The sequence below is a fragment of the Acanthopagrus latus genome, chromosome 1 (genome assembly GCF_904848185.1).
Source record: "Acanthopagrus latus isolate v.2019 chromosome 1, fAcaLat1.1, whole genome shotgun sequence".
Lineage (NCBI taxonomy): Eukaryota > Metazoa > Chordata > Actinopteri > Spariformes > Sparidae > Acanthopagrus > Acanthopagrus latus.
This window is the reverse complement of record NC_051039.1, coordinates 5,194,856-5,458,496: the sequence shown is the minus strand read 5'-3', so window position 1 is coordinate 5,458,496 and position 263,641 is coordinate 5,194,856. Positions and strand designations below refer to the sequence as shown.

General features: G+C 42.7%; 20 protein-coding genes across 37 annotated transcripts; 9 read left to right on the top strand and 11 right to left on the bottom strand.

Annotated features, from left to right (window-relative positions):
* Positions 1 to 1,564: 1,564 nt before the first annotated feature.
* Positions 1,565 to 8,075, bottom strand: LOC119017180 (homeobox protein unc-4 homolog). The gene is made up of 3 exons (XM_037093683.1): positions 6,355 to 8,075; positions 5,548 to 5,723; positions 1,565 to 3,137 (listed from the first exon to the last, which is right to left on the bottom strand). Exons 1-3 carry the CDS (start codon positions 6,617 to 6,619, stop codon positions 1,974 to 1,976), a joined length of 1,605 nt encoding a protein of 534 aa, XP_036949578.1. The 5' UTR covers positions 6,620 to 8,075; the 3' UTR covers positions 1,565 to 1,973.
* An 18,608-nt stretch (positions 8,076 to 26,683) lies between these two features.
* On the top strand, positions 26,684 to 33,882 carry LOC119022828 (ubinuclein-1-like). Its single transcript, XM_037104194.1, has 14 exons — positions 26,684 to 26,977; positions 27,914 to 28,018; positions 28,099 to 28,197; positions 28,409 to 28,540; positions 28,699 to 28,793; positions 29,032 to 29,590; positions 29,668 to 29,738; positions 30,838 to 30,967; positions 31,047 to 31,171; positions 31,871 to 31,993; positions 32,095 to 32,238; positions 32,351 to 32,401; positions 32,505 to 33,120; positions 33,513 to 33,882. Exons 1-13 carry the CDS (start codon positions 26,750 to 26,752, stop codon positions 33,094 to 33,096), a joined length of 2,454 nt encoding a protein of 817 aa, XP_036960089.1. The 5' UTR covers positions 26,684 to 26,749; the 3' UTR covers positions 33,097 to 33,120; positions 33,513 to 33,882.
* A 240-nt stretch (positions 33,883 to 34,122) lies between these two features.
* On the bottom strand, positions 34,123 to 40,285 carry LOC119022839 (intercellular adhesion molecule 1-like). Its single transcript, XM_037104203.1, has 7 exons — positions 39,959 to 40,285; positions 37,441 to 37,630; positions 37,014 to 37,089; positions 35,642 to 35,786; positions 35,223 to 35,555; positions 34,897 to 35,127; positions 34,123 to 34,651 (listed from the first exon to the last, which is right to left on the bottom strand). Exons 1-7 carry the CDS (start codon positions 40,011 to 40,013, stop codon positions 34,581 to 34,583), a joined length of 1,101 nt encoding a protein of 366 aa, XP_036960098.1. The 5' UTR covers positions 40,014 to 40,285; the 3' UTR covers positions 34,123 to 34,580.
* A 1,829-nt stretch (positions 40,286 to 42,114) lies between these two features.
* On the top strand, positions 42,115 to 47,119 carry LOC119025795. Its single transcript, XM_037109766.1, has 5 exons — positions 42,115 to 42,219; positions 43,416 to 43,697; positions 43,799 to 43,962; positions 46,520 to 46,802; positions 46,894 to 47,119. The coding sequence occupies exons 2-5, from the start codon at positions 43,433 to 43,435 to the stop codon at positions 47,058 to 47,060; spliced, it is 879 nt and encodes a 292-aa protein (XP_036965661.1). The 5' UTR covers positions 42,115 to 42,219; positions 43,416 to 43,432; the 3' UTR covers positions 47,061 to 47,119.
* A 987-nt stretch (positions 47,120 to 48,106) lies between these two features.
* LOC119022795 (protein GPR108-like) lies at positions 48,107 to 58,822 on the top strand. Its single transcript, XM_037104114.1, has 18 exons — positions 48,107 to 48,750; positions 49,035 to 49,154; positions 50,349 to 50,399; positions 51,677 to 51,768; positions 51,869 to 51,939; positions 52,046 to 52,254; positions 52,328 to 52,390; positions 52,487 to 52,588; positions 52,668 to 52,801; positions 53,867 to 53,942; positions 54,042 to 54,115; positions 54,197 to 54,314; positions 54,413 to 54,543; positions 55,132 to 55,175; positions 55,266 to 55,315; positions 55,816 to 55,899; positions 56,262 to 56,383; positions 57,119 to 58,822. The coding sequence occupies exons 1-18, from the start codon at positions 48,655 to 48,657 to the stop codon at positions 57,204 to 57,206; spliced, it is 1,725 nt and encodes a 574-aa protein (XP_036960009.1). The 5' UTR covers positions 48,107 to 48,654; the 3' UTR covers positions 57,207 to 58,822.
* A 2,113-nt stretch (positions 58,823 to 60,935) lies between these two features.
* Positions 60,936 to 68,406, top strand: soul5l (heme-binding protein soul5, like). The gene is made up of 7 exons (XM_037104120.1): positions 60,936 to 61,307; positions 61,974 to 62,033; positions 63,897 to 63,978; positions 64,077 to 64,197; positions 64,292 to 64,431; positions 65,271 to 65,434; positions 66,217 to 68,406. Coding segments are annotated over exons 1-7 (1,050 nt in total). The 5' UTR covers positions 60,936 to 61,305; the 3' UTR covers positions 66,698 to 68,406.
* A 1,295-nt stretch (positions 68,407 to 69,701) lies between these two features.
* On the bottom strand, positions 69,702 to 80,238 carry LOC119029449 (protein NLRC3-like). Its single transcript, XM_037116264.1, has 10 exons — positions 80,208 to 80,238; positions 78,768 to 78,870; positions 77,674 to 77,787; positions 77,031 to 77,097; positions 76,715 to 76,943; positions 74,855 to 76,637; positions 74,438 to 74,611; positions 73,233 to 73,373; positions 70,549 to 70,595; positions 69,702 to 70,314 (listed from the first exon to the last, which is right to left on the bottom strand). The coding sequence occupies exons 1-10, from the start codon at positions 80,236 to 80,238 to the stop codon at positions 69,761 to 69,763; spliced, it is 3,243 nt and encodes a 1,080-aa protein (XP_036972159.1). The 3' UTR covers positions 69,702 to 69,760.
* A 770-nt stretch (positions 80,239 to 81,008) lies between these two features.
* On the bottom strand, positions 81,009 to 94,551 carry LOC119017114 (NACHT, LRR and PYD domains-containing protein 3-like). Of its 2 annotated transcripts, none has more exons than XM_037093598.1 (11): positions 94,280 to 94,551; positions 92,634 to 92,736; positions 92,218 to 92,331; positions 90,477 to 90,590; positions 89,259 to 89,340; positions 88,943 to 89,171; positions 87,083 to 88,865; positions 86,666 to 86,839; positions 85,495 to 85,635; positions 82,821 to 82,867; positions 81,009 to 82,586 (listed from the first exon to the last, which is right to left on the bottom strand). In XM_037093598.1, the coding sequence occupies exons 2-11, from the start codon at positions 92,720 to 92,722 to the stop codon at positions 82,006 to 82,008; spliced, it is 3,354 nt and encodes a 1,117-aa protein (XP_036949493.1). In that variant the 5' UTR covers positions 92,723 to 92,736; positions 94,280 to 94,551; the 3' UTR covers positions 81,009 to 82,005. The 2 variants fall into 2 exon arrangements, with proteins under 2 accessions (XP_036949493.1, XP_036949577.1); XM_037093682.1 differs by lacking the exon at positions 94,280 to 94,551 and adding an exon at positions 93,242 to 93,968.
* Positions 94,552 to 95,958: 1,407 nt separating this feature from the next.
* On the bottom strand, positions 95,959 to 117,760 carry LOC119028162 (calmodulin-regulated spectrin-associated protein 3-like). 6 transcript variants are annotated; one of them, XM_037113794.1, is made up of 20 exons: positions 116,960 to 117,760; positions 116,557 to 116,838; positions 110,326 to 110,579; positions 109,752 to 109,892; positions 108,913 to 108,999; positions 108,718 to 108,753; positions 108,095 to 108,142; positions 104,912 to 105,050; positions 103,583 to 103,722; positions 102,870 to 102,963; positions 102,699 to 102,750; positions 102,299 to 102,360; positions 102,178 to 102,208; positions 99,480 to 102,003; positions 99,285 to 99,406; positions 98,877 to 99,169; positions 98,697 to 98,796; positions 98,233 to 98,339; positions 98,026 to 98,144; positions 95,959 to 97,741 (listed from the first exon to the last, which is right to left on the bottom strand). In XM_037113794.1, exons 2-20 carry the CDS (start codon positions 116,690 to 116,692, stop codon positions 97,412 to 97,414), a joined length of 4,815 nt encoding a protein of 1,604 aa, XP_036969689.1. In that variant the 5' UTR covers positions 116,693 to 116,838; positions 116,960 to 117,760; the 3' UTR covers positions 95,959 to 97,411. The 6 variants fall into 6 exon arrangements, with proteins under 6 accessions (XP_036969689.1, XP_036969682.1, XP_036969728.1 ...); XM_037113787.1 differs by having other exon boundaries at positions 116,557 to 117,760; XM_037113833.1 differs by having other exon boundaries at positions 99,480 to 101,901; positions 116,557 to 117,760.
* Positions 117,761 to 117,974: 214 nt separating this feature from the next.
* LOC119018116 (tripartite motif-containing protein 16-like) lies at positions 117,975 to 121,411 on the top strand. The gene has a single exon (XM_037095516.1). The coding sequence runs from the start codon at positions 118,760 to 118,762 to the stop codon at positions 120,455 to 120,457; it is 1,698 nt and encodes a 565-aa protein (XP_036951411.1). The 5' UTR covers positions 117,975 to 118,759; the 3' UTR covers positions 120,458 to 121,411.
* A 1,255-nt stretch (positions 121,412 to 122,666) lies between these two features.
* Positions 122,667 to 125,975, top strand: LOC119018124. The gene is made up of 2 exons (XM_037095556.1): positions 122,667 to 123,007; positions 124,940 to 125,975. Exons 1-2 carry the CDS (start codon positions 122,770 to 122,772, stop codon positions 125,335 to 125,337), a joined length of 636 nt encoding a protein of 211 aa, XP_036951451.1. The 5' UTR covers positions 122,667 to 122,769; the 3' UTR covers positions 125,338 to 125,975.
* Positions 125,524 to 143,211, bottom strand: LOC119018119 (lysophosphatidic acid receptor 2-like). Of its 2 annotated transcripts, XM_037095543.1 has the most exons (5): positions 142,627 to 143,211; positions 134,786 to 135,280; positions 133,312 to 133,806; positions 130,674 to 130,933; positions 125,524 to 127,431 (listed from the first exon to the last, which is right to left on the bottom strand). In XM_037095543.1, the coding sequence occupies exons 2-5, from the start codon at positions 135,039 to 135,041 to the stop codon at positions 127,339 to 127,341; spliced, it is 1,104 nt and encodes a 367-aa protein (XP_036951438.1). In that variant the 5' UTR covers positions 135,042 to 135,280; positions 142,627 to 143,211; the 3' UTR covers positions 125,524 to 127,338. The 2 variants fall into 2 exon arrangements, with proteins under 2 accessions (XP_036951438.1, XP_036951426.1); XM_037095531.1 differs by lacking the exon at positions 125,524 to 127,431 and having other exon boundaries at positions 127,745 to 130,933; positions 142,627 to 143,210.
* Positions 143,212 to 152,799: 9,588 nt separating this feature from the next.
* On the bottom strand, positions 152,800 to 170,869 carry LOC119021291 (bromodomain-containing protein 4-like). Of its 6 annotated transcripts, none has more exons than XM_037101486.1 (22): positions 170,745 to 170,869; positions 168,364 to 168,507; positions 166,135 to 166,375; positions 165,944 to 166,036; positions 164,742 to 164,879; positions 164,517 to 164,649; positions 163,762 to 164,108; positions 163,081 to 163,452; positions 162,726 to 162,854; positions 160,984 to 161,205; positions 160,570 to 160,805; positions 160,386 to 160,486; positions 160,039 to 160,296; positions 159,149 to 159,247; positions 158,638 to 159,027; positions 157,600 to 158,226; positions 156,416 to 156,516; positions 156,143 to 156,263; positions 155,815 to 155,948; positions 155,500 to 155,690; positions 155,040 to 155,286; positions 152,800 to 154,940 (listed from the first exon to the last, which is right to left on the bottom strand). In XM_037101486.1, the coding sequence occupies exons 3-22, from the start codon at positions 166,261 to 166,263 to the stop codon at positions 154,872 to 154,874; spliced, it is 4,137 nt and encodes a 1,378-aa protein (XP_036957381.1). In that variant the 5' UTR covers positions 166,264 to 166,375; positions 168,364 to 168,507; positions 170,745 to 170,869; the 3' UTR covers positions 152,800 to 154,871. The 6 variants fall into 6 exon arrangements, with proteins under 6 accessions (XP_036957381.1, XP_036957425.1, XP_036957417.1 ...); XM_037101530.1 differs by having other exon boundaries at positions 155,040 to 155,283; XM_037101522.1 differs by having other exon boundaries at positions 159,149 to 159,244.
* A 1,801-nt stretch (positions 170,870 to 172,670) lies between these two features.
* On the bottom strand, positions 172,671 to 182,191 carry akap8l (A kinase (PRKA) anchor protein 8-like). Its single transcript, XM_037107642.1, has 13 exons — positions 182,078 to 182,191; positions 181,139 to 181,198; positions 180,498 to 180,717; positions 177,963 to 178,566; positions 177,315 to 177,429; positions 177,159 to 177,208; positions 176,338 to 176,368; positions 176,146 to 176,251; positions 175,805 to 175,946; positions 175,206 to 175,311; positions 174,979 to 175,109; positions 174,437 to 174,532; positions 172,671 to 173,904 (listed from the first exon to the last, which is right to left on the bottom strand). The coding sequence occupies exons 1-13, from the start codon at positions 182,100 to 182,102 to the stop codon at positions 173,452 to 173,454; spliced, it is 2,139 nt and encodes a 712-aa protein (XP_036963537.1). The 5' UTR covers positions 182,103 to 182,191; the 3' UTR covers positions 172,671 to 173,451.
* A 1,411-nt stretch (positions 182,192 to 183,602) lies between these two features.
* Positions 183,603 to 189,750, bottom strand: LOC119020083. 2 transcript variants are annotated; one of them, XM_037099217.1, is made up of 11 exons: positions 189,514 to 189,750; positions 189,330 to 189,431; positions 188,840 to 189,133; positions 188,530 to 188,763; positions 187,404 to 187,508; positions 187,094 to 187,312; positions 185,875 to 186,189; positions 185,175 to 185,429; positions 184,345 to 184,429; positions 184,198 to 184,255; positions 183,603 to 184,107 (listed from the first exon to the last, which is right to left on the bottom strand). In XM_037099217.1, exons 2-11 carry the CDS (start codon positions 189,382 to 189,384, stop codon positions 184,018 to 184,020), a joined length of 1,710 nt encoding a protein of 569 aa, XP_036955112.1. In that variant the 5' UTR covers positions 189,385 to 189,431; positions 189,514 to 189,750; the 3' UTR covers positions 183,603 to 184,017. The 2 variants fall into 2 exon arrangements, with proteins under 2 accessions (XP_036955112.1, XP_036955195.1); XM_037099300.1 differs by having other exon boundaries at positions 189,330 to 189,428; positions 189,514 to 189,608.
* Positions 189,751 to 189,853: 103 nt separating this feature from the next.
* On the bottom strand, positions 189,854 to 195,675 carry LOC119020187. Of its 4 annotated transcripts, XM_037099582.1 has the most exons (12): positions 195,538 to 195,675; positions 195,335 to 195,419; positions 195,145 to 195,249; positions 194,748 to 195,056; positions 193,834 to 194,067; positions 193,605 to 193,709; positions 192,559 to 192,774; positions 192,111 to 192,443; positions 190,907 to 191,158; positions 190,664 to 190,757; positions 190,484 to 190,534; positions 189,856 to 190,395 (listed from the first exon to the last, which is right to left on the bottom strand). In XM_037099582.1, exons 3-12 carry the CDS (start codon positions 195,197 to 195,199, stop codon positions 190,356 to 190,358), a joined length of 1,689 nt encoding a protein of 562 aa, XP_036955477.1. In that variant the 5' UTR covers positions 195,200 to 195,249; positions 195,335 to 195,419; positions 195,538 to 195,675; the 3' UTR covers positions 189,856 to 190,355. The 4 variants fall into 4 exon arrangements, with proteins under 4 accessions (XP_036955533.1, XP_036955477.1, XP_036955334.1 ...); XM_037099439.1 differs by having other exon boundaries at positions 195,335 to 195,675; XM_037099513.1 differs by having other exon boundaries at positions 195,145 to 195,419.
* A 490-nt stretch (positions 195,676 to 196,165) lies between these two features.
* Positions 196,166 to 201,701, bottom strand: LOC119020430. The gene is made up of 9 exons (XM_037099757.1): positions 201,651 to 201,701; positions 200,314 to 200,616; positions 199,997 to 200,230; positions 199,774 to 199,878; positions 198,867 to 199,076; positions 197,756 to 198,091; positions 197,386 to 197,640; positions 197,166 to 197,259; positions 196,166 to 196,928 (listed from the first exon to the last, which is right to left on the bottom strand). Exons 3-9 carry the CDS (start codon positions 200,178 to 200,180, stop codon positions 196,913 to 196,915), a joined length of 1,200 nt encoding a protein of 399 aa, XP_036955652.1. The 5' UTR covers positions 200,181 to 200,230; positions 200,314 to 200,616; positions 201,651 to 201,701; the 3' UTR covers positions 196,166 to 196,912.
* Positions 201,702 to 204,507: 2,806 nt separating this feature from the next.
* LOC119028490 (zinc finger protein GLIS2-like) lies at positions 204,508 to 234,118 on the top strand. Its single transcript, XM_037114582.1, has 7 exons — positions 204,508 to 204,980; positions 222,936 to 223,124; positions 224,543 to 224,736; positions 226,742 to 226,927; positions 227,508 to 227,641; positions 229,081 to 229,199; positions 232,358 to 234,118. Exons 2-7 carry the CDS (start codon positions 222,959 to 222,961, stop codon positions 233,035 to 233,037), a joined length of 1,479 nt encoding a protein of 492 aa, XP_036970477.1. The 5' UTR covers positions 204,508 to 204,980; positions 222,936 to 222,958; the 3' UTR covers positions 233,038 to 234,118.
* Positions 234,119 to 238,886: 4,768 nt separating this feature from the next.
* Positions 238,887 to 246,305, top strand: LOC119030490 (beta-1,3-galactosyltransferase 2-like). Its single transcript, XM_037118503.1, has 2 exons — positions 238,887 to 239,122; positions 244,802 to 246,305. Exons 1-2 carry the CDS (start codon positions 239,085 to 239,087, stop codon positions 245,895 to 245,897), a joined length of 1,134 nt encoding a protein of 377 aa, XP_036974398.1. The 5' UTR covers positions 238,887 to 239,084; the 3' UTR covers positions 245,898 to 246,305.
* Positions 246,306 to 251,744: 5,439 nt separating this feature from the next.
* Positions 251,745 to 257,351, top strand: LOC119029346 (beta-1,3-galactosyltransferase 5-like). Of its 2 annotated transcripts, none has more exons than XM_037116138.1 (2): positions 251,745 to 251,940; positions 255,504 to 257,351. In XM_037116138.1, exon 2 carries the CDS (start codon positions 255,509 to 255,511, stop codon positions 256,526 to 256,528), a length of 1,020 nt encoding a protein of 339 aa, XP_036972033.1. In that variant the 5' UTR covers positions 251,745 to 251,940; positions 255,504 to 255,508; the 3' UTR covers positions 256,529 to 257,351. The 2 variants fall into 2 exon arrangements, with proteins under 2 accessions (XP_036972033.1, XP_036972041.1); XM_037116146.1 differs by lacking the exon at positions 251,745 to 251,940 and adding an exon at positions 254,255 to 254,670.
* Positions 257,352 to 263,641: the final 6,290 nt, after the last annotated feature.

Below are 263,641 nucleotides of genomic sequence, written 5' to 3'. Positions count from 1 at the left end.
TAACCCGTCCTCCTCCTCCTCCTCCTCCTCCTCCTGCTGTTCTTCACTCTCGCTCCCTCCTCGTCCTCTTGGCTAATTATTTTCCTATAAGCCCCCCGCTTCCTACAGCGCAAATAGCAGAGTCACTGAGCGAAAATTATGTAAATATTATTAAAGGGACTCAGGCACGGAAATTCATTTTAGGTCGGCGGCAGCAAAGTAAAGCTCCGTCCCTCGGATCCCCCTCAATTTATTTGCAAATAAAGGCGGAGGTGACCGGGAGGGATCAGGGATATTTAGCCGGGCTGTCAACACGGGGCTCCTCCGCGCGCCGGCTCGCCAGAATTAATGGTTTTAATAATTGGGATTTCAGTTTCCAGGGACTTGGTGGCGTTTACACTTCCTAAGCTAAACACACTCTTTTCTTTCACACACACACACACACCTGCACATTTAGGAGAATCCGTCTTCTCTTCTGTCCCTAAACATGCTCTTAATTCAACCATCCTTCACTTTCTCACACCTTTTTTTTATTTCTTTAGCTCAGCCAACAAATTGGTGAAAAAAAAAAGAAATAATATATATATATTAATGCGAGCCTGGCACATCAGTCGCCTTCCTCTTCCTCTCCTATATCTTTATCTGTCTCCCTCCTCCTCCTCCTCCTCCTCCTCCTCCTCACCCCCCGAGGGACTCACAGTCCTATTAGAACAAATGACGAGGGGCCCGGGCGCTTTTGTAAAAAAAAAAAAAAAAGAAAAAAGAAAAAAAGGCGCAGGCAGACGGGCGCGCGCCTGTCCTATTATGTGCGACACATGATCAATAGGGCGATAACGCAGCAACATCAATATAAGCGACAGAACAATGAGGGATATCATCGGACATCTATCTTAATATAGCCGACTACAAGGGCCGTCTGACAACCGCGGCAGCTCATGAAAATTCCGCCCCACGAATCTGCCGCCATCTCCTCCTCCTCCTCCTCCTCCTCCTCCTCGTGCGCTCAATACACCATGCGCACTCACGCACGAGTTCGCCAAAAACACGCGCACACACACACACACGCACACACACGCGTGCGATGCAGCTGGCGCGGCTATTATTTCCCCATTTCAATTTGACACCCCTGCCTTTCATGCTAATTCTATTATTGTAGGAAGTTTATGTGATTCCATATCACTAGAAATCGGTAATGTCTAATAACCCTTTGGGCTGAAAGGAGGAGGAGAAAAAAAAAAAAAAAAAAAAAACTGCCTGGAGACCTGCGGCAGCCAGTGGGAAAATAATTACTTTCATATCAAAACTCAGCAGGAGGCGCAGGGTCCTATAGCCCGCGGCCACTAACCTCATTCCAGCTCGGCCTTTCAAATGAATAAATTTGTTAAAGCAATAAATACAAACAGCCAGACGGACTTGAGCCCGAGCTCCGGCTCACTACACAGAGAAAAAAAAAAGGAGGATTTATCTGCTGGAACACGACAAAAACTCCAGCCGCCATGATCCAAGCCTCCGCCACACAGCAGCAGCAGCAGCAGCCTCCCCTCCTGCACCTCCTCCACCTCCTCCACCCCTCAGAAGACAGTGATTCAATTTAAACAATAACTTTATTTATCAAAATGTTTACATATAAATATCATTTTCTCGTCTTTCTTTACAATATCTGAGGATTTTTGTTGTGTGTAAGATGTTTTATTGTCGCCTAGGGGTTTTTTTTTTTGTTTGTTTTTTTTGTTGTTGTTACAAGTTGGTCACCAGAAAAGAGAGAAAGAACCTGCTGCTAAAGGTGTCGAGGCCTAAAGCCTGAATATGAGGACGGCCGCGGCTTTTTGTTCGGGGCCATCTGGATTGATCACACATCATGATTAAAAAATAGATGAGAATTAAGTCTCCTGATTCCTGATATGTTTTAGAGTGTCTCAGCAGAGCTTTGGGAATGTTTGAATAGTCTGAGCGGTTGTTCCTGGTCCTTTGTTTATGTTTGCTCCTTGCAAGTGTTAGTCCATATCGACATCCTCTCCATCTGTTCCGGGTGTTTCTTGACAGTCTGTGTTTGCCTCGAGACGCTCGGAGAGGTCTGGAGACGCTCTCTCCTCTCTCGCACCCTTCTCTTTTACACACAGCTCGGAAACTTGGCAGCCGCCGGTCGCTGCCTCCGTCCGAACTTTCAAACTCCTCTCCTCGCCACTGTCACTGGACTGCGCCGAGCTCAGCCGGGCCAGAGCCGTCTGAGCCGCGCTGCTGGGCGGAGGAGAAACAGGAAATCTTCCATTACTGCAGTCACCACCACACTCCTCCGCGTCTGCTCCATCCACTCTATTGCTAATGTGATTGTGGTGATGCTGCGTGTCATGCTCCGTAGGATCCGGGTTTAGAGGCTTAGTGACAAAGCTGGAGAGGTCGGAGGGAGCGGGGCTCCCTTCACTTGGCACGCACCTCTGTCCCAGGCTGAGCCTGTTAATGCTGCTGTCCTGACACGGTGAGGCCTTCAGGGCTGTTTGGGGCACTAGAAAGCCCAAGGGCTGATGGGTAATGGGGTAAAGCAAGAAGTGACCTTTGCCCACCAGAGTCCTCTGACTGGGCAACGAGGGGAAGTCCAGCTGAGATTTGCGTCGAGGCGTGGCGTCAGAGAGGAGGCTCTCCACGCTGAAGGGGTTGCGTTTCTGCAGGGCAGAGGACCTCGGGCCTCCAGGGCTGGAGCTGTGCGTGCTGCCTGGAGAAACCTGCTCCGGTTCTCCTGCGGTTCTTTGGTTTTGGTGGTTTTGTAGTTGGCTGAAGTCGTGTCGTGTTTGGTCACAGCTGGAATCGGTTTGGTGTCCTCCTGCTCCCTTTGTTGCTGGCAGTTCGATGTGAATAGTCCCGTTAACGCTGGATGGCTGCTGCTCGCTGTCGGTGAACTGGGAGACCCCGCTGTCGCTCTCTGAGCCTCCAGGTGTGTGGAAATTGTCACCTGTGAGCAGTTTGTTCTGCGACTTCAGCAGCTTCCTCTCATGTTTCCGCTTCTTCTTCTCGGCGCGCTCCTGCTCCCGGCGGGCGATCTCCTCGGGGTCCATGGGCTCGCCGCTGCACGTGGTCGGGTGGGAGTTGTGAGCAGGCCGGCCCGGCCCTTTCTTTGTGTTCTCCTTTTTCCTCCATTTTGCTCGTCGGTTTTGGAACCACACCTGCGCACAGACACACACATATGAAACACACACAAACACAGGTGGAAGAGTGACACATGAGATAAGTTTCTCTTCCATGTCAACACCTGTGAAACACCACCGCTGAGGTCATACATTCAATCACAGTGTTCAATATAATGTCACAATTTGTTTTCAGGTTTGAGGGGTTCGGGCTGAATTGAGTTGATTAATGGTTCAGTTGATTATTCTGGTACACCAGATAAGAAATCGTCAGCAATTTTGATGATCAATGAATCATTTGTGGAGGCAAAATGCCAGATTAGCTTTTTGTGTCACCGTGCGTCAGACATCTTTGTGTTTTTCGACTGAATAAGCTGATTTCAAGAGGTCAGCTCGGCTCTGGAGGATTGTGACGGGCGTTTTTCACTATTTTCTGACATTTTACGGACAAAACAATCGTAAAAACGATGGATCAGTTAATCGGCAGTGAATATAACTGTCACAAATGGGACAACAATGAACATTTTATAAAACAGGGCCCACGTTTATTTCAGGGCTGGACCTACGACACAAATCATGTTGTTATAATCCAACACAATATTCTTTGCTTTTACAGATTTGTGTATAATATTCACGTGATTAAAATCTGTGGTCACCTTTAAGGACGTCTTTGTGTATTTTGGGTCGTTGTCTTTGGCTTGAGATGTTCCTAATTAGACAAAACGTCTGTGACAACCTCAGACAACAGACCTCACACCTGCCACCACAATAAATCAGTGTCACACTGCTTATCAGATGTTAAGGACAAAAACCATATTGCCTGCAAATCCAGACAGATTCCAACAAAGCCCTGAAACAAGAGGAACCTTTGTCCTGCCTGCTTCTGTCTGTCTGTGTTCACTGCTGTAAAAACACCTGGAGTCCATCAGGTTAATGGGTCGCTGAGGTGGACCAGCAGATGCACACATGTGCTGCTGTTAATTACCAATGAATCCGCCGATTGCATTTAATTGTGCCGTCGCTGCGTGCTCCTCCACACCCGGCCCTCATGCGCTCATATGGGGCTTAACGCTTCCCCGGCTCTGCTCCCTCCGCACCGAGCCAACAGAGGCAGCCTTCCCCCGCCTGAGAGCGCTCCCCAGCCGGCCTCTGGGCGCGCTCAGAGCCGCGTGTTCGGCGCTGATAACGGCGGGATCGGGCGGGACGTTGCATAATAAGGAACGGGGACACCAACATCACCGAGCGCGACAATAGCGCTTCTTATGAATTGTTAATGTTGGTTATATCTTTTCCCCCCCGCAAAAAAAAAAAAAAAAGAAAAAAACCTGGTGATAACGGAGCGCTAAGCAGCTTGAGGGAACAATAATCTGAGGTTTAGGAGCGAAATCCCCCCCAAACAACATCCAGCGACGGCGAGCTGCGCTTCTGTCGAACCGAACACGCGTGAGAATTATATGTGGCTCATTTCAAGATCCATGTTCAACCACACAGAGCCTCATCAATACAAACACACTGAGCCCAGAGCCCTGCTAAACCTGTAGGTCTATTATTATTATTATTATTGTTATTATTATTATTATTATTATTATTATTATTAGGAATTACATGTGAATAATTATCGAATATTATTTTTAAAAAACTGTCTTTTTTATTGTATATAGTTCCTTTAAAGTAATTGTTAAAAATATATAATCTTAAACTCTTGTATTTTGTTAAAATATTAATTAAATTATTATTATTTTCTTGGTATCTATTATTATTATTATTATTATTATTATTATTATTATTATTATTATTATTATCTGTTAAATTATATAAATAGTGTAGTATATTTATATATTTTAAAAAGTATCATCCAATAAATACCGTAGCAAATTTATATAATATCCTGATAAAATAATAGTACTAATAATAGTAATAATGATAATAATAATAGTAACAATAATATAAATAATAACCTGAGATAATATAAATAATAATATAATAACGGCTTCATTTTAAACTGTTATAAACCTAAAATAGACAATAGATGAAGGAGATGTGGGTATAATTGTGAATCAGTTGTCAAATAATTGGATAAAAGCTTAATAAAAACACTGAATGTGAAGGAAGGGTTTCCATTTTCACGCCTTGGTTTGCTCAGTAAATAGCCTTGTTTTTATTAACCCATAAATCAATAGTCTGCCTCCATGCATAATTCAAAAGAGAACCTTTATTGATGCTTTGATAATTGACAAATAGCTGTCTCGGTGTGGGGCAGGCCTGCACGAGCGTCACTGAACAAACGCCCCTCTCATATTTTCTTTACGACAGTTTTGTGGATTTTTGATACAAAATTGAGATTAAAAAATATACATATATATATATATATTATTTTAAATCAGAACATAAACTCAAATCTGTTTCTCCTCCAGCAGCGGGATGAACTCGGTGTGACTCGTGTCTTTACCTGAACCCTGGACTCCACGAGGTCGAGCCTGAGCGCGAGCGCCTCCCGCATGAACACATCTGGATAGTGACTCTCGTTGAAAGCCTTCTCGAGCTCCTCCAGCTGCCACCCGGTGAAGTTGGTCCTCGTTCGTCTCCGTTTACAACCGGGACTGTCCTTATCCGGGTCCCCAGAATCTGCACGGGTCGACGTGTGCGTGTGCGTGTGTGTTTATGAGGGTGTGTGTGTGTGTGCGTGTGTGCGTGAGAGAGAAGAGAGACTGTCATGGCAGAATTTGGCTCCTAAAGCTCAGCTCAGTGTAATCACACATTTCTCTTACATATTTATTATTCTTTTTGCTGGTGAACTCAAAAACATTTAGGCCTAAAATAAACTTTCATGTCTTGTTTAATATTAAACATTTTAGGAAGTTAAAATATTTGATAAATGCAGTTTTGTTATTTGCTGCCTTCCAACAATCAGCAGCTAACATACATTTTATCGAAATAATAGATCATTCTTCCCTGTATTTTTTAACATACAGTGAGCTGATGCAGTAACATTTTTAATAAATCAGCCTGCACATAAACTTTTCCTGCATTTCTTATTAAATTCACTGAGCTCTCAAACTTTTAAACAACGATGTTTTCTCTTTAAACTGACTTTCTCGCTCCAAGTCTCTCCTTAAAGCCTAGAAAGAGTTCAATTTAGCCTAAAAAAATACTAAATATTTGTGTTATTTGGCCATAAAACAATCCACATCTATTCACTACAGTGTCTATAACAAAGCATTGTTTCCACACAGGTGTGTTGATGAGCCGGGCCTACCTGAGAGTTTGAACTGCTGGCTGTCGGGCGACAGCAGCGGGTTGGAGCTGACCACCGAGGCCGAGCAGGAGCCGTTAAGTAATCCGTCTATAGAGAAGGGGACTGCGGCCGAGGACTGCAGCTGGTGCCCGCTGGCGAGCTCGTAGACGTGCTGGTGATGGTGGTGGTGGTGGTGATGGGGACCGAGCGGGTACGGGAAGCCCACCAGCCCGCCCAAGGAGCCTCCGAACTGGGCGTGAGGATGCTCGAGTACCCGACTGTCCATGCTCGCCCGGGCTGCGGCGGGGCCGAAGTGAAGATGCAGAGGGAGGCAGTGTGGCTGAACATGCAGTCACAGAAACAAAAGTCAGGGAGAGGAGGAAGAGAAGGAGGAAGAGGAGGCGGAGGAGGAGGAGGAGGAGGAGGAGGAGGAGGTGACGGCGGATGGGGGAGAGAAGGGAACCCAGGCAGACGGTCGTCTCCCGCGGCCACGGTACGGTGTGTGTGTGCGGCGGCGGAGAGAGCAGAGCGGGGCTGCGCGAGGTATTCACGTTTACGGTCCAGCCGAGATGTCAACCCTGCTCCTTCCGTCCGCGAGCCAGCTCATTAGGACTCCTCCATCTGCTCGCGGGACCAATAAGAAACGTTAATCGCCCCGTGACGTCAGAGGCGCGGTTAATGGAGTAACGGGAGAGAGAGAGAGAGAGAGAGAGAGAGAGAGAGAGAGAGAGTCTATCCGGATCGATCGCTAATTACACCTCGCGCGCTCCTTTAATTCAGCCCTGTCAAAACAACGAGGACGAGGCTCGAGCGGCGCGTGCAAACAACCGCGTGACTCCATTAAAAATCTCACCAATAAAACCCGCGAGCTTTATTTTTTATTATTATAAATTTTTTTTTTCTAGTAAGGAAACACGTTTTCCTCCAACTTTCCCTCCGTCTCTCACTCGTGCGTGCCTTGTGCGTGCATGCGTGCGCGCTCCCGCACCGCGTGTGTAAGTGTTTTACAGGGGCATTCAGGGCCAGATTGATCCAATAACAGCGCCTTTATCATCCCCCCCCCTCCTTTTCCTGAGCTGTCACATCGCATTTTAAACTACAAGCCTCTCTCCATCTCACAGGCACCCCCACCACCTCCACACACACACACACACGCACACACACACACACACACACTCACTCACGCAACATATCCACTGTGCGCCAAACTCCGCACCATTATCTCGATTTTTCACCTGAGCAGCTTACACTCCTGTTTAGTTGTAAATGACGGCCGGAGTTAGTTCGTACATGATGTTTGTTTTTTTGTTTTTTTAAATCTTTTATCCCAGGAAGTCAATACAGCCGCCATTAAAGTGCGCGTGTATCGATACAGGACAACATCAGAGGGATCCAGTTTATCAAGCTTTTCACTCTGTGGTCCATTATCATGAGCAGGAGCAGGTTTCCTCAAATAAGGTTACTTATGAAAATAAAATATATGCGCACTAAAATAAAACTACCAATGTTGGAGGTGTTCTTATTGATCATAAAAACATTTTCCCTTTTAAAACAAACAAAATAAAAATGGCAGTGAACACAGGATATCAATTATGAGACCGTTTATTTAAACAGTCTCAGTTTTGGTGCTTTTCCTTCATGTCACCTGGTCAAACTCCACCTGCTCATGAAGATCACATGATTATAATCCAGCTCCACAACAGATACACGGAGCTTCAGGTGGGATTGTTTAATCTCAGTCACTAAAACTCAAACCACTTAATTTCTGCTATTTCAGTAAAAAAAAAAAAAAAAAGTTCCTCTACCAACAGATGGAAGCAGAGAGCAGCAGTGCAAATGAACTAAAAATATTCTTTAAATGTATTAATGCTGATGAATAAATATTTTACTAATCCAGTAATAATGATTTTAAGTTATTCTACGTACGCTGAGTGAATTTTTACATTGACTCAGGGAGATTGTTCAGAGAAATTAACAGCTCGGGCCCCAGAATAAAATACCAGCATTAACGTTTCGGATACATCTGTACGTACGTGTTCATCAACAAGTCTACTGGACATTTTTATGGAGGCTTCGGGACAATTTCCAGACGTGTTTGCTGCAACAAACAAAATCTAATATATTTGACAGAAAGTCTTGACAACACCAGTATTTGTTGTGGCAACAAAAAAGTTAAGATTGTTCAGAGAAATTAACAGCTCAATCCCCGGAATAAAATGTCAAAATTAACATTTCAGATACGTCTATATGTAACAACAGCTATTTCAATCCAGACCATGATGTTTTCCTAAACACAACCACCTGGTTTTTTAACCTAAACCTAACCAGAGAATGAACACAGAGAGAAATAACAACGTTTGTTTTAAGCAAACACGAAGTTTTTATTTATCCGCAGTTATTGTAGTAACATACGTTGCTAACATGTATTCCTCCTCCCTCATGAAAATTCCACAATATTTAAAAATGCAAATATTTTATAACTTCACAAGTTTAACTTATGAACACATCATGTTTCTTACTTCACGGTCTAATGAGTCTAATAAATGTGTGTGTGCTCTGGAAGTCTTAAGTCTCCACGTCACACTTCCTAAGGACCTCATGGGACCAATTTTTCAAGTCCATAACGTCGTTATTTGTTGTAAAGATAGTAAAATCTGGTTTTGTGTTAAACCGCTCAGTGAACTACATCGTCCGGCTCAACATACGTCACCAACGCCAACATGGCCGCCGCCTCGGCACAGAAAATGTTTCATAGAAGGTGAAAGTCACAATAAATCTGCTCATAGTGAAAACTGTGATTACAGGAGCAGCTCTAATATGTTAAAGTTACGGGTTTTGGTGACTGTTCAACAAGACGGCGTCACTAAAGAGACCGTCGGTTGTGTAGTCTATAATTACGTCTTGTATTGTGTTATTTCTACGACAAACTGCAACTTTTTTGACTTAGCAAAATTATCTTTTCAACTGAAAAACGTTGTGTGTGATTCATGTAACAATTTAAGCGGGATCAAAAAATTATATGTGCACATATTTTCCAAAATAAGGTCCCACGGTGTTCCACTGTAAATATACAGTGCCTTTGTTTTACTGTCGGACATCTTTGTGATGTCACAAATCATGCTCGTAGTCCCGCCTCTTAAAAATCAGATTGTTAGTGAGCGCAGAGAAAACGGATTGATGTGAAAACAGCGTTTCAAGTATCAAACTCTGCACATACATCATTTTACATTCAGCTGCAGGAACGAGAGGAAAACATATTCTTATAATATATACTATAATATGTAAAGCAGAAACCATTCAAATGACACTTGTTTCACATTTTCTCTAACCCTGCTTTGATTAATAAATATATTAATCTGCTGCTTTTTATATTTATGTGTAAATACGCACTCTAATTACATGTTTATTCACACACTACCTGGAATAACTGGTTGACTATATACATACAATTATAACTTATAGCCTCAGTTGAAGCTTTGCAATTAGAGTAGGTTACGTTTACGTCGCGCAGGTTTGCAAACATGAAAACCTCCATTTTCAAGCTGATTGTTCCAGTCAAGAGCTGTTGTGACTGAGTGAGGATGAGTCTTAGTAAGAGGCCGACAGTGTTAAACACCGCGTTACGTCAAACACAGGCTTCGTACGATAAACACAGAAACGCTGAGCGGATGTACAGGTCAGATTCCTCTCACACGTTTCTGTCGATGGAGCTCTCCTGTTAGCCGAGCCGCCTCTCAGCTCGCTCCAGCTTTATTAGAGCCACTCGAGGTTAATAAGGTCTGAATTCAGGTTTGTGTTCCTCTAAGTGTTCTTGCCTCTTCCCCGAATGATGATCTGCTTTGAATAAGATCAACCACATAATGGACACAAAGCCTTAAAAGGCATGACGGCTCTGCGGTGAATGAATAGCAACAAAAAATACACACACGAGTGAAATGGAGTTAATGAGTCCTGGTGCGTTTAAGTCCAGAAATGTAATAACACAGTCGTTATTGAGCATTTAAGTTTATTTAGCACTTTACTTTGGACGTTTTCTTTTCGTACTCACCAAAAATAGACACTGAAATGTAAGATTTCCTCCAGAATGATCTCAAAAGAAGAGCAGGAAATCGTATCTGAGAGCGAACGGGTTCAGTTTTCAAGAACCCTCATTAATAATTTCAAAGAATTTCGATTTGAAAGAGATGAAATGGTCCTCGCAGGACGGGAAAACCCACAGATACTATAATCACCTGAGTCATTGTATGGCTGCTTCTCAAAGGGTTTGTAGGGTTGTAACAAATTAACGCTCCTCTTCATTATCGATGGACTGGACAGAACATTTCCTATAATTTTAACACTATACAGTTTCAGAATAACACACACGTCATTAGTGTGCATTGTCTTTTTATTTTAAGAGGTGTTTACTTTTTAAAAACCGAAGGTGGAAAAATGCTCCTCCCTCTTGATCGTGGCTGGAGGTCACTGACGTAAGTGTGCGCAGTAGTTTAAATGAAATTAAATCAACCAATTAAATATTTTGGGTCCTCAAAACCTGAGTATGAGTTCTAGGAGATGTGCGTGTTTACAGGTGTGTTGAGGGTCCAGATCCACGCTAGCTGCTCGAGGTTCAAAGGTCATTTATTCATCATTCCACTAACCAGGGTTGTGCAGTGAAATGAGTGATAACCTTTTTTACACCACGGTTGAGCATTTCAATACAAAAATGAATTGGTTCCGAACCCAAAACATGTCGGCAGTTGGAACCAAATACAGCAGATTAGCAGAATTCCTTTGACCCGAAGAGGGAACTGTGTTGGTTGTGTCAGTGGTTGGAGAAGATGAGGTGAAATCTCGCAGGTGATCAAGGCGATCTCTCATCCTACTACTTTTTTACTTCTGTTCCCTCTATAAATCAAACATCTTTGATTATTATGGTTCTGGACGTGACAGATTGAAACATCGGCTGGTTAAAAGAATCCTGAACCGAACCAGAGCTAACTTGTGGAACAAGGATTTATGAGGAAGTCCTGTTGAACGCTTCATGTTAACACCATGCTAACATGCTGATACTTGACAGGTATGTTGGCAGGTGTAATGTTGACCATGTTTACGCTCTCAGTGGCTAAAACAAGCACTTCTTACATTGGCTGTGTTGTCGCAGCCAGCTGAGGTAATCAACTGGACCAAAACGTTCGGTAAGTATGAATCATTCACACACCAGAACTTGTTAAAATAGGACCGAGGTTTGAAAAATGTGGGTGTGAATTTACTGAAAATCCCTCCAGTAGTTGTCAAGATAACAACAACAAATGTCAACCACGTGTAGGCGCTAAAGGAAAGTAAGACATCGACAAAATGAATGTAGGATGTATCATCTGGAGACCATGAATGTCTAGTACAAGATAAATGTTGACATATTTCATATTGTGCCAAATTGTTGGACCGACTGAGCAGCTGAAAAATTCAACTGAGGAACTAATAAATAGCATGAAGTGAAATTTGGACACAGCTTTGGTCAAGGAAACATAAAAACAGCATTTTAGCAAAACTGATGAGAGCATGTAGAAATGCACGTAGTGTCTGTCTGGTGGAGATTACAACAAAAAGAAAAAAAAAAGAGAGAGAGAGAGAGACAGAAGATAACTGCAATTAAAAATGTTCGAGTTATCCTATCGAGTTAAGGGTCTCGTCTAATGCAGGGGAAACGGTGCTCGAATTTAAGTGCGTGGTGGAAAAAAAAAAAAGAAAAGAAAGAAAGGTTTTGAAAATTCACAATCACGGCACAGGCCAGCAGCAACCGGGCCGTCCAGGTGGACATCTTTGGGGGAGGCGATGGAGGGAGAGCGAGGGAGAGAGAGAGAGAGAGATTATACATATAAATTGTAAACGGTGTCGCAGGGGCCAAATCTTGCCCGAGGCGGTGACTGCTTCATTTTGTGTTAAATTTCTTGACAGAAAGCCACCCGCGTGCTGGTGAATACTGAATGGTAATCAGAGCTGGTTGAATAAGTGCCTCCCCCCTCCTCCTCCTCCCTCCCTCCCTCCCTCTTCCATTACTGTGAATTAATTCGACTTTATTTATCCAATTTCTGGAGCTGACAGAATGTTAATTTGAGTTGAGATTTCTCTCTGCTGTTCTGCCTGTGACCCGTAGCCCTGGGATTGGCGTGTTGTAATAACCTGAATCTTTCACCAGAAGCTCCGATAATTGTTACCTTATTAGCATGTAAATTGTTTAATTAATATTATTATGAAGAACCATATAATCCCTCGGTTACTTGACCCCGAGTCCACACACGAGCGGGCTTTTCTGCATTTCAATGTCTAGTTTTTTAAATGGACTCTTTAATGTCGGCTGGTCGTCGGGCTGTTATAAAACCCCCGTCTCCCCCGATCTTAGTGCAACTTTGAACGGCTTGAGAGGCGCTTTTGATGTCACCCCGTCTCTATCTCCCTCCTCTGCTCCCTCTATCCCCCCCTTTTTTTTATTTCTCTGCTGCTCTTTCTGATGTGTATTTATTATCCTGCTGCCATTTTTGAACATCAAAAACCCAACGCCTTCATGTCATTTGCTTATAAAAGCTCCTTTTTCTAACATTTTTTTTTTTTTTTAAAAAAGCCTCCCCCCCCTTCCTCTCCCTCCACTTTCCCAGTGACTGTGCGAGCCAAACACATGCAGTGCTCGATGAAAAGCAGCCCTTGACATGAGGTCCTAAGAGACCGCAGCATTTAAATTCGCTTTTCTTCCTTCCTCCTCCTTTTTTTTCTTTTCTTCTCTTTTCTTTTTTTTTTTTTGCTGGGCACGAGTGACATTGTCAGATGCTAGCTTTAATTAATTTGATAATAAGATGGGCGACTCACATGCAGGCCAGGGTTTGGCTCGCCCCGCCTGCAGCCTTTCTCCCCTCTCTCATCTTTCTGTGCAGGCAACACAATCAATCCCCCACAAAACAAGACAAAACACTCTTACAGAGGCCATCGCTCGTGATGTGTTTCTAACCTATTGTGACTCTCACTTATATTGTTTTAGTTTTGTGAAAATACAGTCAGAGGCACTGACGAGTTACAGGAAATCCCTAACTGACGACCAATCAGAGCGCCTGAACGTCTGAATGAAATCAGATATTTTCTTGATCCATAATCTGACCGTTGAGTGTGTCACGCAGCTGAAACCTCCTCAGTACCCTGTTCTATTGTGTCTCATTGCATGAATCTAAGTATTAAAAAAAACCAAGATATTCCTGACTAACATACTGGCACTGACTTGCAGGGGTTAAATACACAATTCAGACAAGATGAAAACAACCTGAAGGGGGCACTCCAGTGCATTTGAACGTGCTGACCTTGCTGCAGCCTATCACAACACATGAGTTTAGCAGCTGTGAGGTTGAATTGTGTTACACATTTGACCACCAGGTGATCTGTGACCACATGTTGAGAACAACAAGCTTGTTTGGTTGCTTGTATCTCAGTAACGAGTGCGTCTTTTACCTGCCGGCACGAGCAAAGACAGATCAACTAAACCCGGTACTCACAGTAAACCCCTCACTTCCTCAATCAGTTTTAGGTTTAGAATAGTTCTTATTTGGTTATTGTTCCTTGACTTCATTCACTGTAATCTTGAAGTAAGTGCTGATTTTAATATTGTCCCTTGAAGTTGAGGACTCACAGAATCAGAAGTGTCTGATTTTGGCCCTGAACCTCCCTCAGTTTGTCAGATGTCTTCTGAAACGTTAATCTTGTCTCTCTGCAGGAATCTCCTGAACACTGAGTAGAAGTTATAATGCTGAACCAGACTAAGAACGTAACCTGGGCTCAGGATACGTAGTGATGATTATCAGCCAGCTGCCATTGTGTCAGCACAAACTAGGCTGTAGTGTGAGCTACATGCTTCATTCTTCCAATAACTTAATAGCCACTGTACGCGCAGAGCTTTGAGATTAGTAACTGCCTGGATGCCCAGTTAGAAATGTGAAACCCTGAAAAAACTGAAGTTGGAGACAGAAAGTCAGAAATTTAATGGACATTTGGTAAAAGTTTCTTCGTGGGCCACTAGAGATCTTTATGTTTGTCGGTCTGTTGTCCTCCTCATATATCTCAGCAATTACTGGATGTGTTGCCACAGGCTTTCCTACAGACATTCATGGTCCCCAGATGATGTATCATGATGACTGTGGTGACCCCATGACCTTTTCTAGACTAGTATGAAATCTTCATGTTCCCCATAAACTAGAACATCTTGTCAAATCATCTCCTTCGATGTCCTACAAGGAACTTTTAACTGGTTATGAAACAGGCTCAATTCAATAAAAACACATGCAAAAAGACAAAACACAAGCAAATGAAGAAAACATCAAGTGATTCACACGTCCAGACACGCTTGTTGTTGACGTGTGCATCACTTTTAAGAGTCCTCTGGAAACACTTCTGTTGTCTTGTGGTCTATTTGCATCACTTTTTTCTATTGTGTTGTGTTGTGGTCTTTGCTGCGCGTTTTCTAAATGCTGTGCATGTTTTGTCAAATTGATGAAGATGTTTCTTTAATTTGCTTTTTGCACGTGTTTTCTTCAGTTGCAGTGCTGTGAGCTCTCAGGGCCTCCGTAAAATAACACCATCAGCAAGAATGTTGGGTATGTCTGTATTGTTTATATTGGTCTAAGTTCCAACTTGTCCAGGCTGAAGAGATAATAACATTAGAAATACGTTCTGATGAGGAAGTCAGGTGGTACTGCAGTAAAATAGTATTATTATTACAGAGTCAGGATGAATCCTGTAAAGATTACATCTGTCTTATTTTACTTGCTTCTGAGACACAAAGCACTGTGATTGCCAGATAAAGATCTTTACGATGGTGCTCATACTGCTTCTGTCCACAGGGGGCGCCAGAATCACCAACAACTGAGAGCTCCTTGTAGCAGCTTTAACTTGTCGCCTCACACCGGCATCAGGCCAAAACTAAAATATGTCCAAGACACTTTTACAATAATGTCATTCCCATCAGTCTCAGCTGCACTTCAAGCAAAATAGCTGAGCATCGTGTTGCCTCAAAGAGCTGCTAACATGGCTGTAGACTCTCCCTCCTGTTAGATTATTGATTGTGCCAGCTGACTCTCATTTACCTGTTCTGTCCCTGCATCATGTCAGGCCACAGCTTGATGCAGGTGAATCATTGAGGGGCTTCACTGAGGAGCTGTGCAGTGCAGCAGTCTCACATTGTTGCCTCAAATCACCAGAAGGTTGGATGTAGAGGGAGGAATGAGTTTTAATCTTCTACTGCCTCCCTCTGTTTTTTTTTTCTCCTGCCAATCCAGAAACATTCCAGTCCCGACCCCACCTCCCTTATATTTATAGACCGCCACCACCAACCAGACTCCATTTATATCCCCTATACGTCCAAAAGAATCAAAGCTTGTGACCACACATTAGCAAATAAGCGCCCCAAAAATAGAACAAAACTCAGGCCATTCATCCAAATTTTCTAACCAGGGTTAATTTGAGACGAGGTTTGGGAGTATATATATGGTTCAATGTATTTGAATTAAATTATTTTTAAACGCACATTTCATGTGTGTTCTTTAGCGTGTCCAGAAACAAGGCGGCCTACACTTCACCTGAGGTTATGTGCACACGGGTTTTTCACAATCAAGCATTTAAGCTCCCTGCAGTCACGTTTACGTTACCAAACAGGAAATTAGCTCCCAGAAAACTCTCCTTTTTATAAACTCTGACCATGTAGGTTAGTCCACAGAAGAATAAAAACCTCTTCTGAGCGCACAAAACCCTCCACGTGCCTCTTGAGAGGAGGAATCAAGTCATATTTATTTTTTAATTAGCAAACTAAGGTGAAGCAGTGGAGAGTTAATTACTCAATTACTGGTACAAGTTAATTTTTAACCATCTGAAATGAAGTCAGTCATTATTTAGGCGATTGGCTGATAATTAAGAGTCTAATCTAAATTAATTGTTGGAAGCTTTTTTTTTTTTTTCTTGGATCCTGCAGTGCTGCTTTGTGCAGCATTAAAACCAGGAAAGGATGCGATTCCAATTAAAAGTAAAGGGATTTAATGTATTGATGTTTTGTTTTTTTCTTTCCCCTCCTTTTTACCCCACAAATCCTGACACATAATGGGAGCTTTGATAATTTAGAATAAAAAAAAAAAGGAAAGACGCCATTTCCAGCCGAGTGCGTCTCAGCTCCTTCTCTCCACGCAATTAGAAACTTTTTTCCCCTCCATCTAATTATGAGCGTAATCACGCCTCTGATAGAACAGTGGGAGGAAAAAGGAAAAAAAGAAAAAAAAGAAAGAAAGAAATTGCAAATTGTGATTGATTGAAAGTTCTTTAATTCACCTCTTGTATGATAGATTAAAGTCCTTCAACGTCTCCCTGTGTATATTTAAAGTGAGTGTAACAAAAAAAAAACTTCCTCTGGAGCAATAATTCCATTTCAATTAAAAGTGACTTATCACCTTTTTTTTTTCTTTCCTAAAACGTGCCTGATACGCCTAAAAATCTTCAATGCTTGAAAGAGTCCAAAATGCCATTTTAATTGTTATCAGCCACTCGGATCTCCCCCCTCCCTCCCTCCCTCTCTCCCTCCTTCCTCCCCCTCTTCTTTCTTTTTCCTTGGCTGTCTTGGCACAAGCCGCACAGAAATAGACCTAATTAACCCCCCTTCCCCACAGGGAAATCCGCTATGCAAATTAACATTTTCAAAATATAGTAATGATATCATTTGAGAAACGGTGGCGCCAATTTTTCACGCACCGGCTCGAGGTATTTGCATATACATTTTAGCGGGGCCAATCAATACTCCTCTCATCTTTTAATCATCTGCAGAGGAGGAGGGGCGTTAAAACAAAACGCTCAGATCTGATGGGCACGCAGGAAGAACGGATCGGCCCACTCGGCCACTGGCTGGCTACTGGAGCCCGACAAAACCATCTGCCGGGTGGAGGGGTGGAGGGAGAAGGAGGAGAGAGTCGCCTCCTCCCTCCCCCACAAAGAGCTCAGCTTAAAGCCGCTCTGTAAACGAGGAAAGATGTTTTAATTAGGAAGCAAGTTCACGCGCATCTCATTTAAATCACTCTAATGAATAGCTTAGTCAGAGTGGGCCCGTGTGCGCCGACATGAGAGGCCCGGCGCCGCCTGAAAACAAAGGTGTTTACTTTGGTGCATGTTTTGTTTTCTCAACTCAGCAGGGTCCTCGCATTTACAACATTTCAGGATATAGTCAAATATGTTTAATCTCATGTAAATATGGCGTCCATTAAAACATCTGGATCACGCGGTTCAAATCACGGCGCTTTATTAATGTGGCCCCCCAAAAACAATCACAGATCACAAATCAGCTCAGGAGGATTTATAATGTGGACGGAGTACAACGCCGTCTGTCTTCAGACCCTGGACAGGAGTGATATGGCCTCCGGCCACTAGGGGGACAAGAGAGCAGAGAAAAGAGCGTCATCTGCATACACGTCAGATTCAGATTACATTTTACATATTTAAAAAAGCAAAATATCTTAAAGGCTCACTGTGTAAAAATTCAAAGTCATTATTTTTTAAAACAATACATTTGTTGGGTTTTTGTTCATTGAATAAACAGAGCAGACATCCCATCACCAATAACACAAGACTTTCAGTCTAAAATGAATGAATAAAATAATATACTTATATTCATATGTGCCAATACACATAATGTATATACGTACGCACATATACTGCTTGTTAGGGAAGAAATTAGATTGAATGAAATAAAACAATCTATGAATAAGAAATATAATTAAAGGGGGGGAAAAGTTAAATAAACAACAAATGATTAAATCTCTTACAACCAAGTTATAATTTACAACTTCACCAGACGGAGAATAAAAGCACAATTATCTTATCACAGGCATCTTATATCGACAAGTCATTCGTTAAATGTAAAAAAGGCATCTTGATCCATTAACTAGTGTTCAGTTCTGTAGTATCGTTCCATTTTAAAACAATCACACGTTTTGCCTGAAACAAGCAGAAGTTGATATGTTTCCTTTTCTTTGTGCTTGCTGGGAAATCTTCAGGGTAGATATGTGTTTGTAATATTTACAGTACTGATGAGGTAATTGTACAAACTCAGATGTGTTTATTTTTTTTCCATAAATGAATAAACAAGCTGATCTCAGAGGAAAATAAGGTCCAGAACACCGTTGGAAGCTAGAATGGTGGCAGGGTCCGCCGCATATAAACAAAGTGAAACAGTCTGAAACTGTGTTGTTCTTGAAGGTTATTTAGTTTATTATTATTAACCAAAATGAAGAGTTTGTTTATTTTATTTGTTGAGGCAATAAATCAGCCAATTTCTTCCTCACAACTACATAATGTGCCTTTAAATCTCCAAAACATTATTTCAAAGCTTTTTAAATATCTATTTCATCATTTATTTTTATTTAAACATACACAGTGGTCACTTCAGTGTTCAGGCACAAGTATTACTGTGGTTCTGTAAATGTGAATTTCCATTTAAATATGTAAATCTGAAAGAGTGAAGGCAAATTAAACTGAAACTGAAAATGCGTATAAATTAAATGTATAATTCGGGACTCTGCTCTCCTGATAAATCGACGATTAAACAGTTGCGTATGAAAACCAACACATGAAAATATACCTAAATAATTTAAAGAAGCTGTGCAGCAGTTTAGTCATTTTGTTTGTTCAGCAAATATAAAAATGTTCATTAAAGGAGGGGCCCGAAAAATAAAGTCGGCCCAGTGTGATGTAGCTTTTTGATCCGGCCCTGTTCAGACACAAGAACACTACAAGAAGATTATAAAATATTTGTAAAGAATGTGGATAACTGGCAGCTTGAGGAGCCTGAACACAGCATAATGATCAAAGTTATTAAAAGTAATGATCATTTCCTAATACAGAAGCAAACTCTAAACCCACAACATCCTTAAAAAAAAACCCTGTGATATCATATCTGAGGATATTTTTGCGCAGGTACGACTTCCTGACCTGCTCTGCTGAATCACAATGATTCCTGAAAGAGAAGTGTTAATACATCATTAGGACTTCTATCTGTGCTCTTTAATCTGACACCTAATTAATCTGTTCAGTCTCTGCACACAACACTGGATAAAGAAATGTTAAAATCCACAAAGTTGGATAATCAGTGAATCATTTTACTTTCTGGTCGTTTTTACACTGCGGTGGCAGCCGTTTAATCAGTTTGTCCATAATTTACTGAGCAGAGCGGAAAAGTTAGTGTCAGTGACGTCATCGCTCGTCCTTATAAAACGCTCACAGGTACCAACTGTGTAAACGTTTCTCAAATAGACACAATCAGGCTTCAGATTAAACATATAAAGCACTAACTTTCTCACTCAGACATAATTCTGACATAATAAAGTGTTGGCAGTTTAGATTCCTGCAAACCACAGATTTGTTCTAGTTTGTACGTATCATTGTGACGTTTCTACGTGTCGGATCACGATGAGGTGACTTTCATGCAGAGAGGAGGGGATGTCTGTGGAGTTACAGATGCCAAACCAGGCTGCGTTCCAACATTTGTAGGTGTCGCATCGCTGGGTATGTTTAACGAGATGTCGGGACATTTTACTAGAGCACAAGCAAAGTGTGGTGAGTTGAAATGTGAACCTAAAGAAATGTGAAGTTTGAACATAACTGTGGTTTGCAGAAAATGCGCAGCACACTGCAAACATTTAGCACATTCAGCTGTTCATGGAGTTCACCTATACTGTGGCCAACCTGGTAGATTAACATAATCCCTGACACATTCTTTGCACTAAACCTGCATCACTCGCTGTGTGTTTGTACTGTTCGTTATCATGCAGAGTTACGCTGCAGAGGACGGGAAGGAAAAGTGTTCGGATGGTTTTAATCACTTCGCTACTAACAACCACTTTTTTTTAAGTTGCACTGTTTCCCTGCATGTTACTTAAAGTGAAACTCTCGCCAAAATGCAACCGAGGGTCTTTTTGCGAATGTATATGAGTCAAACCTTCGTGTAAAAGCATAATTACGATGAAAGAGGCACTTTTAAGATTTACTGTATTTTCATTTTCGGGTCAATCTCATTTTCAATGGGAGTGCTACGGGCGCTTTTACGATAGCATCAAAATCTCTATTTTTAAAACAGTAAGAAGACTCGACACAACATGAAACTTTGCTGGTAGCATCACCAGGGTCTCTACACATGAACACCAGCACTGAGAACATTGTTTGTGTACACAGAGTTCACTAAAAAGAAAGTTTTTGGACAACTCACGTTAGCAGTAGCTTGTTCCGCTTGCCAGTGGAGAAGTATCGATCTCAGAAAGCGACGTAACACGGAAGATTCACTTAAAGCTTCACTTTTCGGAGCTCTGATGCTGCAGGAATCCTGATATTTTTCATCCACAGTGAAACCTGATGGATGTATTTGTTCAGATTTACTTCAGGAATTGATTTGTAGTTTTTTAAAAATGCTGTCAGGATGATTTTCCACAGATTTCCGCTCATAGGAGAATCTGTCACACAGCTGAGACGTTCACACACGTCATGTACATTATCAGCATGTTATCACGCTGTCACTACACGATATATATACGTGTGAATTAAAGACAGACTAAAGTAACACAGTGAAACTGATGGTGCGTAATCACCGAGGTTATAACGTAGATACTCTGTCTGCCGGATTATAACACAATTACTACTCACTGACTAATTAAAGCACTCAAAGCACTCTCTCTTTTAGTCTGTAATTATCGTTTTGCTTCTCTTAATTAGTCAAACAACCACTTTTGGAGCTATTTTCTTGCAGCCTTTTATTTTTGTGTGTTGTGTTGTGTGTGTGTGTGTGTGTGTGTGTGTGTGTGTGTAGCAGTCGTGGCAGCATGCGGTCGGTGGCACGCGGCCAAAATGACAGAACAGTTTAAAGCAATTAATGCTCAAAGATATCAGTCAGTGAGTGAAATAATTCCAGATAAACTGCCAGTCCAAGCACAGCCTGATGACACCCTCTGGAATATCCCATCCCAACATATGTCTAATTGTTTACTACTGCTTGTTTACATAAATACAAAATGTTGCAGGGGGGAGGAGGAGGAGGAGGAGGAGGAGGAGGAGGGAGGGAGGAGAAGAGGAGAGTCGGTACACTATAAGACAGAGCCGGAGAATTAATAACAATTTGTGGCAGATAATTACTTATCAATTAAAGCTGTTATCCTGCCTAATTAGGCAACGTTCATTAAATTCAGCCAATTTAAACCTTAATCAAAGTTAGCAGGGCCTGACAGCAGAGCGAGGCCCAGTGGAGGAGCGCCCCCCGCTGGAGGAGAGCGGGAGGACGAGTCCCGCAAGTTTTATTTGGTTTATTTATTTTATTTTCAATCCCAGTTCATGTATGAGACTGAGAATGAAAATTAATGAGAAGAAACTGCCTTTGATTTTAATATTTCTTCTTCTTCTCCTTCTTCTTGTAGTGTTTTATTATTAACCCATTATTGTCCACAGCACAAGTTTTTATTTACGTCCTCTTTTGTAGTTGTTTGTCACAAAGGGTCGGCGTGTTTTTGATTTTGTCATCAGAACAACTTATACTCATAAACCTTTATAGATTTACTCAGGTACTCGTGAACATGCTGCTACATTTAGCTTCATTTCTCACCTAAAGGACGTTGGATTATTTAGGTTATTAATTCTTTCTTTCGGCGATCACAGGAACCTTTTGTGAATCATGATGACATGAGTAAAGAGTGAAGTCTGTTGTTGCGATTTGTCTCTTTTATATATAAAATCAGTTTGACACTTGTGATTTTTAACGATGCATTAATGTGTAAGCAACAAGCTAATTAAACTACTGTATCTCCAAAGTAACTTAATCTGTAATACAATATCTCTGCCTGAGATGTTGGCTGTCTCTCTCCCGGGATGTTATTATGAGGTTATAACTCAGCTCTGTTGTATCAGTGAGGCTGAAGATGTCACAGGCAGCGATATCTGGTGAGATATTTAAACATATAAACTGTAAATATTCAAGATTGTTGGATTAAACGAACACTGACCCGCGGCCTCTGTGACGTCTGACGCCTCTTCGTCTGGTTGGTAATCCAGCCGTCAGTACAAGAACCTTAAAAATGATCCTGAAGTGCAGCACTCGAGTGAATAGAAGATGATGATGATGATGATGATGATGGTGATTGTTGAAGTACCACTACACTTTGTGCAGATTGGCCTCTTCATGTGTTATTATCATTATCTTTATAACTGTTAATGTTGTCATTATCAAGAAAGAGCGATCACCAGATCAGAGTGTTTATAAACTGGATAACTCTTTATAATAACCGTCATTAATACGTTAATTAAACTTCAGTCAGCCTGATAGTTTTCTCACCGTTAGCTATCAATAAAATGCCGTCGTGAACTAGTTGTGACTTCATAATAAACATCCGCATGATGTTTAGAGATAAACAGCTTTTATTCACCGCTACAAAGTTTGATAAACACCAGTTGCAGTTTTTTAGTTTTTGTGAGACTGAATGAACAAACTGAAGGACGACACAGTTTCATACTGTTATTACTTTGTTTACATGTGGCGGACCCTGCCACCTTTCTAGCTTCTGGGACCTTATTTTTTATTTTAAAAACTATGTGTATTTCTTAGTTTGTATAATCACCTTACAAATAAAGTAAATATTACCTGTCTGAGTGCAAAGTGCACCTTTAATATCCTTTTTATTGATTGTTAAAAGTGAAATGATTATTGACTCAAGTTTAATTTATTATAAATGTAGTCGACATAATTGATGTTATGTTAATTCTATACCATGCAGTGTTAGTTTAACCTGTAAAAAAACATTATGTGCTATAAAATAATGTTTTTTTCTAAATGTAAACCTCAATTTTCAAAACAACTTGTAAATGCAGCTGTCAAATAAAAAGTAGAGTAAAACTACAACGTTTTAAATATAAGATGTCAGATATATTATTTAATTTACTTGTATCTGATATTCTGTCCTATTAAAAGGTTTATTTTCCTCAATATGAAAGTTTCTCCTCACTTGTATCGACGGTCTGAGGATGTGATGTTGATTTCAGTCATTAAATGAGAATATTCCAGTAAAGAACCTCAAAATGTTGCTTGAGTAAAAAATTAATTTCATGTTGAAATCATGAACATTTGACACACACTGACTGCAGCTGTGTCCTCCACCCTCTGTCCTCTCCTCCACCCTCTCTCCTCTCCTCCACCCTCTCTCCCTCTCCTCCACCCTCTGTCCTCTCCTCCACCCTCTGTCCTCTCCTCCACCCTCTGTCCTCTCCTCCACCCTCTCTCCCTCTCCTCCACCCTCTGTCCTCTCCTCCACCCTCTCTCCTCTCCTCCACCCTCTGTCCCCTCTCCTCCACCCTCTCTCCCTCTCCTCCACCCTGTCCTGTCAGTCTCCTCCACCCTCTCTCCTCTCCTCCACCCTCTCTCCCTCTCCTCCACCCTCTGTCCTCTCCTCCACCCTCTCTCCTCTCCTCCACCCTCTCTCCCTCTCCTCCACCCTGTCCTGTCTGTCTCCTCCACCCTCTCTCCTCTCCTCCACCCTCTATCCTCCCTCTGTCCTCTCCCTCTCCTCCATTCTGTATCCTCTCCCTCTCCTCCACCCTCTCTCCTCTCCTCCACCCTCTGTCCTCTCCCTCTCCTCCATTCTGTATCCTCTCCCTCTCCTCCACCCTCTCTCCTCTCCTCCACCCTCTGTCCTCTCCCTCTCCTCCATTCTGTATCCTCTCCCTCTCCTCCACCCTCTCTCCTCTCCTCCACCCTCTGTCCTCTCCTCCACCCTCTATCCTCTCCTCCACCCTCTCTCCCTCTCCTCCACCCTGTCCTGTCTGTCTCCTCCACCCTCTCTCCTCTCCTCCACCCTCTCTCCCTCTCCTCCACCCTCTCTCCCTCTCCTCCACCCTGTCCTGTCAGTCTCCTCCACCCTCTCTCCTCTCCTCCACCCTCTCTCCCTCTCCTCCACCCTCTCTCCTCTCCTCCACCCTCTCTCCTCTCCTCCACCCTCTGTCCTCTCCCTCTCCTCCACCCTCTGTCCTCTCCCTCTCCTCCACCCTCGGTTGTGGCCAATTGCACAACAAAAGCAGCCCTCCTCTCTCTCTCTCTCTCTGTTGAGGCCTCCGGCCGGCAGGAGGATCGAGTTAATTAATATTGGCTCTTGTTTGGTCGAGTTAATGAATGAGTGAATTATGCACCTCTGGGACACCGCCTCCCCAATCGCTTTAAATTATCCCCCCACCTCCTCCTCCGCCCTCCACCCTCCACCCCTCTCCTCTAACATTGTCCTCCAATTTCCCCACTCTGATCCTGCACTGATGGGGTCCCTGTCAGCAAGCAGAGCACGACACACACACACACACACACACACACACACACACACACACACACACACACACACACACCCTGCAGTCTCCATCTGTCTGTCTTTGTCCTGCTCGGGTGTGTTTTACTTCTTTGTCTCCAGCACGTTTATTGACGCCCCTTCCTCTTGTTTTTTTTTTTTTCCTTTTTCTTTTTCTTTTTTTTTTTAATTCAACGCTTCTGGTCGACCTCGCATCGTCAGCTCAGGGTGGCAAATAACTTCCATCCCATTAACTCGTTTGAGAGGGGAGGCTAGTCAAACAAAGCTTGGCCCGCAATCTGATCCACACACACACACACACACACACACACACACACACACACACACACACACAGAGTTGTGTTGGTCAGAGAGGGGAAGAAGAAGAAGAAGAAAAAAAAAGGGATCCATATTATTTGCATTAAAAGCTTCGCACCGTGAAATTCATTTATAATTACAAAGCGGGGTCCTGTGTGTGTTATGCAGATCAGGGGACATGTGTGTTTCTCTGGGTTGGTTATTTTTGTGATATGCTAACACAGAATGTATAGTGACAGACTGCAATTATCCCGTTATTGTAATTGTCAGAGTCAATTCTCTGCAGGGCTGCAGGAGAACGAGCTGGTCTCAGATCTGTTTGCTTTTTTTTTTTTTCTCTCTTCTCTTTGACCCCTCAGAGTGTCGTCGCTTTACAAGCTGCTGGAGTTAAAGGTTGTTTATTTACCAGATAGTAATTAACATGACAAGTAACGTATGTTGATCAAGCATTAAAGCACCTGATGAAAGTACAATTTTAAATTTATTTTATTTTAGTGCGAGAAGATTCTGCAGTAACTCCATAAAACAACCGGCTGAAAATGTCCGTTTAGTTTCATCGCGTATAATGAAATCTTCTGTTATTAAATCTTTATTTTGTAATCAAATAAAATGAGTCTATGGGGTGTCCAGTGAGTGCAGCTCTGTGTCTGTCTCCACTCTGCTGAGCTCAGCCTGGTGGATCTCCAGCGCCCCCGTGTGGTGAGCAAGGTGCAGTGCAGGACAGCGTCACCGCTTCTTCACCCTCATGTACCTGTTCATACGTTTTACTGACATTTATGGATAATTAAGGCTGAATTAATGCATATTGCACATATAATTTGTCTTTTAAATCTCAGCCTCAGCTCCTATAATACTGTGTATAACACACGTTGCATGTTACAGCTAAAAAAACTGTTAATGAAGCATTAAAACACATTGAAATATGATTTTCATCCATGTTTTATTCATTTTCATTCATTTTTCACTACATAGTCCAAATACATGCAGTTTCCAGTTGTGTTCTGTAGGGGGCCTAACCTCATGATGAAAAGATCACGCTTAGTCCTAAAATAAAGTTACATATTTTTAAAAAAATCGATATTTTAAGAATATGGAAAATAACAACTGTTAGTTTTAGTGGCATCATGTAAACAAACTGTTATTTAAAGGGTTAAAATCCTGATGAATGAGTTGGTTTTTATTATCAGGACTGATGTTTGTTGAAAAAAGTAACAATAAAAGTTGAAAATAATATTAATATATTATATTTTTATGACAGTTTTTTTTTTTATACTAACTGTGGCCTGAGTAGTTTTATTTATTTTCTACTTGTCAGCCTTATTATTTAAAATCACCAAACCTTGGAACATTATACTGGGTGAGGTTGGATGCCCAGAACATGATATATAATAAGGATAATAAGCAGCTCAGCAGGTAAAGCACCTGCACCACCTCCTGCAGGCTGCTCAGCTGACACCTGTCGTTCCTGCAGCAGGTAGGAAAAAAATTCCATTTTTCAGCCTCCGACTGAAGATAAGAACAAGTCTGAAATAACTTTGTAAACACTTTGACGTCCTTATTTAAAGATAAAATGGGAGTTAGTGACTGAACTCATGAGGTCAGCAGGTACAGACGGTATCTTGGAGCTGATTGGCTGTCTCCGATCACGTGAGCAGAAGCTGAGCACACCTGCACGTACTTCTAGTTAATGAGACCTTCATGTCGGCCAGAGTGCTGTGTGTGAGGAGCAGAGAGGAGCAGAGAGGAGAGTGATGGCTGAGTCTCGCAGGGTCCAGTTGACCTCTCTGTCCTGGGATGCAGCTCCGTCCTCAGTCGAACCGGCTGCGGCCCACAAGTCTGCGCCAGGTGCTGAGCAGGTGAAGGGAAACGGTCCGGACCGACCCGCGGACACGGAGACAGTCCGGCTGGTTCTGACTTTGTTTGACTCTGATGAGAGGAGCTTCCCTGAGTTCAGCTACAGTCAGCTCGTTGATAACAAGGTGGGTTTAAATCTGCTGAGAGTCACTGAGTCCAGTCCAGTTAATCACTTACTAGATGTGACATGTCTGTTCACGTCACATCAATATTATGATTGATTTGAAATGAAGGATGAAATAAAAGTTATTTGTATGTTTGACCTTGTGGAGATTCAAGTAAAAAGCAAAGCTACTAGCAACTGGATGTTTTACTCTTATTATTTAACTGTTTAAATGACAACATCAGAATCTTTACAGGTTCAAAAGTTTGGTTAGATTAATTATTTTATTTTATTTTTTTTTTATCTCTCTGGTTCACTGAATCATCTTACCATCAGTACTTTTGTATCAGAAAAGAGTCGAGCTACCCAAATGTTTTGCTTTGTCTCACTCACATCTACTCAAAATAAATGGGGTTTAATGAGACATGGGTGCATGTTGACGCTAAAAGATGAATGAAATGTTTTTTGGGAACGCTGCTCCTCCATGTTTAGTTCTGACTCCAGGGACTGAAAAAGGTCTGGATGGTTCATGACGCAGCAGCAGATCAGAAAATGTACTTTAGACCGAAACCAGGATTTTGAAATCTATTATTTGACTGACAGGAAGTTTCTGCAAAGATCTGCGATGTGATCTACTCTCAGAATAAACAGTCAAGTGAAATACAGAAATATATAATATATAATATTTGAGTAGAGTGAGATTATTTAGCCTTTTGTCTAAAGTATTTACATCTGTTTTCTACTTTTTTTTTCTCTAAAAAAAAAAAACCACAAATCTCAGAGAGTCTGGATCGTCTTTGCTTGTTGGATGCTCCAGTGAGTAATGAATGAGGGGTGAAATTCACAAAGATCCTGCAAAACCTGAGCAAAAAACACAACTCCAGAACTGTTTTTTGTTTTTGTTTTTTTTATTATTTTTTTTATTTGATAGTTTAATATGAGACTTTTTTGTTTTTAGATCAACCTCAGAAAAGACGAAGCCCCTCTGAGCAGATTTGAAAACGAGGACAAGCGAGCGAATGACGAAGCCGCTGCTCTGGCAAAGAAGTTTGAGAAGAAATATGTGAGTGTTATCTTTGGTTAACATAAGAAATGTTGTCACGTATAAACAGCACGACGATGTTGTGCGTCGTCTCTCTGCAGGGCGGCAAACCCAAGAAAAAGGAGGATCGCATTCAGGACTTGATCGACATCGGACACGGCTACGATGACGAGGATTCGTTCATCGACAACTCTGAGGCTGTGAGTCGGTGTCGAGTCGCACATTCGGGTTACTCAAGAATTATTGATTGATAAACCAGAGGCAAATCATCCATCCAGGCCTTTTTTTTAAATGATTATTCCCCTGCTCAGACACGAGGCTGCACTTTTTGTCTTGTTTTCCTTCAGATTGTCCCCAAATGTGACAAACTTTCTCCTAACTGAAATCAAATCTGCTTGCTGGTCTCTGTAGTATGACGAGTTCGTGCCGGCCTCCATCACGACCAAGTTCGGTGGATTCTACATAAATTCTGGCGAGCTGCAGTTCCGCCAGGCTTCAGACTCGGAGGACCAACCAGCAGCGGAAACACTCGAGCCCTCAAAAGTAAGAAGTGCATCTAAAAAGCATCATTTTTAAATTTTAAAGGGAGGTTTTTGATGCTTTTTCATCTGTGAGTGAATGCCAAAGCTGTTTTTGGCACCAATGAGTCTAAGTTTTTCAATGTGACCCGTATGTGATTTAAGATATTAACAATTTTTTAGAAACGTAAACTCAATGGCGGACAGGACAAACCACAGAAGAAGAAGCCGTGCAGAGAAGATGAAGAGGTGAAGAGCAAAGTGGATCGTAAGTCGAGGTGAGGCCGACCAAAGCAGTGATGCTACTCATTGGATTTATGATTGTTGGATCACAGATTGGAGATTTTCAGCCTGTATGAGCTCTAGACGACACACTGTGGTGTGGTTATTAATCGGTTTCCAGATCTTTTGTATCTTCCTGTTGGTCTTTAAGGAATTCTGGTATTCAAAACAGAGAAATGACAAAAGGCCCCGTACATTCAAAAGTTGAATTTTAACAAAATTCAATTCATGTAGCGCTTCGTCTGAGATTGGACCCGATGGTGAGATGAAGAAGAAGAAAAAGAAGAAATCCATCTGCACATTAAGCGTCACCAGCATGTTGAAGAAGTTTCAGAGAGAGAAGGAGAAGGAGCGACAGAAGGTGGAGAAGTCACAGAAGGCGGCAGCGATCGTGGGCGTACCCACAATCCCTCTGTGCCCCGCTGATGCGGCTGGAGGGGGCGGCTCGGGACTGACCGACCCGCTCCTCAGTTTAATCGGATCCATCAATGACCACGCTCTGATCCAAGCGGCCAACACGGTGGATTTTGATATCGATCTGGACTCTTTGTTAGACGTCACCGAGGGGACGTTGTCTCCAAAGATGTTTCCTCAACCGGCCGCAGAGACGCAGCTCTTTCAACCCAAAACTGAAGATCAAACTCAAGTCCAGCCTCTGGGTACAAAGACTAGGCCTCATTCAGAACCCGTCCAGGTCCAGTCACAACCCGGTTCTACGTCCCCTCATCTGTGTGTCCCGCTGCCAGACGGACTTCCCCCAGCACTGGGAGACAGCATCCGAAAACTGACGGCAGTAAGGTTGAATTTTGTTGTTTGTGTTTGTTTTTCTGCATGCGATGGATGCACAGATGACTTGCACTCATTTTTCAGGCTGCCAAGACCTCAGAGGGCGAATCCAAACTCAAGTTCTTCACGCCGGAGATCAACTCAATCCTGCTCGAGTGAGTTGTCCAACAACAAAGACGAAACTCTGCAACAAAATAAGACGCCACGCTCATACAGATAATGTCCCAGAGCGCTGCTAGGGATCAGAAATGTCACATCCGCACAGATTCAAGTCGTTAATATCAAACATTAAGACTGCTCTGATCTGAAGGTCAGTTCATAGAAAAGGAATTTAATTTCTGCATATTTGCAAATGAGATGCTTGACAATAAGGCTGCAGATGATTATTTTTTATTATCAGTTAATCGTTTAGTCTGTAAAATGTCATCAAATGTCAAAGGTGAGTTCTCACAACGGCTTCTTTTGTCCAACCGGCTGACCAAAACCCAAAGTCTCTTCATTTACTGTTAGAAATGACAAAGAAAAGCAGCAGATCATCACAAGCTGGATTCAACACACATGTTGAGATGTTTCTTTTTTCTTTAGTCATTTCATCAGTCATTTAATCAACAATTTGAATAATTGAATAATTTCCTTTTTTGGGGGTGGCTGTGGCTCAGGAGGTAGAGCAGGTCTTGTAGTAATCAGAAGGTTGCTGGTTTGACTCCCTGGCTCCCGTAGCTGCATGCTGACGTATCCTTGAGCAAGATGCTGAACCCGAAGTTGTCGTGATGAGCAGTCAGCAACTTGCTAGCCTTTAGCCTTTAGCCATCCGTAAACTGGAAAAGCGCTAAAGAAAATGCACATCCATTACCATTTCGATCAGCTTCTATCTGTTGTATGATACGGCTTTGAATCTTAAAGCCGTGCGTTCCTGGCGTTTAGCGGTCCAGAACGTGGTTTAAAGGTGCAATATGTAAGATTTATTTGGTGAAAACACTCACAGTTCTGACGTCCAAGTGTTGTGTTGCAAGGATAGTTAGCATGCTAACCAGCTAGCCTCAGCCGGTTCTGTTCTGAAGCTCGTATGCTAGCTGTGGAAACACAAGCTCTGCACCTGAACTCCTAGTCTGGACTACTAGCTGCACGGCTAACTAAGCTAGCGGCAGCTCACCCTGCAGCAGTTAGCGGTTACTCTTGTGTTATGCTGTTTTCTTTTGGTATGACAGGCGCTCAGTTCTTACATTTGTCAGCTGTCTCGCTGTCTCTGTCCAGTATTGAGCTGCAGTGTCGGGAACAAGGAGGCCAGCTGCGCTCCAAGGTGTACACACACCTGTCGTCTTTCCTGCCCTGCAGCAGAGACACACTCCTCAAGCGTGTGAAGAAACTGTTGCTCACACACACGGTGAGTGTGTTTTTTTTCATGCACAGAATGGGTTGTTCAGGTTTTAGACTCGCATCTTCTTGAATCTGACTCTGATCAGGAGGAACCGCCTGATGTGGAGGAGCCGGTGCACAAACTCAAGGAAGCCATCGGCAAAGCGATGCCCGAGCAGATCGCACGCTTCCACGAGAGCTGCCAAGTGTATGAACACGTCAAGACTCTGAAGTAAGTTCATTAGATGATGACTGTTGTTGGAAGTGTTTTTCAACCTAACCCTCTTCTTGTGTTTCAAAATGAAAGTTTTTATGACCGCCTCGGTACATTAGTCACACAACCTCCACCAGGTCAGCTATCTATCAGCTTCTTGAATACTACGACTTGATGATTCAATCTTTAAAAAACAGCCTACCTGATGAAGGCTGGATGACCACAATGCAGTATTTAAGCTCTTGGATAGCTCACCTTGTGTTTTCCATCTCCCAAGGTTGAGGCTGGAGGTTCGATTCCACCCTGCACCTTCGCTGCATGGAGTAAAACTAGGCAGTCACATTAAAAACTTTAATTTTGAGGTGACGCTCTTTTAGAAGTCTTTAATTCCAGTTGAAAAAAGGTCTAAAATTACGTTGTTAAATCTTTATTTTGAGCCCTGTAAGGATGTCTGGTGGACATCGATGGTGAACGTTGGAGATGTTTTGCTCAGTGTGATTTTAAAGGGATGGAAAAGCAAAAAAAAAAACCACACGTGATACAATTGCTTTATATAACTGGAAAAGATAACGAAGCATCAGTGAAGGTTTGATACTTTACAGCTAATGATTAACAATGTCTATAGACACAAGAGGAATCAGTCCAGATGTGCTGCAGAGTTCTGGTTCACTGGAAATGTATTTCTTTCCCATCTTGTACTGGTTCTGTTCATGTCAGAGCGACGGAGGAGGAGAGAGAAGGCAAACAGAAGCTGAACTCTGGCTCGGAGGACACTGTGGAGGAGAAGGGCGGGAAAAGAGGAGGTCCGAAGAAACTGTTCAAATGGAGCGACGAGATCAGGTCAGAAACGTCGAAGATCATCAGATTATTTGACCTGGTCTCATATTTCGCCATATTCTGCCTTTTAAATATACATAACATCTATATTTTCTGTCCTGCAGGGAGTGCTTCTGTCATTTGTTAACGGTGAAAATGGAGCGATATAAAAAGGGAGGGAAAGGCAGCCAGGAGATGGAGGACTACCTGAAAACCATGTTGGAAAATGAGGTCAAACCGCTTTGGCCAAAAGGGTGGATGCAGTCTAGGTATGTGACGCTGCTGCAGAATCATTAAAACCTGATTTTCATTAGTTTTAAAAATACTTCTGTACCTGATTGTTCATGCAGACGTGCTCTGTCTCCACATGTGTCGCTGCAGGGTGCTGATGAAGGAGAGCAGGAGCGTTTTAAACCTCTTCACGTCATTACCGTGAGTAAGATGAAGAGATTAATTCGTAGCAAAAGCTCTAGATTTTATGAAAAGTCAGATTTTTCTATCACTAACTCGCTTAATGTCTCACATGTGCACTCAGCGTGAAGAGAACTAAGCCTGAGAAGAAGCAGTCGTCCGTCAGTGGTTGTTCAGCGATGTCAGATGGCTGCAGTGTCCTCCAGGGATCAGTGTCGAGGACGGGACTCCACCAGGAGGCAGACGGTGTCGTTATCAAGGGCTCAGATATCTCTCTTTCTGTTCCACTTGGTGCAGTGAAGAAGGTGGAGGGTAAACCCGGAGGCGGGTTTGCAGCGGATGCCGGTTCCTCCACACCTGCGGAGTCGGTGGAGCCTCAGGTCAACGTCACGTCCGCTCCGACTCATTCGCTTCTGGACCTCCTCGCCGATCAAGCGCTGGCTCGGGAGAAACCTTTCTCGGTGTCCCAGGAGCTCCTCGCAGCAGCTGTCGCCAAGTACAAACGCTCGGTTCAGCACTGGAGCTTTGTTGTGGACTCCAAAAGTCCTCCTCTTCCTCCTCCGCCCCCTCAGTCCAGCCCGGTGGGTTTCCCGGTGAGTGGGGTGTGTCCGGATGTTCCGTCCAAACTGCTGCAGATCGGCGACTTGACCAAACACGTGGATGCTGGTGAGGTTTACGTCATCTCTGACGATGATCCTGACGATCCTGTACCATGAAAACTCCCCATGCAGATTGTTAGAGTAAGTTTTATTTATTTTTGTCGTGGAAACTTTGTGTCACCTTAGTTAATTTATTCTGAGATGACTAAATTACCATCAATAATCCTTTTAGATGGCACAATGCTAGTTTCCTGTTTTTGTTTTGTTTGTTTTGTTTTTTTACAGAAGTACAACCCAAAGTTTGGTTAGTTTTGTCAACTTTTTGTAACGTTTTTGTTGTTGCAGTTTCAATTTCAGCTGTCAAACATGTAAAACCCACCACCTTAAGTCCTCCTGACATAAAATACACAATAACTTGTAGATCCTGATAAATTGCGTTGGTGCAATCAACAGTTCAGTTCAGTGACACTGCCCACACATGTCAATGGATCGGAACCAAACGTCTTGTATACGTTTTGTCTTTTTCTCTCCAGAGTGCTTCAGTCTCCTTGAAGTCGGGCTGACACGTGATCGGACTCTGACCACAGAGGAGTTGTGACAGAATCGGCTGTAGAAGTGAAAAACTAATTAAATTAAACGAGCTGAAGACGAGTCGCCATGCGCTCTCTGTCACTGTAGCTGTGAAGACACTGAAGATTTTACTAATCATGGTTTTTGACCGTTGAAAGGAGAAGCGGCACTTTAACTGTTGAGCAGAGAAGTGAGCCGACGTCCACCAGATGTGTTTCTGAATCACATCAGTATGAGTTTGGACGACGATCTGGAGAGGCTTTGTTTGAATTGTGCATGATTTACTGTGGATGAATAAATAATAAAGCACTGACTTGTTGTTTTTGAGCTTAATCGTCTTGACGTGAGGTTCAGTCAACGTGACCGGACTGTATTTCCAAACAAAACATTTAACACCTTTTACCTTCTGTTACTATTACTAGTCCTACTTGATAAATCAAGGATGTGATTTAGTTTTGTTGTGAACTGAAGCGTCAACATCACAAACTGAAATATGAAGACCACATACGTCCATCTCAACAAGTCACTGTATAACTTGAAGTCTAAATCAAGGACTCACAGCTGATGACACGAGATTGTTCAGCATTTTAATGTACAGCAGGCGGAACATGATCGTGATTGAAGCGGACCTGGTGCTTTACAATGTTTAAAGACTTGATACCACAGAAAATGTAACTTCGACACACATTTAACACATTGTAAGATCGACAAAAGATTCAGACGGCACATAAACCAGAAGAGATGGTGAAATGATTGTGGATTATTACGTGGTACAAACCTCGAGGGTGGATTTCTTTCAGAGCAGCTTTCAGTTTGGAAGTGTTTGAAATTGATTTTGAGAGTCACGGAGCCGTTCAGAAAATGTACCTGGACAGAAGCTCTAGAAAGACATTTTATGTGCTTCTTGTTTTGGAGTAAAAGTGGATCCATTTTGAACAAAAACGAAGCGTCATCCCGGACAGACGCTTCTCACACACAGTTCATCCAGACGGCCAGGAAACGTCCCGCTGGGTTTCCTTTTTTCTGCTGTTTTACAGCCAGTTAATCATCTGAATAATTAAGACGGCCAACAGGAAATATCCGTTACAGCTGTTTGCAGGTCCTGGAAAGGGAGAGAGGAAAATCAAGAGGACGACTTTGAACTTTTGACATCTGTTTCCATTTTTACTCCAATCCCCCTTTGATCATGCGAGATCTTTAAATAACAAACATTCAGGAAGGAAGACGAGTTTCAACATTTGTAATTAGAACTTAGAAAACAACAGATGATTAGAATAGTTCGCAGGTCTCATGCTTGGTGCTGATTTTTTTTAGTTTTGTTACATGATAGAGATGAGTGAAACCTACCACCGCCACCGAGGACCTCCACCTCCACCGTAAAGTTTTTACGTTCCAGATGACTGATTGCCAAGACCGTGTATTTCCCAGCATGCTCTCTGCTCGAGGACATGGGCAAGGCGACCACCTGCCCGTCTCTGACCCAGGTGACGAGCGGTCGGGGGTTTCCTCTCACCTCGCAGCTCAGGCGCTCTCCCTCTCTCACCTGCAGTTTTGTCGGACAGCCGAGCTGTGGACCGACTGAGAGAGAGAAGAGAAGATTTTTTTTATTTTCCTGTCATGGAGGTCGAAAATAAAAACTTCTTACAGGTGAAACTGTGAGCAGTGTCACTCACAGTAGACAGTGGCAGTGATGTGTTGGGACTTCACCACCGGAGGATGCTGTGGTCCTTCAGGTCCCAGGTCCAGCTCGGCTTCACACCAGAACTCTGCTCCGTCATCCTCTCTGCTGGGGGTGAAGTTTAAGGTGAAGATCTCGGTCGCCGGCTCCTTCGATCTGTTGCTGCTGGACTGTGGTGGACCCAGCGCCGTCTGTCCTCTGTAGAAGGTGACGGTGAGGTTTTCCACGGGAGCAACATCCTTGACCGAACACTGCAGAGTGTACAGACGATGCTCCAGCATCGCTCCTGTGTGATTGACCAGGCTGATGGACACGTTGTCTGGAGGCTCTGTGGAGACGCATCGACAGGTGAACCACACAGGAAAAGGATGATGGATTATCTAAAACGTCAGAGAGATAAAATGAGTAACTCACTGTAGACTATTAGAGGGACATTAATGTGACACTGTCCTCCCCGTTCTACTGATGCATAGCACATAGGCGTGAGGTTCCACTCGGTCATGCTGTCCACAGTCCAGACGATGAAACGATCCATAGTGTAGCCCGGTTCTGCCATGAGCTGTCGAACACAAATCACAGCAAGAATATTTGTGTGGTGTTGCTTTATACAATGTAATCAAACACAGCAGCCTTGTAATAAATCTTTGTGAAGTCTATGATAATAACTGGTCCTCTTGGACTCCGGGTGTTGTCCTGAGGAGCGCCTGCACGGGAGGAGTTTTGGGAGTGCCAGGGAGAAGGACTCTGACTTGGCCTGAAGTCCAGGATGGGAAGGCGAGGTCTTCCGCGGGCTGTTTTCAGCAGGACTGGGGACATTGTTGGACAGTGGAAGAACATATTTGATTAACTGCTGACGCTGACTGATACGCCCTTTTGTGAAGGAGGCAGAGCTGCAGGATTCAAGGGAAACATTAACCGTTTCCTTGATGGAGTGTTATAAAAAGCTCAGAGGCAGCAAGTGAACGAGATTCACCGTGAGATGCCGAAGGATCTATAATGCTGCATGGAGCTCAGAGACGCAGTTTACAGACTGGCAGACGAAGTTGTTGGTTCCGATTTCTCATTGTTGATCTGTAAAACCAGATTTTCTTTCTACGATTTAGAAAGAATAAGACCCGTCAGCTGATGAGCACCAGAGGGAGAGCAGCACTCTTTGCATCCTGTTTCTTGATCCTGCGACAAGTGTTTGATAACCTCATATGAGGGAGCATTGCAAAAAAAAAAAAATATTTCTGTATCATATTTTTCACAGCTGGCTTCATTAGGCTCCGACTGTCCAGTGTGCACTGGGACGGCCTGCAGGAGAGTCCGAAGAGAATCAGATGAGAATCGGCACCTCCAGGTGTGAAGCCATGGTGCCCGGCTGGAAACACTGGATACTGTCCGGTCAGGTTGGGTATGAGTTGCTCCACAGTTACGACACAGATTCCCCCCCAAAAAAGTCAAAAATATAATGTGATCACGTGCAAACAAACTGTTCCATGTTGTGTTCCTGATGCCACTTTCATACCCAACCATGATACTTCCTCCTGTTCAGTAACAGTCCACAACTTCTCCAGTTGGCTGGCATCAAATTTCAAATAAATTTGCCAATACCAAAGAAGCTGATGAGGTTAAACATTAAATATAACGTCTTTTGTACTGTTTTCAGTCGGGTTAATGTCAAAAAGTCAATCATCAAATTCCATTTTACTTATGTTTTACACAGTATCCCAACCTTTTAGGAATCAGGGTTGTATAAATAAGGGCTTGAAGTTGTTTATAAGAGAGTACAGATTCCTCTCACCGGTGAGACTTCCCAGCCGACACCAGAATAATCCATCCCGTGTCCAGAGCAGTTAGCTGTGACCGGATCTCCAAACCTGTGACAGGTGAGTTTACACAGGATTAGTTGTCACAAATCTCTATATATAAATAAAAGCATGTGTCCCAAACAGATCAGTGGTAATTTTCGTTTAATTTTTCTGCACTGTAAGGCTTCCCTACTTTCTCTTCATCACTAGTCTAAACATGCATCAGCTGCTCAGCGAGCACAGATGATTGTCAGAGAAGAGGATGTTGGTAAAAAGGGGATAAATCAAGTTGATCCACATGTTTACAAAGTCCTTCTCCCAACGCTGCTGTCCCACTATACTCCTCCTCTGCTTTCTCTTTTATTTTGAAAGGGAGGAAGGAATTGGGTTCAGAAAACCCCTTTTTAATCGCTGACATACCTGACCACCAGGGTGGGGGGCGACACCGTCAGTCGGCAGCCGCCCTTTCCTGCTGACGCTCCGGAGGCGCTGACGAGACCGAGGGAAGGAGAGGGCAGAGATGGGAGGACTGTCGGAGCCGGAGAGGGAGGTGAAATCTGCGACAGAGGAGGCTGAGCGGGAGTGCAGATGGAAACAGGCGATGAGGTAGCTGAAGGGCACAGGAGGGGTCAGCGAGCGGGAGAGGAACAATGACACCATAAGTCACTGACACACGTAAAAAAGGTATAAATAAAAATCTCTGAAAGGCTTTGAATGAATTAAACAATGCTGTATCTAAAATATAAGCAGTGAATACGGATTAAAACTCAAAACACAAACATTAGCAGGCTCTGCTCAGTGATAATCCAGTTGGAGGAAAAGAAATGATGTGTCTCTTTGTCTGTTTGTATTTGTTCTGTACGCCGTTTGAACTAATGAGTCATTTCCCCCCCCTGTCTTTACATAACACAGGCGAGGGTCAATTGAATTTTGCCATCTCGTGAAATAATACTCTTTTTAGCTGATCTATTGTGAACCATTGTTTCGCGGCGCACTGAATACACCCAGCGTGTTCCTCTGAGGAAGGAAGGACACCCTGCCCAAGTCAAAAGAACTCGCTCCTCTTTTCTATGACCATTGTTCCCCCGAATCCTGAGGTTTGTTCTGCTGCCTATCAGATGATCTCACTCGCAGGAGCGACACCAGTTTGTGTGTGTCAGCATACCGGGTACTCTTAAAATGTATAGCTGTGCTTTTACACATGGAAGTCTGCAAAATTAGTGAACAGTGACTGTCAGTCGCATTTATAGAGCTGAATATCATCAAAAACAAAGTGAATCTGCCATTAATGACTCTTCTTCTTCTTCTTCACGAGTATTCAGTAAAGCAGGAAGCACTCAGATCCTTTACTGACGAAGTAACAATAACACAGTGTAGAAATGTAGCAATGTTGGAAAAATGTAGTTAAAGTATCCAAATTAAAGGTGCAACATGTAAGAATATTAGTGAAAAGCATACAAGCACCAACTTAAATACGTAAACACTTAAATTATCAGCAGAATGAGAATGACAGGTCTGATGTCTGTGCATTGTTTTGCAGAGATTTAAGCTAGCATGCTAACCGGCTAGCCCTGACACAGGTAATTATACCTGTGCTGCTGATGTAAACACAAACACAAGAGTGTGTGTATGTGTGTGTGTAGTTACACACAGTAGCTATTTACTGACACAGCTAACGTGTTCTCAGATTCATTCAGCTTCTCTGTATCACTTCCACCACACTGCTAAAAGAAAAAAAATAATAAACATCTGTGAGTCATTTCCATTCAGTTGAGCAAGCGTCCCCGTATTCTTTCATGTCACGTGTTTGTTTTTCACATTTTAAAAAAAGTCCCCATCTTATAATTTTTAGGTGGACTGCTCTTTAAACACTGCTATATTACTTTAAATTACTTCTCATTATCATCGTTTGTATAACCTTTTATATTCAGGTTTCCATTGTATCTTACATATTTTTGTATCTTAAGAATTATAAATATGTAAATAATTATCTTATTTTCATTGCTACTCTATCAAACACTGACGTCCCCAATTACTTGTTTCACAATTTTTTACTGATAGTCTACTGTTTTTTGTATTTTATTCTGATGTTGCTATTTTTGAACATTTTCTATTGGATTAGTACATCTTATCTCATCTTAATTTATCTCATCATCCTCTGAATAGTATTGAATTCAAAGTATAAAGTACAAGTACCTCAAACTCGTACTTCAACGTAATACGAAGCACTTTGAACTGGTTATTGAGCAGCTTCACTGTCTCTCTATGATCTCTGCAAGCGAAATTAACTTTGTCTCATCGTCGTCAACTTCAGCCAGAATCAGAACAAAAATTAAAGTATCTTGTTGTGGCTTTAAGAAACGAACATGTGCACCAGATAGTTTTTACTTTCACCTTGATGTGTTTCCCTTTGTGTGATCTACCTGTTGGCCCCAGCCTGGAGGTCCAGACCCTCCACAGCGTTGTGAGATAAATCTGAGATCTCAGAAATCTCTTTTCAGATTTTTCAGCTGAAAATGATTTGAAACCCAACATACAGTGTCCATAAATCCCCAAATAGTTGCTCATCTCTGTGCTTTCATAATTTCTCCACGTTTTATCTCTTTAGTCCTCTGAAAACATCTTTAAAAAGTATCGATCACTCTTCAGTTGAGCTGCTCACTGTGACGACCGGCTCAGAAGCCCATCACCTCACAGCTGATCACAGCTGATCACAGCTGATCACAGCTGATCACCGCTGATCACAGCTGATCACAGCTGATCACCGCTGATCACAGCTGATCACTGCTGATCACAGCTGATCACAGCTGATCACCGCTGATCACAGCTGATCACAGCTGATCACCGCTGATCACAGCTCTGACTCTTCTCTCATCACGTTTCCATCTCCTTGTACCTGAACATACAGTGAGTTTCAACTAGCCATCGCTTCACTCACCTGAGCCGAGCAGGCAGACCAGCAGAAGCGTGATTGGCCGTCCAGAGATCTGCATCCTTCCTCAGTTTCTGGTTTCTTGGCTGCTGATGTGATGATGCTCCTCTCTCCAACACCAGATTCTGTCTGTGTGATGCTGGCAGTGAAGACGTCTGAGGAAACACTGAGTTACTTCAGGTTTTTATGGGCGTGTGGTTGTGTGTGTGTGTGCTTTTTGTGTACGTGTTCGGCTTGTGTGTGTGTGTCTGAAGCTGATGATCAGGCGATTCCCTTTGCTTTGGCCGCTGAAACCCACCATGGGCGTTCTCTGTTGGTATATCAAGAGAGGAAGGAAGGGAGGGTCAAGAATAACGCAGTGAAGTGCTGCAGCACAGAGGGCAAGAATGAGAGCGCATTGTGTGTGTGGGTGTGTGTGTGTGGGTGTGTGTGAGTGAGTGTGTGTGTGTGAGCAGCTACACACAGTAGCTCACTATTGAGAAAGCAGCAGACAGAAAGATAAAGTGTTATCACAGATAGATTCAGCTTTACTTCCACCACAAACTCCGCTGGGTGTCAAAGGTGTGAATCTTTTCAAAACATTTGAGATCTCAAAACTCACCTGACGAGTTTCACAGGTTTTTTTTTTTATTTTATTTTAGGGTGTTTTATTCTCCCTCTACCTCAGTGTTGAGGAGAATGCTGCAAAATGTGACAACAAATATATGGAGACCAACCAGAAAAAAAACAAACATAAACTGCCTCGATTCACCTCATCCAACATAATCCAGGTGTCCAGAAGCTCCAAGATCCCAACCTGATATGAAAAAACATCATTTTCTGAGGCATTTTATGTTGTTTTGTGGGTTTTTTTTTTTTTTTAGGTTTTAAAACAAATCCGCCTCTACTTTAGCTGCTCAGAAGAACGCTGCAACACTGATTTTCTGTGAAGCTCGAGAAATGTTTCGTGGTCTACAAAACTTCACCCCACTTCCCATTAACACTGAGGAACAGATAGTAACTGATCATTTTCATTTTTGGGTGAAATGCTTCTTTAAGGCTGCTATAATCCATATTCTCATATAAAACGGACGATGAGATTGAAGAACAGCAGCAGTTTCAGCCTCTTTTCAGCTCATCGTTTGAGCTTTTCCAGCCCGTAACTTTACTGTCTTAGTTCACGCTGCTATGATTATATGTGTGATTATCATATTCAGGCAGGTGTTTTCAGTGAAAGTCTCAGATAAAGTCTTGATACGCTGCCTGCTCGGCTACAGACAGCCGACCACATGTTCCTTCAACACTGAGCCCTCGTGTGTCACATAAACAGTCATTAAGTAACAATTTAAATCCAAATGAAAAGGAAAAGCAGGACTTAGTAAGTTAATCAGTTCATTAGTAAAAATGTTAAGTGTTTTTATTTCATGGTGGTGTCAAAAATGTACAACTGGTAGCAAAAATGATTATTACAAGATTTTACAAGTATTTGCGTTAATAACAGAATTGCATTAGAAAAGAAAAAAGAAACATTAAAATCTGAAAAAAAAACAAACATTTTCCTCCTAATTGTCTGATAAAAACCTGTATTGTTAACACAGAAGTCTTTTTATTGGTTTTATTTTCTTTACGTTGCGTCCCAGATGCTTCGATCAGGGCGGAGCTTCAGTCTCAGAACTGATTTATCTTTTATATTTTATCAACTTTTGGCTTTTTAAACAAACTATAACCTCCATGACCCGTGTGATAGTGTGAGTGATGTCTAGTGCATGTGGTTTATTTATTATTTATTTGTGTTTTGAATAAAATATCAGTTTACCTCCATTTAATGATGCTGTTAGGATGGAAGCACAGGTGGAGCATGTGTCCTCCTCTTCTTCTCTTTCTGTGATTTTCTGTTTTATATCCATTAATAATCTGAATTGATGCTCAACATGCAGTTTGTTATCGTTGTTACTGAGTTCTGTTGCTAGTCTGGAGATTTAATGAGTCCAAGTTAAGGACAGAAAAATACAAATAAACAGATGAGATATAAAATCTCTCCTTGTGTTAAAAATATTCATTTTATTCTGATTTTATTTGTGTTTTCAGGTGAAATGAGAAATATTAAAAGCCTCCACAGCTGCTGGTGAAGGTTGTGTTAACATCTGTATGTATTTTGGGGTGAAATGACGTCACAGTGTTTTCTACACTTGGACTTCTCTGTAAACTTCCTGTTGTACCAGTTTGAAACCGAAAGCAATTTATTTCCGCCATTTTCTTTACATTATCTGCAGGCTGCTGTCGGCACGGTGAGTCTTTTGTGTTTTTTTTTTAATCAGAGGGCTCAGATGAGAAGCAGCTCTGGCCTCTGTGGTTCTGCTGTGGTTCTGCTGTGGTTCTGGTATTGTTCTGATGTGGTCCCGCATGTTGCTGCTCTGCTTCCTCTGTTTGATCAAATGAAGAAGCGGGTCAAAGTTTCATAAGGAGTGAAAAAAAAAAAAGAAAAGAACTCGCGGACTGACTGACTAACTGTGACGTAACACTGACGGTACCGGTGCTGGTGCTGACGGTACCGGTGCTGGTCGTCACTTTTATGGATTTTAAATCACTCGTCTTGTTTGATTCTTCTGGGTCTTCTCAGTCTCGTGTGCTGGTGTGTGTGTTTCTGCTGTGGACAGAGGACCAGGTGTGTGTCCTCACCTCAGGTGTGAGCGCGTGCATGCGCTCAATGACTTCCGGTGATCAGTGGATTTATTAATGTTGATGAGTGATATGATGATCTGTAGGTGTTGCCTGTGAGCTGTGTCGGAGGCAACATAACTCGTTACTAATAATATTTCAGTAATATACGACTACAATTATGTCACGTGACACGTTACAATCAATATGATTAAGTCTACAGTTAAAGACATGTATAGTGTCACCTGTAGTTATAGTGAACGCTCCTTCAGGATGCTCACCTGCTAAACTGACTCTTTAAAGGGGCATTCCGCTGATTATACTCATGAATTAATGAGCAGGTCCCTGTTCAGCAGGTGAGATCAGTTTCATTTCCTCTGTGGTCCAAAGTCCCGCCCTGCTGACGTCATCCCATGATGCGATCATATTGCATTATGGGAAATGTAGGAACAAGGGTTTTTTGGACGCCACGGTTTGAAAATGTACAGTTATTGATTAATCATTATATGTGCTATTAAAACTATATTAGTTTAAGTTCATATCCGGCTTCATGACTGTCAGGACATTATAGTTTATTACTGTATTATAAATGATTTGTTCAAGCAAAAACAAAAAAACTCAGTCTATTTTAATTCTATTGAGGGTCATTGTAACTAATTATTGATTCTAGATATTCTTAATATATAAATGTTGATCATGATAATTATACTGTGCTCTGTGAAGCTGTCATATTCTCTGAGATGGTTGTCCTGAAGATCTCATACTGATGCACTAACACTATAGACTATAATAATATAAAAATTAAACATACTAACTTTTCTTCCAGCTGTTCAGTGAGCAGACATGTCGGTCCCACAGCTCCTCCTTGAGACTCTGCAAGACCTGCTCGAAAACGAATTCGAAAATCTCAAGTGGTACCTCTGGAACGGTGTCTTGGATGACTACAACCCAATTCCACTATCTTTTCTGGAGAACGCATCCCGAATGCAAACCGTGAGTCAGATGATAAAGTGCTACGGAGAAGAGTCGGCCGTGAAGGTCACCATTGAGGTTCTGAGGAAGATGAAGTTCAACGGCCCTGCAGAGAAGTTAAAGAGCAGATACGCAGGTGCTTCATGAGGCGAGGACTGACTTGTTCTTTTTCTCAACGTCTGTTTTGCTGACATGTCTCTATACTAATTCTCTGCATCTGTATCTTTGCATCTGCAGCAGGAAAACCAGCTACGCCCGCCTCCTCCTCCTCCTCCTCCTCCTCCTCAGCTGCAGCACCTCCTGCACCTCCTGCAGCGATGACAGCTCAGAACGGATCTGTGATCATCGCCCCAAATGTCGTCGGCGGGTCATCTGGAGCCTGGAATATAACCATCAACAAATAAACTCCTGTAACACAACCAGACGAGACAACTTGACCTGCAGTCCTCCAGCTGTAGATGCAATATTTTCCATTATAATAATAATTATAACTCCTTATATTTTTAGAAATACCATGTTTGGTATATTGACATAAGAGTTGAGAGTTATGCTGACAGATACAATAATTAACACTTATGTCTGCTTAGAAATATTTATAGTGATTTATAAACCATCTATTATATTTTATAGTCATTTTGGATTAAAATAATTGTATAAACAATACTTGACGTCACAGTTTCTAGTTGACTGGGCCTCATTCACATGTGATGCTGGTTTTAAGCCTCATGGAGCAGGTTCAGGTCTGATAATGTCCATCACCTCCACAATGGTGACGGCAGGTCGAGCAGAATAAACACTTTTAAAATTCAAATATCCGTATTTTCACAGGAGCTTTTATACTAAGTACCCTCAGCAGAATATTCAACCCTAAAATGTGCCTGACAAGTTTTCTTAATAAACAACAAAACACACAGTGTCGTGTAATGTTGGTGTACTCAGGATACATGTAGCAGACAGGTGAGCTCTGGATTAAAAGTTATGTTGTGTGGAATGATAATCTGTAAGACTGTCTTATATATGGTAGAGAGACAATAACAGCTCTGTCAGAAAGAAAGAGAGAAACAACATGGAAATAATCAACAGATCAGTGATCAGGGACTTCAGAAGGAGTTTGGCTCTCCTGAACTGGAGGCTGTAATGGCATCAGACAATTCATCTGTTGATGAAGCCGTCGTGACGTATCTGAAGATCCGTCTGGATCCTTGACAGTACAGAACGCTCTGCAGTTGCCAGGTTCTTCTCCACCACCTCTTTTTAGTTTTCTGACTCCCTGGATAAATACGGTTTCCTCCGAGTTGCTTCGGTTCACCCAAACATTACAGTAGAAATGTTAAAGAAATGCTAACCAGGCCACTCAGGCGGTGCATCATGGGAAGCTGTGATGACTTAAAGAACCAGAGAACTTCCTGTCGTCAAGATGAATGTCGTTAATGGGAAGAAGCTTTTTTATTATTATGAAACAGTCTGAAATGTGTCCGGACCATACAGCTTTAAACAGATTGTGTTCATACAAGAATATCAATCTCTTGTTTAACTTCTAACTTTGAATAACTCTGGTCTGACCTTTTGAGAGGGCTTTTAGGGGAAGAACGTGATTTAACATTCACAGAGAGAAACAGTCTCAGAGGTTTCGCTGTGGTCAGCATACGTGTCGTGTCTTCCGTAAAGACGTGAGTTTTCACAGCAAAACTATTACACTCAGTTCTTTGGTCAGTCTTGTGTTTGTAACAGGAAGTTGAACTTATTCTTGTCGTCCTGAGTTATAAACTAAAAGCAGACACTGAGGCTGCTGCATTGTCGGCAGATTCACTCCTGGACCTGATACGGTAAGACGTCTCCTGAGATATTCAAGAAAATTGTCCTGACTTTTGGCAAAACTGGGTGAATTTAAAGCTGTGATATAATATCTGTTTAGTGTGTGTTAACTTTCATCCTACAGACCAATATTCAATTAGTTTTCTTTTTTGATTTTAATTTCTTAATGAATATTTTAAAAAACACAATTTTTTCTAACTCACCAAGCTGGAATCAAAGTGTTCTACAGTGAAGTTCAAGTGTTTCATACATGTTAGAACAACTTCACCATTTATTTGGTTATTGTTGGCTTCCTTGTTAAGAGTAGAGATAAGGACAGGAAACATAAAGAGGAAGGGATTGTGGGATAACGCCAGCATGTGTACGTTTTACTTACAGGTAGTATCATGAAAAGTTGTGTTAACAATGTATTGAAACATTACGCCATGTTCTACAAAAATCATTCAGGTACAACTATAAAACATGGTGTAACAAAGCAACAAAGAAGTAAATCACTGAAATCAGTTTTCACAAAAAGTCAAACTTGAGTAAAAACAAAGTAAAGATATGTTAAAATATTTCCTGGGTAATAGTGAGAGTCATCTGTACAAATAGTACACAAGTCATAAAGTATATGATATTTAATGTACTTAAGCATCAAAAGGGAAAGTAAAAGTACATTTGTACATTATGTATATTTCCATGTATGTTCAGTATATACTGTACATGGGTTCACTGATTATTGGCCTGGCAGATTATCAAATATCAAAAATATTTCTGATAATTAGAATACTTTTTAAATAAAATCTGACTGCAGATTGAATAAATCATTTTAAAAATGTGCTACAATACAACAAATGTGAGTAAATATTAACCACAGTTGTTAGTTAATGAAATGGAGTCTAAGTGTAGTCGAGTATCACAAAATGGGAAAAATGTACAGCACATGGGTAAATGTACTTTATGAGCACATTCATTACAAGCGGCCGACAATCACAAAGAGAAATTCAGCTCAAACAAACAAATAAATTAAAACTTGGTTCAAACTGTGGATCCTGCTGGAGTGAGTGCACCTTCAACTAAAACTCAAAAGTGGCTCTGCATCAACAAAATGGATGCTGATCCACAAACTGACAGCTTATTTGTCTTTCCTCTCTTCAGTGAACAGAAATGCAGGCTCCACTTCTGCTCTTAGACACTCTGGATGAGCTCGGCGCCGATGAGTTCAAGAGGTTTCTGTGGAACTTGAGTCAGCCGGTGCTGGACGGGTGTCAGCCCATTCGTAGGGGCCACCTCGTGAACGCAGACCGGCAGGACGCCGTCAGCAAGATGATCGACAGCTACGGTGAAGAGATGGCCGTGAGTGTGACCGCTGAGATCCTGAAGAGGATGAACAACAACAACGCTGCGGAGAAGCTGAAGAAGGCGTACGCAGGCGGAAAGGATGGTAGGATTCAAAATAATGTCAGAAAATGTTTAACTTTCTTCTGTAGCTCCTTTTATCCTTCATCCTTTTTGTGTTTGTCTCTCATCACCAGGGGGATCAACAGCTGCACCCTCCTCCTCCTCCTCCTCCTCCTCTTCTGGTTTGACACTTCCTGCTGGTGCTTCACTTTGTGCTCAGGGCAAAAGCGTCATCATCGCACCCAACATCCACGGCACCTCGTCCGGTGTATCCATTAATATGAACTTAAACACACAGTGACTGATTCTGTTGTTGATGCTAAATGGTTTCATGCCTCAATAAACTTTAAACAAGTGCTATAAATGGCTCCCAGTGATGTTACCAAGTGTCTAAATTGCATTGTGGGTAATGTAAGTACCAGGTTAGGATAATAAAGTTGTCTCTGATTCTGCTTCACTGATTGTGTGTACCAGCTTGTTGTCACAGATAAACATTTCAATCATTATATCATCATATGGAGAGTAAAACAGAAAGTAGAAATAATAAAACTGAACCGAGTCATGTGTTGTTTTTCCTGCTTCCTCATATTGTGGCCACAGAGGCAGAAAGAACGTTTTTTAACGACAAAAACAAGCAATTACTGCAGTGCAATGAAGCAATTAATGATATGAAAAAGGGACTTTTCAATATCAGTGTCACAGTTTCCATGCTGGGGAGTTACAAGTTAAAGAGTGTTTCAGCCTTGTTGAGCTCATTTGTAAAAGGGACACTATCGAGTTTTGGAGAATAAATTCAAACACAAAAAATGTAATATTTGGAATATTAGCTGTGTCAGCTGTGGCTCAGGGGTAGAGTCTTTGTTTTTGAAAGGTCGCGGGTTAGATTCCCCTGGTGTGCCCCAAACTGTTCCTGATGTGCAAAGGTTAGGTAAGTTGCTTTGGACAAAAGTGTCTAAATACCCTAAATGTAATAATACAAACTCAGAAATTTGTATTTTTGCTGTTGTCATAGGAAAACAAGGTTCCCCAGAGCACTGCTTAAAAACCAGACAGTTGGCAGGGTCCGCCAAATGTAAACAAACCCAAAAAAAAAAAAAAGAAAAAAGAAAAATTGTTTATTTTGTTTGTTTGTTTAGGTATTTTAAAAGATCAGTTAATCAACATGTTTCTCTTCTGATTAAAAATTCTACACAGTGCCAATTTACAGTAAGCAAATATTTAAAAATGTGCTCGGTTTATAAAAATCCTTGAATGTAGAGTAACTTTAGTTCCACGTGTCAGTCATGTCAAACATCATATCTGCGCATATATGGCAACTCTGAGGTTCATGTGACGTGGAGGCTCGTCACGTGAACGGTTTCAGCCGGAAGTCACCACATCTAGGCCTAATAATTCAAGGTGTAGTCAGAACTGTGGCGGTGGAAAACGCGACACTTTTACAGACAAATAACTCATGACTACAGAGTTTTCTCAAAGATAGATTGTGTAACTCACATTTGTGATACTTTTGTGGATTCGTTTTGGACGGTACCGGCCTCTGAATCGCGTACCGGATGTGAGCGTGCAGCGGGTGACGCATCTGTCCGCACCGTGGTCAATGTTTTGTTCGTGGGTTCACGACCAGGAAGCGAGAGTTTGCCATCCACAGGCTAGCTGTTACCTTTACGCGATGAAAGCACAAAAGAATCGGAAAACATAACATCAGTTATTCCAGCTTGATGATAAACGACGCAGTTAGTGCACCGATACACTGAATCTACAGAATAGCATCGCTGTAGCTCGACCCGTATCTTGCCGGGACTGCTTTGCTAGCTTACTACTTAGCCATCTGGCAAAGATTGTCGTCAGCTAACGTTAGCATTAGTTGCCGCTAGCAAGTTGGTTACTGCCTGGTGATGGCTGTGGCACATAGAGGTTGTGTCGTGGCTGGATATTTACTCCTACTACTGCTGGCTGGGTGTCAAGCAAGGATACATCAGCTCACCCTAAAGGTAAAGGCGACTATCTCAACCCAGAGTTTATGCTAGCTAGGGTGCTAACATAGTATGTCGCTGGACGGCATTTTTAGCTAACTGATTCGCGTTAATTAGCTCTGACAGACGATGGTTTAAACACAGTGTCGTGCTGTTGTGGCACCATGAAACTCGGGTTTAAAAATGGAAGAAGACGTAACTTAACATGACGTATCGGAGCTTATCTGCTTGTGAACTTGGAGTGTACCTGTTTTGTCACAGCAGCTCACTTCTTTCTGTTTTGTGTTTGTGCTTCGTCCCAGAATGAAACACGGTTTGCCGTCGACCTCAACAACTTTGGCTTCTATGCTAACGGGACTCTGGATGTCAACCTGCGGTCTCTGCGCATCCCAGAGCAGCTGGTGAACTACAGCACGCACCCGGTAAGAAGAGTGTGTTTCTGCCCCTTGTGTGTATTTATAAGAGCTGGTTTTTAATCAGTGAGCTGTAGCTACATTTAAGTATGTAATCAAAACTTTTAAAATGATTTGTAATCGAAAGGGAGGAAATGCATCCAGAGGTGCATTTCCATTAGTTTTAAAAGATAAGGCTGGTGATGTTCTATCATTTTTGTTGTATTCTTTACCCCTGCAAAACACCCAAACCAACAATACATTTATCCTGCTTAAGCGATGGTTGTGTAGCCAAAGCCTGATAAAACTTATTGTGACACACACACACACACACACATACTCAACTAATAAGCCACATCATTGCACAAGGCCATGTTCATGATTTACATTAATGTGTCTACTGTCCAGACTGCTTTGAAAAGTGTTGTGAAATACTTGAGGTTATATATTTGTGATCCGTCTTGTTAAAGTGTAGAGTGCTGCGTAAAGGTTGGGGAGTGATGGAAGGTCGACTGAGGCATTGTTTGTGTTGGTATTTTAATTGTGTTTGTAGACAGTAAACCAAATAGACTTAGACTCGCGCAGACTTTATTGACACTCAGTGTGCAACAAGTGAACACAGAATGAAATTTCATTTCAGAGGCTCAGAAGATGGCAAACATGACTAAGTTTAAACTGAATAAAATTGAATTAAACCTTGCCACTGAGCATCGCTGCCTGACTTTTATCAGCATCGGTGCTTGTTGTAAGAATGAGGACAGTAACTTGTGTGATCCCACGCTACTTCACAATGGCATCAAATTACATCTTTTGTTTTTGTTTTGATCAAGGAGAAGTTATTTACTGTGAGTTTAAGTAATCCCACAGTTTTACCTGATCATCTGATATTTTGTACTCTGCAGGTGCACATACAGTTCACGGGATTAAGTTGGAGACTTGAGATAATCTCTATTTAATATTTGCCTTTATGTGTATTCCAAGTGCACATTCCAAGTGATGTGTTTCATCAGCACATAACAAGTGAACTACAGTATTTTGCATTCTAGCTTGTGAGTGCCTTCACCTGTAGTGTTTTAACTGTTTATTTTTGCTTTGGCCATTGGAAGTTGATGTGAAAACAGTGGGAGTACTTAAATGGAGCCATTGTTTCACTCAGATGTGTATTTATTCTGGATATCTTGTGCTTTTGAACCACTGACTGACCACATTTCTGTCTCTCTTTAGGTTGGTTTCTCTCTCTCCAGGTCACGTGTGAATGGAGTCTTGTCCTACACAGTGAGTACATTCACCATAAATATTCCTATAGCATTTCACACAAAGTTATAATCATGTTTTTTTATTATCCATCCCTTTAATTTCTTCTGCTTATCTGGGGTGGGGTCGTGGTGGCAGCTGGTTAACGAGGGAAGTCCAAAGGTCTCTCTAACCAGCAACACTTTTCAGCTGCTTCTTGGACATCTCCAGGCCAGATTAGATATGTTATCCCTCCAGTGTGTCCTGGGTCTGACCCTGAGTCTGTTACTAGTTGGTCACGCTTGGAAAATCTCTTAAGGTGGCCGCCTGGTAGGCATCCAGACCAAAAGTCCAAACCACCTCAGCTGAAAAAGCCATGCCTCTACTTCAGGCTTCCTCCCAATGCGCGAGTTCCTGACCTTTCTCTAAGGCTGAGTCAGCCACCCTACAGAAGAAACTCATTTTGGTCTTTTGTATCTGCAATTTCATTATTTGGGTCACTGCCCAAAGCTCATGACGGTGCGTGAGGGTTAGAATAGCCACAAATATTTCTGATGCCACACCAAACCCCGCCTGTCCATCTCATGCTCCACTTTACAATAACTTGTGAACAAGACCCCGAGATACTTCAACTCCAGCCACTGTACCTGGCAGAGAACCACGGCCTCAGCTGCTGACACTCATCCAAACTGCTTCACATTCAGCTGTCAGTCGCCCGTGCCTGCTCACGGACCAAAGAAGCCTGCAGAACTTGTAATCAGCAAAAAGCAGAGATGCAATTCAGAAGTTCCTAAACTGGACACTCTCCATACCATGGCTGTGCCTTGAGATCCTGTCCATGAATATCGAGAGCAACTTGCATTTGCATATAGGAGACCCTCTTGCTCTCCTCTGAGAACTCCCAACACAGCAGCGCTCTGCTGGCGGCTTATGAGTGTTCCCACACATGCCCGATGTCTCTCATCCTGGGCAACTTCGAAAAAGGTCAGAGTCAAGCACCTCTCCAGGAGTTTAGTTCAGGGACAAGTCATTATGTAAGGAGTTGAGACCAACAATATCAACTTGAGACTGCTTCACCTTTTGCACACGCTCTGGTTCCATCCCAACTAGACAGCTGACGTTCAACTTACCTCACGTCACCACGAAAGGAAGTCAGATCAGCTGTCACATCTCTGCCTTGCCAATGTCTGACATCCATCCCTGTGCTGGGTTTAAAAGCTCCTTCCTCCCTGCATACATCAGATTAAGCATATTACAGGTTATGTTTAGTGGTCTGAAATATGTAATTTGACTTTTTGTTGTGATTTATGTTTTCCCAGGCTGAGGAGACAGAGATATGCCCACTCACTCTCACAAAGTTGACCAACAACGAGCCTCTCATTCTTTTTCTTATTGACATCCACACGCTCAGGTGTGTATGTTTCTGCACCAGCGTTAAGACGTGTGTATTATACTGCTCTGACAGCTAATGTGACGGTTGACTGTATTATGTGTGTGTTGTGTTTGTGTAGTGTCAATGTGAGAGTTATGGGTGACCAAGACAACGTCTTAATCGCACAACCAAAGGCTGAATTGCCTAAAGGTTAGTGTTGCTTACACTTAAACAGCTTGAGTCTAACAGTTTTTGAAAAGCTAAGAAATATGCCAGGTAGCTTGGTATGTCATAGACCTGTGTTTGGTTCCTGTAGGTCAGAGGAAATCCAGAGAGGCTCCTGCTAATCCTGCCGCTAAACCAGAAGACACTGTGGAAAAAAGTGCAGATAAAACAGGCGGTGATGTGGCTGAGGAAAAAAAGAACAAGGAGCCTGAGGAGCATAAGGAAGAGAAAAAAGAGCACACAGAAGAAAAGCCAGTTCCTGCTGTAGAGGCTAAGAAAGTGACAGAAAATGAATTCCAGGTAAGAGATGTTTGTGTGTCTGTTTGTGTGATCTATTCATGAAATCCATTTCTAATCTCTTATTTTCTTCCAGCTGGAAAAGATAAACCAACTGACTTTAGCTTTGGACAAAATCAACGATTCCTACAACTTCAGTGTAAGTAGACCCTTCTTAACCATTACATAATGTAGGAAACATTGTTTTGTGTTGTTTCCTGTTGCGTGATGTTTGTTGTTCGTCCATCTTCCAAAGTTCCACATGGTGGTCGGCGTGCAGGCGGAGGGTCTGTACAGCCTCAAGTTCCACTACTGCCAGAACAGGAAAGCTGGAATCAAGTTGCCGTACTCGTTCACTGTAAGTCGAGCGATTTTGTGTTAGTGCGTGCATGTTTCAGATGTGTGCATGTGTTAACCTGAACGTATCCTATCCGCAGTTGGAAGTGACAGAGAAGAATCCAGGCGGCTACTTGTCTGCAGCAGAAATCCCTCTGTCCCGCCTTTACATTGGTATGGCTGGAGTCTTCTTCACTGCTGCCATGATCTGGGTGTACACACTCATGAAGCACAGGTACACATGCATACAGGTGCACTGACATGGATGCTTACAGTGTTGTGTAGCAGTATGTTGTAGCCCTTCTTATTTAAAGGTCAACATGCAGAGTTCATCATCTGAAAAAAACAAAAATTGAAAATGCATCAGAGGAATAGTTAGTCTCAGTTGCCTCTCAGGGCTTCCTAGTGTTCACTGTTTGCAGTGTCATGTTTTGCACATCTTGTTAAGTTGTTGCAACATCCACATTATAACAAGAGGAAGAGCCTTCAGACAGGCTGGCAGAACTGTGAGCTGTGCCTGTATATGGGTATAATGTCGCTTCAGTCTAAGTGCTAACAGCCGTGCACGAATATGCTCAAAATGACAATACTGACATGTTCACTGTCTTAGTTTAGCATGTTAATATTCGCTAGTAGTCACAAAACAAAGAGCAGCTGAGACTGAGGTGGTCTGAAAATACTTTAAATGTTGTCCTGACAAAAAGCTGATTATAAAGAACCAAAACTGCCATCCTGACAGTAACATGGTGGTCAAAATGTTCATCCATCTCCACCTAGTAGACTTATTTTCCACAGAGGATACTTGTCATAGCAAGATAAGCACAGTTGAAACAAGTTTAGTCATTGACGGTCCCAGTGAGCCTGTTTGCACAAAACCAGGACCTTTGAGCTGCCCTGATATGGAACAAAGTCATTTTTGTGCCTTTCCTGTAATGACATGTCACAATTTCTGCTGTGAAGATCTAACCAATCTACCAAAAGATCAGCTTTTTAGATACTTGTTGGACCAAAACTGGTGCTGCGCATCAACAGAAACAGTGCAGTAAATGTAAGAGAGCACTAGCACCTTTACTTATTTGTTTTTCTGTGTCCACACATGCTTTCAGAATTACTGTAGGGTGTCAACAAAGCCACAGGGAAAACAAACGCACTGCGTCTCTGCTTGAAGTGTGACAGTTATTCCGTTTTTGTTAGTTCGCAGCATTTTTGGACCACAAAACCAAACTGAATGACTTCACACTTGCACATAAAAAACCTTTCGCTATGTAAAATACGTCCTCTCTTGTGTGCTTGTTTACAGGTACAGTGTGTTTAAGATCCACTGGCTGATGGCAGCGCTGGCCTTCACCAAGTCCATATCATTGGTCTTCCACAGTGTAAGTACACCGCCACCATACAGCAGATTATTGTTCGTGTTTGTCTTTTAATGTATTTTCTGTCCTTAATTCTGTGTCATTGTATTTAACTTCTCTCAGATCAACTATCACTTCATCAACACCAAGGGGCATCCTATTGAAGGCTGGGCCGTCATGTATTATATCACGCACTTGTGAGTACAATTTCCCTAGGATATGAAGTTCTATTTTGTGTGTGTTTATCATTATTATTATTAAGTCAATGCTCCTTCCAGGCTCAAGGGGGCTCTCCTGTTCATCACGCTGGCACTGATTGGCACCGGCTGGGCTTTTGTTAAATACATCCTGTCTGACAAGGAGAAGAAGATCTTCATGATCGTCATCCCCCTGCAGGTGTGTGTGTGTGTCTGTGCTTGAGAAACACGACTTGTGTATGAGTCTTTACACTCAGTGATTTTGTTTTGGTGACCCTCTCACCTGCCGTCCTCCAGGTCCTGGCTAATGTCGCCTACATCATCATCGAGTCTACAGAGGAAGGCTCCAGTGAATACTATCTGTGGAAGGAGATCCTTTTTCTTGTCGACCTCATCTGCTGCGGAGCCATTCTTTTCCCTGTTGTCTGGTCAGTGTGTGTGTGTGTGTGTGTGTGTGTGTGTGTGTGTGTGTGTGTGTGTGTGTGTGTCGTCTGTTTAATATGTATCAGGTACATTTTCCAATTTCAAAAATCTATTAAAAAATAAATTAGTTTGAGACTATTTTATGAGCAGCTGGCTGTTTCCACAGAGTCTAGAAGATGTTAATGTTAGACTGACACTGTTAGTACTGTACCGCAGCCAAACTGCACACTTTCAGTGCATTTTGTTAATTAATAGATATATTTAACTTACTGAAATAAGTAAGGAAGTGGTTTGATTACCAGGAGACCAAGAAGAAAGGTTTGAAGGGTGATGTGGTGATGGGCTGAATGAGCAGCAACACCAGCCAAATACAAGTTCCTCAGGCCCTTTTCTCAGCCGGCACATATTATAAATTGTAATCAGTCTAAAATCTCCAGGTGTTAAACTACTGAACAAGCCTGTTTTCTTAGAACAGAAAATACATTGGAAAGTGTTAAGTGGACCATGCATGCAAGTTTACCCATTATGCTGAATACTGTTTTCAGTCTGTGCTTCTATGTGTTTGTAGTTCTCAAATATTCTTGTCTCTGTAGGTCCATCCGTCATCTGCAAGAGGCTTCCAGCACCGATGGCAAAGGTGAGAATCCTGATCAGTTACAGTCAGAAGGGTTTATGCCATACAGATTGTAAGAAGTTTTATTTAAACTTGATCCAATGTCTCTTTCAGCCGCCATGAATCTGGAGAAGCTCAAACTCTTCCGGCATTATTACGTGATGGTAAGAATACAGTTTAGCCCAGCTTGATTTTTCTTGTCGTCCTCCCTCCCATCCCTCAGATCTCACCATTATTAGATTTCCAGTGAAATAAAAATGGCCAACCACAAGTTTGATAGCTCGGCATCTAAATCCCCTCAGACCGGCAACATTTAATGCTGAATTTGTTGATAATGTTGCTGATGTTGCTTAACGATTTTCTTAATGATGTCAAGCCTTATTCGTACAACAGATAACACTGAGTCACGGTGTTTGGCACGGCCACTCGGTGCTTCTCATTCAGCAGAGTCACTGCTGCAGAGCCACAACAAGGCCTTTGTAAACAAACCCCACACACTGTTTGACCTTTGTGATAATGTCTACCATTATACTCTGCCGCAAAGCAAGATTCACTGACCTTGAGCAAGATGGCAGTAAAGTGAAGCAAAAATTCTCCTTAGAATAAAAAGTATTATTTCAACTCGAACTGCAGGTTTTTGAAATTCTGATTTCTTCATTTTCAGATTGTGTGCTACATCTACTTTACAAGGATCATAGCCATTCTGCTCAAGGTCACTATGCCTTTCCAGTGGCAGTGGTGCTATGAGGTAAGACGAGAACTGATATCAATCTGACTTTATCACTGTAAAGAGCTCTTTACTTGCTGTTCCTTATTCTGACAGAAATGACTGGGCTGAGTTGGCCGCAAGTTTTATCTTAATCTATGCTAGTGTGGTGTTGCAAACACATTCAGTATTTAAGCCCTTTATTATTTAGCATTTGGTAATTTTACTATCGGGGGTTTAAAAGCATATTAACATGATTGGAACAAGGAAAATGTTCAAGCTACACTGATTAAATCATGTTAACTTATTTATGAGTGAGTTACAACACAGGTCGACAATGAGCAGCATTCGTTTTGGTGCACGTGTTTCCACAGTTCTCCTAACACACTCGTATGTTTCTTCAGTTTCTGGTGGAGGTGTCCACTCTGATCTTTTTTGTGCTGACGGGCTACAAGTTCAGACCAGCGTCCAATAACCCGTACCTCCAGCTTCCCCAGGACGAGGAGGATGTGGAGATGGACGAAGTGTAAGTGACACACCTTCCATTCTGACTGTATAGTGAAAGTAAACTGGTTATTGGGCAAAAGTTCTGGCTTAAATGAAGTGCTTTTCTTGCCCAAGGACAGTTCAGTATGTGGCAGAAGGTGATTAATGGCAAAACAGCCTGACTCATCAGATGTAGACTGTTGGCTCGAGCGTTCTCCTCCCTTCCACTATCTGAATGTTTTCCCCCTTCACTGTATCGAGAATTGGTGCAGCCAGACGTTTTTCCTGCGTGCCAGCACAGCACTGTGGAGAAATTTCTGGCTATGAAAGACTAGTGGATGACATGTTTGACCTCCTGAGCCACAGCAGTTAATCTGCTGCTTCCGTAACAGTGTAGACGAGCTGTTAGGTAGCCACGTAATATACTGTAACAACAGAATAAAAATCTACATGTGGATATGCTCATGGTGTTATGAAGAGCATTAGCTGTTAAAATTTCCTGTTTGCTCTTTAACAATAAGTGTAAAATAGTAATTGCTGAATATCTTGTACAGCTGAAGAAAATATCTTTTAAAAGCAGTGTCTTTTCTGGGTCTTAATTGGTTTCATGGATATGTATTAGTGATGGATATCCGCTATCAATGGGAAGACAAAGTCACACTGATTACAAGAGTATGTGTTTGATCACCATGTGCTCCATCAGATCAGGTGCAAAAGCATCGTTATAATCTGAAAGACTATTTAGGGAAACCTCTCTGTTTGTCTCTGTGTCCAGAGTGACTGAGTCAGGCGCACTGGAGGGGATTTCCAAAGTCAAGAAAACGTGCAACGGACGCGATCGCCAGAAAGAATCCACCTTGTGAGCGGGAAGCTGCATCTTTGAGGGGGAGTGGGTGGGTGGGGGAGGCCAGCTGATACAAAGGGGGTGCACACGGACCAAGGCCCCCCACCACCACCACCACCACCACCCCCAGTGACGGCTTTCCTTTTGAAACTCTTTAAGTGGTTGCAGTGGTCGTGGTCGTGGCCACTGTCTGGCTATGCAAAAAAAAAATAAATAAAAGACTAACTTTGTCGGACGCTCTTTGTTTCCCCCCGGAACACCTCCACCCAGAAACTCTGAGAGGTTTCAGAAGGAGACGACTGCTGCCACACTGATGGGTGGAGATATGGAAAGGAAATCTTTAGTTTTCATTCTCTCTCTCTCTCTCTCTCTTTCTCTCTCTGTCTCTCTCTCTCTTTCCAAAGATAATTATCATTTTAGAGAAAGACTTGCTTTCCGTTGTGTTTATATATCGGATATTTAAAAAACGGTACTTCTGCCTCTGAGCTGTACCTTGTCGTGTGTGAAGTGAGTACGTGTGTGTGTGTGAATGTGAGACAACACAAGATTTGGACACAGCAGGTTTTGTTTTGTTTTTTTCCTTTTGGAGACGATGGCCCACACTCAGGTAAAAGGCTAATCTGTATGTATTTAAAATTTAGACAACAATATTATTCTCTTTCCCGCTGTTCAGGGGTGGGTAAAGTCCCATCGGTCATTACACACCTTCGTCCCCACATACTACAGTGCAGTTACTTTGTTCTTATATATTTTGATTTGTATATTGAAACATATGGACCTAAGAGGGTCTGTGTTTCAATATATTTACTTCTTGCATATTGAAATGTTCTATTTCAGTATTATTGTTTGTGTTGGAGAGTCCCAGTCCATCACATGGACCGCTGCTGTAATTTAGTGCTTTTATTGGTTGAGGTCGATTTACATCCCTGTGAATTCAGCCCAGACGGTGACACGTGCAGGTTTTCCCATCAGTCTTTGAGATAACCAGAGCAGTGGCCCCACGTGTGTTCATCGACGGCCTTGTTTTTTTCTTTTTTTGTTTGTTTGTTTTTTGTTTGTTTTCCTGGCCATGCTGTTCCAGTCCGGGCGGAGAAGTGACCTAACTGATCTTCATTTTTTTTGAAACTTTATGCTATTGGTTTTACCTTCTTGCTCTTGATGTGAAGCTTATTTTATTAACGACTCATTGGTGAAAGATCTGAAATGCGTGCAGCCGGACGGTTGGGGGTCGATTGGCCATTTGTAAATAATTTACAGAAGAAGAAGAAGACTGTTGATACAAGAAGAAAAAAAAGGCGGCACATAAACACTTTCATAAGAACTGCGTAGAGGCTTTCTAGACAGTGCTTGAGACTGTAATGACACAGGTTCAGATTCAATGAGATTTTTGGATTCCTTTTTAATAGACAAGAAAAGAAAAAAACGCGTGGAATCCAGGAGAGACTACTGAGAACCACAGACACTCCTGTACAGTGTTTACAGGCTGCTCATGTGTCTCCAGGTGTCGTGCGTACCTGAGAGGACACGTGGAACCAGCCTGTAAACCGTTTGAGCAGAGGAAATGTTGTGCTTGTAATGGAGAGCTGTTTGATATCTGTGTGAATTGTCACAATAAAGCTGGTGTTCTGGAAAGGTCTCACGCGAAGTTTGTGTGTTTGGTAGAAACATGGCGGACAGGAAGAGGACCCACTGCCTCTGTAGATATAAAAGCCTCATTCCAAGGTAACAGAAATGACACAATATTAGTTTGAGGGTTTCAACATACTTATGAATATTTTGTTCCTTTTCTGTCTATAGATCCCCCTAAATCATACGCACTGCACCTGTAAGTCTGCTTGTAGAAAACCCAAGAAAGGAAATGTTTAAAATGATAAAAACACACAAACAGTCCAAAAACACTGAATCCACACATCTCATCATGCAACTGGTATCTTTTTGGGTTGACCACCAGACAGAGATAAAATAATATACGAAAGCAAATTAGATCAAATCAGGAATGTTTTATGATTACAGTACATTTTGAGAAGAGACTTAGAAGAAGACACTGACTCAGACAGCCTTATTTCTTTGGGCAGGTCGTCCCAGAGTCTCGGGGCCCTGCAAGTTTAAGCTCTGTCCCCTTTTAGATTTCAGCCTGGACTCTGGAATAAAAGAAATATCCTAGTAAATGCGCTCGTCTTCTGAACTAAACACCCACAAACACCTTTGTAACAGTAGTCAAAGTCAAACATTTTCCTCAGACTTGACACAGCGCCTTCATTGCAGAAGAGGATTTGAAGAACAAGTGCGCAAAATGTGTCTCAGCTCTGACTTGAATTTGTCATCTGAGACTTTAAAATAAAAATAGGTCATTTGCAGTCACGTGGCTCCGATAATGCGTAAAAATTCAGATGGAGGGCTTGAGTTGAAATTAGATTGGAAGAGAAATGGAGGAAAATGTGTTTGTTATTGTTAGTTATTATTTGAAAATATAAAAAATACAAAGACATAAAATTGCTCCAGCATATTCCAAAGTCCCCTGAAGCCCACACTGATTTCAATAAAACTTTATTTACACCATTTTAAGCCGAAATCTTGAGTGTAGCTGCAAAAAACATTTGTGCACATTCTCTCTGATTTGGATACTCACGCGGCCGTGTGTCAAGGATGAAAATAACATTATATGACGTAATTTTTGCGTCTTGGGACTTCCAGAGACGTATGTTACTCTGGATGAGCTGTATGAAGCCTTTTCATGTTTTTATTTTCAGTTTTTTCTCCCTGTGTTTTGAAAATGGACACTATGGGACAAAAATATGATTCTCCCAGGTCATTCTGTCCTCATATGATAGGAGGTCATTCATATCCTGTACAGATGTTAAAGTCTCGATAAGGATGGTGTAGATTGCTCTGTGAGTTTATATCTCATTGTCTCCGCGACCTAGTTAATCAAAGCTACTGTAGATACGTCTACAGAAGAGACATCTGACGGAACAAGACGAGGCAAAGCTGCTTGCGTAAAACCCGTAAGGAGGCCTTCGATCTATCAGTATCAGCAGACTGAGTGTCTGTGACCTGTTTTCCTCCCATCCCTCCGCTCCACATGTAGTTATGTTGTTCCTCCTTGATCAAGTTTGTAGAAACTGCTTTGACTTTAAGTCATCAGTGTCTCTGAGTATTCTTCATCCCTGCTGAACGGTAAAGCGAGCCTGAAATTCCACAACAGGCAGTGTGTAGGTTTGGAGATGAAAGTCAGACTCATAATTTGAATATCGAGAGTGTTCATGAGTTAATAAAACAAACTCAGAGATATTGATCTTTTCCATAACTGAATAAACAAGCCAAGGCCCCCAGAACACTGTTTAAAGCTGAGATGGTGGCAGGGTCCGCCAGTAAACAAAGGACAACGCACTTTCATGCTGTTTTACTTTAAGGTTAGTTTGTTTATTTAGCTTGTTAAGGCAAAAAAAAAAACATGAAGATCTTTTTCCTCTGATTAAAATATCTTCCATGAAACTGCTCAGTGCACCTTTTAAAACAAGTCCCCATTTCCTTCAGCTGTTTAGGAGCGCTGCGACGTCGTTTTACTGCGAGGCTCCAGAAATGTTTTGTCAAAAATGACTGAATTGTTCATTTCTGGGTGAACTTTTCCTTTAAGAAGTAAAATACCCCAATTGCAGTGGTATGGTCCTTTAAAGTGAGCTGTTTATTTGAGGTACATTTAACTTCTTATTTTGTTTTTATTGTGGTGTGGATGTGCAGTTTAAATGCGGGCTGGTCTCCATCATGTCTGCAGATGAAGGGTTAATGATGGCGGATTCCTGATCAGACTTCGTCGTGTCGCTGCAGCAGCAGCACGCTGGAGGTGAGCCTCTCTGTAACTGGCACACATCATCCGTCCGGGGTTGGCTGCTCCGCTCGTTGTGCAGCCCCGTGCCAGCTCGGCCCCTCCCTCCCTCCTGCAGCGAGCTTCAGGCGGACGCTGGTCCTCACTGCAGTCCGCAGTGAAAAACCCACCCGGCGCCCGTCAGAGCGCAGCAGACTGCAGTCTCCATCACACTCCTCCACCACCTCCTCCTCCTCCTCCTCCCTGCGCTCCCCTGGCAGGTGGAAAGGACACACCGACACCGGCCGGGACAATGTGAGTACCAGCTCTTATATATTAACGTTAAATCAAAAATCACACAGGTAAAAATGCGCATTTCTTCTCTAACTGATCCCTAATGTAGTGACTTTTCCGCCGCGTCATGCAGGTAAAGTTGAATTTATTTTTGAATTTTTTTTGCGCCATTATTGATCGGACGTGCGTGCGTCTGTGCGTCCATGTAACCTCGAGGTTTTTATTTAATATCCCCCAGGCTGCTGCTGCAACACCTTAACACAGCAGCAGACAGACAGGATCCATCCCGAATTATTCCTGTAAATACTTTCAAATCGGGTGATTGTGTTGGATCAGACAGTCACAGATGCTCTGATGAAGACTGATGAAGAGGATGTGATGATCGATGTTCATCCGTGACCTCAAAACGCCTTTGATTGAGAAAAAGGCTGATGATGCAGCAGATCTCTCTCTCTCTCTCTCCTCTTCATCTCCTCTTCATCTCCTCTCTGCAGTGCAAACAGCGGATTGCAGCACACTGACAAACACTTCTCATCTGTCAATCAACATTTTTTCTTTTCCTCCAACATGTTTAATTCCAGACTTTAAACAGATTTTTGAATGTTTTCTCTCCTCATTGATCGGAATCAGCCTCCTGTGTGTGTCTCTGCAGTTATAAATGAAGATGTGTCACTTGTCCTTCCTCAGGGATTTCCTCTCAGTCTTGGCCTTCTTGGCCCTGGTGGTCTCTGCAGAAGGGAGCGTTGGGTGAGTCTGCCTCGTCACATAACTTGTAAAGATGTAGTTAATGTCCAAAAGTATGTGGACACAGTTAAATAATTACCAGGGTTGGGTCGGATTACTTTGAAATGTAGATACAGTTTACATGTTAGCGACCAAATCAGTTGGATTGCAAAAAAAAATGTCATATTACCTGCAGTAAACCTGAGTCATACTTGAGTGAAAGTAACGATGCCGTGTTAAAATATTAATTTTGTAAAGTGAAAGTCATCCATATGAATAGTACTTGAGTAAAAGTATCTGATATTTAAAGGTTATGATAATAACGACGCTTTGAGATTGTAAGACGGATGTAAGACAAAGCTAACTGGGATGAGTCTCAAAAAATACAAGTCAGACCTTTAAATGTACTTAAGTATTAAAAGTATAAATTGACATTTATGTATAAACTATGAAACTATGAGTCAACCACTTATCAGATCATATATTCAGCATTTTTCTGATTATCATGACTGTTTTTTTGTTATTATTTGATGTCTGATGAAAAACATTAACTTCAAAATACGCCCGTGTGTCTCTGGTGCAGCAGTCTGCAAAGTAACTAGTAACTGAAGCCCTAATGTAAATAGTAGTGGAGTAAAAAGTATAATATTTTGCTCCAGAATGTAGTGGAGTGGAAGTGTCAAGTAGCAGAAAACAGAAATACAGAAGTGTAATACTTGAGTAAATGTACTTTGTTACATTTCATAACTGCTGATCTGGATTACTTCAAATCAAACATCACAATCGTTGCACATTTATACTAAAACTACAAAAAAATCATTGTGAGCTGAACAAATATTCTTTATTTTTCTCTTTAAACATTTGAAAACATTTTCAATTCAAATAAAATAAAATGTGTTTAGCCTTTCCAGCATTTACAAATCAAACTATCTGTATAACAGAAACATCAGCAGAACAAGTCCTCTGTGTGTAATCAAATTCACGTAGGTCTTTGTGAATAACAGCAACTCGCACAAACTGCACTGTCCTGTTTATTCATTCGATGTAACGGTGACATTGTCGGGAATGACGAGCTGTTCTTGAGGGACTGCTGCTGCTTCAACCTTCCATCTCGACTCGGCGCTGTTCGTTTTTTTTCTCCACCCACCTGATCGGCCACATGGTGGAGCACTTGTTAAAAAAAAAAACAACCCATATATCAGATGTGTGTCTCACGGTTCAGAGCAGTGGTTATTATAAAAGCTGCATCACTGTAAAATGTCCAGTGTGAGGATGTGTGACACCTCCAGACACCTGAGTTACAGCCACCACATCTGATCTTACTGTTGAACAACAAGACAGAGGGCTTTAATCTGCTGCTACACCAGCCTCCACTCTGCTGGGAAGGCTTTTACCTGGCTGCACTGTGATCAAGGCATTGTGTTGCCATGTACTCACATAAAATATGCTGTCGTCGGACCGCTGGGAGGAGCACCGAGCCTTCAGAGCAGGAACTTCAAGGCTGAAAACTAAAAGTGATCGTCCTCCTGTGAATCAGCCTCCAGCAAAGTCGGTGCTCGCTCTGTAGAAGCATCTTAAAACAACTAGAAATATCTTTGACTTTGGGGATTATACTTAATTAGCTCAGCCATACCTCTGAAAAGGAGGTTATGTTTTCATTTGCTTGGGTGATACAGTCTGGATCTAGTTCATCCCAGAGGTGTTAGATGTGGTGGACGTCAGGCCTCTGCGAAGGCACCAAACTGGGAAATAAAATATCACTTCAGGGTGAAGTGGCTGGGCCAAAACAATAAAAAAAAAACAAAAGCATACATTGGTCAGCAACCATGTCCAGATGCGTTTGACCTGTTAGTTTCTAAATTTTATTCTTTTATCACTCTGTTACAGACCGAGTACCAACAACAGCTTCTGCACAGAGTCAAAGGAATGTCTGGAATATGAGCTGGTCTGTAAAACAGATGAGTATGAGGTGAGTGAGTCCCAGCCAAACAGCATATACAGTATTTACCTCACACATCAAGGTGACCCCTCTCAGACAGTGACTCTTGTGTGTGTATGTGTGTTCAGGTGAGACACTACAGCCCCACTCGCTGGGTGTCAACAGATGCTGAAGCCTACTTCATGGGCGTGGGTGCAGCCATGGCCTTCAGGAGACTCTTCCAGTACATCACTGGAGCCAATGACGGAGGTGAGGACCAGAAAATCAGCTCTCGTCAGGAGGAGTGTGTTCGTTTTGTGTGTCTCAAACTGTGTGTGGGTATGTGTGTGTGTTTCATGCGCAGGTATCCAGATGGAGATGACCGCCCCCGTCCTGGTCAAGATCCCAGAGGAGACCAAAATGTGGGAGCCGGCTGTCTACACGCTCAACTTCCCGCTGCCGGCAGCCTATCAGGACAAGCCGCCTGCGCCCACCAATGACAAGGTGAGCTGAACCTGACAGGAGGGATGTGGGAGGAGGGAGAGAGCCTTTGGGTGCAGAGTGAGGCAGTTTTTCCGGGAGGCTGTGAGCTTGTTGCCCTTGCCAGTCATGAGGTCAAATGCTTTTATCCCTCCTGTGTCTGCCAGTAATTTGATCATTGAGAATTCTGCTCTGAGATCAATAGAGAGAGTGGACGGATGTACAGTGTTTAGCGGCTGGCTCTGGAGCTGCTTTCACTGACTCGGTGAAATAGAAATGGATTGAGCTGCGTCATGACGCTATCAGTGCTGCTGTCTGGTGTCTGTATTTCACCTCTAATAGGCTGTAGATAAGTTAAAACAACATTTAATTATTTATTTATGCCTTAAAGGTGCAATACCAATACCACCTTGAATTAATACTCCCAACAAATAGGGGGCCGTATATCATTAGAATAACTAGAACATCTGTTAACTGTTGGCTGTTATTTTTATACATCCATAACTGTAGCCACTGTTAGCTTGTTAGCAAAATTAGCCATGCAGCTTGCCAACCCAGTGTTGTGATGTTTGCACACTGCTAGCACAGATGATTTTGGACCCCTGGAAAGGTTTTCAAGGCCGAAGCTAGCTGATTAGCATGCTAACCTCAGTAGATATTTATATTCCTTCACATTCAGCTGATCATCAAATTTTACATATTGCACCTTAAAATAATTCATTTAATTATTCAGTGAGTCTTGTGAATTAAGCCAATGATCGTTGATTATTTTTAGACCATCATATATTTTTACAGAGTTTTAGGGAAACTCTTTTGTCATCCAGCGGTTTTCTGTTAATGTTGCGTCCATGTCTCCTCCGCAGCTGTATTTCACAGAGATGCCAGAGATGGACGTCTACGTGAGGAGCTACGGCGGCTGGATGCTGTCGGTCACCTCCAGGCTTCACGCTCACCTGCTGACTAAAGAGCTGGAGAGAGTTCGAGCTTCCTACAACCACAGCTACCACTATGGAGTCGGCTATGACAGGTGTGACACGCGTCTGTGAATACTTAATTATTTCTAACTTGGGAATCTCATACCAGATTTTTTTTTGTTTTTTTTTAAAATGTTTGTTTTTTTATATACTCTGTGTAGTTTGGTTGCCAAATTCTGATAACTGTTGCCTAATTGACATAAACAGGCACATATGTTAAAAGTTTTGCACGGCAAGAATTGCAAGTTAGATGCAACTCATTCAAAGATGGCCCCTCCTCCCGGCTCAACGGTTGAGACAGAGACAGAGATTAGAAATGGTTGCGGGACCGAGAGAGTGTAGTAGTGTGGCGTGAACACGGTAGTTAATCAGGGAAATAAAATATTATTTTATGATATTTTATTAGGGTTTACATTCTAAAGCACAAATAAACATGCCCAAATCTCCGAACAACCCTTCTGATTTTTTGTGAAAGCAACTGAAGTGTGCGCTGCATCCTGTCTGTGGTTTGCCTTTCTGCTCTGTGTGTTTGTGTGTGTGTAGCCCCGCCCTCAGTCAAACAGACACACAGGCCTGCAGCTCTTTATACATCCATAACAGACAGAGAGCAGAGGAGAGAGGTGGAGAGGGCAACATAACCTGGTGGATATAAACATACCCAAATGTTTATATCCAGAAACCTCCTGAATGCATCAAAACATCAAGAAACAATCCTCCTCAGACGATCACACAGCCTGTCTTGACAGATTATACAGTATATAGAAACACATCACTGCTCACGTCACTTACTTCTAACGGTTGTGTTTGTCTCTGTTGCTTGTTTGTCTGTGTGAAGTCCCCTGAAGCTGCTGAACAGGCACAATGAGGTGTGGTATGTGGCCGAGGGGCAGCCGATCTGCACAGATCCACAGGAGCCGACCCCGGCTCACACTCCCAGACCCGCTCAGACCGGCTCGCCCACAGACTCTGCGTCCGAGCCTCTCCCACACACTCTCTCTGACTCCCCCGCGCTCTCTCCCGCCAACCTTTCCTCAAACACAACATCCAACTCCTCACAAACGCCCTCCGACACCCCAGCTCTCCCCCCCTCCGATGCTCCACCCAGCCCTTCATCCGACATGCTCGCTGATGCCCCGTTCAGCCACACCCCCACCACGGCTCAGATCCCGCTGGACGCAACGACCAACTCCTCCGACCTCGTCTCCGTGAGCCCGTCCCTGGAGCCCCAGTCTGACGCTGGCCTGTGGAACAGCACAGCCCACAGCTCCCCTGATACTGACAGTCACCCCAAGGTCGAGCCAGATGACGCTCATTAGCAGCACTGATGTAAGCAGCTACTCCAGGTTTAATAACAAGGAGTCTGAACAGAAAAGAAGCAGTGGAGGGAGGTGGGTGATAGATGGAGAAGCTGCTTCCTTCCTCCTAATCTCTTTATTCCTACGTATTACACCAACTCCTTCTTATGGCACTTAATGTTTAACTATATGTTCTATCACAGCTTTGCACCAGCAGCTTCCCGTAACAGCGAAACACACGCTTTGTCCACTTTGTCGCTCATAGAGTTAAGTAAGGTGTTTGTGTTAGTTAGAAAGTTAGAGTCCATGGTTATTGTGTTGTTTGAACCGGCTACAGCTGAAGGCGGGGACAGATGCCGTTTAACGTCTGTTTAACGCTAAAAACTAACACAGCATCTAATAATACGACTTCAGTGGAAATCTGTAACTGGTGTGTGCTGGGACTAACCACAGTATAAGATGATGTATCAGAGGAAACTTAACAATCATAATGTGTTCTAGCTTCGCCTCTAAATGGAGTTTGATGCGGTAATTAGTGATTTCTGTCAATAGTTTCCAGCCATAACATCCTTCCAGCTTCTACTCTCTGTTTTTTATTCGTGTCGGTTAATTTGATGATATATGTGGCAACATGTTGGTGAATCATTATAACTTCAGTGTGCAACATTTACTGGGATCTTTGGAGCAGCCTTAAACCTGATTACTGACACCGTAAGGCTCTTAAGAACAGTACATTTCCCCAATTACTATTATTTTTCTTTAATAAAACTTCTTGCTAGTATTTGTGCTCAAAAGTGCCTGTAAAAAACACATTTTGCAAAAGTCGTTGTCCCAGTATTTTTCAGGTAATCCAGCAAGTTGATCATATTTAGTGAACACTCCAACAATAATATAATCTGAGATTATGCCACAAAACACAGTTTGCTGTAAATCACAAAATGGCTCATGTACAGTTTCACTCCTCATGGCTCGGCAATAAAGAATAAAAAAGAACAGCAATAAATGTTTTAACATCTCTGAATCACTATTCACACACACTTTCTGAATCTATTCCACGCAAGTTAAATGCAAACCTAAGTGGAGAAACTTCAACCAAAATGTTTCAGGAATGAATAAAATGACAGTTTTTCTTGAGACAACAGTGAGATTAAAACATATAAGCAGCTCTGGTTCCTTTGAGTACTGTGAATACCTTTTCCCCTAAAAGTCAATGTTTTATTCATGTTTCTGAACATTATATTTAAAAGTATCCTGTAGCGTTTCTGAGGACTGGTGGTTCTGTTGAGTGCTGTTGTAGTCCTCAATGATTTCTACTTGTATATGGGCACAAAGTCGGGGCTGAAGTGAAGCACGAAGAGCCACGCGAGCCTTTAAAGCAGGAGAAAACAAAACATCTTAACAATGCAGGACTCAAAAAACCCAGAAAAGATGCTGAATGTTAACAAAAACCTTTGTTAGTTTCCACAGAAAATCCTGCAGGGTTCTTTTAATTCTTCTGCCCTGATGCTAAATCTTGGACATACTTTGTAAATATCTGCATCTAAGAAAATCAGTCCCTAATCTTAATCTTTATTCTGCTCAGACTGCCCCAAAGATCCCAAAGACTCACGTCTGATCAACCGATGCAATATGAATTACATCAATAAATTAAAATCGTTCTCTATCTATGCGTATCTGAGCTACATACTGTATGTTCTGAGGAAGGTGCAATAAAGAACCAAAACAAGAAACTCTTGTCGGACTCATTTCATTGTTCGTGTCTTTGGACTCAATTAACCAAGAGAATAATTTATTCTGAGTGTCTGAGCAGCTCCTTAACTGTTTTAGCTTAAATGTTTAATCTTTCCTCGGTCGCCATCAGGTGGTGGGATTAAAAATAACACTTACCTTCACCTGCTCCTCAAGTACACCTGTGCACAAACTGTATCCAGACTAGTGAAGTGACTTTGTTGTTTCTGATTCTTCTCAGGACCCTCTTATGTTCTTGTTCCATGACAACAAAATCTCTTTTATTTCTATTACTGTATTTTTACTTGTTCTGCTGCCTCCAAGTGGCCAAAACATGTAATAATCCACCTCTAACTGAGAGTAAACCCACAGTGTCGCCACCCGTTGGTTTGTGGACGACCGTTTAGAAAGCTTCTAGTTTGACATTACAGCCGTCTTGGCTTTTTTGGAGCCACATGTGACCATATTTGGACAAGAGGGCGGAGCTGGGGAGACTATCCTGATTGGGTCTGACTGAGAAGCTGAGGACAGCGCTGTGGAGACGAGTCACTATTTTACAGTAATTCACAAAACGACCATTAAACCCATTAAACCATTGGAGTCTGAAACCATAAACTCATTAGGAAACTGTTCCCTCTGTGAAAAATAGGGTCAATTTCTCATAAGTTACGTACAATCAGTGGAGTCGCCCCCTGCAGGTTAAAGGAATGTCTGCACTGGCTTCATTTTTCAGACCTGTCAGCTCTGCACAGTATTTATACACAACCCTAATGCTACAACTAAACCAGAGCGCCAGAAGATGCCCCTCATCCCTTGTTAGACGTTTAGATGAATGTAACGAGGTCAGAGAATCTGGCCCGCTGTTGTTCTTTTACATGAGTTTATTTGGTACAGTTCTCCACCGTTCCTTTAGTTTATATTGCAGCTTTGATACAATTAAGTTTAGAGTAGATGTCAATCTGTTTGTTTCACCCAAAGCATGATGGGAAGTGTTGTCCTAACAACTCTGAACTTATTCAACTAAAGGAAAAACATCTGGAGCAACAAAATACATATAATTTATTATGTTCTTTACAACCAGGACATTATTTTAAATTATTGTGTCTACAACATGATTCTTTATAGACAGATAATACAAACTAACTGGAAATAACTAGAATAAAAAACATTCTTTGATGATCGACTTCGATCGAATAACTGTGGAATCATATTTGTACAAAGTAAAATGATCAGTACATATTTTTATACTTTCAAAGTTGATTTTAAACCTTTTGAAGTGTGTATTGTACAGTGTGTGTGTGTGTGTGTGTGTGTGTGTGTGTGTGTGTGTGTGTGTGTTTGTGTGTGTGTGTCCTCCTACAGAGACACTGAGGAACCAGATAACCAGAACAAGAACCCAGGATAAAGAGGTTCAGTGAATGTGGTGTTGAAGGTGTGGAGGTGGATCAGTGAGTCAGTGGAGACTCTGTAGAAGCACAGAGTGCCAGCAGGACAGTCCAGATACACTCCTACTCTGTTAGAGATGGAGGAGGAGGAGGAGGAGGAGGAGGAGGAGGAGGAGAGGTATGTTTTTCTCTTATTGTGACAGACAGAGTAACAACCACCACCATCATCAGAGCAGCTCAGACTCCAGGACTGATTATTCCGTCCAAACACACAGTCATCACTGTTTCCTCTCCTCCTGATTCCTCTGTAACTCACTGATATCTCAACTCCTCCTTTCCACTCAACCTCCCAGTAACAGCGACCAGTCAAACCATTTCTACACAGCAGTTGAGGCAATAAGTCAAACCTCTCCTGATGATCAGGATATGGCTGATACTCTCTCACATGTGTCACCTTCCTGTTGTTGTCAGACAGTTTGAGGAATCTGTTTACTGTGTTTGTGTCGACTGTGAGTTCACAGACATCTGATGGAGAGAACAAGACACAATACAGCAGCAGATTATCATCTGACATAGCTGATGGTTTATTTGTTGCTTTATTAACAGACTGACTGTTAATTAGATCAAAACTTCACTGTGACTCATCTTTTTGGATCTTCTTTCAAACTGACAGTTGAATGCAGATACACAAGCTTTAGATTTAATCCACTTCAACATGTGCTGCCTTGTTTTCATCAATCAAAGTGAACACACACTTACACTTCCTCAGACCAGGTTTCAGCCTCTGCTCTCCACCATGTTCCACCCTGGAGGAAGAAACAAAGTCAGAATGATCCTTCAGAAGTTTCCTCATCAATGATCTTCATAAAGCTTCACTCAGATCACCATTAAGACAAAACAGCTGCATTTATAAAACACACTTCATACACACACTCAAACTTTACATCAAACATTCACAAACAACTAAATAATAAAAAGGTCAGTCAAAAAGAAAATATCCACAGAATCAAGACAATAAAATACTACAACTTAAAGATGGGAGAATTATAGTAATTATAATAAATAGTTTGGATCAAAAAACGATTGTCAATAAAATCAGCATATTAAAGTCAACTTTCTTTATTTTGTCCAACATAACAAATCACAGTTTTTCTCCAGGCTCTTTACAATTTGTTCATTGACGACTCCCTCAATACTCAGACCCTCGAATCAGATCAGAAAAACTCCCTAAAAATCTTTAATAAGAAGAAAAGGTAGAAACTTCAGAAACAGCAACAGGGGAGGGATTGTTTTCAGGACGGACAGACAGGAAGTAGATGTCACAGTTATAAATCAAAATAAGTCTGAAGTGTTGAAGAAAGTCTCAGATCTTCTCAGCCTGATAACCAGAAGACAAATGTTAATTTGTTTTCTCTTCCTTGGTTGTGTGTGTGTGTGTGCACGCGCGTGTGTGTGTCTGCATGCATGTGTGTTTGTATATGAGAATTAGTGAATGAATGATTGTGTATGGCCACCGGTCTGTCCCCATCTAGAGGCTGCTTGAGAGGCTGCTGAAGGTGGAGCCTGATGGGGAAGGTCTTATGAACTTGAGGTCACTGCATCTGGGCGTGGCTGAGATGGCATACAGTTTTTTGACTGTGCGTCCATGCATGACCATATGTGGCCAATGGACTTTGATACTGAAAGCCTTTCTCAGTTTATTTTATTTTTGTTTACATCAAGTTTTCTGTAAAACAATCCTGTAACAATAAATGGTCATAGGGACCAACTTGGAACACTCCTCTACTCATCATTCATCTGTACGCATCAAAATCCAGCTTAGCCACCAGTCAGCACATTTACATGACACACAAGAAAACTGAATTACTGGGTTAGTCCGACTATGATCGGATTTTTAAGATGCATGTATACACCTTGGTCTGTCTAAAATCGGACCCGATCAGATTGCTCATAGTCGGGTTAAAACACCTAGATTATTCGATTGATAGTCGCATTACTCCTGCATGTATACGCTCCATCAGATTGGATCCAGATTTTGCCTTCTGCGCAGGCCCAAGATTTTTTTTCCCACGGCTGTGAGCTGGAAGTAGAAGGACAGCGGCTTTCCTCCGAAATAACCGCCAGCGAGAGCACCATTGTGCATCTAGTTTGTGTAATTACCATGTACACCATATACGAAATGTACAAAGATGTAGCTTCATCTCCATCTCCGTACGCCATCTCTCTCGAAAGCCGAGGCAGAGTTTGTTGTTCCTGGTGATGTAAAGAGGTCAGCCGGCAGTGGCTCTGTTACCACTAGTTGAAATGGGTACAGCGCCACCTATCGTACCGGGGTATGACACACTTCAGCCAATAATATGATTTTCTCACCGGCATGTATACTCGGACAATTGCAGTTGTCTGACTGAGTAGCATAGTTGAACTATGGCTGTAATCCCACTAAGCTGTGCATGTAAATGTACTGAGTGGTAGATTTCAGTGAACAAACGGGTTCAGGAGATGCTATTACATACAGCATCCCAGGAAAATAACCTGATACCAACTGTGAAGCACTGAGGTGGATGTGTCATGGTTTGGGGATACTGTGCCGCAGTAGGATCTGGCCAGTTCACCATCATAGAAACCACCATGAATTCTACTGCGCATCAGAGGGTGCTTGAGGAACATTTGAGACCATCTGTCAAAAAATTATAGCTGAAGCAGAACCGGACTCTGCAACATGACAATGATCCCAAACCTACCAGTAAACCTACCAGAGACTGACTGAAACCCAAGAAATGGAGAGTCCTGGAATGGCCAAGTCAAAGCCCAGATCTTAATCCCATTGAGATGCTGTGAGGTGACTTGAAATGGGCTGTACATGCAAGAAACCCCTCAAACAACCCACGGCTGAAAGAATTCTGTGTTGAGAAGTGGGCCAAACGTTCCTCAGAACAATGTCAGAGACTGATAGATGGCCACAGGAAGAGTCTCACTGAAGTTATTTCAGCCAAAGAGGGTAACACCTGCTATCAGGGGTGTATAGGGTGTCCTAACCTTTTCCTCAATTAGAATGCACATTTTTGTTGGTATCTTTTGTTTAATGAGTAAAACAAAGTTAATTTTTGTTATTCACCTGCAATAAAATCACTTTCTTTTCCAGAGATGAATAAAAATGTATGAATGTGAACATATGTGAATATTTCTTAATGAAGAACTGAATATCTAGTGGGGTATCCTAACTTTTTCACATGACTGTACATGTTCAAACTAACAGGTGGAAACACGCTGAAAAAACTGCAGATGTCAACGTCAAGACATGTACTTTCACGCCCCTGGACGAACATGTTGTATGAATTGACACACTTATCAGCAGTGCTGCTGGTTGAGACTGTGAACCAACACTCCTCAGCTTGTCAGTGTGACAGAGAAACAGTGTGTGAGCTCTTGTTGTCTGTTCATACCTGAAACAGTCCAGCAGCTTCGCTCCTGAGTCTCCTGGATGATTGTAGCTCAGGTCCAGCTCTCTCAGATGGGAGGGGTTGGATCTCAGAGCTGAGGCCAGAGTAGTACAGCCTTCCTCTGTGATCATACAGCCTGACAGCCTGTACACACACGCACATGCACACACACACACACACGCACATGCACACACACACACACACACACACACACACACACACACATTTATGTATCATTTATTTTCGTAAAAACAAAACAATGAGCTCAAAGATGCTTCATCGGTCCAAACAGGCAGGCCATGTTACCCTGGTGATCAGCCTTAATGTAAAAACACTGCCCCAAAATAATATCACAGTCTATCTAATTCCATTCAAATCAAAATTAATTGTTTTAATCAATTCTGAATGTCCTATAGACAACAGCCAGAGGTGAAACAGCTTATGAATTTCTCAATAAGGATAGTTCTTGTTTGGCACAAGCTCTTAATCCACCCTGGTACTAGCTGGCTAGCTATAGCAGACCTTGGAAAAAAAAAATTTTCTGTGAGAAATGTTCTTTTATTGTAACATTTGTGTTCCTGTATGAAATAATAAAACAATAATAATATAATTTTGTATTGTATTATCTTTTTTCATGAAAATAATGTTTCACTCCATTTCATGTTATTTTTTTTCTCACTTGCCCCCTCAAGGCTTCTGTGCCCAAGGAAAAGTCCCAGAAGCTATTTGGCTCCAAATTGCAACCAGCATTAAAGACAGTGTGAATAAACGTACAAAAAAATAAAATAAAAAATAAAATTTTAAAAACTGAAGACTCAAAGAATGACGGGTAATAAAACCCAATCTTATTGTTTTTGTGTGAAAGCGTCAGTATCAAAAGACTGACCATTATTTAAACAAAGTTTAAACCATTTGTTATTTTCATCATTTCTGGTTTCAGGTGCTGCTGCTGCAGCCTCCCTCCTAAAATGTTTGAATAATACAGTTAAGATGGTATAGAATACAAATGTGATGATGATTCATTTGGTGCTTGTATACTTTCTGTTAGAGCTATTAAAATTTCCGTCAGGAGCACCAGTGCTACAAGTGGAAAAAGAATTGACTGGGGCCCTGCTGCATATGTTAAATGTGGTATATTAAATAGAATTAAACTTGCATATCCATTAACATTTAAAATGTTCTCTCTTAAGCAGAAGCTGAATCCTAACCTGAGAGTCTCCAGTTTACAGTGTGAACTCTTCAGTCCAACAGACAGCAGCTTCACTCCTGAATCCTGCAGGTCATTGTTACTCAGATCCAGTTCTCTCAGACGAGAGGACAGGGAGCTGAGAACTGAGGACAGAGCTTCACAGCTTCTCTCTGACAGATTACAGCCACTCAGCCTGAAGGAGAGTTAGTGACAAAGACAAACACTGATTCTGTTTCTGTCTTGTACAATATTAAACACATCAAATCTCTGTGGTTGCCCTGACTGAGGCTTTATGGTCTCAAGTATATTAATGGGATCTGTCAACAATTAATACATTGTCCTAAATTATACTAATATCTCTGGGATTTATCCTGACATGAACTACAAAGTGACAGACCAAATTCCTACATGTGTGATACAGGATCTGTTCCCTTACAGAGCTTTGTTGGAGGCTTTGACCACTGGCAGCAGCCTCAGAAGAGCCTCCTCTGAAGCACAGTATTTCTTCAGGTCAAACACGTCCAGATCTTTTTCTGATGACAGTAAGATGAAGACCAGGGCTGACCACTGAGCAGGAGACAGTTTATCTGTGGAGAGACTTCCTGATCTCAGGTACTGTTGGATCTCCTCCACTAGAGAACCATCATTCAGTTCATTCAGACAGTGGAACAGACTGATGCTTCTCTCTGGAGACAAATTTTCACTGATCTTCTTCTTAATGTAGTCGGCTGTTTTCTGATTGGTCTGTGAAATACTTCCTGTGTGTGTCATCAGACCTCGTAGGAGAGTCTGATTGGTCTGTAGTGAAAGACCGAGGAGGAAACGGAGGAACAAGTCCAGGTGTCCATTTGGACTCTGTAAGGCCTCGTCCACAGCACTCTGGTAGAGATGTTGATTTTGAAATAGTTTAGACCACCAGGCAGTTTGTTTTCCTTCTGCCAGCAGATTGACTCCAGAGTTGATGAATGTAAGATGGACATGAAGAGCAGCTAAAAACTCCTGGACACTCAGATGGACAAAGCAGAACACCTTGTCCTGGTACAGTCCTCTCTCCTCTTTAAAGATCTGTGTGAACACTCCTGAGTACACTGTGGCTGCTCTGATATCGATGCCACACTCTGTCAGGTCTGATTCATAGAAGATCAGGTTTCCTTTCTGCAGCTGCTCAAAAGCCAGTTTTCCAAGAGAGTCAATCATTGTCCTGCTCTCTGGAGTCCAGTGTGGATCTGTCTCAGCTCCTCCATCATACTTGACATTCTTCACTTTGGACTGAACCACCAGGAAGTGGATGTACATCTCAGTCAGGGTCTTGGGCAGCTCTTGTCCCTCTCTGGTCTTCAACACATCCTCTAGAACAGTTGCAGTGATCCAGCAGAAGACTGGGATGTGGCACATGATGTGGAGGCTTTGTGATGTCTTGATGTGGGAGATGATTCTGCTGGCCTGCTCCTCATCTCTGAATCTCTTCCTGAAGTATTCCTCCTTCTGTGGGTCAGTGAACCCTCTGACCTCTGTCACCATGTCAACACACTCAGGAGGGATCTGATTGGCTGCTGCAGGTCGTGTGGTTATCCAGAGGTGAGCAGAGGGAAGCAGTTTCCTCCTGATGAGGTTTGTAAGCAGCACATCCACTGAGGTGGACTCTGTAACATCAGTCAGGATCTCAGTGTTGTGGAAGTCCAGAGGAAGTCGACACTCATCCAGACCGTCAAAGATGAAAACAACCTGGAACTCTTCAAAGCTGCAGATTTCTTTGGTTTCACTGAAGAAGTGATGAACAAGTTCCACCAAGCTGAACTTTTTCCCTTTCAGCACATTCAGCTCTCTGAAAGTAAATGGAAATGTGAGCTGTATGTCCTGGTGGGCTTTGTTTTCAGCCCAGTCCAGAGTGAACTTCTGTGTTAACACTGTTTTCCCAATGCCAGCCACCCCCTTGGTCATCACTATTCTGATTGGTTTGTCTCTTCCAGGTGAGGCTTTAAAGATGTCTTCTTGTTTGATTGTTGTTTCTGGTCTGTGTGGTTTCCTGGATGCTGTTTCAATCTGTCTGACTTCATGTTCATCGTTGACCTCTGCAGTCCCTCCCTCTGTGATGTAGAGCTCTGTGTAGATCTGATTCAGAAGGGTTGGGTTTCCTGCTTTAGCGATCCCTTCAAACACACACTGGAACTTCTTCTGAAGGTTAGATTTGAGTTGACGACAAACTGGAGCAACAGTTCCTGTATGTAACACAAGACATCAGTGAGTGGATGTTAGTGTGAAAAAGGAAACAGTTTATTGAGGAAAATCCTCTTACTGCTCTGCAGACAGTCAGCCAGCTCCTCCTGCTTCATTCTCCTCAGGAAGTTCAGCGTGATCTTCAGAAATGCCTCTCTGTTGCTCCTCCTTTGCTCCTCCTCCTCACCGTCCACCACCTCCTCATCCTCACTCTGCTTCTCCGAGCATTCTGGGTCATCTGCACTCAACACTTTCTGGAACTTCTCCAACTCATTCTTCACAAAGGTGATAACGTTTTCTTCAAGATTCTGCAATAGAGTAAAACTTCACATGTAAAATGAGACATTTCATTTCTTTTGCAGCTGAAGTAAAGTTGTTGTTGGACATTTACTCACCCTAAATATGGAGTCCAGGTCTGTTGGATGCTGCTGGACAGACCGACCACCAAGAACCTGCTGAACTCTGCAGAGAACATGAAGTACGATGCTTTCAACAATCAGCAGCTTCACATTTTTACATCATCTGTCTGCTTCTTTAGGCCATTTGATGGATTAGGTGAAGCAGTTCCCTGGTATTAAGCATTTGAGATACACCATCATTGGACTTGTGTCAAAGATGCAGAGCGACTAATGAAAGCCTAGGATTCTTTAAATTAACTATCCAACTTCCTCCCAACAGACTGAATCTATGGGAAACAACAAAATATGTTGTCATGATCCACCTGCACTGATTCACACTTCTTCCAGTCAGAACACGTAGTCCCAGGAGGAACAAGAGAGAGATCAACACCTTTAGTCCACAGATGATTTGAACAATTTATTTCAAATCTGGAGGAAAATGATTTGCTCCCACTTGATCACTTGCTTCATGTATTAACTGTTGATTTCTGGAAAATCTTGAATACTAAATGTTCCTCTCTGAAGAAAACATTAAATCAGTGGGATGTGAAAGTTGAGACCAGCTGACAGACCATTTTATGTCTGGACTTGATAGAAGGAGAGCTGCAGAACAACAAACTCTTCTGGTTTAGATTCTTACCTTTCTTCAGCAGATTGATCTCCATCCTTGAAATTTATAGGCTGAAACATGGAACTGTCACTCTTCATGGACACTACGCTGGGTGCAGGAGAGGCTGGTCGTTGCTGGTGAACCCTGATAGAAAGAGACAGACAAACCAAACCAAACAAACCAACCAAACCATCAAAACTTCAACCACAAATTCATTTTCATATGTATCAAAATCTAAAGTTGATTTAAAGAGAAGAAGTCCAGAGAAACCATCAGAGAATGAGACAATAACCAAAATTCATATTATGAGTCAGATAAACTGGTTCTAGTGATCATATCGTGTTGCTAATCATTCCTTCAGTTTGAAGCAACAACCCTTTTAAAATTCAAGAGATTCAGATTCAAGAGCGGTTTACAGTCATCTCAGCCACACACAGTACATGCTGCAATGAAATTATGTTTTCCAAGAAACAAACAGTGCAAACAAACAACAACAACAACATAGAACAACAAAAACCATACCAAATGCTTTTTTTTGCTCTTAAGTGCAAAAATGCTTTATAAAGTGACTGTACGATTATTATTATTATTATCATGATTATTATTGTTGTTGTTATTTACATGAGGTAGTATAGTGCATCAGACAAATACAAAACAGCAACATAGGACAGCATACAAAAGGGCAAGAGGTCATCAGTTCAGTCTCTGAGCATTAAGGAGTCGTATGGCCTGGGGGAAGAAGCTGTTTTGTAGTCTGGTAGTGACAGACCGTATGCTACAGTACCGTCTGCCAGAAGGAAGGGGGGAGAAAAGTCTATGTGAGGGGTGGATGGGGTCTTCCCCAATGCTGGCTGCCTTACAGATAGAGCATGTGGTGTAAATGTCTGAGATGGAGAGGAGAGTGGCTCTAATGATCTTTTCAAAATGTGACATGAGGTAAGAGGAGTTGGACAACATTACAGGAGAGTTCTTTGAAATGATAAACATCAGTAAAACGTAAAACGTAAAACTTAAAAGTAAAAACACAAACAGAGCTTTGAGTGTGAATCATGGTGGTGGAGTGATTTGAGTGCTGAACTGTGACATGGAGAAGAGTCATGGACAGTTAGAGATCCTCATCTCACCTCTGAGCTTTGGTCTGGCTGTCAGGTTCTCCACACAGAGTGGTTTTAGATGGAGGGACTCCCTCCTCTGTCTCCTCACACTGATTCATAGCAGAGCCCACACCTTCACACAAACACAACAACATGCTGTCACACAGGATTATCAGCATTCCTCTCAGTCACATGACAAACATACAGAGTCTCTCTGGAGGAAACTGATGAAGCTGACGAAAACACAAATCTGACAGTTTAGAATGAAGTTAAACCAGCTCAACATTTTGTTTCTGATCACAAAGAGCACTTAAGACACTTTAACAAGCCAAAATGAATATTTCAGCTCATCAGAAGCTGCTGAATTCACATCAACATCAAGTCACAGAGACTTTCTGCCTTCATCTGTAGGAAACACTGGAGCAGAGCTCAAACTGTCAGTCCATTCATTGATCTGATTGACAGATCATTACAGGACAGCACCTTGAATCATATACACTCATTTTCCCAGAAAAATGAACAAACATGAGCTTCAAACTTCTTCACTGTCTTTATAATTTAAACCTTTGTGTTGCTGGATGTCAGAGTTATTAATATTCTAGTCTAAACAGAGAGAGCAGACATGTTGCTCCTAAACTACATTAAAACACTGAAAACATTAACAGTCAAACACTGATTTTGGCTCAGTCTCTCTTGTTTAAACTAAAGCTCTCTCCACAATCATGTTACATTTAGAATAATGAGGTTGTTCTCTGAAGAAATACACCTTTATATTTAAAACTGCTTCAAAAATGATATCATTCTTGTTGGTGTATTAAGAAACTGGAACAATACAACACCTTATGATCTGCATTCTTACAGATATAATTTAGTTAGCAAATACTGCTGTAAAGTCTCGATGCGCACCATGACTAGCACTCACTGCTGCTAACCAGACATACAGTATCTTTCACACTGTAACTAAGCCTGCATCACAGTTTCAGTTTCATACAGATAACATACAGATAAAGCCTGTATTCACAATTAGGGATATAAAACAAACGTATAAATTATAAAACGGAAGACGTTGTAAACAGGAAAACGGAGAGTTCTTCCTGTTAATGTGTATCTCTAATAAACCTTTAATAAAAAAACACTTGCTCGTATCTTCTCCCTGTTTGAGTAAACATGCATCACATAGAGGAACTAAAAAAAGAATAAGAATTATTCTCTTAGTCTTTTCATATCTCATAACATTTCACAACGCATACGGCTAAAACTTCTCATCGTTTCAAACTGTTCAGGTCCAGAAGAGCCGAGCTATTTATCCTGTCAACCAACGAGCTCGACACCTCTCACACATTTCAACAGTTTCTCCTGCGATGATTGAGTCAAACAAATGAAGACACAAACAGTCTGATAACACGAGTTTTTACATGATAAAAGACACAAATCACACATGAAAAAGTGACATTAAAAACTCACATTTACCTTTTTGTCTGCAGGCAGAAATTATCTGCATCACAGTCACTTCGAGACAGAAAGTGAAAATTAGAGACCGATGTGGTGTAATCTGGATATACAGGTGTAGGCCTATGTGAGACACTAGAGGGGGCTCTAAACTAAGGGTTACCTGAGCATACCTGACTGTGGACTTCAAGGTCAGAAACTCAAAGGTAAAATTTAAGATAGATAATGGGGCTGATGTTAAGGTTATACCAGAGCAGGTGTATAGACAGTTATATAACAGCGCTTTATGCAACTTAGCCCCCGGTAACAAGGAGTTATTTGGGCCAGGCTGTACGCCTCTCTCCATGGTGGGTGTCGCCAGAGAAAACCTGCAGTGTGGCAAGAAATACACCACAAAAGTCATTTACATGGTGAAGCACCTGAACACTGCACTGTTGAGTAGCCACGGTAGACAGCATCGATATGGCCTCTGTGAAGCAAAATTATCCTAAGCTGTGTGATGGGTTAGGCTTATTACAGTGACTGTACACAATTAAACTCAGACCCAGTGCCAAGGTGGTGTCTCTCAAAAGTGCCACGTTGTGTCCCACTGTCTTTGATGGGGAAAGTGAAGGAGGAACTCCAGCACATGGAGCAGCTAGGGGTTATCAGCCGGATAGAGCAGCTGACAGAGTAGTGCTCTAGAACAAGATATTCAACCTTGTTGTTGACCAATTATTAAAAGACTGAGAACATGAAACAATAACTTGATTCTGGTTTTATTTATATACTGTAAGTTAATTTAACAAAACCATTCATTAGATTAGATTTAGATTTGGCTGCTAGGTTTGTTATTGGTTCTGTGTGTTTTATTTTCAACTGATTTAAATATTCACAGAAGCAGTTTGTAACATTTTGAAACATTCATCATCTATATTAGCTTACAAGCTTCTGCTTCTTTTTCTTCTTCTTCAACAACTCTTCTGTTTTATCCTTTTGTCATATATTGCTGTTACATGCCTCATTACATACACTAACTGTCAGGATGCTTTACTGCTCCCTGCAGGCAGCAGAAATGTGTGTCACACTTCATACTACAAATCTGAAACACACACTGACTGTAAAAAAAGTGGAAGGAGTGATTGCGACTTCACCCATGGGTATCTGAAAAGCCAGAAGGAGGCTCAGTATCTTTAATTATCATAAGCGACACTTCTCTGCACTCTCACCAACATCAACATTAGAGAAGATCAGCTGTGAGGACCATCCTACACTCCTGGAGCTCAGCAGCTGATGTGGACACTTCAAGTCTCCAGGTCACATAACAAAGGACGAAGGAGACGTCTTTTGTCCAACATATTCACACGCTGGGATTTTTATATAAAAGAGAACAATGTGGGAAAACTCATCAGACATGAAATATTCAAAGCACGTCATTGTTGTATGTTTTAAAAAGGGGTTTTTAAATGTAGACTTAGTCTGATCTAAGTCCTGTATGTATAACCCAAAGCCTGATGGGAACAACTCTGAACTTATTCAACTCAACTGGTAATAAAAAAAAACATCAGGCATAACAAAAATACATATGTGTCGACAACATGATTTTTTATATACTGATAATAGTAATGAACTGGAATTAAATAGAAGGAAAAACAATCTTCAGACAAACTTCATGAACAATAATAACTCATCTGAATTACAAAAACTGTGGAATCATAATTTTACGAAGTAAAATGATCAGTATATATTATTACCCTTTCAAGTGTCTGGAACCTGATTTTAAATCTTTTGAAGTGTGTGTGTGTGTGTGTGTGTGTGTGTGTGTGTGTGTGTGTCCCTCCTATAGAAACACTGAGGAACCAGGTGACCTGAACCAGAACCCAAACCCAGGATAAAGAGGTTCAGTGAATGTGGTGTTGAAGGTGTGGAGGTGGATCAGTGAGTCAGTGGAGACTCTGTAGAAGGACAGAGTGCCAGCAGGACAGTCCACATACACTGCTACTCTGTTAGAGATGGAGGAGGTGGAGGAGGAGGAGGAGGAGGAGGAGGAGGAGGAGGAAGAGGAGGAGAAGGAGGAGAGTTCTTTTCCTCTGTTATTGTGCCAGACAGAGTAACCAAAATCATCAGAGCAGCTCAGACTCCAGGACTGATTATTCCGTCCAAACCAACAGTCATCACTGTTTCCTCTCCTCCTGATTCTTCTGTAACTCACTGATATATGAACCCTTCCTCTCCATTTGACCTCCCAGTAACAGCGACCAGTCAAACCATTTCTACACAGCAGCTGAGGCCAGAAATCAAACCTCTCCTGATGATCAGGATATGGCTGATATTCTGACACATTTGTCACCATCCTGTTGTTGTCAGACAGTTTGAGGAATCCGTTTACTGTGTTTGTGTCGACTGTGAGTTCACAGACATCTGATGGAGAGAACAAGACACAATACAGCAGCAGATTATCATCTGACACAGCTGGTGATTTATTTGTTGCTTTATTAACAGACTGACTGTTAATTAGATCAAAACTTCACAATGACTCATCTTTTTGGATCTTCTTTCAAACTGACAGTTGAATGCAGATACACAAGCTTTAGATTTAAACCACTTTAACATGTGCTGCCTTGTTTTCATCAATCAAAGTGAACACACACTTACACTTCCTCAGACCAGGTTTCAGCCACTGCTCTCCACCATGTTCCACCCTGGAGGAAGAAACAAAGTCAGAATGATCCTTCAGAAGTTTCCTCATCAATGATCTTTATAAAGCTTCACTCAGATCACCATTAAGACGAAACAGCTGCATTTATAAAACACACTTCATACACACACTCAAACTTTACATCAAACATTCACAAACAACTGAATAATAAAAAGGTCAGTCAAAAAGAAAATATCCAAAGAATCAAGACAATAAAATACAAAAACTTAAAGACAGGAGAATTATACTAATTATGGTAAATAGTTTGGATCAAAAACCGATTGTCAGTAAAATCAGTATATTAAACTTTCTTTATTTTTTCCAATATGACAAATCAGTTTTTCTCCAAGCTCTTTGTTCACAATTTGTTCAGTGACGACTCCCTCAATACTCAGACCCTCGAATCAGATCAGAAAAACTCCCTAAAAATCTTTAATGAGAAGAAAAAGGTAGAAACTTCAGAAACAGCAACAGAGGAGGGATCATTTTCAGGACGGACAGACAGGAAGTAGATGTCACAGTTATAAATCAAAATAAGTCTGAAGTGTTGAAGAAAGTCTTAGATCTTCTCAGCCTGATAACCAGAAGATGAATGTTAATTTGATTTCTCTTCATTGGTTTTGTGTGTGTGTGTGTGTGTGTGTGTGTGTGTGTGTGTGTGTGTGTGTGTGTGTGTGTGCGTGCACGTGTGTGTCTGTATGCATGTGTGTTTGTATATGAGAATTAGTGAGTGAATGATTGTGTATGGCCACCGGTCTGTCCCCCATCTAGAGGTTGCTTGAGAGGCTGCTGAAGGTGGAGCCTGAGGGGGAAGGTCTTATGAACTTGAAGCCACAGGATCTGGGCGTGACTGAGATGGCATACAGTTTTTTAACCACGTGTCCATGCATGACCATGTGTGGCCAATGGACTTTGATACTGAAAGCCTTTCTCAGTTTATTTTATTTCTATTTACATCAAGTTTTCTGTAAAACAATCCTGTAACAATAAATGGTCATAGGGACCAACTTGGAACACTCCTCTACTCATCATTCATCTGTACGCATCAAAAGCCAACTCAGCCACCATTCAGCGCATTTACATGACACACAAGAAAACTGAATTACTGGGTTAGTCCGACTATGATCGGATTTTTAAGATGCATGTATACACCTTGGTCTGTCTAAAATCTGACCGGATTGGATTGCTCATAGTTGGGTTAAAAAACATAGATTATTCGATTGATAGTCGCATTACTCCTGCATGTATACACTCCATCAGATTGGATTCAGATTTTGCCTTCTGCGCAGGCTCAAGATTTTTTTTCTGATGGCCATGAGCCAGAAGTAGAAGGACAGCGGCTTTCCTCCGAAATAACCGCCAGCAAGAGCACCATTGTGCATCTAGTTTGTGTTATTATCATGTACACCATATACGAAATGTACAAAGATGTAGCTTCGTCTCGATCTCCGTACGCCATCTTCCTCAAAAGCCGAGGCAGAATTTATTGCTGCTGGTGACGTAAAGTGATCAGCCGGAGGTGGCTCTGTTACTGCTAGTTGAAATGCGTACAGTATGACATGCTTCAGCCAATAATTCGATTTTCTCACCGGCATGTATACGCGGACAATTGCAGTTGTCTGATTGAGTAGCATAGTGGAACTATGGCTGTAATCCCACTAAGATGTGCATGTAAACGTACTGAGTGGTAGATTTCAGTGAACAAAAGGGTTCAGAAAATGCTACTACATACAGCATCCCAGGAAAATAACCTCATACCAACTGTGAAGCACTGAGGTGGATGTGTCATGGTTTGGGGATACTGTGCTGCAGCAGGATTTGGCCAGTTCACCATCATAGAAACCACCATGAATTCTACTGTGCATCAGAGGGTGCTTGAGGAACATGAAATTATAGCTGAAGCAGAACCGGACCCTGCAACATGACAATGATCCACAACCGTAAACCCACCAGAGACTGACTGAAAACCAAGAAATGGAGAGTCCTGGAATGGCCGAGTCAAAGCCCAGATCTTAATCCCATTGAGATGCTGTGAGGTGACATTAAATGGGCTGTACATGCAAGAAACCCCTAAAACAACCCACGGCTGAAAGAATTTTGCATTGAGAATGGGCCAAATGTTCCTCAGAACAATGTCAGAGACTGATAGATGGCCACGAGAAGAGTCTCACTGAAGTTATTTCAGTCAAAGAGGGTGTATAGGGTGTCCTAACCTTTTCCTCAATTAGAATGCACATTTTGTTGGTATCTTTTATTTAATGAGTAAAACAAAGTTTTGTTTTGTTATTTACTTGAAATTAAATCACTTTCTTTTCCGGAGATAAATAAAAACAAGATTAAACATCAATATGTGAACATTTCTTAATGAAGAACTGAGCAACTAATGGGGTGTCTTAATTTTCTCACATGACTGTACATGTTTAAACTCACAGGTTGAAACATGCTGGAAAAACTGAAGATGCCAACATCATGACATGTACTGTCACGCCTCTTTTGGATCCAGAGTACGGCCATGTTGTATGAATTGACACACTTATCAGCAGTGCTGCTGGTTGAGACTGTGAACCAACACTCCTCAGCTTGTCAGTGTGACAGAGAAACAGTGTGTGAGCTCTTGTTGTCTGTTCATACCTGAAACTGTCCGGCAGCTTCGCTCCTGAGTCTCCTGGATGATTGTAGCTCAGGTCCAGCTCTCTGAGATGGGAGGGGTTGGATCTCAGAGCTGAGGCCAGAGTAGTACAGCCTTCCTCTGTGATCATACAGCCTGACAGCCTGTACACACACACACGCACACACCCACACACACACAAACACACACACACACACACACACACACACACCCTTACGTATCATTCATTTTGGTAAAAACAAAACAATGAGCTCAAAGAGGCTTCAACGGCCTAAAGATCCAGGCCATGTTACCCTGGTGAACAGTCTTAATGTAAAAATGCTGATTAGAGTTGCTTTAACCGCAGTGAGCAATCTGCCCAAAAATAATATCACAATCTATTTGATTCTAATCAAAAGCAACATACAGCCAAAAGTGAAACAGCGTATGAATCTCTCCATTTCATTAATGATAGTTCTTGTATGGCACAAGCTCTTCATTCAGCATGGTACTTGTTAGCTATCTATAGCACAAAATGTGAGAAATGTACTTTTATTGTAACATTTGTGTCCCTGTATTAATTAATAAAACAATAATAATCCAATTTTGTATTGTATTATCTTTTTTCATGACAAAACTGTTACACTCAATTTTCCAAGTTCATATTTTTTTCTCTCACTTGCCCCTCGGGGCTTCTGTGCCCAAGCAAAAGTCCCGAAGCCATTTGGCTCCAGATTTCCAGCATTAGAGGCAGTGTGAATAAACATACAAAAAAATAAATAATACAATTTTAAAAAATTAAGACGCAAAGAATGATGGGTAATAAAACCCAACCTTAATGTTTTTGTGTGAAAGAGTATCACAAGACAATACATTATTAAAACAAAGTTTAATAAGTTTGTTATTTTTATAATTTCTGGTTTCAGGTGCTGCTGCTGCAGCCTCCCTCCCAAAATGTTTGAGTAATACAGTAAAGATGGTATAGAATACAAATGTGATGATGATTTATTTGGTGCTTGTATACTTTCTGTTAGAGCTATTAAAATTTCCGTCAGGAGCACCAGTGCTATAAGTGGAAAAAGATTTGTCTGGGGCCCTGCTGCATATGTTGAATGTGGTATATTAAATAGAATTAAACTTGTATATCCCGTAACATTTAAAATGTTCTCTCTTAAGCAGAAGCTGAATCCTAACCTGAGAGTCTCCAGTTTACAGTGTGGACTCTTCAGTCCAACAGACAGCAGCTTCACTCCTGAATCCTGCAGGTCATTGTTACTCAGATCCAGTTCTCTCAGACTAGAGGACGGGGAGCTGAGAACTGAGGACAGAGCTTCACAGCTTCTCTCTGACAGATTACAGCCACTCAGCCTGAAGGAGAGTTAGTGACAAAGACAAACACTGATTCTGTTTCCATCTTGTACAATATTAAAGACATCAAATCTCTGTGGTTGCCCTGACTGAGGTTTTACAGTCTCAAGTATATTAATGGGATCTGTCAACAATTAATACAATGTCCTAAATTATACTCATATCTCTGGGATTTATCCTGACACGAGCTACAAAGTGACAGATCAAACTCCTACATGTGTGATACAGTATCTGTTCCCTTACAGAGCTTTGTTGGAGGCTTTGACCACTGGCAGCAGCCTCAGAAGAGCCTCCTCTGAAGCACAGTATTTCTTCAGGTCAAAAACATCCAGATCTTTTTCTGATGACAGTAAGATGAAGACCAGAGCTGACCACTGAGCAGGAGACAGTTTATCTGTGGAGAGACTTCCTGATCTCAGGTACTGTTGGATCTCCTCCACTAGAGAACCATCATTCAGTTCATTCAGACAGTGGAACAGATTGATGCTTCTCTCTGGAGACAGATTCTCACTGATCTTCTTCTTGATGTAGTCGGCTGTTTTCTGATTGGTCTGTGAGATACTTCCTGTGTGTGTCATCAGACCTCGTAGGAGAGTCTGATTGGTCTGCAGTGAAAGACCGAGGAGGAAGCGAAGGAACAAGTCCAGGTGTCCATTTGGACTCTGTAAGGCCTCGTCCACAGCACTCTGGTAGAGATGTTGATTTTGAAATAGTTTAGACCACCAGGCAGCTTGTTTTCCCTCTGCTAGCAGGTTGACTCCAGAGTTGATGAATGTAAGATGGACATGAAGAGCAGCTAAAAACTCCTGGACACTCAGATGGACAAAGCAGAACACCTTGTCCTGGTACAGTCCTCTCTCCTCTTTAAAGATCTGTGTGAACACTCCTGAGTACACTGAGGCTGCTCTGATATCGATGCCACACTCTGTCAGGTCTGATTCATAGAAGATCAGGTTTCCTTTCTGCAGCTGCTCAAAAGCCAGTTTTCCAAGAGAGTCAATCATTGTCCTGCTCTCTGGAGTCCAGTGTGGATCTGTCTCAGCTCCTCCATCATACTTGACATTCTTCACTTTGGACTGAACCACCAGGAAGTGGATGTACATCTCAGTCAGGGTCTTGGGCAGCTCTTGTCCCTCTCTGGTCTTCAACACATCCTCCAGAACTGTAGCAGTGATCCAGCAGAAGACTGGGATGTGGCACATGATGTGGAGGCTTCGTGATGTCTTGATGTGGGAGATGATTCTGCTGGCCTGCTCCTCATCTCTGAATCTCTTCCTGAAGTACTCCTCCTTCTGTGGGTCAGTGAACCCTCTGACCTCTGTCACCATGTCAACACACTCAGGAGGGATCTGATTGGCTGTTGCAGGTCGTGTGGTTATCCAAATGCGAGCAGAGGGAAGCAGTTTCCCCCTGATGAGGTTTGTAAGCAGCACATCCACTGAGGTGGACTCTGTAACATCAGTCAGGATCTCAGTGTTGTGGAAGTCCAGAGGAAGTCGACACTCATCCAGACCGTCAAAGATGAAAACAACCTGGAACTCTTCAAAGCTGCAGATTTCTTTGGTTTCAGTGAAGAAGTGATGAACAAGTTCCACCAAACTGAACTTTTTCTCTTTCAGCACATTCAGCTCTCTGAAAGTAAATGGAAATGTGAGCTGTATGTCCTGGTGGGCTTTGTTTTCAGCCCAGTCCAGAGTGAACTTCTGTGTTAACACTGTTTTCCCAATGCCAGCCACCCCCTTTGTCATCATTCTTCTGACTGGTTTATCTCTTCCAATTGAGGCTTTAAAGATGTCTTCTTGTCTGATTGTTGTTTCTGGTCTGTGTGGTTTCCTGGATGCTGTTTCAATCTGTCTGACCTCATGTTCATCGTTGACCTCTGCAGTCCCTCCCTCTGTGATGTAGAGCTCTGTGTAGATCTGATTCAGAAGGGTTGGGTTTCCTGCTTTAGCAATCCCCTCGAACACACACTGGAACTTCTTCTGAAGGTTAAATCTGAGTTGACGACAAACTGGAGCAACAGTTCCTGAAGGAAACACAACACATCAGTGAGTGGATATTAGCGTGAAGAAGAAAACAGTTAATTGAGGAAAATCCTCTTACTGCTCTGCAGACAGTCAGCCAGCTCCTCCTGCTTCATTCTCCTCAGGAAGTTCAGCGTGATCTTCAGAAATGCCTCTCTGCTGCTCCTCCTCTGCTCCTCCTCCTCACCATCCAGCACCTCCTCATCCTCACTCTGCCTCTCTGAGCATTCTGGGTCATCTGGACTCAGAACCTTCTTGAACTTTTTCAACTCGTTCTTCACGAAGGTGACAACTTTCTCCTCAAGATTCTGCAAAAGAGTAAGACTTCAAATGTAAAATGAGACATTTCATTCTATTTTCAGCTGAAGTAAAGTTGTTGTTGGACATTTACACACCTTAAATATGGAGTCCATGTCTGTTGGATGCTCCCGGACAGACTCATCTTCAGGAACCTCAGAAACTTTTTGCTGCTGAACTCTGATAAGAACAAAATACTGTATGTTTTCTCAATATAAACACAAACACATGGTTGTGTAAGAGGTTCAGAATGAAAAAAATCAGACATCTGCAACATTTTCAATTAGCATGGTTTCCTGTGCCACAAATTCACAGTCAGCAACAATTGTAACTTGTACACACGTATAATTCTCTATGATGGACAGTGCTGCGCCCCCAACATCACTACTGTGGGCAGATCCTGCAGATTTACCCTCTACAACATCCACAGGAACTGGTCATTCCTCACAAAGGACACAACACAACTCTGGGTCCAAGTGCTAGTCATCTCCTGCCTGGACTACTGCAACTGCCTTACCACATCAAAAAAGCATGCCCTCTGTATTCCAATGGAGCAACCCTGGAAGACATCCATTACAAAGCTGAACAAAGGTACTTGAAGAGGAACGGTACCAATGGAGGCATGACCAGGTACTGAAGACCATTGCTGAAACCATCAGCCTAGGAGTAGATCTGGTGAAGCCATCCCAACTGTTCAATAAGGCCATCACATTCATCAGAGCCAGAGAGTAACAAAAATCTGCAAAAAGAACCGCTGGAGGCATCTTGATCTTGGCAAGGGACTGACAGCTGTTGGTGGACCTCGAACGGCTGCTGAAATTCCCAAGCCATACCAGATCAGTCCACCAAGCAAGATGTGCTGCTGGAACTAACAGTCCCATGCGAAGACCACTTGGAAGAGCCCTTTCAGAGGAATGCAAGACTGGTCAGTGGCTGTCAGCAGGCCGGATGGAGAGCAAGATGTCTACCAGCGAAGGTTTGATGCTGGGTATTTGCAGCCTGTTCTCTGGCCAAAGCCTTCAGCTTCTGTTGGGCTGTCAAGGGTGACAGGAGGACAACCTTCCACAGCCCCACCGATGTGGAAGCAACAGACTCAAAAGAGGAGAGCCACGGAGTCAGAGAAGCTAGCTATCTAGACACCAGATGGGGTCTGATCAGTCCCGGCTGTGTCACCTGGAGGAGGGCGTATGATGTGGAAACACCCAAAACACCCAATGATTCCAGGAATATCATTGAGGATGTGTCCAGAGGTATCAGTAGATGTATGTTCAAAGTCGGGAGCTAAATTTACAAACTCAACTGGTTTCAATTCTTACCTTTCTTTATCAGGGTGGTGTTCATCTCTGAAGACTATGGCTTCAATCATAGAGCGGTCACTCTTCATGGACACTCCGCTGGGTGCAGGAGAGACTGGTCTCTGCTGGTGAGCTCTGATAGAAACAGACAGACAAACCAAACAAACCTTTAACAACAATGTTATAGTCTGTTAGTATAAAAAAGATAGTTCAGCTAAATGGTGATCTTAAGAGCATTGCAGGTGAAAAACAAAATTGTCAGTGAAACTTTTTGTTACATAATGATCATTGTATTGTCTTATACCTGACTTTCTTTTTCCTTCTCAGTGCATTGAAATATTTTAACTGTGGTTTAAATTATTTTTTTCATGTTTGTTTAGTAATGCACATGTGCTGCATGTATTGTATAACGTACTATAGAAATCAAGGTTTTTAATAACGTTACAGTTTTATGCTTTTACTAACATATATGTCTATACCGATATATCCAAACAAGCTTAAATCAGTCATGTTGATGTTTAAGTCCTAATTATCATCTCAGACACAGTCATACCAACTGTCACAGAGAGCTTAGAGAAGGTTTCTGACAGCTCTCTGAGGGACACAGCATCTATTTAATCGACCTGCACTGAGTTGGATAGCTGGCTGAAATCCATGGACAGGTTGGCTGATCTGGATAGTTCAATGCCTGGTTTATCAGCATGGCATTCTCCCCAGAAACCTGTGGCCCCTCCTCATCTGTGCAGCCCCAGTCTGTACAGTTGAAACTTTGGAGAGGAAGGTGAGTAACTGCCTTATGAAATGGATTGTGCTGCTTAAGGACATGAGCAGCATTGCACGCTACGCACACAACAACAGACAGCAACCGCCCTTCAAATTATTGGAGATGAATTCAAGGCAACAAGGCCAAAGAAGTGATGCAATAATGGGACTCAGGTGATCCAAAGGTGTCTCAAGCAGGGATCCAAGTCAGGACTGGCAGAAAGTGGAGGGGGGGAGGCGGTTGCTCATGAAGCATATGCAAGGTTGGTGGACATGGTCACACAAGGCTGAGCTGGCCTAGGATCCTTCACCACTCCCCAAACATCAGAAGGAAGGAAGGAAGAGCACTGCCTAGTTCAGGAGGAGGTGAAGGCAGCAGTGATGGAGATGAGAACCTGCAGAGCTGTTGGAATCAACCAACAGGGAGTCTGGTCAAGGTGGGAGGAAATAGTCTAGAGGAAAGTGACCTGGGCCTTGCTTTGGACAACTGAGCCTCACCACATCAAATATCAGCCCATCAAATCTGCACACATGGGACATAGTAGAGTCACTAGCATGCCCAGTGTGTTTAAAGGGAGCAACCCAGGAAGACATCCTCAGCAGCTGTACAAAGGCACTTTACCAACGGAGGCATGACCAGGCACTGAAGACCACTGCTGAAACCATCAGCGTGGGAGTTGATTGGTGAAGCAATCCCAATGGCCCAAGTAGGCCATCACATTCAGTGGGGGTGAGAGGAGGACAACCATCCACAGCACCACCAGTGTGGCAGAGAGAGACTCAAAAGGGGAGAACCATTGAGTCAGAGGAGCTAGCTATCTGGACACCACCCGGCGTCTGATCAGTCCCGGCTGTGTCACCTGGAGGAGGGCGTATGATGTGGAAACACCCAAAACACCCAATGATTCCAGGAACGTCACTGAGGATGTGTCCATAGGCATCAGTAATGTATGTTCAAAGTCGGGAGCAAAATTAAAACTCAACTGGTTTCAATTCTTACCTTTCTTTATCAGGGTGGTGTTCATCTCTGAAGACTATGGCTTCAATCATAGAGCGGTCACTCTTCATGGACACTCCGCTGGGTGCAGGAGAGACTGGTCTCTGCTGGTGAGCTCTGATAGAAACAGACAGACAACCAATGAACCACACAAACCTTTAACAACAACATTATGGTCTGTTAGTATAAAAAAAGAGACTTCAGCTAAATGGTGATCTTAAGATTATTGCAGGTGTAAAACAAAATTGTCAGCGAAACTTTTTGTTACATAATGATCATACGCAATGTTCAAACAGGATGAAAACTGGGCTTCAACACAACACACACAGCTTTGAGAGTGAATCATTATGGTGGAGTGATTTGAGTGCTGAGCTGTGACATGGAGAAGAGTCATGGACAGTTAGAGATCCTCATCTCACCTCTGAGCTTTGGTCTGGCTGTCATGTTCCCCACACAGAGTGGTTTTAGATGGACAGCCTCCCTCCTCTGTCTCCTCACACTGATTCATATCAGAGCCCACACCTTCACACAAACACAACAACATGCTGTCACACAGGATTTATCAGCATTCCTCTCAGTCACATGACAAACGTACAGAGTCTGACTGGAGGAACCTAATGAAGCTGACGAAAACACAAATCTGACAGTTTAGAATGAAGTTTAAAGTAAAACCAGCACGACATTTTGTTTCTGACCACAAAGACCACAAAGTTAAGACGCTTTAACAAGCCAAAATGAATATTTCGGCTCAGCAGAAGCTGCTGAATTCACGTCCACATCAAGTTACAGAGGCTTTCTACCTTAAGACAGATCATTATAGAACAGTACTTTGAATCATTTACACGAATTTTTCCTGCAAAAATAACAAATCATGACCTTCAAACTTCTGCACTGTCTTTCTAATTTAAACTTTTGTGTTGCTGGATGTCAGATTTATTAATATTCTAGTCTAAACAGCTGATGGATTGTAAGAAAAACTGATGCAACTAAGTTGATAATGAAGATAGTGATCATCAGAATCCTGAACTGAGAGAGAAGAAGCTTCTTATTGATCCATCAGGAAGAATCAGTTCAGTGGAACCTGCAACCAGGAAGCCAATCACAGAGCAGCTGATGTAGTGCTGCTGTCAGTCCACTAGATGTCCCCAGTCACCTACAGAGTCATCTATAGAGCTGCTCAGTAAACAGATAAATACCTGCAGGAGGAGAAACTGTGATCTCTTTCCACTGACAGGCAGAATGAGAGTGAAGGTCTGGAGCTGTGCCCACTAAAGTTTCTCATGTCACCACTGCTTTTTCACATTTATTCAGAAAGCTGCTGAGAGACACTTTGGCTGAGGAAGTGAGAGGACAGAAGGGGCTGAGCCTGCTGTCATGGGGGACTCTGTATCTCTGCTGTGATTGGATGACAGTCTGTCAGTGAATGTCCAGTTAAACATTCATCAGTATCATAAACAGATAGACAATTACATTTCATGACATGTGACACGTTGAATTGGAACAGATTTTATACAGAGAGTCTGAAGAGCACATTTTTGGTTTGGCTGCAGCTTAATACCTCGAAACAGATCAATACTAAACACATGATGGTTATTATTTACTGACAGATAAGCATCAATACTGCACTCATTTTAGAAAATTAACCAATCAGCCGCTGCCCCTGCTCTACAGGCTGGTCGTTAGCAATATGTGTATATCTGTCAGATTCAAATGATATCGACCCAGAGCTCTGTCGGCCCACTGGAAAAATGGATGCTGTGCCAGCTGATCAGTCCGGCCCTGCCTTCATCTCACTACCTACACATGATCTAAAATAGAACTTATAGAGAATATATATTTTATATAATATAATCATATAGAACTAGACTCATCAGCTTTTCTCTTCCTGCTCACACAGATGTCTCTGACCTTCAAAGGGGGAAGTTTACTTGTTAAATTTGTGATAAAACTGATGACTGCATCTGATGACTGCATTAAAGGACACCTTCAAACTATCTGACACAGTCTGTGAAACCTCAAATAAATGATGATGTCACACAAAAACAGAAAGCAGAGTTTCACTCACTCGACTTATTTCCACGAGTGTCCGTCAGTCCAACAGCTCTCTTGTGTCCTGATCAGGTGTGCGTAGAAAAAGAGGATTAGATTGATCTCAGTGTGACCAGCGCCTTCAATACAAATTCCTCCAAGCAGCATTAAAACACTATAAACCAGTGTGAAGCTGCTGCACAGGACAAAGTTCAGCATTCACTCTTTTATTAGCAGCCGATCAAATGATACTTGAACCCCCGAAGTCTTTTTACACCCACTCAGTTCGGCTCTCTACTGAAGTCTCTGTGTCTCAGAGTGTTTATTCAATGAATACACACAAAAACTGAACTCTGCACACAGTGTGTAAACTCCAAACCCCAACCTGGTGGGTCAAAATCAAACTGCTGTCTGAACTCTGTACCCTGATCCTAAATCCTGGACATACTTTGTAAATATCTCCATCTAAGAAAGTCAGTCCACAACAATCCCTAATCTTAATCTTTATTCTGATAAAACTGCCCCAAAGATCCCAAAGACTCACGCCTGATCAACCGATGTGATATAAATTACATCGATAAATCAAAATCGTTCTATCTATGCGTATCTGAGCTACAAACTGTATGTTCTGAGGAAGATGCAATAAAGAACCAAAACAAAAACTCTTGTCAGACTCATTTCATTGTTCGTGTCTTTGGACTCAATGAACCAAGAGAATAATTTATTCAGATTGTTTTAAAGGTCTTTAAATGTTTAATCTTTCCTCTGTCTCCATCAGGTGGTGGGATTAAGAATAACACTTACCTTCACCTGCTCCTCAAGTACACCTGTGCAAAAGCTTTATCCAGACTTGTGAAGTGACTTTGTCAGTTGTGATTCTTCTCAGGACCCTCTTCTGTTCTTGTTCCATGAGTAAAATGACTCTTATTTCTAGTACAGTAGTTTAACTTGTTGTGCTGCCTCCAAGTGGCCAAAACTTGTAATATTCCACCTCTAACTAAGAGTGAACCCACAGTGCCATCACCCGTTGGGTTGGGGACGACTGTTTGTAAGCTTCTACTTTGACATTGAAGCCATCTTGGTTTTTTGGAGCCACATGTGACCATATTTGGAGAAGAGGGCGGAGCTGGGGAGGATTTTCTTGATTGGATCTGACTGAGAATCAGAGGACAGTGCTGTAGAGATGAGTCACTCACAGTGACAGTACTTCACAATAATTCACAAAATGACCATTGAAACAAGAGTTTGAGACCTTAAACTCATTAGGAAACTGTTTGCTCAGTTAACAAATCAAGTGAGAAATAGGGTCAATATCTAAAACGTACAATCTGACTTAATTTTGCAACCAGTGAAAATGTCTGGCAGCTGCAGATTCACATGGAGACAGTCATAGCTTGCTTGTAGTTACGATGTTTCCAAATGCCTAAGTTACTCATTCACTTGCTGACATGCAGTGGGTCTTTAGAACTTCCGACGTGCCCTCCCATCTCACTAAGTCTTCAAAAAACTGCACAGAGAAACCCAAGTTCAGTTCCCACAGTCATTATTTAGGGCTCCCCCTTGTAGCTGAAAGGTCATACAAAGCTATTTAGTGCCCTGTGTTTTTCATAGGTCAAAGAATAGGGAAACAATAAGAGGGTGTGGGTGCAGCAGGAAACCAGGAAGAACTCAACAATACACCAAGAGAGAGGATGGAAAAGAAAAACGACAGAGAGGAACAGTTGATCTGTGGAGTTTAATCCAGTCTGTTTGTTATTTCATACATGAATGCTGGTTCTGAAACACACCGATTTAATTGTGTGCACTCTAATAAAGGTAAGGATGAGGCCCGATAGCATCGTAATAAATTTGGATCCAGCTCTGAATCTGCTTCTATCCAAATCCTTATTTTGATCTTTTAGTTAAAACAATAAGTTCTGTTTTTTCAGTCAGTATCATCTTCCTGCTCCTGTTTGATCATCCAGCGAATATCAACTGTATCAACTGAGATTCACAACAAAAGATCCAATAAGAGATTTTTTTTTTTTTGGCTGCAGAGCTTAACAAAATCTGTGTCTTGGATACAAACTAGACTCAGCCATCAGGACCCATCCCTAACAGAGAGCACCACAATGCAGGTACTTCTAAATGTAAGTTTGGCATGACATGTCATCCTCAATATGCAATTAGCTCAGCGTTGTTTAATTGGCATCTGAAACTCATACATATACCCATTGTCAACATAGTGTCATCAAACATTCAATTTTCACTGTGATATTGTTTTCAAAGTAAGTTTATACCACATACAGTAAATAACCCTCCATGCTGCTGCGGTCGTCGTCTCTGAAGACCACCGACACCTTTACAGACGTTTGACGTTCACTTCCGCTCTCTGCGACGTATGATTATGGCTATCTTTCATTTTGCAAAACACATGTGCTTTAATTAATCCACCTACTGACAGCCGTAACTCGGACAAGACAAAAGGTCCTGCCGGTCACGCTGACACAAGAAGGCATTTTCTCTGTTGTTTGGCGTAACGTACAAAACTGGTGCTCTACTAGCAGACAGGGAACAGACGGTAATCGTGTGTCTTATGAAAGTCAGTGTTTTTCAAATAAAAAGCTTCGTAAAGTTTCCTTTTTTCTTCATAAAGGAAAAAAAAAGTCATTTTTGAGTTTTGTACTTTAAACAATGAAAGTAGAAGTATCGAGACTTTTTAAAAGTAACTTCCTTGTGCGATTTGAACTGAACATGTTTACAAAAACTTCCTCGGTACACTCTGGATGTGAGTGTGTCCGTTTAAGGAAAGGAAAAGCTGTGCTGTTAACGTTTTCCGTGCACAGAAAGGAGGAGTACAAATCATTTCTTAATGTTTTGTATTTGTTGTAATGTCCCAGGGCAAGAGAGGTAAAGTGTATGTATGCACACACGTGGCTAAAGGCTCGACTGTGTGCATGTTTTTATACGTGACTACAGTTTTCACTATCATTATAGTGTTTTCTTTCATTATCTGTCACTGAGATGTAAGATGTTCTTCACTTGGAAAAAGAAACGACTGCCTTATTTGTAACTCTTCCTCCCCCTCATCCTCCTACTGTATTTCATACTTTACAACAGTTTCCACTCTAATTACAGTGTGATTACAGTGTTTTCTTTAATTATCTGCCACTGCGATGTGTCATGTTCCTCACTTGGAAATTACTGCCTTCTTAGTGATGCTCGCTCTCCTGCTTCCTCCGCCCGCCGCTCCTCCTCCTCCCTGCCAAAGATGGCCGGGGATTGTGAAGGCGTCCACACTCATGCCCATGGTTTTAGAGGGGATGGTGCTAAACTGCTTCCTGTCTGAGCTGTATTTGTAGATGGACTCCACCTGGGCGGAGCTAATTGTCCGTGGGCCCACGCCAGCCAGTCGCACGAGCTCCTGGGAGTCGGTGTTCATGGTGTAAACGCCCCTGAACTGACAGCTGGAATCACGGAAGAGGATGAGGAAGTGGTTGGCCGGACTCTTTTCCATCTCCTGTGGTTGGAGGAAACAAGTGTGTTTTAGTTTTGTTCTCCTTCTAGGATTCTCCAGACATCCAGACAAGTTTAATGTAGTGTGAGTTTAATGCAGACAAATGCACAAGTAAAGGGATTCACAACAAGATTTAAATGATTAGAAAAGTGAGAAAAATGCCACTTCAAAAATACGAAAACATTTTTAAAACATGTCACTGAAATGCTATTTTCAAGGTAATCGCATCTAAAAATTGGACTAAGAGAATACATCTATGTTTTTGCAGTGTAAAAGCAAACGTCTACCTCCACTATCTTGTTCTTTTGTGTCTCGTTGACCTTTCCGGCGAGGCAGCAGCGAGAGAGCGCGTTGTGAATGATGAACTTGTTGGACTTGAAGCTCGGTTCTTTGAAGAGCTTTGGACCTGCAAACACAGGCACACGTGTTAATGCTAACCCTTCTGTACAACCGTCAACATTTTGGCAAGAGGCTGTACTGTGTAAATACTGTACCTGTGTATTCTGGGGCCGGCGAGGTACCATTGGAACCACTGTCCCATTCTCCGTTCTGAGTTACCAGTTTACTCGGCGTCATGCAGCCTGCAGGTGAACCAGGACGGCTGTTGGAGAGATATGAACCAATGCGTCATCACCTCTGACTGTATCTGAATTATGGCTTGTGACAGAGCATGATGTAAATATTACTGGCGTCCTCCTGGGCTAGTTAGCTTGGCATCTCTATGGCCTACATCTCCACCCTCAGCACTTTGTGACATAAGGTGCTACCCAGAACTCGCAGCCCATCTTATTAGATACACGTTTATGGCTTTGTGAGTTAACAGTCCAAAGTTTAACCTGTAACATCTAGTGTCCTGTCATGCTAATATTGTTATCTTTACCTCAAAGTTCTGCTAATGTTATGGCTAAAAACTGTATAAATGAGAGCAAAGCGGCAGAGGAACTATGCAGAAGTGTACCTGTTGGGTTTCTTTGTAGGGTTTGCACTTTTGCTCCCTGCCTCGTCCGTGGCTGCCAGGTTGAGGGAGGAGTGGGAGTACACTTTGGTCAACTTAGCTCCTGAAGAAACATAAATATTAAGATATTAAAACAGCTTCACTGAAATCATCTACAAACACACAACTCTGTAAAGATCATACCAGCAGTTCCCTTAGCTGGACTCAGAGAGAGCTTTGTTTCCTCCCTGGTCATGCTGCGAGGCCGGGAGCGGGTTTTCTTAGCGGAAGATCGTCCTTGATTGGTTGATTTCTGCTGCTGCTGGAGCACTTTGTCCAAATCATCCATGATCCTGAGTTGCTGTCGACGCGCATACTCCCCTCGTGTAAAGTCTCCTCGGCGGGCTGGTGTAGCAGGAGGTGTCGGTGAAGGTGAAGTTGTGCCTACAGGAGGTGTATTGGAGGGAGACCCCATTCTTTTGTGTGAGGAATCCGGCCTGAAACCAGGAGAAATTATGTCATTCTCGGCTTTGGATTTTGTTCATCCAATGCGCAAATGCAAAGAACCGTGTATGCATCAACATTGTGCAGGTGCGCTCATAAAGGTGTTACCTGTTTTCCCTCTCTTGCTCATGCCACTGTCGCCTCTTCTTCAGCTCCTCAGTTCTCCTTTGCTGTTTTTCCAAGAGTAGAGCTCGACGCTGGGCCATCTCCTCCTCACCACGTACCTCCTCCTACAACCACACAAGCACAAGATCATTAACCAAAATACTGTGACAAAATTAATTCTTACTTGCAAGCACTCACCTTAAAGAAGAACTGAAGTCCTCCCTTTGTTCCCAGCTCATTCTGTTCTCCACTTGGCTCCAAAGTTTCAGTCGTTCCCAGCTCATTCTGTTCTCCACTTGGTTCCAAAGTTTCAGCAGGTCTTTTCTCCTCCTCTTTGGATTCAGTTTGTTGTTCTGTCAAGTCGATGGCTCCCATGGCCAGTTCCAGCTGCTCTATGGGGTCTAGGGGTTCTGCAACAAGTCTTCTGACAGGTTCCACAGCCGATTCCATGTGGTCGCTCATAGAATCAGAAGAAAACTCCTGCCCTTCATCGGTTGGTTCATCGCTGCTCGCCTCAGGCCCTCCATGAGATGAAAATGAGACCTCAATCAGGCTGCACTGTTTCCCTGCACCTCCACCTCTCCCACCTTCACCTGCTGCGCTGTAGGCAGCAGAAATGGACAAAGTCTCGCTCTCAAAAGAACATTCGGAAGGAGCTCCGGAGCTGCTTCCACCAGCACCCCTCGGGCGATCATGTCTGGGTTGTGTTAAGATCGGCAGCCCTCCTACTGACTCTGTTTCCTCCTGCTCCAGCTCCAGGCTGAACTGAGTTGGTGTCTCACTCGAGCCTGTGTCTGAGGTGCACTCATCCTGCTGAGCCTGCTGGACAGACTGAGGTGACTCTTGAGGAGTCCGAGGCCCACCGATACGGAAGGAAGAGGTGGTCTGAACCTGACACTTGCTGGGGGACACACGGCGCAAGTGGGGTAGGGTGTCCACATTGTGGGTTGGTGTCAACACACGGTTGAGTGGCGGGAACTTGAGTTCGGAAGGCCGTGGGTGAGGCTGATGTTGGGGACGTGGGTGGTGCTTGGGGCTGCGAGGAGTGGAGGAGGAGTGGATCTTAGTGCGAGGAGCTGGGCAGGAGGAAGAGATGATTTGAGTTTTTGGGGAGGCAAGGGCTTGGGAACGACGTGATGGAGAGGAAGCAGTAGTGGATCCAGCAGGAATAACCCAAGCCTTTGTGGTACTCCTTGTTGGTGTCTTTGTTGGGGTTCTTGGTGGTGTCTTGGTCGGGGTGTGAGGAGGCGTTTTGGATTGTGTTTTGGCATTACTTCTGGTGGTTGATTTTGGAGTAGTGACTTTGGGTGTATTTCTGGGTCTTTGGTTGCTCATGAGCTGCTGTTGTTGTTCTGTAAGTTTCTGCATGTCTTTCTGTAGTGACTGCAGGGCTTCACTCAGTTTTTGCACCACTTCATTATACTCTACAAGGACACCTTCACCTCCTTTCTCTTTCTCTGCTTCCTTTTCTTTCTCTGCCCCTTTCTTACTTTCAATAGAGAATGTGACCTGCTTCTCTAAGCGAGGAGGATTGGAGGCAGATGGCTTCTCTTTCTCCTTCTCTCCATCTTTTTCTGTCTCTTTCTTTTCCTTCTCTTCCTCCTGTTTCAGTTGCTCCTCCATGCATGTGAGGCGCTCCTCCAGGGTAAGATTATCCTCCTCCGCTCCCACTCCTCCTCCCTCTCCTTGCTCTCTTTTCAGTTGAAGGAACGCAGTTTTTCCAAGTCTCTGTCTGTGTTTGGCGAAGATGGCTTCAATGCGTCTCTTTTGAGCTTCAATACTTTTACGTTTCTCCTCTAAACGAACACCCAACTCCCAGGCTTCAGATCCTGGTTCAGGGCCTCTGGGACCTGGGCTGTCCTGGCGGCCAGGTGGCCCTCCTGGTGTGGAGGGTGTATGTGGAGTGCCTGGGGTTGTTGGGGTCGGAGCAGAGGTTGACTCCTCCCCGGGAGCGGCGGAATGTCTTTTTCTGCTGTCTCGTCGCTCAGCAAAGTTTGTCATGCGTGGACTGTTGCCGGTACTGTTGTTTCCTTGGCGACCGTTACCGGGTCGCATATTACCCGGGGCGTTTCTAGGGTTATCATCGGATGCTTCAGAGGAGTCAACGCTACCATCTCGTAGAACAGAGTCGTCATCACGAGACATATCGGAGGTGCGATCTGGTCTGTCCCTCTTTTCTCCCCTTCCTTGCCTTTTAGTATCACCCGTCTCTCCTCCTACAGGCCGGTAGAGGACTCCAGAGCGACTCGGAGCTGAGCTACTGAGCTGGGGGTTATTCTCCTCAGGGGAATGTAGGAAGAACCCAGCAGGGGCTCCTTCAGGACGTAACCTGGGCTCCGGCCTTCCTCCCAACACGACCTTTCCTGCTTTCTCTGCTGTCCTTCCCTTCCGCCGATCTTTGTTGCCAGGAGAATGCACAACCTGTAGCGCCTCCTCGATGGTCGGCAGCTCTCCCAGTGGTGTTGTGTGTGCGTAAGGGCCCCAGGACGAGCGCTGCGATGGTGCAGAAGCACTGACCAGGTGGCTGAAGTCCTCTGGAGGGCCGTACGGGACATGATTCATCCCTGCTGATTTCACCGGTGAAGTCATTGCAGGGATGCCTGTGGTGAGGCTGTCAGTGCTGGCAGAGCGAAAGACAGAATCTATTGGGTTTCCCATGACAATGTCAACATCACTGTCCAGCCCAAATGGGATGCTGAAAGTCACTGCTGACAGAGGACGACTGCAGGGAGGTGGATGACGATGGAGGGATGGATGAATGGATGGGGTGTGTCGGATAATAATGGAAAAGCAGAGACCACAGAAGCCAAAGTAAGAAGATTAAAAATTAAGATAAAATATGAATGCAACACAACATTTACTATAGAAATCAGATGAAGCTGTTCAATACAACTACCTGATTTGTTTCTTTGTCCAACTTTTGTTTTCTAGAAAGACAAATAATAAAAAAAAGTCTTTTAGAGTCTATTTTGGTTAAATCCATTGAAAAGCATTGTCCAATTATTTCTACCTCTTACCTGGTGACACCGGAGAGGAGATGGGCACAAAGGATTGTTTTAAGATAAAGGAAGGGGAACCACTGGAACAGAAAATACAGTAAAATGCGGATCATTCACAACTTTTCTCAGAAACGTCTGTGTGCGTTTATAACCAGTCACTGGCAAATCTTCTCTAAAGCTTCTCAATGGCTCAACCAAGTCTTATTTCACTATACAGAATCTGTCAGGTTTATTTAGGTTTACTGAGGTAGTTTAGCATCTAATTGGTTTAGGACAACCAAAAAAGTTCCTGTTCCTGAGCCAATGCAGTAATATCTGGAATCAGGGAGGTACAGACTGCAAATCAGACTCCTGCCTCATGCCTCAATCTTCTACTCTGACCATTTTCATGTGGGTGGTGTAAGTGGGATGCTGGTACCTGTTGCTGTTTCCATTGACAGGGCTTGTACAGTCTAGTAACCCTGAGACATCTGAAAGACATATAAACAAGACATAAAAGTTTCAGAGGCTGATCATCAGTTTCATATGTATTCAAACAGCCAACAGTCACCATAACATTACTTCAACAGAATCAGATGTGTTCACGGACCTGTGAGGTCGATGGGTTGGATGGGTTTGACGAATTCAGGCTTCTTGACCTCAAACCACTCCAGCAGCTCAGCTATGAAACTCATGATATTCATCTGAGGAGAAGAGCATATTGGGTTACCGCTGTCAAAATCTTAAGCGCACTCTGTGACCACTCATGTCTCACATAGCCATGACCTCTTTCCACAGCAACCTGCACCAATTCCTATTTTGGAATAGAGAAAAAAGTGCTCTGGCTTGGGAGGCGCTAAAACCCAGGATGCAGGGAGGGTGCCCCTGCAAAATACTGTCTGGGGAACTTGTTTTGCACATGTTGATGCGTTAAAACGGCCGAATCACTGCAAAGGAAAAGGTAACAGCTGCTTGTGTAGGTTTGTTTCCGTTAGCATCGAGGTTAAAGTCTCTTGCCAGTTTCTGTGTGTTGGTTTCTCTGAGGTGGTTGTTTCGCACAGTGACAGATATTTCAAAAACAGTATCTCACAGAAAATCTTAGAATAAGAGGTAACAGCTGCTTTAAACAGGTTTCCGGTGGTAGAATTTATACCAGCAGTCTACATCTGATGAGTCAGAGTCAAAGTCCACCCCATCGCATCTGATAAACTAGAGCCTTTCAAGTCAGTGCAGTGATACTTCCTCTCCATAGATAATTTAATGTGGTGTTGCTCCTCACTTTGACTGTACTGATGCATGAACGTGACTGGTCATGATGCTTACATGTAGAAGCGGTGGAGCGTAGAGCAGGTCCTCCACAGCGAGCGGGCAGCAGCTCTGCAAACTGCTCTCACAGAACTCTTTAATCAGCTGCAGGTTGTAGAGACTGTCGGCCACCGACATGGTGTCCTTCAGACACACATCTGGACGGAGCAGAGAGGAAATAAAATATTGAAAATGTAGTATGTAATCTTTGTGTTTGGACGTGTCAGTCAGAGGTAGCTCATACTTTATAATTTAATGTTGATATTTTGTATAAATATATATGTAGATGGCATCAACATATACAAATGTATGTTAATATTTTTTTTCTGGTGATCCATTTTCCAAGTCTGATCTAAACTGTTTCCTCTCCTGTATTTAAAAAAAAGTTTCGCCAGGAGCTCCTCTATGATATCTTTATTTTTAATGTGAACCAAAGTTACACATTCTTTTTCATAGGAGATTTTTGCATGTGTGAAACCAAAGTTTGGCCAGTAGAACACACATTTTTTTGCTTTTTAAATTTTTTTTTTTTATATACTTATCAGCCACACAAGGCCGAATCGCCCCACTGACTTATATTTTCCCAATAGGACAACTATCTGTTTTGGTTTTTTTTTGTTTTTTTTTTATCTTTTATCATGGAATGTGTTATAATTAAATGTTCCTCTAAAATATTGTTTCATACATGAAAAGAAAGTTCTGGGGAATTTTTTTTTTTAGATTTTTCTTTTCATTCTGTTTCACATGTGAAAGTTTTGCTTTATCCTCTAGGAAAAAAAAAAATATTTTCATGCTTTCACAAATGGGAAAAAAATAAGGGACTAAGAAAAGATTATTGTGGCAAAACCTTTTTCCCTCCAGTTGTCAAGTCATAATCACAAGAGAGGAGCCTCTTGTGGTCAGAATGAGTATAACAAAAACAAACACTTAAGTTTTTGCTTTTACCCATGAAAAAAACCAGAACATTTTCAAATGTTTTCATAGATGATAAAAAAATTAAGTAACATACAAAGACTACTTTGCAATACATAAATAAATAAATTTCCACCAGTTCTCAACTCACAAACACAGGAGAGAACACAATTTACATCAGACTAAGAAATGGATCGCCAGAAACCGAAATTCTTAACTTGCCCCTCAGGGCTTCCATAGATTTGCTCTACCTACTGGAAACATTTTTAAAATCACTTGACCATCATTGAAGCCGTTAAGTGTGTGGAAACATACATCGGATAATGCATAATGTATATATATATAAATATTTAATAATTAAATGTGTGTGTGTGTGTGTGTGTGTGTGTGTGTGTGTGTGTGTGTGTGTGTGTGTGTGTGTGTGTGTGTCTGTACCCTCTAGAGGCAGCAGGCTGGAGCAGTAGTAGTGTAACACAGCAGCTATCGCGCAGCCATTAGACAAATCTTTGACCGCACAAACCAGAGGGAAAGTAGGAGTCAGCTTAGACTGCACTTGGTCCTTCCTGTAGCGGATCTATGGGAGAAAACAGAAGGGAAGGAGGAGGAGAAGGATGAGGAGGGAGAAGAGGGTAAAAAGAGGAAGAGTTTTGCAAAGACAGGGTTGGAACCAGAAACAAAGCAAATGGACAAGTGAGGGCAGGAGAGGCAGGATCATAAGGCAGATACAGAAAAATTACTAACATTTAACATTACTAAAAAGATAAAAGTTTAAGAGTTATAACAGTGATGAAGTGTAAAAACAAACCAAAAAAAAAAACAGCCAGGATTGTCCTTCGAATGCAGAATAAATTAAACCAGAGACATAAAGTATGACGCCAGCCAAACTCCAGGAAAATTGCAGAGAAGAAAATCAACAGAAACAAAGCGCAAGACCAGCAGAGCCTCACACACACACACACACACACACAAAAACACACCCAGAGAGTGATGTCATGTCCCTGGTAAAAAAAAAATTAAATTAAAAAAAAAAGTCCCAGTGCAACGTTTAACTTCAGTGTGTTTATGAGGTGGACGGCCACATAGCGAGGTTGTTTCCACGTCCAGTAACAGTCCAGTCAGACTCGCTCTCACAGAGAAGACAACTGACTATTGATCGTATTATTTGCTTCATGCCGTGACACTGAGCCTCAGGATCTCATCACAGTATCTCTGTGCATTTACATCGCCATCAGTAAAATACACTCATGTTTGTTGTCCGTGGCTTATATCTGCCCGTACCACCACCACCACCACCATGGGGCACAGCGTCTGTTCACCACGTTGACATTTGCAAACTGCTCGCCAACACAATGCCGTACACACAGTCGGCCATCTGCCCGCTACAGTGACAACTTCATGTTCTCTTCATCTGTGAAGAGCGTCTTGTCAGGTGGACGGATTATTGGAGCACTAATGGTTTTGTGTGTATCTGATCTTTTACTTCAACCTGTGGAAAATGTGATTGTTGCCTTTATTTTTTGGGGTGCAATTTGTTCTATTTCTTAAATACAAAAATCATGTTTATGCATTTTCTGTATACCTGTGTATGAATTATATTCCTGTCTAATTGTTTTTAGCCTGTGGCGTTTGTAAGAGTCAACGTCTTTATTCAAGCTGTCTTTATTGACTTCAGGGCTTTCAACCAAAAATCTGATAAAAATTAAATTTAAAAAAAAAAAAGGAAATTACACCTGAAATTTTTTTTCCAAAATGTCTTGATTTTTTTTACGTTCCATTTCACACATGAAGAAGAAAAAAATTCTAGGGAAGATTTTTTTCTTTTTTCAGTCACTTTTACACTTGAAAAAAAGTTGCACACTCAAACAGAACGAAAATAAAGAATTCAGCAAAACTTTTTTTTTTTTTTTTCAAATTTTGTCTTCATGTGAAATGGGATGAAAAAAGTTTCATCTGAATTATTCGCACATGAAAAAAACGAACAAAAAAAAATCTTGTGAAAAAACTGTCTTTAATACTCACTTTCACTCATGGAGAAAAGAGGTTTCTGTTCTTTTCCCACATGTTTTTGCAGTTAAAAATTTTCCAAGAAAACAAAAAAAATCACCAATATTTTTTTCATTCCATTTCACCTGAAAAAAAAAGTGATTTTTTTTTTTTAATTTTTAATTTAGTCAATTAATTAATTTTTTTTTTTTTTTTTAGGATTTTAAAGAATTATCTGTGCCTGGAAAAAAAATTCACCTACTATTTTTTTTTTTATTTCCATTTCACTCATGATTTTTCTTTTCTGGATTTTCTTCTTTTATTCATGTTATCACAGATTGTTTGACATTGCCAATTAAATTCTACTTTTTCACCCTGCTTCATGCATAAAAAAAGAAACCCTTTCCTGGATGTTTTTTTCCTCTGTTCAAACATGACCAAAAAAAACCTCTCCTGACACACACACATACACAATAAATCACTCGGTGAGATCACTCAAACACTGAGAAATAAAAATCCCTGAATTTTTTTCACTGTTTCAACATGAAAAAAGAAGTATTAAGAAGTCCTGATACTGAACATGTCATGGTGGCTGAGTGGGAAAAGCACACGACTTCACAGGAAACTGGAGTCTGAATCTTGTGTAAATCAATCTTAATTTATTATTTTCAGACTCAGCTGATGTATTTTTTTCAGATTGATGACGTATGAAGCTGCTGAATTGACACCGAGTACATAAACCTTAGTAGAACAGCTGACTGGGTCTGTTCGTGGTAGCATCACATTTCGACACTGCTACCTTCCAGCTGATGTCTTGGTCGGATGCTAAAACAACTCGGCACCCAAATGTTTGCTGGTCGCGCACACACACACACACACACACACACACACACACACACACACACACACACACACACACACACACACACACACACACACACACACACACACACACACCAGTAGGTGCAGTGCGAAGGTTAAAAACATTGCAAAGAAAAAAATGAAAAATACACAATGAAAGATATAAACTAATGTCAGTGATTCAAAGTGAGAGTGAGGACTGTTTGTCCTCCGGTGTCCATGCAGCAGAAACAGGCACTGACGATACTGTGAGCCTTCAATTCTGATCAGGTGTAAAAAAAAAATAAAAATAAAACACAATAAAAAACAAAATCACATAGTCACGTAAGAAAAAGTGAATTTTATCAAAATGAGAATCAAACGGCAGCACTCAGAGATAAAATGCACCCAAAAACAAAGCAAACGCTGCATGTGCATCAGCTGTAACTGAAGGCTGAAGGATGTTACGCAGCCTTGTTGGAGGAGGATGAAGAGACGTTAAATGTCAACAGTGTTACTGTGCCTCCTGTAACATGGCTTGGTAACATACGCTTTACAGAAAAAAAAGCAGGAAGAAACAATAAATATGGATAAATAGTTAATAAGCTAATGATTTTTTTAATTGATCTATCCAACCTCGGGGTTGGAAGAGTGATTAGTTTGCAGTCTGTCGGTCAGTCGTCGGGAGAGGTGTGGCGATTGGTCGGTCTTGTCTGTCCGTCGGGTCAGTCGGGTGCGTTGCTACGGGAGACGTGGAGGATGAGGGTGAGAGAAGAGCGAGGTGTTATACGTTACCACTGGCGGCTTATTCCCCGACTCCTTCAAACAAAAAGCGATAGCATGCTGGATGGGGGATGGCAGAGAGAGGGAAACAAGCATAAATGACAAGGGGGCCGGTCATCATGGGAACCGCCACACCACAAAGTCACATGGCACTGCTCAGGGGGGAGAGGAGCGACACGGGGGGGAGGAGGAGGAAGAGGAGGAGGAGGAAGAGGAGGAGGAGGAGGAGGAGGAGGATGGGGATAAACAAAGGCAGTTTAATAATCAATGAGGAAGTGATTCCACCTCCCTCCCTCCTCTCTGATATCTCCTCCTCCCCCCTCGCCTCTGATAATCTGAGCAGTTTGAGATGAAAACTGACGACTGGATGAAGTCATTAACATCCCAGCGTCCACATCATCATCATCATCATCATCATCATCAGCTCAGAGTAATACTAATAAGCAGCTACAGGACATTTTCAGTGGCATCTCATGGGTCAGTTGTAAATGTCGGCACATATTTAAACGACATACACAAAGAGAGGGGGTTCTAACGGGACAGATAAGAGTTATGTGGCATTTCCAGCAGGCACATTAACGTCAGCCACAGCAGACGGACAGATTCAGAGAGAGACAGGAGATTGTTACACTTACGGGGACTAGTTTCCAGTACCAGCGGGTGGACTGACACTGCCAGAGAGCGACGCATGACAGAGATAAAACCCAAGGGGGGTGGTGGTGGTGGTGGTGGGGGAGAAAACAAGAGAAGCAGAGCGAGGTCGGTGTTAGAAGCTGCAGCGTGAGAGACAAAACATCATGCATACAATGTGTGTTAGAGTGTGTTTGTACCGCGTCCTGAGCAGGCTGCAGGTCTGTACACGTCTGCGACTTGGGCGGCTCGTCGTCTTCTGTGATTTCTCTCAACTTCTGGTTCAGCTGTGGGGGTGAAAAGGACAAATCGTATTAAAATTTGTCCTATGAAGAAACTGATTTGATGGGGTCAAGGTCAAAGGTCAGATAATGTAAATGGAGTTTATTTATTTATGAGGTGATTTTGACTTGAGATTTCTCCACATTGCTGCAACCAAATGTGAACCAGTGATAGAGTAAGACAAATAGAGTAATGAAATCCTATTTCTATTTTTATTGAAATAAAAAGAAAATTACACCTGAGATTTTTTTTCATGCAACTTCACACATGAAAAAATTCTCTTGGAAAAAAAATTGTTTCACACACAAACAGACGAAAAAAGGAATTAAGGCAAATTTTTGTTTTTGCAGAAAGTAAAAAGAGAAAAAAAATGTAAAAAAAATATCACAAACTTAGAAAGATTATCCTTTTTTTTTTTTTTTTTTTTTAATTGTATTATCAGCTCTGAAGTCAACACAAGAGAAAACAATTTAGCTCGGATTGCCAGTTACCAATAAACATGACCATTATGACCACTACTTAAATATTTAGTATTATAATAAGAATATTTAATTTTCTCTGGGTTTACTGACCAGTTTCCTGAAATATGATTTGTCCTGGTACTCAAATGTAAAAAACAATCACGGTGAGAAATAAATTAAATGAGTACATAAATAAATTTAAATGAGGTCTTGAATGAAAAATGGTGAACCTGTCCTTTAATCAGACAGCTATCTAAAGTGACATCAGCGTGGTTGCCGTGGTTCTCTGGTCTCACCCTGTTGACCCAGAAGAGCAGAGCGTTCTCCCACGGAGCCCCGACGCCCATCTGCTCCGCCTCCACCGCCATCTTCACCCTGCCCACCGCCTCTTTGGCAGCCAGCGTCATCAGGGCGTCGATCACGGCGAGGTGGGCTTTCTGCACCGATCACAACAGGGACAGTCAAACCATCCGGCTCTCATCACACAAGTCTAAAATCAGCAGCGGGGGACAGAAATACCTTCTCTGCTATGTTTTTTTTTTTTTTTTTCACATTGCGTACTAAATACAACTGTTTCCTTCCTTCTTTCCTACTATTCCTCACCACCCGTCCTTTTCTTCTTCCTTTGTTCCCTTCAGATTTTTTCTTTCCTCCCTCCGCTGCTCCGTTCTGACTGCTACTAGAACTGACACAATAAAGGATCACGTCGTTTCCTGCTGACCGACTTTTCTTCACTTTGCTCTGGAGAGGGTTTCACTGCTAACTCCTGTGTATCTACATTTCGCTGTAGTAGTACTATTACTATCCTTTAATAAATTAGAGGCACGAACGACAGACCACACTTCCTGACACACAAGGCGACACACCCACCGTCTTGATGGGGACGCAGCTGAGGTCCTCCTCGGTGACGTCTGCATCCAGGACCTTTGGAGCGAAACCTTTCTTGATGAGGAACTGCAGCAGGGCGGAGTTATCGGCCGGGGGTCCCTGCGTCCGGGCCAGCAGGGCCTGGGCTCGGCAGTAGATCTCCGGGGAGAGGAGCAGCTTGGAGACGGACGGTTTGAGGTGCTCTTGTTCATACTGGTCCTTGTAGAGAGGGTCCCGAAACTCCACGGGAACATTTTCTGAAAAAGGGAAGAGGACGACAGGAGAGTCTAGTTGAGCTTGAATGCTGATATCAAGACTGAAATGATATAAATCATTAGATGAACTGTTGTGGATATTGCACAGATATTCATGGATGAAGTCCTCTGACTAATGCTAAATGAGTATTTCCACTTAACTTAAAGACATCATTTCACTTTCTACTCTCATTTCAAGTAAAACAGTTTCGGTCAGAGAACCTAAAATGACTTTAATAACAGATGACACTGATGGTAAGAACAAAAATTTATTTTTCGAGATGAAAAGAAACTATTTCTGAGCACTGCAGGCGCTTCATGGCACACGACACATGATGATACTGCTAAGTTAGGGCTCAAAATGACTCGCTTATCGTATCAGGCCCAGATCTCAGCTCAGGTTTTACTTATTTTGTGAAACACATCAACATTTTCTCATTTTTTCTTTGTAGAGACATTCGAGGCTCCCTGAAGTCGAATCCTCGACTTTGATGATTCTCCCTCTGGTGTCATCACCAGGTTGAACCTTAACTGTGTCTGACACTTTGGTTCATGACAAAAAAAACACCTGCTAAGCTAAAGTCAGCCTCAGTTTCATTTTTGTCTTAAATGCTAATTAGCATAGCATGTTAAGATGGTGAACATTGTACCTGCTCATCATCAGCAGCACATTAGCATCGTGGACGTGGTTAGCATGCTGAAGTTCGGCTTTCATTGGGCCTCACAGAGCTGTGGACTATTTAAACTGTTCCTATGAACTCAAAAGAGCTCAGAATTAATATTTCAGTGGATGACGTAAGCTGTAAAGAGTCTCCTCCATCATTATCTGCAGGCGGAGATAATTACAGAGAGGAGGCACTCGCTCGTCCACTAAAGGATGCTCTCTGAGCTGAATGAGAGGAGAAATAAAAAGTCTGTGGTGCAGTTGTAACACATTTCTTGCCTTGCTGCAGATCCAAGAGAGGGATAATGAGTCAGCTTCTCTGCGTTGTTCTCTGAGAACGAGAACTGCTTCGTCGACACAATGTCCCCACGAGGAAAACCTTACAAAAGTCACACAGCCCGCTGCAAAGAGAGTGCAGCTCCACCACTATCTGCTCTGAGAGAGAAAACTTAAACTGCTGCATGAAAGTGGAGAGGTTCTCCCACTCTGTACATTAGGAGGACAGTATGCGACAGTGTGTGACTGCAGGGAGCCCGCAGAGGAAGATAATGTCATCATCTGCATGAACAGCTCAGACGAGTGTGCGTGCATGTGCATGTCGAGTAATCTATGACTATCTATGATGTGCAAGAAGCTCGGACCACGACAAGTGGGTCATTTCATAGACACACACACACACACACACACTCCGGACACGGAAACACACACACTTCCCTGACTGACCCATATTCCAACCCTGCAGCCCCTGGAAGGCTGCGCCAGGAGTCGGGATAATCCTGAAGATTGGAGTGGACTTCTTAGGGGGAATATCAGAGTGGACATCTCTTCCATTTACCACTGCAGTCAGTCCTCGCTCCCTTAAAGTCTTCACAAATTCGTTCTACTCCTTCATCTGTCCGTACACATCAAACTCTGACTCGTAACGAGGGCTACAACTACTCGTCTTTCTCTCTGTGACCGTCTGTTGTTTTCTTACGTAAGCCCTCCTTCTCCTCATTTTCTCCGTTTGCTCAAACGAGAGACGAGAAATCACCACATAAAGACGATCACTTTGAATAGAGAGTCTATCTGTGTCACTGCATAAACAACAGCTGAAGCACACACTCTACTGCAGTGGGACACACACACACACACACACACACACACACACACACACACTGTTTAGGGGTTAAACCCTCGCCTTTCACACTCTGCAGCACTGGGAGGAAATAGGACTGCCGTCACCATGGGAATGGTGGAAATGGAAAGCAGCCATTCTGTTCAGCCGAGGCGATGAGACTGGACTGCAGAGTAGGAACCAGCAGCTAACCCATTTAACATAATACTAATTCAATCAGGGAAAAACAACAGACACAGCCTGTGCAGCTGAAACAGAACGACAACAACAACAATCTGTTACAACGTACGGATTTCATGAGTACCAGGTGATAGAAACGTCCCCCTAAAATATACGTTATTGATCTGAAGTGTCATCATCTTGTGTTTTTATACATATCGGGCTGAAATCAAACTGAATCATTATTTTGCCTCTTAAGGTCGTCAGAATGATCAGTACTACATGATTACTTGTTAATCTGCTGATTATTTTTTTTACATTGATCAACTAATCAATTTATAAGCTTCAGTAAGTTTATGCTAAACACACAAAAAAACTGTTGCTGCAACTTAAACCGGCCATTTTTCACCACAACAAGACCAGAATACATCAGTGACTGCAGAGATCATGTCATCTCCCTTTAAAGGTACATTTTGTAAGATAGTACATCGTCTTCAGGTCGTCATATGTTGACACTTTGGGTTGGTAGCCGACCCAGAGACCTGGGGATGAGACCGACCAAGCACCTTGTGCAACATGGTGAACATGTTAGCAACATTTTCCTATTTTACAGAGCAACATCATCACTCATCATCTGACTTTTTGCTCTGTTTTTGGTCTCCACCACCAAATGAAGGAAACATCTGGCCCTTTAGCTGCCAAATGCTCAGCTGTAATTATCAGCTGGTGGCTAACTCTGTCAGAGTTTTGAGACCAAAAACTCTGTTTTATATGTAAACTAAAAAGAGAAAACAACAGTGAGCTAGAAAAACATTAACATGAGCGACTCAACTGGGTATTCATTTTCAAGAAATCAGACAAACTTTTGTTAATTTTACAATATTGACAAAGCCGCTTTAGAGATGCATTTAATTGTCCCACTGGTTTGATTATCTCAGATTGTGAGATATCCAGTCATTTCTGCCTCCACCTCAACAAAGTGGATGTGAACAGAAAATTATAAATGTTCTTTTTCTATTTTGAATATTCAACATTGACAAAAACTTCCCAATTACAAATCTTGACAGCATAAAAAAAAATGTTTGGGGGGCGAATTTATTTCGATTGATGACTCCAAAAGGTAGATGGAGACTAAAAATTAGAATAATTGGCATTTTATTTTCTCAACAGAGAGCTAGACTAGGATTCATCGTGATCATCTGTGTTATATCTTAAGGATATTTGTATTAATGTAGTTCATATTTCTATTTTCAAGTTGAGTTTTATATTTCTTAGTGTGGTACGTCTGTTTTTGTCAGTTACATCATATCTGTAGTGCCATCCTTGATTATTCCCATCATATATGTTTTTTTATGTTTTATTTATATCAATAATTAGAGGTACTTCTTTTAGATTTTATGTTATATCTGTGTTTTCAAAACATTTTGACTGGGACACCCCTGTAGGAGAGATTTCTAATCTTAGTGAGGTCATTTCCTGGTTTATAAATGTGTAAATCCAGTGCAGCTTGTGGAGTTTTATATGTGTTGAAGCATTATTCTTTTGTCTGGCTGAATATCTGTTATTGATGCCATAAATACACAGACTTTCATTGACTCCCTCTGTGTTTATAAGTGACTTGGAGATGGTTTTTTTTTTTTTTTTTACTGTTTTCCTTAGAGAAGTCGTCCTCTGGCACACGTCAGGTAGAATAAGTGTGTGCTGGATCCCATGTGAGGCTTTATTAGTGCTATTTTCTTCCCGGCTGCCATTAAAATTCAATGAGGCGCCCGGTGGACATTTTCCAGTTGACTGACAACAATGAAGCCTCCCTGCTGAGAGCTCCTCTCTCCTCCTGTCCCACTGACTGCCACGCAAATGTAACATGAAAGTCTGTCTCCGCTTATTACTACAGCCCGAAATAACACAGATGATGACACAAAGACTCGCATCTTTATCATTGTGAGGTATTATTACCTGCAGGGTGACATCATCGTGTTAGTCAGCAGAGACTGAACCCACACAAGGAGCTGATCATTAACCAGGAACCGTGCCGAGACAATGAGCTGATCAACAACTGTAACGGAAGCTGATTCACTGTTTGGGCCAATTATCAAACAAAACTGATGAAGATTTCAGCATCTCCAGCTCTTCAAATGTGCTTTTCTCTGTTTTATATGATTGTGAATTCAATAAATCTCAAAATGAGCGATTTAAAAGACGTCATTTCAGGTGTTTCCACTGTTAACTTTTGTAATTTACACATATTTTCTCAACCTTTTATAGATGTTAGATAGTTGTGATAAGGAGTGAAAATGATCATTAATAGCGGCACACTGAAGCAGAGCTTCAAAGAATGATTGTGTTCATTATCGATGAGTCTGAGGATTATTTAAAAAATTAACAGATTCATTGCTTTGTCAAAAAAAAAGTGACGTCTTCCAATTGTTTCTTTTGTCCGACCAACAGTCCAAAATTCAAAGACTCTTCACTCACTGTCATCATCGATCAAGACGAGCAGCAAATTCTTACATTTAAGAAGCTGTAACCACCAAATAATTTACATTTTCGCTTGAAAGATGTCAACACCGCTAACCAAAGACAGCATATCTTTTAGTTTTGACGAAATGTTCACGATTAATCAATAGATCGTTTCGTCCTTTCATCCAATATCTCACCAGAATTTCCCAAAGTCACGTCTTCAAAATGCTTCTTTTGTCCAAAAGCCCAAAACTCTTCATTTACTATCATATGAGATGAAGAAGAGCAGCAAATTATCATGTTTACGAAGCTGGAGCCGGCGAATATTTGATACTTTAGCATGAAAAACTACTGAAATGATTCCTTTTCTTACGACTGCCCGATCAATTAATCGACTGATCATTTGCAGCTCTACACTACAGTAGGAAGTCATTCAGTAAAACACAACTAATAACCAAAGACAACATCTCTGATGGTGTTGACAACATTTTCACGATTAATCAATGAATTGTTTCATCTCTTAAATGTCAAAAAAATGTCAAGAATGCTCAGCAGAATTTCCCAGAGTCCAAAATAACGTCTTCAAAATGCTTCTTTTGTCCAACCAACAGTCCAAAACCACAAAAACTTAATAAAAGACAGAGAGATGTAGAAAATTCTCACATTAAAGAAGCAAATATTTGACATTTTCGCTTTAAAGAAACAGATTTTCTATCGACTGATCAGTGAATCGACTGATCGCTGCAGCTCCACAGGACAGTATGAGGTCATGCAGTAAAACACAACAACATCTCAGACAGGGTCAACAAAAGTGACACATCATCAGCCTTATTGATCATTATAGTTTGTCCACTGGGTTACATAATAACACACACAGTGATCCTGCTGCTGTGTGCTGGTCAGTCATATTAAACTGATCAGCTCTGATCACTCTCTCTCTCTCTACATGAGGCTGGTATCAGTGGATGTATCTGCAGCAGCTGTCAGCAGAAACCCTCCATTGTCTAAAAACACTATGTCACCTTCACCACACTGCCACGCGCCTCACAGCGTGCGTGCGTGCGTAACACTGACACAAATATTCTGCCGTCTTGACCCATTTACAGCCTCGTCCGACACGACACGTTATGAGCCAGTCAGAGGGGGTTCTCTGTGCGGGTCGCATCTGGGCTGGTGGGCGAACCCGTCCGCGGGCCCTGACGTGGCCCGGCTCGGACAAAAGGCTTTGTTGCGCCGCTGCGGTGACGGCCAGCCCGCCGTCCCCGCACGCATCACGCACCGCGGAGGAGAGTCCTCCAGACAAGCCTCATAACCGTGTCGTTAACTGGCTCCTCGTCTGTAACCCAGATGTTAAAGCCGCACAGCATGGAGGAGGAGGATGATGAGGATGAGGAGGAGGAGGAGGAGGTGGAGGAGGTGGAGCAGGAGCACCGTGAGGATGGATGCTGTGCAGATCTGCGGAATGAAGCTGGAGGCTCCCGTGAAATAAAAACGCCAGGTCGAGCTCGGAGCTTCATATAAGAGCGGGATTAATTATTAAGCGCCCCACCCAAGCAGCGCCCCCTCGGTGATGAGACTACCTGCAGAGCCGTACGATTTCGACAGCAGCCACCGGACGCTGGCGCAGATCTTGGCCCGGGTGAAGTCGTACTGGTCCAGCGGCTTGATCTCCGGCACCGAGAAGGTCTTCTTCATCGCTTGGGGAGAGTCCACCATGGCCGCGCCGCGACGCACGGAGGAGGCAGCAGCAGCAGCACCGGGGAAATGTGAGGAGGAGGAGGAGGAGGGATGGGAGAGGAAGAGGAGACACCGAGGAAGAGGAGGAGGAGGAGGAGAGAGGGAGGAGGACCCTGTGATGCAGACTGAAACATACAAATGATGTCACGATGAGAAGGAGTCAAACAGGGAGGATGGAGACAGAAAGACGAGGCTCGATATGTCAACAGAGATGAATCAGAAATGTGTTAATGGAGATTCAGATACCTCACGCAGGCTGTCAGCCGGCTCCACGCCCCCGGCCACGTCACACGCCGGCCAGTGGGGACGTCACAGTGACATACTCCTCTGAGGTTCAGATTTACGACACACGTGAAGGCAGCAGCAGCAGACAGGAGTCGATAAATGTGCTGAGGAATAAAAAAAAAAAAAAAAATCACTGTTTTTACCTTTAAGATAAGAGTTTTAATAAATGTGCTGAGGATACGTGACAATGTCAGTGACTTGTTTCCCCCTCCTGCCACAGGGAGGAGCCCTTGAGCAAGGCATCAGCTTCACCCCGGCCTGTCACTGACCAGGTGACCCAGTGAGAGGAAGCAATGGAGGCAAACATAAATACATGAATACACAGACATAAACACACACAGAGGACAGAGTCTAAATCCTGGTTCCTCTCCAGCAGGTTTACATTAATCAAGAACCTGCAGCAGTTCTGTTTGTTGACTTCAGCTCCATATTTAATCCAGTCTCACCCATGAAGACACTCTGGACTTGAGTATCGGAGGCGGATTTCATCGCTCGATGTCGAGTTTCAGTTCCCGTCGGTCAGTTCGGCAGAAAGAATCGTTCATATCGTTCAGTCGCTCAATCACGTTTCCGGTACGGTGAATCACACAGTTCTCAGCTCCTCATTCTCAAACAATCGTGCTTATGGTCAACATAACACTGCAGTTCAAGGCAAATACATAGCTGCAACTTCATGATTATGTGTACTGTTAGACAACACAAAGGTGGAGAAAGTGTCCATTCACCTTGACATTAACCCTTTAAGCCCCAAGCCAATTTTCTAGGGTTAGGGTGATTCAAGTTTGATGTTTAGTTGTTTATTTGAGTAGTGTTTGGGTCATATAAACATGTTTTTTTTACACATTGTTGCCCAGCTTCTGCTGTTTAATGTGATATAAAATATGACGGTATTCTTTCATAATTAGTGCAGTAGTGGCTCTGTGGTTGTTCTGCATGTCTTAAGGGTTAGGGTTAAAAACAGGAAACAAGAAAGCGATTGGGGGACCTTGGGGTCATGGAAATGGTTGGTATGCTTTCTTGTTTCTCATTGGCTAAAATTCAACAAAAGTGTCCTCGACTCAGCATATCATTGGCCGGCTCTCAGTCCTCTTCACCCCTCTGATAACTAAATAACAGTAACAGTAAATAACAACAGCGACTCATCTGTGAGAACGACAGAACGAACGAGAGAGAAATGAAACGTGGAATCAAGTCAGTTTGTTCCCGTTAAAGAGTCGTTCCTTCGAACTGATTTGTTTGCAAACGACCCATCTTTACTGAGTATTGGACTTCCTCAGAACCAGGCAGTAAAGACACCATGTTTACTTAACTGGTAAAAGCAAAAGTCACTAAAACAGTGACAGTAATATAAAAGTATATTTTGAATTTACTCACAGTGAGTAATGCAAGTATCAGGCAGACTGATCATTGGATCCAATATTCAAATTGTATTATAATCATCATCATCAGAGTCAGTGTTTATTTTTATTTTTACTGCTGATAAATGACTGATGAGGTTTTAAGTGAGGCAGTGATCGGGTTCACAGAGCCGCTCCTGGATCAAAGGTCGACAGCCACTCCCTCCTCTCTCTAATCTCAAACACAGCCGCTCTGTTCATGTGTTTCCCTGTTCCCTCCCCTTCACATCTACAGTCTGAGGAACCAGCGCTGCAGTGAAGAGCAGCAGTGTTGCACGTACGCGGCTATTAGATCGAAACTCGAACTAGTTTAAGCTCTAAAAGAAGGTGAAACTCAGACAGCTGTTGCTACTGAAAAGGTGAAATGGCGCAGAAAGGACTTGGGCTGGACGGGGAAATGATTTCCTGTTCGATCTGTCTGGATCTACTGAGGGATCCGGTGACTATTCCCTGTGGACACAACTACTGCATGAACTGTATTGAATCCCACTGGGACACAGAGGAGGAGAAGCGAATCCACAGCTGCCCTCAGTGCAGGAAGACCTTCGCACCGAGGCCTGTCCTGCTGAAAAACACCATGTTAGCGGAGTTAGTGGAGGAACTGAAGAAGACTGGAGTCCAAGCTGCTCCTGCTGATCGCCGCTACGCTGGACCCGAAGATGTAGCCTGTGATTTCTGCACTGGGAGAAAACTGAAAGCCCTCAAGTCCTGCGTGGTCTGCCTGGCGTCTTACTGCGAAGGACACCTCCAGCCTCACTACGAATCACTGACATTTAAAAACCACAAGCTGGTGAATCCCTCCGAGAAGCTCCAGGAGAACATCTGCTCTCGTCACGACGAGGTGATGAAGATTTACTGCCGCACCGACCAGCAGTGCATCTGTTATCTCTGCTCCATGGATCAACACAAAGGCCACGACACAGTTTCGGCTGCAGCAGAGAGGACCGAGAGGCAGAGAGAGCTGGAGGGGACTCGACAAAACATCCAGCAGAGAATCCGAGACAGGGTGAAAGACGTGAAGGTGCTTCAGCGAGAGGTGGCGGTTATAAATCGCTCTGCTGATAAAGCGGCGGAGGACAGCGAGAGGATCTTCACCCAGCTGATCCGTCTCATGGAGCAACGACGCTCTGATGTGAGGCAGCAGGTCAGATCGCAGCAGGAAGCTGAACTGAGTCGAGTCAAAGAGCTTCAGGAGAAGCTGGAGCGGGAGATCGCTGAGCTGAAGAGGAAAGACGCCGAGCTGGAGCAGCTCTCACACACCGAGGATCACAACCGGTTTCTACACGACTGCCCCTCAATTTCGGCACTCAGGGAGTCCACACACTCATCCAGCATCAACATCCGTCCTCAGAGGTACTTTGAGGATGTGACAGCGGCTGTGTCAGAGATCAGAGACAAACTACAGGACGTCCTGAGACAGAAACGGACAGACGTCTCACCGACAGAGACCAAAGTGGGCGTTTCACCGTCAGAGCCCAAAACCAGAGCTGACTTCTTAAAATACTCCCGTGAAATCACGCTGGATCCGAGTACGGCCCCCTCGCACCTGTTGTTATCTAAGGGGAACCGAAAGGCGACGAGAATGAGGGAGCAACGGTCTCACTCTGACCTCCGAGACAGATTCACTAGGCCGTGCCACGTCCTGAGTAGAGAGAGTCTGATCGGCCGTCGCTACTGGGAGGTGGAGTGGACGGGAGCAGGAGGGGTTTGTGTAGCAGTCGCGTACAAGAATATCGGCAGAGCAGGGCGGTCGCATGAGTGTATATTCGGAAGAAATGACAAATCTTGGGGGTTGTATTGTGGCGGCAACAGTTACTCCTTTTGGTACAATGATGTCGAAACTCCCGTCTCAGGTCCTCCGGCCTCCAGAGTCGGGGTGTACCTGGATCACAGTGCAGGTGTTCTGTCCTTCTGCAGCGCCGGTGAAACCACGACCCTCCTCCACAGGGTCCAGACCACGTTCACTCAGCCTCTGTATGCTGGACTTTATGTTCGCTCGTATGGAGACACCGCTGAGTTCTGTGTACTCAAACAGACAGAAGTCACGATGATGACTCTTTAAATTCAACGCAATTTTTCTGCATTGAATTGTAAATGTGCTCTAAGTGTTTGTTGAGTATTTGTGTTACGTTGTTTCTCCTCCCACCGCTCGAGACAGCAGCAGAGCTTCCATCATGGAGTTGTTTTTGTTCTCACCACTTTGTACGATTTTTTAAAAGAAATTTAAATGAATTGTTTGGCAGACCACATGTTGCTGTTTAAATCAGTGGAGAAAGGAGACTCCATGAGGTCTAAGGAAGCCAATAACTTTTTCATTCTAATCATTATTTTCCTGTACAAAGCTGAGATCCTGCTCAGACAAACTGACCGTGTGGAGGAAGTGAATCTTCTAACAGACTCTACTGATGAGATGAGTTAACAAACTGAAGGTTTATAACGAATAAATAAACATGAACAAAGTGTTTTTTTTACGTTCTAGCTCTGTCACCTCACAGCCAGACAATCCCAGACTTCATTCAAACTTACTCATTTTCTCCAGGGTGTCATCTGATAATCCAAGAGTTTTTTTTTTAGTGTATCCTTAATTGGCAACAGAGAAAAGCATCCAAACAGTCCAATTAGAGCTCCTGGCAACTGGGATTGATTCACTGATGCTGGTTATTAAACTGTTTCCAGTATATAGAACTTCCTTTGGAACCACTTTGGTCCTGCGAGGAAGGTTTGTTTCAGTTTGTCGTCATGAGGATGTTTTTAACTTATTATTTTCAGTGTATCTTAACAGTTTTTAAATGAGAAACATATGACGTCGTGAGTCAAAACGTTAAACGTTATTTGTCAAAATATCGTATTATATTTTTCATATCAATGATACTTTTAAGGGCTCAGAAAAGTTTCACAATTCTCGTTGTGTTGTCCGAATGTATTGTGCAGTCGTTGGCATCACTCGATTGTTGTTTTCTCACCTCCATAAAATGTAATTCTGAGTTTTAAGGCAATAAAAATCTGCTAAAAAGAATTAATAGTCATGTCTATGTTACAAAAAGGTGATCACAGAGAACTTAGTTTCTCGAGGAAATCAGTGAGGATCTACTATGAAGACACTCAAATCTAAATTTTAAAATAAATTATGCAGTAAAATAAAACTTCCAGTGTTCACAGTCATGTGTTAATATGAAATTATTAAAATAAAAGATGAAATAGTTTGAAAAGAAAATTAATGTCAGAAATGTGACTGTTTTCATGTTTGAACCTCAGTCAGGTTGTTAAACAACCTACAGAAAACTGCAGCCTCGACCTTCAGCTGCCACATTCATACAAACATAAACACGTGATCATAAAATCAACATCATGGTTACAATAAACTCGATGTCATATTTACACTAAACACTAAAATAATGGCTGTTGCAGAAGTTTTTCTGACATTTTTTGCAGCTTCTTCGTCTTTCATTTCATCTTCGGTTCTTGACGTTTATCTCTGTCTAATAATTAGATTTAATGAACAGACGTTAACAAACTCAACACGTAAGTTTCTAGAAACATTTCGACCTTTTTTCCCTCTAAAACAAGGCTGCGTGGCATCACAGAATCAGGAAACCTGTGAGCAAAGACTTCACTGCGAGCAGCGAATGAAATAAAATTGACTGGGTTGTTTAATTTGTCATACAGGGTCGAAATAAACTGTTTGTATTCATAAATAATGGATGAAGAAGAGAAGAAGTGCAGTGGGCGGAGAGTCTTACCATGAATGAATGAATGAATGAATGAATGAATGAATGAATGAGCGGGTTAGTGAGTTCCCTTCAGGATCAATGAAGTCCATCCTCATTCAGACACGTTCCTCTTCTCACATGGTTGTAACACAGAATCAAAAACACAGAAGAATAAAGAGGAAAGTGCTGCTCTTCTTTCTTTAAAAGTTGAATCATCATGTGAGAGTGTGTCAGCTCCATGATAGTCCTGTAGACTAACCAGTGTTACCAACAGTTTGACTGTAATCAGCACTTTAAATTTAGTTTATCTTATAACATTGCCTTCTCTGGTGGATTGTACAAACACTGGTGTGAATAGAATAACTCTGAAACGTCTTTGTGCCTTTTTTTCATGTCACAGCAGGAAAATCACAGGTGTAAATAATGAACTTGAAGTTTGGCTGAATACCATTTAGCTGCTTCAGTTTCTGGGTTCTCTCTGCTGTGGGGGTTAAAAAAAAAAAAAAAAAAAAAGGGGCCATTAGGTTTAAAACACACACAAAACGTCTTTTTAACGCGTGGAGTCTCCGTGTTCAGTGACAGATATTCACTGCATGTGTCCATTGACCTCTGCAGAGCCAAACAGTTTGGGTTTGTCCTAGTCAGCAGAAACTGAAGCGTGGGAATGTCACAGAACCAGTTTGTTCTCTTCGTGCCTCTCCAACAAAACTCACGTCAGCGAGGTTGTACTGTCCCTTCAGCTGATCTCTCCATCGGAGCGAACGTAGGTGTACCGCACATCTCACACCATGATAAAAGGTGCAGACAGGCTCCTTATCTTCAGACTCGGGCTTCAGCTCAGGACGGAGGACGACCACGCACAGCGAGACCTTCTGTCCGGCTGTCAGCGGAGGAGAAATCTGGTGTGTATGCACATTTTTGTGTGTGTGTAGGTGTGTGTGTGACGCGTAAACAAGAGCAGATGTGTTTAACCGCTAAAGTCAGACTAACATCCTCTGAGGCCTGATGTTGGATTCTTTCTTTACTCGGTGTTATTTCTGTCAGCTGATTTGTCAAGTTTACTGACAACACTTAACATTAAGGGGGACGAATCATAAACTTAAGTGACGTTTAAATAATGAATGACTCTGTGATTTAATGCACTAAGTAGCAGGATTCACTATGAATTCCTGTTGAAGTTACTGTAACATTAATACGACTCATTCAGGCTTTGATAAATGATCATTAAAGGAATGTTGATTCACAGTTACTGTATACATGAACTGACATGCAACCAAATTAGTTGGATTTGAGTCAAATTAAACTTTATTTCAGACCCAAATGTTGTCAGTCGCTCTGAAAGCAGAACAGAACCTGTGTGAAGCTTTTAAAGATTTAAACTGACCGTCAGATTCATTTTAAATGCAGCTATATTGACTTTAACTGTAACTGAAACACAGCAGACTTAATCACATATTGACGAGTGTAAGAAGTTTGAATTCACGTTCCTCAACTGATCTATTAAGTGTGAATTCATCACATAAAGTCAAAGTGACTCGATCATTTTTTAATGGTGAGCAACAGCAACTCATGACACGTGACACATCCGTCATGAATCATGTATTAGTTAAACATTACTTAAAGGAACAGCTCACCCAAAAATGATTTCATCTCCTCTGACTGATGCTGATGGAAATCAGGTGAAGTAACACCTGAAGTAGACGAGGACTAACTGGTCAATTTCACACATCCGTGTCCTACAATTATACTGTTAACAGTGTAAAACAGTATTTATAACATTATTCATGTACAATGTATATGAGAGTTATATTTTGGATTTCTTGCTTCTTACTTTTTTATTGTATTGTTTATGCTTTTAATATTATCATTGTTTATTACAATATCCTGTCCTTTGGCTGCTGATGCAGGACAAATAAAGGAAATTCTGATTCTGAAAACAAACAACAAAACATGAAACGGCTCCAAACAGCTTGTTTGGTATAATCCAGGTCTACGGAAGCCCAGAGAGCCCAAACTGATTTGAAAAGAATCGTGTTAATAATGTCGTATTTTAAGATCAATTTTAGATCTCAGGGCTTCTGTAGAGACTTGAGCAACACTGTATGGAGCCATTTTTCTTGTATACTTTTTATTTTTAATTCTTAACAAGTTCCCACCTGCTTTGGTTGTTAAGGAGAATAATGCAATGCTGACATAATTATATTTTAAGGTGAAGTTTTCTTTTCAGTAAGTCATTTGTACCCTTATAATAAAATGTTGACAGCGTCCCTTTATCTTTTTAATAACCTCTTGTCTAACACACTGCATTGGGTGCGTTTGCACTGATGCTGTGCAGTTTTGCTGTATAACATTTTAATAAGACTGTATTAATTATCTTTAAGTGCACCTGTGCTGGCAGCAGAGTATGTTAAGTCCTTCATTTGCTGATTGTTTAATTATAACAGGTTCATTTTAATTATCATTTATCTTGAAGCAAACAAAAACCACAATTACAGAACATATTAAAAGTACAAGGAACTTCAATTTCAATTTAATACTGAAAAAAATGAGACCATCAGCAATATTTATTACTTCTGGATGATAATTCTAGTTAAAACATCTTGAATATGGTTCATTTTTAAATTTGACACAAAATCTGAACTTGAGAAATGTTTGCAAATTTGAAATTACCAACTACAAATGAAAAATATGCCGTTCAACCCACATAAATAATCCAATTAATATATTTTACTCTCTCCTGGCGTTTCCGTGCTTCTGTGCTTGTTGTAAGAAACAATCTGACCTTCACAACAGTCTGTGTCATCGTGTTGATCAGGTGTGTCTTCCTCCTGCAGGTGACCTCCTGATGGGTGGCTCCTCCTCCAAAACATCCTTTTTTGGGAGGAAGAAGAAGAAGAAGTCACCTATAAACAAGGCCTGGAGTCAGCTGAAGGGGGCGCTACCCAATAAGAAACACAAGAAGAAGAAGAAGAAGAACATCCTGGATAAACTGAACCTGGACAGCCTGAAGAGGGAGAAACATTCCCAGAAGAGATTCTCACTGCCGACAGACAAAAAAGAGACGATATCGCTGAAGAGACTCTCTCTCGGTAACCTGAGGAAGGGCTCGACTCAGACAGCCTCACCAGGGAGGAAGGAGAAGGACGGAGGAGGGCTGGAGAAAGCAGGAGAGCAGATGAAGAGGAAATTATCAAGCTCTGCACTTAAAAAGAGGTTGTCTCTCCCTCTGTGAGCCTGAAGGACACAAAGGGAGAAAACAACAGAGCCTGGACGAGATCATCAGATCCTCCGTTCGTCTGGAAGAAACAGACCCGAAGAAAAAACGAAACAAGTCAGAGAGAAAGAGCCTCGAAATAGGCAGGAAAGACAAAAAGAAAAAAAAGATGTCCAGCAAACGAAGCAAACAGTCTGAGAGATGGAAGTTTTCAAAGTTTTTAATGACGTCACAGTCAGTTACTGAAGGCAGATATTATCATGGCTGAAAATGAGACACAGGAAACTAAAACACACAGCGCTACAGTCACAACGGTCGGATCTGAGACACATCCTGATATCAGTTTAAGTCAATATTGAACAGAAAAGCTTCGTTATTACTCAGCTCAGATTTGTCCTGCTGTTACCTTTAAACAGTTCTGAATGATTTCAGTCTGTCTGTTTCCCTTTGTGGTGTTTTCTTTCTCTCTTTCTGTCTGTCTTTCAGTTGCCCCCAAGGTACTGTACATTATATCTACAATTACAATGTGATCATAAATAAAGTACATGTACAAATGAATATTATGTCACTCCAGCATAACAACAATATACAATGCAGAAAACTATACATATACATTAAAAACAAAAAGGAACAGCTTATAGTGTCTGTCAGAAAAATGTTTATGAGCTTGAAAACTGCAGCAGAGTCTCATGACTGACGCTGCGTTAAGGCACCGACATGAGCTCATCCATTCATTTATATAAGTCATGAGAATATTTCCAGTAATACAAGTACACATAGTTGACAATTCATCAGACACACCCCGGCTAGAGAGCTACGACTGCAGTGTAAGTCAACGGTCCTGCAGGTGGAGGTTAAACTGTTGTATGTGAATATTGACAGAGGCGGGTTGATTCAACTGTAAGGCAAAGTTGGAGGATAAACTTTATCTGGTCGCACCGCTTCATACGGACAGGTGTTTCTATTATTTTGTCCAACCTATTAAGGTCAAACACACACACCGGTCTGTTTAACAGAATACAGCACGCGAGCTCTCTACTGAGCTCTCTATGCTTAAAAATGAACCCTGGTGACTTCACGTCTCCAGTGACTCAGTATATGTACACGCCGTTTCCAGTTTATCATTGGGTGCACCAAGCTAATGCTAATGCTAACACAGCCTGATACAACCGTCCTGCAGTAAATCCTCCTTCCATGAGGGTTTTAATGTTCAGCTTTTGCTGAAACTGCTTTAGAAATGCATTAATTCCACGTGTGCGATCATTTTTGGGGGACAGTATTCGATTTTGAGGCGTTTGTCCGTTCCATTTTTATAAATGAAAGGAGGCGTAATAATAACAGTAATATGATCGTTCAAAATAACCACAAAGCTGAATCAGATCCAGCAGTTTGACCCTCATGAAGGGATGACTTATTGCAGGACTGCTGTGTTAGTATCAGCATCCCGCATAAACTCACACACACACAATAATCCCATCATGAGGTTAAGAAACTCTTCCTCGTGGACCTCAGCTGAGCACAAACTTCTGCGTTGCGACATCTTCAGTCATCTCTTCCACACGCTGTCGACATTGCTGTAGTTGTTCTGCTTCTTCTTCTTCCACCTCCACCATCTGTTTAGAGAAACCTGGAGGTTCATGTGTGTCCAAACAGGAAGTGATCTCTCCCCCATGTTGTTTAAAAGTCCCAGTTATGGACGGTTTGCCTCCGCGTGTCTGCTGCAGGAGCACAAATGAGCCACTTGGTTTATTAGAAGATACATCCACCATCATGTTGGCAGCTCACTTCTTCCTCTTCTTTAGCTTAGCTTCAGATACTTGCAGAACAGCCGTCGAGGTAAGAAAAAAAAAAATCTCAAGTTTTCAAACAGAATAAACAGTTTTTGACCCCTGCAGGCTGAGGAGAAACAGGTCTTCAGGACTGTTTATGTGAGCGCACGCAGATCGGTAGATTCCAGCGTTTAAGTTTGTGTCTGCATGTCTGGAGTATGTTGAGCGTTTATTTGAGTTAATTCCACTTCTAAGAAGAGACGGGCGCTTCTTCTGAGCTTTCATGGATGAGGGGCCTCCCGTTGCTCCTCTCCAGCGGCTCAGCAGTACGAGACTTATAATTCTACAGACAAGAGGTGGAGACACAGATAAGAATATGAGGCAAGAGTCGAGATGAGGTAAGAAATCGGGAGAGGGAGGTGGGGGGGGGGAATAAAGAGGAGGAATGGGGGATTAGGTGTAGAAAGAAGGGAAAGGAAGTGAGAAGGAAAAGAAGAGAAAATGTGTCAGTCGAGTCCAAACTAGCAACAAAGAGAGGAAAAGATATGGAAAACATGTTTATCCTTGAGACAGCTTCACCGGTTATCACAGAGAAGCGATCATGCGGAGAGGCAGACGGAGCAGACAGACACGACCAGACAAATCACAGACGCGGGCCAGATTTATGCATTTTATTCATATGAGTTGTAACAATCGTACAAAAATAGATTGTAAATAACGTGGAAAAAAATGTTCCTGAACCGTCAAAACAAAACAAACAGCTCGCATCTGAAACCTCACGATGAAGAATATAGTTTGAATATACTTGTGTCCCTTTAATAGCTTCTGGTAATAGTATTCCCCCTTTAAGAGTACTTACAGTAAATGATTTGTTATGATTCATAAAAAGTCTAAATTGCTTTCAATTTGCGTGACTCGCTACATATTTTACTATGAACACATGGAGAGATGCAAACGTGCCCCAACGCTCTGCACGCTGCCTCCCTCTCTAATCTGAATGTCACCGTCAAAAAAAATATGTAAAGCGACGGATCTGCGTGCACACGAGACCACACACACACACACACACACACACACACACACACACTTCCTGCTTGCAGCAATAACAGGGTACGTGTGTGTCTGTGTGTGTCTGTGTGTGTCTGTGTGTAAGAGGGAGAGTGACACAGTGCAACATCTCCAACATGCACACATGCCAGAGTAACAAGTCAGAGGAAATGTGGCGAGGAGCATGACCCAGTCCAACCCACAAGAACACATCTGGACCCGGTTTATGACTGTACAAGACGAGCACGCAATCTAACACACACACACACACACACACACATTAGCAAACAGCACAGGGAACACAGAAACGTTAGCGCTGTTAACTCTGTAACGATTGCATAAGACAGCGGGGTATTTCCTGCACAGAAACCTGTTTATAGTTCCAAGCAGTTTGGCCATTAAAGTCCTCGATTAGACGAGGTCGACTGAGGTCGCTTGATGGATGTTTTTGCTTAAGCTTTCCATCATGGAAATTTCGACATTCCGGCCGGATCAAATGTACACGTGTGTGTCATAATTCTGTGTGATGGGACGCATTACGAGCGCGTCCTGAGTTGATCTGCGCTCACAAACCGTATTTTGAAGAGACGTTATAAGCAAACGAAGGTTATTAGGATTAGAGAACAAAACCATCCAATCTGAAATCTACCAGCTCGGGTTAATCGAGTTCATAAGTGTTTGACAGGAACTGAAGCAATGATGATAAACTCTGCTCGACAGTCGTGACAGTGTTAGATAATAAATCTCAGACAACCGGCACCAGGCTGCAATCCGTTATCTGCAGCCACAGTGTCGGCGCACTTTCTCGAGCAGGTTCACAGAGTTGCGTGCGTTTCCCCACCAGCAGGTTTTTGTGTTCTCTGCTTTAGTTTCTCCACTAATTCATGTACAGTACATGCAGTGTTTCAGGCAGCACAGAGCTCGACAACAACGTGTTGATGTCACATCAGTCCAATGAGCGTGAAGCGATGCGGCACGAATGAGTCATTACATGTTCACACACTGACGCTGCAGCACAGCACAGATCATAGTTGGAGGTTTCATATCCAACAGTGTTACTACGCACACACAGACACAAAGAGCACCTAAAAAGCGGAGGTGTTTGTTGATATCTGGTTGAAGCAGCGACCGGGTACAAAAAAAAACCCAAAAAAAAAACCAGTCTATAATGCACAAACCGGTCGCTTTCACACAATAAATCACCACATTTTCATGTATCATTGTGGATGTTTTTAGTCCAGGCTGCCATCAGTGGATCTGCTCTCGTTAGTCAATCACCAGGTTCACAATTTTCAGTCTGTAGTGACGTGAGAAGTGTACAAAGTGTGTTTAAACCTATTTTATGTCCCTGCACATATTTAAAAGAAAGGTATTTGGCACTGATCACTGCACCTCACAATAAATGAGACACTCCAAGTCTAACTAAAGAAACGAAAACGGGCTGCAAGACAGCAATGATTGACTGTTTTGGTCATTTGGGGGCGGGACACACGCTGACATATCCTCATTAAGTTGACATGATAGAAGTTTTTAGCACACAGCTGCTTATTTACACATCCAGCAGTTATAACGCGCACGTTATCACTCATTTGGAGTCATATTTCTCAAATGTAAAACCAACATTCAGTCTGTTTTGGCTCTGTGTTTGGTCTCTACCACCTCCTGAGGGAAACGTCTGTCTCCTTTAATCGGGTGTAAATCCAGCCGGTGCACGAGTTTGCCTTTCTGGTTTTGGTGCAGAATCACAGGGATTAGTGGAAACAACAGAAAAATACTGACACGTCCGTCCTCGACAGAATACATCCAGAGGAGGTTCAGCCTTAACGTCAACGTGAGTTATAGCATCGCACCCAAAGACTGACGAGCATTAGCATGTTCGGAGTCGATCTGGGGTGGAGACGATCAATAGGAGTGACTGCTGTTCATTCACATGTTCAGCAGCTACTTGCTAACTCCGTCTGTCTGCTGTTTGGCGAATGTATAGGGGCCGTTCAGAGCTTTATCCCTGACAACGGTTGTCTGTTGCCGCCAAAAAATGACACTAGGAGAATGGTGAGAGTGAATCAAAACAATTCAATGCTGGAAATCGAGCTGAAACTCACTATAAAACTCTTTAAAGTTGACGGGAAGCTGCAGATTTAGGTGGTAAGTTTGCGTCTCTTGTCACTATGAGTGACAGCTTTCACATGTCTAATTATTTTTCACAACTTCTGTGATACGCTGATAATAAAAATGATAAAAAAAATCAATTACATCTGCTTGAAGCGACTAAGGTTGAAAACAAAGACGTGTTATGATGAGGTGTTTTTTTTTCTTTGAATCTGATTGGCAGATGGATGTTTTTACTTTTGCGCTTGTTGTCGACTCGGACAAGTCTGTCCGTGCGTAACTGTGAGGCTGTTTCTGTAGCGGCTGTCAAGGTCGCGCTGCATGTCTCAGTGTGTTTTTCAGGGGTTTTATCTCTGACAGTCCTTTGTGAGCAGAGTGGTTGTTTTGTTTGTGATTGCTGTAGTCGGGTCCGTTGCTCTCGGACAGTACCTCGTGCTCCAGGGTGTTAAAGTGAACTCCGGAGTTGTTGGTTTTGCTGTGGCCCCGCCGGCACAGGAAGCACAGGATCTCCTTGAAGGTCCTCCTCATGTCGTTGTCCCTGAAGGAGTAGATGATGGGGTTGACGAAGGAGTTGCACTCGGCCAGCACCAGGCAGTACTTCTCGTAGCGCAGCACCTTGCACTCTTCGCAGCCCAGGCCGTCGAGCAGCAGAACCACCAGGCCGGGCGTCCAGCAGATCACAAAAAAACCTGTTGGAAGGGAGGATAGAGAGGGCAGCAAGGAGAGGGAGAGGGAGATCAAGGGTACGTGAGGTCATTAGAAGACTTGTGATAACATTAAAACGTCTCAGATAAAAGAGGAGTTACGAAGAGGAAAGAAAATGAGCAGGCAGAGTTGTGAAGAATGTGAAAAAGTAGGGGGTGGCTGAGGGAGACAGGGCATGTACTGTAAATTCCTCTGTAGACAATGCGAGCGCACACACACACACACACACACGCGCACACACACACACACACACACACACACACACACACACACACACACACACACACAACACGTCAGCGTGTGGACTGGGTTTAGTCTGTATGATCAGATTTCATTATCATAATACTCGATTAGGCAGCGCAGGAATTCATTATGCACACACATTCGCGGCACGCTCAGCGCCAACACATGCACACATACAGGCTGCAGGCGGAAATGTGTAAAGCTATGTGGTAAAACACACACACACACACATATACACACTGGGCATTGCATTCCTCAGCCCCTAAGCCGTAACCTTTAACTGTCAACTTCAAAACCCTAAAACCAGAGCCGAACCCTCAAAATGTGGCAACGAGAGGACGAGGAGAAACAGCAGAGATGTCCCCACTTCACATAGATGTCCACACAATCAGGGTCAAAGACACAAGTTAGTCCTCACATGCATGGAAGGACAAGATTACACACACACACACACACACACACACACACACACACACACACACACACACACACACTCTGAGTGGTGTCATACGGGCAGAGAGAGGCTGTTTTCTGTCACAGTAACTCAGCTATGCAGCTCCCTGTCAGGGCATGCTCAGGTCGCTCCTCACCCTCCTCACATGCCAGAGGTGCTGAATCGCGGCTGCTGAGCGACCGAGAGACAAGTAACATTTTGAAAACTTTAAGGAATTTAATTGAAAGTTCAAAACGGGAGCGAGCAGGAAGAAGGGGAGGCTGGGAAAGAGAGCAGTGGAGCGAGGGAGCACGGCCAGTTCAGCAGAAAACAAGGAGGAATCGGTGGGAGAAGGAGTGAACCTGACTGTGTGTGTGTGTGTGTGTGTGTGTGTGTGTGTGTGTGTGTGTGTGTGTGGGGGGAGTAAAGTCTGTAAAGTCTGTTTTTACAAGTACAGACAAGCTAAGACACGAGCCTGCATGCCAGCTTGCTTGTGCACACTTGTGTACGTACGAGGCTGTCTGCGTTCTGTGGTTTTCATTCAGTCGAGCCTTTTTCCAAGAAAAGAAAAAAAAAACGCCCGGATCTGTTGCACAATCTGCAAAATGAGCTGAATAATTTTCAATCAGATATTTTCTGTGGTTTGTGGTCTCGAGTGGGGTTGAAGCAGTCGGAGCTCGGCTGCATGAAGATGGCTTCAGGTCGACAGAGGTGTACTATAACATCTGATCAAACCACCGCTGCACAGCACAGTCGAGGCAGATGAGGAGAGTTTTTAAGCGCTACGACGGGAAACCAAGACGTCTTCTTCTACTGGCTTCAAGTTTGACTGTTGCTTATATAATCACAAATACTTAATATACGTAAGTGTCTCTCAAACTCTAATATAAATAATAAACAAAACTTCATGGATGACCTAACTTCCCAGCAATCACCCTGCATCAGCACTGCACTGCTGATCATTTTTAACATACAGACAATTTAAACGCCAATATTTGAATTAAAATTAATTTAATATCCTAAACAACACATCTATCTAACGACCCCAAACACCAAAATGTTGTCGTTTCGTGCTGGAAGAAGACCAAGACAGGTCAAACCGGTCTACAGTAAACAAGCTCGTCTCAAAGAATGTGTCGCGAGTCAGATGTGTTCACAGGACAATACTGGAGCTTTTACCACACAAAACCAGAAGGTACAACTCAAGAACCTTTTTAACAGGTTCAGTGTTACGTTAAATGAAAGTAAGCTGCTTCACATTCTTCAGGAATTTCAAAATAAGAGACCATCTGCTTACGATGGCTGTGAGAAGAGCCTTTAATAACTTACTTTCTTCGGGCCAAACAACTGTTTTTTAAAAGATCACGAGTGAACACTTCTGTCATTACTTCCATTTTGTCTCACAGCTGTGACTGTTTTGCTCCGTGTTTTCTGATGCCAGACATTGCCCACACGAAAGGGATTTTTTATTTTTTTTCCCTGAGCAACTGACAACATCTGAGTCATTGTTAACGGCGGAGATTAATACTGCAGGACGGACGACTCTGACTGGATTTCCTTTGTTATTAATGAATTCAAATAGCTGAAGGACGAGCTCAGTTGTTTGTGCTTGCAGCAGACTACAGGGTTAGGGTTAGAAATAAAGTAGGTGTCAGTGTGTTTTCGGTTTACAGACGTGTTCCTCACCCAGGATCATGGAGACGGTCTTCATCAGGTTGAACACCGTCTCCCGGTGTCTCATCTGGGTGGTGTGCTGCGACATCTGCTTGCTCTTGTGCTTCACGTAGAGGAAGATCCGGGTGTAGACGGCCAACATGATGGTGAATGTCAGCAGGTTGAGAACTGCCCAGAACACCAGGTAGCTGCGGCTGTACATCGGCGCCATGGTGGAGCAGTTCTCCAGGTCGCACAGGCAGTGCCAGCCCATGGTGGGAACCAGGCCCATGATGATGGCCACCACCCAGATGAACAGCATGATGATGAAAACACGCCGCGTGCTCATCTTGCTGTGCAGCTGCATGTTGAAGATGGTTTGGTGGCGCTCCACGGCCACCGCCAGCAGGTTGAGGACCGACGCCGTCAGGCTGGTGTCGATCAGCCCCTGCCGCACAAACCACTGGTACTTAGACAGCTTAATGGTCCAGGGACCCGTATGAAACATCAAGTGGAGGTAGGAGACACCTGGGAGGAGGAGAGCGAGGGGTTAATACCAGAAACATTCTGCACACTGATGTCTTCAGCGGAGCAGATCAGATTTTCTTCCTATTAACCAACACAGGAACAAACTCTCCAGTTTCTGCTCCATGTCCGAGCACGCAGTACGATGATGTAGAGATAAGCTCAACTCCCAGATTCAGTAGAAATGTTTGTGATGGTTTGACACACTGCATGTGTGTATCTGTGTGTGTGTGTGTGTTGTGGGATCCTCAGGCACAACTGAGGTCAGTGTAGAGGAATATGAGTACTACAAATAAAAAGCAACTTCTGCCCAAAATACTGCTGATTTTGTGGCGCTGGTGTTTTGAATCTGACACCCGCACTGATGACCAGTTCAGGTGAGGCGCATTAGTTATCGCTTTCAGTGTGTGTCGGCCGTTATAGTGGACGGGAAAGACTGAAACTGGGATTAAAGCGATCCACAACTTAAACTAAATGTGGTACTTTCAGCAGCCTCGCCAGACTTCGCCCCGCTTCGACGTCGGGCTACATTTTGATTCCAACGACGCGCTTTTGTGACCGCAGCTCGTGTGGTTGTGTCGCTATTAATGTGACAAAATCTGCCAACGGACGCACAAACACCCGGCAGAGTACTTAACACCGCCTCTGTGGTAATCCTCACTACAGAAAGGTGTGGTGTGAGGTGAACACACTGTGCCATGATGACACATACACACACCAACCAGCCTGAAGTTCAGGAACGTTCAGGATGAAAAGATGCAAGAAGCAGATGCCGGCCTCTTAGGCGCCTACAATGTGAGTCATAACATCCTCAGTCACATGGAAAGCTTCAGTCAGTGTACAGTAGATGCGTCCAGATACCCTGCTGTGCCATTTCCCCAACATACACACTCACACACTTCTCTTTAACATCAATAAAATCGACTTATACAGATGTGAAAACGGTGTACAGCTGAGAGGAGAGCAAGTCAAAGACTTGTACCTGAGAAGAGGTCCGCCAGAGCCAGGTTACCCAGCAGGTAGTAGATGGGAAAGTGAAAGCGTCGGTTCTTTAAAATGGCGCCTATGACCAGAAGGTTGGAGAAGATGACGATGAAGCACACACCCATGCCCAGAGTGACGATCACATAGTCGCGGCTGCGCCAGTGGTCGCTGATGTTCTTGCCGCTCTGCTCGTAGAAAAACTTGACTGTGCGGTTGTAGTAGCATCCCGCCGTGTCCTCGGTCTCCGTATCCATGTTGAGATGTCCGGCGGATCGGATTTGTGGGGATCAGTGGCGAGTTGAGGAAGACGGAGGGAAGAGCGGAGTCTCAGACGGGAGGCAGAGGTCTAGGGCGCCATTCAGACTCGTCCTCTCAGGTGGGTTGGAGATCTGCATGCCATCAGCTGGACAGGTGAGGACTGGAGGGATCCAGTTTGGAGTCGGACGCCTTCGACGTCTGGAGATTTGGGTCTGTGGATCCACTGGTCTCCAATCTGTGGAAAAAAATGACACATTAGTTCATGATGACAAATAACAGTGTCGTGATTATCCCTGACAAAACTTCCAAATCTTCCATTTGTAATCTTTCTGCAACATACGCCACATGACACCATCACGCACGTAAAACACGACTGGGCAGAGGACCAAACTCTCTGCATCCTGTAAAAACAACAGGATGATGTAAGCAACGCTTCCTCCTGCAGCCATTTTGGGGCAATCCTACGGCGGCACCGCCCGTTTTTTTCCACCGTGCGTCACGTGATTTGAGGATGTAATCACACATGTTCAACCTGAGTAGGTGAAAGATAAAAGTCTGAGCTCCCTGCTGCGACAAAAACACCCTAGCTAAGTAAATAACAATCTCCTGCAGTCCAACTACTTCTATAACTAGTGGACGGTTGGTGGTCCAATTCCTGGCCTCCCGCACTTTAAATTTTGAAGTGTCCTTGGGCAAAACACTGAGACCCAATTTGTGTGTAGTTACAACAATGTTGGTGCTTAACAAACAGATTAAACTGTGTCAACGTTATAAACCTGCTACAGAATATTCTGTCTCAAGGCCCTGAGCACACACGAGGATGATCGTTAAACAAACTGAGCTTAAACACACAAACGGAGCAAACATTGCGTGACAGAGACGACTTTTCCTGGTTTTTGTTTCTGTTTGATTAATATAGAAACAAGTTTTAAGTTTTTTTAACACAGAAAGGAAAAGCTGAAACTAGAAAAACTTGATCATCGACAGCTGCAGCAGCAGCAGCAACAGTCATCCTCACCGTCATATTGCTCCTGAGCTCAAAGACCAATGACCTGCGCAGGCTGACAAGCCACGACAGGAACGAGCGAGGCTTTATAACTGTGGTGGAAGTGTAATTAAAACCAACCACGGCTCGGGGAAGAACCCAGCCTCCGCTCTGAGACGGTGTGGCCAACAACAACGTGCTTTAATCCTCTATTTACGGTAAACTTGTACGAGCCTCATGGTGCGTTTTGAGTCAACAACACTCCCTCACACATTCTCCATTTTCCCTGCGAGGAGCCAGCGCAGCACGACGACGACAACACGCACTGCACCGCCGGCTCCAAGTTCAACTCTCACCAACAATGGAAACAGCAGAGTGGCTCCCTACAGCAGAGACACACCTCACAATTACACAATCCAGCTATGTAACTCAATCTCAATCCAAACATGCACAACACACGCACACACACAGGCAGAGGGAGGGAGCCTCAGTGACCCACTCTCCTACCAAGGGTGTGTGGAGAGAGACGCCAAATCCAAAACAGAAAAATGTGGAGGGAGTGGGATCTTTAGAGGCTTCAGAATGAAACGACGGATGAGATACATCCGCAAGAAAGGGGTTCGATTAAGGAAACAGCACAGAACACTTCAGGGAGGTGGGGAAAAAAAAATGTAGCAGGAGACTGTACATCAAAACGTGAACAAACCGTCAGAGTAGGAGAGTAGTAACGCCTCGCACTAATAATAAAGCGTTTGTGGTGCGTCTGCGCTGGCAAATGTGTGACTGGCTGGCATTCTCAACCCTGTGGTGTGCAGACAGGAAGTGAGAGACTCGCTCAGGGCTGGGAGGTTTTCCCTCGCATGCTTCTGTCAGAGACGTGAGCCATCCATCAAACGCTAGTTGATCTTTGACCGCTCAGAGCAAAGTCATGTGCACAGAGCCGCTCCATTTCCTACCTGCACCGTGACGCGTACACACACACACACACACACACACACACACACACACCTGTGAACTCTTCAGTTTCACTCGTCACTCGTCTTTGCGCCTCTGTTACGTCACTATCTTGTGTTTGCTCACCACTTTAAAGTTTGCAGCATGTAATGAAGGTGAGCATCAGCGTCGGAGTCACATAGTCAAATAGCTGCGTGCGATGTCAAGTAAGGTAACTCAAACCTCAAATCTTCTAGAGCGATACATTCTTTCCAGAGATGCCAAAACACAACATTTGTTTGTTCTCAACGACTTCCAGGCATCACACTTTAGCTTGCCTTCAATTTAACCGTCTTAAATGCAACAGCAGAGTTTTACTAATTCATCTAAACTGCATGTTAGATAGATAGATAGTTTATTCCGAATATGTAAAAAAAAAACAAAAACAAAATTATCTTACCCTATTGGGCAGTCATAAGGGGAAAAAAGAGAGAGAAGTAAAAATAAAAAAATTGAAAATAAAGTATAACAAAGTAAACATAAACTAAAAAATATACATTCTGTTTACATATCTGAAAAGGAGGCGTGGGAAAAAGTATCAACTTATTTTATTCCACCCCCTTTTAATATATAATACCACTGAAATATTTTGCCTTCTATCAATATTTGACACCATCATATCTGATCAATAAGAAAACTTTCACTGTTAACGTTAAACTCCTCATATACCTGTTGGGCCACAACACAGCTAGTGATGACCACCGTGCACAAGAAATCAGCGGCCATTATCTGGTAATATTTCCCGCATGTTTCGTGTTGTATGACTGTATGATGAGAAAACTAAAACATTGCAGCATCGGTTCTTCTATTTCCCCCCCGATATCGTGCAGCCGTCACACACGGGAGGTGTGTGATGCCCAGCGAGGTCGTCGGAGTCAGTGTCACTGCAGAACTACTGAACACTCTGCAGAAGGTTCCTCATTTCTGCATGATGATAGCATCACTGGATGACGTTAGCTGTTATGGGCATAACACATTGTCTAACTTAAGTATTGGCAGTCAAGGTGCATTGTGGGTAATACATGCATCACAAGTGAGAAACAGGCATGTAATCAAATCAGATTTTGATCTTTTAGCATGTGTGTTTTTAAATGTTGGCTCGTGCTGCTAAATCGGAGTTTGTTAGCTCATCATCAGTCACAAAAAATAAAAAAAACAGGTGCCAACTTTGCAGTAGTTGCATTTCAGCGTTCCCCCCCCAAGAGGCTCAAACACGAGCTGCGATCGTCTGTTTCAACGCACTTTGCAAACAGACAATTAAAGCAGCTGCACAGCGGTCGGGTCAGCGCCAGTCTGTGCAACTTTTGTGCCAAAGGTCACAAGACCCACAGACTTTGAACCGCCACAATAAAGAACGTATAAAGATAGAGAGCGAAGAGTTTGACGCCGCTCAGAACGAGGAAGAGCTTTAACAGGCTGAAGAACTCGCACACTGCTCACCTGGACGTACACAACTAATAAAATCGTAAATGAAACCCAACTCGGGGATTCGTAGCCGCAGGTTCGGTACACTTGCAGCTGCAGTCACAGGATGTTAAAACCACCAGAAACAAACTGGCAGAAACCTGCTGTCGTCACATCTGTTTCCATCCGCGCACCACCTCCACAGCAGAAAAAACTACGTGACGGTTAATCAAGATGGCCGAGAAATTTGAACTTTTGAGCAGATATTTACCTTAAGAGCTGGTGGAGACTGAAACAGAGCTACAGGATGAATGACTACTGTCAAAGAAGATAAACACACTGTCATAATGCACTTACCAGACACATGACTACCAATTCATCTCAATGATGCTGTGGTGGGAAAAATACTCCACATGAGACGTTCTTTACATCACCTATAGACACTGAATACTGTCTGGGACACACGGCACAAGTTCCTATATGGACATATATGGGTAAGGAGTTATTTCTGAAAGCGTTAAGGTTGTTTTCCTGTTTCACACATTACAAACCGCCCCTTGTCTCAATCTTGGCGAGAAACCATAGACTGTCATTTTCTCAAGGTCAGTGATGTGTATGTGCAAGTGCAGGTTGTGTGAATGTTTTAAAAAGGCCAACCACAGGAAGCTGCTCTCACAGCCTGGTTGAAGCGTCCACCTGACTCGTCTCTCCTCCCGCTGATAACCAGCACAAAAGAACAACGGGTTTCGAGCCGTTGCCTGAAAACCAGAGGAGAAGTTACTGTGTTTGGCCGTGAGACAAAATGACCCCCTGCAAAACGACTCCAAGTTTGAGCTGTTTCATCCGATAACGTTTGAAAAGTCTCGGAGAGCCGCGCTGTTAAAATTGTGTCACTGTCATTCAAGTTAACGGGGAGCGACACCGGAACGTTAGCCGCTCAGTCGCACAACATGAGGACGATCCAGGTGTGTTTTTAGCTTCACGCACCGCCGAGCCAACATCCCTGATCAGACTCACGACTTCAACACGTAAAGCCCGGGGGCGGCGTGACGTAGTGAAAGTAATCATGATGAACTGATATTTGTTGGTATCAAGTTTCCATCCAGAGAAGAAGAGGAAATAGTTCAAGTGTGATATCCATCATCAACTACAGTCTGTCTGTTGGTCTCTGCTACATGCCAGGCATATTTGTATTTTGTCGTCACGTTTAATTACTTTTAATAAAAAAAAACCTTTAAACTTATGCGCTCAATGTTGTGTCAGGTTTTACCCGCGGAACCAAAAATGGTACTCGAACGTCTAATTCGAGCGTCTACCAGCGCAGCACATTTCATAACGCTGGACACACGACTAACTCTGACCTCACTCTGCGTCCCGCCTAGAAGAAACTGACTGACTGACAGAGTATCGGCTTCCCCCCCCCCCCACCGACTCTGGACGCCCAGTTCACTGCGGTGTTTCACTCTGTGTGGCTCCGAGCGACTGTGCGTTTGCATGACTGTGTGTTTTTCATGCATCGTGATTCTGTGTTTGTGTGTGAATGGACCGGGCTGAATCAGTAAACACCGGTTTGAAATGCAAACCGGTCATTACCAAGAGCAGCCACACCCGAGCCTCTTCTTCTTCTTCTTCTTCTTCTTCTTCTTCTCCCTCCTTTCCCCTCTCTGAAAGTGGAGTAGCCTCAGCACATCAGCTTCAGCCAGCAACAGGAAAGATTTACACCCACACACACACACACACACACACACAGCTGGGACTTAAACCAACGCAGCGGCGGAGGTGGTGGCGTGCGAGCGGCTGTTTGTGACCTCTGATTCCAGGTACAGACACAAATTCTGGTCATCTCGGCGGGAGAACTCTTCCCCGGGTGCATTTGATTTAATCGACCGCTTCCGCCTGAAAGCGCGTCCGTCCAGCTGTGAAGTCTGGACACGCGACCGGTGGGACTTGACCGGGTGTCGTCCGCACAGCGATTACCGTTTAATCACACGGAGGCGATGCACAGACACTTCCTCTCCGAGGGACATCAGTGTGGTCGATCCACTGGAGAGGGTTTTTATTTCAGGAAGCAACGTGGAGCATCGAAACAACAACAACAACAACAACAACAACAACAACGTCTGTTTGGCTGCTATTCATCTGATCGGTCTTCATTAGAGGAGCATTTTAAATGAATGACCTAAAATCTGATCCTGAAGCAGCTGTCTGTAGTTAAGAGTTCTGAGAGAGAATCTGACGACAACACGCTCTGTGTACCTTGTTCCTGTTAGTCAGAAGGAAACTTTGACTGCAGGCGGTTTACCTGAAGTAATTAACATGACATCAGGTTACAGCGAGTTTCACAGATATTATAATGTCAGGAGTTTCCCTCATCAGATGACTTCGTACAATATCTCTCCTTTCTCTTTCTATCACTCATCTGTTCACTTTACAGCCTCTGGATCAAGTAATTCCAGTAAATCAACAGGAAATATCAAACAACAACTCTGATAGTTTCTTTAAAGATGATTTTCCAGTTTCAGCTTCTCAAATGTGAAGATTTACACATTCATCTTTTGAGTTTTCGGCTGCTTGGACTCAGTTTGTCGGTGTCCTTCTGCATCTTTCATTTCAGACAAAAGAAGCCAGCGTTTGTTGTGCCCACACACCAGAACTTAGTTTCGACTGAAGAAAAAGAAACCAGGATTTAAAAGAAACTGAACCTGCTTCCCACTAAAGGTGCTTCGGCTGATACCAAAGTATTTTTACTTTACTTTTACTTGAGGATCTATTTTTCTGACAACTTTTCACTTTTCCTCCCTGCGTTTTAAAAAACACAAACGCCGCCACTTTCTTCTCCTCACACGCTTCCGAAACAATCTTTACTTTGAATCCACCTGGAGGTGAATCATTGATTATTTTTCTTTCAGTTCGGTCACTGCGCGCCACTTTCCCACCATCACGGGACTGAAGTTCACCCTGTCGGTTCATTTCACGCACAGCAGACGTTAAAGACACAACAAGACAGAAACAGGCAGAGAGGGAGAGACTCTGCTGAGGTGACGAAGACTCGGGTTCAGTTTGCTTTGCACAGAAACGTCCTTTTACTTTTAGACTTTGAGGACATTTCAGAGTTTGTATGTAAAGACTGTGAAATATCTGTACTTCTACCTGAGTACAGAATGTGTGTACTTATATCAGACTGCATCACAGGAGAGATGTAAGAGATGCGGAGCTGAAACAGGTAGTGGAACAAACGATTAGTCATGAGTCAAATAATTAAATCATCAACTAAAGTGATAATTATTAAACCATTTAACATCTTTAGCAGGAATGTCAAAGGAAAATGCCGGTTTCAGGTTCTCCTACTGAGGATTCGCAATTCATTTCTGTATATTTTTAGATTCTAGACTAGAAAAAAAACTCAGTTTTGGAGGCATAACGAGCTACTTTTTAGTTGTTTTATAAACCAGTCAATAAGGACGATGATCGGTTGTCGCCGCATTGTTTCCCTGCCCACTTTGTGAGTGTAAATAAAAGTGGGGAAGGTTTGAATTTGCTGTAGTTCAGCACAGAGCCACCACTATCTACAGCCTCAGAAAAGAAAAAGAAAAAAGAAAAAAAGAAAAAACTGCCATAGAGTGAAGAGTGTGTGACACAGTGTCAACAGGAGCTGATCTGTACAACCTTCACCTGGACACGGTTTACTGCAGGGGGGCTGTACAGGTGAATAAAAGCTTATCCTGGTATTGGGACACATAAGAGCTTTATAACGTGTGTGTGTGTGTGTGTGTGTGTGTGTGTGCGTGCGTGTGTGTGTGTGTGTGTGTGTGTGCCACCTTGGATGGAGTGCTGTGGTTACACCCCGCCAGCAGGAGAAGGCAGGATGTGTGTGAAATGTTCGCAGAAGTCGGGACAGGAGTGTCCTGGGTGCGTTACCGCTTCTGAGAACAGGGCACGGTCAGACTGACAGTGCTGGAGATGTTCAGGGCTGACACACACACACACACACACACGAGCGCGCGCGCGCGCGCGCACACACACACACACACACACACACTTCAGATGCCTCAGCACGCGCTGATGGAAAAGCCCGGACTCCCGCAAAAAACACACGAACAAAAAAACTAAAAAAAAAAAAAACTAAAAAAAGACGCACGGACACACTCACAGCGGAGGAATCTCACACATGGAGAGCAGAATAATAAAACTGGACTCACCTTTTCTTCTTCTATCTGTGAACTCGTTTGTCAGGTAAATCCAGGTCTGAGTCCTCGCCGAGTGGAGAACAATGCGCCGTCGTACCTGAGGTCGCGTCCTGCGCCACGTTCTTGGCACAAAGTGGAACAAACAAACAAACACTAAAAAAAAAACAAACAAAAAAAACGCGCGACTTGCGAGATTTCCAGCGCACTGATCGTCTTCTCTGTGTTTCCACTCCGGCTTCTTTCTCCTCCTCCTCCTCCTCCCCAGAATAAAAAACTTGATGTGCGGTGTCGGTCACCTGTGTTTGGGACTTCTTCCGTCTCTTCCGGTTGTTACCTGTGCGCAGTGATCGTGCGGGTGAGTCCCAGGAGGAGCACAAAGGGCGCGGCGCGGCACGGCACGGAACAGTCCTCCTCCTCCTGCTGCTGCTGCTGCTGCTGCTGTGCTGCCTCTCTGTCACAAAGGAGCGGCCTGGAGCTCTCTGCTCCGCCGCTGCCGCCAACCTGAGCCGCCGCGCACCGCCCACAGCGGCCCCCTGCCGGCTGACGAGGAGCGCCGAGCAGCCAATCAGAGAGCGGCTGTGACGTTCTCCAGGCGGGTTCATATGGTCGTGACAGCGGCGGTGAGGTGAATGATTTATGGCCAAGGTTAGCAGGAGGTCACCGTGTTATCTGTAATGATCAAATCACAGATAATCAGTTTCATGAATGTGGCCCAAAACCACAGCGGGCTGCACAACATCCGCTGTCCTCCGAACCAAGAGAGGAAGAACATGGCTTCATGAAAAATAACTTTAAAAGGGTCTGATGGGTTTAAAAAGAAGAAGAAGAAGAAGAAGAAGAAGAAGAAGGAGAAGAAGAAGAAGAAGAAGAAGAAGGGTTTCTGAGTCTTACTCCCAATTTATCACTCCCAGTTTTTGACGAATGCACCTGTGAGCTCTGACGAGACCCAAAAATCAACTTTTCTTACAAACGTTACTAATTAATTAACCATTTAACTAAGTTTTTAACGCAAATGCCAAAAAAAACCTGCTGGTTTCAGATTCTCCTGATGATGATTCACCTCTCATCTCTGTATATTTTAAAATTTCAGCAATTTGAAGACACAGCGAGCTGTTTTTTTTTCTTGTTTTACAAACCAACAATAATCATTAGTCGGCTCATTGTTTCTCTGCCCGCTTGTGAGCAAATTTGCACAAAGCCACCACGATTTACAGCCTCAGATAAAACTGCCATATACTGTGACACAGTGTCAACAGGAGCTGAACTGTACGAGCTTCACGATGACAGGATTCACCGCAGGGCTGTCGTACAGAAGCGTCAGGTTTCGGTGAGTGTCGTTATTTGACGAGTTCAGGATTTTTGAGACTCAAAAATCTACTTTTTCTTATAAATAAGGTCCTTTATTAGGGGGAAGAAGAGCTGAGGAGGAGCCTCAGAGGAGGGATCGGTCTCCAGGACAGGCAGACATGCATGCAAAACATGTCGAATCTGCAGAACAGATCAACAAACACGGCTCTATGCTGACGATCAGTCCGTCTACGTTACACTGATTCTTGCCGTCCTGTTCATGTCAGATCAGCTCTTGTCAAGAATCTCTGCGTTACATTTGATTCTACCCTCTCTTTCAATCAGCACAACCAAGAAATGACGATGATCGCAGTTTTACCACCAACACAACACAGATAATATGAGGTCAGTCAGTCTGCAGCTGATGCAGAGACCCTGAGACCGAATCGTTGCAACGTTTTATTTCGAAGGCTGCAGCTCGAGTCTGGACACAAACAGGAAGGTTGGATCAGGTTGCACCGATCCGAGCCTCGCTTCACCGGCTTCCTGTTCACATCAGATCAGAGCGTTGAGATGCTGCTGATGACACGCAAATCTGTGAACAGGTTTGCCTGCTTCGTACCCGTCTCACCTCATTAAACGTTTTACTTCCACATCGCTCGTTACGCTCTCAGGACTCTTTTCCTCCCGACTGAACCTGGAGTTACAGAGCGGCTACAGAGACGCTTCCTTCCATCGAATCAAACTTAATTTTTAAGTTTAACCTTTAATGATTTTGCGCTGTAGAGAGCTGAAGTCACTACTGGGGCCTTATTTCAGGACAGATTTGTATGACCATGATTGGAGACAAACAACATTGCTTGTGTCACGAATTACAACAGTTTAAAAGATGATTTTTCAGCTTGAGAAAGTCTCAGTGTGTCGAAATACTAATGAAATATAAGACCTGCTGTTTAAATATTGCAGCGCTGCTCTTGTGTATCAGCAGATTTTATGGGATTTTCATTGTTTCTGGTCCCGTTTGTTTGCTGGCGGACGTGTTGGTGTCGGTGATGTATGTGGAGCGAGTGGGTCACTGAGAGGTTTTAACACAAAACTAGACGATACTTTACCTTACTTACGACAAACTGAGACTTTTCTTTGACATGGAAATTGGGCTCTCTGTCTAATTATTGCTCATTACGTCCTGTAAAGTACAGGAGTTGTAATAATTGTAATCCAGAGACAAACACATGACAAAAAGAGAAAAGGCTGTAGAGAAACAGTCTGAGGCGTCTGACCTGGACATTGTTTCTGTCTCTCCCCTCTGTTTCCTGTCACCTTTTTAATTGTCCACTTGTGAATGAAGGGAAATAGCTCAAATACTTTAACGTGACGCAACGGCCTTAAAATAAACTAACAGAGATGGGTAAGTGAAGTCTTCAGAGCACCAAAATAACCACTTAAAGTACCCACACCACAGAATTATAATTAAGCTGTGTGGGTTTTTTTTTCCACCACCGTCCATTACAGGTTTTGTATAAATGTCCGCAGAGCAGCTGCGTCGTCTGCTTTCCTTTTGTCACAGAGCTGAACTAATCCGTTTCATGGTTCCAGTCCCTTCAGTTCTCTGCATCGAATAAATTAATTAAGAAACACAATTCAGCACATCGTCCTCATGCAAATATTCTCCCTCTGTGGGTTTTAGCTGAATCTTTAGTTTTACTGTCACATTTCTGGTGAAACAGAAATCGAGGTGGCTGTCGATGGTACGTTTGGATCTCAGAGGTCGACCGATACGTCTTCTTTCAGGGCCGATACTGACGCCAATTATTAGAAATCAAGAAGACTGACATTAGATATTTGGAGCACATATTGAGTTGTAGCAGTAAAAACTCTGAAAACAACCACTTTACTTGAGTAATTTCTATTTTCTGCCTCTTCCTGCTGCTACTTCAGTTACTAGTTCCTTTGCAGATTCAGATTATTCCGTGTTAATAAACTATTAAAAGAGAATTAGATGTTGTTGTGGGCGACACTGTGTGAGAAGATGCTGCATCGAAGGTAGCATATTTTTAAATTAGTGTATTTTATCGGCAACCTGGCAGAAAAATTACAGATACAGTTAATCAGAAAAAGCTCTTTACCGGCCCCGATGATCAGACAACCCCCGGATCAGCAGACCCACTCACTGGGTCAGGAGTTACAACCAAATAGCAGAGATTTTGTTGCTTTAACTAATAAAGTTGTAACATCTAATCCTTCAGATCCTTCTGCATACAACCTGGTGTTATCACAGTACCAGAATCGATGTTCGATACCGAAGGCAAAAAGTTCAAAACCCTGAAGGTCTAAAATCTTGACCTCCGATTCATCCGGCCTCCTGACCTCGTCCTCTCATTACAGCACAATAATGACAATGCGAGCCACAGAAACAACACCGCCACCGTTCCTCCAGTAACAATAGGCTCTCAGGCTCATGTTTAATTCAGGAGGCGAGGGCACGAGGGCCCGCGGGGCGACCCAGTTCACCGCCCCGGTGACAGGGCACAATCCAGAGAGGCTGTCGGTACATCACGTCAGGAGCAGAAAGAAGCTGCTTATCTTTGTTTTTCCTCCACAGCTCGAACCTGCAGTTCAGGATGAGCGTGTTTGCGCTTCATATTGCCGCAGTAAGGTTTATGGAGCCCTTCAAACCGCCGTCCCATAATGAAAACGAGCGGAGAAAGGGAGGGAATAAAGATAAGGAGGAAAATAACAGGACGACGGCACGGCACGGACAGAGATGGAGGGAGAGTGAAGACGCAGGGCGAGGAAGGAGTTCCTGTTTATACAAAAAGGTCCAGGCGTGTGGAGGTCAGCGTGTGAGAGATGTGACAGCCGTGTTTGTTCAACATGTACACTCTGCTGTCCTCGCCGGGCGGCTGGCGTGTGTCTGAGCGCTCGGCCACAGTGTGTTCCAGCGCTCATAGTTTCCATGTTGTGGCATCGAGGCGTCTCTCTCTCTCTCTCTCTCTCTCTCTCCGCTCCCTGATTTCCTCTCAGCGTCACTGACAGCTGCCCCCGGATGCTGCTCACGCCGTCGCCATGGTGATGAAGATGCTGATCCCCACCCCCACCCTCTCCACGCCGCGCACACCTGTTTGTCATCGAAACACGACTGAACGAATGTGGCGTGTCAGGGCGCTAATACCCAGCAGGCCAGGGGTTACCGCCAGGACAGAGACGTAATGTTAATAATAAGGTCTGAAATGTGCTCTTATTGCACCATGAGTCGTGTTTTATGGCAGGTTTGTTTTGTGTGAGCGCACATTAAACAGCTGCTACGCGGGAAAGTTGCGTCGCCATATTGATCAATAAGACTCATTCGGAGCCGACGGAGGAGAGCGACAGGACAGGATGTTGGGTGATTTCCTCGGATCGATGTTAACTTCATGGCTTTGGACCGGCAGCGTTAAGAAGACCTGGCGGAAACTAATTTCACCCGACATGACACGTGTTGCTCTCACTCGCTGATGGAGGTTCTCAGTCATCCAGGTGTTGGTAGTTCTGAGTGCTGTATCATCAGAAACTGGACTTGTTTCAGTTTCCTGCGGACGTTTCGACTCTCACCCGGGACAGGAGGCCTCTTCAGCTTTTCTAACTGACTGGAGGTCGAGTTTGCACGCTTCAACTCTGCGCGCTCTCACTCTCACACCGAAAAACCCCAACAAAAATGTCAGAGCTCTGCAAGATGCGCTCAGTATTCTTTTGAATTGTCTGTTTCATATTTGCTTCATAACAGGGCTGCAAAAGTCACCACGGTGACCACAACAGAGCGCAATACAACAGGTTTGTCTCAGTGAGGTGTTGCAGCAGCACATAACACCGGAACAGCCACGAGTAAAACTGAAAATGTAAAGATTCAATCTGCTCAACCTCGTGTCTGTTAAACACTCAATGTAGATGTGGACCCACAGAACTAACGATGGCTCCACACTTAAGCCATACATCCTTTTTTTGTAGCTGCTAAGCTAAAAGCGTTAGCGTCTGAAGCGGGTGCACAAGCTCGACCGCTGAGTTAATATCGTCTTTTCAAAGCAATCTGGGAACTCAGCTGGAGAAACTTTCACTTTTTAAATGATTATCTTTTGGGCCTCTCCTTGGCTTCAGTGAAAGAACGGGTGAGGAGTCAAAGGCAACAGGGAGAGAGGGAGGAGATGACATGCAGCAAAAGGGTCAAAGGTCGGATTTTAAGTCCTCTTCTACTTTTCATTTCACCGTGACTTTCCATCAGCGTGAGAGGTTTGGGCAGGTCAGGGGACGAGACAATTTCCAGCCGCGTTTGTGACGATAAAACAGGCATTTTACAGTAAAACATGATCTTCTGCTAAACCTAACCTAGTTGTTTTTGTGCCTGAATCGAACCAGATCGTAAACATCACACTGTCATAACATAAAACTGGAAGGTAAAGAAACGTTGAGTCGCGACATATCTGTGGATTGCAGAAAAACGTACGTAGGTTGAAAGATGATGTACCTCAGCGATTTTGAATCCAGATGTGTTGTTTCAAATACCAGATATACTTTTGATTTGCTTCCTCACAATCTTCCTGCAGAAACCCCGAGGGTGCAGGTAAACATCGCTGCAGTAGCCGGAGCTGGTGTGAAATAACTGCAGGAAGTCTGTTAAATCAGCTCACAGGCCTCAATATTCTCGATAACGCGTTGATGCTATTTATACACTTTGGGGTTCATACGGTAATCATGAAATAACAAGGCAAATGTAAAGTCAAGAGGTTATTTAAAAAAGATCGCTGTGTTACTAAAAAAAAAAAAAGAGTCAGAACAGACAAAAGGTTGTTGTAGATCAGGAAGCAGAATGGGGAGGAAAAGGAAGCGTTGTGTGCATCCCAAGACAACGACGGAGGAAGAGCCGAGCGCCTCAGAGTGATTTACTGAGTGTGTGTGTGTGGTGGGGAAAAGAAAAGCGGAGTCAACAACTCAATGACAGCCAGACCGACGCCCACAGGCGACCATGTGCGGCGTAACAAAAAACCCACGAGATCTCAGAGCGATTCGCGTGTGAGCAGCAGCGTGTGTCAGAGTTATGTGGGGTCTTGTGCAACATTGTTCGAGTCAGAATTGTGACTTTATGTGTTTCTGGCGTGCGCATAAATCCCACATGGAGCCGCTTATTGTCATCTGGCATTGATTGTGGGAGGGCCTTGATGTCCCGGTGATTGCCCTCATCAGTGATTTCCACCCACCCCACCCCCGCTCTTAATGCCATTAGCAGGAAGGCAGCAGCGGGTCTCTTACTCAATCCGAGCGCGGACGGGAAGTCGTACATGTGCAGAACAAGCCGCTGGCGTGCTGTACTGTACGTTTCCCAAAAAGAAAATCCCCCTCCTGACCCCGCCACACACGAACACACACATACTTTTCTGACATCGCAGTTCCTGAGAAATGTAAATGAGCGGGAAGCAGGCCTCCATGTGGTCCTGCCACTTACAGTACCCGGGGGAATGTGGGACTTTTTTTTTTCTTCAGTTTGCTGAATTGGTTCAACGTGAAACGTGTTTGATTGCTGTGAGATCGTGAGATGCAGCTGTTTCGGAGCATTTTAGCGTCTTTCAGCTCGCTGTTTATTGGGTTTTTTTTACGGCACAAGACTTTTCAGTTTCGGTTCCCCGTCACAGGTCAGCTCATATCCAGACACAACAGGAAGCTGTTTGTTACTGACAAAGCAGAAAATGGTGATGAGCTAGTAAACAAAGTGGAGCATTTAGCACCAGATCCTTCTCTTCTCATCTTTGTTTACTGTCTGTCTTCTTTGTTAAATGAACATACGAGTGCAGGGAGGTGGAGGTGGAGGTGGAGGTTCTGTGTAGCCAGAGAGGACTTTTTTGTTTTAAACATGATTTTGCACAGAAGTAGTAAATCAGTGAGTTGCTGCAAAGACACACTTCACTCTATCTGCAAGCTTTCTCTTCTTGTTTTTCTGTTCCGTCTACTACAACAATAGGAGAACAGAAAGAAACGGAAACCACTAAAGAGGCGCTGGATTATTTACGTGAAATTTAATTTCCTCAACATCACACTTACTGTCAATACCGGTTATCTGCAGCAGCTCTAGTCTTGTGTCATCTCGTTATCCAGTGTCTCCAAACGAGGGTGTCAGAACCTGTCAAAGATCACAAAATGAATTAACTTAACGTGTCAGGAGGCATTTAACCCAATTCTGCTACACAAATGCTGTTTATCTCCTTGATAAATATAATAATAATCCTCTTCAGGCCTCTTGAATTCAAACAGAAAACATGTTTTGGGTGGAATCGGTCACAGCCAGCGCTCACATGCAACCACGGACATGATGCAACAAGTCGACTTTGCTTTGTATTAAAGGATCAGGAACCAAACAAAGACTTTTCCTGCGAGGGCTTCCCTCCGAAACGCAGAGGAAGTATTCGGCCTACGTCTAACGAAACAGGACACAACAAATAAAATATGAAAAAAAAACCAAAACAAACTGTGCTTGAATACATGAATTAGCAAATGTACCTTTCTGCTCAGATACAGAACAAAGTGGACCTGAACAGAAGAGGCTGTACAAGTGCAGATCTGCCTCTCTGCCTCCATGAGAGGATCACATGACGGCTCGGTCAACACTCGCAGCTCTCGAGTATCTGTTGCCACACGCAGTTGTAACTAATGTTTCTCATTCCTTCTCTGCTATTCATTCACCCCACGTCACACACTCTCACTTCTTTTATTCATTAAGCCGCAAACGCTCCCTGGTTCCCCGAAACATTTCTAAATCTCACTTCCAGATAACTCACACTCTGCTCACTCTGCGTCCTGTGTATATTTCTTATCTAGGCGAGGGAGAAGCGAGCGTCCCTTATCTTAATGCTGGCCCCTTCTCATCCTCACCTGATAAATTCAGGGCCCTCGCTTGGCAGTTTTCCCACATTTAGTTTCGCTCACCTCTCCTCCAAGTGGTGGGTTTTGGACCCGCAGTAAATTTCTGTCATGCCCTGGTTTGACTTTTAAAAAGGGAAAGAAAAAAAACACACAAGGGCTCTCATTTGAAAGTCAAAGGCGATGGACGGGCGGGGCGGCGGGGGGGGAGCTTTTCTGCTCGCTTGGTGAGATAAAGAGCATTTGAAGAGAACAGATCCACTCAGCAGCAGCAGCAGCAGCAGGGTTATCAGCGCTCAAGGCCACAGCAGACACAGATTTTAGGATACAGTTCCAAACAACAGTCTACATAGTTTCAGCAGCGCGTTCGAGCAAGCCGAGGCTGCAGATGTGCGGGACTTGAGGGTCGAGGCGTCGTCCAAGCTCGCTTCTGTGATCCGTTTAACCCCTCTGTCTGCCGGCAGCTGGTCTGAGCTGGTCTCAACCACAACATCCTCTGGGTTTTTTTGTTTGTGTGTGTGTGTGTGTGTGTGTGTGTGTGTTGTCAGAGTACATCCTGCACACTGGCCCAGATCTCCTCCAACACCTTGTGAAACCTTGTGTCCACTTAATTTTTGACTCACTTTACTTTCACTTCCTTTCTGTTGTTTGTTTGGTTAGTTAGTTAGTTTCGTGTTGCGATCACACTTCATCTGACGCCATCTTCACCTCCACCGTCTGCAGTGCTGAGATGTAAAGCGCAAATTCGAGTGACTTTACTTGAGTATTTCCATGTTTTTTGTTTGTTTTTTTTCCAGCTTTTGTACCTCTACTCCACTACGTTTAGTTACTAGTTGCTTGTCAGAGCGTCACGTCTCCAAATGTGGCAGTTTGAGACTTTGTGATAGAAACTGGAGGATGAAGGTGAAACTTTTTTAAAGAGAGAGTATAGAGGTTTCTCAGAGGACGTGTGTAGAATGGGATGTGCTGCTGTAGATTAAACTAGCCGATAGTATATACGGCTCATCTGGCGTAATTGAAGCCTCAAGATCCCAAATTTGGTTTGAAAAGACGTTATTTACACCCTCAAATAACGTCTTCTCAAACCAATTCAACCCATTTTATGTCTTAATGGTTGTTGACATTTTAAAACAAGTTGTTAAATGTTCATTAAAATGCTTCTGAAACATAAAAAACAAGAAGCTGGACATTATATTCCAGTCTGCTGCTGCTACAGCTCGTCTGGTTTTGGAGCCCGGCTGCACGGACTCACCCCGTCGTTCAGCCACAACAGCATCAGTGCGGTTCACCGCTGATGTTGGTTATTATTGAGTCTGGTTTTCATTCAGTGTCCCAGTTTTTACCAAAAGGTGTCAGCTGGGGTTTGTGGTTAAGGGCTGCTGTGCAAGTACACATACTCAAGAACTGCACGTGTTTTTAAAGTATTAAAAGTATTTCCATTTTCCTGCCACTTTTAAACTTCTACTCCATTACAAAATATTCTCCTCCGCTACATTTATTTGAACACTCCAGTTACTTTGTAGATTACTAGCTGCAGCAGCACAATCTTAGATTAATCCCTCACCAATAAATGATACAAACAAGCTGAATATATTGATCGACCCAGTATATACATGTACGTAAATGTGTTTATAATTAACTTCTGTTACTCAGGTACATTTAAAATCAGATACTTTGGGACTTTGGTTGAAGTACCGAACTTAAACAACTGCTGCCAAAAACAATCTAAAATATGCTGCATGGAGCCAAAACCATAAAAAAAACAGCTGTAGTGTAAAAGGTAACAGAAGTACATGGATGGGGGGCGTCCACATACTTTTGACTTTATAGGGTATGTTAAGTACATACCAGTGAATCAGAGCTCCATCTTCACCTGACCTCGTCTCTTCTATATAGCGCCCCCATGTGGCTAAAACGTGCCAACTACAGCAGGGTTGATGATTTAAAACCGCACATAACACAGTGAACTGTAAGAACAACTCACAGTGAGGAAGACAGAAGACAAACACAAGGTTCTTACAGGTTTGTTTGTTTTTTTTTTAAATATTATTTTAATACTTTTCTTAAAAAAAGATGTTGTACTCCATAATCTGAACAAGATGAATCTATTGACCTCAATGTCTCACTCACCAACATACCAACAGGTTGTTCTGGGTAAAATAAAATCAGAGAAAGCAAAAAGAAAAAAAGAAGAATACCGGTAAACTCAGAAACAATCAAATATGAAAGGGGGAAAAAGAAATGAATGAAACATTTAGGGGAAAAAAAAAAAAAGAAGTGATTATAGAATCGAAAACACTCACAGATCTCTGGGCCAACCTAAGGAAACCAGGAAAGGCTCCTGCCTCCAGAAACACACAATGGCACACGACATCCCGAAAGAGTTACCATGGACGATGAAAGATTTTTTAAAAAATAAAAACTAAAAAGACAAAACAAAACAAAAAACCTATTATACAGACTGTAGAAGCTGTGAGGGAGATAGTGGAGGACGCGACGGCTAAGAGAGGCTAAAAAAAAAGAAAAACAAAACATGTACATGATGTCAGGAAGTAATTAAAAAGATGCCAGTAAAGAAGTAGTTAAGTGCAGATATCGAACACCTACAGAATGACGGGGGCGTACAGAGATTTTGGAACCGCTTCTTCAAGCTATTACAGAGCAAAAACTGCTGCATGACTTCGGATTTAAAAAGGGGGTAAAAGGAAAATTAAATAGCAATAAAAACATAGCCTTTAATATAAAGTGAAAAGAAAATGCATTTTACATGTAAAAAAATGTGAATGAACTTTCAGCACTCAATAGATCGGTTTTGGCATAGAGTCGAGAAAAAAAAAAAAAAATGAACAGAAAAAAGTTATGAGAGAGAATAAGACAGACGAAACAATCCTCTCAATAGAATCATAAAAAAGTTTTTTTTTTTTCTTTTTTTTCTTTTTTCTTCTTTACAGTAAATTCTACAAAATCAAAACCAGAGCTCAGAGATGAACACAGAGACGAGCTTTGCTCCCCCGAAATCCAAATTCCTCTCATGTTCTTTTTCGGTGACTTTTCGTCGTATATAATATATATTCATGTATCTATTTATATATATATAACATGTATAATTTGCAGGGTATGATTGTTAGTTTACAGGCCAGAGCGCTAAGGCAAAGGACACACTCGGAGACTTTTTAAAATGTTCCTTCCTCGTCGCCCTCGGATGTTCACGCAGACCGAGCACCACCTGAAGTCTCCAGCTCTCCAATTAGTGAGTGAAGAGAGAATTAGAAGGAAGTGAAGGGAGGAAGGGTGTCTTAGAAAAGTGTGTAAATGTGGCCGGGGCTGTTGCGTTCCCACCGTGTCCTGAGGAAAGCGAACGACTCTCAGACGACCGCTGGGCCTGACTAAACTAGACCACACCAGCCCACCCCTCGCAGCTAAAATCCAGCTTCAAATATCTTCTTTTTTCTTTTTTTTTTAAGAGACATAATTAAAAGAGAGGAAAAAAAAACCAACAAAAAAAAAAAAGTGATCTGTCCATTTGTAATTTGTTCACCCGTTGCTTTTTAAACCATCTTCTCTCCTCTCAGGACACTAGAGAATAAGGTTTGTCAACTTAATTTCTTAAATTAAATTCACCTCTTCGCCGACATTATTTATCTTTTTAAATGTAAAAGTTCTGTCCCCTCCTGTTCATCCTGTCTTTCTTGTTTCTGCTCGAGGGAGCCGACTTATCATTTCACTGTCCTTTTTTTTTTTTTTTTTTTTTTTTTTAAATTCGACCTGCCGTCCGTGGAAACAACCATAAACACCAAACCAGACACCAAAACGTATCTGAGGTTGGAGGAAAAGAAGAGGGCATTAATTTAACTCCCCCCTCTCATTCACATGACACAAGCCAGCTGTTTCAACTACTGAGAGAAAGGGACAGTTACTATCAAGTTGTGTGTGTGTTTATTTATGTGTGTGTTTGTTTATGTGTGTGTGTGTGTGTGAGTGAGCAGCGACCAGGTGCATCAGAGCTTTGTGGTTTATATGCTTGTGTTAAACTGTGTCTGTGTGTCTACTGTGTCCCTCTCTCACTCCCATTATCGGCTTTATCCCTCTCAGAACAGATTCTCTTCAAAGATGGCCATCAGGTCGCTCTGGAAGTTGATGTCGATGGTGTCAGCCATCTGCAGAGGAGACGAGAACAACGGGAAGCATTAAAAGAGGAGAGTCCTTTTTACAAAACCAGAAATCAGTGTTTCTTTTAAAGATAGTTTGGTGCGTACCGCCTCTCTCCTGCGCCTCTCCTGCTCACGGCGGCGGGCCATCTCCCTCTGCTGGTCGGGAGTGTTCTGTGCAGCCGCGGAGGGCGGGGGCGGGGCCTGTTGCTGTACAGGTGGGGCCTGTGGGGAGTGAGTGGGAGGGGTGGAAGCTGGAGGTGTCGGAGCAAGTGGTGACTGTTGCTCCTGGCGACGGCGGGCGTCTTCTTGTGCTCGGCGCGCGTGCTCGATGGTGTCCTCGTCGTCGCGGCTACTGGAAGAAAAATGTAAATAAGTTCAGTGTCTGACTTCAGCAGGTCCGTGAGCTCTAACATTTACTGAACAAAGGCTAAATATATATTAAACATGCAGAAACAACATGATACTTTATATATACTTAATAGATTCATTCATTCATTCACTCATTACATCCCTTTGTTTCTGCTTCTTTCCCTGTTACAAACTTCTCCGTCTTCCTCCAACCTACCGAAGCTTCTCCTGCTCCCTCCTCGCCTGCTCTGCCTGGGCTTTCAGCTGTCTCTCTCTCTCCTCCTTCTCCCTGGCGGCCCGCCTGAACTGTTCAAAGCTGTCGCTGGAGGAGCGCACGGCGGAGGCCGGCGTCGACTGGGACTTCTGAGCGAGGCTGGCCCAAGAACCCATGTTCTTTAACTTCACATCCTGGGAGAAGACGAGGAGAGGGGGTTAAGAAAACGTTTAAATGGAAGGAGAGATCACAGACAAACCAAACAAAAGTGTGGTGTGGCTGTAATGTGTCTAAAAGCATCACCGTCTCATCACACACCTGTGTCTTCTTGGGAGCAATGGGAGTTTTGGGCTCTTGTTTGATTTTGATGTCTTGCTGGGAGCAGGGGGGCGCTGGAGAGTCTGGGAGGCGAGAACCAGGACGAGAACCATCCATTGACTTTAGATCCAACCCTGTAGGAGACACACATTTACAGCTTAAATAACCAGGCAGGCAGAAACTGAGATAATGAGCAAAAAATGTTTCCATAAAGTGGATGTAGATAGACGTAGAAAATCTGTCTGAACTCAAGAGTCACAGAAGACATGACATGGCCGTGACTGCAGGTAGGAACAGAGATCCTGCTGTTTAAGATTCGGACACTCACTGTGTTTGCTGTCCGGTTTGTGTGAGTCTTGACGCATGGCAGGGCTGAAGGGCGAGGGCGGCAGAACCGGCGACTGGGAAGGTTTCTCTTCTTTGACGGCCACCAGGTTGGACCTCTGCTCCTGCAGGCGGACACGTCACAATGACATGCAAAGAGTCCATTATCAAGAATCACAACGTCTCTCAGCATTAAAACAGATGAGTTTTCTTTTTAATATTTTGTTTTGCTGACACACACTAACACACAGAGCACAGAGGTAGGTGGATGACTCACATGTTTCTTGGTCTGTGAGGGTGACTGTTGTCCCATCGGATGGAACTGAGGCATCTGAGGAGAGTGCATCATCAGGGGAGAAGGGCTCTCACGCAGGCAACCTAGAAATACAGGAGAAGAGATATCGCATGTTCTTCAGTCTTCAGTTCAGCACAGAATTTAACTCAACTGTGCAGTAACGTCTACAATATTTAATGTGTAGCGGTTCCCAAGTCTAGTGCTACATTTTCCACATAAAAATGATCTCAATCTCAGACTACAATTATCACAATAACCACAGTGCTTTGAATTTAACACTGCTCAGTAGCTTTCAGTGTGTAGGTAATTCAGTATGTAATTAGAACAGTCTAATCAGCACAAGTCCCATATGACAATATGGAGATTTCCTGCTTTTCTGTTTTTTTTTAAAAATCATATTAAACTGAATATCGGTGGTTTTGACCTGGAAAAACAGGACAATTAAAGATAACACTTCAGACTTGAGACTGGGATGGACATTTTTCACTATTGACTGTCAATTAATCCATAAAATAATCCATGGATTAACTGTTAGCTGCAGCCCTTTTGATGACAAACACGAACACATTCCTGTGTTGAAGTCCTGGTCTGACTTTAAAATTAGTCAACTTCCTTTTACCCTTTTAAGCAAAGCGGCTGTTTAATTCCCATAATCACAATGTTCTCGTTGTGATTATGGGGTTTAACAACATGTTATTGTCTGACTTATTGTTGGTTTGGTTTTGAAGGCCTAACCGTACTTTCTTTTTGCAGTGATTATAACTTAATTTTGTGCAACAAAAAATATATGTTTTTCCTTTCTGGACCCTCAATTTAGGAACCAGTAATCTGTGGTAACAGCTACCTGCATATGAATGCAGAATCCTGTGGTACTGGAAATGTTCTGGTTTCTGTCTGTAGTCTGACAACCGTTGACCAATCCTGTTTAAGCAGTTTTTAATCTGCATGCAGGTAAACAGTCCGTGTGGAGAACAAAAGGAGGCACACATTGCTGAAGAAATGCAGTCACGAAACCCACCGACTATCCTCTGATGACAAAAGGCTCTCAATGCCAAATCAATTCTCACATCTCAAGCTGGTAATCAGACTGCGCTGATCGGAAATCAAATATGTTGGCTACGCTGGAAACTCCTAAACACTGGCCGTTGCCCTCAAACATATCTTACCTGTTGAGAAAGGCTCCGGCTTGCTGCGCGGTGATGGCTGCTGTTGATGTTGTTGATGTTGTTGTTGTTGCATCTGTTGTACCTTCTGCTGCAGGGCCACCCCCTTCTGCTGCTGCGACGCCGACGTGTGCGTATGTGGGAACGGCTGCCGCATGTGCGCGTGGCCTGAGCTGTGCCGCTGCATCAGGGGCGGGGTGGGCGTGGTCACAGCCTGCGTGTGCAGCGACGGCACCAGCTGAGAGGCGACCTGCGCAGGTGAATGGGTGTGCGCGTGCAGCGGCTGGGTCTGCGGGGTGGGTCGAGGCTGGAGCGACTGCAAGAAGGTGTGAACTTGACTGAGGGGCGTGATGTCAGCGCTGGTGGGCGTCGGCTCTTCGTCGTCCTCCAGCAGGGCTTGTGGGGGTTGCGCCGAGAGGGTGCCCAAGATGCCATGCGATGGGGGTGAAGGGACGCGGGGGCGCGGGACGGGCTGGGGGAGGGTGAGTGGAAGCGAGGGCTGAAGCTGGGGTGAGGAGGATGGAGGCAGGGTGGGGAGTGAGGACGGGGGAGGCTGCAGGATTTTTGGAGGAAGTGGCGCTGCTCGGTTGCTCGGTCTCGATGGTTGCTGGGGTAGAGCATTGTGGATCGCTGCAGACGGTACGAGGACAGGGATGGAGGAGAACAGATGTTTTCATTTTTAGAAAAAACAAAAGATCTTTCCTGCAAATTTGTCTTGAAATTTTAAGATGATATGCTAAGCAAACAAGCCACAGTCCAAAAACAAAAAAACAAGAAAATGAGTTCTGGGATGTGAAGTTAACACATATGAAAAACATTTGTGCTGAGACAGTAAGCTGATTAATCGATCAGTCGACTGATGGAAGCTTAATCTACAGCAATTTTGATGATCACAATTCTTTAAGTGACTATCAAGTGTCAAATTGACGAAAATTTGGCTCTTCTAGCTTCTGAGATGTGAGGATCTGCTCAGTGATGACGATTGATAAAGGAAATAATCAAAAGATGCAAGTTCTAATGTGATACCTGAAGTATACACACCTGGTGAAGGTAAGATGGGATGTTGGTTTAGGAAAGGATGCGTCTCGGTGGGCGTCTGGCCGGTGGGTGTGTTCGCGTTTAGGAGGCCGGGCACGACGGGGGCACCGGCCGTAGTAATGGTTGGATTCGGCTCTGTGTTCGACTGCGTCAGGTGAGGGTTCATGAACTGAGCCAGAGGATCAAATCCAGAGCTCAACAGCTGGGACGAGTCCAGAGACGGGACAGGGACGTGGACAGGCGGCGGCGGGACATACGGTGGTTTGGACTGGACCACTTGAGGCGGAATCTGAGGCTGAGGAGCGACTGGGCCCGCTCCGCTACTGAGGGGCTGGTGGGGTCTCTTGGTGTCCTTGTTAGACGAGGTCTTCTTCTGCTGCTTGGGAACCAGCCCTGATAGACAAACGGTTTATGAAATATATGGTAGAAATACGAGGAAAGTTGATGTTATAAAGAACTACAGCTATGTTTCTCAAAATAAGACATGCTGACAGCTGTTGTGCGTTAACGTTACCATTCTCAGAGTCTTCACTATCAGAGGAGTCGCTGCTGTCTGAAGATGAGGATCCCGTCTTCATCTTTGTCACATTTGTTGTTTCCAGAGGCTTTTCTGCTGCGACAAAACACATAAACAACATTCAGAAAGTGATGGACTGACAGCTTCTGTGTAGGCACACAAAATGTTGCCAGTATGAAGGAACAAAAGCAACTGTGAGCTACACTTTTTGACAATATACCTGATGACTTGCAAACAGGGCCGCGATAGATGAATGAACTCATAATAACGATGCTAACGCAAACGTTTCTGAAAAACTAGATGAGAAGATTCATAATGTGCTAATAAAAAGGCTACAGCAGCCTGGTTATCTTACAATCGCACAAAGCCAAGCAAGCAGCGTGGATCATTATGCTAAGCTAACCAGCTGCTGAGTGTAGACTCAAATTTAAAGTCCAGATAAAACGGCATTTTTGAGAGTATTTAGATGTATGGATGTCTCGCTATTTTTGGTTGAAAGTGATTGGGACATTTTTCATCCTGATTTTGACAAACATATATGATCATATCATCCAACTCCCTGACTGAAAGCAAACCAGACGATTTTGCAAAATACTGAATTATTCATTTCAAATTATCATCACACTGTGTATCGTAACATAACAAACATATGATCATTACATGCAAAAACTGAGATTATCTGAAATCAACTGTGTCTGCTATTGACACTTTTAAAACTGACGCACAGCATGTACAGTAAAAAAGGTTAAATGCATTATTTAATCCTGAGTGGCAGAACAAGACCATCCTAGACAAGTGCTGTGACTCAAGAACAACAGCACTCCTGCAAAGTCATATGACAATCCTCAAAAAGAAGAGGTGTGGATAAACACACACGAACAACCTACCTGATGGCTTTTTCTTCTTCTTGAGGCAGCTGGACACGTATTTCTCCAGCTCTCTCAGCGTGGAGGGCTTCAGAGTCTCAAAGTCGATCTCGATCTCATCCGGGTTGGAGTTCTTCAGCGAGGGCTCGCGCGTTTGGATTATGTGCACGACGCGGCCCAGTTTGTCGCCGGGCAGCTTGTTGATGTCCAGGCTCAGCTGGCGTTTCTCCTCGTACGACATCGGCTTGCCCCTCTCAGTGGACACGCCCCCGAAAGCATCTGAGGAGGAAGCAAAATGGAAGATTGATCTGGAGAGCGCTTTCAAAACAAACAAAAATCCTGCTCCAACATATGTCTCTCATACATACCTATGTCATCCTCTGCTTCAAGAGAGGCGGAGGGGACGAGAGGAGTTGGCCCAGGCTGAGGCGGCAGAGGTGGGCGGCTATTTTTAACTCCTTCTTTCTTACTGTGATTGACAAATGATCAGATTAGCTCCAGTTATTGCAGCTACAATAACATCACTTATCTTATGACCTCTCCAACACCTACCCAGGCTTCTTCCTCTCCTTCTTAACAATGTTCAGCTCCTTGCTGCTCTTGTTTTTCTTAGAAGTCTGAAGCACGACAGTTGGAGGTGTCTCCACAGCTTCCTCTGCTCCCATCTTCTTCTTGTGCTTTTCTTTCTTCTTCTCCTTCTCCTTCTCCTTCTTGTCCCTCTCTTTCTTCTTGGGCTTGCTGGCTTGGGGCTGCGACAGTGCTGCGAGTTGTTCATGGACAGCTTTGAGCTACAGGACACAAACACACACACACAGTTGTGGTCTTAGGAGATGGAAAGACAGCAGCTTGGACAGTAGTTTCTCCGTGTTTCAGCATTCACCCACGTTCGGTAAAGCTGTTCTGCGTGGCCCACCCACCTGTCGCGTCTCATAAGCCTCCCTCCCCCTTCATTTTCCATCCTCTAACCTGTTCCTGTAACTCAGCCAATCGCTGTTGCCTTTCGTGTTCTGAGTCTCCCGCGGAGGACTCCGACTCCGAGGTACTGGAGCTATCGTCTTCCGAGACAGCAGAAAGAGGCGGGGCTTGTCGATTAGAGGGGGCAGGGTGGAGGGCCGACGACGGGGTGGGAACAGGGACGGGCTCCTCTGGCTCATCAGGCATTTTGGCAAAACGCATCTCAAACACGTCCTGTCGGGACAGAGGATGTCAGGAAACCGAACCACAAAAGGCACAAACAGCGCAGAAGAACAACAACAAATATGACATTCAGAATTTTTTTCTATTTACAGGTCTTAATACATGTTAGATATATAATACACTTTAAATTAAAATATTCTAACGATCTAGCCCTGAGTCTTGTGCATCTACATGGAGACGTTTATCATGTTTCATTGACTGAAACCGAACACTTGTGTAAATTAGAAACATCTTATTTGTTTTTAATAAATATGTAGTACTATTACAACCACAACTACTAAAAATTATAACAGCACATTTAATAAAAGTTAACTTCATGTAAAGAAATAAATAAAGCTATAAATCAATAAATTGTGCAAAACTGCTTTCAAATATCTGAAAAGACACAAAGTGCATTGTCACCATATCCATAAATTGCATTAGTTGACACAACGTTGCCACAATACTGAGATTTACTTTATCTGTTCTGCATTGTGAGTCAGCAAACAAACTCAACAGCTGTGTTATCGGCCACGTGAACAAACAGAGGGAGAAAACAAAGATAGATTTGTTTAACATGGGAATAACAAACTTGGGTGTTTGCTGACTCTGAGCTGGATCTTACATGGTGCCAGGTAACAGTGCAAAAACACTGACATTACACCCACGTGAGCTTGTTTAACATCTTATTTCTAAATAATGGGCATAAATCTGCTGCCTCCATCCTGTCGGGAAGATTGTAGACACTCGGGGTCCTTTCAAGGATAAGTTCACCCGAAATGTTTGAGTCAGTCCACCTCATGCTGATGGACATGTGGGTGAGGTTTTATAGTCCAGGAAACATTAGAGCTTCGCCGCAAAATGATGTTGCAGAATTCTCCTAAACAACTGAAGAAGATGGGGACTTAAAATGAATAAACAAATGGCTACATACAGTTTGTCTGGCATAACCATAAATCTCTAGATTACCGGAGATCCTAAACTAATTAGAAAAAGTTTTTTACACTCAACACATGCAGTCGAGCTCGTGCACCCTCTCCGGACGGGTTGATGCTAATGCGAAAGCTAAACAGTAGCAGCTACAGTAAAAATTTCAGCAAAGAATGAGTGTAAATAACATCTTTTAAAAAATCAATTTGGGATTTTGCGGATTCTGGAGATTTTTCTTACGCAGGATAATCTTTATGGAGCCACGTTGTGTTTTTCTGTCCACAAATGATTTAAGAAAAACAAAGCTTCACCCGACTTCCCATCAGCATGAGAGTGAGGAGAACGTGACTGAATTCTCCTTTCTGGATGAATTTATCCTTCAAGTCTCCATATACATACAGATGATTGTATGCAACACTAAAGGACATAATAAACTGAAATAATAAAAGTAACTGCAGTATTACCATAGCTTGTTGAAGGGCCCCGAGTAAAATTATATCTTAACTCAGTTTTAAAGACTTAAACAACAGAGTAGGAGAAACAAGTTGGTCCACAAGGTGTTGTGTATTGTGGATCGCTATGGCGATCATTATGTTGCTTACCTGTAATTTGCGCGCCATGCCAACCACGTCGTGGTCTGGGGGATTGTACTTGTAACAGTTAGAGAACATCAACCGGACGTCTGCGGCAAACTCTTGAGCGTCTCTGTACTGTCTGTTGTCCATCTTTTTCTGAAGGAGACAAATGAACCGCCTCGATCAGAACCCATCCAAATTCTTTCACTTTTAAAACCTTCTTTACATTTTAGTGGATTGCTAAGCAAATGGGGAGTTTTGGAACTATTCTTTTAAATGACAAAAAGGTTTGTTGTAAAGTAAAACAAATAAGTTACATACAATATATAATACAGATCACACAAGGTCAATTACACATGTTACCGGATCCTTATAGAATCACCTTGATGGAGCTGAGATCCATGGGGTGCTTGATGATGTCGTGGTAGTCATGGAGGCCAAGAGCTCTTACGTCAACAGGCTTGTAGAATGGCCAGGCGTATGATACATGTTTCTTAGACAGCATTTCTCTGACGAGGCGCGCGCAGAAACGCAGCTGATCCTGCCGCTTCTGCGTGACTGTCCCTCCCGTCTCCAAACCGCCTCCCAGGTGATGCTGAGAGTCCGGCTGCAAAGGTTCTTTTTTGGGTTGCTTAGACGGACGACTGCTCTCTCGGCGCGGCCGAGTCTCGGCAGAGACCGGAGATGATTCACTGAGCTGGTCGTTGGCCGTGGGTGTGGTGGTGTCTGCTTTCCTCTTCTGGCTCTTCCTTTGCTGTTGGTGCGTCAGAGATCAGAGGTTAGAAAATGACAACAAATCAACTTGTGATCAATTACAGGGTGTCAACAGTTATCACTCATTTTCATGCTTTTAAAGACCCTTCAAGGTTATCAAATTTAAGATTAATCATCAGAAATGTGGACTTTCAAGAAGTGGAGCTTGACCAAAAATTAAAAAGCTGGATGAATACAATCAGACCAAATGTGGCCATCAAGATCTTACATTTTGGGACTTTAGTATGACAACATTTTAAGACATTTTTAAAGAACTACAGACACCCAGTGCCTGCTGACTTCTCCTCACCTTGATGAGGGAAGGGCTGCTCTGCAGCATCGGGGCAGGATGGAGGCCTTGGTGCGTTGGGGCTGGAGGGGGAACAGAGGTCATGCCCTGGGCCAGGATGTCAGGTGTTGAGAGGGGAAACGCAGGTCCCAGATGGGGTGCATGTGATGGTGCATGTGATGGTGCGTGGGAGGGTGGTGTGGGAGGCACACGTGGGGGCGGAGGCTGGCCCAGAGACAGGGTGGGCGGGCCTTGAGGGACAGGTGCGGCGCGGGTCTGTGGGGTGGTCGAAGGGGAGGAGAAGCCTCGTGTGTGGGGGGTGGTGGAGGGGGACGATGACTCATGGCCTGAATCTGACTTGATCAGACCTGGAAGGAATAAAATAAACACATGAAGATCACAAATATTAAATCAAGCATTAAAAAAAACAACAACACTGCCATCGTGTCCAGGAAGGAACTTAAACCTGTTGGACAGATTATGATGATTCACCCGACATCCAGATTTGATTAAACAATAAATGTTCCGTGATAGGTGTAGCTGATGAAGAGGAACAACCAGAACAGACAAAAGAAGAACTTGGCTTGAACAAGCTTGACTGGTTAGGTTAGTACAATTTACTCGCCGTTGCAATCAAGTCATGGCAGCTCCACATTACAGTCTCATCAAGGACACACACAAAAAACACTGCTACTGAAAGGAAGATGGAGGCTCTTGATGCAACAAAAACAGCATTTAAGTGACACTTAAGCTCATACTACATCTGAAAGTCACACCTGGCTCACGTCTGCCCCCTCGTCGTCCCTTGGTGACAACGGCAATCTCCGTCTCCTCCTGCGGCATCAGTGTGATCATCTGGAGAAAGTGCTTCTCCAAGGCCTCCGCCATTAGGACAATATCATCTCCAGGCTAAACACACAAACACCCACATGTTTAGAAGTCACACGCTCTTTGGACGGAGGCTTTACATCCTGAACTTCAAGCAACATGCGGTGGCTGACCTTGTTGTAGATGTAGCAGTTTGTGAACATGGTGTTGAAGTCTTGGATACACTCCTGGGCATTCCAGTAGTAGTTGTTCTCCAGGCGTTTTTTTATCGTGCCCATGTCCATAGGGGTCTTGATGATCTTATAGTAGTCCTTCAGGAAGACAGAGAGCAGTATTAGATCAGTATCTATTCTAAACAAAAGCAGGCAAAGAGACAATGTATGTTTGAGTCTCATCCTCTTTCATCAGGCCCAAAGAAAGATTCATATTACTGCGTCATTTGTCAACATTCAACAAACCCTTGTTATCCGTAAAATATATCAGTCAAATCAAAACCAAGATTGACTTTATTCTACTAACAAGAATTCTCCATGTAGCTAATTAAAGAAACACCATACACAAGCTAGTTTAACGTTGCAGCTCAGCAGAGGAAGATGCCATTGATGTTTAAATCCTGCGCTATCATGAGCAGATGCAGGCTGCTTTGACACGGTTGGTGGGTGTAGTTTGGTCCAAAGAAAATAGTTCCTACATGAAACTGCTCACTACAAGGTCTGGGGACTATCTTGATTAACGGGGTAATGATTTCGATTTGAGTTTTTGAAATGTATTTTCTTTTGGCGCTTTAAGCACCACAAGCTTAAAGCGCAACAAGAGTATTCGGCGTGTTGTTTCACTTTCACATTCATCTCCTGAAAAGCTAAACTGTTAACCTCAGAAGAGTAGCTGCTGTTCTGGTTACAACTAATGGGGGATACAAATAAATAAACAATAAACAACCATAGACGGATTACAGAGACCAATGGAAGTACAGCGCCACGTATTTTTCCACCTCCACGAGTTTCTCCTCTTTGACTACGATAATCATTAGTATTTTGCATTTGACCAAAGTCAAATCAGCCATAACATTGTGCCCAAAAGAGGAAGTCTGAGGAAAAAAACGAGCTGCTCTCAGAGGAAAATAAGGTCCAGGAGACTGCGTGTAGTCAACAAGGTGGCAGGGTCCGCCACATATAAACAAAGTAAAAGTTAGTTTGTTGTTACTTTGTCAATAAAAATCAGTCAATGAAGACTTTTCTTTATTTATTTAAGTTCTTCCCCAAAACAACATTGTGCTCCTTTAAATAAATACGTTAGCTAACTTGATGCTATCAATTTATTTTGGACTATTCACTTTTACTACTGGCACCCAAACATACATAAACATGTGACTCACAGGCAAATTGAGTTTGATGGCATCTACAGGAGCTTGGAAGGGCCATGCAAAGTGGTGTTTCCATAATGGCTTCAACACCTCTTTAAGCAGGTACTGAAAAAAGAGAAACATCACATAAAAATCAATCAAACTGACGTCCAAACACCAGAAACAGTTCAGACATACGATCAAACAAAATGAGAGCGGCGTACCTGTAGCTGGTTGGTCTGTCGTTTGGGCCTGTTGGGGTTCCATGTTTCAGGGGGTGGAGGGTTGAAGGGGAGAGGCGGTGGGGCAGAGGGAGGGTTCTGGCTGCTGCCTGCCTCCAGTCCGTCTCCCATCGCGGAGGTGCGTTGCAGTGGCTGAGCAGACAGTTTATGCAGATTGGACCTGGCAGGGGCAGGCGGGACCGGGGGAAGCCCCCTCAGGCCATTACACTCCCCACTCGACTCTCTGGAGGGACAATCGAGAAAAGCATCATCACAGCTGCCACGACAGTTTCGGGCTCCAACTATCATTTTCAGTATTTACTATTCATACCACTATTTTCGCGATTAAGTGTTTAATTTTTAGTCTATAAAATGTCAAAATCTTTAGAAAAATGCTCATCACAATTTGCTAAAGCTAAAAGTGGGCCAGCCAGTGCTCCAAGATATTTCATTTAATATCATAAACGTCAAGCAAATCCTCTCATTTAATAAACTGAAACCCACAAATGTTTGACATTTTTTCTTAATTCTAACTGAAGCGATTAATCTATCATAATAGTTGGCAAGTAATTTATTTCAATCACTAAAGAATTAATCGGCAATCGCAGCTCCACTGATGTTACCGTCCCCGTGCTTTTGAATCAGCTCAACTCTGATTCAACTTTCTCAGGATGCAGTCAGCATCATCATCAAACCTCAAATCTGAAACCAACTTATTATAAAATCAACTCAATATCAAGCACATTCCTTCTCTCTCTGTCTCGGTGTCAGTCCAAAGTGTCTGCACGTTGCTCTAAAACAGCAGCTTTAACGGCATCGGTGTGTGAGAGGGAAAAAACTTTGCAAGGCATCTCATCTTTGGCACTGTCAGTTAACTGCTCTGACAGCAATCAAATTTGCCTTCATTTGTTATTTCTCTCCTTTGTTGTAGTGTGTCTTAACAAAAGGTCTGTGTGGGCAGGGATCATGCACAATGTCTTTTCAATGTGCATACTAATGTCTGCAATCCAGACCAGCTACAACTTGTTACATCTTTAAATATTCAAATATTAAATATTGAGTCATGGCTTAAAATCAAATGAAGACCGTTTGCCTGCAGCGTCTCTGCCTCGTCTTGGTAGCTGTAAACACATTAGAGATTTATGCACCTAAAATAGCCCTGGTCAGCATTTAATTAAGCTATGAGATGCTGTGTACAGTGTGAGGCTTTCAAAATGCAAAATAACTAAATGATTCTGACTTACAAGAAGCTGTATTGTAGGTCAATAGTTGACTCAAGGTTCACCGCTAGTCTCAAGCAGCTATTAGAAATAATATGGTGATATATTGATACTGTTGATAAATAAATCCTTTTCACAATTTAGGGTAAAGAAACACTCAGTAATGTTGGCATGGCACTTCCAGAGGAAATCAGTTTTAGTTTTTCATGTAAAGTCAAAGCCTGTTTGTTGTTGAATTGCAATACTATCCATATCAACCATTCCAGACACTATTCACAATGATCCAACCTGTTCAATTATGGATGCACAATAAACATCAGCATCAAGGTCCTGTTCCTCTAGAAATGGTAGATGCGACAACAGTCCAAAGACACATAAATAAATACATTTTAAAAAATAAATGTTTTTCAAGTCAGATTGGAAGAAACGTTCAAATCAGCTGCTGATCACACCAAGGCGCATCGCTAGATATGCATCACCAGCAAGACTATTTTATTCCCCCTATGATACACATCACGTTTTTTTGGGCGTGCATAAAAGTTTAAATATTCTCAGCTTTCCAGCATAGTTCTAGGAATGAAACCTCTCACTGATGTCACATCTTGCACCAGACAGCACGTGCACGCTGCCTTGCTCCACAGGCGTACCACTCATGCCACTGAGCCACAAACAGGTGGATGGAACAAAATGTTCTGCACCATTTGTGAGAGGGCAGGTAGGAAAAATCTGACGAGATCATCAAGCATTTCCTCGGATAAATAATTTTTTTTTTATCTTGTCATAACGGTTGTTTGTTTTATTGCTGTTTAAATGTAGGCAATACATGGCTTTTTAAAACATATGTCCAGTAAGTGCTTGATATTACCAAAATTAATATCCAAAAGAAATATATAGGAGTTGAAGGATGAAAATATTGTCATTGCTGAGCCCAATGTTTCAAATAGACCTAAAAAGAAGGTTAATTCTGACAAATTTAAATATTAAGAAGACAATTTATTTTCTGAAGACTCACATGTTTGTTGCTGTGCAGCTGTTATCTAATCCAATTGTGTGATCATATCTCAGTTGGTGAGGCGGCGATTTCCTGAGGTAACACCGGAGGATTATCTGTGACACGCTGTGGGGGCAAGGAAACCACAACACACAGATGTCACACCTGAGAGAGAAGGATATAAAAGAGGAATGCCTGATCAAAATTAAGGTCAACGCATGAGGGCCGTTTCCTCAAATTTGCCCATCATACAGAGAAACAACCAACTGTGTTTGGACAAAACAGAAATAGCACAAAGAAATGCTGCATTCCTTCATGACATGCTGATGGCTCCATGATGCCACCTGCACCTCTTTATCAAACCACTTCATTTGGAGCCGCATCTGTTTAGTTCATTCCTCCTGGGCAATAGTATGATGATAATAATAATAATAATAATAATAATAATACACAACTGTCCAAAATTATCTTACACAATACACACATTACACAATTATTAGTCCTAGTTTATTACAGCTAAACAAAAGCTTTTTGAGCAGGCATACACCTTCACCTTACTTCCTATCCAATGTTTCTATCCTCCTGTGAGCCCTCATTTACCTGCACTGTAAGGAAGACACACATTTATCAATCTGACCTTCAATCGAAGTCTTCCAGAACTTCATTCTTCCATAAAAAAAGGACTACATGCATACATTACGGTCAATGAACGTAAACTGTATTAGTATATTCTCTTCTTCATTCCTCTGGGAATCAGACGGTACAATGAGCAGTAATATGAATATGAATATGAGTGTTTGACTGTTTTATAATTCTTGTGTGTAACATTTCAACATGTTCATGTCAAAGACTTGTTGTTATTTAAAGGTTTTGTGCTATAGTTTATCTTGTGTGGGTTTATGTTTCAGTGACTTCCCCCTGACCTTGAACTTTGACAGCTGTTAGATGTAAACTGATAGTGGATATTGCAGCACTTTGAGGTCCTTTTTGAAGTTTCTCTGTGAGACAAGTTTTGTGCCTCCATATCTGCTTATTTTCTTCAACCAAAGACCTAGACTTTGATATCAAAATTTAAATCAGATTGATTTTCTCTTCCAAGCTTGTGTTGTTAGATACATCTATATAATGCTTGGAAATATTGGAAGACAAGTGCACGTTTAATGTTACAGGTCTGTTAAAAATCTTCCCTGCTGCATTATGTTTCCTAAACTGAAACCAAAACTACAACATGCTTCCAGACATAAATCGACGTATCTCTAGTGGACTGTGGGAGCAAATGACTTAATAAACCACGTACAATGTTGTGTTTCATGCTATTTTACAAATTTAGCTGTCAAACTACGTTGCCATTAATATATGCTATATCAAATCTAACTCACCAGCCTACCGTGTATGATGTTTGAGGCTTGAAAAAAAACACAAACATATCGCGAAAATCTACGTAAAACACCTAAGCTATTCTGTCTTTACACTGTGCAATCGCCTTCGCAAAAGCATACAGTTAGCATCAGGCTAAAAGCAACGTCGCAGCTAGCAGGTTAGACTAAGAAAAAGAAAAAAAAACACCAAACGAGCAGACAGTGAAGCGAATAAACGTAATCTGACACCTACATCAATAATTCTACAAAATATAATCAGCCATTTTGCTGCTATTTCGCATCACGTAGCTAGCTTCTTCACACCACCGGTAACCTGACATTGTGTGAGGTGAGCAAAGGAGCTAACGACGCTAAGTGTCGTGAATAACGTAACTTATCACCGACTGAGAGACACAGAGTCGACTACAAAACAACTTTGTGCCACACATTCGCCGTGCTAACCTTTAATGTCAGTGCATCGCCATGTCCACTGAGAGCGAGTGACAGCTCTGCACGTAAACGGGCTTTCAGAATACGACTTGGACGGGGTTGATATTCTCGAAGTGACGTACGTCGCACTCCGCACGAGCTCCTGCGCCACCGTGCGTAAACTACGCTTCCGAGAGGACGTAACTTATGTCACGAATACGGCCTACGGGGCTACAAACAAACAGCCTAGCAGCTAACTTGCTAGCATGAGAGCGACCTGCAGCTAACGTGCACCCTGACAGCACGGAGTGTCTTGTGCCACGAAAACGACGTGAACACGAGCGCGAAGATAAGGAAGATACAACACGGAATACGCACAAAAACGCCAAATCGCGCTGATTTAAAAGACAAAAAAAAAATCATCTATCTCGTGTGCCCGAACCGGTGCAAGGCCTGCGAAGACAGCTCATGCTCCTCTTGCCGAAGCGCACACTGACAGCGCGGGAAATACGCCCCCGATGTCCGTTGTAAAGCTTTTATCGGATCCTCGGAAGTGTATGCTTTCGTTTGGTGTACCAATGTCGTCCACACAGAGGCATAAAACGGTATTTTTACCTTGTTCAGTTGGTTGTCAGCGCTCGCGGACCTTCCTCGCCCCAAATCCAGAACAAACAGTCCCGTTCGACGTCGATGACGTCAGACGCACGGAGGACGGCCGAAGTCTGCCAGGCGAAATGTCAGCCGGAGCTCCGCCCCCTTTCCCCTGGGGTGATATCATGCAATACTTTGTAACGATTTCAGCCATTAAACAGGTCGTTGTTTATCAGGCGAAGTCTGGCTTTCACCCATTATGTTCAAATAAAGAGCTTTTAAATGAATAACCGTGTATATTGCGTATAACCGTGTATAACCGTGAATATTCAGGAAATTCAGTCATAACGCATGTTTTTTTTTTATCCACAAAAGTGTGGCGTGGTATAAATGATGCAGTCCTCAGAAAGAGGAAATGAGAAGACTGTCAGAATAAATTATTTATTTTAACAAATAAATAGTATAACAAAGAATATCAATAAAGCCAGTCATTACTTTGCACCTCTCTCTCCTATTTATTTATTTTATTTTATGATTATTATTATTATTTTATTATTCTTGTATATTCTCATGCTTGTTACCTTTCAGTGTAACATTTGCTGTGTGCTTTTCGAATTTATTCTCATTATTTGATTGTTTTTTAAAAAATGGTTTATTTTATTTTATTTTTCATTTATTTAATTATTTTTATTTTTTTGCACTGGCAGCATGGTGGGGACGGGTGCGGGGGAAACGAAAAATTATTTATGTTGAATATCTGTAATCAAAGCTTATCTTCTCTAATAAAAACATTTGCACTTTGCACCTTTTGTATAAGTCCTCATTGTTATTTTCTAATTATTATTGACACTCTTTATAAAGCAGAAAAAAATGTTGTTGATGAATATACACTCCTCAAAATTAGAGAAATATTGGGATATTTTATTGTTTCATTTGATTGTTTATTCTGTGACATGTCTGAATTTTTATTTTGTGTCGTGAATAATTTTGGTCCACAAAAACAGTGTGAAATTAATTAATTTGACTTTCATTGCACAGCCATAGACATGCATGTATAAACCCATATCCCCACATTCATAACTGAGTTAATATTTACATACATAAAACCAGCGTTGTACAAAATATCCAGATGCCATACATGAGTAGAAGTAAAGATATTAAATATGTGTTTAAAATTTGATTTGGTAAATGTGAAAATCACTCACACAAATAGTGCTGCGATTAAGTTTTAATAAACCGATATTAAATTTACACTATTTTAGGGAAAGAGAGAAAGATCTTCATTGACAGGTCTCTAGGCATGATCCAACTATGACCGAGTAAACTTAAATAAACAAACTGGCCTTAAAAGACAACACAATTTCATTCTTATATGGTGGACCCTGCCACCTTTCTAACTTCAAACACTGTTCAGTGTCCTTAATTTCTCAGAACAGCTTGTTCAAGCAAGTATTTCTGAGTTTGTATTATTAACTAATGGGTATGGTAAACATTACAATTATGAGTTTAAATTTCTTCTCCATATTTATTGTCAAAAGCATTTTTTCTGCAAAAAAAACAAACAAAACAAAAACAAAAACAAAAACAAAAAAAAAAGCAAACTGGCTCCAACAGTTGGTGCACAGCCTTGTGGTGGAGGATGATGTTAACTCAAAATGAAGCGGTCATGATTAGACATTTAATTAACAGCCATAGCCAGTGTAAAGAAACACCTTTTCTGATTTCTTACTCCTCAGTCTTCACCAGTACATACCATCACAGCAGACTACGGAGTAACATGTAGCCAAGAGGATAAGCCTTTTTACTCAAATAATGAGGTAGTTTTCATGGTTTTAATTCAGCCCAGCTCTGAACTTCTGCCTTTTATCATTTAGACTTTATCGTTGGTGGTCAAACTGCAGTTTTAACTCTTCTTAAACTGACTTAAATCAACACAAAACAGTGAAACAGTGATTTATTCAACAAATTTATTTCATACCCAGAGTGAAACAAGACTGTTACATGACTGATATGAATATGTCATACTTATTCTACAGATAGTCCCCTTAATTACCCCAGCTGTAGAATAAAAGCCCGCCTGGCTTCAGACTCCAAAGTGTTGGAAAATCATCCATTCACCATCAACACTGGCAATGGACTGATGCACTGATAAGTACACAATATCTCTCAACTTAACAATACTTAAGGTTTCTTAAACAATTGTGAACAAATTCATCTAAACCAAGAATACTTTGAACAAAGGCACAAGAAAAAAAAGTATCAAGAGGAATAGTTTAAATTTTTTTTCCAATTGTGGGAAATACTGAATTTCTGCCTTGCAGACTTTTAATGAGAAGATCGATATCGCCCATGTCTGCATTAAGAATGGAGCTGGAGCACGGAGGTGATTAGCTTGGCATTAAGACTAGAAACGGACTCTCTCCAAAGTTCAAAAATAAGTCCATCAAAGACAGGTCATAAGACAGTTACTTAGTGCAACTACTTTTTAACAGTTTTCACATGTAGATCTCGGCAAGAAAGTGAAAAAGTCCATTTCACAAAATGCTATTCCTTTGACAAAAAATTAAATTAAACAAACTCAGTCATTTAACAGTAAAAATGGTGGGAGCAAGAATGGACATTTCTTAATTTGCCTGAAAATGAAAAAAGGGGTTCATGGGACTGTGGGGGTCACTGACTGGTCCGGACAGATGTTATGGATGAGGCGTCACACACACGCGGGGTGCAAAAGTCATTCATCATTCTTGTCGTCTTCCTCCTCAGCCTCTGCTACCTCGACTCCCTCCTCCTCCTCATCCAGCTCAGCCTGTAATCCCTCTTCATTGATCTCATCACGCACCACGTATCCCTCTTCTTCCTCCTCCTCTTCTCCCACTTCAAAACCTTCCTCTTCTTCGTGATTCTCCTGCTCCTCCTCCTCTCCCTCCATTCCTGGCTCCTCCTCCATCTTCTCCTCCATCTCCTCCTCTGCTGCCGCTACTGCTGCTGCTGCTTCTCCCTCTACTGCCTCCTGGCCCGTCTCTCCCTCAGCCACTGGCTCCTTAACTGGTGCGTTTCCGTCTGCTTCTGCTCCGTCTGTCTGGTTGTCTGCTGTCTCACTGGTCAACTCCAGCTCAGACACGTCCATCACCATGGAGTCCTCTGGATCCTGGTCGTCTTGATTACCAGTGAACGGGTTTTCACCCTGACAATAAAGAGAACATTTCTAAGAACATTTGTCTATTTTTTGTTTTTTAATTATCAGTTGGAGTGAAATCGGCTAGATTTAAGTCTCTGCATATGAATGTCTCAGACGGTTCTTTGCACAAACAGCTCATCTCTACTTGTCACTTGATGATCCCTTAAAAACATAAACAACCCCAAATAATAAAATAAAAAAAGGTCAGGACATTGTGTAAAACATAAAAACAAAGAAAAGCCATCATTTGCAAATGTACTGCACCCGTGGCTTTGTGAAGTGTTCCTGAGCCCATGTAGTTAAAATCTTCAAACAATCATGAGGGTCACAAACTGTTGAACCTCCTACCCAACCCGATCCATACTTGTGAATGACTGAGAATGACTTTCAAAGATGGTGCATTTACTGGACTCACTTGTACTGTGGTTAAACACACGCAATTACAACATGACCGCGGACTCTATTCCTTCTATTTGCAAAGCTCGTAGTGTGCATTTTGCTTTCCAGCCCAAGGTTAGATACACAACAGTGTACATACCTTGAGGTAGCTCTCCAGCTTCTTGCCAATGAGTTTGTGGTTGAGGATGCTGCGAGCAACTGAGAGACTGGCCCTCTTCGACTGCTCCATGATACCCTTGAGAGAAAGAGACGGAGAGAAAGAGAGAGAGAACGGTTTCAGGTCAAACACAGGACAGAGTGCAAAACAGCCAACAACCAACCATCATTATTATTGGAAGTCATCCAGCACTGGACACACAGTGATGTTATAGTAGTTCAGGTTTCTATCCTGACAGCATATTACAATATATTACAATGCGTCTTCATTTTAACAGAAAGAATCACAGCTGATGAGCCACTGTTTAATGTAGGGCTCAACAATTTAAGGAATAGCTGATGGCAATTTTTCAACCACTGGTGCGCTTTAAACTCCAACTGTTTACACATCCAGGCCTGGGATGTCTCAAACAACATTACTTTGTGGCAAACACACTCAAAACATGAATTCAGAAAAATGTTAATGCTTTGGAGGGTTCGCGTGTCAGTGCATTTAGTGTTATATTTGTGGGTTATCTGCCGTACCTTGCGGTTGTAGTTATGGTCAGGGGACTTTATGTGCTTCTGTATCAGGTGGGGCTGCATGGGAATGAAGAGGTCACACGCTGCGCAGTGGGCGGCTTCCACCTTCCTCATGAAGTGCTCCATGCCAAGATCTTCACAAGAAAAGGAGCAGAAATAGCAATAAGCGATCACTAAGACAAAATTATCTCTTTTCTTTATTACACACAACTGTTGCGGCTGCTGCTTACCCCTGGTGAGGTCCTGTTCTCTGTACATCTGGCAGATGGCGGCGCTGTGGTTCTCCAACTGGCTAACCCTCTGATCTGTCTTCTTGAACTTGTTCTGCAAATATTCCTACAAAAGCAAAACCATAATGTTTTCATTAGATCACAGTTTATGCAACAAATGTTTAATTAGTAACTATGGCGACCCTGCTGTGTGTATAAAAATAAACACCACCCCTAAATTTCACACATGAACTGTTAAAACCAGTTTTGCCTGTGTTGGTAGCTCTCGTCTCCTTCAATATCATGCAATTTATACAATAACATGCCAAAGAAAACTACCTTTGTGAAAATGTTCTTATTTCTTTCACGACTCAAAAGCAAGACTGCACGATATTGACAATAAAAGGAACAAACAAAAACAAAAAATTCGGCTTAAATTGAATCAGATTTGTACTTGTAATTCAAGTCTTGGGTAAAGTCTTGTTATAAAATGAACTACACTCTTATTTCAGCTCATTAACAATGCGCACACCCCCTGAGATTCAACTCCAAGCGATAAAATACAAAGTGTCCAAAAGCACATGACTGTCCAAGTGTGATGTTTGCCAAATCTAAGTCACCTGTAGGAAGTCTGTCGTGGGCTTGGACAGTTGGCCTGAAAGGAACTTAAAGTGGTCCTTGTGGAAGCGACTCTCAAGGTGAGTTTCCATTTCCTCCTTGTAGAATGAACGGAACTTGCACACAGAGCAGGCAAACATCACCCTGAGGAGTAAAAACGCCCATTAGAAAGACGCACAGTGTGACATCAGTCAGACTTGATTACTCTGTTACAGCTCAGTTACAAAAATCGTGAAACACGTGAAAAAGGCTAAGACAATAAATTACTCTGACAGACGTGAAGAAAGCAAGAAAGAGAGATGAGATGGTGCAGTAAATCTTGATCCAGGTAACCTCCTCTCACCTTTCCAGGAAGCCCCTCCTCTTCCTCATTTTTGGGTGCTTGTCCTGACCTTGGGTTGGTGTCTGTTTGCCCTGTGGACTTTTCTTCTCATCTTGTTTGGGTGTCACTAAACACAAGCACAGAAGAAAATATTAGGTATGCCAAGATATTCATGGGAGGTTAATATTGAAGAGCAACTGTATTTAAGCTTACCTTTATCTCCATCTGCAGCAGGTTTCGTCTCCTGTAAAAAAAAAGTATCCAATTACCTATGTTACTTAGAAACAGAGTGGAACAGTTCTTAATTTTTCTTGAAGACAAAAGATCGTTTTATATTGCTTTTTATTTTGTTTTAACATAAAATATTCTAATCAACTATGACAAATTGGTAATACTTGGATGTTTCTGTCCAAGCTTCATGACACGACTGAGTCCAGCTTAGACCTGACACAGAGTCAAGATGTTTCTTTGCCATTAAAGCTAGGGGTCGGCCCCAGCTGGCCAGCGAGAGCCACGGGGCAGTCGATGTAGCCGAGCAGTGTGCACATTTGATTTGGAAGAGTGGCATTGGCGGGAGGCCTGAAGGAGAAGGGGTGGGATTTTTTTCCCAGTTAGATATTTCCAAATTTAGCTCGCTCTTGCTGGTTTCTACAGTCTTACCAATCCCAGCTTTAACCTCGGCAACCGCTTAAGTTGGCACCTCTGCTAGACATAATCATTGTGACTGTGCCCATCAAATCTGTGCGAAAGAACGACTGAAAATGAAAAATGCCCTTTTACAGGAAAACACACAACAGTGTTTATTTCAGCCTTCTTTGTCAGTGTCACTGCTTACAGAACAAAATGATCTCATCCTCACTTGTATTTAAATAACACTCACTGAATACATTGGAGGAGATAGAGCTGTTTGATTAAATCAAGTGGTTTATTCATGGGGAAACTGATTATGTAGCCAAATATGGGCACAAATAAAATGTCATAGGCCAGATAAAAAGAAAATCAACAGTTCCTGTCAATGAGCTCGATATACTTACAGCAGCATCAGGCTTCGTTTCACTGCTGTCACCATTCTTCTCTGCTTGTTCTATGGAAAGAGAGCACAATAGCATCAGACCAAGATAGACAAAGAAATGCGTTCAGCCCAGTATGATCTTTTTCCCCCACTGACACCAAGGAATTTGTTTCAGTACCTTGGGTAGCTTCTGACCCTGAACTTTCAGTCTTGTTCATCTTTGACTCTGGCTCATCAGCTGCAGTCAGTGTTTGTTTTCTCTTCTTCTGGACATCACGTTGTGGTTTCACCTGCTACAGTCCACAAAATCAATTTGCACTCAAACACAGTTTCTGACAAAAACACGAGAACTTAAGAACATGTGAGTGAACTTTAAACTTAATGCTTGTTATCCTCCTTCTCTGGGTGTATACTCATCAGTAGTGTAAGCCTTATCTTAAGACTACCCAGGATTGGGGCAAAAGAAAAAGAAATCAAAATAAAATCCACGATGTGAAACCATTCAACAACCCGACAGGTAAAAAAAAAAAGACAAAGACAAAGAGCTGGGCAGGGAGAGTTGTCACTTGCCATTACTGTAGAAAAAGGGCAGTTCCAGGTGGCATTTCTGACCACATCAAATAAGGGCTGGGCGGAGTAAGAGGGGCAAGATATGTGTATGATGTGTTGGGGAATATTTGTCACAAACTGCTATAAATGACACATAGCAGGAACTAGCACTTAAGGCTGACTTGCCAGTTGGTTGAAAACACAAAAGGAGGGAATCAGAAAGGGCTAAACTTGTGCCCAGTGTCTGAGGAGGTCTTATTTGGCTGGAGGTACTTACTTTGTTGAGGGGTCTCTTTCGGCCTCGCTGGCGGCCAGCCCGTGGGCCCCCTCCAAAATGCCTCCCAGGAAAGTCGTGAGGCCCTTGAATGGAACCCTGATGGAAGCCCCCACTCTCAGGGTACATGCGGTTGGACAGGAGGGATGGGAGCTTGCCTCTACCACCTCCTGGAGAGTGGCCGCGGTGGGACTGGCCACCACTACCACTTCCCCGCCCACCTCCGCCTAATGGAGTGGGGTCAGACCTGCGGCTTCCAAAACCTCCTCCAGCTCCTCGGCCCCCGGTACTTCCACCCCTTCTGGGGGAACGACGGCCTGCTCCAGCCCATCCTCCACCTCCAGAACCTCCTCCCTGGGCACTGCTGAAGGAGTCCCTGATATTCTGTCGCATCTTAGCGACTCCATAGGAAGAGGAGGGGCTGTCAAAGCCTCCTCCTCCCCCCAGCCCAATTCCCCCTCCGAAGCCCGAGCCTCCTCGCTGACCCAACAGCATGTTGTCCCCACGGCCATCGCCATAACCATAGCTACTGCCGCCAGATCTGTAGAGATCTCGGGAGGAGGTGAGAGCGGAGGAGCGCGAGTCGAATGACTCGTACTGGTCATACCTGTGGGAGGGAGGGAGAGGGTTGATAGAGAAGAGCAGAGAGCAGGGGAGGCAGGGAGGGCAGTCAGGATTGGATTTCTCCACCTGCTTTTCCTTCTCCTCCATGGTCTCGCTTTCTCCTTTCATTTTTTCTTGTCACTCCCAGCTTTATTTCAGAAACCACATTAGATCAGAAATGAATGATCCAAAACAAGTTTACACCCCGCATGTGGTCTTTTATAATCCTGATTTTTCTCTTATCATTTAAAGTTATTACAGAATCTCTTCCAACCACATTCTCTGTTGGAGGTCAAACAGTGTTCTGCAGATTAGAAGAAATGCAGTTTCTTGGGCTGTGAAACCTGAGACATGAGCGTGGTCCGTCGGAACCAGTGATGTCTTGAGACAAGGTCAAGAGGTGAAACATCTTGGGATGTGACTGAATTATGGTAAATACTTTAGAAAGGGGATGAAACATAAATTGGGCCTTTTTTCATTGAGCGTTTTTTGCAGATACCACAGACAGCCTTCAATTAACAGTTTGGCTTGAAGGTAATATCAAGCTTATACCTGCAAACTCATCTCTCTTGCATAACCTAAAGCCAGAACACAGGGTTAGGTCACATGGAGGATGAGAGAAACAAAGTGGTATGAACAAATAAAACAAGTCAAGACAAAGGCAATGTTCAGCGAGTGTTGGGTAGAGATGGACTGGCTTCATGCGCAAGGATGTCGATCTGTTACGAATGGAAAAGTCGGTCTACGCCTCCAATGAGTGGCCATGCATTTTCACGACGCCTTGGGCTTTGAGGAGTCACAACAACATTTTCTTCCGGGCAATAGGGCAAACCACAACATGGCAAATGGGCACAAATGAAAGCTTCCTCGGATGCTGGGGCATTCAAATGCAGCCGGTGAACAACTCACACCCTTTTCATCAAACAGGACATAAGGACATACTCATTTCCACCAAAGCCGAGCGTAGGTGCACGTAAATGCCACAGCAGGCTAAAAAAAAAACTGTCCAATTCACTCTAGCAACCTGACAAGTCTAAAACAAATACTGAGTTTCCAACCACGTGGACATACTCTTTGTTTACATGTATTTTACAGAACCACCTACTACTATTCAAGACATGTTTGACTTTAAATAAACTAAAGCATGCAAGGGCCTGAGCATCTTTTTATATCACAGGAAAATTTTAATCAACATGTACTGAGATACGTTTTCAGAGGAATCTAAGTAGAACATTTTACTGGTTGGATATTGTCCAGGCATACGGCGACTTTAAGAAATAATGTTCTCAACCAACCACATGCCACAAATAAGATGTTGTCTTACTAGGGGTGTCACGATTTCTATTCCAATTAGAAAGTGATCGAAAATGATTTTTGAATTTTAGTTATCGAAATCAAAAACATGATCTGTGATTCTGCTAGTATTTTTTTCTCTTTCCACCCAAACCTTGCTGTAAAAACTAACACTGGTAAACTGCAGCCGCACAATTGTTCTCGTCCGAATAACTGGGCGAATTTTATGTAGAGATGCAGTAATTTGTTTGAGAAAATATATAAAATATAATAAATATTTGAGAAACATGACCAAGTGAAAAACTAAATTTCAATCTTTTATTTTATGAATTCCTGAAGGGTGGTATTTTTGCTGAACTCACAAATCTTTATTTTGGTGTATGGTATTTTTACCGTACCATCCAGATGTGATAATCAAAAGACAGTCTTCAGTGTTGGAAAAAAGTTTAAACTGAATCAAAATATAACCTTACAATTAAAAATAACAATTCGAATTGGGGATTTGGAGAATTGTGACACCCCTACCACTTACGTTCTCTTTTTGAATGACAGGACATTACTAATAAATGTGAGACTTGCACTGACATGGACGTGTGGATGCTGAATCTGACTGATGAATTGTAAAAGGTTTAACATTATTACCTGTCACCCCGAGACCCTTTTCCAGCCTCCAACTGAGTGAGCATGTCCAGGCGCTGGTTAATCTTGGCAATGACCGCATCTGCATGTGTGCCTGTGGAGGACAGCAGGGAACCTCCAGACAGACCTCGCTTCATGTGGCCGCCTCCTCCTCCTCCATAGCCCCCGAGCCCAGACATCGAGTCCTTGTAACCTCCTCCATACAAGTCAAAGCCACCAGAACCTGGTAAAGTGGGAAGTTAAAAGATGTTAAACAGTTCACTAATCACCTCACTAACTACACTAATAGTAAAAGTATAGTAAAACCAACACTTATTAAATCAACATCTGAATGATAGAAAATTAAATTTGCTGATAATAGAACAGATTTTATCAAATGCTAATCTGCACGGTCACTGAAGAGAAAAGTCTTAGATGATCATCTCCCCAAAGTTTCTTTTCTTCTTTTGTCCCCTCACAGCACGACCGTTTTATCCCTCTGTGCTTTAAATAGGCTCAAATTACTGTCACATGTTTAACACAGTACCACTTCGCTCTGGTTTCATCTGAAAGTACAATAACTTTGTGCTGGCTGCAGCCCTGCAATAGAGCTTAAAAGTAGGGTATCATTTTGTCATTGTGCAGTGCAGGAGTGTATTCCTCACCTCTGCTGCCTGATCCTCCTCCCCCTCCTCCTCCTCCACCACCTCCCCAACTGGAGTAACCTACAAAGGGAGAGACTGCATTAGTACAAGCGACCTGAGGTGCAAAAGAAGCTGATGTTCAAACTATTCAAACAGCCAATTTTCAACATTTTCCTCGGGAATAGCAAGCAGAGTCCATTGAGCATGTAGGTTAATGAGTGAACGATTTCCCACGAGTGTTCAACTCTTCAATAGAAAGCTGGCTGGCATTTCTCCTACTTAAGATTCAGTCGGTGCATCTGTTAGCATTCTGTTTTACTGGTTGAACTAGGGTGTTGATGCTAAATTCACAACTATGTTTGTTTGTGGAGGTAATGCTCAACCGACTTAAGTTTTGGAAGCATAATTGTTGGGGCGGCCATTTTATTAACCAGCATTAAAAGTCTGCTAATGCCACGCTGCCTCCATTTTAACAGAATTGGGAAGCTAACTTATGTAAAGCACTTAACACGCCCTTTAACAACAGAAACAATGGGCCTCCCAGTCTGCTATGCTAGCATGTTAGCAACGGAAAAGCCTGGTGGCGAACCGGCTAACGCAGCTAGCTATAGTTCGTTGTTATTAGCAAACGGGCTTGACGTGCATTTACTTATTTCTTTGTTTGCAATGAATTTACCTACAGTTGGGTCCCCAACACAGAATATATGATAACACGACAATGTAGTCTCCCACCTAACACTTATTAGTTGCAAGCTACAGCCGGCTATGCGTTACGGGGAAGCTAACGTTAGCTACCTGAACTAGCTAGCAGCTAACATACTGGGCCTGGGTTTCACGCTAATAAAGCATGTGGCTAAATTGGAATTTCTGACCATTAACGGAAGCCTTGGTAAATGTATTTGCAGCATAGGTGAGGGTATCAAACATCAGTACGATGAGAAGTAGACAGACTATATCTACCTGAACCGTAGCCTCTGCCGTCCATGGTTTATTAGGGCGCTGTTGAAACAATCCGATCGCAGAAAGCAGCGGCGGCTCCGGTGTTGTGTCGAGCTCTGTTTCCACTGAGAGCTCTGCCTCTCTCTAAGCCCCGCCCCCTTCCAGACAGCGACGGAAGTGCACGTTCATGAAAAAGCCCGCCCGTGGGACGCTGTGCTCGTGCTCGTGCCACTGATTTTCAATAAGATTTATTGAGTATGGAAGCTCATTAATGCCATAAAAAAGACAAGAAAAAAATTAATCAATAAATAGAAAATAACAAAAAATGAAAGATTAAAAAAGATTGATGAAAAAAATCCTTTGGTATGTCATAAATATTATTTCAACTGTGAGATTAAAAAAAGTATGATCGTATAAACAGTCCAAATTATATCCCAAAAGTCATTATTACAAGATATAAAATCATAATCACAAAATAGAAAGTTAAAATTATGATATAAATAATCGTAATTATGGAATATCATGAAATAATGACATAAAAAGTTCTACATTTATAGCTGGAAGTCATGATTATAAGATAAGAAAACTAAACTAAAAAGACAACATATATCAAATATTTTAACTTTTTAAACTCATTATCATGACTTCTTAACTCTAAAGATTATGACTTATTAGCTCATGATTTCGAACTGACTTTACTTTTTATCTCATGACTTTCAAAGGGATTTTCTTTTTCAGTCCTGTTTTTAGTCGTCAATATTTTGGAAGAAATGAGCTTCCATGGAATAACTAGTCTAGTGAAGTAAAGACATTACATAATTGTTGCATTTTCTTTTTGTCTTTACTTACACAACCTGTTACTGTTACTCACTTCTTTTTGTCCCGTGTAAATATATATAAATGACATTTTGGAACACCAAGAAAAGGTACCAAAAAAAAATTGTAGACACACAAAAATCATCATACATTTGTTTTCAGGTTTAAACCACTACCTTTATAACAGGGGGAATGCATCCTGACAGCTATCCAGTCTAAATAATAAGCTACCCTGTGTTTTTTTCCCTTCTTTGTTAGTTGGTCGCTCTCTGGGAACACAGTGTACAAATCAAGCACTCTGGATTGAGCTAAGCAGAGGGCATGTGTCATCCAATCGAACACCAGCATGTGCCGTCATGCTGCCTTGCGTCTGTGGTATGTGTGTGTTTGTGAGAGTGTAAAACTTTTGGGTTTGGGTTTTCTTTTTGACCATAATTGGTCTTTTTTGACCAGTAATAGTCTGGGGTCTATTCTCACAGATGTCACAGCTTCAGCAGCTGAGAGTTTAAAAACAAAAAAAAAACAACACTGTTTAATTTAATATTAATGTGTGTTTTTGAAACATTTTGGTAAAAGAGATACAGGGGAATAAGGTAGTAAACAAGCATTGTACAAAGTCGTCCTATATAAAATATATATATATATATATATATATATATATATATATATATATATATATATATATATATATATATATATATGAAAATATATGAAAACTTCAATTATATCAGAAAAAGACCAAACAAATGAGAATCACAAGATAAACACGCCATTAAAACACATCAAATATAACAAGAGAAACATATGATCACAACAATAAAACAACTGTGAGGATTTTTCTAAGCAGTGAGCAACAATTCACTAACTTGTTTCACAGGAAGTTAATAAGATCATCTGACAAACATGAACTTCAGGCCTTCATGACCGTACATGTTAATCAGCTGCATTAGATAAGATCCTTGCGTCCGCCCACCGGTGTTTGCTGAAAGGACTAGATATGAAAGGATAACTGTATATGTTTAGTCTCTTTGTGACCTTCAGTTGCCTTTGCAGTGCTAAAAACTCCCGTCTTGCCAATTTCAACCTAAATGAACACAACAGACTTCGTATATCTGCACCCAACAGAGATAACGAACATCCTGATATTACACAGTGTTTTCCTGCGGCTCCGCTGGTTCTGCCCGTTCTGCAGGATTCATGACCGAGAGTCCGATGTTGTCATACAGCGGGTCCGTCTGAAAGGGCAGAGAAAGCATGATGACAGAGGAAAAACACACACATACTTACATAATTAAAGTAAGTTCTGCCTCAGGTTTCGTGCTCACCTCTTCAGGTCGTACTTTGTCAGCGAGCTCAGCAGCAGGAGTCCGAGTTCTCTTCTTCCTGGATTTTAGTCATATTATACAAGTTACTACTGCTAAACAGACTTATTGTGTCAGTGTGAGACTTTGAATACAAGAAAAGAAAGTTACCTGATCGCCAGGTAGATGAGAAATAGAACAATCAGAGACAACATGGTCAGTTTGACTGCATTCATTATCGCCATGGCTTCAACAGCTGCAGCGAGGGAAGAAGAAACAGAGACGTAACGTTCCTCAAAACAGTAAGACTCTTTTTTTTTAACTTTTCATTCAGTGTTTAACATCATTTCTTGTGCTTGTAAAAAGTCTTTAAAGTTAAAAAAAAAGACCAACAAGAGCTCCTCTCTCCCACAGAAAACACTGCTCCTGAAACGCCTCGTCAGTCGTCCCGCCTTTTAGTTTTCCATAACTTTGTGACATCACACCACGTCAAGCGTTTGTAGAATTTATGCCAAGTGACTAGTTTCTGTTCCGATGTTGTTTGCAGTGCTGGCTCAGGCGTGTGTGAGCTGACCAATCAGAGGAGGCTCGGTGTTCAGGGTGGGGGGAGGGGCCCTTAAAGGGACAGGAGCTTAAACAGAGCGTTTTCAAACAGAGGGGGAATACAGAGCTGCAGTATGGACAGTATGAAAAAACTGATGCGTTTGTAGCATAATACAGATCCCTTAAAACCATTTTTGTGCAGTGGAACACAGTTATTATTATCGTCTAAATCAGATTAAAGCAAGGAAATGTAACTTCCTGAAGAAAGATATCTGACTCTTGCGTCACATCCCCAGATTTGATTTGATCTGGGGATCGGACTTTACGATCAAATACCTTTTCTCCATGAACTTTGTTGCTTCAAGGGTGGGTTTATGATGAGATTCACAGAGTTCTAATAAAATTGAGACCGGTCCAGTTGTTTAAAAACGTCACTGCTATTTTTAAGCCATACTCACGCAGGACGGTGAGAGTCCTTTCACTGGAGTCGATGATTTGGGGGGCACCGGCAGCACAAGAGTAGTTTCCCGCATGCTGCTTCCTGACTGGGTCCAGAACCAGGTGTTTGTTGTTCTGGTTCTCTGGCAGGTTCAGAGGTCGACTGTTGAAGTTCCAGGTGTAGTTTGTGTTCAGAGGACAGCTGGTGCTGCAGGTCAGAGTGACTCTCTGCCCCTCTGTCACCACTGCAGAAGGAGTGAACGTCACTTTAACACCTGAAAGATACGGACATTGTTTAGGTTGTTGTGCGTCTACATGCTTCTCATTTTCACTTTAATCTAAAGTTACGACACCAAGCAAAGCAAACGGCAAGGCCATAGGTGCAACATAAAGACACTAAAAGGTTCCTATGATAAGAAGAATTGATTTTTGAGCTGCACAAATACTGACGCTTGGGGACGGGAGGTTGGGAATGTCGCCACACCAGAACATCCTTGTCTGAAAAGTTGTGAATGAGACTCAAAAATCGGACCTTTAAAGTTACAATGCATCAAATATCAACCCTACAACATGTCTTTTTCAGAAACGTGCATCACCAGCAACTGTTCTTGGACGTGGGTTGTTAGAAAGACATGAATTGTGCTGACGGGAATTTAAGATAAACTTTTGAGAACACTGTGAAAAAACATTTCTGGAAGTGTTACGCTGCTGAAGTATTACCTGTGACGACTAAATACACTCCAAATAAGCCAGACAGATCCGTGTGAAACCATTTCAATATGTATTCTGCTGAGTCGTCCCTCGTCAGGTTGTTGATCGTCAGCGCGCGTTGTTCAGCGCTGACGTGAAACTCCAGCTGACTGCTTTTCTCCTCCTTCAAGATTTCAGGCTCCTCATCACGTCTCTTTACTTTACTCCACAATAGCTGATGATCAAATTCTGACTCTACGCTTGACATGTTCACCGAGGAGCCTTCCGGTGAACAAATCCTCCTGGTGAGGTAATTCACACTCCTGCAACCTGTTTGACCAACACCTGAAATAAAGAGAGTATAAGACAGTCTGGGATTTTTTTATCCAGTCTCACCTTTTTTTTTTTGTATTCATATTTGATATGTTCTCTTCAGTGGCACAACACACTGGTATAAATAAGTAGTAAAGGTTGACGAGCTGATTAAATATGAAGAAAAGACTCACAAAATGTTTTCTTACACAACTAAATGGGCAATTTTAATACCCGTATTTATTATTCATTCATAACAATACACTGCCCACACTGCTTTATATTTGTACATATTACATATATACAAGTTTATTTCTATTTCTTACCTTTTTATTATATTGCTGTTGTTTTTTGTTTTTTTAAACTATTTTTTATTGTTTATCGTTATATTGAACTGTAATTTGGCTGCTGTGACACACAAATGTCCCTGTTTCTGCACGACTAATAAAGGAATTCTGGTTCTGACCTCTACAAAATATGGAACGTTTTTAAATCAAAATGCGGAAATGTTACATATTATGCATTTAATTGGTGGACAAAGTCTATTTTCAAAATAATTAAAAGTCACAACAGTAAGTTTAACATTCATTGGAAGGTTTAGAAATACTATTAAGAATAACTTGAATCATGTGTTCTAGTTCAGTTTTGATATTTTACTTCTTGCTCTCTCCACATATTTGCTAGCTGACTTTGCAGATCGCACACTGCATCAGATTTTTATATAAATTCATTTTACTGTTAAAAAATTCTGATTGTCAAAAAAAAAAAAAAAAAGGCTGAATATTGGTCCTAAATTACTTTTGATGCTTACTTACATGTATTTATCAGACACACGAGACCTTAACTCAAGTGTTTTAACAAAGTACTGTAATATTTCATGTAGGACTTTCGAGCACACAGACTGCTGACATGTACGACTGATGATCTTTATACTCACAGACTTCATCAGAGTGCAGATCTTCGTGGCCTTTCACAGCGCAGCGGCTGGGCAGACGGCTAGACGGGCCGAAAACCATGATATCCTGATTCTCACAGTGACTGTACACGTCTCTGTCCCAGTACCACCTGAAGGCAGTGTGAGGATCCGCCTCAGGACAGCTGGTGTTACAGGTCAGTGTGACAGAGTCCTTCCCAGGAGTCTTCTGAACATGTATTTCTATTGGGAGATGACAAAAACACGCCTCATCCGTCACTGTGATGTATTTTTGATTCTGTTCGTACGTTTGTAAATGTTCTGGAAACTCCACCTGTCGGGTAGGTGATGGAGCAGGGCTCATCCTCTGATTTCTGCGCATAAGAGCACATTTTCCCTTTAGCGTAGGTCACACTGAAGCAGGCTGATGTGACAGAATCTGCACGAAAAGAAGCAGAATTCAGTATTTTTCATTGTTCAGCTGAATGTGACATAAGATCTGTCCGGCTGAATGTTCTTAGATGCCGGGGAATCGATAGAGGAACATACTGAATCACTTCTCCTGCACTATATTATCAACACACTGACACTAAATTGATATCTTTATTTAAACACTCAAGCACTCTCTATGACTCTGACGTATCAGAGTGACTTCATGACTTTTTGGTGTGGCGCTTAATAAATGAGGTAAAGAGGAAGTTAACTCATTTGCAGTGACGCAAAAGAAACTCACAGAGTGGAAAATGTTAGACAGTAAGAAGTTTCAGGGTTTAAAAGTGTGAATATTCCCTCATATTTTGAATCAGTGATGCTGATTATCAGTCATAATGTCAAAACCATCCAAGATAGAATTATAATAAGTTATGGGATTGGGAAAGGACAGCACGTGCTCCTGTAAAGGCTGCAAATCTGTGTGATGTCACCCTCGATTTTAAGAAGAATATGTTTTAAGGAGGAGCTCTACACAACTCGTGATCCTGAGATGTGACATCGAGGTCTCTGATTGGTGGCGCTGGCTGTTATCATCAAACCACAGAGAGACAATGACTTCCTTTTCTGACAGGCTGCGTTTTGTCAGAGAATTGCTCAAACAGGTGAAAAGTAAAAAAAAAAAAGAAGTATTTAAAGGGGAATCATTATGGGATGAGTCATCCTTCATTCTTTCTATTTGCTCATGATTGATCCCATAGTTGGTTGTTTTTGTTCCAAGGCTTAAATTTCCGTAAATAAGGATTTTCTGAAAACTCAGCGGAGTGAAGGAGCAGTCACACTGGAATGATGCTGCACATGGACACGATGCAGTCAGGGTGCATGTGTGTTACGGAGGCACTGAAGTAAAAATACAGTTCTGCAAAACTGACACTGCAGTGCAGCGAATGAAGATAAAATCCTGCTTTTTACTTCCCCAGTTTTACAAACATCATTATGTGTTAAGCTATAGGTTTTGTACAGTCACTCACCCACTGAGACTTGAGGGGCTCTGAGGTCCTCGTAGCCTTTGATAGCACAGGAGTATGTGACTGCTTCCTCACTGCTGACCAGCTGTTGGTACCAGGGAGACCAGTCCTCATAGAGAAACTCTCTGTTCTTGTACCAGATGTAGGCTGCAGGGTTTTCAGTCAGAGGACAGCTGGTGCTGCACATCAGTGTTACTGTGTGTCCCTCTGTGGAGGGAATCACCTTCACCTGCAGGTCTGAGATGATGAGGAGGAAAATAAAAATGATGATACTGATGTCACTCTTTGAGTTGTTTCTTCAGAGCCACTGTACCTGCAACATGGAGCTCAGTTCTGTGCTTCCAGCAGAGTTCTGGTTGGTCTGTGTTCTCTTTGCAGCAATACGTTTTAAAATCCGTCTCTCTCAGATCTTTGATCCTTAGAGTGAAGTCACTCTCGTTCAACATTACACGACTTTGGTTTGTGGAGAGCTTCGTCATGAAGTAGTTGGAGACGTTCATGTGCACAGTGTACCAATTCATCCTGTAAAGTGGATCTTTGGCGGAGCAGAACAGATCCACGGATGAACCTTTCAAGGCACAGATGGTGTTTTCTTGTCCCTGAACCCCTTTAACAGAAGACTTCATGAGCAAACATCCGGACAGATTCACACCTTTAAATAATTGATGTTGACATGATGAAACTGTGCAGTGCATGTATGAAATGTTAAATTCTCATTAGAGAAGTTTATATGATGACATGCAACATTTTCTACCTCCCCTATAATAATAGTTCAACATCGTGTGAGAAGCAGTAACTCCTACCTGAGACACACAGGATGAAACCCATCAGCACACATACAGCTCCTGTCGACGGCATGGCTGCTGCTGCTGCTGCTGTCCTCCAGTTTTCTACTCAGAAAACTGCTTCAGTAGCAGAGTTTGCACCCGCCTCATTAACAACAACTTGCATTCAAACGGTGCATATAAATTATAAAACGCAACTCACCTCTTTTAACAGAGCGAAGGCCGAGGAGGTTGGTTGGAGGAAGGATGGTGGAAGGACGGCGGACAGCTATTTTGAAATGTCTCTTCCTTCCTCTCTCTTAGCTGCTGACTGATTGAAGCGCCTCTGAGAGTGTTTAACTAATGTCATGCTTGTACACGGAAAATCTTGATGCCATCGGCAGGAAGCCCCAAGGTCACCGCTGTTATCTCCTCGCACTCTTCAATGTCATCGCTCCGCACAGATCACCAGGACACTTTACTCCTAATTCACTTGAGTTCAATAGCGAAATGCATTTGTGTTTATTTAGTTTTTTTCACAGTGCTGACACAGACACACATTCAGCAAAACACACCTGACAGAGAATCAATGACGCTGATGCTTACTGACCACAAAAAAATGCCTTGAAACGACAAACATCTCGCTGTGGTTAACATTTAGGCACGTGATTGCTCGTGTACAGATCCAACAAAACAAGGTTTAGTATTCATTTGGAGGCGTGCAGCGAATGAAGTCAACTCCAAGAACTTCAGAAACCTTGACGAGAAACTGAAGGTAAAAAAGAAAACTGGTTGAATTTTATTAGTTGTTTAAAACATTTTTTTGTCAGCCAAAAGATTTCCTGCCTTGATGGTTTGATCGAAAAGACTGTCTGACCTTCTAATTTTTTTTCCCACCACTTTCTGCACATCTCAAGGACTCTTCAGGTCCTGAGCGCTTCAACCATTCTCTGCCAGAAGGGACCTAAACAAGTGTTCAGCTCCTTTTGTAGATTTATAGCAAGGCGGACATTTGTCAGAGTCTTCCTGCTGCTTTACTTTTCCTCCATGCTGCATTCACAGGATTCACGACCGGTAACGAGATGCCCTCCTATGACGAGTCGATCTGCGGAGCATAGAAAACAGAGAAGATGAGGAAAAACACAGAAACACACATATGCGGCATTTTGTTAGATTCCAGATTCTGTGCTCACCTTCTACTCCTGCCATCAGACCTGGCGGTGGAGGTCGGAGTCTTCTTCATCCTGGATTTGTTTTGGACGGACAAATCCAAAAGCAAACGACTATTGTGACCCTTGTAGCCAGTAAGAAGTAAGAAGATGTTGATTACAGGAAGTACAGGTAAAGGCACGTAAAGAAAAGAAATGTTTTACCTCATCCACAGGTGGAAGAGAAGCAAAGGAATCGGGATCAGAAACACAACTGTCAGTCTTACTGCATTGATTAATACCATGGATTTCCCTCGAGCTGCAGAGAGATGGATGTCAGATCTGTGTTACTGGTTGGACAAATAAAAAGAAGACAGGAGGATGTGTGTGTGTGCTATTTCCTCCTAAAAGACCCGAGTAGTTATTGCAAAAGTGCTTTTAATGTCTGTTACAAAAAGCGATGCCCACCTCGAACTGTGAGAGTCCTTTCGTGTGAGCTGATGTGAGTTTTGACAGCACAGGAGTAGTTTCCTGCATGCTGACTGCTGACCAGGTCCAGAACCAGCTGTTTGTTTTGGTCCTCTGGCAGGTCCAGAGGACGACTGTTGAAGCTCCAGTTGTATTTTGTGTTGTCGGTCAGAGGACAGCTGGTGCTGCAGGTCAGAGTGACTCTCTGACCCTCTGTCACCACCGCAGAAGGAGTGAACGTCACTTTCAGACCTGAAAGATAGTTTGATGGCTTACTCAGTGTAAAAGAAATATCATTTTAAGTTTGAAACTTTTCTGTGTCATTTGACCAAACTGACCTACATCATGTACACATTATAATAAGAGACGTCCCCAGTTGGTCTTAATGATCCGCATCTATTCCAATTTGTAAGACAACAGACGTCCATGGACGATCACATCATCATATCAGAATGAAATCTTCAGACGGGACTTTCACGGAGGAAATCAGTGTTCATGTCCCGGGTGAAACCAAAAGTTTACACTGACTTACTTCAACTTCTGTTTGTAAGTTAACTGATTCAGCATCACATACTTATTTCAACCCGAACTGCGATGATTTTATAAAGCGAACCAAATAAAGTTTGGTGCCTAAATCTTACCAGTTCTTTTATTTGCAATCATTTCACTGGATTTACACGCACAGTTTGTAACTTCTGCTGCTTGGGGTTTCTCAGTCAGTGTTCAGTAAAGTAATCAAGCTGTTTGGGGAGAACACATTAAACACAAATGATCAAAAGTCTTGCTAGTGATGCAATCCCATGGCAACGTGTTGAAGGGGAAACACATCTTGAAATAGTAAATTAGCCCGATGAACACACTGATGTGATACAAATGATCTAATCATTATTGTCTAATAATCATGTTGATTTTAATATCTGTATAAAAGCAGAAGTGTATTAAATGCACTCTATTTCTTGGCTGAGCAAACAGCGAGGAGACGCCACAAAGTCCAAGACATAATCCGGCACGTAACCCACCGTCAAACTGTGTTGTTGTTTTTACACTTCAGTTTTTGTACAAATTGCATAAACTAATTATAACCTGTTCATCAGAGAGCTGCAGAGGTGCTTTTGACTATCCTGCAACTCGTGTTGGACGGTGAATACGTGCTTAACATGACGAGCAGCAGGTATAAGAGTATAAGAGAAGTCTGAAGATGTACCTGTGACAACCAAAGTCACTCCCGGCAAATCAGCCATTTTTTGTCTTCCAGGTCGTTGGAGGCTGAATTTGTATTCTGCTGAGTCGTTCTTCTTCAGGTTTCTAATTCTCAGGACGTGGTGGTTCTTCTTGATGTTGTGATACTCCACGCGACCCGCGGCCTCAATCAGCTCTCCGTCTTCTTCCCTCCTACTTATCTTATACCATAGTTTGGATTTTGGCGGCTGGTTGTCAGGATGCGAGTATTTACTTGAAATCATCACGGACAAGCCCTGCAGAGCACAGATTCTCCTGCTGACATAATCCACACTCCAACAGTTCTTATCGTCAAGACCTGAAATATAGATTATAAAAAAAAAAAAATCTTACTGAAGCTTAAATTAAGATGTCTGACTTTTTGAATCATTATACACTAATCGTCAGAACTGCATAAGTTGGTTCATGCTTACAGAGGCCATCAGACAGCAGATCCTCGTGGTCTTTTACAGCACAGGAGAATCTTGGCTCGGAGAAAGTGTTAACTGAAAAACGCTGACCCTCAATGTACCTGTACAGGTTTCCATCTCTGTACCACCTGTAGGCAGTTTGGGGCTCAATCAGAGGACAGCTGGTGCTACAGATCAGTGTGACGTAGCTCTCTGTTGGAGTCTGTCGAATGTGCACATCTGTTAGCAGACAATGAGTCTATTATCATCACATGTTACACTGTAAGACGAAATGAATCCATGACTCTGAAGGCATAGATGGACCACATTCACATGTCGGCCATATTTTTCTGTCGTTACTCAACAGCTCAGGTTGGGAAGCTCAGTTGTTTCAGGTTGAAAGTCGTTTAAACGTTGTTACAATTTCACCACTTCTTCATTGGTAAGCAGCAGAAAAGACAATGGAAAGCGACACTCTGGACGGACATCGGGCCAAAATTCAAAGGTTAGCTTCGTGAGACAACAGCTAACGCTAACGTTCGACTACCTCCTAGCTGTTTGATAGTGTTACGTGACACATTAAATGTATATGCATTGTTTATTTTAATGTTAATTTATGCCTTTGGTGTTGTGTCAAAAGGTGATGTGTGCTAGGACGTGGCTGCTAATGTTAGCTGTTCTCACACAATCAGGAAGTAGTGAAATAACAATGAAGCATAAGGCATCAATTAACCCTAAAATGTCAATGCACACACATCTTGTACACATTTATTTAAGCCATGGAGTGAAATGCACTGGATGTAACTGAATGGTAACGTGAGCTAGGAAGTGGTTGAATGCTGGTGTACAAATGGGTTATTATCAGATATCTTGTGCTTGCTTGAAATATGGCCAGCAGTGGGGAAGTGGTGAGACGATAACAGAGTTCCCACAGTTACATGGCACAACTGAACAACAAGTTGAGCTTCCTGCCCTGAGTATGGTGTCAGAGTAGAATGGCCGCCCTGTGAATTTGTTCTGTCAGGGGGTGAGAGGAGTTGTTTGTTTGTGGAGGTTTGCAGAAACTACACCTGTTGGATATGTGATGGAGCAGGGCTCATCCACTGATGTCTGCTTATAAGAACACATTCTCCCTTTAGCATAGGTCACACTGAAGCAGGCTGATGTGACAGAATCTGGACAAAATGAAATGTGAGACGCAGCCACTTTAGTTCAAAAAGGTTTATAATTCAAGGCTCCAGAGAATGACTGATAAAGGTTTTTTTTAATCACGATAAGGAGTTAATGGTTGTCACTCACCCACTGAGACTTGAGGGGCTCTGAGGTCCTCGTAGCCTTTGATAGCACAGGAGTATGTGACTGCTTCCTCACTGCTGACCAGCTGTTGGTACCAGGGAGACCAGTCCTCATAGAGAAACTCTCTGTTCTTGTACCAGATGTAGGCTGCAGGGTTTTCAGTCAGAGGACAGCTGGTGCTGCACATCAGTGTTACTGTGTGTCCCTCTGTGGAGGGAATCACCTTCACCTGCAGGTCTGAGATGATGGTGGGGGAGAATAAAAGATGCTTCAGGAAGGCCGTTTGTTCATAGACTGATTTATATCACATTTTGTTCCTAAAAACTTGAAGAAAATGGCTTTTTTTTCATGGTTGATGAAAATAGAAATAAGTATTCATTGACCGTTTCAGATGACCGCTCTTGAAAATTGGCATTTCTGTACTTTTATGACATTATGCCTCATTCAGAAATTCAGAAAATGTGTAATGCAAAAAATAATTATCTTAATGAACCTTGTTCACTATTTAGACCATGAAGTCTCCACTTCTGTAGCACTTCCATAAACTTTTTACCCAAATATTCTCAAAGGGTTTGTTCACATATCAATCAAAGCCTGATTTCTATCAAATTTGATTTCTAAAAACATGGTGAAAATAGTTTTTTTTTTTAAATTGCTGTTGAGTTTTTTCTGATTTACGGGGTAATATAAAGAGATATCCTAAACTCCCTCTGTGAATTTAATATGTCAGCTGAACAAAACAAGATATCCGACCCCAACTTTCTCCACTGTTCAGATTTCTGTATCCAAATGTTTGCATTTCTAACCAGACAATGCCTCATTTTACTGGCACGTAATACAAAAAATAATTATAGGAGTTTCATTACGATGGCTGTCAGTCATTCACCCGAGATGAAGATGAATATCTGCCACTGTACCTGCAACATGGAGCTGAACTCCTCCGAGCCGGGAGGTTTCTCCTCTCTCTCCTGTACTCTCTCTGCAGAAGTAAACATCCTCATCACTCTCTGTCAGATCTCTGATGGTGAGAGCGAAGTTACTCCCTTCAGACGTGTTGTACGTCACACGTTCACCATGAGCAGAGATCTCCTTCTGGTCGACTTGGTAGTCGACCAGCTCCTCAGTGTACCAGACCTTGACTGAGGTGTGTTTCTCAGCGGAGCAGGGCAGCTCCACCGACGAGCCTTTCAAGGCACAGATGCTGTTCGCTCGTCGACCTTCATCAGCTAAACATTTTTTCATTGGTCTGTAGTTAATTATCAAGTGTAACACTTAACCTGTGAATCCATGGTTATTAAAGAACAGCAGTCGTACCTGAGATGTAGAGGATGAAACACATGAACATACATCTAACTTCTGTCGACAACATGGCCGTCGTAGTCACAGATAAGTCCTCCGCTTGAAATCAGCCGCAGTCAACTTATAATAAAAAAGGCTGAGGATGATGGAACAGACCACTGAACATGCAGAGCTTCCTCTTGATGTCTTTGTTATAATTAGGTACCACAAACGTCTTGTCCACACAGAGCTGCAAAGGTGTCAACGATCAAAGTTGTCAAAGGCCGGCCGACTGTTGAAAGGTGTCAAACCTGCGAAGAGGAAGCAGCAAATTTCACCTCCTACGTGTGTTCGTGTAACACAACAACGTCTTGATACTGATGTTACGATGTATTTGTCAAAGCGAGATGCAGGGTTAATCAAAAATACTTTCAGAATTCGCAATATCTAGGTCGAGAGAGGTAAAGGTGTGACATGACAGCATCATGAAGAAGCACTGCACTGCTGCAGAAATACCGAACATAAGACTCTGACATGTGTTCACACATCGAGATGCTTCTTGGCTGAAACCAGTGACTTCCTGCAGCCACTGCTGGTTGCCGGGGCAACAGCTCAGACCCAAAGCTGTTTTTTTTTTTACACTTTGGCTTTTGTTACACAGTTGGTCGTACCGGCAGGTTTCCTGTGCCAAGTGAGCTCTTTCCCCTCCTGTTTGTTTCAGTCTTCATGCTAAGCTAAGCTCGCTAGCTGCTGGTTGCAGCATCAGATTTATGCACCAACGAGATGACTCGTTCCGGAGGTCTGCACCTTTATTCCCCTGACATTTAATCAGAGCAATGACAACAACAAGATCCCAACACAATACAATACAGCAATACAATAAAATATCCCTGTCGTGACTTGTTTTTTAATATGAAACCTTGGCCTTGATGACTTCTGCAGGTTCAAGTTGAGCAGATAAAACTATTAGAAAGTGCAGCGTGACTTTATACAACATATGAGATTAACATGTCTACTCAGCTAGACAAGAGGTCAGCTTAAATAACAGCATCAGATTTCAATAATGATTATTATAAATGTTTATTTCGATTTAAAAGACATTTTTATTTTTACAGCTTTATTACTCTTTTAACATGACGATGAAACTTTCAATGAAATATTCGAAGACAGCTTCTGCGAGGAACTTTTAGCTGGTGATGAAACGGTCTCAATTTAAAGTTGAAGGATTAAAATGAGTTGCTGCAGCTGAATTTCCACATTTCTGCCGAACAGCGGGTCGGTAAATTGAAGCACACAGGTGAGAGTGTCAAAATAACTGGTTAAAAAATGTGCTCCAGTTTACTGACCTGCAGGGAGTTGTGTAGAAACACGCTGGAAAGTCCGCTTACTTGAATTTTGGCGGCCTGTTGAGTTAAACTAGACAGAAACCAGTTTGCAAGTTTCCAACTAATATTATAATTAAATCACGTCATAAGATTTTCAGGTCATTATTGTTTGAATTTCAGTCATATAACTTGTTATTATCACCTTCTTACCATGACATTTCCAGACTTGTAGAATGAAGTGTTACCTGATAATGTCACATTCATGTTTCTGTTCACTTGACAAATTAAAATCCATTATTCACTTGCAAAATATAAAACTTAAAAACAACTAAACATTCTGTACATGCTGTGTATCGCAGTAGCTCTGATGTGAGAGATGCTTTTGCAGTGCGTGTGAAGCGTCGATATGCACTGAACATAACACAGTGTGTTCCTGCTCTCTGGTTCTGGTTCTGCTGGTTCTGTCGGTGCTGCAGGATTCATGGCCGAGTCCATCTGCAGGGCGGTTAAACAGAGATTATGACGGAGGGAAACACAGGCGCATGAAGTTTTCACCCTGAAATGTAATAATTTACATTATGGAGACACAGACACACAGAAAGTTTCTAGTTTTTTACTCACCTGTCACCATTTTAGTAGTCAAACAGTTTGTAAGTACTACTGTTCAAAGAATTCACATATATCCTGTACAGGGAGACAAACTACAGAACTGAATGATATCAGGTGTGTTACCTCATCCACAGGTGGAAGACAAGCAGAGGGATCGGGATCAGCGGCGCCACCGTCAGTCTCACTGCGTTAATCGCTGCCATTGACGGTGAGTTTTCTGTTTGTGGTTGGACACATTAAAAGGAGATGTGAGGTTGCAGAGATGTCTTCACAAAATGCCTGAGATGAAGTTGTTAAAACCTTCCAGTGAAAATGAAAAAAAAAAAAAAAAGGAAACGCCCACCCAGAACAGTGAGAGTCGCCTCAGGAGACATCTTGTTGTTCTCACTGTTCACAGTACAGGAGTAGTTTCCTGCGTGCTGACTTGTTAATGGATCCAGAACCAGCTGTTTGTTGTTCTGGTTCTCTGGCAGGTTCAGAGGTCGACTGTTGAAGGTCCAGGTGTAGTTTGTGTTCAGAGGACAGCTGGTGCTGCAGGTCAGAGTGACTCTCTGACCCTCCGTCACCACTGCAGAAGGAGTGAACGTCACTTTCAGACCTGAGAGACGGTTTAACATGTCAGAAAATGTTAAAGACACATCTTCGAAACTTGACCTGCAGTCGTCATTGGGGAGGTGATGGCTCAGCTGATCAGACTGTGATGAGAGTCTCACCTGTGACGACCAAAGTCACTCCAGGATAATCGGACCATTCCCATCGGTTGTGTCTCTCGAGGGATCTGAACGTGTATTCTGCTGAGTCTCCCTTCCTCAGCTCTTTAATCCTGAGGATGCAGCTGCCGTCCGTGTTGTCGTGATACTCCAGGCGACCGGCGTCCTCTGCCGGCTCCTTAGCATCATCCTCGCCACTCCTCCTCATTTTGAACAGTCTTTTACATTCATGTTGCCTGTAGGGAAAGTTTTCACTGGGAACGTTCACGGAGGAGCCCTCCACAGCACAGATCCTCCTGCTGACGTAGCTCTCTCTGCTGCAGCTGTTATTGTTACTACCTGAAATACAAAACGAAAGGCCAACACTGTTTTTCTACCTTGTTAGAAGCTGGAATCAACTATCAGAAATCATTTTAGACTCAACACACTCGTAAAATTATTCATTCACAATCATAATAAAGTTTTTAAGAAAAAGAGATTGTTATTCTTCACCTTTCTACGAATCTCTGTAGATGTATTATTTAAAACAAACAAACAAATGATTTGTCTACATACAAATGTTATCAACATGATGTTAAAGAACAAGTGAATTAAAGTAAATTTGTTTTTCATCTGAGAACCGAGTGGAAACAAAACTTACAATGTGAAACAACTCAGTTTTGCCAAGACAACTTTGCTAAATTGCTTTTTTTCATCTGTGAAAAAAGGCATGAGAGGCTATTTGGGGACCATTCAGCCAAAGACAATTATAATGTGAGCCTCTCGTGGCAAAAATGAACTTATTATAACAACAATTAGACAAAAAAAATGTCCCCTTAAATTTTGGTTCTCACCATTTTTCACAGGTGAAAAAAAAAATCACTTGATAGCAAACACACACAAAAAAATAAAAAATAAAAAATCTGCCCAAATGTTTTTCCCGCCTGTTTGACAAATAAAAAATAAATAACCTGTTTTTTTATCTCCGTCACAAGAAAACAGAAGAGGAAACAATTTAGATGAGTTTTGCTTCTCTGGGCCTCCGTACAGTGACACCTTTGACTCTTCAGTCATTGTTTAATATATTGTTTTAAAGTCCTCAGGCTCACGACATCAACAGCTGGTTCATACTCACAGAATCCAGCAGCGGACAGATCCTCGTGGCCTTTTACAGCACAGGAGACGTCGAGTGTGTCGACGGTGATGCGGCGACTCTCTGAGTATTTGTAAAGGCGTTTGGACCGGTACCACCTGTAGGACGTCTGGTTGTGGGTCAGAGGGCAGCTGGGGGTACAGGCCACTCTGGAGAGGTGGCTCACCAGAGGAGTACTTTGAATGCTTACTTCTGTTCGGAGATGATAAATACAATTCAGTACAACATGATCACAGACAGTGTGTATAACGTGTCGTATTTCTACTGTGAAAATATGACTTTAAAGGAACAGTTCAACCAAAAATGAAAGTGAGTCATTATCTACTGATAGAGAGTCGGGTGAGCACAAACATTTCTGGAGCTTCACAGAAAAAGATTGTTGCTGCATTCTCCTAAACTCCTGAAGTATTGGGGCACTTGATTTAAATTGTAAAAAAAAAGAAAAAAAAGAAAGAGACAGAGCTCATCTGGCTTAATCCAGTCTCAAGAGGACCGATAAACTGAATGCTACGCTAACAGAAGCCCCACCACATGTTAAGGGTGTAAATATTGTCTATTTCTAATCAATTTGTGTTCTTGGGGTTTCTGTGGACTTGGATAACGCCAGATAAGCTGCATGGAAACATTTTATTCTCTTTTTCTTCTTTTACTTTTTAAAACATGTTTCAATTGTTTAGGGGAACGCTGCGAAAAGCTCCTGAAATGTTTTGTGGACGATCAAACTTCACTCGTCTTTTTTGTCAACATGGAGGGGGAGGAGCTAAAGACTGGATTTTGATTTTTGAATAAACTGTTCTGTTAAAGGAATTTTAGCACTTTTTTGCAGGGGGGGGGGGGGGCATTGCACACGTAATCACATTTGTATTGTATGTGGATGTTGAAACTACACCTGTTGGATATGTGATGGAGCAGGGCTCATCCACTGATGCACACACATAAGAACACATCCTCCCTTTAGCATAGGTCACACTGAAGCAGGCTGATGTGACAGAATCTGGACAAAATGAAATGTGAGACGCAGCCACTTTAGTTCAAAAGGTTTATGATTTAAGGCTCCAGTGCATGATTAATAAAGGGTTTTTTTTTTAATCTTGATAATGGCTGTCACTCACCCACTGAGACTTGAGGGGCTCTGAGGTCCTCGTAGCCTTTGATAGCACAGGAGTATGTGACTGCTTCCTCACTGCTGACCAGCTGTTGGTACCAGGGAGACCAGTCCTCATAGAGAAACTCTCTGTTCTTGTACCAGATGTAGGCTGCAGGGTTTTCAGTCAGAGGACAGCTGGTGCTGCACATCAGTGTTACTGTGTGTCCCTCTGTGGAGGGAATCACCTTCACCTGCAGGTCTGAGATGATGAGGAACAAAAGTAAGAAACAATACAGATGTCAGACGTTAATAAATGACAGTAACGTTAAAAACTGACTGCACCTGTGACCTGGAGCTGAGTTCTATAGTACCAGCAGTGTCCTGCATTGTTGTCTGTATTTCCACAGCAGTAAAAATTTGTATCACTCTCTCGTAGATCATTTATCGTTAGAGTGAAGTTACTCTCTCCAAATGTGTTGTACGCGGTACGATTTCCATCTGCAGAGAAGTTATTCCTATAAAAGCTGGCACCATCCCACCCCACAGTGTACCAGTTTATGCTTGACGTGGGGAGTTCAGGTGAGCAGGGCAGATCCACCGACGAACCTCTCAGGGCACAGATTCTGTTTGCGTGGCCCTCGAGCCCTGTGAGAGGAAACTTACATCAGCAAACATCTGGACGGATTTATCACCTTTCAAATCATACTGTCCCTGATTCTAAAAAACATCAGAATCAGTTCACAGATTATAGTTAAATGGATTCTACGGAGATTTTAGCGTTGCACTATGGCATCATCTGGTCGGAAATGACGCGTGTTTATTACTTAACTGTTTTCATGACTATGTTGTGCTGAACAGAGTGATCGCTGCCTGGATTTTGTCTCTGAGTCAGTCAAGGGTCTCTAGTTATATTCAGGCCCTCTGGTAGAGAAAGATCGTCATTTTGCTTAAATGTTAATACAAAATAAAAAAATCTAATCTCAAGTGGCTGCTGTATTTAAGTACATGTGAATAGTCCTTTTAATTCTATTACATAATTTTAATGCAAAGTGTGTAAATGTGTGTAAATTAAATTTACTAGCTGTCTGATTTATTACAGGAGACAGAAAGTTAAAATGGATTGCTTTTATGTATAAAACTAAATAAACCCAGAAAAAAACACATTATGTTTACGTAGAAATCCTCCTTAAAGTTTCTATTTGTTAGAAAAGTTGATTTTTGAGTTTCATTCCCAACTCGTTAAATAGTGGCACGTCAGTCAACGTTTCTTACAAATAAGACCTTTAACTTATCCATAATAATGCAACATAAACACAATGTTAGCTCAAGTTATCCAGTTAATTCATATTGACAAAACGTACTGGAAAAACTTTGCACCTTTTAGTTCCAATATGAGTGTTTTTATGTTGTTTCATCTGAACCACAATGTGTTCAGAAGTTCCTCTACTCCAGTTCTTTGCTTCATGACTAAATACTAAAGACATTCATAGTAAACATCAGCATGAGGAGATCCTGTTTTCACCGTGGTGGAGTCGTACACCACAAGATGAGTGAGGTGAGCTTCGTGTATGAAATCAATAAAATGGAATTCAGTGATCATGTCGCGCCTACAGACCAAAGAGCACCCTGTCAGAAAAAAAGTTAAAAAAAAAAAAAGAAGAAGAAACGATTATTCGTACCTGATACGAACAAGATGAAACCCAGAAACAAACATTCTGCTTCTGCCAACAACATGGCTGGTGTAGTCGCTAAACTTAAAACCGGGAATAAAAACAATCAATATACCAATCTTAAAAAAACAAGATATTAATTATTTATGTCTTCACAATGACTACATTCATGCAAATCCTCGAATATTTAGATATAACTCACCAGTCGAAGCTGTTGTTCGGTTGTACTGATCCTTAGGGTGTGATGTCTTCTTGAGAAACCAGATATCTCATACATCAAATATATCAGATTTCCTGGAAACTGTTGCTGCAGTCTAAAAATAAAGAAATAAAGAAATAAATTCCCGCCCACATTCAACATGCATCTTCATGAAGTTTGCCTTATCAGACCACCAGTGTTGAAGTTGCACATAGATCAACATGTGTTACCCAAGACGTCTGATTGTGACATTTAAGAATGTAAAACAAGGGACAGAAAATGCAGAGACAGACTTGACTGGAGGTGCTGGAGGCTGGATGCTGGATGCAGGAGCTACAAGCAGCAACACTGATGATCGGGCTGGTCGCAGATGAATAACGTACCGCAAAACACGCGAGGCTTTTCATCCAGACGTGTACAGAGTACGGGAACAGAAACACACTGATAGGCTGTGGCCAGGCTGTGTTTTCTCCCATGGTGTGGCGCTTTCTTTATGGTTTATGTGGTTCTTTATGTAATGTTGTGTTTTTGACCTTCAGGGCCGCCGTAGATGCCTGTCTCCCCTCAAATCTAACAGAACTCGATGGCAGCTTGTTGTCCTTTAAACCGCCAAAGACAAAAATAAAAAAAGACTGAAAAACTCAACAACAGAGTATCATCCCAGAAGTTCTGACCCGGTCACTCCTGACATGTTTTGGACCTGTGAAGCATTAATGTAACGTCAGACACAGAACAGCAGCAGGAATCACAAGGAGTTGTGTTTCTGGACACCTGAGAAATTCCAGCCAGGCTTATCTGCAGACTCACAGTAGATCCAAGACACACCTGCTACGGGATACACTACAGAAATGTTTCGGTTCAGACCCAAAACTGGTCCTGCAGACCAGGGAAGTCTGGTCTACAGGACTGAAGCTGGACCCGACCTGCATGTTCCCATGTTAGATCACCAGAGGGAGACATTATACACTCTCTGACTACTGACCTGTGTGATGATCTGCAACAGGCCTGTATTAAAAACACAGCAGAGGAAAACACGACTGCAAAAGTTTTTTTTTTTTAATTAAAGGCCCATTTTATGCAGTTGTGCAACTATTTGTGTTCTACTCGACTGGGACGACTGTCATCTGATTAATTTTTTAATTTTTTTTTATTTGACCACTTCCCGCCCGACCTTGCATGTGTAATTGCACAACTGTGTGAATGAGTAAGCAGATGTTACAGCCGACAAACTGACTCTGGGGCAATTCTTCACTTTCATTAGAATTTAAAGTGATATCATTTAATCTTAAGCTAATCAGGAAGTTTGCTAACGACATCAAACATCCTGGATGATCCTCAGACTTTACGTGAAGCTGAATAAACTTGTGCACACTGTGTATCTGATATAAATTCATTTGGTGATGATGGTTTGAGAAGTCACAAAAAATTCAGTGAGTTATAGGTGCAAAGAGACAAAAGTGTTAAACCACCTGTGCCTCTTTAAACCTGATATTTTGTTAAAATCATGATTTTCTTCACTGGCACAAGAAGTGTTGAATGATTAGTTCGCCACAAAAGAAAGAAAATTCAGTCACAATGAGTCAAAAAAGGTGATTAAAATGTTTCCTTATGGCCTGAGTGGTGTAATCCACGACTGTGGAAGCCCGAAGATGCCGAGTTTAACAGAAAACTCAAATTCGTTGTTACAATTTCTGCTCTGGTTTCTTCTTTTAACTCACCTTAGATGAGACTTCCTCGTGTTTGACTTGACTATTGAGTGTTTGTTCTGCAATATCATCTTCCAGAGTTTCCTGCTTGCACCTTGTAAACTCTTTTTTTTTGTTTAAAGGTGCTTTATAAATAAAATTCATCACCAAAGCTGTTTTCAAAAGAATCTGTAGTTTTCACTATAACAGTAAAGCCAAAAGTGTTACTGTCAGTTCGGTCTGTGAGCATGACGGCGTCTCGTTTAATGTGAATAACATCTTTTTAAATCAGTTTGTGTTCAGTTCGTTATTCTGGAGATTTGTGTTTTGTTTATATTCACGTTTAAATCGTCCAAGTTGTCCAGAAGATTGAAGCTGCTTTGCTCACAGTGTTAGCATGTCTGAAGAGGTCGCAGAAGCTCCGCCGCATGTCAAGGATGTAAATAAAGTTTTTCGAATCAGTTTGAGCTCTCTGGGCTTCCATAGACTTGGATAATGGCAGATAAGCTGTCTGAGCTCATTATTTATTCCTTTCTCAGCTGTTTTTAAAATAACTTTTTAAAATAAGTCCCCATCTACTTCAGCTGTTTAGGAGCTCGAAGCTCCAGAAAATGTTCCGTGGACTATAAAACCCTTTCCTGACTTCCCATCAGAGTGGGGGTGAAGAGATGATGATGACGACTGAAATTTGTTATTCTTGGGGTGAACTTATCCTTTAATTACACACACACACACACACACACACACACACACACACACACACACACACACACGCACACTTCAGACTGTCGTGAGAGTCAACAGCTGGTGGAGGAAGTTGGATCTCCACTCTGGCATTTATTTCCCTCTCTGTAACTCCCCTCCACCTCTCTCTCTCTCTCCTCCTCTCCTCCTCTTCCTCCTCCTCCTCCTCTCCCTCCTCCTCCTCCTCCTCCTCCTCCTCCTCTCCCTCCTCCTCCTCCTCCTCCTCCCAGCCTCTTCCTCTCCTCTCCGCCGCTGGAAGCTTCAGTTGACCAGCGTCGCAACTGGGCGATGCGCCTCCAGGAGAAACTCTTATAACCTTCCAGCGGCGGATTTGACGTTCACGCATTAAAATTTTAGTGACTCCCTTCTTCTCACGTCTTTCTAACTCGGAGAGAAAAGCTACTCACAAAGAAAAGGTTTTCGTGTTTGATTTTTGTTTTGTTTTGTTGCGTATCTGAGAGCTGAGACCCCTCGCAGCAGGCGCTCCTTCCTCCTCCTGAACGATCCCCTGTGGGAGGATTTCGCTTTTTATCCCCCCCACCGCCTGAAATATCACATCCACACAGAGACAACTGATAACTTAATCGGAGATGTTACTGGAGACTGGAGATTTTTAGTCACTCGTGTCCTCAGTTTGTGTGTTGGAAGCATCTTGAGACAGACAGCAGGGAGCAGAGGAGGCTGAGCGACCGTCTACAGGCTGTTTGAAAGGTAAATCCTCTTTATTCTCACATCTGGTGTGACATCGTCATCAGAAGAAATGTGTGATACCTGTGCGATATATCCATATCGTATCATCGTCGTGATATGTTGTCTTTGATTTTTAGTGTCTTTAAAACATGATAAATTATTTAAGTTATCTTTAAAAGATAATTTTCTGAACTTTCCCCAGCTGCTCTGCTTGTTCTGAACCTTAAAGGGGCACTGCGTGGTGTCGGAGAAGAAATTTAAAGGATGTACCTGTAAGGAAAAAAGTTGTTTTTTGTGTCTCATTCCCAACAATTTAACTCAAAGACTGATGTTTTTGGACTAGTTGGATGAGTTGGAGAGCATCCTCGTTTAAGAAGTCTGGAATGAGGCTCAAAAATCTACTTTTCCTTTAAACTCAGACTTTAAATATTTGTCAGGAAGTAAAACTAACTCAGAAATATTAATTTTGTCCAGAACTGTTAAACAAGCTGTTCTTTGAGGAGAATAAGGCCCTCAGAACACTGTTTGAAGCTAGAAAGATGGCAGGGTCCGCCACAAATAAATTCAGTCATGAAAAGAAAGACAGTTTATTTAGTTATAAAGTCAGTGAAGATCGTCGTCTTCTTCATTAAAATCTTTACTAAAACTGCGTAGTGCACCTTTAACTTCCTCCAGTTAGTAATTATGTCCACATTACTGTCGTCCATAAAAAATATATAGTTATGTTTGATTTTGCCACCCAGCCGTCGCATCTCTGAGGTGTTTTTAGGGGCATTTAATAATATCGAGATCAGTGTTGCCACATTATTTTAATATTAACAATAACTGTGATGCCAACAAATTAAGTATTAACATCTATTTAATAACACAGATGTGAAAATATGGTTCTGAATGATCCAAAACATGTTGGGCATCTTGTGTTTACGAGTTCATCTGGTTGTCTTTTCACTCTTAATTGTGTCGTTTTATTAGCGCACATTACATTGTGTACAAGTGTTGAAGTCCACCAAGAGTTAATGAACATAAAACCTGTAGTTTTGAACATCTGCTCGTGCCAGTGACTGTTACGTGAGCTTGGCACAAGTCGACCGGAGAGATTTTTCCTTTTTTTTCCACTCTCAGTTATTTTGATTGGCCTCCAGTGACATTCTCCTCGGCCACAGCTCTTAACTGACCGGAGCGCCTCAGGGATCCGTCCTGGGCCCACAGTCATTCTTATAAACCTGGTAAAAGTACAAAAAGTGGACCACCAGTGGATGGTTTTACAATCACAGTAGTTGTACTTACTTATACTGGTCACACACTGGTTGTGCTGGCTGTGATTAAGCTGTTGAAAAAAAAAAGAAGTTGAAAAGATTTAAAAATCTGATCGGTATGTTTGGAAGAAGAAGGCTGAATTCCGTAAATCTCATTTAAATCATTAATTCATTTGTTAGTCTTAAGAAAAGTAATCAGCAATAATGTCAAGAACTTTTAGACATTTGGTGGTTCCAGCTTTTAAAGGCAGAGATTTGCTGCTTTTGTTTATTACGGCATTATGTCTAAAACAACCCATACGATCGGTCACACAGCAGAAAGTTATTTTCTTGCCTAAACTTTCAACGGACAGAGTGTTGACGACATTCTGACCACGAGGCAATTAAAGGTCCATTGCGTAGTATTTAGAGGCACCTAGTGTTGAGGTGGCAGATTGCGACCGACTGAATATCTTTCGTTTCACCCTCTCCAGGGTCCTCTGCAGAGTCACAAGGTAGTTTGTCCGTTCCAGGCTCCTGTAGACACACGGCAGCGTAATGTGACAGTCACAAAGCTCCTTCTGTAGTTATAGAAGGCTCAACAGTCCTGCTGAATCCTACAGACTGGACCTTTAAAAACAACCAACTGGCGAACCTATAAAAGAACTGTAAACCCAGTTTATACTCCCACGTACACTGTACCAGCTCCCGAGTGAAACAGGGTGGAGACAGGACCTTTTACTTCCCGTTTTTTTCCCCTATACGAGCAGTTTGGTTAATCAAATCCCACAAGTCCTCCACCCCAATGACACCACTGCACATCAGCAATCACGACTCCCCATCCTCCCTAAAGCATGAGTCCACCTCCTCACTGGAAAAAACAAAACAAAACAAAAAAAACCCTCCTAACTCAAGCTGAGCTGATGTTAAGCCTCCACTTAGACCTAAAAGCCGTGCAGGGTCCCCAGAGGCAGGGCAAGGTTTTTGGGAGTGACCCACTTGAGCCCCCTTTTTTCTTGAGCTGTCTGAGATGCATCAGGGTGGTCAGGGTGAGACGTTTGCTGAGGGGGTTTTCCGCGTGACGGCAGCGCTCTGCAGGTTGCAGGCCCGTTGCATCATGCTGTTCTCTAAAGGTTTGGACGGACGCTCATGGATGGATTTTTTTTTTTTTTTTTTTTTAAAAAGGCTCAGAGCCAAGCAAACTCTTTTCCTGTTGTTGTTGGGTGCGTCTGCCTTACAGCCCACTTCCACCCACACTGTCTGCTGCAGGGTGGGAGTGTCGCTCAAACATATGGCATATGTGAGTGTGTGTGTGTGTGTGTGTGTGTGTGTGTTCATGTATGAGTTTTAAAATAGGTGTATTTACAAACGAAGGAAGGAAACTAGAGAGAGGAGGGAAATAAGAGTTTATTAAATGGAATAAGAAGAAAGGGGGAGTAGTGAGATAGGAACCAAAAAAACAAACCAAAAAAAAGAAGCCAAAGAAACAAAGAAAGCAAAAATAAAAACAAAGTTGAGAGAGGAAGAAAGTGACGAAGGCAGCAAGTGAAGTTAATCCAAAAAAAAAAAAAAAAAAAGAAAAGAAAAAAGAAAAGAGGGGCCACATGGGTTCATAAAACCAACCAAATGTAATATCCCCAGTCTGAGTCTGGCCAGAGACTGTCACATTATACCCCAAAAAGTACATTAAGAAGACGAAAGGATGCAAGGAATGGCCGGAGGAATGGAGGCATGGAGGAAAATGTGGCATGAGAAGGAATAAAATAAGCAATCTAGAAAAAAGAGAAAGAAAAAAAAAAGTTGAGAAGGGGGAGACTGTAAAGTAAAAAGCAAAGGAAGCAAACAATAGGAAGAAAGAAGGAATGATGGAAAGTGAGGAAAGAAAGAAAGAATGCAAGAGGGAAAGAAAATTTGAAAAGGAAAGGTAGAAATAGGAGAGGGAAGCAAAAAGATGGAGCCACGAAAAGGAAAACAGTGAGTGTGGCAGGACAAAAGTAAAAAAAATTAAAGTGAAGGAAGAAAGAAATTGAGGCAAAAGGAGTGAAGGGAGGTGAAGAACTGAAGGGATAATTAAATAAGAACGAAGTGAAAGGAAAGTCGAGGCAAACAATGCCAAAGAAAGAAAGAAAGAAAGAAAGAAAGAGAGAAAGAAAGTACTGTCGAAATAACAGCAGACAGGAAGAAAAGAAAAAAGGGACGAAGGAAAGAAACAAAGTGAGGTCGCCAAAGAAAGAAACTGAAGAAAGGAGGGAGGGGAGAAAGAAGGTGGAGCGAGTGAAGAACGGCAAACAAAATAAGTGAAAGGAAAGAAAGACCAGAACCCAAACTGATGGTGTGCAGTTGAACATATGAGGATACCTGCAGCCTCCACCACCTCCTCCTCCACCTCCTGCTCCATCACTCTCCTCCTCCATCCCCCCTGTACTCCCCAGACCTGGGACCCCCCTGCTGACGCCCCCCTCAGTGTGGCTGCTGGCCCTCTCTTGTCTCCATACTCTGCCTGCTGTTTGCACATGATGGGTTCATCGGGTTCAGCTCAGCTATAAAAGCACTTTTCTCCCCTGCGGCAGAGGCAGGAGTTAGCAGGCCTCATATGGGAGGAGGGTCAGAGGAGCAGGCCTCCTCCTCCCCTCCTGGTTCTCCTCTTTTTACTCTTTTCATATTTATTTCTCTCCTCCTCTCCTCCTCCTCCTCGTCCTCCTCTCCCTTTGGCTCGCTGGCTCGTTGGCTGGTTGCGGTATCGTTTTCGGGCCCGGCCCTGGACCAGACATTCATTTTTCTCCTCTTAGTTTCTAACCGCTAACTAACCACTGGCTCCCTGCGTCTCCCCCCCTCCTCCGCCTCCTCCTCCTCCTCCTCCTCGTCCTCCCGCGTAGGAATGTCTTATTCACCTCCTCTCTCTCTCTCTCTCTCTCTCTGTCTTCCTCCTCTGATTCCTACATGCTAAAAGCTTACGTGCATCTGTGCCAACATCTGCAAATAAACAGACGAGCGTGCACGCATGCTCGAAGCTTCGCCAACGTGCACACACACACACACACACACACACACACACACACACACACACACACACACACACACACACACATTCGGACTCACAAAAGGCCCCCCCATCAGTATGTGGCGACCACCTGTGAGGGTACACACACATCCATAAACCTCCCTTTCTTCTCCCTCTCTTTTCCATTATCCTCCTGAGAGCCCAGCGTCGGGGCCTTCACTTCCAAACCAAACATAGACCAAATTCCGCAAACCCCACCCCGACACCACCAACCCCCTCCTCCTCCTCCTCCTCCATCACTCTCTTCCCCCCTCTTTTTATTCTCCTCTCCCCTGCCTCCCTCCCTCCCACTCGCTGCCTCTCGCTTCGCTTTCTTTTTGGTCTGTGTTTGAGGACGAAATTCTGGCCTCCATGCACCAAAAAGAAAAAAAAGAAAAAAAAAAAAGGCCTGACAAAGAGAGAGGGAGTGAGCCGTGAGCCGAGAAGGAGAGGAAAAAATGGATAAAGAAAAAAAGATGTCTTGGCAGCTTGGAGGGAGTTATGATTGTAAAGAGGGATCAAGTGCCATGGCAGATGGGCGTCGAGTCAGAAGTCGACTTTCTCTGCGTCCCAGCGGCTCAAAGATGGGGACTACAATGGACGGACTGTTAGCTTCTTCTTCTTCTTCTTTCATAACTCCCTTTTCTTACGGCTTCTTTGATGATGTCGACCCGTCACTTTGGTGTCGGCCTCTGCAAGTTTTTGGTTCCATCAGAGCTGCAACAACGAACACTTTGGTCGTTTTGTGATCTGATGATTTTATCTCCAAACAATCAGCTATCGTAAAATGTATGAAAATACTGTTACTGCATCATATACCAGGTCCAGGTTACAAATATGCATTTTTGGCTTTGTTAAAATATTGACACTGGCTTTAACCACTTGATCAGTTAGTTGCAACCCAACCACCAGACGAGAAGGTCATTATTGGATTATTCTCATAATATCCGATTGGTTCTGGGAAGGTAGTTTTTATGGGATATAAACTATGGTTCAGGCAACAACAGTAAAATGACAAACACAAATTTCAGGTCAGTAATGGAGGGTTGGGCCGATGCATACATTTTCAAATTTGGTTTGATATGAAGCCAAACAATAGGCCGGATCGGTAATACTGAATTTTACCACTAGGTGTCACATGTGACCCAGGAACTAGAGGGAAGCAGCACCACAGTCCATCAGGACAACTGTGCCACAGTGTGTCGACTTTTCTTCTTCTAAAGTTTCACATCAAAATAATAAATAGAGACTTTGACTTAGCACAACTTGAGAAAAGATGGCTACATGTAGGTCCATGAGTTTTCTTCCACATTCCTGCTAATGTTTCACAGAGCTTTTAATTTGAAATGGACACAGGAAGTGGATCAAATCTAGGCTTCCTACTGAAGTATCGTAGCGTGTAACACAGACAGCATAACGTACACCAACTCCTGACTGAAAGCGCTCTCTTCAAGACGAAACACAGCAGAGTTAGCACCTTGTGGCGCTGAGCTAATTAGCCATCCTGTGGCTCCTGCTAGCTAGCTTCATGCTAATAGCTATTTCGAACTCCACCTGACAAATGGAGGTTTAATTGGTTTGCATACTCGAATACTGGACCGGAAACGTATTCAATGATGGTACGCGAACACCTGTCTCCTGCTCAAATTTCAGAGGACATGTAGAAGATACAGATTGTTTACCTTTCTGCTTGCTACGTAAAGTACAAATATGTTGTATTGGTTCAGCCAGACTGTGCTAGTCTGTGAGCTACCTTGGCTGCCGAGCTAACCTAAGAACATGCTAGACCCAATATTTATGGTCTTCCACTTTTTAACCAGCAGTCGGGAAGTTAGCCAGTGAGATAACTTGGCTGCCAACAGAAAATAAGTGAACACAGGTCATGTAATTGCATCATTTTCACTTTTGTAGCAGTGGTGTGTAACATTCCTAAATTGAACTTAACCTGGCAGTTTCACATCAGCGTGCCAGTTAAAGGTTTTCTGTTTTTAATACAGGACTGGCCTCGGGGAAAACATCTGCATGTCAACACAAGGATTCATGTATTAAATGCTGCGTTCAAGACAACTTTAAACCTTTAACAGTTTACTTTTTTTCTCTACTGATTCAGTTCATATCCATCTGTGACTGTTTCTCCGTCCATCTATAGTATTGTTGTTCTCCTCTAATCCCCTCTACTGTTTTTCAATTAGGTTCAGCTACTTCAGGGTGAAATTTCTAAGTTATGTTCTCCGATGTCAGGAAGCCAACTTCACGAGCGATTGTTTTTAAGGACTTATAAAGGAAACTGTGGCGTTCACGTACTCGCGTAGCAGCACACACCCCCTGCAGAAAAACACTTTCTGGCGGGATGGAAAAGTATTAAGGTTTTTTGACGCTGAAGCTCCCTGTTGACGTGAGTCCAACTGGATTTCTTTCAGCTGGCATGTGACTGTTGTACGTGGAGAGCGCCGACTACCAGTTGTACAGGACTCGTAATGTCTGTTAGCATTAAAACGTTATTAATTCTTCCTGCTTAACTCTCTGCTGACTTTTTTCCAGCTCATTACTCCCTTATTTGATGGAGCCTTTTTCCTCTCTGCCCCTTCTTTGTTTCTCCACGGAGAACGAGAGGAACGGCCTACAGTACAGCTGGGATTGGTTATTATTTACTGGCTTGGCACACACACACACACACACACACACACACACACACACACACACACACACACACACACACACGCACACACTCACGCAGTGGAAACAAATTGGGTGAATCTGCTCTGCACGTAGGAATGTGAGGCGCATGTGTTTGTGTGTTTTAGGTCTGGATGACAGAGCTGAGGGAATGAGAGAGGGATGGTGAGGAGAAAGAATTTAAAGAGAGAGAAACAACGAGAGAGAGAGAGAGAGAGAGAGAGAGAGAGAGAGAGAGAGAGAGAGCAGGAGAACGAGTGAGAGGGAGAGAAACGGAGATTGATTTGTGGGATGCAGACGGTTCTCAAAGGTTTAAAACTCTGGTTTTCTCTCTCTGTCTTTCTGTCTCTCCTTCCCTAACGTCCCCCTTTCTTTTCGTCCTCCCGTGTCTTCATACTTTCAACACAACCCAGGATCCCTTTCATCCTCTTCTCCATCTTTAGTCTTTCCCCTTCCCCTCGCTCCTCGGCGGACGGCGGGCGGTGGATGATAGGATCCGGGACGAGGAGGGAAGAGGAGGAGGAGGAGGAGGAGGAGGGATCTGCTGGTCCGCTGATGCGAAGAATTACAGGGAGGGAAAGCAGAGAGGAGAAGTGGGGAGAGTTCTGTGTTGACCTTGTCCCGCTGCCAAAACAGTCGGATGCTGGTATTGGTGGTGGTGCAAGGGATTATGGGTAAGGGGTTATGAGTGAGGAGAAGGGATAGAGTGAGAAATAAACGAGGGGGGCTGGAAGAAATACCGCAACACCGATTCCCAAAAAGACAAAGTTAGGACGCTGTGTGAAATACAAACAGAATGCAGATTATTTGATTTGATCAAGTGTTCGCGAGCACATGTAGAAACATCCTTCATACAATCATGTGTTTCACAAAATGGTAAACCGCAACTTGTGCTTACCTCTGACTTTCAAGGACGATCCTTTCAAACCCAATCACCTGGTACCGATGAACCTGGTGTTTTTGGAGCTTTTTTAAGCAGATATACTTACAAAAAAACAACAAAGTTCAGGAGGTAAAACATTAAATGTGTATTTCTGCTCTCTTCGATTGAGTATACAGAGAGGTGAAGTCCTGGCCCTTCCTGGGCGGACCTTATCTTTGACCAAGTGTTCCTGAAGTGTTTCCCTTTGGGCGGCTGAGGCTCAGGTGTAGAGCCATCGTCTTGTTATCGGAAGGTCGCTGGTTTTATTCTCCTGGTCTGCATGTCGATGTGTCTCTGGGCAAGATACTGAACCCAAAACTGCTCCTGATGTGCTGGTCGGGACACAATCAGTCGCAAGTCCCTTTGGACAAACACGTCTGCTAAACACCCTAAATGTAAATGTAATGTAAAAATCTCATAGGAAACTGTACCACAGTCAACAAATACATTTTTGATAACCTTTGAATTTTGGCAGTTTGTTGGAAAGAAAGTAAAATGACAGTTTAGTTTTTAGTAAAACCTCTCAGTGAACTATGTCGTCTTGCTTGATACCGGTCACCAACAGTGACGTGGCCGCCACCTCGGCACCGACAAACTATTCAAAAAGTCGGAAATCTCACATATTAACATGTTGACAGCTGCTGTTAAGCGAAAGGAGAGCAAGTCAGTTTTGTAAGCTAGCTAATATACAGGACCGACGCTAAAGGTGTCAGTGAGTATTCACAGACAAAACGTCACTAACGCAACTGTTGGGTTTGTAGTCTTTCTAAATACGTACTTCCACATTGTTATTCAGATGATTACGCGCATTAATTCAATCCACTGTTGATATAAACATATTGTTTAGAACAGGGGAGTCAAACTGATCCAGTAAAGGGCCATGTGGCTGCAGGTTTTCATTCCAACCAAGCAAGAACACACCTGATCCAAATCAGGTGTGTTCTTGCTTGGTTGGAATGAAAACCTGCAGCCACATGGCCCTTTACTGGATCAGTTTGACACCACTGGTTTAGAATATATATGTTAAAGCTAAACTCTTGCCAAAATGCAACCTAGGATTTTTTTGGGAATGTACCTGAGTCAAACCTGAGAGCATAATTACGATGAAAGAGGCACTTTTAAGATTTACCGTATTTCGTGTCTGGGTCAAACTCATTTTCAACGGGAGAGCTATGGGTACTTCAGCAACAGCTATTTTTAAAACAGTAAGAAGTCTCGACACAACATGAAACTTTGCTGGTAGTATCACCAGGGTCTCTACACATGAACACCAGCATTGAGAACATTGTTTGTGTACACAGAGTTCACTAAAAAGAAAGTTTTTGAACAACTCACGTTAGCAGTAGCTTGTTCCACTCGCCGCCGTCCTGCCAGCCAGAAGTATCGATTTTAGTATTGTATTGTTTTTTAATGTTGTTTTTCACTAACGACAAAACAACAAATTATTGTATTCGCACTCTGAGATCTCCACTTCTCCACTGCCATGACGGCGGCGAGCGGAACAAGCTACTGCTAACGTGAGTTGTTCAATTTTGATGCTCTCGTAAAAGTGCCCATATCACTCCCATTGAAAATGAGTTTGAGCTGAAAACGAAAATACGGTCACTCTTACAAGTGCCTCTTTCCTCGTAATTATGCTTTTATACGAAGGCTTAGGTTTCGCTTCAATAAGGACGATCTGCTCTCATTAACCAAATGACTTCAATTAGTCAAAGTCATAGTCCTCGACCCTTCAGGGAGGGAGCAGCGACCGCTTCGGCAGAGTTACTCCCTGACAGTTCACATGAGCTTCCTCCAAACTGGTATCAGCTTGGAGTTTGTATATCATGACTATACATGGATAAGTTCATCTTTGAGCTACTGGGGGATAAAACGGGATGATGTGGATTTATCCTTTATTACAGCCCTCTCCACCTCCCCCCCAGCTGATCCCCTCATCACATGACTCCAAATACTTCTTCTCTGCTGTCTCCTTACTTTCTCAGAATGACCTTACTGGTGTTTTTCAGGTATATATATATATATATACATTCGTTAATTACAGGTAATACGAAAACGTAAAGATTCTGATTCATCTGTTTAGTTTGAACAGGTTGCAGCTACAGATTTATGAAATGATGTGACTCACCTTCACGGTCAGTGTGGATATGTTTTGGTGCAAACAGCCTCATTATCTTCTGTTTCCTGCAGGATACATGAACTATGAAGTGATAGTTAAACAGGAGACGTTTCTGTGAGAGATCTGCTTCACTTAGTTTCATTACACAAAATTCAGCTCCGCTCTTAGGATGCACTGAAATAACTAAACTCTCTTTGCCTACCTATCTGTCGCTGTAACAGAGGACAGATTCATTTATGAAGTCATTTGGAATTTGTGGCAACTTGAAATATTGTTAAATATCTTCTGGTCTTCTGGTCAGATGTAATTTTACCTTCACACAGCACGCAAACCTTGTTATATTTCATCTTTTCATATGAATCTGAAGTTTTATGTCCTTAATATTGTCTCAGGTTTTCCCTGCGGTATCCAACGTGGTAACAAATACTGATATTTTTCAAGGCATTGTTTCAAAATTAGAAATTCCAGTATAAGGGCGACACTAGTGGCAAGAGAGACGACTGAGGGGAGGCGTTGTCCATTATTGTTCAGCGGCTCCATCAAAAAAACCTGAAGGGAGGAAGGAAGTCGTGCCTCCGTCTGGTCCATTTTTTCAAATTAAAATAACCTGCGCAGACTCCAGTTTGTTCATCACGTTCTTGAGAAACAGTTTATTTAGAGACTAGTCTGACGAAGGCAAAACAAAACCGTTATGCTTTCTGAACTTAATTCATCAAAGACGGAAAGAATAGAAAATAGGAAGTCACCTGCCACCAAATAACAACCACAGAGCTTGTTTTAGTCTGCTTGACACTTTAAAGCACCGCTAGTGGAAGATATTTCAAACGGTGTCATGTGTGCAGCCACACAAGTTGACTTCCCACTACCTCGCTGTCATCAGTTCTTTGGTTCAAGCAGAGAAAGAAACTCTGGCCTCCTCTTCTGTCGTTCTGAGAGGATATTCAGTCCCTGAAGCGGCTGCTGCAGACGAGCTCTGCAGTCTTGATGTAACGAGCAGCCAGTTGTCAAATCTGCTGCGAAAAGTTTTTCAAGTGATTCAAAGAGAAGTTCAGAGATGTACAGACAGTCTGGAAAGAACATCTTTTTAAAGTGAGGGACTTAATAATCCCTCCCCCGCCTTGAGAGAATGACTCCCCCCCTCCTCCTCCCCTGACAGCCGCCACCACCACTCCCCTCCTAAATGGTGAAGACGCCAGTGTCAGCGCGAGAGAGACGCTGCAGGCTCCACTGGTGGCGATTGCAGACTCGCTCTGCAGAGTTGCATCACTTAACGCTGCCGAGACACAAGCGAGAGGGAGGGAGGGTAATACCGAGAGGAATAATGGGAAAAAGTGCGAGGAGGAGAAAAAGGGTGGGAGCCCACGTCTGACTCCCACAGTCCCTCTCCTCCCTCCTTTCTTCTCCCTCCGTTTTCATATTTGTCTGTGTCACTGCCTGCTCACTCTCCGTCACCCCCGCGCGTTTCCATTTTTTGGGGGGGAAATTCGCTCCCCTGAGCGCTGGCACCGAGAGCGTGGCCGTGAATCAGAGCTGACATAATATACAACAGTGGTTCAACACATTCACAAGCTGTGAACAGTGACAGTAAATTTCCTTTCGCTTCTGCAGCGTCAGAAACCACCGAACTGCAGCGATGGTGGTGGTGTTTTTTTTTTCTTTTTGTGTGTGTCTTCAGTTTTGAAACGCGATACAGGTCATTACTGTTTTTTTGGATGCTCCGTGGAGGCCCGAGCCTCTTGTAAACACTCTGAAACATATTGTTAAAACTTAGATGTCAGTGAGAAAAGAAGAGCTCTTGTTTGTCTGCCTTCTCTCGGAAAAAACCTTTTGCCTCCAAGAAACTCCGGTATGTTTTGCTTGCCGTCTCCATCTCACCACAGCTTGTGTTAGAAGAGAACCCCCCCCCCCCCCGATGCTCTCTACATGCTTCTCAACCCTCTCTTATGTCCTCAGAATCCCTTTTTTTCCCCCTCCCCAACGCAAAAAAACCACCCTGTCCTTTTGTTTTTTGCCCAGTTAAACGTTCTCGCTGTTCAAACAGGTGTCCAGTTTCAGCCACTTCACATGAATGCACCTCGGCCCTTTAGAGTCGGGTCTGTCTCCTCCCGTCTCCCGTGTGCCTCCGGGTCAGGAAAACAAAGCCTCCTGTCATCCTTGCTGTTGCGGGGGCATTGCGTAATACCTTATATGGACGTGGGATGAAGGGATCAAAGGATGTAACCCCTAAAGAAACAAGCGCTGACATCGCCCCTTCATGACAGACCGTCTTCAGCCTCTACCTCCCACTGAAATCCATCAGTCTTCACCGAAAAAACTTCAAATACCATGTATTTTTCTTCAACCCTGCTAAAGATTCGAGAGACTTCAGAGTCAGTCAGAGAGACACAAAACAGAACGAGGAGCAAATTATTCAAGATTTTGTGTCGGAACATATACACGATATGTATATCTGCACGTCTTTTCATAAAGAGTGATGCGGTGCGTCTCTGCTGCGACAGAATGGCTAGAAACTGGAGAAAAATGGGGAAAAAAAGGGAAGTTAAAAAAAAAAATGGGAGAGAAGAAGAAGAGGAAAAAAAAGGAGTGGGAGGTGCAGAGAGGGCAGAGGAGAGGGGAGGAGAACAGGAGAGGTATGCTCTGCTGGAGGACTGGGAGAGGAAAACCACAGGAAGGACCGAGGGAGGGAGAGAGAGAGAGAGAGGAGTAGAAAAATGGGGAGGGAGAGGCCGGATCAGGGCGCCGTGGAGGCAAAGGTTTCCTGTGAGAGGGGGGAACGACTCTGGTGTGTGTGTGTGTGTGTGTGTGTGTGTGTGTGTGTGTGTGTTACACCCGGGGGGGCATCCACTGTGTGTGTGTGTGTCTGTACAGTTTCACACATGATCGTGTGAGTTTAGCTTTTCAGCATGTCTCTCTTCAAATCCATCGTTCATAAGTGCGATGTGCTGTGTTTGTATGTTTACTCTGTGTGCACGTAACAGCGTATGTGTGCGAACGCCTACGTGTGAGAACAACAGAACAACACTCTGCACTGAACTCTGCAAGTGTTTGGTTCCTCCTCAGTTCGGCTGTACGAGGTCTTTATCCCTCTTGAGTGTGTTACCTGCGGTGGACGTCCGTCAGCTCTCCGGCTGTGTGGACGAGCAGCACGTAGCACCGACAGGAAGCAGAGCGTTGCACTGCTGTAAACCCAACCAGCAGCAAGACGGATGTTTAGCCTTTTAAAATAAGTCCCACCTTAAAATATATATATATATATATATATATATATATATCTGTTAAGGCTATGTTTTGATCATGTTTGGCACTTTACACAGGAAGACAGACATTGTACCGCTGAGGGAATGTACTGCCAAAGAAAAAGGCTTGTGAGCGAACACTTAAATGAACACATATTTCTGAGGAGGTTAAAATAAGTCTCACTGCTGGTTTCCGTCGACAGCAGTCCAGTGCTCTTCTTCCTGTCGGTGCTACTCGCTGCTTCTCCGCACAGCGGGAGAGCTGCAGGTAACACACTGACTGGGGTTAAATACTTCATACAACATCAAAAGACCCGAACTATCCCTTTAAATATGAATTACTGTTTGTATGGATGGATTATTAGCGAGTTTTTCCACTAATAAGCGGTCCTGTAATGACATTTTTGGTCGATCCTCAGTACTTCACAGGACTGCGTGAAGGTTAAAGGAGCAGTTCACCCCAAAATTCAAATTCAGTCATCATCTTTCTCACCCGCATGCTGATGGAAAGTAGGGAGTGGAAGTTTTGTAGAAATTTCTGGAGCTTCACAGCAAGAAACAGTTCTGCAGCAGTCTCCTAAACAGCTGGAGCAGATGGGGACTTGATCTAAAATGCAACTGCTGACAGAAGCAGAGTAGTAACACAAGTTCAGCTTCACTTTAAAGCACTTGTGTAGCCCGGGGTTACCAATCTGTGTGTGAAAATATTAACGTTTCCTAATATGTGGAAAATAGCAATGTTAAAGAAAGTGAGAAAAGCTTCCTGGATCCATGCCTTTATTTGGATCCACACCAACAGTTAACGGGGTCTGTTCTGGGCCGAGAACAAATCTCCATCCAAGTTTCCCGCTAATCCTTTCAGCGATTTTTTTTTATGTAATTCTGCTGACAAACCAGCCAACCAACCAACGAACTGACCGAGCATCAAATCGACACAAAAACACAACATCCTCTGAGAAGGTCAAGTCTACACAACAGATTTTGAAAAGACGTGAACCCACCTCAGACAGGCTGCAACACGTTTAGCTTAGCATCTTTAGCTTTTAACATTTTAAAGAACAAGTCCCCATCTACTTCAGTCGTTTAGGAGAATGCCGCGATGTTGTTTGGCTGTTAAAACCCAGAAATGTTTGGTTGAGTTCAAAATTTTCAAAACACGAGGGTGAGTAAGATAATGACTAGCTTCATCAGTGGTGGGCGAACTGTTCCTTTAAGACTCAGTGTTGGGACTGTCGGGGTGCGATGGTTGAGATCAGGGTTAGGGGTTGGGAGAACGGTTTATGTCAACAAGGGCGCTCGCAAAGCACAGAGAAGACGGATGTGTGTGTGTGTAAGGGCGACTCCTTACATGTGTTTAGAATATACATTATAGTACGTGTGCGTGCAAGTGTGGACAAGTACATATGTTTGTGTGCACGTGTGCGACTAGTCAAAGTATGTGTTTTTTTTTTTCTTTTTTTGCGAGGCGGTAGGGGATCCATAAGAGGGTCCGGGCATGTTGCCCAAACGCAGGTCATTGAGGGAAAAGAGGAGGAGGAGGAGGAGCAGCTGGAGGCGGGTGGAGGTGGAGGTGGAGGTGGAGGGTGGAGGGTGGAGGGGCTCACGTGTGGTTGTGAGTTTTGCGCATGCCTGCTGGTGTGACTTCAGTCTGCATGCGTGCCTGGATACATATGGTCATGTATGTGCGTGCCGTCACAATGCCTCCAAATAACAGTGTGTGTGTGTGTGTGTGTGTGTGTGTGTGTGTGTGTGTGCACGCTGAGGAATGTGAAACCAGTGTGGTGAGGTAGCTGGCAGGCCGGCAGAAGGACCTAAACACTGACTTCATTGTGGTTTAGCCTCCGCCTTATATTATGCCGTGGGGGGGGGGTCGATCCTGCCGGTGATTGTGGAGGAATCTGTGGTGACAGCAAGTTTAGGAGTTAAAGAGGTGTACGTGTAGCTGGAGGGTTGCCAGTTTGAGTCCCAGACTGTGTTTGGAAATCCAGCCAGTGAAAGTAAATTAAGAATGCTCTCGCTGCCAGCTGTCATTAAAGAGCCATACGGCCGGAGGAGACCCGGTGGAGGTTCTGCAGTTGTGTCACATCGCAGCCCGGCGTCTGGCGCCGTTTAGGAGGTCCACAGGAGGTAAAAACTCCAGCAAGTGGCTGGAAAAAACAGGTATCTGAAAACATTTCTTTAGCCGTGATTGTAAAGCACCTAAGTTAAAAGAGCAGTTGGGCAATTTGGGAAATACGTTTATTTGTTTTCTCGGTGTCAGTGTGGAGAACAGAGCTAGAGTCAGGAGGTGATTAGCTTAGCTTAGCATAAAGACTGGAAACAGAAGGAAATAGCTTGTCCAAAGTAAACGCCACTAAAGCTTACAAATCAACACGATATACCTGGTTAAACACGTTGTTGTGTTGACTAACGTGGAGATACAACAATCTCTCAGTGAACAACAGCCGGGAGCAGTGACGTCCTGAAGACTTCGCTGCTTCTCCTCCACATTAAAGTTTTGACAGTTCTGGATTTAAGGAAATCAGCAGATATAAGTCCTCAAACTTCACCTGCAGTAAACAACAAGAAGAAGGCTGATCCGTCAACACTTTACATAACGACCCAAATAACTAAATCCACAAATTAAAGACGAGGGATCACCCGTCTTCGTCTACAGGTTGTGAAAAAGATATGAAGTTATCGTTAACACTAGTTTTTACTCGGTGCAACATCTCCTGGACTTCATGTATTTGGATTCCTCAGCTGTAATAATTCAGGTCTCACAGGGAGTTAACCTCTCACAAACACAAGTAATATCGCTCTGCACGATCATTTGCCGTAAATCCTGTTGTCTGGGAGTAAGTGCTTGGCCAACAAAAGTAATAATAATGCTTTATATTATCTATATTCTGTCACTTTCGAGCCCAGTTTGTGACGTAAAGGCTTATCATTTAAACACTTTTCCACATATATGGATTCAGTGGGGTCCGAATAATTAAACAAGGACGAAGATAATTAAAACCACGATCAGGTTTGTCTCCTTCCAATCCTGTTTTCTATAGAACATCAACATCTCTGTACTTTCAGTGTCATGTATCTCATCGGTCAAACCACCTGATAAGATTATGATATAACAAGAATTATATACAATAAGATAAAATGGTTAATAAACGGTAATAACAGTCATGTGTCAGTGTGTCAGTCAGGCCTCACTCTCGACTCACATTTACCGAAAGATGGTGAGTGATGTCACCTGGAGCTGATTTTGGACTTGAAGTTATTCTAAGTAGACCCGCTGAGGTCGAGCCCGGCCGGCAGCTCTCAGGTGTGAATGTTGTGTAACCGTCTAAAATACAGAGCGCAGCCTGTGTCAGCTTTTCACAGCAGCTGTCGAGCATTTGTTCGCACGTTCAGTCCACTTCACTGCAGATTTTCTTTTTTTTTTCCTCCCTCTGGTTTCCTCCTGTGAGTGTTTTTTTCTTTTCTTCTCCTTTTGAAGGCAGATATCTGGGTCTTGAGTCATTCGCACTAACAAGAACTCCTGAGTTGAGTCACGGACCAGGGCAGCTTTTTGTCTCATGCCTCATCCAGAGTATCATTCCACTACGGGTGGAAAACTACTGCAAAATCTGGTTAAGCCCCTCGGTGAAGGCCGACCACAGAAATGTGGAGGATCGCAGTAACAAACCCACATCATAATGCATCTCAGAGGGTTTTTTTTTTCTCCCTCAAGAACTGAGCAACAGCTAAAACTCACAACACAGGACCGAACTGTGCTGTTCTCAGATTGACTCAGAACAACCGGACGAGGACAGGACAGCAGATACATCCAGGCCTTTAATGTGGAAGCTTGATTTAACAGACTGATTAAGTTGGGACTGAGAAGGTGGATCCTCCTCGTCATTATTGATTCATCATTTGATCATCGGACGCATACGATACGGACAGTACACAATCAAATACACACGAGCAGGACAATAAAACTTCGTGCCTGTCTCGGACTGAAACAGAGTTTTTGCACAGATCGAGTGTGCGGATGCTTTTTTCTGTCCCAGCACATCGGCTGAGTTTGATAACCGGGTGGGCTTTGTTTCTTCCTCCCTTTCCTCAGGAACATTTTCAGTTCCCACCAAGCTGTGTTGACGTTGAAGCAAAGCTACCAAGTTGGGTTTTTTTAAGCTCGTCATCGGTTTAGCATCAGCTCTTTACACATATCCATTACATTTATGCTCATGATTATGCTATTTTCATATCACAATAAAGTAAATGTCCATTCCATAGATATGTATCACTTGACAGTTCGCAACACGATGTTAACTCATAACTGATTGTGTCTCGATGGTGCTCAACTTGACTGCTATGATTCGCTCTCACTGCTGCAGCAGGTGTTTTCTGATGAAGCACTGATGAACCAAACGCGTCACTAGCGCTAATTGTCAGCATTTAGCAGCTATAGGACCAGATATTTCTCTCGTGAGCTGGTGAGAACTCACACCAAACCCTAAATGAATTGCTCCTGTCAGTCTGTGTCTGGTTGGACGTTGAAACAGCGGTTTGCTGACAAATTCATCATATCAGCTTTACGAGGCGACGACATGTAAGTGGTGTGTTTGCAGCTCGTCGCAGGGCCAAGTGGCCCCAAAAACAATCAGAAAGATGATTCGAGCTGTTTTAAGCACGGATCCAAGAACACGATGCGGTGACAGAACTGTTCAAAATGGAGAATAATAGTTTGTATTGACAGTTGTTTGTGTGGTTTCTCTCCTCAGGTGGGCAGAAACATCCTGCAGCCATGCTGTCAGTGGACGAGCCGCTGGACCTGAAGCTTCCCTCCGGACGGACGGACGGTCCCATGCGATTAGGAAAGAGGGCGTGTCCTTCGTCTATTTGCGCCCCTCTCGGCGCCACGCGACCACGCCTGCTGTGCACGACCTTTCCTTCACCACCTTCCTCCCCAGGTAACCAGGAGCGCCGCAGCACGTTGCACAGCACCCTCCTCTCTCCTCTAACACACTCATGACGTGCCTCCACTGCTGCCGTGTCGCTGTGATTAAGACTAGCACCGTGATAATGCAATAGTGTAATAAGTGGATTTTATGTTCTCACTTTCCCCAGTAACTCAATATTGTAAATCCAATGAACGGTAGCTCTCCCCTGCCCTCCAATAGTCGGGCATTGTCTCCAGATTTGTCAGCGCCGCTCGTCACGAGAAGAGCGTGACGCTGACATTAAGCTGTCCAGAAGAAGACCACAACACGGCCTCTGTGGCGCTCTGAATGGACTCTATAACCTCGAACTTTACAGCCCAGGGGCTCAGTTATGTGCAGAATATCTAATGTGTGTTAAGTAAAGCCCGTCTGCCACCTGTGATCCTCATTTGTCCAGTGAAGCTAAATGTGCTAATGATCCTAAATGGAAGCACAAGGGGCACCGTGGGTAGGAAAGAGTCGCAGCTGAACGATGGGCTTTAGCAAAATTATCAGTGTGTTTATAATCTTGAATCTTGAATGGCTGCTGTGTGTCGTATCTGAAGAGGTTCCTCCAGGATTTTCAGCCTCTGGATCATTTTATCTTTCGAGAAAATCCACAGACGTTGTTGGCAAGTATTCAAACACCTTCCAGCCAGAGACCCAGGGTTTTTTTTTTCTTTTATTAGGCTGGATAAGAATAGAACATTTTTATAGAGTGTCTCAAATCGATTTGAAAAAAGAAAAAAAAAGAAGAAACATTTTTACACCCTCGACGAGAAACACAGTTCACACTTTTAGCTCAGCAGCTGCAGTGAAGATTTAAGCATTGAATAGGGGTGTAAATAAAAACTTCACATGCCTAAGAAAAGCTCTTAAAGGCCTGATATTTATAGAATATGGTCATGAAGAAGAAGAAGAAGAAGAAGAAGGAGGAGAAAAAGAAGTAGTAGTGCCCCTGGTTCAACTTAAGCAGGGGGAGGTGGTTCTAACAGCAAAGCCACAGTGTTACACCAGAGAGCAGTATAAATAGTGGTCTAAAAAGTGAATTGTGAGGTTTTTCTAATTGCCTTGACTGGTTTCATAAAGTCTGATTGTGCAGTATATAAGCTTATGAGAAACTGAGCCTACTTCCCCCTTTATTTATTACCTCAGCCACGAGTTTCCTGATGAGTTTATGGTCTCGTTCTACTTTTCACGTCCTTGTTTTTCTCCGTTTCTCCGAGTTTTGAAAGTTCATCCAACCTGTAATAATGGCTCAGACATCTTCTCCAGTTCAGGGAACAAAATGTACACACAAACGTTTTGTTAAATATCCAAATGTGAGCTAACAGCAACTTTTTGAAAACTTTTGCCTCAGTTTGACAAATGTAACATCATCCCTCTTTAATCTTTAATCTCCAACCCAGATTCCCGGTCTCCCTCTCATGAACGACCCAGGTCCTGCTTCAGCCCTCCAGCCATGGACCTCAGCCTGTCACCTTCGTCCCGCCACGCCTCCTCCCTCTCCCCGTCTCCCTCCTCACCCTCCTCCCTCTCCCCCTCCTCTCCCATGGAGTCCCCCCACAGCAGCAGGAGCCCTCAGCCACACCTCTTCTCACGGGTGAGTCCGGTCGTGTTCGATGGTCTCCACCACACTTCCGCGTTTCATTTTTAAAGTGGACTTTTTAGATTTGATTTCACATATTGAATTTGATGCTCAGTGTGGCTTCGTGGAGGATGTGGAGCACTCAGAGCGCCTCACAATCTCCATATCTGGTTTGGAGATGCGATTAGAAAGAAACCTTATCCGTTCCACTGCTGTGATTCGCGAGCGCTGTTACACACTGATAGCAAACGCCGGCGAGGTCAAGTCTCATAAATGATTGTCGCTCACAAATAAAGAGTCCTGCGGGGCTCTGGCATCGCTCACATAAGTCGAGTGTTTATTTTGATTAGTGAAACAATTCGTGGGAGAGGAAATGATCTCATGTTGCAAATGATGCATGTTGCATGATGCAAATTTGGTGAAACAGGGGCCACGTTTTATGATTTCAGTGCAGTCGGTTAAAGTTTCTGATGAAAAGCACCGAAACGTCAGATACGGATGTGTTGCAAAATGAGCACCGTGCAGAGAAAAGACAAAAAAAAAGAACACAGCCAGTGTCGATATCCAGAAATGAAAATGTGTATAATCATAATCAAGCCTCGTACAGCTAAAAGATTTTGACAGCTTTTCTTTTTAAAGAAAGTGAAAGAATAACAGATAAAAAGCAAAATATATACTTTTGTTTATAAGAATAATAAGTAAAAGCATGTCTAAAAAAACCTGTTGAATAAATAGAAAGTCAAATTAAATCAGAATTATCAATTTATATCACATTTTACAATTAATTAATGCCTGCATTTATTTTTCACCATCATTTTTGATCCAACCATTTATATGTTTTTTTTTTGTTTGTTTTGTTTTTCTTATTTTGGCAGTTTGAGTCCTCCATACATGACAAGTGTCGCTGCAGGCTAAAGGAATAGTTTGACATTTTCCAGAAATTTGCTTATCTGCTACATAATCTGCACCACTCTCATTCTTGTGCTGTCAATATGATGCTACAGCCAGCAGCCCGTTAGCGTAGCTTAGCATAAAGCCTGGACACCCGGAGGAAACACATCTGTCTGAGGCTTGTTTTTAAAATAATTCTATAAATGCTAATCATCTTGGGATATGCCATCGTTCTGTTCTTTGACGCTTCATGATGAGCGATACTTTTTCACATCGTCAAACTGTTCACACATCGTCATTTTCTAAGATTACAGGTGCTTTAAATCGTTTCTGTCACGCAGAGGTAATCTTGAAAGCAGACAGCTCTGTGCGTCTTCATGTCAGCAGTTCATCTCGTTCTATAACCACAGTTCTTCTCTCCAGCCGGCCGCTTGATTGTGTCTGAATGCGCTCCGCTCTCCTTCGACAGGACTGAATTGAATTGGGATCCGGGGAGTCAATCTAATTTGTCGGTGCAGTGTCTGCACACAGCACACAGCCGTCCAGTGACTCTGGCTAAATCAAATTCTAGCCGTTGCTCGAGTGGTAAAACATGAAACACTCGGCCTCTTTGTTAGAGCATCAAATCCTCTCTTTTGGCCCAGATCCATCGTTCAGCTCAGAAAGTACCAATTTTAAACTGTCAAACACATTAAAGTGGGCCGTGGGAAGCGCTCATTATATCCCCCAGACATGCCTCAAAGATGTCTTTGAAAGTGTTGGCAGCAGCTTTTTTTTTTTATATACATTATAACTAACTTAGCTGAGCAGTGTGAGTTTCTCCTCCGATTTTAAACATGCAGAAGTGCAACTAAACAACAAATTTGACAATATTGAAGGGATCAGAAGCGTGAGTATCCCGTAAACAAGGCAAACTAGTGATATTTCAAGACTTTCAGCTTCACCAGATAATTTTTCTTTTCAGTGAGGTCAAAGATGAGGCACCACAGGGTCCAACACTAGGCCCACTCCTGCTGGAGGCTCGCAGTTATGTGTTAAAAATAATACCTGACATCTCCGCCTCTGACTCACGAGTTCGAGGTCGTCCTCCTCTGTTGACGCGCCTCTCTTCGTCCTCAACCTTTTGCAGGAGCCGGCTCGTCATCGAGGCGTGGAGGGCAGAGCTTCACCACAGGGCTTTCCGTTCTACCTGCCGATCGGAAGTCCGCCGAGGGCGTACAGCTTCCCCTCGTCCATGTTCATCAGTCAGAACCGAGAGAAGCAGGTTTCACCGGAGCCCTCATTGGATGGTCAGCTGGCCTGCCGCTGGATGAAGGTAAATGTACACGGAGGAGCTCGTGTCAGATTCGCAGTTTACAGTTCAGCAAATAATGCAAAATGCTGCATTCTCCACCACATTCACCTCACAGTCATCTCACACAACATACAAGAAACAGTCTGAGATGAGCAGGCAGCCCTCATCAGTCATCAACAAGTCAAGCTGCACTGAATTTATACTGCAGGACAAATGTTGCAAAAAGGATCATTCTGAGATTTTAAAGACTTAACTGTGAAATATTACAAGGAGCTTCACAACATGAAAACTCAAACAGCAAATGATTAGACAGCAAGAAAAACTGCAATAAGTGGTGAACATAAAAGTTATTGTAACAACGATCAAGTTAAAGATAATATGTAAATGTTTTTTATGTCTCTGTGCATTTATTCAGGTCGAGACACTCGTGTTTTAAATTAAAGTCAGTGATGTTACTTCAAGTCATTATTACTATGAGTTCAAAACAAAGGAAACACTCGATGCGAAGCCACAGAAAACAACATGAAAACTACAGCATGCATGCAGTCAGTAAAGTTCAGTCAGCTGAGCTCAGTCCGTGCATCACTTCTCTGTCCTGCAGTGCCACCTGCTGTTCGACTCACTGCAGGACTTGGTGGATCACATCAACGACTTCCACGTGAAGCCCGATAAGGACTCCGGTTACTGCTGCCAGTGGGAGGGCTGCGCTCGCAACGGGAGAGGCTTCAACGCCAGGTGTGTTCACGCTGTCTGGACCGAACCGAGTCACTCCAAACACGCAAACATGACCCGTCTTAATACGAACTGACTAAACTGTGCACATGAATCTTAAACCTAGTGACTGAACACAAGCAAATCAACAATATTGAGTTAAGAGCCCTAATTTTTAAGTGTTATTTTTTGCATTTTATTAAGCTGTACTTTGCAGTATTGTTAAAAAAAAACAAAAAACATTTATAGATCACAACAACAAAAGCAGCTCATGATAATTATCACTTATTGGTGATTTGTTGTTTTATTTTTAAATTAAAACAAAAAATGTCATAAACAGGAGGATGTCGACCATCAGCACTCAAAATGATGTCTGGAAATTACTCGTGTAACAATAATAACATCAATAATTCCAGTAAGATAATACAATACAATATAATATATGATAATATATATATATATAATATGTAATAGTGTTATTTACATAGCACTAAAAATGAATAAATGGAGATAAGTTAACTCATACAAACACATGAAGATAAATCACCTAAATTAATTAAGTATATTTAAAAAAAAAAAAAAAAGAAGAAGCTAATTATTAATAGAGAAGATGCAGATTTTTGCACAAAGAGCTTTTTGTTCTGGAGTTGATGTCAGCTGAAGCTCAACACCTCTTCAGTCGAGGACCCAGACAGCAAACAGGACCAGGATCCTGGTTCCTGGTTCCTGACAACCGACCCAGCAGCTCCTCTGTAGAGTCGGGGGGGGTTTGGCCACCAGGCGTGGTTTCCAGGCAAATAGTCAAAAACACACAAAGTAAATACAGCCTCATATTTGAGAGGCCAGATAACCAGATCAAGTTACAACTGTGTACACAACACAGGGTGTTCTGAATACTGCAGTTGTCATTCATTAATATTTTGTCAATTAACTTATAATGATTAGTTTCCGCACCGACTAACATCTATATATTAAGTAATATTAATGTTTATATATTCTGTATCTGCTTTCTCTCAGTGTTCGTTTCAAGTATCTATCAAGTAAATATCTTCATCCTTAGTCACCCTCAAATAATCTGCTCATCTTCTTTTGAAACTTTTGGATCTTCGCTCGCATTAAAAATAAAGTTTGTTGGTGCTGATCCAGTTTGTAAGACGCCTTCTGTCCTCTGCGTCTGTCGGGTCAAGGACGTTTGCCAGACGCAGAACAGGAAGTACAGTGGTATCAGCAAAGAGGAACATCGGCTGAAAACAAAGATGAACGATACTGCAGAGCGTACAAACATGAAGGAGTTGAAACCGCAATTTACACAATCAGCATTTCTGTTGTATTGTGTTCGGCGCAGCTCAGATATCAGCCGCCACATCCCCAGAAAAAAAAAACATCTCAAAAGCAGAGTATTGTGTGTTTGGGTGCGTGCGTTCTATAAACACATTTTCTTTTCCACGTTTCATGTTTCACAGGTATAAAATGCTGATCCACATCCGCACACACACCAATGAGAAGCCGCACCATTGTCCCACCTGTAACAAGAGCTTCTCGCGTCTGGAGAACCTGAAGATACACACCCGCTCGCACACAGGTGAGTCCAAGGAAGTTTCAAAGAGAGTTCAACCACTACCGCTCGTAACTCTGTTCTCAGGAGCGAGTGGGGCAAGAACTGGAAATGGGATTGAGCCGAAATCTACTTCTGACATCCTGACTTTTAGTCCCTGGAAGAGAGATGGTGTGTCTTCGCTTCGTCCCCCGTGTACAGAAACGTTACGGAAACAGGAGAGTCAGGAGAGACAATCAGACATCACACAGCCTTCTTATAGCATCAAATAACTAATTAAAACCAACACTTAAACATACATCAGACTAGATATGCTACAACAATCAGAGGAGAAATCTGGGCGGAGAGATACTCGAAGATTATCTGTCAACGTGAAAGGTTTACAGGTCCAGTCTTAAACCTTAAATATCTGTCACTCTGTTGATCCAGACTGAAGTATCTCGACAACTACTTGATAGATAACAAATTCAATACGGACATTCACGGTGCCCGGATGATGAATCGCAAAGACTTATCTTAGATTAATTTAGTTAATCCTCTGAAGTTTACTCCATAACCACGATGAGGTTGAACTTTTTGTCCTTTTAATGAACTTTCTCAGTAATTGTTGGAAGGAGTGTAAAGAACATCTGAACATTCGGGGTCCCCAGAAGATAAATCGTTTTGACTTTGACCCTCTGACATTTCAGCCAGTGTCATCATCAGGTCAGAAATTAGAAGTTTATTCCATTTTCTCTTTACCAGTTCCTCAACTGTGTGCCTGATATAAGAGCTCGGTGCGACAGGGAAATGATACTGTGAATGGTCTTTTAAACAGCATATCAGATAAAATTCATACTAAGCAAAGGTTTGCTTCAACTTAAACTCAATATTCTGTCAGACCCCCGATGTGATGTTATAAACACACAAGTTGCATTTTTTCTGATCGATTTAATAAGTTACGTATATATACCATGAAAACTGAATTATTTATTCTACATTTGTTTGTTTCTGTCTGTCAGTAAATTCAGCTGCAGTGATTGGCTGTCTACTAATAAAATTAATTGCCAGCTCAGTCAGTCAGGTTGAGTCATTTTCTAAGACAAAGAAAAAGTCAAAATCCTAGTAAATGTTTTAGTAAACTGAATATATTCGGGTTGTGGACAAAACAAGACATCTGCTGACGTCATCTTTTGGGAAAACACAGATTTTCTGACATTTTTACTGTTTCTATTTCTTCTCTCACCGTCAAATAAAGGCAAATGCCAAAAAATTACCTTAAAAAAAACAACACTTTAAATCCCTTTTATTTGTGTTTGAATTAGGGCTGTCACATTAACAGATTGTCACCATGGTTATCGTGGACCAAACACATTCACAGTAATACTCTCATCATGATGTCAGTAAAATAAACTGCTCTTTCAGCCAATAAGTGAGTCACAAAATACGAGTGTGAGGAGTTGAAAGAGAGTCCGTAAACGTGACTTTAAGAAAATAATAGATAAATAAATAGATAATGATAAAAGGTCAACCAGATGAACTGATAAAAAAAAAGAAAATTAAAACATCTCAACATCTGTGCTGGATTACTCATGCGGTACTGTCATATGTGTGTTATTATCAGAATATCAACATGTCATTTTTTAATAATCAAGATTATTGTCAGTGCCGTCATAGCGTGACAGCTCTACTTTCTTTCAGTCCTTCACCAGACACACCAGAGTTTTAGTCTGAAACAAAGAGGCGGTGAGTAGGACCGTTCTCACAAACAGCAGACGGACATCAGAGAAAACATCGAGGAGGGTTTTAAGAACAGGTTTTTAATAATGGAGCAATATTTACATGTATCGCTTGAGCGGCAGTGTTTTCGAAACCTGATCCTCAGGTGGACGAAGCACTCCCTGATGAGTTGGTCCTCAGATATAGAAACCTTCCCACAGTTCAAATAACTTAATCAAATACAAATGGTGCCTTTTCTTTTTGCGTACTAGACCTCAGTTTGATATTCGACATTCGACATATTTGAAATTCCTGTCCGTGCACACGAGGAACTGTCAGATAGGATCGTGTACAAGGGGAGTGAAACCGCAGGTTGTTGTAAAAACACAGCTTAGCCTTCTTCTGCGAGCTCACACGTCGAGCGTTTACACATCTCATACTAAAGAGAACCACTCGGCCTCTGACGGCTGTGGCGTCAAGTCATCTATGTGCTGTGACAAAGCACACACAGCAACCATGGTAAATGTGATACCTATGAGTACTTGCCAAGCAGTGACGCAAGAAACAATCATTTCCTCATTTTAAAGGCTCACCCGGAATTTGACTGATGTTAGCCGAGAGACTGCGTTGTGATGGGAGCACACGACAACAATCCACGATCACTTAGCGGTGATTGCTACATGATCGTACGAATGCTCAGTAAAAAAAACCCAATCTGCAGTAAAAAAAAACATTCGTTTAGTCAGGAAAGTACCAACAAGTCACACCTGAGTTAAAGTAAAGAAATTGTGCTAATACACAGAATTATTTTCTTTTTAAGTGAAAGGCACCATTAAAAAATATTCGATCTTAAGCATGAGTAAAAGTAAATTATACATATATTTCTATGTATGTATATACTGATAATCCACCTGGCTGGTTAGTGGCTCCGTTTTTCAGCTGTTTTCAGATCATCAGTGTTTTTCGTAAATTATAAATATGTTTTCACTACACGACTTGGATAGAGGATGAAACTCTGCCCAGAATAAACCTGATATACTTTTGTTGCAGATTCAGATAAAGGGGCGGAGGTATGCTCTCTACTGACTGCCATTCTGGTCCAAAAGGTCAAATATTTGCCTCCAAGAAGTATCTGAGCGGAGGCATGACAGCTGAGAGCTGGAAATGGGAATACTCATGTAAAATACAAGTACCTCAAACTTGTAGTAATAAGCGTAGAGCTTGTACTTAGTCACATTCCATCGCTGGCCACAGTGACAACAGGATATAAATAATAACATCAGACAGTCGGGCAGAATCCTGAACCGTAACTGATATTGTCTTTCTTTTGTTTCGACCTGCAGTGAGACTTGTTCCTGTCTGCTTTCTCTGTCTTTGTTTGTATTTATTTTACTGTAATTGAGTATTGTATTCATTCTCCCGTCCCTCTGACTCTTTGTTTCGTTGTTCTTATCTCTCTCCTCCTCCTCCTCCTCCTCCTCCTCCAGGAGAGAAACCCTACATCTGCCCTTATGAAGGCTGCAGCAAACGTTACTCCAACTCCAGCGACCGCTTCAAACACACGCGCACCCACTACGTTGACAAGCCTTACTACTGCAAGATGGCAGGCTGCCTGAAGCGCTACACAGACCCCAGCTCGCTACGCAAGCACATCAAGGCACACGGGCACTTCGTTGCCCAGGAGCAAGGCACTCCGAGCAGGCTGGGGACGGGTCTGGGCCTCCCCGGGCACCAGAGCACCGCCGAACTGCCACCTGTAGGCGGAACCCACATCATCATCCCCGGGGCTGCTGCGGCTCTTCTCGGAGGCCTCGGGACCTCTTTGCCTCTCTCCGCCTTTTGCCATGCCCGAGCCCTGGGCCACCACGGGGCGCCACTCTTCTCCGTGGGTGGAGGCGGAGGCGGCAGGATGGGGCCGCTCGGCCTCGCGGACTCTCCCCTGTTGCACTTTGGACTTTCAGCTGCGTCGATGTTAGGCCTGGGAGCTCTGAGAGGGCTGGGACAGATGGCGGGCAAGGCGATGGAGGGCGAGGAGGAAGAGGATGATGGAGAGGAGGGGGAAGTGCTGAACCTGTCTGCAGGGGTGGGGTCCAGGCGAGGCGACCCGCTGTCCTGGGTGGTTGTTCCGCCGAGGGCCCTCCTCCTCAAACCAGCTGTCGTCAGCTAGAATGTGCACTCAGCATCACATAGAACTAGGGGGGTGTGTGTGGTTTTTTTTCCACGTTTGCATGAATGTGTGTCCGTGTGTTTGTGTGTGTGTGTGCTCACAGCCATACATGCAGGATTACAATGAGTGTGTGTGTGTGTGTGTGTGTGTGTGTGTGTGTACATGGGAGGGATCAACGGTCGCCTGCAGAGCCATAAAACAAACACTTCAGTCATTCCAGAAGCACCTGAAGACAGACTGAAAGACCAAGACGTCTCTTTGTGTCGGCTGAACAAAACCTAACACACCCTCTCTGGGTGTTGGGTCGCTAAAACTGTTAAAGGGCCAATTCACACAAATTTCGAAGGAAACGTGCTCATCCCAAGAGGTGTCCCGCCATGCAGATCAGTTTTTGTCAGCTGACGTTTTTAGTTGTCCTGAAAGCAGCACTAAAACATCTCTGAGGTGCTTGCTTTTGGACGTCGCAGTGTTACGAGACTTACAAATCAAATTCCGGAGGCGGAGGATGTTTTTCAAGGTTGATATCTCGAAACCGTGGACACAAACAACAAACAAACATCCTCATACTTTAACAACTGAATAGGTCAATCACCAGCGACTCCCAAATGACCAATCAATCACCAATCCCTAAATAACACGGCTAGACACTAAAACTACTCGGTTAGGTTTAGGGAAACATCGTGATCTGGATTATGAAACGTACCCAACCACATCCATCTGCATGGCCTGATGGGATTTGAGTGAGCTGACCCTTTGACATCCCTCGATTCTCCTCCGGTTCACGGCAGACAATCACCTGCGTTAGATTTACTAAACCAGGTCATGAAAAGAGCAGGTACACTAACCACTTTGTAGTTTTTATGTTCGACAACCCCCATCGACTGCTTCTACAGACCCACTCATGGATACATACGGGGAAAGGCAGGAACATGGGGAGCGATAACAGATATAATCCATACACAACTAAAAACGTAACATTTAGGAATATGCAGCGTGGCAATTAAGATCCATCTTCAGTGTTTTTCCTCTCAGATGAGGTTAAGAATTTGTACACGTGAGGGGGTTCAATTACCAAAAACTACTAAAAAAAAAAAAAAAAAGACAGTTGCTGTTATTTTAAAACAACAGTTTACAAGATGTTCATGTGTTTAAGATAATTTTACGCAGTCGTCTGGTCAGAAAATTGATTTTTGCAATGTGCACCGAGCAAAAAAACCCCCTTACCTGCCTCATTCTCAAGCCCACGGCACACTTAAAGGTCCCATATTGTATTTTCAGGTTCATCAATTACGAAATACAGGCTCCACCCGCCGTGTGTCTACATCGGCTCTGCGGATGTTTTGCAACCACGGCTGTGACTGTGTGCTTCACAACTTTAAGGAAGTTCCCGATGACTCGTTTAAAGGTGGTTTCTGAACACAGGCTGTGTGCGTTTCTTTGTAGACTGACCGTGTTTTGATGCCCGACAATATGGGACCTTTAATAAACTGCCCCTTCAAGGAAAACTGAACCCCAGGAGGTTAAACGCCACACATCATCATCATCATGCTGCAGGAAAGTGATCTCAGTGTTGCTCTCAGCTGATCTGTAGCTTGTTAACACCGAGAGACCTCGACTCAGTCCGGGACATTAACGACACTACGATGTGTGACAAGAGATTACAATCCACACAGAGCTAACCCCGGTTCGACCATGTGATTTCTTTCAAGTCGCAAGGAGAAAGAAAAAGAAACTCTGTTGACGCAACTGAATGTAGGTTTAACGCAACTCCCTCGCTCGCATTTTATCTCAGCTGTTTGCTCTTCCATTCAGTCATTCCCCCGACAATGATCTGGACAGGATCAGCGCTGCCTCTCGACGTGGCATTTGATTGATAAGGACAACGTTCGTCCCAGAACAAGGTCGACAAAGGTGTGTATTAGGCAACAATGAGTACACATTGGCTTCAGGTGAATGTTGAAGAGTGAAAAGGTACATAAGAAGAAGCCAAACAAACGGTTGCAAGTATTTTGTTAAGGGTGAATGTTTGACAATGGCCACATGCGGCCAGTATCTGTGTTGATTTATCTTGTATTCTCGTTTGCACATCGATTTATCCTCGTCAGTATTTCAAACGTGTCCAAGTGCCTTGTGTTCTCCGCTGAAATATATCACGCAATATATGAACAAGTATTTACACAAATGTAAAGTGTATAAATGTAGCCGACTTTTCATTACATTTTAGGAAAACTGAAATTGAATAACTTGACAACAGATGTGATTTGTACATCGGGGCCACCGCAACACTTTCCAAGGGCGTCACCGGTGTTGACGACTACGACAATGACTCCATGTCAATAAACACAAACAACTGAAAAAAAAAAATGTCTTTCTCCTGTTGTGTTCCAGAGTCTCATTTATATAATTTCAAAGTGAGTCTGAAGGCCTTTTTTTCAACGGTGTGTTTTCCTTCGATTCATAAAAAAGACGGTGAGCATGAAAAGTCTTTTTTCAAGCAGGTTCAAATAAAATCCTCACGTCTCAAATCAGCTCAAGCTGATGATGACTTCTCCTTGTGGTGTTTATTCAGGAAAGGTTAAGGACTTTTAGGAGGATGCGATCACAGCCAGGATGTTGCAGATCGGAAGGTTTGTCGCCTACATGTCGACATGGAAGTGTAGAGAGACAGAACTGTGGCTGATAGTAAAAAAGAAATCGTCTGGACATTAATTCCTCAAGTGCTTTGCGTTCAATGCAAATAGACGTAATAAACAAAACACTCTTTCGGGTATTACGTCTGTTTGCATTGAACTTATTTATTGATGCAAAGTGTATGAAAAATAATCCCTCAAACCTTAAATCAATAAATCATTTCCAATAGCTTGTAAAGCTAATGTGTGGTGCACCACAGGACGAAACGTGAGTCACCTAAAATCCCCTCTGCTAAGTCTAGTCTTCATTTCTACATCAGAGTAAAGCTTAATGATTAACTACTTACATGTGGTCAAAGTGAATCGTACTGTAAGTTTTTATTTCATCGAAAATGGAAAAGTAAAACGAAATTCTTGTGAAAATATTGATGATTAAAACAAAGATGGATTCCAGATGGGTTTATGACTCAGCAGAGACAGAGTGACTATTGTTTTTCTCGGTGCGATGGATCGTCACAGGAGATAATCCCACACCAAGCTGACACTGGGACGTGCCACATCTGTCTTGATGAGTATAATGTGACGGACTAAACAAATGTTACTGTCTGGATGAAGGTCCAGTTGACCAAAACACAAGCGTCAACGAACTGCGACGCTGAACAGGAGAAGAATGTGATCTGTCAAGTACGTACCTTTTATTTTCTTCTAACACTTCTAACGTCTGTAATTGTAAAGTTTCTATCCATTTTTTTTTTTTTTCATTTATCACCTTGACTTGTTTCTCTCTACATGAAGCTTCAAGTCTGCTGATTCTAGATTAGGTTTCTTACAGTTTCAAGTAGTTTTTTAAAAGTTCATGAGCTTGATATTTTAGGGGAAATATACTCATCGTGGGGGGTCGAAGGCCACAGATGACGCTGGCTCAAATATCGGCCCCGACTCAGTAGATGGTGAGAGGTTTTATTTGAGAAGCCACAGTCGCCTGCAATAAAACGGCAGTTTGTGAAAAGGACTCACACGGTTTTGTTATTATGTGACATTGATATTCATTTGTGGTTAGATGAAAAGAGAGAGAGCTCATCAGTTGAGGGATTTTTACGCCGACCTTTACCTGGTGGATGTACATGAAGGAGTGAAGGTATGAAATGAAGTAGCTTCACTTAACTAACTACAAAATTGTGTTTTAAATACGTAAAGGTCAAACAATGAGGTACGTGAAATATTGCGACACAGTTAAAAAGGCTGTTGACTTCTTAGTGTATATAAGAAAGTTTTTTTCCCCTAAATTCCTAAATGAAATGGGGACCGTCTCTTTAAAAAGTCTGCATGTTCTACCTATAAAAACTCCCATCACCAGATTTAACTCAGTGAACTGGATGCATATTTGTTTCTTTTGTCATTAGCCGACTTTGTTCTCTTAATGTCAACGACAAGCTGATGAAACACTGACATGCGAAACAGTACCAAGAGAGAATTATACAAGCTGGGAAAGGAGACTGGGATTGCAAATGGATGCAACTATTTTCTGCACACAAATAAAGGTGTTAGCTCGTGCGGCTAACAGAGAACAACTCCTCACACTTGACAGGAGGGTGTAGACAGTGAAGGTTTATCTGAGCTTCTGTGCTGAAAAAAAAACAGGGCAAATGAAAGTGATGACATGTAGGATGAATGTGCAGTAAAGCCAAACTCCCAGAGGAGAAACTTGAAGCATTACACAGTTTAGGTTTAAAGGTTTTCACTTCTCAGTCATGATTCTGCAACCTGCAACATCGCTGTCATGAATGCAAATCAGACGTAACTTCAAACAAAAACCCATCACGTGACCCGACCCTCTCGCTGAAGTTACATCAATGTGACTTTCAAACTGTGATAATGATGCTACAGAGCTCAGTTCTGTAGCCTTCGACGTCCAGAAACTGACAATATGGTCGTAGTTTTTGTCGAAACAAAGTGATTTTGAAATTTCCATTTGTCAGCGAATCAGGTCCGAACCCCTCATCAGTCATTTGGTCAAATATGACCCTTCGCAGTAAGTGAGTAAGTGGACCGGCCGCAGAGATTTCACAAACGTCACAGTTTGACAGTTTGGATCGGTGGTTGTCAAACTTTTCCGAGTCGAGAACCCGCTCATTACAAGCCACTGTAATAAGCCGAGGCAGTTCAAGGACACCTGGAGACATTTCCAGCCATTTTACTGCCGACAGAACTGGTCATTTTTGTTTAACAGACACCTCTAAAAAGTTTTTGTGCATTCAAAGAAGCACTGTGGACATCTGCAGCAGTTTGTGTGGCAACCAAAAGCCGCCATATTTCACAGGCGGTCGGACTATCTCCATCCATACCATGGCGACCAAAACAGCCTTTTTTTTTTTTTTTCAAACCAAACCGTGTCTTCCTGACTCTTACCAAGTGGTTTTGTGCTGCAACTCAGAGGATGATTAAAAAAAAAGGCAACGTAAACAACAGGAGAGTTGCAACATAAAGCAAAAGAGTTTTAACATGGCTGTGGTTTTTGCAGAAATGCACTTGGCTGACATTCATTCTGGTGACTGGGTTGGAAATAATGAATCAACATTTTTGCTGGGAGCCCGCTGGAGACTCCTCGAGGACCACACTTTAAGAACCGCTGGTCTAAATCACAGCCCTCCAAGTCAGAGGACGTCACGCAGCCCATTTCCTTTAATAAACAACCCGTCAGCCAAGAGTTTTCATGACACAGATCCTGGAAGACAAAACAATGTGCATCGATCTGCAGCACAACAAATGTTGTGTGCAGCTGAGAGGGCGGCAACGCGCTTTTGAAACAGCGGCTCAGCACTAATCATCCTTCTCAAGAGACAGAAGTAAATAATAGTCTGGTGTTTCCAGCCTGAACATCAACAGGAATGTGTCTCCACCCTTGTGCTCTGTCACTGCTGTGGTGAAGCCCCCTCCCTCCTCTTCCTCCTCCTCCTCCTCCTCTCTCTCTCTCACACACACACACACACACACACACACACAAGCGACCACATGAGGACTCCATGCAGTAAATTTTCAGATTACTGCTAAGTGGTGGTGGAAGGGATGATGAGCTGCTTTTAATTTGGGGGGGAAAAAAATCCAAACCAGGATTTTTGTCACCCATAACCCCCCCCCCCCCCATGTGTGCGCGTGTGCGTGCGCGCGCCATGTAAAACACAAGACAAACCTGACAAAGTTGACCCAAGGTGTGAAAACTTTGAAACACTCTGTCTTCTCCCTCCCTCCCCCATCTCTCTCTCTCCCTCCCTCCCTCTTTATTAGTGCCTCACATTTTAATAGTGAAGTCAATGTCGTGTGAAAGTTTGTCTGGAGCAGCTCGTCCTCGCAGCTGAAGCCGCTCGGCACCGGTGTCGGGGGCGGAATTGGTAAAGAAGCAGGAAGGGAAGGCTTGTCATGGAGGAGAGCGACTCAGGTGGGACTGTGCCGAAAAGGTAAGCGCTCAAAATCACTTCACCGCAATTTTTATTTATTTATTTTTTTCCCATCACCAAGTCAGACATGTTGTCCAGAGCAGCACTTCGGACAGATAACTCGCTCTGTAGTTTGACCATCGAGGCGGACTGAGAGGTGCGGATCCGTGCGCACAGAGGCGCGCGTCGGCTTCACGTGGAGAACCTGTGGAGACCAGAGAGAATCAATGAATGGACCAAAAAACTTAATTTACCTGTCGATACAAACACCCCGTGGCTCTGTCTGAACGTGACAAGTTGTCGTGCCAGCTCCGGTCTTGTCTTTTTTGACAAACCCTCTCACAACTTCCTCCTTATTCATCTGATTACAGTATAGTCACACAAAAATACGCTGAATTATTATTATTATTATTATTATTATTAATAGTAGTAGTAGTAGGAAAACAGGGTAAGATGAGCCACTTGTTGACGTTTGTTGATTTTACTATAATAATAAAAAGTAGTACTATGGCACAACTTGCCCAAAGGTCCGGGTAAATCGAGCTCTCCAGCTATTTTTTATACTTCCTTATATATAAATCAAACAGTTCTGAGATCAGTTTGAACATCCTGTCAGCAGTGTTGGGGAGACTTAAACTACATGTTGCTGAACTACAATTTGCTGTAACTTGCTGGTAGTTAAACTACATTCATGTTTTGTGCTGCTTCAAGTATTTCAACTACTTTTTGGGTCATTTTTTGTAGTTTTAACTCAATTTACAAACTACAATTTTGGACAATATTATTTTTATATATATATAAAAAAAGATATAATATAATATAAATATTATTTTATTTTTCTTTGAAAAAAGGCGTGAAACATGTCATGACATGCTAAGCCAACACTTGTTCTGGCAGCACTCAGATGTGTCACAGAGTGGGCGGGTCTTTGTGCCAAGGAAGGCAGTGATCATATGGCACAAGCACGTCATGGACAACCCTCGATGTGCCCCTGAACGCACCAGCCCAACCACGGCCATATATGATCATATACATGTTGGATATAGATGCATCTACAGACACAACCTGCGTGTTCACATGTGAGCTCTGCAAGACGAAAACAACAAACATTTCGGCGTCAAAGAAATCACCAGATGAGTCCCCACAAAATGCTTTCAAATCTCTAACCAAAATGTTCAACACTGGTGTCCCGGCCAGTGCAGCATGTGAGTAGTGTTGATAAAGATGCTTTTTTTTTTTTTTTTTAGCACAAAACGGAACTGGCTGTCTGATAAAAACTTTGAGAGACTGCTCATGTGTCGTGTCAGCAAGCGATTCTGTCCTGGCATCTAGTTCTAGTGCCTCAGAAGTTCCTGTGATGTTGACCAAAAATGTCAGTTTTTGTTCTTTAAAAAATAAAAGTTGAGAGTTGAGAGGCGTATTTCTGCTGGCATGTGAATTTTTTGTAGGCTATTATATTTTGCTTCATATATACGATATGTTGATTTATTTAACACTGAGTTAAATGAGTATAATGAGTATAAGTGGTTGCTAAAGCTACTTTTTTTTAGTGGTAGTTTTACGAACTACATTTCTCCAGCGGTAGAGATGTAGTTAGAACAAACCAGGCTGAACTACATGTAGTTTTACTGCGCTTGGAAAGTAGCTTCTCCATCACTGCCTGTCAGCCACTGTGTCATTTCTGTGCGAATGAAAGAATGAATGTGTCATAATGTGTGTATAAGTACAACGTTGGCGTGTGTAACCCCCATTTTGACAAATCTGTTTAGCTTGTTGGCTCAAACACACACTTAAATTATCATGTAATGAAGTCCAAAACACATCTATTGTATTTAAGATACACGATTGAAAACTAAAGAGACATTATGAATTTACTCGGCTTGACATGACTTTTCCTTTTTCGCTCTCTCGTGGTTACCACTCACACCCAGGTGCTTCACTCCAACATGGACTGAGTGCTGTGAGTATGCGTCTGGTTCATGGTTACTTAGATACAGGGAATGGCTCATTTAACCCACCATGTTGATTTTCATCCTCCACCATGTGTTGATTTGCTTTCCTTTTGTTTTTCCAATTTGGTCATAGATGTGTAGGCACCGTGTCAGCCGGTAGTTCCTGCATTATCAGCTCAAAGTTAAGACTAAGACATGTAAAAGAGAAACGGGCCATCCGAAGGTGAATCTGGAGAACCATGTGAAAGAAATAGATTAAAAAAACTACCTAAACTGGACACACAGACCCCCACCCAATCAGAAGCTAAGACAACAATGTGTAAATGTGCCCAGCTGATAGGAGAATATCACACAACACAGCGCTCTTATTTCCAACCTTTGATTGTGTGGGCTTTTATTTTGAAAACAAAAGGCCATGTGCTAAAGACACGTCTAAGGCTTTTATCTTGACAAGCCTGGCTCATAATAACTTTCCTATTATTATAAGGTTTTTATTCTGAAATTAGGACATTGACAGTGTGTCTGTGTGTTGTTGTGTGTACGTATTAGTGTAAATCATGTCCCGTACGTACAGTCTGTATTCACCACGGATCTATGAGAGGGCATCTGGATACAGCGTCAGCAGCAGAGTCCTGTTAATTAAAATGGAGGCTGATTAGTGGCACATGAAGCCCAAAAAAGCAGGTAGCAGGGATAATAACTTCCTGCCCTCCGCTAACTCAAAACACTTTTTTCAGAATATTACCGGACCAAACTGATCAAATCACAGTGATAACATGAGATATGTCACAGCTGCTTCCCTCCTCACAATGTAAGCTTAAAGGCCAGCTGTAATTACACGCTTCGGCCACTATGTCAAATCAACTTCAAAGCTTGACACTATTCCTGGTGTCTTGGTATGTACAGTATTTACAGCGTGTATGTGTGTGTGTGTGTGTGTGTGTGTGTTTTTTGCCCCTATTTACTTTTTACAGTGTAAAAATGAGCGACAGTTATAACACAGTTAGAGTTTATTGATCCCTGTGGGGAAATGACTGATTTTTAACCCCATTCAAACACATAAATACGCAGATACATAGAATTTAACTGGAGCAGCCTGTGGGGAGAAATCGCAGCATCTGGCATCTGATCTTGATTGTAATATCGCTCCCCGTCAGCTATCATTTGTGCCATCTGACCCAGGAGTTGGAAACACGACCTGCCTACCTATTGTTTTGGCCCCTTCTTTCATCGCAAACTAAAACCGGCCCTGTCAGACCGGCCAATAACTCGAGACCATCAGCCTCAACGCCCGTCAGCATGTCGTGTTCCGACCAACGAGCACCAAGTAATTTGACTAATATTTCATCAGTGCTCAGTGCCGATGAGTCGGATCAGACTCGTCTTAAAACATTTTGATCTCAGCGACACAAATGTGACGTTTTGTTGCATCTGAACGAATGTGGGCCCCGTTGCTTTGGACCTCGCTATCTTTGGCCTCGGCCTTCATTTTCATCTCAGCATGGCAGCTTCGAGGTTTCCTCACTGATCCTTGCATAGTTGTGCAATTGTGCTGATGAAATCTGTCCACAGAGAGACAGACAGACAAAATCCTTCAAACTAAGCTTTTGTGTTGCTGAAGGTGTCTCCAGGAACACATTTTGCCATGATGATTGTTTTCTTCTACGGTTGGTTCAAACGCTACATAGTCAAAAAAAATATAGGAATAGTCCATTTAATAACTATTTACAAAAGGGTTAACAACAACAACAACAACAACAAAAACCTGTACAAGATCAGAATAGCACTGAGAACATGGAACAAAACAATCTGGAAACACAGTGATCACATCAAAATCCACAAAGAGCCCTTTTTAAAGGAGGAAGTTGTTGCGCCTCTGTTTTGCCTGTGAATGGGTGATGGCAAGATAGCCGTGCAGCCTTTAATCAAAAGGTGAGTGTTGATAATGTTCGTGTGGATACATGCGCACAGCAAACGGTGTGCACGCTTGATTCTGCTGCTGGAAGACAGTTGAGGGGGGGAGAGGGATAGCTGCGAGGTGGCACGCACACACACAGAAATCATTACCAGACGGCACTGCTGTGGCTTGTTCTTACAGCAAATTGCATTTAGTCAGTCGAAACTGCATTGCAGAGAAGAGAAGCAACAATTGAAAAATGTGAGTAAAGCAATAGTCTTTTAAGCCTTTTAGAGACCGCACATGATGATTTAAACTGAGAACTCCTCATGCAAGTGACCTAAACTGGCTGAACAAATTTAGAGAGAAATGTTTCCTGTCTGCTGAAAGCAAAAACAATTGCAGCCCTCGCTCGGCGCCACCACACTGTATGTACCACAACCACCAGCCTTCTTTCTGTGTGAAAAAAAAACACCATGCATCAAGAGCTTCTCATGAGCTGCTGGCGTTTGGTGGCATATCACTGAATGCATAACACTTTGAATCACAGACAGAACGGGATGCCTCCTTCAGAGTTGGGATGAGGATTTCTTTCACACGCGAGGCGGGGCGGAGTAGCCATGTTTTTGGAATACTACTGTTTTGTTGACACTAGTGAACATTTCCCTCTTTGTATTCAGTGACAAATAATATTCACAGTCCTTTAAGATCAGCTAACATCAGCCAAGAAGGCCCATGTCGAGTCTGAAGACAAAGGGACAGCTGCTCTGTCCGTGCATGTCGGTGTTTGTAAGTCGATTAATCACAACTTTAAAGCACAATATTAGCCAGGATAATCAACCAAACTCCACTTTTGTTTAGTTAATTCAGTTAGTTGAGTTCACTACAGAGGTGGTGCAAAATCCCCAACAACGATGCCTTAAATCGCAGTGTGAAAATCAATCGTCATGCGTTCAATTTGTGAATTTGACGGCATTCGGGTCCCCATTTGCCAAAGTTTCAGCTCATTAATCCAGAGCTGGATGGCTTTAACGAAGGTTTAGGGGAGCAGAAGAATGCGCTGTATGTCTGTATGGATGAGTATTAACTTTATAGCTGTGGGACCCTGGACCTGTGCCTACTGGTTCCTATTTAATAACTTGCCTGTGTTTGTATAAAGGGTTTGGTAGTTAGATATTTGATTTGAGATTGCTTACACATCGCAAGCTATTGTAACTGTGAGCTACATTAAAACACTCGACTCATTCGGTTGGGTGAGATTGTTTCTTCTAGCAGCAGTTGTAACAAACACTGTCCTGGGTGTGTCCTGTCAATCATCCAATATTTAAAGAAGTCCTTTTGAGAAAAAAAAACATTTGAGACACGAATCTCCAAACCTCAGCTGATAAAACCGATAAAAACCCCAGCAAAACTCCAAAACTATCAACATGGGCAGTGTTTTTGCGAGGGCGCGACCGATGCTCGACATGCTCCTTTATTGATCCCCCTTGGGAGTAATTTTCAGGTAACACAGCAGCACAGAGGGAAATAAGTAGCAGCACAAGAGTCATTCTACAAAAACAGAGACAATAGTGAAGAGATATTGGAAAGAATAAGATCAGAATTTTACACTTTAACAAAAAACCTATTACCCAAATTGACAGGATGGGACTCAAACACATCTTTTTCCGCATTATAGTCTCAGTTTTGCTTCTCATGCTTACCTGACAAATGTTATGATTATATATTAATATGGGCTGTCGAGATTTGGATTTGTTTTCATGCGACATCATACTTCCTGTTTACATCCCCCAATATGTTTTCATCAGTTTTAACTTTACCTTTTTTTTTTGTTTTGTTTTGTCCCTGTAGACAACTCATCTCGAGCCTGTTGTGTCGTCAGAAGAAGTCTTCGTTTCAGTCCTGGTTCGGGGTCCTGCTCATGCTGGGTTTAGTGTTTGCGGTGTGCTACACTCTGTCCGACAGCTCTCCATCATGGACTCAATTCTATGAGCACTACCAGAACTTTATAAAAAAGACCAACCAGGTTAATTCACACCCTGGTTATCCTGTCCATCCAAAACACAGAGAAAGCCTGAGGATTATTCTTAATAGCACAGAAGGGATTAAGTACCACCAAGCCTATGCACCCAACTACCACTTTATTATGGATAACAAAGACGTGTGCAAGGTCTGGACCCCTTTCCTGGCCCTGTTGGTTCCAGTGGCACCTCATAACGTGGCGGCTCGAGACGCCATCCGGCAGACATGGGCCAACAGGAGCGTGGTTCAGGGCGAGGTGGTGATTACTCTGTTCATGCTGGGCCTCCCTGGAGGCGATGATGCTGAGCAGGTGCAGGAGACGCTCAAACAGGAGAATCTGAAGCACCAAGACCTGATCCAGAGTAACTTCATGGACACCTACCTCAATCTGACCATCAAAACCATGGTGATCATGGACTGGCTGGCCACGCACTGCCCTTCAGCGGCATACGCCATGAAGGTCGACTCGGACATGTTCCTGAACATCGACAACCTGGTGATCATGCTGCAGAAGCCGGGCATCCCCACGGAGAAATACCTGACGGGGATGCTAATGTGGGACAGGCCGGTCGTGCGTTCGAAGGACTCCAAGTGGTACGTCCCCGAGGAGATGTACCCAGACCCCACCTACCCGACCTACTGTCTGGGCATGGGATATCTCTTCTCCAATGACCTTCCAGAAAAGTTTGTGGAGGTCTCGAAAACAATCAAACCCTTCAACATTGAGGACGCTTATATTGGGATGTGCATGAAAAAGCTAGGACTTCAACCCACATCACCGCCAGATGCCTCCCAGTTCAAGGCCTACAACAAGCAATACGATCGCTGTGAATACTCCAAGATCATCACCTACATTCTTGCGTCTCCAGAACAGCTGGTGGAGTACTGGACAGACTTGAAGAAGCCAGGCGCTCCTTGTAAGTGAAGCGAGTGAAGACAGGAGTTTAATTAGTGTGCATGTAAATATGCTCAATGGTGACTGCAGATGTTCCGAGAAAGGACGCGGGGGAGCTTTTGACCACAAGCAGGTTATTTATTGTTTGCACCTTGGTCGTACATGTTAGTTTACAGAGGCAGACAGTAATGCCTCGAGCACTAGGATGCATGGACACACATTCCTGTTACAGTACCTGCAGGACGCTGCGCGAAGGTAACAATGAGTCATACTCTGTGCAGGAAGAGCACGAGAATCTAATGACAACAAACCCAGGGTTGGAAAGGAAATAAGCCATATCGGAACTTGGCAGAAATGTGTAACAGTTCTTATTTTACTTTCTGTTTTAAAGATAAATTAACACATCAAAAACTGTACTATTAAAGGGGCCAAACTATTGACACTGTTTTGTCTCAGTTCTTTATAGAAAGTGTTTCTTGTCATAGTAAGTGTTAAATAGCTCTGTATTCCTGCAGTAATCACTAAGAGTGTTTGGTCAGTTATTGACATTTTCTGGTATCCCTGCACTGAAGTCCATAAAGAGGCGGTCCTGTCCTTTAACCTCAGTTAACATCAGCTAAGAGGGCACCTGTCGAGTCTGAAGACAAAGGGACAGCTGCTCTATCTGCGCTCGAGGTCTCTGCATGTCAATTTAGGTGTTTGTAAGTCGATTAATCACAACTTTCTTTGAGAATATAGACACAGGAAGCACAATATTAGCCAGGATAGTTAACCAAACTCCGCTTTTGTTTAGTTAATCCAGTTAACTGAGTTCACTACAGAAGTGATGCAAAATCCCCAACTACGATGCTTTAAATCACAGTATGAAAATCAACTGACATGCGTTGGATTTGTGAGCAGTCAGAGAGCCGGCTCCTCCTGTCTGCCGCCGCGTCGGACAGGAAGTTTAAACTTAAACACTGACAACACTTGGAGCGGCTTTAAAGTGAAACTCTCGCCAAAATGCAACCTAGATTGAGGGTCAGGAAAAGATCATACTTTGGGTTAAAATGTGAGTTATGTAAGGTACATGACATCAGTGACATCCTTTACGTACATCCACGTAGTTACGTTGCGTATTTTGAAAACAATTTACTCTGGATCGCGAATGGGACGGGAACCCTGGTACTGTCATAGAGTTTTCTATCCATGAGGTTCTGAGGAGGGGAAGTCCAGGAACCCTGTAAGTTAGAACCTGACTAATACTGACTGCACTGTTGGAGCTGATACGATATCAGCGAGTCAAATAATTCAGATGGAGACAGATTCAGATTGGCTGTGATACATCGGTCGATATTCGCATGAACACAAAATATATACATAAACACACATTTTTGCAATGATCCCTCAACTACGGTTATCACAGACACGTACTTGAACTTTGGGATACTTTCTCACACCACTACAGGGAGTCACTTCCAGTATCCCACTTCAGAAGCCGGAGGCCTGCACCAGGAAGCAGGTGGTGTTCACGATAACAGCTCAACACTCAACATAAAAGTCCAGTCGACTCTCTGGAAAAAGAGATCCTGTGAAGCTCAGCGCACGAGGTCAGATGAGGTGTTCTGCCGTGCGCCCACGCACACCTTTGTCATTTCACGTCCCCCCTGTTTGGCTGCGTCGAAGGCAATGTCAGAGCCATTTCATTGTGGGGTTTTTTTTTTCCTTTTCTTTTTTTCATACCGATCATGTATCATTTTACAATAGAGGCAGATTGAAACACTAAAGCATTGTACTGGTTATGAGATACGACACTGCCGGGGACAGTCGCTGACAGGACGAGACTAAAACTGTCACTCGCATGCCATGAAAACACATCTGACGCGATCAGTTAATGTAAGGTACAAATATAACCGGTCAGATGTGTACTTAATGACGAGGAGGCAGTGGTACAATATCATGATCCTCAGCCTTTTATCAGATTCCCAGATTCTGTATTTTTAGCCTGTCCTACTTCAGTTTGCCGTTGTCCACGTTTGCGATTGGTCACATGCTCCTCTGACGCCTCCTCTTTAATGTGAACACACCCGTGGATAGATATGGAAAACCTCGGTCGACGTATCGAGTCGATGACCATCCTCGTGTGACCACTTTGCTTGCATTTTGATTGCTAGAGTTACTGAAGCCAAGCAACGGCAAAACACGCTCGCTCGAAAAGGGATATTTGGCACGTCATTTAGCTTTTTCAGGGCTGCAGGGATGTGAATAACAAGCTTTCACATGTTCAACGTGCTTAACACCAAATATGACACTAACTGGAAAAACTGGAAAGTTTGCAAGCAAATGACTCGGGGGAGCCCATTGTTTCAGCTTGCTTTCATGTTAATAATGAAACAATCTACAACAGAAATCTGAACCTTAGTGTAGTCACAGTAATATCCATGTGCTGCATAAGTAAGAGGAGGAAGAGGAAGTGCTGTATAACTTCCCTTAGATAAATTCAATTGGAGGAAGAAAAAGTACTTGGATGTGATTCTTATGACCCCTCTTTCAAAAAGGAAAAGGAAAATACCAACAGCTAACAACACAGGAAGCTCAGGAACCTCCAGGGAGATCTGCCCTGGTGTCTGTGATAACCCTCAATCACTGGAGTCTCCGATCATCCTTTAAATCTTCACCCTCACACTGGAGAAGTAGCAGCCTGATAGTTATCGTCTTAGTACCGGCTCTGTGGTATTCAGTCACAGCGGGAGGTTGGGTTCTCGCCAAAAAGCAACCCAGGCTTTATTTGCGATTGAATTGAGTCAAACCACCGAGGCACTTTTAAGACTTACCATAGTTTCGTTTTTTTTTGGGCAAGCTAATTTTCAATGGGAGTGCAAGGGGAACTACTTTTAAAACAGTAAGAAGACTCGACACAACATGAAACTTTGCTCGCAGTGTCACCAGGGTCACACAAACAATGTTCTGAATGCTGGTGTTCATGTGTAGAGATCCTGGTGATACTACGAGCAAAGTTTCACGTTGTGTCGAGTCTTCTTAGTGTCTTAAAATGATTTTGATGCTAGCGTAAAAGTGCCCCATGCACTCCTGTTGAAAAGTAGCTTGCCCAAAAATGAAACTATGGTAAATCTTAAAAGTGCCACATGAAGGTTTGACTCATATTCAATCGCAAAAAAAAAAAAAAGCCTTGGTTGCTTTTTGGCGAGAGTTTCACTTTAAGGAATTCAAAGGAAGAGCTGCATCTTGCGGTGACTCATTCAGACACAGTACACGGCACAGAGGTATGAGGAAGTTTACTTTTACCTTCATTTGTCACTGTCGCAATACTCCAACTTGACCCGCCATTACGCTCCTAAAAGCCAAGCAGGCTCATTTCAGATCCCCTTCCCCCTCAGATGTGCAGATCACAGTGTCGGGAACATGTGATAAAACATGTTCTGCTTTCCTGCTCGACTGATAGTAATGATGATGATAATAATAATAGCAGATTGTGACAGTGAAGTTATTTCCCTCTAGCTGTAGATGTCATACAACCAAACAAACAAGCTCTTTCTTTAACTGTTTGCGCGGCGTTTATGAAATGACAGTGACTTTATTTTAGGAATTACAAGCTTCAATAGTTTTGTTTTTTTGTCAGTGACAGAATGTAACTACGTACGTTCAGTTATGTAAAATACGAGCTGAGCGGAACAAGGAAATAAGCAAGCAGGGAAAAGTCTGTTTACTGGTTTATTTCCCCTTTCAGCTATTTTACGCTTCAAACCTGCTTCATCGTGAAAGCTAATACTGTTCTTCATACTCACAACATTTATTTGAGAACCTAAGTTGCTAGAGAGCCAAAGCAGGGCATTTTTAGACTATTTCAGCTGCAATTAAATGTTTAAAAAGAACAAAAACAAACTGAGTCTGATAATTGGCCAGGTGGCAAATCGGCTGAAATGTATTTAATATCATAGACTCTGAGACGAGATAGTAAGACGTCTGGGTAAATGTAAACACCGATCCTTTCAAAACGGTAAATGTGAGATTCGATGCAGGATCCAGTGCACATTTCCTTAAAAGTAAAACACACTTGTTCTACTTGTTTGGTCTCTGTTGGGTGAATAGAAATGTGGAAGTCACAACATTTGAATGAAACAGCATACTTCATGCAAACAAGCCCAGTAAGGAACTTTAATGTTCTTCAGCTGGTGAATATGCAACAAGTTTACAAGCTTGTAAATTTGGAATCCAACTTTACGTAGGTGTTTTTGTTTTTACAGTTTTGTCATGCTCGTGAAAAAACTTTTGACCAGCCTTCACTTTAATCACATAAAGGAGAACTGGTTTAGCCTCAGTCATGTACAGAAGCTTGTATAATCAGGCCTCCAGTGAGGAGAGGAAACTGTCTTTCATTCACTGTTATCACAGGAGTCTGGAACATCTTCAAGGCCTCCATTTTTATCCAAACCTCTGCACACTCAACTTTAAGACTCACGAATTAACTCTGACGTCAGCGCAGAAACAAGCGCTCCCAGATCTGATTGGCACATATAATAAACACTGTGGGTGTCACTGCTGCTTTATCGTCAGGTGTATTTCTTCATCAGGCATCTCCTACCTCAGATCCTGTTACCACAATGTTTGCAGATGGCTGAGTCAGATCTGGACACAAAGAAACTGTGTTTGTGTTAACATTTAGTCAAGAATCCCCGGTCCTCATCCGCAAATGTGTCTGGAATTAAGATTTGAATTGCAAAGTGTTTAAACAGTTAAGAAGCTGATAAGATTTTACTGGACAGACATCTGCTTGTTTTTTTTTTATGAGCAGTCAGCACATTGTGACGTTAATAATGTCTGAACTGATCATAAATCTAATCTGAGCGAGGTCATTTATGAATTATGTCTTTATGACTCCAACAAAGTTTATCAGCTTCATTTGACCTGGATGACTGAGCCAGTCGACATTGAGCACAGTGGGACATCTAGTGGTGGAAGAGGCCCATTACACCGTCCCAAAGTGAGGTACTGTTTTATTTCATCTGTTGGGGATTATTTGAAATGTTTGGAGCAGAAGACAAGTGTATAATTACTATGAATATTTGATGTATATTGTTGTATTCTTTATAATACAAAGGTGCTCGCTTCACACACACCTACACAACACCACATAAAAACAACCTCTCAGACCTTTCTGAAGGAGAGACAAACTCTTAACTTAAATATTATGTATCCGTCTAACATAATGTCTTCTAATGCATTAAGGGGATAAAACCCCGTAAACAACAATAGTTATTACACAGTCCATTAACCTCCACGACCACTGAAGTGCTTTTATATCCGTCCCACAACACACCTGGTGTGACGCGGTACAGATTATATATATATTTACACCTTTAACTTTTACAGTGTATGAATTAGGTGTGTCTAAACATCATCACAGGTCTTTGGATGGTCTTCACACTCAGTTCTGATCTCTGATTGGACATTGGAGAAGTTCAAACTCAGCTTCATGATCAACATGTGGCTCCCTCAGACCCTCAGTGTGAAAGGAAAAGATAAATATGTATATATATAGATCAATATATAAAGTGCAAAGCAAAACAAGGCACAGGGAAGAAGTGAAACACGCGTTAACCTCTAGTTTTATTGATTTTGAATTGATTGTTTGAAGATTAGATCTTATTGCAGGCTGTCCCACATTAAAGTGATTCATTTTAAGACAGTAAAGACAAAGAAAATTGACTATTTTCTCACTGTAAGACAGCTGGAACGTTATTATTATTATTATTTTTTGCTTGGAAATAAATTATTGAGCCCATAAGAGAAATAGATTCTTACTTTTGTATGGACACAATTTTTTAAACTATCAGTCAGGATGTGGACGTTTTATTCTCAGGAAGTTTCAGGTTACAGTGGCACCCAACAGGGAAGTGAGCAGCTCGTGCTGGGCGGTGCTCGGTCTCTCAGCAGGTAAAGGTGGGCACTGCAATGGCCGCCAGCTCTCATCAGATCAGTTAACCTGCGATAATACGGCCGCTGACCTCCAGGAGCGGGTCTGACTTCAGGAGAGGAAACAACACTGATCTTAAAGAAAAACCCCTCGTCAAAGGTAAGGAGCGGCGACGAGACGGAGGTGACGTTACGCGCGTCTGTGTGCGCAAAGTTGCGACGTGTCTTACGCAGCAGAGAGAGCCAGTTCTCCTCCCAGTGGAAACTGGGGGTCACTTATCTGCAGGCTGATAGCTTTGGGCTACAGATTCCTCCTGGAGTCGGCTGGATACTAGAAACTTTAAAGGTGGAGCTGCTGAAATACTTCACAGCGGTGTTTCTGGTTAAAGGTGCACTATGTAGATTTGGGGAATAAATGGGGAGAAACTGGGAGAGTGTTGTGCTGTTTTTGTTCCCCACCAGCACTTTTGGCAGCGTCGAGTCAAACCGAGCCGCCGCTGGTTTGCTTTTCTATTAACCGAGTTGAGTCGAGCGATGGACGTGTTCCAAACGTCTCACAGCTGTGGCCAACCCGGGACAAGCACCCGTCTCTGCCTGAAGTACATACTCAGCTCACGTCTGTACTGAATTAGCAGAGCCGCTTTGTTAGCAGTGCTTCTTAGACAGTACTACGGGGATCAGGACCAGAATTGATTTAAGACACACCAAGCAGGTCGCCCAGTTGTGTTTGAAGAGCCACACTGAGTTGATCCAAGTAGATCCCGGGCTGGTAGATTTAATGGAAGAACAGGGAAAAGGTGTTTACAGGAGCTTTGGACCAGTCGGACCAAAAAGCCCCATAAACTAACATTGTGAAAAAGGTGTCTGTGGAACAGTGGATACACGTAATGACTCGTTTCACTGTCGTAACATTTGGAAAGTCCAGAAGAGCCGCACAGTTAAATTATTTGATCCCCACTCAAGTTACGGCGTTAAACCAGAAGTTAGCCGGCTCGGTTGCACAACATGGAACAATCTGTTGTTGAAAGTGCTGATGGGGGAAAAAAAAAAAATGCACAGCACTCCCCCAGTTTCTCCTCTTGTTTATAGTTATTCCCTAAAACAACAAAGTTCCAGTGAGAAGTATTTGTTGAGCTCCAGCAGCAGCTCGAGCTTCGTACACAGGAAGTCGGGCCTTTTTGGCTTCAAAACACCAGGAGCAGCTTTCATAGGATTGATTGTGGCTCCGCCCCCAAAACTGTGTCCAGGTGTAATACAGTTGCTGTGCCTCAATTGAAGGTCTGCATCCTTCGAAGGACTCGGCCTTTGCGGCCTTCGAAGGCGAGTCCTTCAGAGAGACCTTGTTAACCTCGTCAGCTGTTGTTAAATGTGGCGGTCTAGTCTTTGGAGTCTTTTCCTGGTTGCGTCACCAGATGTTTTACCCTTACATCACGGTTTCTGCCGCCCAGGTCTGCGAAAGTTACGATCTACGCCACACGATGTCTCTCTTTCTTTCTTCTTTTTTGGGCAAGCAAATAATCTTTGGGTATGTGAGGCCACGAGGGATCGTAGCGGTGCATCCTCCAAAAAGAGCATTTGTGGGCTGCATTTGGAGGAGCCATCGGATTGTGACAGCCTTCGTGCGGCGTTGTGACGTACTTGGCCTTCAAATGCTCCTCCGAAGGATGCAGACTCTGAATTGAGACACAGCAAATATCATTGGGTTAGCCACTTAGCATGCAGGTGTCATTACATCAGAACCCCCCAATAATTGTGAACAGTTACCAAAATTAACAGTTTACATGTGATATAAAATCATCAAGGAAAGTACAGTACTAAAAAGGGGCGTGACAGGTTATTACAAAACGTGCTCAGTGAGGCTTTGTTCATCAGACTGGTCGACCTCGCTCGTCCTGTCAGACTGCTGCTGGCTGAACGGGACCAGCTGGAGAAACACTGACGGGTTCTGATGATGTGTGTTACCTGTCAACACTGCATGTAGGTGGATGAGACAGAGAGCTGAGGGTGAGGGGGGGTATTTGTTATTGATTAACCTCTCTCTCACACACACACACACTCACATTTACACATTGACATTAGGCTTATAATTAGCCTGTATTAATTTTAATTGTAATTTAGATTTGGGGAGCTAATAGTTTGAGAAAATGTGTTCGATTTAAATACAATATATTTTTTTAAATGAATAAAACACAAAAAGGCTTTACAAACTGATATTATTACATTTTAGCCTTTAAGTTCACCTCAGAAGTAAACACTGTGTTCTTTGACTGTATTTTCATCTTATTTAATTTCAACTGAAATGTTAGTTGGCCTGTTTTTGGTTTTTGTGTCTCGTCTCAGAAGTGCTTCTTATATTGTGGCGAGTTATTACCTTTGTTGATTGGGCTTCCAACATCTGCTCAATTAAGAACATCAGGAAACTAAAATAACAGCAAAATGATTCAGATTTAATTGTTGATTTGCCAGCAGCCAACAAACACAGACAAGAAGTACAGCAACTTGTTAAGTGAGCTTTCATATTTATTATGCAAAATAAGGAAATGACCGTCAAGCATTGTTACATGATACACATATTTCAGGTTTACGTGGGCCGAGCATGAGGACATACAAATGCATTTGTGTTTGCAAAGAAGTCATCCACAGTCACAAAGAACTGTTCTTGATGTTTGTTTGTATTTCAGCCCCCCAGTGAGAGGTTATTTAGTAGATTAGAGGAAGAGGCGGAGCTTAGATTTCAATCTAACGCAGACAGGATGTGGGCATCTCATTTCCTCTTCTCAGCGAGGACGAGCGGAGGAGAACTCGGCGACGCTCACTTTGTGCTCATGTCTGTTAAACTTCTGGCGGACGTATTGATCTCAGGGGTCACTCCTCGTGTGCGGGGTGGAAGGTAACGCCATGAGAATGAAATTAGAAAGTGAAGGTTGAAACAACGGCTGTCAGCAACAGAGCAGAGCTACCACTTCCTGAAAGTTAGCAGAGTGGCAGCACCTCAGACTGTCACACAGATTTGAGTTTGTGTTAAATGGTGTGATGATGTTGTCTGTAGCTCTCCTCCTCAGACCAGCTGATATTTGTTCATGTTTGTAGTTTTTCCAGTTTGACCTGATGTTGACTGACCTGTAGGAGCTGATGTAAATGAAGGAAGTGGTTGCTTAGCAAACCTCTGTTGTGTTGTGTTGTGTTGTGTTGAGGTCTGTTGTGTCTCAATTCAGGGTCTGCATCCTTCGGAGGAGCATTTCATTATAATTTCATTATCGTCACCTGAAACGATATGTTGTCTCAGATTTCAGACGTTGTTATGTCGTGATATGGCCCTAACGTGTTTTCTTTCCCTTGATTTACAGGGCTGCATTACAGTACTGTGTACCTGCATTTACCCATTTGTCATTAAATCCACATTACTGATGATTATTTAACAAAAATCTTCCCCACAATCTTCCCTCTCCTATCGAGATATGTGGTCGAAAACATCGTGATATTTTATTTCCAGCCTGGTCCGAGTATTTACAAAGTGCTTTTGAGGAGAATTGAAAACACAGAGATACATGTTGTGTATCGCTGTATAGCCGACAAATACCAGAAGTTTGATTTTAGGACCATTTTGCCCAGCCATGCTGATAATCTTCCACTAATATTGAGGAACACCATGTTCTTCTCTGCTTGTTGTCATGTTTCTTTTCTCTGCCATCACGTGATAAAGCAAATCTCTTTTCTTTGCAGTGTTAATGGATAACTGGAGGAGACACTTCAAACGCATCTTCATCTGCATCTGCATGGGAGCAGTGACATGTTTCCTCATATATTTCTACCTTGATGGGAGGTTGGGCAGGACAGTATCAACACAGCCATTGGCAGCAGGAGGAGCAGGAGGAGCAGGAGCAGAACCACAATGGGAGGATCCCGGGCCGTACCACGTGGCCTATCCACGAAACTACAAATTCATCATGGACGACACGCCGACCTGTAAGGACACGACTCCTTTCCTGGTCCTGATTGTTCCGGTTGCGCCCAATAATGTGGCGGCTCGGGACGCCATCCGGAAGACGTGGGGTGGTGAGAAACTGGTTCTGGATCGGCAGGTGGAGACTCTCTTCATGCTGGGCCTGCCTGGAGGAGCCGATGCGGAGCAGCAGCAGGAGAAGCTCCGACAGGAGAACCTGCAGCACCACGACCTGATCCAGAGCAACTTCCAGGACAGCTACCGCAATCTGACCATCAAGACTATGATGATGCTGGAGTGGGTAAACGCGCACTGCGTCAACGCGTCCTACGTCATGAAGATCGACTCAGACATAATACTCCATGTCCAGAATTTGGTTAAACTGCTGCTTGATCCCAGCACAGCCAAACAAAACTACATGACCGGTCTGGTGTGGTGGCACAGCCCGGTTTTACGAAACCCATTCAACAAGTTCTACATGCCGAGAGATGTGATTGCTGAGCCGGAGTACCCTCCGTATCCTCTGGGCATGTGTTACATCATGTCCTTGGACCTGCCCGGGAAGATCCTGGGAGTCTCTCCGCAGATTAAGCCTCTGTACATTGAAGACGTCTACCTGGGTTTGTGCCTGAAACGCCTGGGCATCTCCCCCACCGACCCTCCCGCGGACACCATGTTCATCGTCGACCCCCAGCATCCTCTGAGCGGCTGCAGCCTCTCAAAGGTGATCGCCGCGACGACCACGAGCATCGAGCAGATGATGAGTTACTGGCAGAGGAGCAAAGAGCCCGAGGCTAAATGCTGAACTTCATCAGGCTTATTAGACTATATTACCACCTGATGGTGGTAGAAGAAGTTACACTATGGAACTACTAATATTTAAGGTAAATTAAAATGGATCACAAACAGTATGTACATTTTACAGGTGTTACAGTTGTGGGGATTTGAACCCCAAACCATCTTTTCTGTGAAATACGCCTTTCAGCCAGCCGAGCTTTTAGGCCGTCCTGAGCTGCATCAGCTCTCGCAGAGATTTTAATATCTGATGGAGTGTAAATGACAGCAGACTGATTCTCTACATCATCACATAATAAACATTTGGAAACGCATAACTTTACCTCTCAGGTTATTCCACTTGGTTTATATCATTGCAGAGACATGCAGATGATTTCTGTATTTCTCAGATTAGCAGCTGCCAACATGGAACAAAGCACGAGTATATTCATTAATTTACTGTATAACGGAGGCGTGAAAATCGATAGAAATTCGGGCCAGCCGGACAGGATCATCTTTGTTTTCCATGGAGATTTGGTGACAGATTTGGTGGCAGGTGGCAGACGACATATCAGGGTGTAACTGAGGTTTATAGGAACTAATCTGAACGTGCTTCATAAGCACATTCTTACTTAAAGCAAATCTGTGGCAGCTTTTTCTTTCTTAATTAATTTAACTCTATCTTACTCTTGTCTGCAGGTGATGATTGTTATCTGTGTCACACTGTGATGGTGTATTTATGTATTTTGCTCTCACGTCTCTGTTCAAGGAGATCTTTTTGATTTAAATGAAGATTTTAAATGAAGTTCAACTAAACGTGGTGGTGGTGTCGCCTAACTCAATTTTATATATATATATATATATATATATATATATATATATATATATATATATATATATATATATATATATATATATATATATATATATATATATATATATATATATATATATATTTTTTTTGCCATCTATAAAATATAATTTTGAACCATGCAACACATGAAGTTACATACATATAACATCCTGTTACTACTCATGACACTTTTTATGAGATAATGTGCAAACTTCAAAAGTCTCTGATTGTGATATGATGTCATACGACTATAAAATGTGTTTCTGGTTTGTTAAATCAAATAGTTTCGCACATGAGATGACAGACTGAAGTTAATTTGTGCTGTGTTCTCTTCACTTGACTCAAACTCGACTGTGTGGTCGTAGTTTCAGTTCCGTCCAGCAGAGGGCAGGATAACATCTGTTACGATCTGCTGGATCAAGTTTTCTGGATTTCTCATGGAAAGTTGCCTTCAATGACATATTAATCATTTTAAAGGTGTTTTAATGCTTGTGATCTACTGTCTGTATGAATAATGTGTAAATTCATATTGGTAAATACTTGTACAGTATTCTGCTCTGTGATTGAGAATTTTGTAATTTTATTATGATTTTTAAAAATGTTTTCATTTGATTGATCCGGAAAATCTCTTCTCTTAACTTCTTCATCGTTAGAGCAGTCACGGTAAAGGTTTCCGTCTACATTTCGCTTTCATTTTCCAGTCTTGGTCTGATTTTTGCGGTGCTGGGACGCCACACAGCGCTGTGGAGATCAAAAAGATCTGAAAAATAAAATCGTGCAAGTTGCAGCAGCAAAACACAAACGCATTTTAAATGATTAAAGTTGTTTGTTGTCGTTCTTATCTTGTCGTAAGTGTCGCTGTGATATCTGTGCACACTGTCAGAAAGGAAAACAAAGGTTTCAAAGTTAACAGCTTGATTTGTGTGTTTTTTTAAAAATGTTTTTTACTTAAATATTTCAGTAGGTTCTACACAGGCAAGCACTTGGCAAGGGTATGATTATATAAAACAGTTTAAAAAGAGAAAAGAGTGAGTTTTCCTGCAGGCTCATCGTCTCCTCACCTCTGAGTCGGTGACCTCACCTTGGCTCCATGTCTCTTCCTCTCTGGCAGGAGCACCGTTCTCTCCCTCCCTCCATGTGTTCTCATTCATCTCCAGCTGTCTATGATCTGTTCTCCCTCTGTCAGATCAGGGAGGATCCCGGCCGGTCAAAGGCCCCCGCGCTCCTTCTTTCCTGCTGACTGTGGCCCCGAATAAATCACCCGCATGCTGAAAGCCCCAAACACTGGATCCTCACATTATTTACTGTTGCGCCGCCATCTCACATCAGAGATCCTCCTCGGTGGTTGGCATAGCGGCGTAAATCAAATCTGTGGGCGCCGTCCCGCTGTGCAGGAAGTGTCATTTCACGCTTCCTGTTAATGATGTCATGGAGTAGTGATACTACAGCTGACGACCACTGTGTGTTCACACCAGTGAGTACATGATCAATCAGGTCACTGTTTAGACGACTTGTAAACTGACTTGACAGAAAATAACTGGCTCAGGACTCGACTCATTACTTGATTTGACTTTTATGCGTGTTTGTGTTCATTCCATGTTTTCTCTTGTTGCATTTTAGTCCGGCTGTCATTATTTTGGTGTTTTATGGAAGCACAGACTGACGACGAGGGGCGATTTCTTTCGATGACATTATCTTGAGAAAACAAAGATTATTTTCTGCCGATAAAAAATAGCCTAAACTCTTCACGCCTCTTCCTAGCAAGTGCACAAAATTGTGTTGCACCTCCCTTACAGTACCCACAATCTAAATACCCTCGTGTCAAACCAATATGTTCCCCTTGAGATAACAAAGCTATTTGTCTTTTGTCTGACTGCATGTATTAATTTAATATTAACCATTACAATGCTAATTCAAAGATAAGACAAATCGGCCAATAATATCATTATCAGACAGTTGTTCATACATTGTGTTCTCTCTTTATAAGGACTGGATACTCCAAGTATCTCGGTGGTGACGGGTGGGACTTGACTTGACTGTCCAAGACAGGATAAATTAAGCCGTTCGTATCAGAGAAAGTCTGATCTGTGGGCGCAAAGTGAAGTAGGATCAGATGGTGAAACAACTATAAGCTTAGCTGAGGCGCTAATGATCCCATAAATATGTATTTCACACACAAAGAGCTTCATCTAATTCATGAAGTCCATAGATTCAGTAAAATATCTGATTTATCCATCATAGGAGATGAATTATAGATTTTTAATGTTAATTCATTTTTATCTGTTATCAATATTATGAATGTTTTGTTATTAACTGGCCTCTACCTTCATGTCATTTCGGAAAAATGTTAAATATCTCTGTCCCGCACTGTGAATTGAACACACATCTCTGAGTTTGGAGCGTTTTATGTGTTAAAAGTCGTCTACAAGGCTACAATATTTCCACTGCTGAGGCGCCAAGTCAGCGCAGGATAACACGCTTGTTTTTCTTCCCCTTTGCAGACACACACATTTATATACATACATACATATATATAGATCTCCTTCTCTACTTCCTGTCTGTGCCCACCAGACAGTTTGTTTGACTGTGCGTCAGCTGCTTCTACATTACTGGACCAAATTTATTGTCTCGCTGTTTCAGGTATAAACACAAAACCCTCGCAGAGATTACGCAGACGCTCCAATTTGTAGCCGCGCAGTCACGACGGCAGAGGAAATTGCTCATCGTCGTCTCCTCTTTTGAAGTTCTCAGACAGGATTGAGGTGATGGATTCCTGTATTATTTAGTGTATGTTGTGTGTGTGTGTGTGTGTGTGTGTGTGTGTAGAAGGTCAGACGGGGGATGTTATTTATGTTTCCTTCCTTATCTTAAAACAAAGGCTTTTCTCAGTGGTCTGGTCCAGGAGGATGAATCGTCTGAATTACAGCTCTGACACAAGTTAATAAGAACCAGCTCAACGTACGAAAAACAGACCAATTTCTGAAGACGGACAGAAAACAATGACTGGTTTTATGATAGAAGGTAATTGACGGTGGCACAGTGAGGCAGGCGTGTGTGCTTGTGTCGTGAACTAATATAGATTAATGTACACTTAAAGGAGAAGTTCACCCAAAAAATATAAATTCAGTTGTTATCTGCTCACCGTCAGGCTGATGGAAAGTCGGGTTCCAGCATTCAGCATCGTAAACATCTGAGGCAAAATATAAAAGAACAACAGAGGAAAAATTAAAATAAGACAATACTTCTTCCACCCTGTCAGAATGCAGGCTAAAGCTTTTAGCACACAGCTACAAGAAGAATCTGGCTTATAAAAGGGCAGAAATAAAGTCTTTACAGAGGAATGTAGATTGTACTGGATGAGCAGCATGGAGCCATTTACCTGTTTTAGTTTTATTTACATTTTGAAACAAGTCCCCGTCTACTTGTTGTTGAATGCTGCAAAACCGTTTTGCTGCGGAAATGTTTGCTCGATTACGAAACTTTATCTGACTTTCCATCGGCATGACGGTGAGGAGAGGACTGCACTTTAACTTTTGGTTGCACTGATCCTTTAGTGTTGTTCGAAACCTCCTGAGCCGTCCATCCCCAGACATCGTTACACAACTACAGCACATATAGAGAAATGATACCACACAACCCCCCCCACATGTTATCTGGTGCTACCCCGAGACCAGGTGCTGCTGTATGTTACCCCTCCTCCTCCTCCTCCTCCTCCTCCTCCTCCTCCTCCTCCTCCTCCTCCTCCTCCTCCGCCCCCTGCAGACCGGCTGTCCTCTCTGTTACCCTGAGAAAACAGAGAACCCTGCAGGGCCATAAACTTCAGCTGGTCCTGTTTTGGCCACAGACACACACACACACACACACACAGACACACACACACAGAGCTATCCCCATGTAGACACCATCGGCCAACAGACTCCTCTGATGTGATCATACAGATGATGCTCACCTGAAGTCAAGACATGAGTAACACACACAGCTTTGTTCTCTTTCTCTCTCACACACACACACGAACAAGCCATGAATGTGAAAGTAAGCCAGACTCGGTGGTGATTTAAAGGTAGCAGACAGTGGGAAGGTTAGAGGCCAAGCTCGGGGTCTCATACTATCTCCCTCCATTCACCAGCTCATAAATAATCCCTGCAGGCCTCACGGTGACACGAGGGAAGCTGCAGTTTGAGTTTGAGAAGAAGGACGGAGAGAAAGAGAGAGAGAGAGAGACGCTGTCACCTGATGAGCTGAGAGAACGAGAGCAGAGCGATGAGAGACAGAAGACAGGTGTGGACAGAGAGGTCGTCCTGCTGGTTACACTTCTGGGTTAAATACACAAATTGTAGTTTATGCAGTGTGATGCTTTGTTATCAATAAAACAGCATATCTAAAACTATTAGTTGGGTAATCAATAAGTTGATTAGAAAATGAACTATTCAAATCATTGTTTACTTCATTTTTATGTCAGAACATTTCATGTTTTGCTTTATTTTCATGGTTTTGACTCATTCTTTGTGATTTTGAGGTTTGGACTGCTGAAAAGTCAAATAATAATAATAGATGACGTCATATATAATATTATAACCAGCCGAGTTGCCAGGATAGAATATGTTCGGTGTCACAACACTCTCGAGCCGTGTTTGTGGGAACAAATCCTGGTGCTTTTAACAAGACCTCTGCACATTTCAAGACATGTTTGTGGTGGAAAAAAAACAGGCGTTTTAAGCCAAACCATGATGTTTTGTGCCTTTAAACCGAACCAGAGCATTAATTAAGCTTTGTGACAAGAGAGACACAGAAAATTTAACCTGAACATGAAGAAATATAAAGTCTTAACGTATCTGTATGTGTTTTGCAGAAACAGTCACAGGCGCCATTTTTTTCCCCCTGCATTTGTTGTTTTTACTTTCCGTACAATCTTTGGAGTTTTACTTGTAACAGATTATTCTAACTGTGTCGTATTAGTATGTAAATTAACTGCTGCTATGATAATCTGACAGATGTGTCTTCATGATTAACTACCCGGCAGTATTGGCAGACAGGAAGCCGTTTAAAGATACGTCTCCTGCAGGTTTGCTGCATCACAGATCCTTCTCAACCATCTCTCGATCCAACAATAACCTCTCCAGCCGCCTTATCAAGTCCTCTCTCTCTCTGCTGTTGCTCTTCTTCTTACATTTGCAGAATTCCTCCCGACCACAAGGACCCCTGTCACTCAGGTTCTCACGATCCCTGTCGGAGAGTCACTCTGTGGGCTGTGAGAACCACCGGCGGCCCCGTCCCGGCTGCCGGAGGCCTCAAGCTGCGGCTCTGCTCCCTCGACGCACCGACGCAAACAACAACACACACAAACATGTCACGAGTCGACGTATGTTGTATACACAGGGAATCAAACGAGCAGACGTAACGGCGCACACGGCCTCTTTCCTCCGGCTTTTTCTTTCCTCTTTTTAAACAAACACAGCTGCGGCCTGGAAGTGTTTCGTGTTAATCACAGCACCTGTCACAGAAATGACTTCTGTAAAGTGCATTTTTGTGGAGTTAATTTAGACAGCGTGGTGATGCCGCAGGAGCACTGACAGTGAAGGTAGCTGTAGTAGTTGTGATGTCGTTTGTAGATACACAGACGTCCTGAGAGGCGACGGTGAAAACAGAACCTGGTGATCCATTTCGAAGTGTCTAACATTTTTCTGCCCATCGGTGAAGTGAAGTTAATTTCACTCATCTGTGAAATATGGATGATTTTTTTTGTGTGTGTTTGTTATTGTATTACTCATTTTGGCCACAAGAGGCTGAAGTGAACCACCACCCTATAGAACAACAATCTTTTCTTCCAGGTGAGTTTCAATTTGTCCAAACAGCTCTAAACACAAGCGTCTTTTCACAACTGTAAAACAATCAAAGACACACAGATCCTGGTCAAACATTTTCCTCTCACCTGCTAAAACATTTTTCACCGATTAAAAGAAAATGTTTTTCCCTCTTTTGCCTCTCGGGGCTTCCGTACTTCACAGCAACAGCAGAGACGTGATATTATTCAGCAGAGGTGAATGTGTACTTGTGTGTCACATTTGTTTGCAGTTGTTTTGTCGTAACTGATTGTTTTCATATCCTTTTATTGACTTAACGACTGTGGGAAGGTTCGCTTTGTGTAAACCTCCCCACGCATTCCTTTGACGTTGTTTTTCCGCTGTCAACAATCTCCACCTGCTCTCCACCTCTGTACCTCGTGTCTCTGCGGGCGCCGTGGCCCCAAAGTGTAGTTAACGGTTTTAAGGGGGAGCTTCAGCGCAGCAACGG

Coding starts and splice junctions, on each gene's coding strand:
- LOC119017180 (XM_037093683.1), bottom strand. CDS start 6,619: ATGGACAGTCGGGTACTCGAGCATCCTCACGCCCAGTTCGGAGGCTCC. Junction 5,724..6,354: donor CCAGCAGTTCAAACTCTCAG/GTAGGCCCGGCT, acceptor CGACCCGTGCAG/ATTCTGGGGACCCGGATAAG. Junction 3,138..5,547: donor TCGTGGAGTCCAGGGTTCAG/GTAAAGACACGA, acceptor GTCTGTGCGCAG/GTGTGGTTCCAAAACCGACG.
- LOC119022828 (XM_037104194.1), top strand. CDS start 26,750: ATGGCTGAGTCTCGCAGGGTCCAGTTGACCTCTCTGTCCTGGGATGCA. Junction 31,172..31,870: donor GAACACGTCAAGACTCTGAA/GTAAGTTCATTA, acceptor TGTTCATGTCAG/AGCGACGGAGGAGGAGAGAG. Junction 31,994..32,094: donor AAATGGAGCGACGAGATCAG/GTCAGAAACGTC, acceptor TCTGTCCTGCAG/GGAGTGCTTCTGTCATTTGT.
- LOC119022839 (XM_037104203.1), bottom strand. CDS start 40,013: ATGCAGATCTCTGGACGGCCAATCACGCTTCTGCTGGTCTGCCTGCTC. Junction 37,631..39,958: donor GGTCTGCCTGCTCGGCTCAG/GTGAGTGAAGCG, acceptor TGTGCCCTTCAG/CTACCTCATCGCCTGTTTCC. Junction 35,556..35,641: donor TGTCCCTCTAATAGTCTACA/GTGAGTTACTCA, acceptor GCGTCTCCACAG/AGCCTCCAGACAACGTGTCC.
- LOC119025795 (XM_037109766.1), top strand. CDS start 43,433: ATGTCGGTCCCACAGCTCCTCCTTGAGACTCTGCAAGACCTGCTCGAA. Junction 43,963..46,519: donor GGAATATAACCATCAACAAA/TAAACTCCTGTA, acceptor TCTCTTCAGTGA/ACAGAAATGCAGGCTCCACT. Junction 46,803..46,893: donor GTACGCAGGCGGAAAGGATG/GTAGGATTCAAA, acceptor TCTCATCACCAG/GGGGATCAACAGCTGCACCC.
- LOC119022795 (XM_037104114.1), top strand. CDS start 48,655: ATGGCTGTGGCACATAGAGGTTGTGTCGTGGCTGGATATTTACTCCTA. Junction 54,315..54,412: donor TGATCGTCATCCCCCTGCAG/GTGTGTGTGTGT, acceptor GCCGTCCTCCAG/GTCCTGGCTAATGTCGCCTA. Junction 56,384..57,118: donor GATGTGGAGATGGACGAAGT/GTAAGTGACACA, acceptor CTCTGTGTCCAG/AGTGACTGAGTCAGGCGCAC.
- soul5l (XM_037104120.1), top strand. Junction 64,198..64,291: donor CACTGGAGCCAATGACGGAG/GTGAGGACCAGA, acceptor TTTCATGCGCAG/GTATCCAGATGGAGATGACC. Junction 65,435..66,216: donor TATGGAGTCGGCTATGACAG/GTGTGACACGCG, acceptor GTCTGTGTGAAG/TCCCCTGAAGCTGCTGAACA.
- LOC119029449 (XM_037116264.1), bottom strand. CDS start 80,238: ATGCAGATAATTTCTGCCTGCAGACAAAAAG. Junction 77,788..78,767: donor AGCCAGACCAAAGCTCAGAG/GTGAGATGAGGA, acceptor TCTTTCTATCAG/GGTTCACCAGCAACGACCAG. Junction 76,638..76,714: donor GGCTGACTGTCTGCAGAGCA/GTAAGAGGATTT, acceptor TGTTACATACAG/GAACTGTTGCTCCAGTTTGT.
- LOC119017114 (XM_037093598.1), bottom strand. CDS start 92,722: ATGAATCAGTGTGAGGAGACAGAGGAGGGAGGCTGTCCATCTAAAACC. Junction 90,591..92,217: donor CACCACCCTGATAAAGAAAG/GTAAGAATTGAA, acceptor TGTTTCTATCAG/AGCTCACCAGCAGAGACCAG. Junction 89,341..90,476: donor CACCACCCTGATAAAGAAAG/GTAAGAATTGAA, acceptor TGTTCTTATCAG/AGTTCAGCAGCAAAAAGTTT.
- LOC119028162 (XM_037113787.1), bottom strand. CDS start 116,692: ATGGTGGACTCTCCCCAAGCGATGAAGAAGACCTTCTCGGTGCCGGAG. Junction 109,000..109,751: donor TGCTCTTCTGGGTCAACAGG/GTGAGACCAGAG, acceptor TCACCCCCACAG/CTGAACCAGAAGTTGAGAGA. Junction 98,340..98,696: donor CCTACAAAGAAACCCAACAG/GTACACTTCTGC, acceptor TCTCTCCAACAG/CCGTCCTGGTTCACCTGCAG.
- LOC119018116 (XM_037095516.1), top strand. CDS start 118,760: ATGGCGCAGAAAGGACTTGGGCTGGACGGGGAAATGATTTCCTGTTCG.
- LOC119018124 (XM_037095556.1), top strand. CDS start 122,770: ATGTCACAGAACCAGTTTGTTCTCTTCGTGCCTCTCCAACAAAACTCA. Junction 123,008..124,939: donor GTCAGCGGAGGAGAAATCTG/GTGTGTATGCAC, acceptor TTCCTCCTGCAG/GTGACCTCCTGATGGGTGGC.
- LOC119018119 (XM_037095531.1), bottom strand. CDS start 135,041: ATGGATACGGAGACCGAGGACACGGCGGGATGCTACTACAACCGCACA. Junction 133,807..134,785: donor TCTGGCGGACCTCTTCTCAG/GTACAAGTCTTT, acceptor TCCTCCTCCCAG/GTGTCTCCTACCTCCACTTG. Junction 130,934..133,311: donor GACCGTCTCCATGATCCTGG/GTGAGGAACACG, acceptor CCCTTCCAACAG/GTTTTTTTGTGATCTGCTGG.
- LOC119021291 (XM_037101486.1), bottom strand. CDS start 166,263: ATGGGAGACGGACTGGAGGCAGGCAGCAGCCAGAACCCTCCCTCTGCC. Junction 159,028..159,148: donor TAGTGAAGACTCTGAGAATG/GTAACGTTAACG, acceptor TTTGTCTATCAG/GGCTGGTTCCCAAGCAGCAG. Junction 155,949..156,142: donor CAAACCGGACAGCAAACACA/GTGAGTGTCCGA, acceptor TGTCTCCTACAG/GGTTGGATCTAAAGTCAATG.
- akap8l (XM_037107642.1), bottom strand. CDS start 182,102: ATGGACGGCAGAGGCTACGGTTCAG. Junction 175,312..175,804: donor CCACGACAGACTTCCTACAG/GTGACTTAGATT, acceptor TTGCTTTTGTAG/GAATATTTGCAGAACAAGTT. Junction 175,110..175,205: donor AGAACAGGACCTCACCAGGG/GTAAGCAGCAGC, acceptor TTTCTTGTGAAG/ATCTTGGCATGGAGCACTTC.
- LOC119020083 (XM_037099217.1), bottom strand. CDS start 189,384: ATGCCGTCGACAGGAGCTGTATGTGTGCTGATGGGTTTCATCCTGTGT. Junction 187,509..188,529: donor AGCCCCTCAAGTCTCAGTGG/GTGAGTGACTGT, acceptor CTTTTCGTGCAG/ATTCTGTCACATCAGCCTGC. Junction 184,108..184,197: donor ACAAAGTACGACCTGAAGAG/GTGAGCACGAAA, acceptor CTGCCCTTTCAG/ACGGACCCGCTGTATGACAA.
- LOC119020187 (XM_037099439.1), bottom strand. CDS start 195,199: ATGTTGTCGACAGAAGTTAGATGTATGTTCATGTGTTTCATCCTCTAC. Junction 192,444..192,558: donor TCTGCTGTCTGATGGCCTCT/GTAAGCATGAAC, acceptor TCTATATTTCAG/GTCTTGACGATAAGAACTGT. Junction 190,758..190,906: donor AAGGACTCTCACAGTTCGAG/GTGGGCATCGCT, acceptor ATCTCTCTGCAG/CTCGAGGGAAATCCATGGTA.
- LOC119020430 (XM_037099757.1), bottom strand. CDS start 200,180: ATGTGCAGCACCAGCTGTCCTCTGACTGAAAACCCTGCAGCCTACATC. Junction 199,879..199,996: donor AGCCCCTCAAGTCTCAGTGG/GTGAGTGACAGC, acceptor CATTTTGTCCAG/ATTCTGTCACATCAGCCTGC. Junction 199,077..199,773: donor CTCCATCACATATCCAACAG/GTGTAGTTTCAA, acceptor ATCTCCGAACAG/AAGTAAGCATTCAAAGTACT.
- LOC119028490 (XM_037114582.1), top strand. CDS start 222,959: ATGCTGTCAGTGGACGAGCCGCTGGACCTGAAGCTTCCCTCCGGACGG. Junction 224,737..226,741: donor AGCCACACCTCTTCTCACGG/GTGAGTCCGGTC, acceptor AACCTTTTGCAG/GAGCCGGCTCGTCATCGAGG. Junction 229,200..232,357: donor ACACACCCGCTCGCACACAG/GTGAGTCCAAGG, acceptor CTCCTCCTCCAG/GAGAGAAACCCTACATCTGC.
- LOC119030490 (XM_037118503.1), top strand. CDS start 239,085: ATGGAGGAGAGCGACTCAGGTGGGACTGTGCCGAAAAG. Junction 239,123..244,801: donor GGTGGGACTGTGCCGAAAAG/GTAAGCGCTCAA, acceptor TTGTCCCTGTAG/ACAACTCATCTCGAGCCTGT.
- LOC119029346 (XM_037116138.1), top strand. CDS start 255,509: ATGGATAACTGGAGGAGACACTTCAAACGCATCTTCATCTGCATCTGC.